Here is a 288358-nt window from a genome sequence, read left to right as displayed (position 1 = left end):
TTAAAAACATATAGATCTACAAGCAAAGAGCAAGCAAGAAAATTCTAGCTAATAAATTAATATTTAAAGACATTATGAGCATGAGAACAGGCTTTATGATAGAAACTCTTTTGCTTCTTTTAACTGAAATGAAAGGACTAATGCTTTCCTGCTACTGTACCCTACACTTCCAAACACACAACTCCTCCTCCTTTTTTGTCTCTTCCCTTCCCAACACCATTCTATCTTTCTCCTTTTTCATTGATCTCTTCCCTTTCGTCTCCCTACTCCAATCCTTCTTGCTCAGTTTTACTTCACATATTTCCACACAATCCTCTCTTTCCATCCACCCTTTCCCTGGATCTTCTTTCATCCAATCACCGGATAGTTTTTTAAAATGTGTATTGTTTACTTGCTCATAGTTCTATCTAAATACATATATTGTACCTTCTGTACACAACAGAATAACTCATCAAACATCTTGCATGTAATATAGTAATACTAATAAAAAAAGAAATAGATACTATGTTCTTTCTTTTTTAGTACCATCATTAAAAAGTACAATAGGAATTAAATGACAATAATCCACGGTGATGCAATGTTAAGTATCTGCTTTAGAGCCACAAAATCAAGGAAATTAAAAAAGGCTTAAACTCTGGGCTAACTCTTCATCCTTAATTCATTCACTTGTGCCTAGGTTATTGAAGTCTCAGTTCAATACACTTGTGCCTAGGTTATTGAAGTCTCAGTTCAATGTTTGTGAAGTGATGTATAATGTGTGTTGTAGAATTTAGGTGAAACAGGTTGCATAAGGGAGAGAACCTGGTGTAACCATGATCACAGTCTGGCCTAGAGATTTCATTGGGACTACTTGGTGAGTAAGAACGGGAATATTGAGCACAGAGTTTTCATCTTAATTCAGGCTATTTCTGCATCTGTGGCTTTAACTCATATTCTTATTGTTACATTACCCCCTTCACTTTGGGGCAGAAATGCTTCTGACAAGGATACTATCTAAAATGGCACAGCTACAGACTGGCAGCAGATAATAGTTTTTGCAGTAGAACTTTATATACATTTCTTAAGACACACAACTTCTTATTTCGCAAAGCAAAGCAAGGGCCCAAACCTGCTCCTTTGAATATCACTAACAATTATTAAGTTCCTCTGCTATCAAGGCAAGCACAACCAAACCCTAATATTTGACAGTACATAAGTATAATAGAAGAGCTCATAAAATCCCATAATCCTATATACTAACCAAGGAAAATATCTAAAATGGGTATTATCATTAAATCAGACAAACTCCGGCTCCCTTTTTCATTTCTTCAATAAAAAAAATGCTTGCCCTTTCAAGTGCTTTTCCAATCTTGTTTCTTTAGATTTGCCAAGAAATGAAACGAGATTTTAAAGAATGACAGTTCTGAAGAAATAAACTGAAAAGTGAACCCTGTGTTCTTTTCACTGTAAATAGCCAGACTGTAATGACAAAGGAAAGTAAAAGGAGTATGCAAAATCACTGAAAGTAAATCGCTAGATGTGCCATATCCCGTAGAACTGTTCAACAGTTATTACATTTTTGTTCATTGACATTGCTATAGAGATCTCCACATTGCAAGTAACCACACCATTTCAAGCACTTTCCTGTTTCAGAAGAGCAGATTTTTCTTGATTAATAACAAAAGGTTTTGTTGGGATCAGAGCTGTTTCCCACCATCTCTATGCAAACCCGGCAACACAAACTGTGTACATTAGCATTTCAAGGAGCTTCCTATTAATGATGGCAAGAAAAGCTCCTCTCGGTGGGTAAAATCCATTTTGTCCTCTCTCTGGTGACATCTGTTCTAACTTTTAAAGCCAGAAAGGAAACTAGATAATGCCAGGGAGTCTTTTGATTTACTGTATTGGCACTTGTGATGATGCTTCAGACTATAAAAGCATGTAGTGGACATACATGACTGTGTAAATGTGGAACATCTGCATATTCCATAACATTGGGTGAATTGTGAAAGTAATTCCAAACTTTTCACTATCCTTTCGTTCTATCCTATGATTTCATAATTATGTTTTCAATTACTTCTATACCATACAAAACTGGGTATTAAAATTTTATTTTTATGTAAAATGTTTACTGCTACATATGTTTTCTGGTTTAATTTCTACCTCCCAAAAGCTGATTTTGTACAAAAATGTGTAAGACATTCAAATAAATGGAGTTGGGGAAACTGAAATATGGATTTAAAACATACACACAAAATATACAGAGTAGGATTTAAAAAAAAAAAAAAAGGTAAATCCTGCAGATTTTTACCTCTTTACACCATCTGTGCAATATTGCTTTTAGGCCTTTTACATTGGTTATCCTGGGAACAAAGCTGAAGGCAGATTCCAGCAGTTTTTCCATTCACTATTCATTCAGAGGTTCATCAGCTCCATATGGATCCAGCCAACTGCTGTGTTAAATCAGAGCTCTTTCCCAGAATTGACATGGTAATGAAGTCATGGTATTGCTCACAGAAAAGGCCTCCATAGGTATCCCCTCTCTCTAGCAAATCCAGCCTTTTCACCCCATTCACTCCCTAAAATTATCTCCTTACATTACAACATCTGTGAACTAGGTTTTTGCCTTTTAGAGTCTGACATGTTTTATTACTCGACCATGCCTTACACACTAGTTAGCAGAGCTCTTATAAAACCAGAAAGACAAAATAAACTTGCAGGCTTCACTTTCAAGAATGTATTGTTGTTTTTCGTTTTCATTTGCATTCAAATAATGATGCAATTATTGCATTTAGTGGTGTCTTCTAGATACACAGGATGATGAACTTCAGTTCTGCTGTTTACACAAAGTGCTTTAAAACTATGCAAAGATGTTAAACTGTTTAACAAAAAAATCGCAGTCCCCTAGACAACTTGTTCCCCCCCCCCGCCCAAATTGCTACAAATAGCTTTTGCTAATGGCAGCTATGTTCTAACACTTACCGTCTGTTCATCAGTTTCATAGATTCCAAGGCCAGAAGGGACCATTGTGATCATCTAGTCTGACCTCCTGCAAAACACAGGAATGCATCCGATGAAGTGGGCTGTAGCCTACAAAAGCTTATGCTCAAATAAATTTGTTAGTCTCTAAGGTGCCACAAGTACTCCTTTTCTTTTTGCAGATACAGACTAACACGGCTGCTACTCTGAAACAGGCCATAGAATTTCCCCCAAAATAATTGCTAGAGCAGATCTTTTAGGAAAATATCCAATATTGATTTAAAAATTGTTAGTGATGAAGAATTCACCATGATCCTTGGTAAGTTTTCCAATAGTTAATCACCCTTGCTGTCAAAAATTTACACCAGTTTCCATTTGTCTAGCTTCAACTTTCAGCTAGTAGATCACGTTATACCCTTCTCTACTAAACTGAAGAGCCAATTATTGTATTAAATATTTGTTTGCCATGAAGATACTTATAGACTGTAATCAAGTCACCCCTTAACCTTCTCTTTGTTCAGCTAAACAGATTGAGCTCTTTGAGTCTATCACTAAAAGGCATGTTTTTCTAATCTTTTAATCCTTTAACAATATCAAATTAAAGTATAATGCGGTACCAAGTCAAATGCCTTACAGAAGCCTAAGTATAATATGTCAACACTGTATCAACCAAACTTGTAATGTCATCAAAAAAAGATAGTGTGGTGGGATCTATTTTCCATAAACCCATGTTGATTTCCATTATTTACATTAACCTCCTTCAATTGTTTATTTCTCAAGTCCTGTATCAAACAATCCATAATCTTGCCTGGGAAAAATGTCAGATTAGCAAGCCTATAACTACCCAGGTCATCCTATTTACCCTTTTTAAATATCAGCACAACATTTGCCTTCTTCTGCAACTTCCCTGGTGTTCCAAGACTTATTGAAAATCAACATTAGCAGCCTAGTGATCTCCTCAGCCAGCTCTTTTAAAACTCTTGGATGGAAGTTACCTGAATCTGCTGATTTTAAAATGTTTAACTTTAATAGCTACTGTATCATCATAGTATCATCCTCCTGAGATACTAGAGGAATGGAAAGTGTTATCATATTATATAACTACATCTGTTTTTCCCCAGATACAGAACAGAAATATTTATTTAACACTTTTACCTTTTTTGCATTATTATTGATAATTTTAATCATTTCCAACTAGTAACAGACCAGTACATTTTTAGGATTCTTTTTGTTCCTGATATATTTTAAAAATTCTTCACGGTCCTTAATTCTACTGGCTAGAGTTCTCTTTGTGTCCCATAGCTTCCCTTATCAATTTTCTACAATTGCTAGCTTCTGATATATAGATTTCAACTATGTTTAATTTGAACTGCTTCAATTTGAAAAAGTATAGATATGGGTGAGTTTATGTTTATAATGTACCATGTATATGTATACAGTGTTATGATCATCTATGGTAGTTTTTATTTCAAAATTAAGAGTCATTCTCATAAAGATATTCTAGTTATGCAAATATCACATGATTTATAAAAACAAATGTCATTTGCAGGTGGTTACGTATATGGGTGGTTGTGTATTGGTCAAAAAGGAGGATTAACCAGCATAGTTTTTATTATTTTACTTTTTATAAAATCAGGACAAGTTTGAAGAAAATGTTTCTGTTTATATGGAAAAAATCAATTTGTGGTTGACAGATGTATCTTGATTAGATTACTTAAAAGAGAGCATGGTCCATGATGTAATAGTTTTTACCTGCTCATTAAAATGACAACTGTTGAGTCACAGAATTGGTCTGGGCAGCTTGACCCTGCCCTAGCTTTCCAAGTCTCTGAAGCCTAGTAACATGAAAAAGAGAAGAACAATTTTAGTTATTAATGTAGGACACATTCTTCAAAGACAGAGCTATACTGTGTAAGGGCCTAATTGCAGTCCCAATGTAGTAGTCTTCAAAAGAAATTTTGCCATTGACCTCAGTGGAAGCAGAACTGGGCCCTAATACAGCAGCTGCTGTAGGAAAACTAGCATTGCTAAGAGTGTTTCATCAGAAACCATAGAAATCTATTCAGGTTTCAAGTCCTTATTAATAGGAGTGCATGTGGTGCAGATCACTAATACCCTGCAGTGTTAACCTTTCAACCTAGGCAATGGAATATATGGCTTCCTCCAAGATTTTTCTTCATGCCCCTTCAAGAATCTACCAGCAGTGCATATGAGTGCAGTGGAACTATTACTGTCCTCAACAAACTAACCATGTTCTCTCTATGGCACAATGTGTCTCCTCCTGTCCAGCCAGCAGGGAGTTCAGAGTTCATTACAAACCCCAGATTCCCCTACATAGCAAAGGAGTGAGATGTTGACCCACCCACCAGGATGGCTATTTCGTATCTGAACTTTCATTTTTCTGGTGATTACTGGAATATGCTGGAACAAAACAAAAACAAAACAAAAGAAAACCCTCTAAACATTTCTCAAATTTGGTATATTTTTAAGATTACTTGGATTAAACATCTTGGGGCAAAGACCCTGTCTTTGTATGTGTGCCCCCCATGCCTAGTACAAGGAACTTCTAATCCTGAGTGGGCCTCTGGGTACTATGAGAATATAAATATTAAATAATATCTTTGTAAACAGTCACAGCAAACTTCAAATGATATTGTTTTCACCACAAACTGCGATAGAAAAGTCAAGCAGGGCACAGCTACAACTAGGGTTGCCAATTTTTGTTGGCTGTATTCCTGGAGATTTCATCATATGACATAATCTGTAATTTAAAAAGATTAATCTTTAATTCCTGGAGACTCCAGGCCAATCCTGGAGACTCCAGGCCAATCCTGGAGGGTTGGCAACATCAGCTACAACATACATTTCAGAATGTTACTCTAAGCAAGAAGACAGACTTTTTTACCCCTGTTGAAATGGAAATCCTGGCGCAGCCTATCCCACTTACTGGGCTAACTGCACCTCAGACCCCCTTCTGGTGTCACCACGTGCATCCCCCCTCAGGCCTTGAGATGTCACCTGTCTCAGGATGGAATCCTGTGGTTCTCCCACTCCCAGAGCAGGGCTGCCGTCCCCTGGCATTAACCATGATTGCCTCAGCAGGCCTGATTTAGGTTTAGATGCTACAGTTCGCTCCCTCCAGAAGCAATGACCAGTGGTTAATATATTGACCAAACAGCCTTCTTAAAGCAAAGTATCATTTATATAGAACCAAAGCATTTAAGAGAAAACAGATCTTAACACCAGTATAACAGTCTGTATGCATGCTTGTCTCTCCCTAAGACTTACCCATTCCATGAACCTGAGTAAGGCCCAACTTCTTTAGATTCCCTCTGCAGAGTCTCCCTCTACATCAGCTTGTCTCTCTGGACACCTGCTGACAATTGATCCCCACCCTCTTCTCCTGAGAAGGGCTTTTTAACTGTTCTTTTGATCTCTTCATTACCAGCACTGACAAAAAGAGTTGTGTCACTATGGCCTGCTGCCTGAAAGTGTCATCCTGTACAGTAGAACCTCAGAGTTAGGAACTGACCGGTCAACCACACACCTCATTTGGAACTGGAAGTATACAATGAGTCAGCAGAGACCAAAAAAAAAGAAAAAAAAAGCAACTATTGAACAGTACAGTCCTGTGTTAAATGTAAACTACTAAAAAAAATAAAGGGAAAGTTTAAAAAAAGATTTGACAAGGTAAGAAAACTGTTTCTGTGCTCATTTCATTTAAATTAAGATAGTTAAAAGCAGCATTTTTCTTCTGCATACCAAAGTTTCAAAGCTGTACTAAGTCAATGTTCAGTTGGAAACTTTTGAAAGAACAGCCCTAACTTTTTGTTCAGAGTTACGAACATTTAAGAGTTACAAACAAACAATCTCCAGCCTCGTAACTCTGAGGTTCTACCATAATTGACTCCACAATATTTGCTAGGAGGTTTCTTATCTATAATTATTGTGTGGCTTCCCTGCTTGTTTTGTCCACAGCCCTTTGTTAAGCTAGATCAATACGTTCATACAGAAAAGTCTTATAACCCAATATACAATAATTTCCTCTCGCTGACCAGGTCACATACAGTATTCATAAAATTACTACATCTTAGTATTCTTAGATCACCACATAGCATCTCCACATCTCTCATACAGCCTTAACCATAATAAAGGTATATGTAAAGGCTTACTCCACCCAGGAGAAAGATGTACTAAATCCTGGCCGGGGCATTCCACTGACACAGACCTCCTTCCACAGTCAGCACCCAAGCAATGCTACTCTAGTTTAGACAAGGGACCCCTCTTTCAGCAGCAACCACAGAGCTGCCCCGCAGTCACTCAGCCCTGCCTCCTCCTTGGAACGGTGGAAAAGGAGCTGGATTCCAAGATTCCACCTTCCGACACATCCATAACTAGCAGTACTTTCCCAGACATTTCCGTACATGATGTGGCCTCTCTGGTTTAGTGACTGCTTTCCAAGACAGCGGGAAGCCAAAAAGCCTTGTCCCTATGAAGCATTAGGGCCCGCTAACTCCTTAGTCCCATATTACAGAAGTCAGAATTTACATAAGAATGGCCCTACTGGGTCAGACCAAAGGTCAATCTAGCCCAGTATCCTGTCTTCCGACAGTGGCCAGTGCCAGGTGCCCCAGAGGGAATGAACAGAACAGGTAATCATCAAGTGATCCATCCCCTGTCACTCATTCCCAGCTTCCCAGGACACCATTCCTGCTCATCCTGGCTAACAGTCACTGATGGACCTATCCTCCATGAATTTATTAGTTCTTTTTTGAACCCTGTTATGATCTTGGCCTTCACAACATCCTCTGGCAAGGAGTTCCACAAGTTGACTGTGCATTGTGTGAAGAAATACTTTTTATTTGTTTTAAACCTGCTGCCTATTAATTTCATTTGGTGACCCCTAGTTCTTGTGTTATGAGAAGTAGTAAACAACACTTCCCTATCTACTTTCTCTATACCAGACATGATTTTATAGATCTCAATCATATCTCCCCTTAGCTGTTTCTTTTCCAGGCTGAAAAGTCCCAGTCTTATTAATCTCTCCTCATATGGAAGCCGTTCCATACCCCTAATCATTTTTGTTTCCCTTTTCTGAGCCTTTTCCAATTCCAATATATCGTTTTTGAGATGGGGCGACCACATCTGCACACAGTATTCAAGATGTGGGCATACCAGGGATTTATATAGAGGCAACATTATATTTTCTGTCCTATTATCTATCCCTTTATTATTATTCCCAGCATTCTGTTTGCTTTTTTGACTGCTGCTGCACATTGAGCGGATGTTTTCAGAGAACTATACATAATGACTCCAAGATCTCCTTCTTGAGTTGTAACAGCTAAATTAGACACCATCATTTTATATGTATAGTTGGGATTATGCTTTCCAATGTGCATTATATGCATTTATCAACACTGAATTTCATCTGCCATTTTGTTGCACAATCACCCAGTTTTGAGAGATCCTTTTGTAGCTCTTTGCAGTCTGCCTGGGTCTTAACTATCTTTAGTAATTTTGTATCATCTGCATATTTTGCCACCTCACTGTTTACCTCTTTTTCCAGATCATTTATGAATATGTTGAATCGGATTGGTCCCAGAACAGATCCCTGGGGGACACCACTACTTACCTCTCTCCATTCTGAAAACTGACCATTTATACCTACCCTTTGTTTCCTATCTTTTAACCAGTTACCAGTCCATGAGAGCACCTTCCCTCTTATCCCGTGGCAGCTTACTTTGCGTAAAAGCCTTTGGTGAGGGATCTTGTCAAAGGCTTTCTGAAAACCTAAGTACATTATATCCACTGGATCCCCTTGGTCCACATGCTTGTTGATCCCCTCAAAGAATTCTAGTAGATTGGTGAGGCATGATATCCCTTTAGTAAAACCATGTTGAATATAGTTTCAACCAGTTTGCCCAGTACTGAAGTCAGGCTTACAAACCTGTAATTGCCTGGATCACTTCTGGAGCCCTTTTTAAAAATTGGCATCATATTAGCTATCCTCCAGTCATCTGGTACAGAAGCTGATTTAAATGATAGGTTACAGACTACAGTTAGTAGTTCTGCAATTTCACATTTGAGTTCCTTCAGAACTCTTGGGTGAATACCATCTGGTCCTGGTGACCTATTGCTGTTTAATTTATCAATTTGTCCAAAACCTCCTCTAATGATACCTCAATCTGGGACAGTTCCTCAGATCTGTCACCTAAAAAGAATAGCTCAGGTTTGGGAGTCTCCCTCACATCCTCAGCCATGAAGACTGATGCAAAGAATTCATTTAGTTTCTACGCAATGGCCTTATTGTCATTGAGTGCTCCGTTAGCACCTCGATCGTCCAGTAGCCCCACTGGTTGTTTAGCAGGCTTCCTGCTTCTGATGTACTTTAAAAAAAATCTGCGATTACTTTTTGAGTCTTTTTTGGCCTTCTTAATTGTATTTTTATACTTCATTTGCCAGTGTTTATGCTCCTTTCTATTTTCCTCACTAGGATTTAACTTCCTCTTTTTAAAGGATGCCATTTTGCCTCTCACTGCTTCTTTTACTTTGTTGTTTAGCCACGGTGGCTCTTTTTTGGTTCTCTTACTATGTTTTTTAATTTGGGGTATACATTTAAGCTGAGCCTCTATTATGGTGTCTTTAAAAAGTTTCCACGCAGCTTGCAGAGATTTCACTTTTGGCATTGTACCCTTTAATTTCTATTTAACTCACCTCCTCATTTTTGTCTAAGTTCCCCTTTCTGAAATTAAATGCTACAGTGCTGGGCCGCTGTGGTGTTTTTCCTGCCACAGGGATATTAAATTTAATTATATTATGGTCACTATTACCAAGCGGTCCAGCTATATTCACCTCTTGGACCAGATCCTGTGCTCCACTTAGGACTAAATCAAGAATTGCCTCTCCTCTGATGGGTTCCAGAACCAGCTGCTCCAAGAAGCAGTCATTTAAGGTGTCAAGAAACTTTCTCTCTGCATCCCGTCCTGAGGTGACATGTACCCAGTCAATATGGGGATAACTGAAATCCCCCATTATTATCATTATTGAGTTTTCTATTTTAATAGCCTCTCTAATCTCCCTGAGCATTTCACAGTCATTATCACCATCCTGGTCAGGTGGTCGATAATATATCCCTACCACTATATTCTTATTATTAGAGCATGGAATTTCTATCCATAGAGATTCTATGGCACAGTTTGATTCATTTACAATTTTTACTTCATTTGATTCTACGCTTTCTTTCACATATAATGGCACTCCCCCACCAGCACGACCTGCTTTGTCCTTCTGATATATTTTGTACCCTGGTATTACTGTATCCCATTGATTATCCTCATTCCACCAAGTTTCTGTGGTGCCTATTATCAATATCCTCATTTAACACGAGGAGCTCTAGTTCCCCCATTTTATTATTTAGACGTCTAGAATTGGTATATAAACACTTTAAAAACTTGTCTCTTTTTAGCTGTCTGCCATTGCATGATGTAATTGAATGGAACTCTTTTTTATTTGACTCTTTCTGATCAGACCCTACCTTTATTTAATGATTTTCCATCCTCTTGTCCTCACTAGGACATAGAGATTCTCTAGTAATAGATCCTCCCCTAAAGGATATCCGAACCATTTGCTCCTCTGCACCTGTCGGCCTTCCCCCAGCCCTTAGTTTAAAAACTGCTCTATGACCTTTTTAACATTAAGTGCCAGCAATCTGGTTCCATTTTGGTTTAGGTGGAGCCCATCCTTCCTGTATAGGCTTCTCCTTTTCCCAAAAGTTTCCCCAGTTCCTAATAAATCTAGACCCCCCCACACACACCATCCTCTCATCCACGCATTGAGACTCTGCAGTTCTGCCTGTCTAACTGGCCCTGACAATAAATAGAAACAACATTTGGGCAGGAACTGGAATACAGAGTCTTTTACTTCTAGGTCACTGGATCAATGCTCTAGTTTCTTAGTGCCCATTTTCAGTCACTATCTCCTAGCTGGTCAGTGGCCTGTGTGGAATGAGTTAGTGGACTCATTCCACTTACTAATCAACAGTGACTCAATCGCCACCACAACTGGCACCTTTGCTAACAGCCTCAGTACAGGCAAAGACTAACTTGGCCTGGAAGCTGAACCCTTCTCTCATCCCTAGAAGTGGTCAGGCTTGACACCCATTAGCGGAGTGGCATGAGGGATCTTGCACTGCCACTACCAATACTGTACCCATCCTATGGATAATCAGAGAACTGCCCATTCCCACACTAACCCAGCACCTTTCCCGAGCACAACCACTTAATTTTTACATTTTACAAAGTCTAAAATGAAACATTACAAAGTGTATGACAGTAACAGTTTGAAAACATTTAGCTACTCTTCTACCTTTACTTCTCTTCACTAGGGACCCACTGCCACACTGGAACGAGTGGGGGCTGTGCCATTGACTTCAATGGAGGAGAGCACGCCCTCAGCCCTGATTTCCAAGAACCTGCTGTCTTTGCCTTAGAGGATTTCAGTTGTCAATAATATCAGTTGCCTAGTGTTTCTTGAACACTTAGCACGACCCCAGAGTCCCTAATTCTTACCTCTACCAGCTTGAATTCTTCCTGTCTAATTACCGTTTTTCCCCCCTCACTCCTGAGTGAGTGTTTTCAGCTTCCCTTCACCCCTTCCACCTCAAGGCTCTGTCCCTGCCTTTCCTCTTCCATTCTAGCTGCAACCTGGAGTTCAGCTTTAGGTTTACCCCAAACCACAGTGTCTCCTCAAACTCCTGCCTAGAGCTTTTGTTTGTCTCAACTGATTGATTGATTGGCAATCCCAAAATTTCAAGGATGATCTCTATCATGGATTTACATATGGGTCCTGATCCTGGAACAGCAAATCCGCCCGCACCAGGTACAGACATTTTGTGGCAGGCCAGCGGCCTGTTGGAAGAAAGTTATTTCTTTTTCCCTTCCTCCTCTCTTTTCAGCTTCGAGGGCAAGGCACTTCTCCTCAAAGTGGGCCACTGTCTGATGGAGGATATGGCGCCATTGGGGTTGGTCGGTGGCTTGCTCTTCCCAGCTTGTGGTGTCCACATCAGTTTTCTTAAGATACGCTTCCAGTATGTCTTTGTAGCATTTCCTCTGACCACCACAGGATCTCATGGGTGAGTTGAGAGTAGAGGACTTGTTTTGCGAGGCAAGAGTGTGGCATCCGCACACAATGTCCAGCCCAGCAAAGTTGGTGCATGGGGATCATTGCTTCGATGCTAGTGACATTGGCTTCAGCAAGGATGCTGGCGTTAGTGCAACGATCTTGCCACTTGAGGTGAAGGATCTCCCGGAGGCATCATTGGTGATACCTCTCCAAACTCTGAGGTGCTGTCGATAGGTCACCCAGGTTTCGGGAACAGCAATTGTCTTATAGACCTGGATCTTGGTGTCCTGCCGTAAATCACGGTCTGTGAAAATGCGTCAGAGCAATTTCCCAAAGGAAGCACTTGCACACTGGATCCTGTGCTGGATCTCACTATTGATTTTCGCATGTTGAGAAAGTTGGCTACCGAGGTAGCAAAAGTGCTCGACTGTCTCCGTCTCAAGTAACAGCCCCACAACAACATTTGTGACCTCTATTCTCTTATTCAAACCAGGAACTTTCCCTCCTGACTGTCTAACCCTTGAAAACATGATTACAGAATTGTTATGGAATTATAATCTACTGATCCATAAAGCAATAAATATATCATGATAATTAATTACCCACCATACTTTCCACATTAAAAAATAATTAGAAGTAAAAATCTTTAACTGGCTGTGTCTATGTTTTGTCTCCTCGGTGTCTTTTTTTGGCCCTGCATAATAGCACAGCCAATTCAGATACTGAAGAAAGAAAAAAAACAACAACCCAGCAACAGGTTCATAAAATGAGGTACTTCATTAGCAATGAACTTCAGAATCCTGATTCCCTACCACCATGCCAAGAAAAACAAGATGAAGGACTGGCAAGGATTTCAGGACTACTGTATATATTCTTTTATAAATTCATTAAAGATGAGGCAGGACAAAGCATACTTAGTAGTAGTTGGTAAACCATTTTAAAAAGGAGCGATGCTACAGTACTTTGTTTTGAAGTTCAAAAACTTACTAATTTCTCATCTTGCGGCTGCTATGCAGAACCCGCTAGTTATCTGCGTCAGGAACAATCTGTCATGGTAATACAGTGTTACTAAATGATCAGGATTTGTGCATTGTTAATCGTAGAGGTGGTGCTTCCTTTCTAAAGCCCCCATTCCTGCAATGATTTCCATGGAGGCAGATCCCTGTGCCAATGTAATATTCATTGCAGGATCAGGAGGTACATCTCTATTTTCAGTTCTCCGTAACTTTTTAAAATAAATGTGTAATATATAGTCCCTAACAATTTCTCAGGCTTGGTCTCATCTCCGAACCAAAGGCAACTTTAGCCATATTTCTACTCATCACACCACTATGGCCAAGGGTGTGTCATTTTATATAAAAGACAAAAAGTCTTCTAGCTAAGAGCTTCCTCTGCTGCAGGTAAAGTGGAGCCCAGCTACTTGTGCTAGGGTTTGATAATGGTTGGCAACATTTTTAACACTTTAACAAAAGAAACTCTCCACATAAGCAAAGGCCTGGCAGCCACTAAGCTCTCCAACACCAAAGGGATTTGTGTATATTTTGGTGAATGTTAGATAATTTTCTCTGTTTTCTTCCCCCACCATCTGTAACAGTATTGTAACATAAGTGCTCCAAACAACTATCCCATCCCTTTCTCCCAATTTATTAGAAATAGAACACATGCCAAGGAAGCAAAATATAATAAAGGAGTACAAACAAATTAAATTCACTAACACCAAAGATGCCCGGGTGTCTGAGCAGCTGCAAAGGAAGCACCATGCATAAACCACAATTTTTAGGAGGGAAAAAACCATAATAGACCTTCAGCCTTAGCAACTGCTTTCCATTTTAAAGGAAATACAGGAAAATCTAGAAAAAGGCCTAGAAATTTTTTTTAAATTAAATCTAAAAAAGCCTTGACATTGATAGAATCCCAAGAAATCGGGGAGATGAGAAGGTGTGAGTCTATGTGTGCATCACAGCCTGCCCCAAAAGGCCTGTATTGCTAATTATTCTGGAAGGTTTCACTGAAATCTGTTCAGCTTTTGGAGTTATTGGAATTTTTCACCATTTGTGAGAAAGACCTGCGAGGTGATGTCCGGGACCAAGTCCTACTCCTGATAAGCCCAGCCCTCCAGCTGGAGGTTCTGGTCGACTCAGGGGTCTCAAGTAATTTTATGGACCATCATGTGGCTAAGAATTCCTCGGATTTGGTGGAACCCACTGATGTGTCGCTCCTGGCCTTCGGGCTGGTCTCTCACCAGACTACCCCCTTAGGGCTTATTACCCTTCAGGGCACTGAGTGACTCTTCAGTTCGGGTTGATTCGTGCCCTCCACTTTCAGGTCATCCTGGGAATGACCTGGCTTGCTGCCTATGACTCCTGTATCCAATGGAAAAAAGGGAAAGTGCATTTTTGCTCCCCATATTGTCAACGATTCTGCCTTCCAAAGACCAAAGACAGAACAGATATCCTCTATGGATTGTGTCATCATTTGGGGAATCCTGTTGTGAAGGAACAGGCCCACAGGAGTTGGGTGCACTCCCAACCGTCCCGTCTGCCACAAGAATACCTCGCAAGTATTTGCAGATGTATTTGTCAAGGGAAATGCAGACACCCTGCCGCCACACAGCAAATACGACTGCCCAATTAACCTTCAGCCAGGCTCCAAAATTCCCTTTGGCTGCATATACACCCTTTCTGAAGCAGAACTCGAGGCCCTATCTGCAGAAGGGGTTTATCTGGCCACACACCTCTCCAGAAGGAAACCCTGATCATCTTGGTTAAAAAGAAGGACGTTCACTGAGGCCCTGCATTGACTACTGGGCCTTCTATAAGGTGATGGTTCAGAACCGTTACCCATTTCCCCTCATTTATAAACTCCTAGACCAATTACACTCTGCCCAAATTTTTACAAAGCTAGACCTCCAAGGGGCCTATAATCTGGTGCAGGTGCAAGAAGGAGATGAGTGGGAAACCATCTTCTGCACCCATTATGGATTCCTGGAATAACCAGTCATGCTGTTTGGTCTCTGTAATGCTCCCGTGACCACCCAGCACTTTATCAGTGACATTTCCCAGGACACGCTAGATCAGTTCAATATTGTCATCTATCTCAATGACATCCTTATTTCCCCCCCACAACCAAGCATAGCACAAACAGCGTACACAGTCATTCTTAGAAAGGCTTCATCGACACCGCCAGTATGCCAACCTAGAGAAGTGCCAGTTTGACCAGGACACAGTAAAGTTTCTCAGCTACATCATCTACCCTGAAGGGCTTCCCCTGGACCTGCACAAACGGACAGCCATCATTGACTTGGTGGTACCCAGAGACATACAAGAGGTGCAATGCTTTTTGCGCTTTGCCAATTTCTATAGTCAGGTCATCAACAGTATCTCAGGGATGGCCGCCCCAATCACAACCCTCCTGCAGAAGGAAACCCATGTATCTTGGACCCTAGAGGCACGAGTGGCTGTTGAGTGCCTAAATCAGAAAGTCATTACAGCCCCCATTTTGATTCACTGCAACCTGGGCTGGCCATTTACAGTAAAAGTGGATGCCTCAAACTTTGCACTGGGAGCAGTCCTCTCCCATATGGCAGTCTCCAATGGCCAGCTTCATCCTTCCACTTTTTTACTCATGCAAGCTCACCCCAGCAGAACAAAATTATGCCATTCCCAAAGCTACTGGCCATCACAGCAGCCTTTGAGGAATGGTGGCATATCCTGGAGGGTGCAGGTTCCCAATCCAAGTCCTCACAGACTACAAAAACCTGGAATTCCCAAAGACAGCTCAGCACCTCAGGAGACCTGCTACCCTCCATACATTCCCTGCTGCCCCATGATCCCTTTCCAGTTCAGATCCCCCGAGCCTTAGACAATGACAATGCCCAGACTTCCTCGACTTTCATTCTCCATGAAGGAATTCTGGATCAGAAGGAGTGCATCTGGGTAACCGTTGGCTGACCCACGCTGCAAGTCCTATGATTCTGCCATGATGCTCCTCTAGCTGGTCACTTTGGTCAATTCAAGATGCAGGCCCTGGTATCAGAGTTTCTGGTGGCCAGCCTCCATGCTCCGGTAGCTGTCCTGTGACCTCTGTGCAAGTACCAAAAACCCTTGTGCAAAACTGCTTGGTCTTCTTCAGCCCTAGCCCACTCCACCTTGAGCCATTGTGTTGATAGACTTCATCATGGAGCTGCCACCGTCTCAAGGGTACACCACAATTCTAGTTGTAGTCAATCTCCTAACAAAGATCGTGCATTTTATAACATCTGGTGGCCTCCTCACAATGCAGGAAACAGCTCATCTGTTCAAAGACACTAGGAAGGAATATAAAATCCAGGCTGACCAACACGGTCAGTCAACCCCCAATCTGAATGTATGGGATAAGGTTTGGCTGTCTTCCTGAGATCTGCAATTCACCCATCCATCTGCGAAGCTGGACCACAAGTACTTGGGGCCATTTGCAAACATGAAAAACTTAATCTTCTAGCTTTTCAACTGCAATTGCGGGAATCCCTCAAGCTCCACCCCAGGTTCCACATCTCCTGTCTGAACTCTTCATTGAGAATCCCTTCCCACACTTCACTATTCTTCCCAATCCACCAATAACCATGAAAGGCCAAGAGGAATACATGGTGGAGTCCAGAATCTGCTGGACCCCACCAAGTCCAAGAGACTCCAATATCTGATTGACTGGGAGGAATACGGTCCAGAGAAATTCATGGGAACCAGCAGAACATATCCATGTCCCGGACCATCTGCACACCTTCCACAGGGCCTGACCTGAGAAACCCAGCCCAAAGTCTCCGGGTAGGCAATACCAAAAGGAGAGGGTTGCTGTCAGGGACCAGGCCAGCTAGGATCAGCTGCTGGCCTTCTCCCTACCTTCACTGTTAGGAAACCAGCTGCACCACTGCAGAACTGATGAAGTGGACATAGCCCCTGATTATCTGCTGCTTTAGCAGCCATGCTTATAAGCCTAGCCCCCACAGCATATCAGCAGCAGCTCAACATGTACCATGTCTGCAGCTGCACTTGCCCTTGTTCCAGCCTATGCTCCAGCCCATTCCAGTCCCTGGACCTGCTTTGTTCCAGCCCTGCTCCAGCCTGCTTCAGCTCACTTCCAGTCCCTGCTTCAGCCCCTGCTCCCCTCCACCTTCAGACTTCTGGCTTCAATCCCCAGCTCTGCCTCTGGCTTACAACTCTGGTTTACCCCCCAACTTGGCTGTATGATTTCTTTCCCTCCAATATCTACACTTGACTCAACTCCTGGACTCTGCCCACCCTGGTCCCAACTCTGACTAGTTGGCCATACTCTCGCTTCCACCGGTAGACCTGACCACTCACAGCCTGGTCAGTTCCAAGTGATTTTGTTGCAGGAGAGATCTAAAGGAAAACATCATGGGGTCCTTCTGGAGTTTTACACGGAGCTCCTATGCATGGGGAAAATTGTTAAGATGCTAATATATCTGACAAGCGTTGCAAGCTGAACTTGTTGGGTTTGAAAAGCTACAGCCTTGTCAGAGACTTTCACAAGCAAAAGCAGCCTTTGAACTGCATGTTACATGTACCAGACTGCTGCTGACCTGCCTCAGATGAGAATAATACTGACAGAACTGGCAGATTTTCCTTTAGCTAGAAAGGAGGGTCAACTGCTCCTTAAGCTGTGTTTCCCATTGCCACTGATTCCTCACAATTAAGGATTTTTTTCACTTTGTGTTTACTCACTCGGCTACTCTTTTGTATCCTGCACAGTCCACATCTGGTCTTACACGTTTTATTTATTCTAGCCAATATATGCTTATTCATCAGGTGTGTTTACTTTAGTTATGGTCGAGATGGCACTGTCATTTTTAGTGTCTATATTCATTAGCTTATACATTACCTTCTGGGCAGAAATTTCTCACATTTGTTCTCATCTCAGAAATAAACTCTATTTTGCAAAATTAGAAGAATATCTGCTGAGTTCTTTGGGAGCCTCAGATATTCAAATAAGCTATGCTGCATTTTGACAACAGTACTTTATGAAATAAAGAGTTCCTCTTCATTCTATTTTTAGTCCCACCATTTTTATTTTTTAAAAAAACCCTGAAATTATAAGTGTAAAAATGTCTTCCCAAATTGGTCAGAAATGTGGGAAAGGTGCAAGCATTTGTATATGCATTCAAATAAGAGTGTAAATTGTGTGACCGGGATAATGTTTAATAAGGTGCATTTGCAAAGAAGTAGAATTACTCAGCACACATAAGAACATACGAATGGCCATGCTGGCTCAGACCACTGGTCCGTCTAGCTCAGTATCCTCGGTCAGACAGTGGTCGGTGCCAGGATGTTTCAGAGGAAATTAACAGACGGGGCAATTTATCGAGTGATCCATCCCCTGTTGCCCAGTCCCAGTTTCTAGCAGTCAGAGTCTCCAATTAGGGACACACACAGCATTGGGTGGTGTCCATAAACATCTTGGCTAATAGCCACTTATGGACCCTCCATGACCTTATCTAATTCTTTTTTTGAACCTGGTTATATCCCTGGCAACAAGTTCCACAAGTAGACAATGTGCTGTGTGAAGAAGTGCTTCCTTATGTTTTTTTAAGCCTACTGCCTATTAGTTTCATTGGGTGACCCCTGGTTCTCGTGTTATGAAAGGGGTAAATAACACTTGTTTATTCACTTTCTCCACACCAGTCATGATTCTATAGATGTCTATCATATCCACCCTTAGTTATCTCTTTTTGAAGCTGAACAGTCCCAGTCTTCTTAATTTCTCCTCATATGGAAGCTGGTCCATACCCCTAATCATTTTTGTTGCCCTTCTCTGTACCTTTTCCAATTCTAACTGCTTTTTTTTTTTTTTTTTTTAGATAGGTGAACAAGCCTGGTGTATATCAATTTCTTTGTTAAATTGACAAACTCATTTGAGCTTGCAGCGTCCAGCAGGCATAACTGGACACTTCAAGACAGAGGTTCCTAGGGTTGTGTCTGGGGCCAGAGGTATTGGCCAGTGTCATTTGGTTGCACAGTCCACAGAGCAGCTTACGTGCCAGAGGCTGTGTGTGAACAGCCCAGGAGTGGGGTTTCTCATAGCAGAGCAGGGTAAGGCTGGCTCCCAGAGTCAAGAATTGGAGCGACCTAGCAGATCACCAGTCTGGATAACACCAGAGGGGAACGTCACACTCATGTCAAAATACCTGCATATTCAGAACCAACATATATAAAGGGACAGACCAGAAATCCCAGCAGAGCTTGGGGATCTCGCTCTCCTCCAGAAACTTTAGAAATTTTAAATGAGAATCAGGGTAATATAACAAAGACTAGAAAGAGCAAAGAGCATTCCATTTTACCTGAAATGTAGCACAATAAATAAATGACCTTGTAAGGCTCTCTAATGGTACAAGATGTCTGGAATCAACAGATTTTAAGCACTGTTATTGTGCCAATTCACACAAATACAGATCCACACCCTGGATTTAATTTTGAGTCACTCAGAGAAATCAATCACCCAGAAACTATCTGAACTAAGACTTTACTTCTGCATCTATCAGTCTTGCAGGCTGCCCAATCTGAAAGCATTACAGAAATGGCAAGGTAACAGCTTGTGTTTGCACTGACCTCTCACACCTTCACAGACCCATGATGCACAGACAGAAACAGACTGTGGGCCTTGTTTTTCACTGCCTTGGTTCCTTGTGTAGGCCTTTACACCTTTGCAAAGTGAATGAAAAAATGGAAAATGATACTGTTCTTTTCTGATAGCATTTTGCCCTTACTTCACAGAGGGTGTATATGATTAGACAGCATGAAAAGCAGTGAAGAATCAAGCTTTCTGTGTATTAAAAAGAACCAGGACACACAGCCATAAGAAGTGTCCAAAACTTCACAGCAGGTCTGCTCATGTATTCATGCTCAGCCTCTGTGGTCTGGACAGTATTAAGTACAAGCTAGTATCCTTGTTGTGCGGGACTTAAGGGGTTTTGTTTATTTCATTTAAAAACCAGCAGACTTACAAGACTGGCTGTTGCAGAATGTTTCACAAGCAGCAATCTCTCCCTTTCACAGGACCTCAGAGGTCTCTAGTACCTACATTCAGGAATTCCCCCATTATTGTCAGATGATTGGCACTGGCTCGCTGGAGTCTCCAATTTTAATTAATAAAAACACTAAAACAATCACAAGAATTGCTTGTGTGAAGCCTTTGATTGGGTGGGAACAATGCCTCTCCCTTCCATAAGGAGTTAGGCAAGTCGCAGAAGCTGGCAGAACTCCCTATCACTCTAACAGGATTAACGGATATATATATATAACGTATATATACAGGAAACCCACCACACCACTGACCAACTCCCCTCTCTGCACTTGGAGCCAAGATGTAGCTGACAGATTTTAGGCCTGTCGTTTCTGAGAGAGTTGTATATGAATCAGTCCCTCAGCTGGGCATGGAGCTGAGGTCCACGCTGTGTAGTTTCAGCTGCACAGAACTCATTCGGAGTGAAATGAGGGAGGTGCTGTTTGGTGGCAGAAGGAAGGTTGATAAAATAGTTCTAGGCATAGGAGAAAGAAAATGACAACAGGTGAACCTTGTGGCTGCTCTCATCTGCATCAGTTACTAATGGCAGCTGGGGAACATCATGCCGTGGGGACACCCTCACCACACTCTCTCAACCATGCCTCCTGCACCAGCTGCAGGAAGGGAGGTGGCATAGGAACCACTATTGCAGAAACAGGAGCATGTTTTCACATCGGCTACCTGTACAGATGATTTCACTCACCGCCTGCCTCACTGTTATCAACACTGTTCTGAAGGCATCATGGCAGAAGGGAATCTTAAGGAGCGATCTGAAGGAGAACAGGAGAGCAGCTGGGCAGATTTTTCCAGGGAGTTTGTTCCATGCATAGGGGTCAGCACAGGGAAAAGCATGAAGATGTCTGCGGCTGAAGCAGACTAACGCAGTAAAGGCTGGCATTGCGGGCGGGGGGAGAGGACCAAAGGGAGTGCTCAACGATGTGACTAAGTAATAGTGCTGATAGGGACAGCTCAATCATGAATGGTCTTAAAAGTAAGGACAAGAAGCTTAGGGCCTGGTTCCCAGGGTACTGGTCCTACTCCTTTCCAGGTTCCCTCCTTCCCACTCTAATTCATAAAGAGTTGTTGCAGACTTCCTCACTACAGCCATTTTGGTTGCCAGCTTCCTGGCTTTATACTAGCCCAGCCCCCACCTGCTCAGGAGAGCTTCACCTTCCAGTTTGGGGTTGTTTCTCCAGACTAATCCCCTCATGTGGGGCCTATCACACTAACTGGCCATTTCTCAGCTTCCTTAACCTTTTCAGGGTGGGTATAGGGTGAACACTCCATCACATGTACACGTTATACTTAAGGCTTATTTACATCCTCATGGGGGGAGGGGTAAATCACACTAACATTAGCTAGTGCACACTTAACAGACAAGTGCAAAACAACTCTTCAAAGCATACTAACTGGCCAAGAAATACATATTCTATAATCAAATTTGAAAGTGTACTAAGTTCATTGTGTACTGAGTTAATGTGGGCTAATGTTTGTAGGCACACACCATTCATTTGCACAAGTTTACTAGTCCACCAAATGCTATCTCATGTGGCTTTGCATGTAGCCAAGACCAGCCTGCTTACCTATGTGCCCTCCACCACTTTGGTGTCATAACACCTAGATGTCACATCCCCCGTACGTAGTATATTATGAAACACCCTCTTTTTGTTCATTTAACAACTATTCATTGTCAAAATAAATAAAGTTCATTTGTGATATATTATCCATTCTTTTTTAAATTGTGTTTGTTCCTTTACGTCTAGTTTGCCAAATTTGCTAATTTGCAGTACCATAGGTCTCCCAGTTATTAGACCTAATTAACTAACTATGCAGAATGCCCAAAACCAGCCTCAAACACTCTATGTATACATACACACACACATACACACACACACATATATATATACACATTATATGAAAAAAACTACATTAAAAGAACATTAAGGTTGCACGGTGAACCATTCATAAGTTAGGAAATGCCAGAAGTAAGGTTTCCTGGGCAATTTTAATTTGCCCACTCTCTGCAAGTATGCATTATGATATAGTCTTTAATTGCATTATCACATGCTATTTTCCCACAGGACCCCTGCTTCATTCAGTACACAGAATAGATAGCTATTAAATATTTTGTTTTATCTTCATCATTCAGTTGGTGACCTAGCTAAAAAATTTCAGCCTAAACTGTTAAAGTTTAGCAGTTGAATATAGAATTATTATTTTCCATGTCAGCTTTCCAATGGCTTTCATCACTGTAGCATCTGACTGCTTCGCAACATTAGTGAATTTAACTTCCCAACACACCTTACTGGAAGGTAAGGTGATATATCATCCCCGTTTTACAGATGGGGTACAGAGGCTCAGTAAGGCACAGAAAAATTAAGGAAAAAATTGCCAAAAGTATCCACTACTTTTGGGTACCCAACTTCAGACACCTGGGGCCTGATTTTTCAGAGACCTCAGCATTTTTATAGCACTTTAGATGTTCAAGCACAGCTCCCAATGCACAATTAGTGGCCATCTGTAAATAGTTTGGTTTGAACTAACTTACCCAGCATCCTATAGGAACTTTGTGGCAGAGGCAAGGTTAAAATCCAATTTTCCACAGTGTTATTCAATGGCCTAAGCCACGATATCATCCTTTCTTTTCTTCCATTCCCCCACCACCATTCCCTGCTCCTTACCTCTCTGCAGTCACTTCGGGCTGCATTCTCTTCCTCACACTGCCTCGGGGCCAACGGGAGAGCATTGAGAGCACAACAGAGACAGTCTCTCTCAATTCCAGTGCCCAGTACCACTGAACATCCAGCAGCTGGAATGAACAATTACAGAGAAAGTCCCCACATTCTCTGTAGCCTGGGGCTAGAGCAGGCTCAGTGCAGATAGACTCTTCAGCAAGTTTAGCTGATGGCTTCTAACAAGTCTCTACTGAGCATGTGCAAACAGCCATTTTCAGATGCTTAAAACTCAGCTAGGTTTAGGAGGATTTTCACAGAGAAGGCAAACGGCACCTCTCTTCCTGGAGAAAACTCTTTCTAAACACAGCCTCACCACTGCAAACAGCAAAACATACGAAACACAAATAGCCCTAGCAGTGCTGTCAAAAAACCTAAAAACATACACGACATGCCAAATGTCTAAAAAATATGGGGAAAAACAGCATCAGCTTCCCCTCAAAAAGGCCCAAATGTAAGCACTGACAATCAGCCATTCTTTCCTCACTCTAAGCCCGGAAGGCTCTTTCCCCAGTTCTGCCCACAAACCTTGAAGGGCCTTCTTCCTCTGTCCCTCCTCAGAGCCCTGATTTTTGCTTTTTTCCATCCGCCTTCCAAGCCCTGGGGCCATTCTTCCTCCTCCTGTGCCTCCATTTAGCACATTACTCTGTTTGCTCTTCTGGATTGGTGGTGCTCCTCTCTGTCATGTCCCCAGATGGACAGCTGAGAGCAGCAAGCACAGACATGAACTCCTGCACATGTTCAGACTAACATGCCCATTTCAGTCATACACAGGCTGGGCTGGCTGCAGCTTGACTCAGATCCTCCTCCCGCAGTTCAAAACAAAGGGATGACTCTTAAGTGTGACTCGGAGGGGGGCATCAACTATGACTTCAGGCCAAATTGTCTTCTTTCATGACTAACTGATACAAGAGACTGAGCAACTCCACTGAGCTGGCAGGCAGTGGGAGTCCATCCTGCTCTTCTCTCTTGCGTGGACAGGTTACAGAGCCTAACAACGTACCTGTGACCCAACAGCAAAGAGTGGCCCAGGCCAGAGTTAGCAAATGGAAGAAGCTATACAGTCCAAGAAAAACCCATGTAGTTGTCCTTTCCTTGCAATGCTTCTCCTTGCTCTTTCTGGCAGTGGGCTCCCACCATAGATCCAAACTTTGTGGATCCTTGCTTATCCATTCTCGGAACTAGATTTATCCATCCTTGGATACTGCCTTAATTTACCCAGCAAATCATGGGAATTTAATACCAGAAAAGAAGTTTGTTTTCTTCACACAACTTGCCTGATATGGTTTAGGTAGAAATGCCATAAACATTAGCTCATGTTTAACAGGTGCAGTCTCTTCTGTTTAGTATCAGGGGGTAGCCGTGTTAGCCTGTATCCACAAAAACAACAAGAAGTCTGGTGGCACCTTAAAGACTAACAGATTTATTTGGGCATAAGCTTTCGTGGGTAAAACACCACTTCTTCAGATGCATAGAGTGAAAATTACAGATGCAGACATAATATAATGACACATGAAGGGAAGGGAGTTACCTCACAAGTGGAGAACCAGTGTTGACAGGGCCAATTTGATCAGGGTGGATGTAGTCCACTCCCAATAATAGATGAGGAGGTGTCAATTCCAGGAGAGGCAACGCTGCTTTTGTAATGAGCCAGCCACTCCCAGTCCCTATTCAAGCCCAAATTAATGGTGTTAAATTTGCAAATAAATTTTAGTTCTGCTGTTTCTCTTTGAAGTCTGTTTCTGAAGTTTTTTGTTCAAGTATAGCTACTTTTAAATCTGTTATAGAATATCCAGGGAGATTGAAGTGTTGTCCTCTGGCTTTTGTATGTTACCATTCCTGATGTCTGATTTGTGTCCATTTATTCTTTTACGTAGGGACTGTCCGGTTTGGCCAATGGACATGGCAGAGGGGCATTGCTGGCACATGATGACATACATAACATTAGTAGATGTGCAGGTAAATGAGCCTCTGATGGTGTGGCTGATGTGGTTGGGTCCTCTGATGGTGTTGCTAGAGTAGATATGGGGACAGAGTAGGCAACGAGGTTTGCTACAGGGACTGGTTCCTGGGTTAGTGTTTCTGTGGTGTGGTGTGTATTGTTGGTGAGTATTTGCTTCAGGTTGGGGGGCTGTCTGTAAGCGAGGACTGGCCTGCCTCCCAAGGTCTGTGAGCGTGAGGGATCGTTTTCCAGGATAGGTTGTAGATCATTGATAATATGCTGGAGAGGTTTTAACTGGGGGCTGTATGTGATGGCCAGTAGTGTTCCGTTATTTTCCTTGTTGGGCCTGTCCTGTAATAGGTGATTTCTGGGCTCTTTTTCTTTGCCTTCTGATATTTGTGCCTTTAGGTTACACTTGGGTCACATTTTCCAGCTTTTCTCCACAACCGCAAGGGCTAGAAACTTACCTATTTTTTTAATTAATTAAAACTTAGATTCTCATGACTCCAGGAGCTGGGGCTTTACAAAAACACTAAATATCACAAGAGCTGCAATAAAATCTTGAGAATTACCAACACTGTGATAGGTAGAATGGGATACAAAATGGGGCTGTGATCTGGGCAAGCATACAGGTTACAGAGGAAAAGGAAGAAGGTGAAAAGAAAACAGAGGACTGTGAAAGGGAGGAGGCAGACAATAAACAGTTGCAAAAGGGTTTAGCTTCTGATCATCATGAGTCACAGCCTCAGCTGCTATAAATTAGCTCTTATGACTTTTGGCCCAGAATATTCTAAGAAGTTCTTGGATCCCTTTAAAGTTCTCTCACCCCCATCTCTGCTTGAAACAGTTTAAGCCTTAAATAATTCAATTTTGAGTTCAATTCCATTAGCTGTAGTGGCATGTAGTGCTACACAGGTGTTACCAAATTTAACACATCGAATATGTGTGCATACTTTCACAGTTTCATTAATAGGGGTAGATGGGGTTCTACAAGGGTATATGCACAGCATTCCACCCTTTGGAGCTACTGACATCAGACTTACTCACCGACAATATAGTTAGCTGAAACCTGAACAATGAAACGGGTGACCTCAGATTACTTTAATTTCTCCCAATTGGAAGCCTACTGCCTACCTACAAAGAGTGTAACAGTTTTTGAAAATGACTAGACTGATGACTGCCTGGTGATCAGTGACAGAAATAGTAAATTATACAAATACATATAAAATGCGATCAGTTTGATTTTTCTATAATCCATGGCTCATAATAAACAAGGGCACCAAACTTAACACTAGCTCTAAAAGGAACTTGAATAGTTGAGCTCTGGTAAGAAGGACCGATGACCTTTTGTTGGTCTCTAATGGAAAGGTCAGAGTACATATATGGGATTTCTCCTGTACAGCACACAGCACCTTAGAATGAACATGTTACCAACGTTCAATACCGTAGCTTGCTGAAACATGAACATTACCTTGTCATCTCCTTGAGACTGGGACTATGGTCACAATTTTTAGAGACCTAAGTCCCATTTTCAAATGTGGAGCCAGATTTTACATCTATTTAGGCACCTACAGAAAGGTGCCTAGTGGGATTTTTAAAAGTGCTTGATCATCAAATGAGCATTGATTTCAATGAGAGTTAGAATTCTTTAGGTTCCTAACTACCCTTGAAAATCTATCTCCACTTTTGAAAAATGGAACTTAGACTCCTAAATCACTTGAGCAATTTTGAAAATTTTACTCTATGCTTTAGTCTACATTTGGAAAACACCCGAAGACTGTGGGTGCTGTCCTAATGCTCTAGTTTCAGTGTCACCCTTGTAGAAGTGTCTGTTTTTATATTAGATTGCTCTCCATTACTGAGTTGATGGATTCCGGTCAAAAAGGAGAGATGCAATTCCAGCAAAGTGAGTTCCCCAACAATTATGCCACAGATCCACTGTGAGACCATTATGTCACAGATCCACTGTTCTCCTTAACCTCTGAAAATAGGCCAAGAAGAATTAGTTTAAATTGAAGCAAGGGCAGTTTAGGTTGGACACTGGGAAAAACTTTCTGTCAGGGTGTTTAAGCACTGAAATAAATTGCCTAGGGAGAGTGGGAATTTCCATCATTGGACATTTTTAAGAGCAAGTTACACCTATTAGGGATGAGCTAGATAATACTTAGTCCTGCCATGAGTGCAGGGAACTGGACTAGATGACCTCTCAGGGTCCCTTCCAGTCCTACGATTCTATAATGGCATAGATTTTGATCCTCCTCTATGTGGCTGAAATCTTCATGGCACTTTATGCAAATACGCTTTACCCCATTAATTCATTAAATTTAATTCATTAATGAATTTCATTCACTAAAATTAATGAAGGTTGGAATTTTTGCAAAGAAGCACCCGGAACAGATTTTCAAAGGCTCCTTGCAATAATTCAATTTCCCAACCCTTCAAGTGAAATTAAAATTGGAATTTTGTGGCCCTTTTTCACTAGGGACCGAAAAATACCGACCCAGTCAGGTGGGATTGCACTCAAGCAGCTAGCACGAGCCACTCCTCCTGAGTCACTGGCCACACTGCTATTTTTAGAGCTAGCTTGAGCAGAGCTAGCATGTGGAAATTACATCTCCCAGCTGCTGTGTACATACACCCTCAGAAAGAGCCTGTAGCTTTCTTTTCTCCTTGGCATATCTCTGTTTCATACCATGCATTGTAAGTAATTTTATGCTACACTCCTTTGATTTATTTTCTTGAGAGCTGCTATGGGTGCAAAATTTGGGAGATTTTAAGGATCTAAATCAGAGGTGGGCAAACTACAGCCCGCGGGCCACATCCAGCCTGTGGGACCATCCTGCCCAGCCCCTGAGCTTCCAGCCGGGGAGGCTAGCCCCCGGCCCCTCTCCCGCTGTCCCCACTTCCTTGCAGCCACGCCACTGCATGGGCAGCGCTCTGGCCCGCCGCTCCTGTTGGGCAGCGCGGCAGCGTGGCTGGCTCCAGCATGGTAAGGAGGTAGGGAGCGGGGTGGGGGGGTGGATAAGGGGCAGGGGGTTCCGAAGGGCAGTCAGGGGACAGGGAGCAGCGGGCGGTTGGATGGGGCAGCAGTTTGGGGGGGGGCAGTCAGGGAATGGGGAGCAGGGAGAGTTGGTTAGGGGGTGGGGTCCCAGGGGGTGGTTAGGGGAGGGGGTGTGGATAGGGGTCACGGCAGTCAGGGGACAGGGAGCGGGGAAGGGTTGGATGGGGAGGATCTCGGGGGGGGCGATTAGGGGTGGGGGATCCTGGGAGGGCACGGTCAGGGGATAAGAAGCGGGGGGGGTTGGATAGGTCAGGGGTTCTGAAGGGGGCGGAAAGTGGGAGGGGGGTGGATAGGGGCTGGGGGCCAGGTTTGGGGAGACACAGCCTTCCCTACCCAGCCCTCCATACAGTTGCGCAACCCCAATGTGGCCCTCGGACCAAAAAGTTTACCCACCCCTGATCTAAATGAATAGCTAAGTATGACATATGTGATATTCAGCTGTAAATATATTCTGATGCATAATATTATTCCTACTACAGTGGGGGATCTGACTGGTCCCAGATTTCAGCACAACAATAATAGTTATGGGGTCATTTAGTTGGGTCAGTATAAGCACATGCAACTAAACTTTTACTTGGCAAAGACGTGACTTAATCTAATTAAAATGTCAAATTACCTCAGCAGGACTGAACACACAGAGAGAACAGGATTCAAAAAGAAAGAGATGTGTTTACTTTCAAGTCACTAGATAAGCAGGAGGTAATACTGGCATATACAGGACACCTTGAACAATTAACATTTATTATTTCAAGCAGAACCCGCATGTAAAAGGATTTTGCAGCAGCACCCTTCAAGTACCATCAACATAACAATAGCCCTTTGCAGATGGCACAGTTCTATGTTAAAGAAGCCAGGCCCCAGGCACATAGTTCTGGGATTTGGATTCAAATGTCCCTGGAGTTAGTGGGGATTGGGGCAGGTTGCAACTGAGGGTCCAGGTTGCCCTGGGAAGAGGGTTGGAAGTGGCGTTCAGGCACAAACATCTCTGGAGGCATTGGCAACCAGGTTTGGAACCTGAACATCCTCGGGGGTGCACGGGAATGGTGGGAACCACAGATCAGGCACAAACGTTCCTTGGGGTGCTGGGACCCAGGGTTTAAGCATGACAAGTCCTGAGGCTGTACAGGGGCATTGGGAACCTGGATTTGAGCACAAACATTCCTGGGGGTGTACAGGGGCATTGGGAACTGGGATTCAGGCACCAATATTCCCACTGCACGCGGGTCTGTTCAATCATGAACATTCCCCAAGGGCATGCGAGGACATTGGGAACAGGAGGATTAATCATGACTGTCCCGGGGGGCACACAGGAGCATTGGGAATGGGGTTTTTGATCATGAACATCTCTGGGAGTGCATGAGGACAATAGGGCTCGGGGTTTCATTCCCGAATGACCCCAGGATGTGTGGGGTGTTTGGGGCCAGGCCAGAGTTTAGGTGTAAATATCCTCAGGGCACTGTGGTGGTTGATGGCCCAAACCCTGGATCCCTTGTCAGGATAGTGGTTGGAGAAATGGATGAAGGGGATCTTTGCAGTCTGTTGCTGGCCCTCCCCACGAAGCAGCCTCCTCTTCCTGCTGATTCAACCCACGACTGCAGCTATTCCACCATGCTCTGTAGCCAGCTTCCCACACCCACCTCCCTGCTGTTACTCTCCGCCTCTGCTCCCTCCCCTCCTGGGGCCGCTGCTGGAAGTGGAGTCGCGTGAGCCACCAGCAAGGTTTACGCATAGCAGCACACGACAGGCGCGTGGCAAAGAGCTTGCAGGAGCAGCAGTCGGTGTCCCTGCAATCTGGGACTGAGGTGATGGATAGGAAGAAGACAGGAGGCGGAGGGGGGGGGGAGGCCTTTTGCTGCTCAGTGATTGCATGGCCTAGATCTGATCATCAAGCAGCGGAAAGTATGTGTGGAGGGGTGGGGGCGAATCCCAACCCCCACAACAGTTGCAGTTTGCGTTGAACGCCCCCCACCAGACACAATCAGCCCTGAGCATCTCGGGCAGGGATAAGGTGGGTGCAAAGTGTAAGGGGAGGAAATGTGTCAGCAGCAGCATCTGAGAGCAGCAGAGCAAACTCAGACGGGAAATGAGCTTGCAAAGTGCACCCAGCAAAATGAGCGAGGGGATAAGTTGCTTCTATGTCAACTGCAGGCTGATTAACCAAAAAACAATCACTTTGATGGCAGAGTTTTAGCAGGAGCAGGCTCATGCTTGGTTTCAGCTACATTCCCCACTCTATAAGCACAATGTGTTTCTTGTTATAGCCAACAACAAAAAATGGGACACAGGTTTTTTCCTGTATGGGCTACATCATAATATTAAGCTGTGAGTTTAGTTCTGGACAAACAATCTCTTGTTGCATCTCTGAGATGGAGGTTAATGAATTCCCACAGATGATGTTGGCCAAACAGTGGTCAGCTTGTGACTTGATTTCCAACATCATGATGTGAGGGGATCAGTATAGAAAAGCACTTTTAAGGGAAGAGGCTGCCTACAGCAGGATTGTTTCTACAAGCTAATTGTACTAAGTGCAGCTGCATAAAGCTGGATCAACAGTAATAGAAGGCAGCGCAGACTTCCTGACGCCAGCCCTGCAGAGCTCCCACCAACAGACTGGCAATTCCAGATTGTTTTCCAGACCTTATCTCTCCGAAGTTAGGTTTTTTTGGGGTTGTTGGTTTTTTTTGTTGTTGTTGTTGTTTTTTTAATTTTGCGACCGGAACAAAGTAACAGGAAAATCCTTTGTAAAAGCAGAAAACGCTGTTACGGATCAGCGCACTTCACAGAATGTGTAATTAAGTATTTTGCATGCAGGCTTGTCCCTCTTCCCCCCAAAAAGTCTAAAACTGCATTCTTTGAATGGATCTGAAACGTGAGACAAACAAAAAGGATCAGGCACTTCAAAGTAATTGGGTTTAGGTAGGTATTTCACCAGGAACATTGACAACCTCTATGTCAAAACATATTTAGCCAACATACTTTTTTTTTGATATGTTGGGTTGTGGCAGTAAGGTGGAGAAGGGACAGGATTAACAACAGATTTTAGTAAAGTCTGATGACATAAGTACGCAGCAGTTAAAGGCATTTATACTAGTTCTAGTTGGTTTTTAGATACATTTTATTACACATACAGGGTCTTGGGTATGAAAACTTTCAAGATCCTTACTCATAAGGAAAATAAGTGACTGATACCCAAGAGCCGATAGACGGGCTCTGCTTCCCATGAAGAGCTCCATTTTTCCAGACTTCTTGGGAGTGTCAAACCCAGGGGGCAACAACCTGAATTCTTATGTAACCCAGAGGCTGTTTCCTAGAAAACCACAACAATCTGCCTGGTGAGAGAGCAGGGTCGGGAACTTTTCAAACACCTCTGCACAGAGAAGGAGCCGCGGTTTCTCTCCTTTCTCATTATGAGCTCATTACTGTTTCACACGGTGGACCAACGGGGCACAGAGGTTTCATTTCTCTTCTGATAAGGACCAGCCCAGATCATGCTAATGGAGGGCAGCAGCACCGCGGTGAGGCTGCCGGATGCAATGGGGGGGGGGGGGGGGTTGCCTCGCCCCGCCTCTGGTTTCCAGCAGGACCCTGCCTCGGGCAGGACGGGGCGCTGGGCACAGAACGAGCCCCGCGCGGGACTGTCCTGCGGGGCCGGGAGGGAGCAGCCGCGGGGGGCCGGGAGCCGGCGCCCCGCCTAGGGCCCCTGTTCAGCTCCCCGGGGCTGCCGGGCCCCACGCAGTGGCCTGGGAGAGGGAGGGGATCTCCCCGGCTCAGCCGCGGTGCCCCCGCGGTGCGCGTACGCCCGGGCCGGGGCGGCCAGGCCGGGCCCCACAGCCTCCCACAGCCGGCTCAGCCCCGGTCGCCATGGCAGCCGCCTAAGCGGCGCCGCCGGGCCCGGCCGAGAAAGGCGGGAGGAGGCCGCGAGGGGTGATGTCACGGGGCTGGCGCCGCGCAGTCCGGCCCGGCCCTCGGGGCTGGAGCGGGGGGGGCGGGGCTGCGCCGCCTGGTCCCCACACGCCGGGGGGGGGGGCACCGGGGAGAGCCTGGCGAGCTGGGGCTCTCAAGGCGGGGAATTCCCCTCCAGGCCGGCTCACTGCGGGGGATCAAAGCCCCCTCGCGCCAGGGCGGGGAGCTCCATCCCCCTCCGCGCCCCAGACGCTGGGGGTCGCTAGCCCCGCTCACTACAGGGCCGTCCGTCTCTCGGGGCCCTGGAGAGAGGGGTGGCCCCTGCGGGAGTGACGGGGGAGGGGGGGGCTCATGTTCTAGGGAAGAAGATGCTTCCCTCTACTGCAGGGTTGTGTGCAGCGGGGAGGAGGGTGGGAGGAAGAGCAGTAGAGCACCGCTTTGTGTGACAGGAGCTCGCATACTTTTCTTCCAGATGTTAGCAGCAGCATTTTGAGGTTGGGAATAGGGAAACAGATACAGGGTTGGGACTGACATCTATTTCTAAGGGAGTTTCACATGGAGTGTCATCTAGTCCTCTTTGCAACGTTCTTGGAGGTCCTGAGGGAAAGTGCTACAGCAGTTCCAAGGGGTACTGTTTTCTGAGATTCCCTGCACACAAATCCATTCACCTTTTGCACAGTATGAAAATAAACAAAATCCAAGGCTGTGTGTAAAACTGCTGGGACAATTTGGACTACAAGGATTAGAAGGAGGGGGGGGGAGTTTCAAAGTTTTAGGGCATCTATCTTCTATTGTAAAATCTTTCAAGAGTGACAGACTTTCAAAACAGGCCTTAAAATCAGTCTGAAAAATGACGGAGTGTAAACACAAATCAAGAGTCCCCAAGCAGAAATGGAGTTTGTGTGCTTTAAACACCACTTTTCATGCAGAAAGTACACATAGCATGGCAATCATTTGATCACAGAGTCAATTAATCTGGTTAGTTCCTCTTCATATAACTCCACTCTATAAAACAAAATTTTAAAAAATGTGAATTGTTAAGTATTCGATATGGAGGAATGAAACCAACTCTGAATGAAGCAGTCCTTTGCAAAAGCCTAGGAGGACTGTAACATTGTTTCATTATCCAGGGATGGCAGATAATGAGAGAAACATGAAGATATTTATTTATATTGGCTATTATTTTACCAATATAGTGTCAAAACAAAACCTGTTCCACTGGGGCACTTGTGGAACAGAAATACAAGCAAGTCAGTAGGGTAAAATCTGTGATAATAAATCACCAGATTTAATATAAATGAGATTTTGTTAATTTAGTGTTTAGAAGAATTGGAGTTACAGTCAGTATTTGTTTATTTTAATTAAGCTGTTGATTATTTTCCACACAGGTTTTTATTGACTGTGCCTTTTAATTGTACTTAAACAATGTACTTGTCTTCCTGTAAGATTGAATGGAGAGCTTCACTTTCACCCTTCACATTTCAAAATGATTGAATTGTGTTCCTGTCAGGCTCAGCACCGCCTACACCCCTAGATAAAAGCCCTGGGGCAAATAAGCTTGTGTTGCAGTCAGCAAAATGTTCTGTCAGAGACCTCCCCAAGCACCAGCTAAGGAATGCGACATTAATTGGAGGAAAATATTGATTGATCCCTACAGAGCTCTGCCTCCAGTTCCCAGTAATGATCCCTTTCCCCCCCTCAAATGGAGTATGATGTAGCTATGTAACAAGGACCCAACAACATGGATAAATCAAATACTTGTGTGTCTTCTTTAATACAATTCTCAAATGCCCACGCTGACTTTACATCTATATATTAATGTAGTGTAAGTGGTTTTTGTGCAGTTCAGAACTATGTGTGTTGGAAAATTTAACAAGTTACAGTACAATCAATCATATATAATTTCCATATCTTGAAGTTTACAATTTCATAGCTTTAGCCTTCCTTGAGTAGTCCATGAAACAATGGGAATTAGTTCTGATAATCAGCAGTTGAGTGCAAGACAAAATGTGGGAAATGTGATTGGGCAAAAGGAAAATTTCAAAGACTGTTTCTCTCATCAAAATAATCACTGTATGCTTGTAATGTTTCTGGAAGATGTGTCTCATTGGCTTCAGCAAAAGCAAAGATGCAGAAATACAGTACAGTAAGTATTCACATTTGTCACCAGAATCAATCTATGCAGACTTAATTACAGTCACGTCACATGCACTGCTGGGTTACAGGTCAGCAGCCTTTCAGAGGTAATATGTGTAAATGCACTTTCAATATTTGCCTAATGATCACCAGTTAATAGCAACGTTTAAAATAGCCCTATCCTACTCATGAGACAACAAGCTAACAGTGCAGTGACTTCTCAGTCTTTTAAATCCCTGAGCTATCAGTTCTGTCGCTGAGTATTCTGTCATTATAGGAAAAAGTTCCAGTTGATCTTGTTCATTTATTTGACTTTTTTATGCTTATACCTCCTGCAGTGCTTCAGCATACAATACTTATTAGTGAAGGTGATGTACACAACCATATATAAAAAAGAAAGACCTGTTTGTTACCATAATTCAAACTGACTTTCAGGAAGTATCAGGCTTCACTGACACCATGTTACAACTGCAGACTTTATCTGCTTATGACAGGTTTCAGAGTAGCAGCCGTGATAGTCTGTATCCACAAAAAGAAAAGGAGGACTTGTGGCACCTTAGAGACTAACAAATTTATTTGAGCATAAGCTTTCGTGAGCTATAGCTCACTTCCTTTGGTGTATTCTGCACTTATCATGTTTATAGTGTGTCCACCACTACCACACCACACACAAAAATGCTCATAATGTGCTTATGCTCCCAGAGCCTAGTTCATTTTCAGATCCTAAATTTGCAACATTTTTCATTCCAATTTTATTCAAGCTAGCTCTTTAAAATGAAGACGAAAATATTAGGGGAGCATCTGTTGTACTGGAGAGGGCTGAGGGCTCTGTGATCAGACCTGGCTCTTTGCAACCACAATGCAAAATGCCCATTTCATTCCTTTCTCAGTGCCTTTGTAAAATGAGTCAGGAGAGCTCAGCAGTTACTGTACAGTATTTACTATCCTCAGCTGTGCCTAGAATAGCCACACCCCATTCCTCACGATTGGCTCAGAATGCGGAAGACCTGAACCTTCTTTTAGGTTTTTTTGTACCAGTGAGAATGTTTCCCTGCCTGATGGACACATTGTGTGCCTCCAATGGCAGCAAGCACTGGCTGGATTTGGCAGCTCCTGAGCCTGCAGTATAAAAGCAAGTAGAGGCAGCTTGCTGCTTCATTCTGAGCTCAGGCAGCTGCTTAGAGAAAGAAAAGGAAGGGAGGTAGTCAAGCAGGCAGAGAGATCCCTTAGTGTGTGTTTTCTGTACCCTGGAAGTCGGGCTCTCTCCCAGCATGAAAGCTTTCAGTCCTGTCAGATCCGTCAGGAAAAACAGCCTCTCTGAACACACCCTGGGAATATCCCGGAGCAAAACCCCCGTGGATGATCCTATGAGTTTGCTATACAACATGAACGACTGCTATTCCAAACTGAAAGAGCTAGTGCCCAGCATCCCTCAGAACAAAAAAGTGAGCAAGATGGAAATTCTGCAGCACGTTATTGACTACATCCTGGACCTGCAGATTGCTTTAGACTCACACCCCAGTATTGTCAGCCTCCATCACCAGAGACCAGGACCAAATCCTTCCTCCAGAACTCCTCTGACCACCTTAAACACAGACATCAGCATCTTGTCATTACAGGTAAATGTCTTAGCCCTGGTTGTATGCAGTGTTGTTGTAGCTGTGTTGGCCTGAAGAAGAGCTCTGTGTAAGCTTGAAAGCTTGTATCTCTGAGCAACAGAAGTTGGTCCAATAAAAGATATTACCTCACCTACCTTGTCTCATTAGCCTTGGCTGGCTTTTCTCCCTCCTTGTTGGCTGTCTTCCTGGCCTATGTGCAGAGTCTGAGATTGGACCTTTATAGTGATAATGGACATTGCTGTTAGGAAGTCAATACTAGCGTGATGTATCTTTTATGATGGGGGTGACTGGCATGAGAAACTGTTACATGTTTTTTTGTAGCTAATACTAATCATTTTAGATTGAAATAGATGAAAATACCCCAATTGCTAGGCAGCCCTAGTAATGTTGGTTGTCATTGTGAATCTAATTGTGACATGTCATATGGAATGAGCTTCATGATCCAGAGTATTTTGTATTTTTTGTCGTGCTGTTAAGATATTTAACACTGCGCTGTTTTTATTTTTCTTCTTTACAGACATCTGAATTCCCTTCAGAATTAATGTCAAATGACAGCAAAGCACTTTGTGGCTAAATTCAATGGTGAGTGTTTGTGGCTCTTTGTTTTCAAAGAATAAATATAATGCAAAATACAATTTATTTTGGGGAGGAAAATGTGTGTATGGGCTTGGATTTAAGACACTTTTTAATTTATAATAAAAGTAACAAGTTTATCGGAGGATACCTTTATAATCAGTAATCAAGCCATAACAATTACACTAGTAATTCATTTGGGGGTAGCCCAAATGAAAGTGTATTTTCGCCTTGCAAATAAGTAGTATAGACTGTTTACCCTGATACTATCCCTTTGTACTTAAATATATCACCACAAAATGTAAATTCTGTGATTATCTGTTCCTAAAACTCTAACCTTCAGATGAAGTGACTGATTTAGTTGAGGATTTTAGCATAATCCATTAAATTTTGTGATGTGGGATTGTCTGCACTATCAGTTAAATAAGTGTCTGCTTCTAATCAAATAATTGCTGTAAGAGGCAGACTGGCGCCTCTGAGCAGTGCAGTTACAGAGATCCAAATAGAGTTTGGACTGAGAATCCTCTTTCTGCCCCTCCTGCTGAACGTATGTTATTTTAATGTTTAATTTGTGCTTTTGAGGGGGGTGCATGTGTGTGTGTGTTTTGCATCTGGACGCCAGGGTTTGCCCAATCTTTGAGTGTTTGGTTAAATGTTCAAACTGTGGCTTCCTCTCTGGCGCCAGTCTGTCCGGATCTCTGCCCTGTTAGCATTCTCCTAAATACTCCTCTTTTCAATCTTTTGCAGGTGTTTGCTGACTTTTCTTTCCCCCACAAGAAAATGTCTACAGGATTTTTTTTTTTTTTTTGAGGTGCTGAACTTATTTTTCAGCTGTATCTGGAGGGGGAATCTACATCTAATTAAATGGACCTTTTAAAACTAATGAAGAAGAAAAGAACTGAGATCTCTCCCCCCCTCCCCAACTTGGACTGATCTTAGCTATTTATGAAGAGACTTTAAATGCCCTTTCCCTAGTTGGAAGGTGTCCTTTATATACTATTCCCAGCATGGGGAGTGAAACATAAAAACTCACAAGGAATTGCCCATTTTAAAGCAGACTTTGCCTTTTATTCCAAAGGTGGAGCGTGAGTATCAGGAGGATCCAGTGTTCAGTTTCTTAGGGAAGTCCATGGTCAGAAATGACCTTTTGATGCAAGCCTAGGATTGAATACTGTGTATATATTTATATATAAATATATATATATATATATATATATGAGAGTGAAACCTTGTGAACTCTTTAATCAGAGTTTTCTTGTATAGTGGCAGAAATGTACATTTCTGCAAAAAGTGTAATGATGTACTTAATCATGCTAAACTTTTTATAAAAGTTTAGTTGTAAACTTAACCCTTTTTATACAAAATAAATCAAGTGTGTTTATTGAAATGATTTCCTGCTTTATTCTTGGGGGCCAACAGTTTGCTGGGGCCAGCCGGGTGTTATAATTTTACAAAGTAACAGTTCAAATATGTGTAGAACATAAAATTACTATAAGTTACTATTTTTAATTTCTTGTAATTTGACTAAAACTTATTTTAATGTATGTTCCAAACTTCTAGCCAATCATCTTATAAACAGTGTATAAGAAATTGCCAGAGTTATGGATTATTACAGAGCCGATGCTATTGAGGAACAGTTTGGAAATATACACAAAAGTAGTTAGTCCTAAGAAATTCCCTTGGTGTTTGATTCCCCCCCCCCCGTTGATGACTCACTTTCAGTTCTCCAGTAGTGCTGCCCAAAATCTGGTAACTTGCTTTTAGAATAATTACACAGAATTAAGGGCTGTGGCTAGCTATTAGTCTCCCAACCACTTAATTTCTGCAAAAGGCTTTGAATGCAAAAGTTGGTGATGCGTTAACATGTGATTTGGAATAATGAAGTGACTGTTGCCTTTCCACACTGGAATTTACATGCTTCCATGCAATAGCTCAGTGAAATGGGTTTTCTAATCAGTTGCAGCAGCTTCTCCATATGACTATTGAGAATTGAACTAAATCACTGCTGTGTTACTGATTAAACTTTGGCTGGTCCTAGCATTAACTCTTTCTCCATGAAAGAGAAATTAAGCCTGTAATGAGACTCAACATTTTTAAAAGCAAAGTATGATTTGGTATTTCTTATGTATACATTCTAGTACTACTCAAGGGCATTTGTTGTACTGTACTTGTCCACTGTAAGTTACCTGTCTTCATCTGATTTATTTTGTTGCCATAACATAAGAGGGAGGGTGGGGATGCATTTACTTGAACCTCCTGGTATTGCACTCTATTTTAAACTAAACTATAAAGTTTCCTAAACTGGGAATTCCAAACAAGTCAACTTCAAAATCCTATAACTGAATGGAGTTATTTGCAGTGGAATGAGGGGAACTCTGATAATGGTCTGGGTAAGGACTGTTCTGCAGAAGGAATTACCTTAGGCCTGGTGGGTCGGGTTGAGATTTGTGGACTCTTCCAGGAAAAGGCACCTCCACCTGAGGCCAGTAACACTTTCATCATAGTGAACAGATGTGTGGGTGGCACCACACAGTCTGCATCGGCTGCCTTTCCTTGACCTTGACACCAAATCCATCCTCTGAAGCTGGGGAGAAAGCCAGCTCTGATCTCTTAATACAGAAGCTGCCCTGACCAATCAGTAGCGCAACCCTTTGTGAGGGGTCAATGCAATAAGAACACAAGCCTTGCATTGAAAGTCTGGATTCAGAATAGGGTGAGGTGGGGGTGGAGAGCTAATCTACTGCTTCTCACACTACACCCACCTCTCTGTCAAACCAGTGATTAAAAGTCTCCAGAACTGTAGCAAACATTTAATGCCTCCTATGGAGAAACCCTGCTACTGGCTCAGCAACAGTAGGGCTGCATGCAGTTTGTTCTAATTTTGCACAGTGAATGATTAACCCCACAAGAAAGTATTTAAATTAAAAAAAAAAACAAACACCTTAGCTTCATTTACACAAGTCAACATATCTCAATGCCCCTAAAATCATTCCTGCAGATGAATTTTCTCGAACCCAAATCAGGCCCTAGGATTTTAATCTGTTTTGAGGTCTTCGGTCTCTTTTTCCCACAGTAACACGCTAACACACTCAAACACCAGCAGGTTCCTCCCTCCCCCTCAAAGCTGATTTTCCACCTAAATCTTGAGTCCGGCTGAGGTTGTAAACAGACAGTAATGCATGCTGCTGTAAGGTCAATTTTTCTTTTTTCTTTTTTTTTTTGGGGGGGGGGGTCTTAGGAAGTTAAGAAAAAAACTAGCAGAAGCATTAAGGATTACAGCATAGCCCTTAGAAAGCAAGGAACTGTGTTTCTTGGACACTTTTGAATTATGGGGTGACAAATATATTAGTAGACCCAAACTAATGTTTCTCACTCATGTACTGTCAAAACAGGAGTTTTTCCATTGCCAAGGATGTGGGGGTTTCTTGCAGGGCAGGAGGGGCAGGGGAAAGGGAGAAGAACAATAGAAAACCACACCTGCTTTTAAAAATGCAAATTAAATAGTTTCCTTCTTCAAGGATTAACTACCTGTGACTTAATTTGGCATTTCCACCACGCATTTCCTCTGACCAGTGCTTGGGGCTTATTAGTCACCTAGTTCTAAATGTTTTACTAGAGACTGACACTCATTGGGTTCATACTGAAATGTTTATCGTTCAAAAGATCAACTGCAAAGTTAAAGCTTGGTCCCTAGAACTTTCACATTGATGCTCATGTGAAGAATTGGGCCTCCCTTTATTATCTAACATTGGCCTCATAAAAGTTTCTGCATATGAATAGGGAATCCTAGATCAATTACTTTCACCCTCTTTCTGGGGCCTGGCGTAAACTATAAGATTATATTGTATCTGAAAACAGCAGCTGCCAACAATCATGTTACATGTCTTGATGCTGAATATGGTAGATCAGGACAAATCGTGGTCAACAAGTCAGTTAAGATGTGTTAGCAAACATGTTTATTAGCTGTAAAATTATGTGGCATAGAGCAGGCCTAAAAGTTGCAAATGCAGCCACAGATTTAAGTGTAAAGGCCCCATTGGCAAACAAGAGAACCCAACAAGGGATTTAAGAATATTCCCTGTCCAGAAGATTTGGGATGGTAAGAGTTCTTCAGAGCCTTTCATCAGGTTACAGAAAACACAAAGAGCCTCTTTGTTTTTTGCTGACCATTTCCAAAGCAGATGAAAAGGTTTCAAATGCATTGAAATATTTATCACAAGTCATTTAAAGAATCAGTGCAAATATTTTGACAAAATTGCTACAAAGCATCTTGACTCCAGATTAAAATTAGTACCTCTGAGTCACATTCCATTCATGTTGGTCTTTTTATACAGTAATTTTTTACTCATGTAACATGCACTAGCCATGGAGGGTGAGCACCACCTTCTGGTCTACCTATAGAAGGCAGATTCTCCCCTTTTTTAAAATGCCTGCTTTCTCTTTTTTTTATTTATGCCTGTACTACTGTGCACAAATCATCTTTAAGAAAGAAATCAGATGATGCTTTAAATTTTAGTGAATAAGGGAAAAGTGCAATCCTTTATGGATTATTTTAAATAATTTTATAATTTCATCCTGATAGTTATATATTGTATACTGTATAAATTGGGTGAAAATCCAGTACATTACTTCTGTCGCCTGTGCTGATCCAATTTTGAAGCCTAAAGTTCTTAAACATTTGGTATCTGAAGTCTGAAAGAAAGGTTTAAATGAAAAATAGATTTTTTAAAATTTATTTTGTTGTTGTAAGGAGTAGAGCCATGTTCATACATCACGCCAATTGTTTTTATTTGTTTTGGGAAAATAAAACAGGTTTTTCTACATAATTTTGTGTGTAGAAACTGGGGAAAAATTATTTGCCCCATCAAAGGAAATAGTTTGCAGAAGAATACACCCTGGGAAACATGTCAAGTATTAATTAGGGAGAATACTAATACTTATGTGTAAATCTCTCTCCCTTTCCATTGCCAAAATTTAATCTCTTGCTGCATCATATCACATTTTATACAGCCTAAATTGTAAATTGTATGGGCCAGGGATTGTATTCTATATTTGTAAGTGACACAAAGGAGCAGAAAGCAAAAACACGTGAATGCTAAGACATGTTTAGCGACAAGCAAGAGGGAAGAAGAATGTAAAGTTCTACCCAGAGGAAATAAGGAGTGCTAGAAGGGTTAAAAGGGCATAGACTGATAGAAAATATCAAGAGGCTCAAGATGCTGGCCAAAGAGCTGATCTACAACCTTGTACAAGACAATCAAACAGCTAACAGGAAATTCTAGCAGTACTGAAGGCCTTGTTCAAGACATAAATGGAAAGGCTCTTAGTATATAAGAAGAAAAAAGGAAAACATGGGCAGAATATTTTCAGGCTATTTGAAATAGACCAAGCACAAGCAAACTACTAGAAATACATGATGAAGACTTACCACCAGAGCGTGATACTGATTTAGGAGAAATTACAATAAAAGTTAGCAAACATCCGAGAGTGCTAAAGGAATTGGCGGCTGTGATTGCAGAGCCATTGGCCATTATCTTTGAAAACTCGTGGCGAACAGGGGAAGTCCCGGATGACTGGAAAAAGGCTAATGTAGTGCCAATCTTTAAAAAAGGGAAGAAGGAGGATCCTGGAAACTACAGGCCAGTCAGCCTTACCTCCCCGGAAAAATCATGGAGCAGGTCCTCAAGGAATCAATCCTGAAGCACTTACACGAGAGGAAAGTGATCAGGAACAGTCAGCATGGATTCACCAAGGGAAGGTCATGCCTGACTAATCTAATCGCCTTCTATGATGAGATTACTGGTTCTGTGGATGAAGGGAAAGCAGTGGATGTATTGTTTCTTGACTTTAGCAAAGCTTTTGACACGGTCTCCCACAGTATTCTTGTCAGCAAGTTAAAGAAGTATGGGCTGGATAAATGCACTATAAGGTGGGTAGAAAGTTGGCTAGATTGTCAGGCTCAACGGGTAGTGATCAATGGCTCCATGTCTAGTTGGCAGCCGGTATCAAGTGGAGTGCCCCAAGGGTCGGTCCTGGGGCCGGTTTTGTTCAATATCTTCATAAATGATCTGGAGGATGGTGTGGATTGCACTCTCAGCAAATTTGCGGATGATACTAAACTAGGAGGAGTGGTAGATACGCTGGAGGGCAGGGATAGGATACAGAGGGACCTAGACAAATTGGAGGATTGGGCCAAAAGAAATCTGATGAGGTTAAACAAGGATAAGTGCAGGGTCCTGCACTTAGGACGGAAGAACCCAATGCACCACTACAGACTAGGGACCGAATGGCTAGGCAGCAGTTCTGCGGAAAAGGACCTAGGGGTGACAGTGGATGAGAAGCTGGATATGAGTCAACAGTGTGACCTTGTTGCCAAGAAGGCCAATGGCATTTTGGGATGTATAAGTAGGGACATAGCCAGCAGATCGAGGGACGTGGTCGTTCCCCTCTATTCGACATTGGCGAGGCCTCATCTGGAGTACTGTGTCCAGTTTTGGGCCCCGCACTACAAGAAGGATGTGGATAAATTGGAGAGAGTCCAGCGAAGGGCAACAAAAATGATTAGGGGTCTGGAACACATGACTTATGAGGAGAGGCTGAGGGAACTGGGATTGTTTAGTCTGCAGAAGAGAAGAATGAGGGGGGATTTGATAGCTGCTTTCAACTACCTGAGAGGTGGTTCCAAAGAGGATGGTTCTAGACTATTCTCAGTGGTAGAAGAGGACAGGAAGTTGCAGTGGGGGAGGTTTAGGTTGGATATTAGGAAAAACTTTTTCCCTAGGAGGGTGGCGAAACACTGGAATGCGTTACCTAGGGAGGTGGTAGAATCTCCTTCCTTAGAAGTTTTTAAGGTCAGGCTTGACAAAGCCCTGGCTGGGATGATTTAATTGGGGACTGGTCCTGCTTTGAGCAGGTCGTTGGACTAGATGACCTCCTGAGGTCCCTTCCAACCCTGATATTCTATGATTCTATGAAACACATCAGTAAGCTTAAAATTGGGAGAGCAGCTGGAGAGAATAACATTCCTGGAGAAGAAAAGGAGTACTTGTGGCACCTTAGAGACTAACAAATTTATTTGAGCATAAGCTTTCGAGAGCTACAGCTCACTTCATCAGATGCATTCAGTGGAAAATACAGTGGGGAGATTTATATACATAGAGAAAATGAAACAATGGGTGTTACCATACACACTGTAACGAGAGTGATCACTTAAGGTGAGCTATTACCAGCAGGAGAGTGGGGGCGTGGGGGAGGACTTTTTGTAGTGATAATCAAGGTGGGCCATTTCCAGCACTTTACAAGAACATCTGAGGAACAGTGGGGGGTGGGGGGAATAAACATGGGGAAATAGTTTTACTTTGTGTAATGACCCATCCACTCCCAGTCTCTATTCAAGCCTAAGTTAATTGTATCCAGTTTGCAAATTAATTCCAATTCAGCAGTCTCTCATTGGAGTCTGTTTTTGAAGTTTTTTTGTTGAAGAATTGCAACTTTTAGGTCTGTAATCGAGTGACCAAAGAGATTGAAGTGTTCTCCAACTGGTTTTTGAATGTTATCATTTTTGACATCTGATTTGTGTCCCTTTATTCTTTTACGTAGAGACTGTCCAGTTTGACCAATGTACATGGCAGAGGGGCATTGCTGGCTCATGATGGCAAATATCACATTGGTAGATATGCAAGTGAACGAGCCTCTGATAGTGTGGCTGATGTGATTAGGCCCTATGATAGTGTCCCCTGAATAGATATGAGGATACAGTTGGCAATGGGCTTTGTTGCAAGGATAGGTTCCTGGGTTCGTGGTTCTGTTGTGTGGTGTGTTGTGGTTGCTGGTGAGTATTTGCTTCAGGTTGGGGGGCTGTCTGTAAGCAAGGACTGGCCTGTCTCCCAAGATGTATGGGAGTGATGGGTCGTCCTTCAGGATAGGTTGTAGATCCTTGATGATGCGTTGGAGAGGTTTTAGTTGGGGGCTGAAGGTGATGGCTAGTGGCATTCTGTTATTTTCTTTGTTGGGCCTGTCCGGTAGTAGGTGACTTCTGGGTACTCTTCTGGCTCTGTCAATCTGTTTCTTCACTTCAGTAGGTGGGTATTGTAGTTGTAAGAATGCTTGATAGAGATCTTGTAGGTGTTTGTCTCTGTCTGAGGGGTTGGAGCAAATGCGGTTGTATCGTAGAGCTTGGCTGTAGACAGTGGATCGTGTGGTGTGGTCTGGATGAAAGCTGGAGGCATGTAGGTAGGAATAGCGGTCAGTTGGTTTCCGGTATAGGGTGTGTTTATGTGACCATCGCTAACAGCTGCTACTCTGATTCCTGGAGAGATACTTAAAGCAAGTGACAAAATAACCCTTCAGACTTTCCTTGTGATTTTGGACAGAATGTGGAATGAAGAAAAGAATCCAACCTGGGGAAGAGAGGCCTTACCAGTAAAATTGCCAAAGATGGGTAACCTTACCAACTGCAACAATTGAAGAGAACCACATTACTCTCAGTGCCTGGGAAAATCACTTGCAACATCATCCTGGAATGTATTAAGAAACTAACAGATCTCCTGCTTAGAGAGATAGTAGAAGGTTTTAGACCATTCACATCATGTGCAGACTCTGTTGCTCTCAGGCATATTATAGAACCAAGTGTGGCATGGAAAGCACCTTTTGTATTAAATGCTATAGATTTCCAGAAGGGTTTTGACAGCATACACAGGGAGAGTCTTTGGACAATTATGACATACTATGGAATACCAGTAAAAATAATCAGAATAATCAAGAATCTATGTGATAATATCACATGTACAATCAGCGATGGTGGCAACATCAGCCAATGGTTTGCAGTAACAACTGGAGTAAGTCAAGATTGTATTATGTCCCCACTATTCTTTGTGCTGGTCATTGACTATTTCATAAGGAAAATAACTGCAGAAGGCACTGAGGAATTTTATGGACAAATAATAAAGCACAATTAGATTACTTCATTTTTGCTGATGAAATTTTCCTGCTTAGTTGGAAGTAAAGACCCAGCTTTTGGTAGAACAGCAAAACAATTTGGTTTGTTTATCAACAATGGTAAGACAAAATATGTGGTTATCAGCGTCCCAAAAGCAGTAATCAGAGTAGACAGAGAAACACTAGAAGTAGTAAATAAGTGTACCTGTCTAGGGAGTCAGATGTGCAATGATGGTGACACCATGCTAGATGGTAAACAATGGTACCGGGGGTAGGTGGGGCTGGCAGGCTCCCTACCTGGCTCCGCGCCTCCCTGGCAGCGGCAACATCCCCCTCACTCAGTTCCTAGATGGAGGCATGGCCAGGCAGCTCTGTGCACTGCCTCCACCAAGAGTGCCGGCTCCGCAGCTCCCATTGGCTGGTGACAGGTCTTATTATTTGTACTAATTTCACTTTTCTGTTTTCCTTTTGCCAGCAACATTTGTTGTTTTGGGATATTGTGACCATTTATGAACTTCCACTTACTTTTCACGGTTGAATTTACAAATTAGGGTAAATTTGTAGGCCCAAGTATTATAAACAAAACCCACTTCCATATCTCTTCTCCACATCAGGCAGAGGCGGGAAGTGAACCAGGAGCTCCCTCATCCCCGGTAAGTGCCCTAACAACTGAGCTAAAGGTTATAAGGAACTCATCCCTCCTCCTTCTCCCTGCCCCCAAGTCATCTTGTGGGGAGTTAGCATGTTCTGAGCACATGTACTGGACTGGATATGTCTAGTTTGTATTAGTCTACAAAATACACACAACAAATAAACAGGCATGCACCCAAGCTCTGAAGTGCGTGTGCATCTGAACGTACTGATGAATCTCACGCCCACCGCGTACACATTTCAAGCTCTTAGCAGATAACAATTTAAAGATTTGACACACTAAAATGGGAAGAAAATGAAAATCTGTATCAGAATACATTTCAGAACACAAGTATTTAAAAGTTAAAAAAAAAAAAACAAGAAAAAGGATGAAGTTGAGTGTGTGCACTGCAAATGGCGTGGCCCAATTATTAAATGTAAATACTTATAGGCTAATAGTTCTACAACAGTAAACTGTTTATTCAAATGAAAAGTTTTATTTGGGGATTAGAGATGTATTGTTTTCTTAAACTCAGAGGTGGCATTGTGTTTTGAGTTCTATTTTAGTTCTGCAGCAAACCACACTGATGAATGGAATTCAAAGCATTAATCTACTGCAGGGATTCTCAAACTTCACAGCACCGCAACCTCCTTCTGACAATAAAAATTACTACATGATCCCAGGAAGGTGGACCGGGGCCCAACAGAGCCCCACCGCCCCAGACGGGAGGGGGAGCCAAAGTCCAAGGCCAAAGGCTTCACCCCGGGCGGGGGGCCTGTAACTTGAGTCCTGCCACCCAGGGCTGAAGCCCGAGCCCCACTCCCCAGGGCTGAAGTCTTTGGGCTTCAGCCCTGGGAGGTGGGCTCGGGCTTCGGCCCCAGGAGGCAGGGCTTGGGCTTTGGACCAAGGCCCCAGCAAGTCTAAACACCAGCCCTGGCAACCCCATTAAAATGGAGTCGCACTCCACTTTGGAGTCGCACCCCACAGTTTGAGAACCGTTGATCTACTGAATACTTTTTGAACCATCTTTCCATCCACCAAAATAAACCCCAGTATTGACCTAAAAAAATTATTAATAGTTTTTGGTCTGAATTTCACCTGTTTTTGTTGTTGTGGCAATAAAAACACTGATAAATTCCCAGAAAAAATGAAGGGCCCTAGGTGTAATACAGGCACAAGCTGCTGGGTGGGGTGAGGACTGAGTTGACTGTATTCATGCCCATCTGCCAAAACATAGGTATCTAGAGGGTTTTAACGGCCGAAAGTTAGGCACCTGCAGGGTTAAACAGCAACTGAGGAGAGTTTTTGTGAATGCCTACATTGTCTAAATGTTGAACTGAGGTGCCTAACTGTCACTTTAAGGACCTAAATCCCTTTGTGAATCCAGCTGTCCCAGTCTTTTGCTTTAACCACAAGATTATCCTTCCTCTCTAGACAATCAGTTGAATTGCAAGACAGACTATACTGCAGCACCCAGCATTTACAAAGGCCACATGGTAGCAGCACTGTTAGTTAAGAAAGACACAAAAGAAGAAATTGAAGCAAATACAAATAGCTTAGTCAAGTCAACCACAGCTGCAACAATGAGAAGCCCATCTGCCACCTTGATCTATTCCTTGAAAAAAAACATAGACAGCGCGCTCTGTCCCCCTGGGGCGGGCAGGGGGCTCCAGCTTTGAACCCCGCATGGCTGTCAGTGCCCCACACTCAGCTGTCAGTGCCCCATAATGCCCCACTTCAGTCAGTGCAAACACTCCTGGTGAGGACGTGCACCGCCATCAGAAGGAGGGTAATGTGGATACCAGCTGAATTACTGTGGTGGCTGTAGGTCGACCTAAACTAAGTCAACCCAATTTTAGTGTAGACAAGCCCTGAGAGATCATGTATTTTTGTGTCCCATCTTTACCTAACCTGACACAGCCCTCTGCCCTACATTGTTGCAATTGTTGGAAGCTACCCTAGAGAAAAGACAGTTATCTTTTCCGTAACTGGTGTACTTCGAGATGTGTTGCCCATTTCTATTCCACAATAGGTGTGTGTGCTCGCCACGTGCATCGGTGCCGGAAGTTTTTCCCCTAGCAGTACCCATAGGGGGAGCACCCCAGCGACCCCTGGAGTGGCGCCTCCATGGCACAGTATAAGGGGAGCTGCGTGCTCCCCCCCAGCCTCAGTTCCTTCTTGCCAGACAACTCCGACAGAGGGGAAGGAGGGCGGGATGTGGAGTAGACATGAGTAACACATCTCGAAGAACACCAGTTACGGAAAAGGTAACTGTCTTTTCTTCTTCAAGTGATTGCAAGCTGTATTTCTTGGAGGTGGGAGGAGTTCACAGATCCCCAGGACGGAGTACGGCCCTGCCGAACCCGGCGTCATCCTGGTTTGGGAGACAATCGCCTAGTGCGAGGTAAACTTGTCAACCGATGACCAAGTGGCAGCCCTACAAATATCCTGGATAGGGACATGGGCCACAAAGGCAGCTGACGAGGCCTGGTCCCGAGTCAAGTGTTTCTTTACAATTGGTGGTGGGGGAACACCCACCAGATCATAACAGGTGCGAATGCATGAGGTGATCCAGTGGGAGAGGAGCTGGGTGGAAATGGACCGACCCCACATGCGTTCAGCTGAGGCAACAAACTGTTGTGAGGACTTCCTGAATGGCTTAGTCCGTTCCAAGTAGAAGGCAGCGCCCTACGCACGTCGAGCGTGTGGAAGTGGCGTTCCTCACTGGACATGTGTGGCTTGGGGCAGAGGGCAGGCAGGAAAATGTTCTGGCCCAAGTGATAGGTGGAGACCACCTTAGGGAGGAACGTGGAGTGTGGGCGGAGCTGAACCATATCCTTTTGAAAAACCATGTATGGGGGTTCGGAGGTCAGGGCCCTGAGCTCCTAGACCCGCCTGGCCGACGTGATAGCAACCAGGAAGGCCACCTTCCATGAGAGGTGAGGCCAGGAGCACCTGGCCAGAGGTTCAAACGGGGGCCCCGAGAGACGGGATAACACCAAGTCCAGGTCCCATGGTGGGACAGGGGGCCTAGCATATGGAAAAAGATGGTCCAATCCGTTAAGGAATCGTCCAGTCATAGCATGGGAAAACACCATGTGACCCTGCACCGGCAGATGGAAGGCCAATATGGCCGCCAGGTGCACCTTGACTGATGAGGGCACCAGGCCCTGGGCTCTAAGGTGAAGGAGGTAATCCAGAACAAGCTGGATCGGGGTGGCCACCGGGGAAACACCCTACTTGGTGGCCCATCTGGAGAACCGGGACCACTTAGCCAAGTAGGCAAAGCATGTGGAGGGCCGCCTACTTTCCAGGAGGACACGCTGGACCCCCTCCGAACACGTCCACTCCTCCCCACCTTGCCATTGAGCAGCCACACCGTGAGGTGGAGAGCCACTAGGTTGGGATGGAGGAGGCGGCCCTAGTCCTGGGAGAGCAGGTCCAGGTGGAGCAGCAATGGCTGCGGCGGAGCCACTGCCAGGTCCATGAGGGTCCCGTACCAATGCTGCCGGGGCCATGCTGGGACAATCAGGAGGACCCGTAGTTTGTCCATTTTTACCTTCTCCAGGATCCTGCTGATGAGAGGGAACGGGGAGAAGGCATAGAGAAACTGGTCTGACTAGGACAGGAGGAAGGCATCCTTCCCAGGCACTCCTTCCCAGATCCCCCCGGAGCAGAACCAGGGGCAGCGCCAGTCCAGGTCCACCTGGGCAGTTCCCCACACTTGGAAGAGCTGGTGAGCCACTTCTGGGTGGAGAGACCACTCGTGCTGGGAGAAGTCCCTGCTCAAGCAATCTGCCCTCGTGTTGCGGGTGCCCGGCAGGTGGAAGGCCCTCAGGGAGATGTCATGGGCTATGCAGAAGTCCCACAGTCTGAGGGCTTCGTGGAAGAGGGTGGAGGATCGGGTCCCACCTTGCCTGTTGATATAGAACATCGAGGCCGTATTGTCTGTGAGGACCCTGACCACCTTGCCCTGTAAGTGCGAGCGGACGGCCACACACGCCAGACGCCCCGCCCTGAGTTCCTTGACATTTATCTTTAGGGATAGCTCTGGGGCCGACCACAGCCCTTGCATCTGAACGGTCCCCACATGGGCCCCACAACCCAGGTCCAACACATCGGACACCATCTCCAACAACAGGGCCCTGTCCCAGAAAGGGACCCCTTGAAGCATGTTGCTCGGGGTGGACCACCACCGAAGGGAGACGATCACCAGGTCGGGCACAGTGAGGACCTTGTCCATCCTGTCCCGGGAGAACTCCAAGGCCAGCCAAAGCTGGAGGGGCCTCATTTGAAGCCTGTTGTGGCGGACCACATACGTGCACGCTGACATGTGACCCAGGAGCTGGAGGCACGCTCTGGCCGTTGTCACAGGGAACTTTGTGACTGTGTCGATGTACCCCTTTAGGGTTTCAAATCTGTCTGGTGGGAGGGAGGCCATGGCTGATGAGGCATCCAGGAGTGCCCCAATAAACTCTATGCGCTGGACCAGGACTAACATGGACTTGGTGTCATTTACTAACAGGCCCAAGGCAGCACATGTGGACAGTAGAAGCGTCACATGATCCCACACCTGCTACCGGGAGCTGCCCTTGACCAGCCAATCGTCCAGGTAGGGAAAGATCTGGACCCCCTCAGCGCCTGAGGTAGGCCACTACCACCGACATACATTTTGTGAACACCCTTGGGGCAGTGGATAGGCCAAACAGGAAGACCGTAAATTGGTAGTGATTCTGTCCCACCAGGAAACGGAGGAAGCGTCTGTGCCCCTCAAATATGTGGATGTGGAAATACATGTCCTGCAGATCCAGGGTGGCATACCAATCCCCTGGGTCCAGAGAGGGGATGATGGAGGCCAGGGAGACCATGCAGAACTTGAGTTTGACCATAAACTGGTTTAGATCCCGCAGGTCCAGGATGGGCCTGAGTCCCCCTTTGGCCTTCGGAATAAGGAAATAGCGGGAGTAGAATCCCTTGCCTCTGAACTCCCCGCGCACTATTTCCACCGCTCCCAGGTCTAGGAGTCACCCCACATCCTGCTCCAGCAGGGCTTTGTGTGAAGGATCCCCCAGAAGGAATGGGCGTGGGGGGATGGTTGGGCAGGGGCGAAACAAACTGCAGCATGTAGACCCAAGAGATCGTGTTGAGGACCCAGCAGTCCGAGGTTAGTCGCTACCACTCCGGGAGGAAAGCACACAACCAATTGCAGAAGGGAAGCTTTATTGAGGGGGGAACCCCTTTGGGAACTGTCAGGGTGCCCCCCCAGCATCCAATCAAAACCGCCTTTTCCCCACCTGCTTGTCCTTGGAGGACCCAGTCTGCGGGGCAGGCTGTGACTGTTGCTGAGGGCGCCTCTTATAGTCTCCCGACTTCTTATAGGCAGCCTCGTATTTAGGCTGGGCAGCTGGAGCAGGGGCCTGCTGCAGCTTAAACTTAGTTTTGGCCGGAGCCAGAACATAAAGACCCAGGGTCTGCAGAATCGTGCGGGAGTCCTTTCTGCCATGCAGCTTTGTATCCTTTTGTTCTGCAAACAGAGCCTTGCTGTCAAATGGGAGATCCTGCATGACCAACTGCACCTCACTGGACAGCCCAGACAGCAGGAGCCACGACACCACTCATGGACACCGCTGAGGCCATGGATCGAGCTGCCGTGTCCGCCGCATCTGAAACTGCTTGCAGGGACGCACTGGCAAAAGCTGCACCCTCCTCCACCAGCGCCTTGAACTCTTTTTTAGAATCCTCAAATTTGGGCAGCGAACCCCACAAGTTGAATTCGTATCTGCCCAGGAGAGCCTGGTGGTTTGCCACCCACAACTGGAAACTCGAGGATGAATAAACCTTTCTGCCAAAAGAGTCCAGTCTCCTTGAGTCTTTATTTTTTGGAGTAGGGGCTGGTTGGCCCTGCTGCTCCCTGTGGTTGACCGACTCGACCACCAGGGAGTTGGGCGCCAGGTGGGTGTAGAGGTACTCGTGCCCCTTGGCAGGTACAAAGTACTTGCATTCCGCCTTCTTCAAGATGGAGGCCAAGGAAGCCGGCGTTTGCCACAGGGCATTTGAAATCCTTGCCACTCCCTCATGGAGGGGCAAAGCCACCCTGCCCGGTGCTAAAGATGACAGTACATTAAACAGGGAGTCCGAGGGTTCCTCCAGCTCCTCTGCCTAGAGGTGAAGGCTCGATGCCACCCATTTTAAAAGTTCTTGATGGGCCCTAAAGTCCTCCTGCGGGACAGAGGGGGGTGGGGCCACTATCACCTCATCTGGGGAGGGTGAGGAAGTCAGTACGGTGCTCTGGGTATCCGCCGGCACCGGAGAGTACACCATTTGGTCAGTCTCCAGGCACGGTGCCGAGGACGTATGTCCTACCGACCCTCTCCTCGGGGGCCTGGAGAGAGAGGCCGACAGCTCCTTTGAGGCTCCAGCTACCAAGTGGGCCCCCACCAGGGGCTGTGTCGGGGGCCACGGTGCCCACTGGTACCACTGTGCCAGCCACTATGGCACCGACGGCCCCGGCTGTTCGGCCTGGCTGGCCAGGCCCATGGAAAGGCGACTACAAGCGGAGACCGGGCTGACAAATGACCTGCCGCTGTCATGGGACCGGGAGGAACGGCGGTTAGTCGAGGATGATCCACGTGGACTGCTCTCTGAACAGTCGCTGGGCAGAGAACGGCGTCTGGAACATTCCCACTCCGAGACCGGGGGCGACTGTGAAGAACCCAGCTGTGGCTTGCCTCGGAGCCGGGGACCAACACTGGTGGCGTTCCTGGTACCGCCATGGTCAGGATGTCTCTGGCCGCCTGCAGGGCCTCCAGCGTGGAAGGCATCCAGACATCCGGAGAGGCCCGGTCCAACACGGCCGGGCTACTCTGCTCAACGTGAGTCAGAGGCCTAGAGGCCGGAGGGGATCGAGGACTGCCCAACATGGGTCTAGTCTCTGCCCCTGGTTTACCTTGGTGTCGCTGCGAAGAAGGCACTTTCTTAGCCTTCTAATGCCTCATAGACTGGGAGCGGTGCCAACTAGTCGAAGGCACCAGGAGGTCACCACACACCGATACCGCTGTGCCTGGTGCCAACTTGAAGTGGCGCACCGGAGCCGGGGTCAGCACCAACTCCATGAAAATGGCCCGGAGCCTAATGTCTCTTTCTCTCTTAGTCCAAGGTTTAAACGACTTGCAAATCTTGCAAAGATCACTGATATGGGTCTCACCCAAACAGCGTAAACAGTCTGAGTGCGGATCACTCCTTGGCATAGATCACCTACAAGTGTTGCACACCTTAAAACCCGGGGCACGGGGCATGCCCCGGCCCAGGTACTCTAACTAAATGAACTAACTGTAACAGCTAACTAACTACAGGTACTAGCACTGAACGAATGAAAAGTTCTGGGGATGAGCTACAGCAAAGCTGGAGCACAGCAGTTCTGATGCACCTTCATTGGCGGCAAGAAGGAACTGAGGGTGGGGGGAGCATGCAGCTCCCCTTATACTGCGCCATGAAGATGCCACTCCAGGGGTCGCTGGGGTGCTCCCCCTACAGGTACTGCTAGGGGAAAAACTTCTGGCACCGGTGCACATGGCGAGCACGCACACCTATTGTGGAATACACATGAGCAATCACTCAAAGAAGAACACTACCTATCTCCTGTGCATTCTCACAAAGATATTGATGCATACATAACATAGCATTGTATAAGATTATAAAAATTATTCAGATTTTAGGTAACTAAGCTAATTATATTAATTGCCAAAATAAGTCATTATAAGGTGTGTTTTTTCAGTTATTATTTCCGTGCAACCATACCATGATCTTGGCACCCAGTGTTTAGACCAGATCAATAGAAATTTCTGCTCAAAAGTTGATAGTATAATCTAGCTCTAGGTTTTTACTAGTGATGGTGAAACCTCAAAAGGTTACTCAGCACTATTATATGAACCTCCTGGGTCTACAAAGTTGGGCTACAAATCTGTTAAATCTCTCTTTTACTGCAGGATAGCAAGCTTTTGGGGGTGGAGGTCTGCCTTTGGTTGGGACAGAAATCTCATAAAAACAGTTTTTGGATATTTTGACACATCTAGTCAGGTTCTCATATTGCTCATATGCATAGTATCTGAGTGCCTTCAAGAAGTGAATTAAGTAACATCTGTCACATGTAGTTTGTTCTCTCTTTTATCTTCTCCCATGGGGAAACTTGTACCTGAAGTGGAGCTAACAAAAAACAGGTGTGATATGTCTGCATCAGACGTTGTTGCTTATATGCCTGCTGCTACAAGCTGCAACAACTTCAGGCTCTTTGTAGCTCTTGGATTCAAATCCAGGAGAATAGTCCAAGCTGGAGGGGATGTAACTGTGAATTGATGTAGCTAGGTCTTCATCTGGGAGAAAATAGTGCATCTTCCTGGCTAGGCAAAGGTGTTAAAAACTGAATACTCCACCCCCTTCAGCTAACATGAGACACAATACTACGAGTTCCTGTGGCAAGTTGCACATCCAAGAGTAATGAGGAATTTAGCATGGCCCACAGTTATTGTACCAAAGAACAGTAGTGTGTGTGGAGGTGTCTGATTTTGGGATGTGACAAACTCCATTTTCTTGGGCAAGCAGGTTTGATTTCCATTTCCTCTCTCAAACATTAAAACAAGATTCTGAATTCACATATAAATCACCTGCCTGGCCCTCACAGAGCAACTCTCCTCTCCTGTTGCATCTGATTTATACATAGATAGCTCCATGTCCCAGCCTAAATTAGCACCCTTTCTCTCAAAGTGTCTAGGTGACTTTACATAATTGTTAAGGGAATTATGCAATCATAGCCTTAATATGCCCATATTTTAAATAATTTAATATTTCTCATCAATAAGCCCAGCCATATCAAATATGATTTACTGACAGACAAGTATCCCATCAGTCCCATGGAAGCATGTGGCTCATAGAATCATAGAATATCAGGGTTGGAAGGGACCTCAGGAGGTCATCTAGTCCAACCACCTGCTCAAAGCAGGACCAATCCCCAATTAAATCATCCCAGCCAGGGCTTTGTCAAGCCTGACCTTAAAAACTTCTAAGGAAGAAGATTCTACCACCTCCCTAGGTAACGCATTCCATGTTTCACCACCCTCCTAGTGAAAAAGTTTTTCCTAATATCCAACCTAAACCTCCCCCACTGCAACTTGAGACCATTACTCCTTGTCCTGTCCTCTTCTACCACTGAGAATAGTCTAGAACAATCATCATGTGGTGATTTGATCAACTTTCTTAACAGGAAGGGTCTGTTCACATAGATGAGTACCTGCAAAGAGTTTTGCACCTATAGTAGTCTTTTAAATAACAAAGTATCTTGCACTTAGCAGGCATGTATAGAAATTCAATCCATTTCTCTCTCAAAATTGAATCAAAACTTTATAAGTAAAGCAATTTGGGGTAAACTTTGCCAAAAATGGGTCTGCAGAATAATTTGAACTTTTTTTAGTGCCTTTGAGAGTCTCTGACCAATAAGTCAGATACATTGAGGCTTCTTGATCTGTTCACCCTGGTGATGACTGCTACATATTTCTTGAGCACTTATTTGCAAGTCAAAAAATGAAAAAAGGTCATTCCATTAAAGGTACCTATGAAAAAGCTTGAAGTTGTCCATGAAAATGCTTGAAAGTTGCAAGCAAAGGCCTCCCCTTTCCCTTCAAAGTTTTGTATTTAAGTACTTGATAGGAGAGGTTACTTACCTTTCAGTAACAAGTTCTCTGAGATGTTTTGTCCCTATGGGTACTCCACAGCAGGATGTGTGCACACTTACGTGTTCTCAGTTGGAAACTCTGCAAAATAGCACCTGTGGGCCCACGCCTGTGCAGAACAATGCTTTGTGTTTCTAATGAGAGGATATAGGGAGGTGTGAGCCACTCCATTCCTTCTCATCTGTGAAGTCAGAGACTCCACAGGAAAGAGGAGGGCAGGAGGTAGGGCACTCGAAGAACTCAAGTTAATAAAAGGTAAGTAACCTTTTCTCGTTCTTCAAGTATATGTTTGTAGAGATGTGCCAACATAAGAGACTCTCAAGCAGTAACTCAGTGAGGAGCTGGGTGCTGAGGAGGTAAGTCCAAAACAATTCGGAGGACTGCATCACCAAAGGTGGTGTCATGTGTGGAAGCAGTTAAGATGGGGTAATGATTGACAAAAGTATGGATAGAAGACCAGGTTGCAGTCCTGCAGATTTCTGTTATAGGAACATTCTTCAGTAGAGCTAAAGATGTGAACTGAGCTCTAATGGAATGCATTGTTACTCTGTGAGGGAGCTGCACCCCAGCATTTATGTAGCAGGTCAAGATAAAACTGGACAACCACTTAGCCTTTGTGTGGAACTCATCCTTTCTGCAAATGACACAGAGGCTCAGAAGGTCTTGGACCTGTCCAGATAGAAGGCAAGGACCCTTCTAATATCCAATAAATGAAGATTTGATTCTTCTCTGGAGGCATGAGGGTTTGATAGAACACTGGCAGGCAAATATTCTGGTTACTATGATATTCTGAGGAGACCTTTGGGAGAAAACGAGGATGGGGGCAAAATACATCTTTGTCCTGTAAAAGGTGGTATATGGTGGATCAGCCATGAGTACCCTCAGTTCTCCTATTCATCTTGCTAAAGTAATGGTGATTAGGAAGTTGAGGGAGAGGTGGAGGAGACACCTTGTAGCCATCCATTGGAAATGGTATTTTCTCAGGGCATTAAGAACTAGGTTGAGAGGTCCCAGTGTGTGGGCTGGGTTCTGGACAGGAGGAAATGAGTTGTATAGGTCCTTGAGGGATCTGGCTGTGAAAGAGTGGGCAAAGACTGAAAAGCCCTGGATGGGAGAATGGGAGGTAAGGATGATGGCCCAAATGTACTCTGATAGAGCTCATTGACAGACTCTGTGTCTTTAATTGCAGTAGGTAGTCCAGTGTCTTGGTATGTGGGACTTCCTTTGGGAGGAAGAGAGCACCAGGAGTGAGAACATTTCCACTTTTGGAGTAGGTCTTGCAGATACTGAGTATTCTCTTGGATAAACGGACCAACTGACCTGCTTCCGAACAGGCTGACTCCATGCTCGAGAGCCATGCTCTGAGATTGAGGGAGGCGGGGTTAGGATGGATGAGAGTCATTGAGTTCTGTGTCAAGAGATCCTTTGGGATAGGAAGTCATAGGGGTGTTACTGCCAAAAGGTGGGTGAGATTTCAGTATCACACGTGTCTTAGCCAGCCTGGTGTTCTGAGACTAGCTCTTGCTCTCAGCACAGCTTAAGGAAGTTTTTGAGTATCAGCGTTAGAGTTGGACAAGCATAAATCAAGGTGTGGGGCATAGGCGGCGACTTTCCAAAGTGCCAGGGGGTACTCAACCTCCGGCTCTGCCCCAAACCCCGCCCCCACTCCACCCCTTCCCCCAAGGCCTTACCCCGCCCTGCCTCTTGCCACCCCCGCTCCACCCACTGCCCTGCCTCTTCCTGCCCAGTTCCGCCCCACCTCCCCTGAGCACTGCGTCCTCACTCCTCCCCCTTCCCTCCCAGCCTCCTGTATGCCACGAAACAGCTGATGGTGGCAGGTGAGAGAAGAAGGGGGAGGCGCTGATCTGCAGGGCCTGCCAGTGGGCAGGAGGCGCTGGCAGGGTCAGGGGGAGTAGATAGGGGGGCTGCTGGTGGTTGTTCAGCACCCCCCAATTTTCCTCGTGGGTGCTCCAGCCCTGGAGAACCCACAGAGTAAGTGCCTATGGTGTGGGGATATGATGTTATCAGAGCATCCCCGTAAAATTGTGTCCATAACCTTCCCTGGAGCAGAACAGGCAACATCTTGCATTATTCTAGGGGGCGAACAGATCTACTTGTGGTAGATCCCAGGTCTGGCAGATACAGTGGAGGACAGAGTCTTTGAGCTCCCATCTGTGATCTTGCCAGAAGTGTCTACTCAAGGAGTCTGCAATTGTATTCTGGAGGCCTGGAAGACAGATAGCTGATACCTCTATTTTATGGGAAATATACCAGTTCCAGAGCCTTAGTGACTCTATGCATAAGGATTGTGATCTTGCTCTGCTCTGGAGGTTGATGTAATACATTGCTGCCTTGCTAACTCAAGATAGTTAAGTCCAAAGCAGACTGTGAAAAATTACAAAGGGATCTCTCAAGACTGGGTGACTGGGCAGGTGAAATTCAGTGTAGATAAACGTAAAGTAAAGCACATTGGAAAACATAATTCCAGCTATACACACAAAATGAAGGAGTCTAAATTAGCTGTTACCACTCAAAAAAGAAATCTTGGCGTCATTGTGGATAGTTCTCTGCAAACATCCACTTAATATGCAGTAGTTAAAAAAAGATAACAGAATGTTAGGAACCATTAGTAAAGGGATAGATAAGACAGAATAATGCCTCTATATAAATCCATGGTATGCCCACATCTTGAATCTGCATGCAGATCTGGTCACCCCATCTCAAAAAAAATATATTAGGATTGGAAAAGGTACAAAAATGATTTAGGGGTATGGAATATGGAACAGCTTCTGTATGAGAAGAGATTGAAAGGACTAGGACTTTTGATCTTAGAAAAAAAGACAAGAGGGGATACAATAGAAATCTATAAAATTTTGACTGGTGTGGAGAAAGTGAATAAGGAAGTGTTATTTACTCCTTCATATAACACAAGAACTAGCGATCTCCCAATGAAATTAATAGGCAGCAGGTTTAAAACAAACAAAAGGAAGTACTTCTTCACACAAAAAACAGTCAACCTGTGGTATTCATTGCCAGGGGATGTTGTGAAGGCCAAAACTATAACAGGGTTCAAAAAAGAACTGGATAAGTTCATGGAAGATAGATCCAGCAATGGCTATTAGCCAGAATGGTCAGGGATGCAACACCATGCTCTGAGTGTCCCTAGCCCTGTTTGCCAGAAACTGGGAGTGGATGGCAGGGGATGGATCACTCGATAATTGCCTGTTTTGTTCATTTCCTCTGAAGCATCTGGCACTGGCCACTGTCAGAAGACAGAAAACTGGACTAGATGGACCTTTGGTCTGACACAGCATGGCTGTTCTTATGTTGTACAGCATTACCTTGAATGACCCTGTATATCTTGGAGGAAGTGCTATCATGCATATTATACCACTCTTAGCTCCAGAATGTTGATATGAAGTGCTGATTCCCGTGGAGACCACTTGCCTTGGACCCTGTATGTGAGTGCCCCATCCGAACAGAGAACCATCTGTTCTGTGGAACTTTGATGATGTGGGATGAGAAAATACATTTCCTATGCAGGACCTAAGTGTGTCCTTCCACCAAATAAAAGAGTGCAACACCTTCTGAGTTAGTGACATGTTTGGATAGGTTGTGTCCCTTTGGAGTATACACTGTTCTGAGCCACATTTGAAGACCTATGAGGTGCAGTCTTGTGAGAGGTGTCACAAATGTGGAGGTGGGCATATGGCCCACGAGCTGTAGGCAGACTTTTACAGTTGTTTGTGGGCTGAACTGTAGCATTGAGATTAGACTGGATGTTAGGATAAAGATATTCAGGCCAGTCTGCAAAGGCCTGTACTTTAAGAATTTAGGTGTATTCTTATCACTTGGCTAGTTCTAGAGGTATAAAAGAAAGAATCAAAATCACTGTCTGCTGGTGTAAGGGCCTTCTCTTACTGTGACAGTCTGAGGCCCTGTTCTTAGGCTAAGGCCTTTGGCTAAGCAGCAGAGGCAGCCATAAGCTAGGAAGTGAACAGTCACATCCTCACATTCCAGACTAGTCACATTGAAATAAGGTGCTATTGGGCTGTTAGGCACTATCAGGACAGGATTGTATTCCTATCACCTCCAGAGAAAGGGAAGTGCCTAGAAAATGTAAAAGGAAACTTAGTTTGATAGCATCCTGTCTGGCAAGAACTCACTTATCAATAGCTGGGATGTGAAATCCTCACTTCTGTATTGTTTTGTCATTATAGTTCCCACTTTGCTATTGTTTGTCTGTATAATCTCTCTGGTTCTGTGATTGTTCCTGTCTGTTGTGAAATTAATTTTGCTGGGTATAAACTAATTAAGGTGGTGGGATATAATTGGTTACATAATCATGTTACAATATGTTAGGATTGGTTAGTTAAATTTCAGGAAAATGAATGGTTAAGGTATAGCTAAGCAGAACTCAAGTTTTACTATATAATCTGTAGTCAATGAGGAAGTGAGTGGGTGTGGGTAGGAGGGGGTGGGTGTGTGGGGGAGATGGGAACAGGGAATGGGGGTAAGAAAATTGGAATCATGTTTTGCTAAAGGGGGAAATAGGAACAGGGAATGGGAGTAAGGAAGTTGGAATCATGTTTGGCTAAGGGTAGGAATGGGAACAGCGACACAGGTGTAAGGCTCTGTGGTGTCAGAGCTGGGAAGGATGATACTAAGGAAGGAAACTGGAATCATGCTTGCTGGAAGTTCACCCCAATAAACATCGAATTGTTTGCACCTTTGGACTTCGGGTATTGTTGCTCTCTGTTCATGTGAGAAGGACCAGGGAAGTAAGTGGGTGAAGGAATAAGCCCCCTAACACTGGACAGGGTGGAAAATCTCTCCTTAGGTAGATAGGCTTTTGCTGATACTGGGCCTATAAAGTCTAAAGTGGCTCTTATAAAGTCTATCTTTCGATCTGAAGTTAGCATGAATTTTCTGTGGTTGATGTGAAGGCTCAGATATTAGAATAAGGTTAACACCCTGTGTGTTGTCAGCAGGACCTCTTGAGGTGACCAGCTTCTGAGCAGCCAGTGATTCAAGTATGGGAATACTGAGATTCCCCATGGATAGAGACAAGCCATTACCACTGAGAGGACCTTTGTAAACACCTTTGGAGCTGTGGAGAATTCAAAGGAGAGAACTTGATATTGATAGTGATCTGTTCTTAATACAAAGCGTAGGGAATGCTTGTGGGAAGGGTGATGGCCACATGAAAGTAGTCATCCTGTAGATCCAGGGCAACAAACCAGTTTCCCAGATCTAGAGATGGAATGATGGTAGCTAGTGTAACCATTCTGCAGTGTTGTGCTAGGGCATAATTGTTTGAGTTCCTGAGGTTAAAGATTAGTATACACCCTCTGTCTCTTGTCAGAACTAGAAAGTAGTTGAAATAGAACCCTCTTCTGATGAATTCTGGTGGAACCAGCTCTAATGCCCCCAGGAGGAGGAGGGATTGAACCTTTTGTCTTAAGTCTTCTTCATAAGAGGGGTCCCTGAAGAGAGACAGGGAGGGATGGGTAGCAAGGAGGGATAGAGTGGAAGTGGATAGAGTAACCCACTTTGATGACCTCCAGTATCCACTTGTCTAAGGTAAGAAGCTCCCAGGCAGCTAAATAGTGGGACAGTCAGTCTTCAAGAGGTGAGTAATTATACAACTGAGGATCTGGTGGAATGGACTGCTTGATTCTCTCTACCTTGGTGTCAAAACTGCCCCTTAGAAGGAGGGGCAGATTGAGTAGAAGTATGGAGAAGTAGTTCCTTTTTTTGTTGTTTGGATCTTCTCCTGAAGGGTTTCTGAGGCCTAGAGAAGGTGTGCTGATGGTATTGGAATGCCCTGGACCTTTGGGATCTAAATGCCTTTTTGTTGCATAAATCGCCAGTGAACACAACATTGCCTTGGAATCCTTAAGCATGTGGAGAAAGGAGTCCATATTCTCACTAAAGAGCTGGGTCATTCAAAAGGGAGATCTTCCACAGTGTTTTGCACCTCCCTTGGAAGGCCTGAGGACTGGAGCCAGGCAGTCCTCATAACCACAGCTGTGGTCGTCGGCCTAGAAGGTGCACCAGTGGAGTCTTGAAAAGATTGGAGGGAGGCTTTTGTGACTAACTGGTCTTCCAAGATGAATCCGAGAAATCAATCTCTCTGGCTTTGTGGCAGGTGTTCAATAAAATGTGTAAATTGTGATAAAGTTGTATTTTGCTATGCAGGCCTTATATTGGCAATATGAAATTGACGAGCAGCTGATGAGTAGCTCTGCCTACCCAGTAAATCCAGGTGCTTGGATTCTTTGTCCGTTGGAGAAAGTGTGAATCTAGCTTGACAGCTCCTTCTGTTGGCTGTATCCATCACTAGGGAATTAGCACTGGGTTCGGAAAAGAAATGTTCTGATCCTTTTGATAGAATATAGTTCTTCATATCTGCCCTTTTACAGATGAGTAGAATTATAGCAGGTGTTCACCACAGGGTATGTGAGGGAGATAGTAATGCCTCATTAAGAACCAGGCCAATCTTTCCTTGTGGATTAATATTCAAAATATCCACCTAGGAATGTTGTGACTCTTGGACTTCCACTTGAGGAATTTGGACAGAGCCTGCCAGCCTCTTCATGAAGTTCTGGGAAGTTCATGAAGGTCTGGAAAGTTCTTGAAATCGTCCACATAAGAAGGCAGTGATGGCATTACCACCTCATCCAGAGATGAAGAGGATTTGACTGAAGAAGGCAAGATCTCCTAATTCTGCAGTTCATGCTCCTCCTGAGTATCATCCAGTAATGAAGAAGACTAAGGGATGGGCGGTTGGTAACCGTGAGTGCTGGTACACTTTTGTTGGTATCCTATAGAACTGGTTGCTGAAATGGTCCCATGGGTCCTTGTAACCGCACTGGGGAGGAAGATGGGGAAGGGTCCCCAATGATAGTTGTACTATGTCTGGTAGGTTACGATGTCTGGTAGGTTCCCCAGGATCCTCTTCCCCAGGAGTTTGGTGTTATGGTGCCAGGATGGATTCCTGGACTGAGATCTCTGAGTCTGATTAATCTTCTCCTGAGCTAAAAGAGGGAACATCAGGTATCAGGGCCAGCAGCAAAGGCTGGAGACTTAGGTGGGTCTCACTGGTACTGGTGAGGGGGCTCTGATAGATCTCTGTAACAGTGGAGATTCAGGTTCATCAGAAATTACAAGAACCTCCAAAGCCAGACATCTTTCATGAGGCAGAGAGCTCTGGTAGCCTATAGTCAAGACTTGGGTAAGTACCTTAGGTGGGAACGTCAGCCTGGAGGAGGAGACTGCTGTGTTACTGAGGAGGTTGCAGGGTCCTCCCCTTCCTCAGCACTGTGGTAAGAGAACAGTACTGGGGCATGTATGATAGTCCTCTGGGATATCGCAGTGCCACAAGGGATCAGTCAGTGCTGCTGTGGTAGGTGCTCTCATGGTAGAGGGTTTGTCTGTAGGAGGCTTCTTACACAGTAACAGTGCCTCAGTACTGGATTCAATCAGAGCCTCCACCATACCCTTTGAGAAACATGAGCTCTCCCAAGAGTGGGTCTTATGGGGTGACCTACCCCACTTTTTGTTTTCTCTGTTTGAGAAGATGTACTTCTTTTTATTTGAAGTCTTTGCCTCCAGGGCCACAGACGAAGTTGTGACTATAACCAAAGAGTAGGTGTGATACTGATGCTGATGTACAAGGGGAGCAGACCTCTGTGGAGGTATAGCACATTCCATTAGTAGGAGCTTTAGTATAATCTCTCTGTCTTTTTTGGACTTGCCTTTGAACCCCAGACAGATTTTATACTTTGAGGAAATATGGGAGTCGCCCAAACACTGCAGGAAACTCAAGGGTCCATCAGTGAGGGGAAAGGAGGCCTGTAGCAGGTCTGTGGTTTTAGGCATAACAGATTGTGCTCCAGCACAAATGAAAGGTCCAAAAATTGGATGGGGGGGGCTCCCCCAGGAGTTCCTCTTCGGAGCAGAAAAGTGCTAAACAAATAAAAGTAAAAGTAAATAACTCAAATAAATAGGGTAAAAGAGGATTTTCACATGGTGAGAGAAAGGTGGGAAACTGAATACACCAGACAGCTGAGCCACTGGTGCTTGAGAAGGAACTCACTGGTGGCTGACTTGCACCTCCCTATATTCCCTTGTTCAAAGCACAAGACATTGCTCTGTGCAGGGGCAGACCTGTGGGCATTACTTTGCATTTGCTGATTGAGAGAACATAGGCTTGCGCACATCTTACGGTGAAGCACCCATAGGGACATATATGCGAAAAAGAAATAAAGGTTACTTACCTTGTACGGTGACTGGAGTTCTTTGAGACGTGTGGTCCCTATCTGTGTTCCACTGTGGGGTGCACATGCTCCATGCACTCAAGACCGAATGATTCTTGCTAGCAGTGTCTGTTGCACCCCCTCCTTGTTCTCCAAACTGAGGGTACAGAGGATGGTGTGGATCAATTGCCTCTCCAATTACTTTAGTACCACAAATAAGCTTAGGAAAAGGATCCATAGCAGAGGTTAAGAAGGGTGAATAGTGGAATATAGATACAGGCCACACATCTCAAAGAATTCCAATTATTGGACAAGGACCTCTCTTTCTTCTTCAGCTGGTGCATCCTATGTGTTTTTCACTGTGGGTGACTCACAAATGGTATTAATTGAGGAGGAGGGTGCGAAGACCTCTGCTGTAGCACCAACTGGAGGACATGCTGTGCCGAAGGATGCATCAGCTGAAGAAGTTTGCACCAGGACATAGTATCTCATAAAAGCACGAAGAGAGTCCCACACTCATGCCTTTGGAGATTTTCAGGAGAGGGACATCTCAAAGTGAGACTACCGATGCAGCCTGAATTCTAGTCAAGTGAGGGAGGAGGAGTCAACGTTAAGTCGTAACAAAGCAGCATGTAAAGGACATAAATAGTCCAAGTGATTTCCAAATGGCCTTCATCCTCAGAGATCACTTGGGGGTGAATTTTGGGTATAATCTCAAGGAGACTCAGCCATGAGGGCCCCCAGTTCACCTACTCTTCTGGCTGAGGTGATGGTAACCAGAAAGACAAATTTCACTGATAGGACTCAGGAAAAGACAGTTACTCACTTTTGTAACTGTTGTTCTTCAAGATGTGTTGCTCATATCCATTCCAATTAGGGTGTGTGCGTGTCGAGTGCATGATCGTCGGAATATTTTTACCCCAGCAACACTCAGTGTGTTGGCCGAGGTGCCCTTGAAGTGGTGTCTTCATGGCGCTGGATATATGCCCCAGCCAACCCAGCGCCCCCTCAGTTCCTTCTTGCCAGCTACTCCGACAGAGGGGAAGGAGGGCGGGTTTGGAATGGATATGAGCAACACATCTCGAAGAACAACAGTTACAAAGGTGAGTAACCGTCTTTTCTTCTTCGAGTACTTGTTCATATCAATTCCAATTAGGTGACTCCCAAGCCTTACCTAGGGGGTGGGGTCGGAATGAGATGTCGCAGAGTGAAGGACCACTGAACCAAATGCAGCACCACCCCTGGACTGCTGAATTATCACATAGAGTGCGGCGAAGGTATGCACTGATGACCAAGTCGCTGCCCTACATATCTCCTATATGGATACGTGTGCCAGGAGAGCAGAAGATGGAGCCTGAGCCAGCATGGAGTGGGCGGTAAGGTGCGTAGTTGGGACACCGCACGGATGCATGATGTCATCCAGGATGAGATGCGGTGGGAGGAGACTGGAAGGCCCTTTATCCCATCTGCCACAGCAACAAACAGCTGCAACGTTTTCCTGAAAGGTTATGTTCGCTCGATGTAGAAGGCAAGGGCCCTGCGAACGTCCAGAGAGTGCAGCTGTTGTTCCCGTCGAGAGGCGTGTGGCTTCGGGTAGAAGACAGGGAGGAAGATGTCCTGGTTGAGATAGAAGGCAGACACTACCTTAGGGTGGAAGGCCGAGTGGGGTCGCAGCTGTACCTTGTCCTTATGGAACACTGTATACAGTGGTTCCGATGTGAGTGCCCTGAGCTCAGACACATGCCTCACCGAAGTGATAGCTACGAGGAAGGCTGTCTTCCAGGAAAGGTACAGGAGCGAGCAGGTGGCCATCGGCTCGAGCGGGGCAGCCATGAGTTTGGGGAGGACCAGTTAAGATCCCACGTAGGGACCAGTTGTCGAATTGGTGGGAACAGGCGCTCCAACCCCTTGAGAAATCTGCTGACCATGGGATTGGAGAAGACCGAACACCTGTTTTCACCCAGGTGGAAAGCTGAAATAGCTGCCAGGTGCTCTCTGATGGATGATATTGCCAAGCCCTGCTGTTTTAAGGACAGGAGGTAGTCCAAGATGATAGGTACTGACGCTTGTAGCGGGGCCGTATGACTCTGAGTGCACCAGCAGGAAAAACACTTCCACTTGGCTAAGTATGTAGACCTGGTAGCAGGCTTCCTGCTACCCAAAAGGACCTGCTGTACCAAGCGAGAACAGCACAGCTCAGATTGAGTTAGCCATGCAGCATCCACGCTGTGATGTGGAGAGATTGCAGGTCGGGATGACAGAGTCGTCCATGGTCCTGAGTGATCAGATCTGGCCACAGCAGGAGTGGAATTGGAGTGTCCACCGACAGCTCTAGGAGAGTGGTATACCAGTGCTGCCTGGGCCATGCTGGGGCGACCAAAATCAGATGGGCTCTGTCCCTGTGCAGCTTGAGCAGGACCCTGTGGACTAGTGCGAATGGAGGGAAGGCGTAGCACAGGTGATCCTTCCACTGTATGAGGAAGGCGTCTGACAGGGAACCCGAAGAGTGTCCTTGTAGAGAGCAGAACACTTGGCATTTCCGATTCTCGTGAGAGGCAAATAGGTCTATCAGGGGAAAGCCCCACTTCAGGAAGACAGAATGGATGACGTCCAAGTGAACCGACCACTCGTGAGTCTGAAATGATCTGCTGAGGTGGTCCGCTAAGGTGTTCTGGACTCCTGGGAGAAACGACGCCACCAGATGGATCGAGTGAACTATACAGAATTCCCACAGATGAGTGGCCTCCTGAGAGAGGGGGGATGACCGGGCTCTCCCTTGCTTGTTGATGTAAAACATGGCTGTTGTGTTGTCTGTGAGGACTGCAACACAACGGCCTTGAATGCGCACTCGGAATGCCTGACATGCCAGGCACACAGCTCTGAGTTTCTGTACGTTGATGTGCAGGGTTAACTCTCCTGCCAACCATAGCCCCTGTGTACGGAGGACCCCGAGGTGGGCTCCCCACCCCAGGGATGACGTATCCATGACTAGGGACATGGAGGGCTGCGGGGCGTGAAATGGCACCCCTTCGCACACTGATTTGGGGTCCAGCCACCAGTCTAGAGAGGCTAATATCCCTGGCAGGATGGTAACCACCGTGCTCAAGCTGTCCCGACCTGGGCAGTATACTGTTGATAGCCAGGCTTGGAGTGGACGTAGCCGCAGCCTGGCATGCATGGTCACATACTTGCAAAAGGCCATATGTCCCAGGAGGCATAGGCATGTTTTCATGGTCGAGGCTGGGAAGTTTTACAGGCCATGGACGATGTTCACCAGGGATTGGAAGCATGCTTCCGGCAGAAGTGCTTGGGCTAGGCCTGAGTCTAAGACTGCTTCTATGAATTCTATCCTCTGGGTTGGTACCAGAGTAGATTTCGCGACATTGAGCAGGAGGCCCAGTCGATTGAACATGTTCATGGTGAGCTGGACATGAGACTGCACCTGATCCCTGGAGCGGCCCCAAATAAGCCAGTCATCGAGGTATGGGAACACTTGGATCCATTGTCGACGAAGGGAGGCAGCCACAACAGCCACGCACTTGGTAAACACCCTGGGGGCCGTAGATAGGCCAAAAGGAAGGAAGGTGAATTGAAAGTGCTGTTGATTGACCACAAAGAGAAGGAAGCGTCTGTGCACTGGGTAGATTGCAATGTGGAAGTATGTGTCCTTCATGTCGAGGGTGGCATACCAGTCTCCAGGATCTAAGGAAGGAATAATGGTCCCTAGAGAGACCATGCGGAACTTCAACTTTACCATGAATTTGTTGAGTCCGCATAGGTCCAGGATGGGCCAAAGCCCGCCCTTGGCCTTGGGGATTAGGAAGTAGCGGAAGTAAAAACCCCTGCCCCTTGACTCTCTTGGAACATCCTCTATCACCCTCACAGCTAGGAGTGATTGGACCTCCTGTAGAAGGAGGTGCTCATGAGAAGGGTCCCTGAAGAGGGACAGAGTAGGAGGGTGGGGGGGGGAAAGCAAATTGAAGGGAGTAACCCCTTTCCACCATGCGAAGGACCCAATGGTCTGATGTTATGTGAGACCACGCACAGAGAAAATGGAGAGACGATCTTGGAAAGGCGGGGAAGGATCCTAAATGGAGACTGGTCCTCGGATGTACCTTCAAAAGTTCTGCTTAGGCCCAGCTGATGGCTTGGGAGGGCCCTGGCCTTGGCTGGCTTGGTGGCCAGTTTGTTTTCTCCTACCACCTCAGCCGCATCTTCTAAAGAAGTCCTGTCTTGGCCAAGGGAGAGGGTAGGACCTCTGAGGCTGTGGTCTGAAGGGCCTTCTCTGCATTACTGGGGTATGCATTACCAGAGAGCGCATAATAGTTCTTGAGCCCTTCAGACTTTGCAGCCTTGAATCTGTTGGCTGAGACTAGGCCCTGGCCATCAAAGGGTAGGTCCTCAAGAGTCTGCTGCAACTCTGGTGGTAAGCCAGAGACATGCAGCCACGAGATGCGGCACATGGCTATGCCTGAGTCCGCTGTGTCCAGAAGAGCTTGCAGGGAGGTTCTGGCCACCTTCTTGCCCTCCTCCACTACAGCCCCAAATTCCTCTCTGGACTCCTGTGGAACCAACTCTTTGAATTTCTCCACAGAGTGCCACGAATTATAATCGTATCTGCTCAGGGGTGCCTGCTGGTTGGCCACCCTGAGCTGCAAGCCTCTGGCCGAGTACACCTTGTGCCCAAACAAGTCTAGGCATCTAGCGTCCTTTGATTTGGGTGCCAGGGCCTGCTGACCATGCCGTTCCTTCTCATTGACTGAAGCCACGACAAGGGAACACGGTTGGGGGTGCGCGTAGGGGTACTCGTACTCCTTTGAGGGGACAAAGTACTTCTTTTCCACCCCCTTGGCCATATGTGGAATAGAGGCTGGCGATTGCCAGATTGTCTTGGCATTGGCCTGTATAGTCTGTATGACTGGGAGGGCCACCCTGGATGGTGCCTCTGTAGACAGAATGTCGACCACCGGGTCCTCTACCTCCACCACCTCCTCTACCTGGAGGTTCATATTGCGCATCACCCTGTGGAGCAGCTCCTGGTGGGCGCAGAGGTCCATAGGAGGAGGGCCTGAAACCGTAGTCCCTGCCACTGCGTCATCAGGTGAGGACAAGGAAGATACCCCTGGGACTAAGGGATCCTGCGTGGGGTCCTCATGTGGAGGAGCTTGTTGCCCAAGGTCCACCATGCTAGGGGCATGGGCCTGTGTTGGCGCTGGAGCAGTCCCCTCAGAACCCCCTGGCGGGGCAGGGGGATGAGACACAGTGGCCTCTGGTACTCGTGGCTCCGAAGGGAATGGGAAGCCCCCGAAGGAACCTCTTGGGCCTGATGGTATGCCCAGGGGGTCCAAAAAGACCGCTGTGGAGGTCTTTGGCCCGGGTCCTGGCCTTCTTCCAGCCTCTGTCCTGCACCGTCCTCGCCCTGGTCCTGGTGGCCACCTTGTGAGCGTGATGACGTGGAGGCGGAGTGAGACAGCCAAGGCAGTGCCGAACGTGTCAGCGCAGAGTTCCCCAGTGCTGTACAGTGCCGTGGTCTGGTGATGAGATGTAGAATGGTGCCGAGATGTCAATCGGTGCCTGCAGTCGTATCGGTACCGGGAGCCTGATCTGGATCTCAACGGTGACCTTTGACGAGATCAGCGCTGGGATCGGCTCCGGGTCGAGCGCTGCTCTGACCAGTACCGGGAGCAGTGCCGAGAGTCCGATTGGTACCGGCCTGTCAAGTGTCCTTCCCCACTCTGAACTCTCGGGTACAGATGTGGGGACTTCCATGAAAGACCTTCTAAGCTTATTCTTACCCGCTTAGGTTAAAAACTTCCCCAAGGTACAAACTTTGCCTTGTCCTTGAACTGTATGCTGCCACCATCAAGCGTGTTAAACAAAGAACAGGGAAAGAGCCCACTTGGAGACGTCTTCCCTCCAAAATATCCCCCCAAGCCCTACACCCCCTTTCCTGGGGAAGGCTTGGTAAAAATCCTCACCAATTTGTACAGGTGAACACAGACCCAAACCCTTGGATCTTAAGAACAATGAAAAATCAATCCGGTTCTTAAAAGAAGAATTTTAATTAAAGAAAAGGTAAAAGAATCACCTCTGTAAAATCAGGATGGTAAATACCTTACAGGGTAATCAGATTCAAAACATAGAGAAACCCTCTAAGCAAAACCTTAAGTTACGAAAAGACACAAAAACAGGAATATACATTCTATCCAGCACAGCTTATTTTACCAGCCATTAAACAAAAGGAAATCTAATGCATTTCTAGCTAGATTACTTACTAACTAATAGAAGTTCTGAGACTGAATTCCTGATCTGTTCCTAGCAAAAGCATCACACAGACAGACAGACCCTTTGTTTCCCCCCCTCCAGCTTTGAAAGTATCTTGTCTCCTCATTGGTCATTTTGGTCAGGTGTCAAAGAGGTTATCTTAGCTTCTTAACCCTTTACAGGTGAAAGGGTTTTGCCGCTGGTCAGGAGGGATTTTATAGCACTGTATACTGTAAGGTGGTTACCCTTCCCTTTATTTTTATGACACAGCCGTATCGTGATTCGGATCTTCGCGAGCCGGAGCAGCATCACGAGTACGACTGACGCCGAGAACAGGATCGGTGCCAGGACTGTAAGCGACGCCGTGAAAGGTGCCAGGACCAAGATTGGGACCGGGACCGGTGCTGCCCTGCTCCACTCAGCAACAGCAGTCGTATCAGGGACGGTTTTCCCTTCAACAGCACCGCCTGCACCGGAGGTGCCGCTGGCTGCAGGGGAGTTGGCTCTGTGAGCACAATCCGAGTCCCGGTGCGTGGAGGAAGGGACCGGGCTAAGTGCCTCCCCATAAGGAGCTGCTTGAGTCTGAAGTCCCACTCCTTTTTGGTCCTCAGCTTGAAGGCTTTGCAAATGCGGCACTTGTCCGCTTGGTAGAATTCCCCCAGACACCTTAGGTAAGGGTCTCCTGTTGGCATCGGCTTCTGGCAAGCCGAGCAGGGTTTGAAGCCTGGAGACCCCGGCATGGGCCCCAGTACTGGGATGGGGGAGAGGGGAGAAGACCCCGCTCCACCCTACTAAGTACACTAATCTAACTACACTAACTATTAACAACTAATTACAACTATTAACAGGTACTTAGAGAGAAAGCTAGAGAGAGTGGAGCTCAGCTACGTTGTGCTTCACAGTTCCAACGACCGTCATGGGTGGTAAGAAGGAACTGGGGGGGGTGCTGGGTCGGCTGGGACATATATCCGGCGCCAATAAGGTGCCACTCCAGGGAGCACCTCAGCTGACCCACCGAGCGTTGCTGGGGTAAAAATGTTCTGACGATCATGCACGCGGTGCGCACACACCTAATTGGAATCGATATGAGCAAGCACTCAAAGAAGAACATGAATCTAAAAGTTCAAACAGAGTCTTCATTAATGCTGATAGGACTAAATTGAGGTCCTATATCTGGGTAGGTTTTATTATCAGAGGAAAGGTTCTGACAATACCTTTAGAAAACATACAATAATGGGATGATGAAGATTCAATTGTTCTCCATCAGAGGGTAATAACACTGATAGCTGCTAAGTATACCTGCGGGGAGCTAAGAGATAGTCCTGGAGTCTTTAAGGAAAGAACACAGTCCAAAATTACAAGAATATCAGCATCCTGTTATCCGACGATGTTGATACCAGATAGAAAACCTTTTCTCCTTTGCTGAGTTGCACTTCCTTGTGGACTCGTTCCTACTATTGTTAAGGATGGATTATATCACTTCAGAGAATGCTTTTTCTTGGTTCATCATCCATCCACATATCAAGCTGTTAGGTGGAGGGATGATGGCTTGAGATGCCTGATCTTGCCTCTGCCCTGAGTTGCCTCTGGGAAGAGTTGGATATGCATGCATGAATGTGCTGACATCTGGAGAATGCTGGGAAACCAGAACTGTTTGGGCCATCTGGGAGACAAGGTGGGTGAGGTAATATCTTTTATTAGACCAGCTTCTGTTGGTGAGAGAGACAAACTTTTGAGCTTATGCAGAGCTTTGCTTCAGGTTTGAAAGCTTGTCTCTCTCACCAACAGAAGTTGGCCCGATAAAAGATATTACATCACTGAAGCAGGGTAGACACCCGCTCCTGCCCTGAGGGGCTTAGAACAGCCCCAGAGAGGGCTGTGGCTGGGGACAAGAAGCCTGGGCTGATTGGGGAAGGCAGCAACAGCTGAGGCCATGCCCCAATCGGGCCCAGCTGCCCCTGTAAGAGGCTGCAAGCCAGGAGTCCAAACAGACTCTCTCTGCCTGTAGAGAGAGAAGGGCCTGGCTGCTGGGGAGCCTAACCAAGAGCCTAGAGTGGAGCAGGGCTGGGGGAAGGCCAAGGGAGCTGGGGAGCTCTGGCCTGGAAACCCCCCAGGCTGCAACCTAGTCGAAGGCCAGTTAGGTACTGGGGTTGCAGGGGGCAGTCCGCAGGTCGGCAGAGGCAGCAGGTCCAAACCCCCCTTGCCTGTGATGAGTGGCTTATATACTGCAGTCAGCCCCAGGGGGCTAGATAGTGACTGGGCAGTAGCCAAAGGCTGAGGCGAGGTGGGGATAGGGGGTGGGGAGACCCTGCTAGTGAGGGGTTACTGCCAAGGGGCAGCACCCCAGTGTAGAAGGGGCAGCGGGACCGGGAGGGACACGGGGGCCCTGCGTAAGTGGGACACTGGCCTGCAGAGGGTGCTCCAAGGCTGGAAGTAGAGCTAATTCCCAGGACACCAGCAGTAGGCGCCGCAGGGATGAGTCCCACACATGTACAATCACCTACCTTGTCTCTCTATTATCCTGGGACCAAAAGGGCTACAACAACACTGCATACAACTATGGGCCATCTGGGAGCAATTAAGATCACCAGGGATCCCTCTTGCTTTATCTTTCTCAGAACCCGAAAGTAAAGGAGGGATGGGTTAGAAGGTATATATCAGCTGTTCCAACCATGGAACTAGACATGCATCTCCCCTGAAGCCCTGACTTTGAGCTCCCCTGAAACAGCAGATTGCATCTTAAGAGAACAAGAAATGCCCAAAGAGGTCCCAAGACAGGGCTCCTGATTACTGAAATATGTTCTGTAATACCGAGTCATACAGTTCTGCTTCATGGTTCCAGTAGTAGATCCTGCTGAGGCTGTCTGCCAGCTTGTTGTGCATCTCAGGGAGGTGCACTGTCGAGAGGGTGGTCTGGTGGCAAATACACTAGTTCGAAAGATTGACCACTTATATGCAAATAGGAGTAGACCCTGCTCCACCTTGTTTTTTGGTGTAGAACAGTGTTGTCATGTGGTCTGATATGTCTGACACACAACTTGGACATGCAAGATCCAAATGAATAGTAGGAATAATTTGCAGGCCTCATGTACTTCCCATTGCTCCAGGCAGTTTGTGTGTAATTGAGACTCTTGGAGGATTCATGTGATGTGTGCCATATGTTTATCCATTTGGGCTCTCCACCTTAGTAGGAGGTGCCTGTGACCAGTTTTTTGTGAGTTGGGGAGGGACAAAAAGGACCCTCATACATATTACCTCCGTGTTATCTCACCATGAGACAGAAGCCTCCACTATGTGTGGGGGCAAGACTAATCTGTTCAGGCTGTGCTGGCCTGGCACATAAACTGTTCACTTGATCTGATTCTTGCTGATCAGGAAGACTTGAGGGCAGGATACACAGTTCTCAAATCTTGAGATCTCGGGCCTACTAGTCACACCTTACAGATGGAGAGTATTTGGGGAGGAGGAACCTGACCCCCTTCCCAGGCCCTAACTACTTAAAAACTATACTTAACTATACAAACTATCTAAAACTATTTACAGATAAGTACAGTTAAATGCAGAAGAAGCTAGCTAATGCTGTGGATGATGAAGAGGTTCCATCTCAGACCATGGGGCTGGCACCAAAGTCACTAGGTCCATCTCCTGTTGCTACCTCTGCTCTGCTCACACTACAATTAACTCATCTCTCCCACACCGTGCTTTGCACCAAGGTAATGCCACCTGAAAATGAGGAACCAGCTGCCTTGATCCTGCTTTCCTCCCAGAACTCAGCTAGCTCAAGGATCTCTGCTGCTTTGGAGCAGAATATGACATAATGAGGAAGAAGGAAGCAAGTATCCACCCCTCAGCATCTACCCTGTAGAACTCTCCCATCAGCCACTGCCCCTCCACTAAGATTTATGGTGTTTTCAGTCCACACTAAGCAAATTTTAACACACAAACTCATTCCCCCAACAAACAGTGTTTTCTTGCAGTGTCTCCAAAGGATTGCGGTATATGATCAGAAAAGATTCTGAAACTGGAGCGATTAGAAGATAGCTCAGCTGTTTCGGAGTTCTGGGTTGAGAAATATTGGAAGTCCTACTATAAAAGGAGAAGACATTGGTTGCTCTGGGTCTGTGTTGCTAAGGCACTGCAGAAGTAAGAGGCTGTAAATTCAAGCATGTTGACTGCTCACTTTGTGATGAACTGTGCAAAAGTCACGGTTGTTCAGTGTTATGCACTAAGAAATAATAGCGACGAACAGGTCAAACAGTGCTTCTGTGTAAGACTGCATCGTGTCCTTGGCAAGATCAATAAATATGACATTGTTATCCTCATGGGAAATATAAATGCACAGGTTGGTGATGCTAATACTGGATATGAACACATAATGGGGAAGACATAGTGTCCCAGGACAGACCGACAATGAAGAATGTTTTGTTGAACTCTGCAGCTTATGCAGTCTTTGCACTGGAGGTACACTATATCCGCCCAAGGAAAGACAAACTGACATGGAGATCAAATGATGGGCTTCACCCAGAAACAGCTTGATAACATTGCTACTAGTAGCACAGGACAAGATCACTACTGGATGTACATGAGGCTGATGTTGGAAGTGACCATCATCTTGTTATTGGGACAATCAAAATAAAACTAATGAAGGTAACCCCTCACAAGGCAGAGAGTAGGTATGATACTGGAAAGTTAGTAGTTCCAGCAGTGAGGATGGATTTCAAGATGCAGATTAGCAATAGCTCTGAAGAGTTAAAGACACCAATGAAGGACATAGGAGAACAATGGCAGTTTTTTCAAAGAAACAATTGTGGATGCACTCAGGAGTACAGTGCGGGTGAGAAGATCTAAAAAAGAAGAATGGCTCCAACCAAATACATGGAGGTTTGTTGGAGAGGAAAGAATTAAAGAAGAGAATTCAGCAAGTACAAGACAGCAGTAAAAAAAGCTATTCTTTGAAGTGCTTGCACATGTCCTTTCCATGATAGGTGTGCATGCACAATGTGTACAGTTGCCAGAAATTTTTTTCCCTCAGCGGTATCCATTGGCTTAGCTCTAAAGTTCCCTGGTGCTACGCGCTCATGTGTTGATATAAGGGGTCCAACTGACCCTGCAGCCTTTCAGTTCCTTCTTACCGCTGGACAGTTGCTAGCACTGCTCCTCTTGCTTCAACAAACTTAGTTTACTACCTTTCCCTTTGTTTCTTTCATCCCAGTTCTTTATTTCTCATTTGGACTATTGTCAATTTGTTGTACATAGCTGGCATATTTTTCCATGTTAGTGGAATCTTCATCCGGTCCTGGTGCCAGTACATGTCTCAGTCTCCAGGTTTCAAACCCTGTGACTTCTGCGGCAACCCTATGTCTGTGAGTGACCTGCACTCCAGTTATCTGAAGTGCCTGGAAGAGACTCACATCAGGGATCGCTGCCAGATCTGCCAGGACATTAGGTTCCATACTAAGAAGGACAATAAGACCAGGTTAAAATCCCTCCCAATGGAGGCAACACTCTGACCCTCGTCGGAGCCGAGCTAGTTGGACTCGGGACCGAGTACCTCAGTGTCAGTGCAGAGTGCTCCTCCTGCTGTGAGTGTCTCTTGGCACTGTTCCTCTTCACCAGTGCCAAGGAAAAAACATAAGCAGCAGCTGTCTCAGAGGGGCATTCCCCAACTGTAAAGAAAGCTGAGTGCATCCACAGGGAGCACAGCGGAGTGTGATCTGAGTCTGGCCACTCCTCTCACCCTGCTCAGAGGGTGGCACCATTGACTGTGTCCTGTATGCAGGCTCCATTGAGTCTGGTCCCAGACCAACCTTCAGCACCAGAGGGACAATGGGGCACCAGCAGGACTGTGGTACCATCTACCCTGGAGACATCTGTTGTGGCCAGGGACTTGCTGGCGCTGTTGGTACCGCCATCAACGACTGTACAAGAATCAGTGCTGGTGAGCAGAAGGGAGCATGTTGCTCCAAGCTCCCATTCGATACTGGGCCCATTGGTACCATCTAGAGAAAAACCGGCCCTGCTGGGTTCAACACAGGTCTTCCCTTCTCAGCACCATTCTGCAGTACCAACGGGTACCATGCCTCTATGGTCCCAGAGGAAAGCTCGTCATAACTCCAGCTAAGGAACTGTTACCAGTACCCCCCAGTACCAGTCAGCTGTATCCAGTTGTGGATCTGAGTGGAGGGCACCCACAAGTACTTGGCATAGTAGGTACTCGCCTATGCAGATGCAATAGCCACTTTGGAACCTGTGGGGTTTTACCCCCAATGCAAGGGCCCCCTTCCAGACACTCATATTCGGTGGTCTTGGAGAGGAGTGTGCCTCTGTCTCTTCGACCAGCACCTGACCAGACGCCAGTACTGAGCCTGGAACCAACCCTGAGGACCTACACTTGCAGAACCCAGTCTGCGCAGAAGGATAGGAGGAGGACCCCCTGCTGGTGCAGGCCTCCTCTTCCTCCTTCCTAGATGAGGCAGTGACAGGAGTGCATGTATCGCCTCCCCACGATGACTCAGAGCTCATCAGAAGCTGTTGAAAAGAGTGGCCTCGAACCTTGGGCTTGAAGTGTAAGTAGACAGAGTTCTCTCACAACTTGGTCGATATTTTGACCATGGTGGCCCCATCAAAGGTGACTCTCCCTCTCAATAAGGCCACCATGGGACAAGTTAAAGCCCTGTAGCAAACTCCATCCTCCCTGCTTCCCACCTCAAAGAGGGCTGAAAAAAAGGACTTTGTTCCCACTTTAGGGTATGAGTACTTATACTCTGCACCCTCTTCCAGGGTCCCTGGTGGTCTCGGCAGCCAAGGAGAGAGACAGGCAAGGGCAGCAAGGAGTGACACCCAAGGTGAAAGACTGAAAGAGACTAGACCTTTTTGGTAGAAAGATATATTCTACTGGGGGTCTACAGCTCCGCATCTCCAACCACCAGGTGTTGCTGGGGAGGTACGACTTCAACATCTGGGAGTCAATGTCAAAATTCAAGGACTTGTTTCCCCAGGAGTCCAGGCAGGAGTTCTTTGCTCTGGTGGAGGAGGGGAAGTCTTTAGCCAGGGCTTCCCAGCAGGCCTCTCTGGACACAGCAGACTTGGCAGCCAGATCCAGGTCATGCACAGATGGTCTTGGTTCCAGTCCTCGAGACTGCCAACTGAGGTCCAGCAGTCCATCTAGGACCTTCTATTTAAAGGCACTTAGCTCTTCTCAGAGCAAACAGATGCAAAGCTCCATGGCCTGAAAGACCTCAGAGCCACCCTCAAGTCCCTGGGTCTCACACTCCAGCACCTTTCAGGAAGCACTTCAGGCCCCAGCACTCAACTGTTTCTTAGCTCCCCATCAGGACCTGCAAAAGAAACAAAACGGGGTTTAGACACAAGCAACTGTCTCCATCCACCTCAGCATCCTACCTGGCCCACCCAGATACTTGGGGACAGTCAAACAGAACTTTTGATGGGACGTCCAGCTCTCATGCCACCATATCGTGTCCCCTCTGTTTTTGGACCGCCTATCCCTCTCACCTCAACATGGTTTCTTATCACCATGGACCGCTGGATGCTGAACACTCTGGAAAGGGGTTAAATGCTCCAGTTTATTTCCATCCCCCCACCCACCCTCCCTGCCCCTCTTCAGGGACCCTTCTCATGAGCAATTTCTAGCCCAGGAGGTGCAAGCCCTCCTCCGAGTGGGAGCTGTGAAGGAGGTTCCTCAGGACTTAAGAAGGGGTTTTAAACCTGATATTTCCTAATTCCAAAGTCCAAGGAGGGGGTCTCTGACCCATTTTAGACCTGCTCTGTCTCAATGGCTACCTCAAAAAGCTGAAGTTCTGTATGGTCTCCCTGGCCTCCATCATTCCCTCCCTGGATCCAGAGGACTGGTACACCACCCTCGACTTGAGAGAGACTTATTTCCACGTCTCAATTTTCCAAGGCCACAGATGGTTCCTCAGGTTCATTGTAAACCAAACTCACTTTACCAGTGTATGGTTCTCCCTGTCGGACATTTGGCAGTCCCCAGGGCTTTCACAAAATGCATAGCAGTAGTGTCAGCCTTCCTCAGAAGAAGAGGGGTACAAGTAAACCCATACCTTGATGACTGGCTGGTCAAAGACCGCTCCCAGGCCCAACTGAAGACCAATATCCACTCCATACAGTCGACCTTTTAGGCACTGGGCCTGCTTATAAATGAGCAGAAATCTACCCTCAGTTCCCCCCATGCAATGGCTTTCTTCCCAGAAGCCCATTTCTGGACACTGGGGTAATTGATAGTGCAAGTCAAAGGCCATCCAGTCACGACAGCCCGTTTCTGCATCAGACAGTTAGCCCACATGGCTGTGTGCACATATGTAGTGCAACATGCGAGCTATGCCTCAGACCCCTTCAAGCTTGGCTGGCCTTGGTGTACTCACTGAGCTGCCATCACCTGGACTTGGTGCTCACGGTTCCTGCGCTGGTCCTTGCCTCCCTCAACTAGTGAAGGGACCCTCTGCTGGTCCGCTCAGGCATCCCCTTTGTCAGGCCCCAGCTCTCATTATCCTTAGTTTAGGATGCGTCAGATCTGGGATGGGGGGGCTCACCTAGGACACCGGGCCAGTGGTCTCCAGAAGAGCTCTCCCTACACATAAATGTCAGGGAGCTAAAAGCGGTCCGCCTGGCCTGTTAGGTGTTCTTACCCCACATCATGAACAAGAACGTGCTAGTGCTCATGGACAATATGGCAGCCATGTTTTACCTCAACATGCAGGGAGGGGCTCACTCTTCACCCCTGTGCTAGGAAGATATCTGCTTGTGGGAGTTCTGCATAAGGCATTTGATCCATCTCAAATCTTCTGACCTTCTGGGACCACAGAACGAGCTGGCAGATCACCTCAGCAAGTTTTTCACCAGTCTCCATGAGTGGTCCCTTCATTCCGATGTAGTAAGGATAGTTTTCCAGAAGTGGGGGACTCCCTAGGTAGAACTGTTTGCAACCAGGCCGAACAGGAAATGTCACCAGTTCTGCTCCCTGCAAGACCACAGTCCAGGCTCACTCACAGACACTTTCCTGCTCCCTTGGATGGGGCACCTGTTCTATGCCTCTCCACCCCCATTCCTCTCATGAACAAGGTCCTGCTGAAGATCAAGCGGGAAAGAGTGTGAGTCATTCTTGTAGCCCCAGCCTGGCCCTGCCAGCACTGGTTCACCACATTGCTAGGCCTTTCAATAGTGACTCTGATGCTGCTCCCTCTCCTCGCAGGACCACAGTCAAATGTGCCGCCCAAACCTCAACACCCTCCACCTGACAGCTTGGAAGCTCTGTGGTTAAATCCCAAGGAGCTGGCCTATTTGGAGCAATTCTGCCAGGTTCTGCTAGGTAGCAGGAAGCCCTCTACCAGAACTACATACCTTGCCAAGTGGAAGCATTTTTCCATTTGGTTTTCACAGCAAGGTCTCTTGGCCACCCTGTCATCACTGCAGACAATTCTGGAGTATTTGCTACATCTGAAACAGCAAGGTCTGGCAATTTCATCAGCTAAAGTATACCTGGCAGTGATTTTGGCATTCTACATCCTGGTGGATGATCGATCAGTTTTCTCAAATGAGATGACCATTCATTTTCTAAAGGGCCCTGAAAGACTATTTCCACAGATTCAGCAGCCCATTCCCCCATGGGACCTAAAACCAGTTTTGTCAAAACTCACAGGTCCCCCGTTTAAGCCACTGGCAACATGCCCCTTGTACCTTTCCTGGAAGCTATCACTTTGGCCTGGAAGGTATCAAAGATCAGGGCACATATGTCAGAACTCCCATATACGGTCTTCTTTAAGGACAGGGTACAGCTTCGTCCTCACCTCGAATTCCTCCTTCACGTGGTTTTGAAATTTCACAGTAATCAGGCTATTTTCCTGCCAGTTTTCTTCCTGAAACCACACACGAGCAGGGAGGACCAACGTCTCCATACACTTGATGTTAGGTATGCCCTGGCTTTCTATATTGAGAGGACACAACCATTCTGTAGATCCGCACAGCTTTTTGTGGCAGTAGCGGGCAGGATGAAGGGCCTTCCTATTTCAGCTCAGAGGATTTCATCCTGGATCACATTGTGCATCTGCACATGCTACAAGCAAGCGGGGTCCTGCCACCAGCTATAGCGACTGCTCATTATATGAGGGTGCAAGCTTCCTCAGCGGTGTTCCTGGCCCAGGTCCCGATCCAGGACATCTGCACAGTGGCAACTAGGTCATCAGTACATACATTTCCATCCCACTGTATCATCCCCCAGCAAGCTAAAGATGACACCAAGTTTGGTTAAGCTGTGCTGCAGTCAGCATGTCCATGAACTCTGATTCCACCTTCTATGGTACTGCTTGGGAGTCACTTAATGTGGAATGGACATGTTCAAGCATTCAAAGAAGAAAAAATTATTACTAGTCTTTCCCTAACTGTTGTTCTTCAAGATGTGTTGCCCATGTCCATTCCACAAGCTACCCTCTTACCCCTCTGTCAGAGTTGGCCGGAAAGAAGGAACTAAGAGGGTACATGGTCGGTTGGATCCCTTATACTGGCGCATGATCGCACAGCACCAGAGGGTGCTAGAGACAACCTGATGGATACCATTGAGGGGAAAAATTTCGGGTGACTGCCTGCGGTGCAGGCACACCTAATAGGGAATGGACATGTGCAACACATCCCGAAGAATACCAGTTAGTATTAATTAATTAATACAGAAAGGTTAGTAATAATTAATAGCATTAATTAATTAATACAGAAAGGTTAGTAATAATTTTCTTTGCAACAAGAATATGCAGGCAAAGACAAGAAAGTTAAAAGATCATCCAGAAGAGAGACAAGACAATGGATAAAAAAAAAAAAAAGCAAGAGAAGGACATCACAATTCTCGAACCATTGTGGCAATGTGAAGGCTCAAGATTGTACAATTTTAACCACAGAGGAGGGACAGAGAGCCCATTGGATAGAACATTTCCAGGCTGTACTCAACCACCTGAACCACTAATACATATTGAAGATACAAAGAAGTAGCAGACTTACCTATATCACTATAAGTAATTGTCTTTGAGGAAGTAAATGAGGCCATAACCAGTTGAAGAGTGTGTTGTGTGTTTGAATTTAATAACAATACGAGATGTCACATGACAGGCTCAAGTGGAATTAGTCAAAGATTATTAGTCACAGATTAATACAGCACTATACAGAACACTGAAAGGCTATACATACCGATCTGGAGACTGGAGAAGTGACATTGCAGTTTGATCCACTCCTGACTAACTCCCGAAACTCTTCCCTTTATATACTGTTCAGACCAAATAAATTGTTCCCCCATGTTTGTTCTAAACTATGAGTTCTAGCCAGATATCTCATCTTACTGAATCAATAAACTGAAGACATCTGTGACCAATCCATTATTACCAAAACCATCTGTGACTATAAGTAGGTTTAATTGGCCCAAACATCAATCAATGGGTCATTATTTCATCAATCACAGAACACATCTGATAACAAATATCCCTTGTCAATCACCAGTGTCTCATCAATCACAGAACATGTGTAATAACAAACATTTTGTCAATTACCAGTGGTCCTCCCTGGACATCTGGACACAATTCTCAACAGGTCAATGGGATTAGAGTAAAATATTATACACATTCCACTATTGATTATATACATTCCTTTACTTGCTCACCCACTAAGGTTCAACCAACATACAAAGAACTTTTCCGTTTGATAGGTTTAGGGCACTAGATCTGTAGATACAAAACACTTTGGTTTACACACAAAAAGGATTTTGGTTAAAAATAACAGATCTGTAGGGGTTTCAATATCTACTAACAAGTGGTAAAACACCAGTGATAAGACAGATGCTGAAATGTTAAGAGCTTGAGAGAATGTGATGGTGAATTGCATGTGCTGGTTACACAGAATGGCTTAAGAAAAGGAGATTGTTTTTAAAGATTGGAGAAGAGGTGTCATACGTAAAATTCCTAAAAGAAGGAAACAGCTTATTTGTGATAACTGGAGAGGGGTGACTCTCATGTCTGCATCTGGAAAAGTGCTTTTTTGTGTTATTTTAAATAGGAGGAAAACTGCTGTTGATAAAGTACTCAGGGAAGCTGGATTTTGATCTGGTAGGTTGATTTCAGATCAGGTTTTCACCTTGAAAAGAGTTATTGAGAAATGTTTAGAATACTAACAGAGAAGAAAATTTTTAAACTTCCTTGATTTTATGAAAGTGTTTGATAGTGTCCACAGAGAAGCTCTCTGGAAGATCCTGAGACACTATGAAATTCCTACAAAGGTTGTTACTTTGATTAGAAGCTGTATGATGACTCTGTGTGCTGTGTCAAGACAGAGAGCAGAGACGTGGAATGGTTTAAGATTGGTGCTGGTGTATGGCAAAGTTGCATACTATCCCCGCTTCTCCTCTGCACCATCATAGAATTTGTGATGAGAAGAGCAACAGCTGCTGCCAAAGACAGAGGTATTGTTTGGGCAAGACATAGCCTCCGAGACTTAGATTTTGAAGATGACACAGTTATACTGGATGCCAACTTGGATGAAATGAAAAGATTCTTTATAAGAATAAAATCAGAAGCTGCTAAAGTGGGACTTCATATCAGTACGTAAAAGACCAAGACCATGGAGAGATGAGAGAATGCTGTCAACACGGGCAGATGTGTGATTGATTGAGTACAACAGATTTGACATTGTTTATCTTGGAAGTACATCTGCTAATGACCAGCTCACTACAGAAGTGAAGGCAAGAATTCATAAAGACAGTGGATAATTTTCTCATTTGTCAAACATCTGGAAAAGTAAGATACATCTGCACACTAACGTGAGATTGCGTAACACTACTGCCCTTCTAACACCATCGTAGCCTCAATAACATGGCAGATGGTGGAAGTGCACATCAGGAACTGAATGCATTCTACCAGTGTTGTTTAAGAAGAATCTTGAGAATTCATTAGAGAAATCGTGTAACCAGTGTGGAAGTGCTGCATCGCATGGATCAGCAGATTGGGGACTCAATAATTAGACAGAGATGGCTACAGTGGTTTGGCCATGTCATTAGCCTATCCCATGGCAGAAGTGCAAGGTATTTTTTAGCTTGGATTCCAATCTGGAAGGAAAAGAAGGTATGGAGGACAAAGCATGACCTATCACAGGACAATCAAAAAAAAATGCTGCCATAGACTCAGATTCACAGACTTTCAGGCCAGAAGGCACCATCGTGATCATCTAGTCTGACCTCTTGCATACCGCAGGTCTTAGAACCTAACCTCCTCCCCCCCCTCCGCCCCCACACACATACACACTCCTGTAATAGACCCATATCTCTGTCTGAGTTACTGAAGTCCTCAAATCATGAATTAAAGACATAAAGAGAATCCACCATTTACTCTAGTTCAAACCAGCAAGTGACCCAGGCCCCAGGCTGAAGAGGAAGGCAAAAACCCCTCAGGGTCTCTACCAATCTGACTTAAGTACACAACCCCAAATATGGGAATCAGTTAAACCCTGAGCATGTTAGTGAGACCCACCAACCAGACACCTAGGGAAAAATTCATTGTAATAACTCAGAGCCTTCCCCATCTGGTGTCCTATCTCCAGGCTTTGGACAGGTTTGCTACTAGCAGTCACAGATGGGCCACATGCCATTATAGGCAATCTCAGCACACCGTCCCTTTCATATCAAGCTCAGTCTTGAAACTAGTTAGGTTTTTTTGCCCCCCACTTCTCCCCTTGGAAGGCTACTCCAGAACTTCACTCCTCTGATGGTTAGAAATCTTCATTTAATTTCAAGCTATTCTTGTTAATGGCCAGTTTATATCCATTTGTTCTTGTGCCAACATTGGCCCTTAACTTTAAAACTCCCAGAGGAACTCAACTAGTAACCTCCCTCCACCCTGACAGTTCACCTTTCAGTATGATACACTGTATCATAACCAGTTCCTTACCCACCTTTAATTTATAACTTCCCATATTTAACTATATTAAATACCTTACTGAAATCCAGATAGATTAACTCTACTGCATTTCCTTTGTTAGAAAATCAGTTATCTTCTCAAAAAAAGAAATCAGGTTGGTCTGGTATGATCTACCTTTCGTAAAACCATGTTGTATTTTATCCCAGTTACTGTTTGCCTCTATGGCCTTAATTGGAGCGTAGTGGATAAATAGGCTTTGTGTCCAAATAAATCCAATCGTTTCCAGTCTCTGTCATGAGGGGTGGCTTGAGATTGGTACTGGCGTTCTTTTCGTGCATGGCATTGACAACTAAGGAATTTTGGGGTGGGATGAGAAAACAAAAATTCCATGTCCTTTGCAGGAACATCATGTATGTTTATCTCCCCGCTTGCAGGTCATTAGGAGGATGCTGGTATCTGCCAGAGCACCTTGACTGGATTGAGAAGGGCCTTATTGACAGGGAGGACTATTTTGGAGCATGATGATGTGTGCAGGATGTCAAACAGTTTATGTTGTTGTTCATCTTTCACTTCCTCCAAACGGATCTGGAGGGAATCTGCAATCCTGAAGTCCTGGAAGTGTTTGGAGTAGTGGGTGGAGGCATGATATCCTCATTAAGGGAAGAAGAGAAGTGAAGTGGTGGTGGAACTTCCTCCTCCTGTTCTTCCTCATCATCTACTCAGAAATGGTGAGCCTGAGGGCCTCCAGATTTGTTGTATGGGAGGCTTCCAAAATTGTGCTCTGTACTTGTCCCAAGGATCCCAGTATGGCCAGTGTGGAGGGAATGGCACGTGGGGTTGCAGCCAGGGTGGTCCATACCAGGGCCCTAGTCCAGCTGGAGTTTGAGGCTAGTGAGGATGTGTAGAGAATGCCCTTTGTGCCTGCCCTGAGTATGAGGGAGCGACGGAGTACTCTTCCTCCTCTGCCTTGCTGGGGAAGGGAGTGCCGTCCTTGGACGAGAAAGAGAAGAATGGTGTGATTCCAGAGAGCGGGATGGAAGTGGAGGAGGTCCTGTCTAGGTAGTGGTGACTCAGGCATATCAGATATGAGGAGATCTTTAGTGTGTCTGAACTCTTGGGGAGGAGGGAGGATCATCATCAGCACTGGCTCATGTATCAGTGCCAAGGGAGAGATGTAGTCTCTTGAGCAGCCAGCGGATGGAGTTGAAGACTTGTTCAGTGTGGAGGACTTGGTCAGTGCTTTGATGGTGCCAACATGAATGTTGGCGGTGGTTTTGTCATTGTCCCCGAAGTTGGTCTGGTCTGGATGGTGTGCACTAGTCTAGAAGGTCTCTTGTCTCTGTCTCCAGTGTCGAGATATGGAGCCGATGGCTGTAGATCTGCCCGGTTAGGGTCTTTAGACCTTTGCTTAGCTCTGGTACCAGATGTACTAGGACAGTCCCTGCAGCTGTGTCCCATCTCTGAGGACGTTGAGGCAACTGACCTTGCAGGGGATGGCGTCCTGGCAAGCGATGTCTCAGAGGGAAAGAGATTTTCTTTTAGAGGGACGTGGAGAATGAGGGTTGGTGGACAATCTAGTGGAGAGTGAGAGCTGCTCAGGGGAAGTATCCAGCCAGGGTCCAATGCTGGATTCAAAGATTTCTCCATCAGAAGTCTTACTTAAATGTCCCGGTCTTTTCTGGCCCTGGCAGTCAGGCTGTGGCAATAAGTACACTTTTGCGGGACATGTCCCTCTCCCAGGCAGCAAATGCACTGTGTGTGGCTGTCAGTTACTGGGAAGGCATCCTGGCAGGAAACACAGCTCTTAAACCCAGGAGATCCGAGCATAAAGGTGAGGGGAAAAGCTTCCTGGTTGGGAAGTGGGAAAATGGAAACCTCAGCTACAAACTAATGCGGAACAAGGAGACGAAAAAGTGATTTAAGACAGTATATTTCTGGGTTGCAAGGCTGGGGGCTGGGTTCACTGAATGGTGCCTCTCTGTGTATGATTCATGAGTGGCTTAGAGAGCCTTCACGCAGTTTAGGTGGGTGTGAATCTTCACATGTTTATGGTAGAGAGATCACAGCACCTTGAGGGGTTTGCTGTTTGTTACTGGCATAGCTTTGTGAGAGACAGCCCAGGCTGGAGAGTTAAGGAGGCACAGCGGGCCCACAATTTCAGGTTTACCCCGGCGGATCCCGTCACAACCCAAATGGCTGACGAAACTGCTTTCAGCTGCTGGAAACTTTCTCCATCTAGCTTGTGGTGTTCCTAAGAAATGCCAAATGAAAACCAGGGGGCTAAAATGCTGCAAAGGAGTCTGGAAATACTCTTTAGGCCAATTCCATCTATTAATGTATATAGTGATTGCAGGGTAGCTTTTCCATGAGTTTTTGATTAACAACAATGTAGAATTTGAACCTCAGACCTTAAATTAGTATACAATACCTCCTATACTAGCATAATTTGAAGCATTTTTATATATTGCATGCAATTTCAAAGACTGTAAGGCCTTTATATTTTTAGCTACAGACAAGATCCCAGGTTTTCTGAGGTTCTACAGCCAAATTATTATACTTCAGTGAAACAGAAGTAAAACCTCTGACCAGTAAATACATACAAAACAGAGATGATGACATTTCTAAAGGAGGATGCTAAATTCTTTTTTATATCTGTTTTACTGTCATCAGGATATGGGCACCATAATTGACATTATCCAAGCAATCACACATCACTACATTCCCATTCAAGTTAGTGTTGTGAAAGAAAATAAGGAGAAGATTAGCAAGTAAGAGAGTACTAAAGGGACAATACTCATTTAGAAGGCCTTTAAGCAGTGCTGTTAATAAACACAGCAACATCATTTCAAGTATGTTCAAGTAGCAGTTTCTCCCTCTTTAGTATTACCTTGGATGCTAAGCTTCTCTTTGGTCTGTGTTAGTTTTTGTTTTCCTTCTTCTTCCCTCCCCCCCAAAGTCTTGAACTGTAACAAACAGTTCACGATTGGCCAGGTAGTATCAGATACCTAGCCATATTTAAAATGCCACCCCCATTTAGTTTGGAAGAAACAGAATGATTTTCACTCCCTCTTTCCCACAGTGGATTGAGTTTCCACACTATTATTTGTAGTGCCCCTTCCTTGTAATGTTTTGTCAAAACAATACAGTGTCTGTCTATGGGATTTTAAGAGACCACTTCTTTGTGAATATTGCCATATAATCAAATGAAAAAAATTATAAATACTTAGCTAATTAGTGATTCCATGGTCAGAATGAAAGAAACTGAGCTACTGAATGATTGAATTGGTCAATGGGTTACTGCTGAACTACTGCTATGTATGTTAGTTCCCTTATCCTTGCCATGGAAATCATCCATGAAGCACAGAATTATTCAAAAAAAAAAAAAAAGGAGTACTTGTGGCACCTTAGAGACTAACCAATTTATTTGAGCATAAGCTTTCGTGAGCTACAGCTCACTTCATCGGATGAAGTGCATCCGATGAAGTGAGCTGTAGCTCACGAAAGCTTATGCTCAAATAAATTGGTTAGTCTCTAAGGTGCCACAAGTACTCCTTTTCTTTTTGCGAATACAGACTTAACACGGCTGTTACTCTGACACCTAGAATTATTCCAAAAGCTTTGCCCACATTTAGGATCACTTTGTAGTTTTTCTTTAGTTTTGGTTTAAGATTCTATAACTAGCATGGGATTTCTGGTGTCAGTGAAAAGGCTGATCTCATGGTTAAAGCATTTGACTGCGGGCCAGGAGATCCAGGTTCAATTCCTGATTCTGCCACAGACTTCTCATGTGGCCCTGGGCAAGTTAATTGATTTTTTTGGTGTCCATGTCCTCTGCCTCTAAAATGAGGCTACTTTCCTAACTCCCAGACTATGAGGACAAATCAATGAATACTTGAAGGTGCCCAGATACATAGGTGGCGTACAAATACCTATGCCAACAGAATAAAACATTGTGTTGCCTTTAGCTAAGTAAAAAGTGAGAGACTTTTCGGAAGAGAAAAATATTTTAAAATTAAGAAAACTCTCTGCTGAACGATTCCTTGCCGTTTGATTTGGGAGGGAAGGCAGCAAGGCATCACAACATTTCCATTTTAGCTTTACTATCCCCCATAGGCAATAGCATGCAGCTTTTTTTTTAGTTCAAGATTCTAGTGACATATACAAATCATGCAAGCTTGGTTTTTGTACTTTTATCACCAGAAACTCTGATGTACTTGAAGCCTTATCATGAACAATTATTCCCTTTCCCTCCCCGTCAGAAACAGCATTTATATGTTATGCTCAAACGATGAGATACAGAAACCTCTGAATTTTACTTATTTACGAAGACTTCTCTGTAGCATAGGTCATTTATGTACTGCAGTAGGTCATACAACAGTTCAGCTGAAAAAGCATTCTTCATATTCCCTTCTAAAACATATTTACACATTAACAGAGAAGGCACCAGGTCTGAGCTCTGGTAGGTGTCAGACCTTCAAAACCCACAACTGCGTTTTCTTCGTGGTTACAAGTTCATAACTGTCTCAGATTCAGAACCAGAACAACCATGAATAGTTCAGGGTTTCCTTTATCTAGCTTGGGCCTTTGATCTTGGCCTCATGTTAACAGGTGATCAAGAGACAATTGCCCACTTCTCAGGGCATAGCTTCAAAAGGCTGGGTTTTTGCATAAGCAGTGGTAGGAAATTTGCATTCACCACCCCTTAGATACTCCCCCAAAACACCTCAACACTTTTTGTGCTAAGTCCATTCTTGTCTGGCACCTTATTCGGTTTAGTCCTTTGAACCTCTACGTCTCACATTTGTCACATCTTCCCCTTCAAGAAGTCACACAACCCCAGTCCACAATAATGCATATAACATTCATTTAATACAGTGAACCCAAAAGATACTTAAACTTAATTAAAAAGAAAAGGAGGACTTGTGGCACCTTAGAGACTAACCAATTTATTTGAGCATAAGCTTTCGTGAGCTACAGCTCACTTCATACGCTGTAGCTCACGAAAGCTTATGCTCAAATAAATTGGTTAGTCTCTAAGGTGCCACAAGTCCTCCTTTTCTTTTTGCAGATACAGACTAACATGGCTGCTACTCTGAAACCTGTCATTAAACTTAATTGAATAAGGTCTCCAAAAAATATTGCAGGAAATTGCCATAGTTGTCATAGCACTATTTTAAGAGCTCATCAAGAACATTTGAAACATGAAGGAGTCATGTTTATTATATCATAATCATATAATGCCTTGAGGTGGCCAGAAAACCGAAATCCCGTTCTATAATAATTTCCAAGTTTTTGGAATTTTTTTTTTGTCCTAGTCAGGACGAAAAGCCAAAAAACATGACAATTTTCTTGTAACTGAAATCCTGCAATATTTTATTTTGGAAACACCAAAACATGATGTTTTCAAAATAAATCATGCTTCCTGGGATCTCTGGTGGCTGATGACTGAAATTGACATGATTCCTGTCATGTTTCATGGTTGCACACCACTGAATTGTCAATGGGCAGCCACGAAATGGACAGGAATCATGTAAATTACTGTCAGTTCCTGCCAGGGCTCTGTGGTCCAAAGCTGGAGAATAGCTCTGCCATGTGGATGGCACAGGGCTGGGATCCCAGGGCTTCCAGACTCCTCTGCCAGCTGGCTCTTCAGGCTGCCCAACTCTCAAGGGAGCTGGCTCCCTAAGCTTTGGGAGCCAGTTGGCCTAGGAGTCTGGAAGCCCTGAGGTCCTCAGCTCTAGGGAAGTCTGTGTGGTGGGGCTGCCCTGCTGCTGTGGAACCCCAGAAGCCCTAGGGTCCTGACTGTGAGGCAGTTCTTCTCCTGAGCATTACAGTGGTATGTAAGGTGTATAGTATGGATTCATATTCAGTTTTCATGTGTGCAGCATGTACCTCTTAGTCTGGTCACGTCATTGGATAAAACAACATTTATGTTTTTTGTAGGGCTACTGCTTAATCATAGTTAACTCATGCGATTAACAAAAAATTAATCATGATTAATCACAGTTTTAATCGCACTGTTAAACAATAGAATACCAACTGAAATTTATTAAATATTTTTGGATGTTTTTCTACATTTTCAAATATATTGATTTCAACTACAACACAGAATACAAAGTATACAGTGATCACTTTATATTATTTTTTATTACAAATATTATCATTTTTACAATACAAAACAAAAGAAATAGTATTTTTCAATTCACCTCATTATTCCTGGAGGGATTCTGCACCCCTGCGTGGATGCAGAATTCATATGGCCTGCATTTTTCTGGGCCCCCCCCAGAAAAATGCAAAAAAAAAAAATCTGCTGGGTGACACGTGCCTCTTTCCCGGCAGCCGAGGCATCGTGTCCATTCCAGGATGCCTTAGCAGCCTCAGAGACGGGTGGGGGAGGGCTGGGCATGCACGCCTGCGTGATCACCATCGGGGGGGAGGGGCAAAAGGGCGTATGTGCATGCCAACAAGCAAGAGAGAGAGACACTCTGTCCCTCTCCCTTGTTTCTGCAGCTCACTGGCATGGAAGGGTAGGGGTTTTTTTTTATTATGCATGAGGCAGGCTAGAGGCACAAATGTAGCAGCCTGCCTGAGTTAATTGATCTCATTCTTTGAGGCACAAATGTAGCAGCCTGACTGTGTAGTTAGTAATATTGTTAAAGTTACTGTTGATGGTTAATTGATCTCATTCTCTGAGGCAGAAATGTAGCATCCTGCCGGGTAGTAACATTGTTAATGTTCCTATTGTTAGGTAACTGTTCCCATTCTCAGTCAATTCCCCCAGGAGCATAAAACCTGTGAAAGTTTTAAGGCCCCTACATTGCCAGACTGAGGTAAAGGAGTCTTATTATAAATGACAGTAAGGGAATCCTCAGCTAGAAAGATCAATGTGCTTTCTCAATTTTTTCCTGTGCCAAAATGGCACAATGGAGTTAGATTACAGCTAAGAATTTATTTTACTTACCCATTTAAAAAAAAAAAAAGACTTTGAGGGCAAATAAAACATTTACCAAACAGTCAATACAATGTCAGGACAATCAGAACCAAGCACTTCCCAAAGTATCCAGCCAGGTCCAAATGAAGTTACCACAGGGCAAAGGGATATTTATTCTTTTGCATGACGTGAATGGCCTTCACATCACGCATCAAAAACAGCTACACCTGCTTCTCATACTCGAGAATTCCCTACAAAACTGCATTGTGCAATGTTGTTCTCAATCATGACCGATAATGTGTAATTGTGGATCATTTTGCATCAAAAAAACACAAACTGAAGGAAGATGCGTCTCAAGAGGAAGGCAGAAATAAACATCAGAAGACCATTGCAAGTACACTGAAAAACACCAGCAGAGAAAGAACATGTGGAGGTGAGTGGAAATATAAGAAAATGTTATAATACAGAAAAATAAGATAAGTAGCATAAAACAGTCATAGCGATGGGGGTCTCTTCACTTGCTCTGAGATGCTGAATAGACAGCTCTGTTTTTAAACTACTTGTTTGTAAGTGATGACTATGTGATTATTTACTTGTACTATAAATCTAAATTAAAAACTAGAAATTCAGAACTAAATATATGAATACATGTATTAATCTAAGATTAAAGAGCCATTGGACATTATCTTTGAAAATTCATGGTGATTGGGGGAGATCTCGGATGATTGGAAAAAGGAAAATATAGTGCCCGTATTTAAAAAGGGAAGAAAGAGAACCTGGGGAACTACAGACCGGTCAGCCTCACTTCAGTCCTTGGCAAAATCATGGAGCAGATCCTCAAATCCATTTTGAAGCACTTGGAGGAGAGGAAGGTGATTGGGAACAGTCAACGTGGATTCACCAAAGGCAAGTCATGCCTGATCAACCTGATTGCCTTCTATGATGAGAAAACTGGCTCTGTGGATACAGGGAAAGCGGTGGATGTGATATATCTTGACTTTAGCAAAGCTTTTGATATGGTCTCCCACAGTATTCTTGCCAGCAAGCTAAAGAAGTATGGATTGGATGACTGGACTATAAGGTGGATAGAAAGCTGGCTAGATTGTCGGGCTCAAAGGATAGTGATCAACGGCTTGATGTCTAGTTGGCAGCCGATATCAAGCGAAGTGCCCCAGGGGTCAGTCTAGAGGTTGGTTTTGTTCAACATCTTTATCTGTAATCAGGATGATGGGATTAATTGCACCCTCAGCAAGTTCTGACACTAAGATGGGGGTGGGGAGAGGTAGATATGCTGGAGGGTAGGGATAGGGTGTAGAGTGACCTAGACAAATAGGAGGATTGGGCCAAAAGAAATCTGATGAGGTTCAACAAGGACAAGTGCAGAGTCCTGCACTTAGGAAGGAAGAATCCCATGCTCTGCTACAAGCTGGAGACCAACTGGCTAAGCAGCAGTTCTGCAGAAAAGGACCTGGGGGACACAGTGGATGAGAAGCTGGATATGAGTCAGCAGTGTGCTCTTGTTGCCAAGAAGACCAACAGCATATTGGGCTTATTCGTAGAAGCATTACCAGCAGATCGAGGGAAGTGATTATTCCCCTCTAGTCGGCACTGGTGAGGCTACACCTGGAGTACTGCGTCCAGTTTTGGTCCCCCCACTGCAGAAAGGATTTGGACAAATTGGAGGGAGTCCAGCGGAGGGCAACGAAAATGATTAGGGGGCTGGGGCACATGACTTATGAGGAGGGGCTGCGGGAACTGGGGTTATTTCGTCTGCAGAAGAGAAGAATGAGGGGGGATTTGATAGCAGCCTTCAATTACCTGAAGAGGGGTTCCAAAGAGGATGGAGCGAGGCTGTTCTCAGTGGTGGCAGATGACAGAACAAGAAGCAATGGTCTCAAGTTGCAGTGGGGAGGTTTAGGTTGGATATTAGGAAATACTATTTCACTAGGAGGGTGGTGAAGCACTGGAATGGGTTACCTAGGGAGGTGGTGGAATCTCCTTCCTTAGAGGTTTTTAAGGCCCAGCTTGACAAAGCCCTGACTGGGATGATTTAGTTGGTGTTGTTCCTTCTTTAAGCAGGGGATTGGACTAGATGACTTCCTGAGGTCTCTTCCAACTCTAATATTCTATGATTCTGTGCCACATGGATGGTAAATATTTGTGCTCAGTCAAGATTTATCTAACTTCTTCTACTTTCAGATTTGTATAGCATGGGTGAAGATACTAGCAGGTGCCAACATCCCCTTGTCAAAGACTGACTACCCACTTATGAGGGAATTTCTTGACAGGAGGGTCCGGAATGGTGATGCGATTCCTGGTATGACACAACTGACTGAGACATACTTACCTGAAGTGTACCTCAAAGAAAAGGAAAACTTAAAACTGAAGCTTTAAGACAAGAAAATCGCTGTTATCTTTGATGAATGTTGTGATGATGAGGCAAGATCAGTTCTGAATGTACTGTTTGCACCATTACAACCTGATTGCAGTGGGCATGTTAACTCTTTTTTGGTGGATACAGTGTTTTTAGATGCTGTTAATTACTCAACTGTTTCACAGGCTGCAGTCAAAAGTAATTGATACTAACAACGCCAGTTACATGAAAAAGGCGTTTGATTCTGTGTTTTCTACACTGTTTCCAAATTCTGTGCATATAACCTGTTTGGCGCATATTGTTAACTTAATTGGTGAATCATTTCAAAAGCCTTTTCAGATGGTTGATACATTTGTAAGGTGATTCAAAAACATGTTCTATATCTCTGGTAGTAAGAAAGTGAGGTACCTCCGTTCAATGAACTAGAAACTACAAGAGGAGTCTCCATATGCAAAGCATCTATGTCTCCTCGCCCAGGTGGAACACGCTGGAACAGCTGGTTCCATGTGTGATGGGTTGGATCACAGAAACCGCTTTGGGACTGCCACCTGATGTGCCTAGACTACCTCTGAGGCCGTTTTCCCTGCCAGCTTGGGACTTCAGTATCTTGCCTCGTTTGAGCCAGACATGCTTGCCTGCTGCAAACACAGATCCAAGACTGAATCACGTCCTTGACAAGCTGCAGGCTTAACTGAAAACAGCTTAAGTGCTCCTGTTTCCAGCACTCACATACCCAGCTCCCAATGGGGTCCAAACCCCAAATAAATCTGTTTTACCCTGTATAAAGCTTATACAGGGTAAACTCATAAATTGTTCGCCCTCTATAACAACTGATAGAGAGATATGCACAGCTGTTTGTGTCCCTCTCCCCAGGTATTAATACTTACTCTGGGTTAATTAATAAGTAAAAAGTGATTTTATTAAATACAAAAAGTAGGATTTAAGTGGTTCCAAGTAATAACAGACAGAACAAAGTGAATTTACCAAGCAAAATAAAATAAAACATGCAAGTCTAAACCTAATACAGTAAGAAAACTGAATACAGATAACATCTCCTCCTCATAGAGGTTTCAATAGGCTTTTTTCACAGACTTCCTAGTCTGGGACCAATCCTTTCCCCAGTACAAAGAAAAGGAGTACTTGTGGCACCTTAGAGACTAACCAATTTATTTGAGCATGAGCTTTCGTGAGCTATAGCTCACTTCATCGGATGCATACCGTGGAAACTGCAGCAGACATTATATACAGTCCTTGTTCCAGCTCAAGTGGTAGCTAGGGGATTTCTCATGATTGCAGCCCACTTTGGTCTGTTCCATCCCTTATATATCTTTTGCACAAGGCGGGAATCCTTTGTCTCTCTCTGGGTTCCCACCCCTCCTTCTAAATGGAAAAGCACCAGGTTAAAGATAGATTCCAGTTCAGGTGACATGATCACATGTCACTGTAAGACTTCATTACCGACTTGCCAGCACACAGGTATACAGGAAGACTTACAAGTAAACAGAACCATTTACAATCAATTGTCCTGGTTAATGGGAGCCATCAAGATTCGAAGCCACCATTAGTGGCCCACACTTTGCATAATTACAATAGGACCTCAGAGTTATATTTAATTTTTCTAGTTTCAGATACAAGAATGATACATTTATACAAATAGGATGAACACACTCAGTAGATTATAAGCTTTGTACAGGGAAAAGATTGTGCCTGAAGCTATTCAAAGTCAATCTATTTTTCTAGGCCTCCAAGTGGGCTTTGAGTGACAGAGATCACTCCAAATATCGTCAGCCTGGCCTTGAATCAAATTCTGCAGATGCTCAGAGAAGTTTTTTACTGTACAATTTGATCCTTTGTAACAGAAGGAAACTACTAAATGAGAAAAACTTGAAGGTTCTTTGTTTTCTGTACTATAATTTAAAATAGGACTATCAATTAATCACAGTTAACTCACGCAACTAACTCAAAAAAATTAATTGCAATTAATCGTAGTTTTAATCGCTCTGTTAAACAAGAGAATACCAATTGAAATTTATTAAATATTTTGGATGTTTTTCTACATTTTCATATATATCTTGTATTCTGTGCTGTAATTGAAATCAAAATGTATATTTTGATTACAAATATTTGCACTGTAAAAATTATAAACAGAAGAAATGATATTTTTCAATGCACCTCATACAAGTACTCTAGTGCAATCTCTCTGTCCTGAAAGTGCAACTTACAAACGTAGAGGTTTTTTTGGTTACATAATTGCACTCAAAAACAAAACAATGTAAAACTTCAGAGCTTACGGGTATGTCTACACTATGAAATTACTCTGATTTTACAGAAGTTGATTTTTGGGAACAGATTGTATAAAGTTGAGTGCATGCATCCACACTAAGCACATTAATTCGGTGGTGTGCGTCCACGGTACCGTGGCAAGCGTCGACATTCCGAGTGGTGCACTGTGGGTTGCTATTCCACAGTTCCCACAGTCCCCGCTGCCCATTGGAATTCTGGGAAGAGGTCCCAATGCCTGATGCAGCCAAAAATTTGTCACGGGTGGTTATGGGTAAATGTTGTCAGTCAACCCTCCCCCCATGAAAGCAACAGCAGACAATCATTTTGCACCCTTTTCCCTGGATTGCCCAAGCAGAGGCCATAGCACAGCAAGCATGGAGCCTGTTCAGCTCAACGCAGCAGTTATGACCATTGTAAACACCTCGCACATTATTGTGCACAATCAGAACCTGAAAAAGCAGGCGAGGAGGCGACAGCAGTGCGGTGACGAGAGTGATGAGGACATGGACAAAGATTTCTCTAAAACCGCTGTCCCTGTCAATTCGGAGATCATAGTGTTACTGGGGCAGGCTCATGCCGTGGAACACTGATTCTGGGCCCGGGAAACAAGCACAGACTGGTGGGACGGCATAATGTTGCAGGTATGGGATGATTCCCAGTCGCTCCGAAACTTTCGCATGCGTAAGGGTACTTTCATGGAACTTTGTGACTTGCTCTCCCCTGCCCTGAAGCGCAAGAATACCAAGATGAGAGTAGCCCTCACAGTTGAGAAGCGAGTGGCAATAGCCCTGTGGAAGCTTGCAAAGCCAAACAGCTATCAGTCAGTCGGTAATCAATTTGGAGTGGGAAAATCTACTGTGGGGGTTGCTGTGATGCAAGTAGCTAACACAATCATTGAGCTGCTACTATCAAAGGTAGTGACTCCAGGAAATGTGCAGGTCATATTAGATGGCTTTGCTGCAATGGGATTCCCTAACTGTGGTGGGTCGACAGATGGAGCGCATATCCCTAACTTGGGACCGGACCACCACGGCATCCAGTACATAAACCTAAAGGGGTACTTTTCGATGGTGCTGCAAGCACTGGTGGATCACAAGGGACGTTTCACCAACATCAACGTGGGATGGCCAGGAAAGGTTCATAACGCTCGCATCTTCAGGAACTCTGGTCTGTTTAAACAGCTGCAGGAAGGGATTTACGTCCCAGACCAGAAAATAACTACTGGGGTTCTTGAAATGCCTATAGTTATCAGTGGGGACCCAGCCTACCCCTTAACGCCCTGGCTCATGAAGCCGTACATAGGCACCCTGGACAGTAGTAAGGAGCTGTTCAACTATAGGCTGAGCAACTGGAGAATGGTGGTAAAGTGTGCATTTGGATGTTTAAAGGATTGCTGGCAGAGTTTACTGACTCGCTCAGACCTCAGCGAAACCAGTATTCCCATTGTTATTGCTGCTTGCTGTGTGCTCCACAATCTCTGTGAGAGTAAGGGGGAGACGTTTATGGCAGGGTGGGAGGTTGAGGCAAATCGCCTGGCCGCTGACTACGCACAGCCAGACACCAGGGCGGTTAGAAGAGCACAGCAGGAAGTGTGGCGCATCAGAGAAGCTTTGAAAACCAGTTTCATGACTGGCCGCTTTCCTGTACTCTGCTATCGTATCCCTCCACACATTCTGCTGAGCTCCGTCAGTGCCGGACGACTGCATGAGCTCAGAGAACATTTCATCGCACGTGCATTTTTTTCGCTGCCTTATCTGAGATAGCCTTTGGGACGGAGGAGGGAGGCTTGAAACATTTGCAGCTGCAGGAGGAAAAAAAGAGAGTGAAGTATTTAAAAAGATACATTTTACAGAACAATAGCTATACTCTTTCTTGGTGAACAACACTATTCACATTACATAGCACATGATTTTGGTACAAGGTCGCATTTTGCATCTTATATTGAGTGCCTGCGGCTTGGTGTTACAGATCACACACGCAGTGCCAGGCAACAGAATTCGGCTTGCAGGTGGCCATGGTAAGCCATAGTCTTTTGGCTTCTGCAACCTTCATAACAGCAGCGCCCTCCTTTCTCATACCAAGCAAAGCCCGTTGAGTTGGCCATTTAGTGCTGCAATTTTCGTGTTAATGTGCAGCAGCAGAAACCAAACACCTCCCCCATCCAATTCTCTGGGATGATTGCTTTACCCCTCCCCCCACCACGTGGCTGGTATCAGGGGAGATCCCTGCTAGCCAAACGCGAACAACTCAGCACCAATGCCCCTCCTCCCCCCACCGTGTGGCTAACTGCGGGGAGGATTTCTTTTCAGCCACAGGCAAACAGCCCAGTAGGAATGGCCACCTCTAAATGTCCCCTTAATTACATTCCCGTATTTCAACCAGGTTACCATGAACGATATCTCTCTCCTGAGGATAGCACAGAGAGATAAAGAACGGATGTTCCTTGAATGCCAGCAAACACCGGGACCATACACTGCCAGGCTTTGTCATGCAATGATACGTTACTTGCTACTAGCATGGCGTGGTAAAGTGTCCTACCATGGAGGACGGAATAAGGCTGCTCTCCCCAGAAACTTTCTGCAAAGGCTTTTAGAGTACCTCCAGGAGAGCTTCATGGAAATGTCCCTGGAGGATTTCCGCTCCATCCCCAGACATGTTAACAGACCTTTCCAGTAGCTGTACTGACCACAAATGCATCCCAAGTCCTCAGGGCAAATTAACCATTAAAAAACGCTTGCTTTTATAACATGTATTATATTTTAAAAGGTACACTCACCATAGGTCCCTTCTCTGGCTTCGTTGGGTTGGGAGGGTATTTCAGTCAGGGTGATAAAAAGTTCCTGGCTGTTGGGGAGAACGGTGTGCTATGTGCTCTCCTCAAGCTCGTCGTCCTCCTCCTCCTCATTTTCCCCGTCCGCAAAATCCTCAGACATGGCAGAGAGTACCTCATCATTGGAGTCCACGGACGGGGTGGGGTAATGGTGGCGTCCCCGCCTAGAATTGCATGCAGCTCAGCATAGAAGTGGCATGTCTGGGGTTCCTGGAGCATCCTTTTGATTCTTTGGTTTTCTGGCACGCTTGTCTGAGCTCCTTAAGTTTCACACGGCCGTGTGTTGCGTCCCTGCTGTAGCCTCTGTCCATCATGGCCTTGGAGATTTTTTGAAATGTTTTGGCATTTCGTCTTTTGGAACATAGTTCTGATTGCACAGATTCGTCTCCCCATACAGTGATCAGATCCAGTACCTCCCATTCGGTCCATGCTGGAGCTCTTTTTTGATTCTGGGACTGCATGGTCACCTGTGCTGATGAGCTCACCTGGCCAAATAGGAAATAAGATTCAAAAGTTTCCGGGGCTTTTACTGTACACCTGCCCAGTGCATCGGAGTTCAGAGTGCTGTCTAGAGCGGTCACAATGGTGCACTGTGGGATAGCTCCTGGAGGCCAATACCTTCGAATTGCGTCTACACTAACCCTAATTTGAAATGGCAATGTCGATTTCAGTGCTAATCCCCTCGTCAGGGAGGAGTACAGAAATTGATTTTAAGAGCCGTTTATGTCAACAAAAATGGCTTTGTTGTATGGACGAGTGCAGGATTAATTCGATTTAATGCTACTAAATTCAACATAAACTCGTAGTGTAGACCAGGCCTACAAGTCCACTCAGTCCTACTTCTTGTTCAGCCAATCACTAAGACAAACAAGTTTGTTTACATTTACAGGAGATAATGCTGTATTATTTGCAACGTCACCAGAAAGTGAGAACAGGCATTTGCATGGCATGTTTGTATCAGTATTGCAAGGTATTCACATGCCAGATATGCTAAACATTTGTATGCCCCTTCATGCTTCAGCCACCATTCCAGAGGACATGCTTCCATGCTGATGACACTCATTAAAAAAAATAATGTGTTAATTAAATTTATGACTTAACTCCTTGGGGGAGAATTGTATTTCCCCTGCTCTGTTTTACCTGCATTCTGCCATATATTTTATGTTATGGCAGTCTCGGATGATGATCCAGCACATGTTGTTTGTTTTAAGAACACTTTCACTGCAGATTTGATAAAACGCAAAGAAGGTACCAATGTGAGATTTCTAAAGATAGCGAAGGCACTCAACCCAAAATTTAATAATCTGAAGCGCCTTCCAAAATCTGAGAGGGACGAGGTGTGGATCATGCTTTCAGAAGTCTTAAAAGAGCAACACTCCGATGCGGAAACTACAGAACCTGAACCATCAAAAAAGAAAATCAACCTTCTGCTGGTGGCAATTGATTCAGATGATGAAAATGAACATATGTCGGTCCGCACTGCTTTGGATAGTTTTCGAGCAGAACCCATCATCAGCATGGACATGTCCTCTGGAATGGTGGTTGAAGCATGAAGGGACATATGAGTCTTTAGCGCACCTGGGATGTAAATATCTTGCGACGCCGGCTACAACAGTGCCATGTGAATGCCTGTCCTTACTTTCAGGTGACATTGTAAACAAGAAGCAGGCAGCATTATCTCCTGCAAATGTAAACAAATATGTTTGTCTGAGCGATTGGCTGAACAAGAATTAGGACTGAGTGGACTTGCAGGCTCTAAAGCAGGGATTGGCAACCTTTCGCATGCGGCTTGCCAGGGTAAGCCCCCTGGCGAGCGGGGCCGGTTTGTTTACCTGCTGCGTCAGTAGGTTCGGCTGATTGCAGCTCCCATTGGCCGCGGTTCACCGCTCCAGGCCAATGGGAGCTGCGGGAAGCAGCGGCCAGCACATTCCTCAGCCCGCGCTGCTTCCTGCAGCCCCCATTGGCCTGGGACAGCGAACAACAGCCATACATTTATAAACCATAAAAATTGTTTTATTTTTAGATTTTTGCAATGTTATCATGTGTGTGAAAGATTATGTACAACAGCAACTACATACACCCATTATGTCCTAGGCGGACTTTGCTTTTACTACTCTCCTGTATCTTTGAAAACTCCCTCCCTCCTCTCTCTCTCTCTCCCCTTCCTTCCCTTTCCTTCTCCTTTTTCTTCTTTCCCCCATGGAGGCAGTTCCTCCACTCTCTATTTTATTTATGTTCAACCTGTAAAAATCAATAAGATACTTTGATTTAAAATTTTTTATTCTTTTGAGCTACAGGCATTTTGCACACCACAGCATCTTATAGGTATGATTCCAAGGAGAACCAGAAATATTTATTGTTTTATTAACACACAATGTTTATAAGCAAGTTCTTCTTGCAGATGACATGTTCATATTCTGCTTCTTCCAGGAGCTACACTGGGAACCCATATATAACCAGCTCAGGATTACAATAATTATGTAAGCCTACAATAATAGTTATATTGCTTAGGAATGAAGGTGTATTTCCAAATCAATTTATTTGACTATATAACCACTATTACTCCATTATCTATTCATTCACCATAAACTTTGTCATATCTTATATCGTGCCTTCCTTTTATTTGTTATATACATAAAGAACCCTCAACTGAACCATTATGATGTATACATGTCTGAAGTTAGCAACTGTATTATCGTATTGCTGTAATCCACATCCTCTTTCACTCCATACCCTCCTTTCTTCTGACCATCCCAACCTGCCGAGTCCCCAATTAATATTTACATTTTGAACTCTTTAGAGCATGGGAATCACGCCTTTCTCTGTTTTCTGTGAAGCATCTAGTATGTTTTCGGACACTATAAAATAATAAATACAATGGACCACCTTGGCTGCTGAGTGGCATTTTGAAGTACATAAGAATGCACCTGTGATGTCAATATGCAGTATATCAGAATTTTAAAAAAAAAGGTATATCAAAAATTGCATAATTTTAGTTAAACAAATCTGTGTGGGAGACTATAATTGTATTTTGGAAAACGTATGCGATTCTCATTTACATTAGTGAAGCCTCATTTAGAAGGATGAAGAAATAGAACAGACCTACAAATAGTGAAGGGCCTGATGTTCACATCACCTCCAGCTTCTTAGGACTTCAACTGGAGTTGCAGGTACTCAACATGTCTGAAAACTGGGCCCAGAGATTTTACGTACTGCTCAGATAATCCAGTTGTGAGTAAAGATTTATGTTGTTTTAATTTCCACAGGAATACTGGATAAAGTTTCATGTACATACGTACAGTTGTCACCATTAAAAAGCCAACATAGTCAACAGATTTCACACTTTTGTTTCCTACATTAAGATCTTGAGCTATTCTTTATTTATTCCACTTTTCCCCCCCAAAGGAAGTGATCTCTTTGCTCACTTGAACAGCTTCAACAGTGTAAGATGGGAGATGGCTTAACATTTCTGAATTTTAAGCATTTCTGAATTGATCCAGTTACTAATCTAGTTCATCTAGTTTTTAGCATAGTGGAAGATTAAGAACTAACGACTGCACATGGCTATCTATTGAAACTCACCTTGCTAGCCACTTAGCTCCTACTGTTTCAATTATCAATTATCAAACAATTGCCTTTAGTAGTGTTGGCCAATGAAAGCTAGAAAATATTGTGCAAAAGTCTTTTTTTTTTTTTTTTTTTTAACATGGCATCTCATATTTCATTCCAAATAGAAAGACCCAGCTTTCCATGAGGACTGGCAGATGAGACTTTCTTCTAGAGAATTAAAAGTTTAAAATTATGTGAAGACCATCTCACATTTGCTCCAATTAGATTATTTGATGAGTTACAGAGATAACAAGGCTTGTGAGATAGACAGTAGCTTCTGTAATACTGCCAAGTTGTCTTCAAGGAGGAGGATGTACCTCTCTTCTCTCTCAAACAATTTTTGTAACGGTCTTTCCAAAAAAAGCTTTTACATTCAGAGACTCTATGTTGTTGCACAGGGCAATCAGTGATGTACAGTCACAGATATGTAAAATATAGGAAAGGGACCTGAACCAAAAAAAATTTCCAAAAGGTTAGCAAAGATTATGAAACTGTGTTTTCTGTAAAGTTGGTTGAAAATGGAGCATTTCTCAAAATCTTTACACTAGACATCACAAAAATAATAGTGTACACAAGAAATTCCAACCATATGGTTAATATACAATTCAAATGATAGAGTCTTATGTACAAGTTTAAGAATTCTGTGGTGTTAACATACCAAGTGTTCAGTATTGTTAGTGCTGGGGACATGTGGGGAATGGAAAACTAAAAAAACCGATACAGCCAACCTCCTCTTTCTGTTGACTCTGGCACAGAAATGCATTCTCTCAATATGGATAAAAGAGACCATTACCACATGGTCCAGCTGGATGAATCTGATTGAAGATGCACTGAGACTGGAACACATTACAAAAAACTTCTAGCTAAAGCAAAGTGACTTATGAAAAACATGATTACGACGTTGGAATATTTTCAAGCAGCGGGAGGTTAACCTCCCTCACGCATGTACCAATTACTAAAAAATGATCCAAGTTTGCCTGTTCCATGGATCAAATGTGTTTTTTTGTACCTTGATGTTTATTATGGGGATTCTATTAATAAAAAATACTCCTTTGTAAAGCATTAATCATTATTAAATTCATAGATTGCTTTAACCACAACAATCTCTCAAGTACATTTGATTTTTCTGTCAAATGAGGAAACAATCACTATAATAAACAGAAACTCAGACACAAAAGCAATATGCCAATTTATTTATTATTCCCTCTATACTACTAGAGTACATTTGATTGAACACATTTCCAAAATCATGCAAATTTCACGTACAGTACAAAGTATTTGCTACAGTGACATTCAGATACATTATTTAGCTGACTGAAACACAAACGATTAAATACTCTATCTCTAACATAAGAAAGCTGGTACACTATATTATCACTGAACTTCTCATTTTTAAATGTTACTTTTAAAATGGCAAACACTAATTACTTTTTCCTTTCTATAACCAGGTGAAAAAGAATATATTAGTGAAAGGGCATGCAGAACAATACTTCAGAAATTCAGACATTACATACAAACACTGTCTTGATGTAACAGCAGTTACAGCTATTTAGTGCAATGATTGTGAAATTACATACCAACAATAAATAGAGCACTCACTAAATCAATGAGAGAACATTACATACTAAATATCTGTTAATTCGAACACTATATTCAGACAACGTCCTCTACAAAGCTTATCAGCACAATGCACAAATAAAATTGCCAGAAACAAGAGCAATTATAGAACAAACTAACAGGTGATGAAGATGTACAGTTAGCCAATCATGTATCTTAATACTTAACCAACATATTCTATTTCATATGTTGCACACACTTTTGAAGATCAACTAGTTAATGAAAAGTATGAAATTTCAAGTTACCAAGGGCCAGAGGGATTTTAATATTGTGTCTTCTGGCTTCTGTAAATTCAGATGGCAACACATGGTACAACATTTTGCTAAAAGTAAGCTATTTAATTGGAATTTTTAGAAGGGATAACAAAATGTGAGTTTTGTGCATTGCAGCAGACATTTAATGTCTATATTTTACTTTTATATGAAATATTCCTGACCTACTTAATCCTAAAACATCTTTTCCCCAAAAATTCTTCGGCAAGGAATTTGATTCCCATGCAGAAAGACAAGTACTGCTTTCATTTGTGGAAAAGAGCATTATATTTACTAGCAGTATAAATTAGGGAAAGGGGTAATGAAATATTTTATAGTGTAGGTTATTTTTCTTTCCAAAAAAAGGACTGGAAAAAAATCCAGGTTTGTTAGTGGAGGCTATTGAAAGAGATAAAAAGTGTCTAGCAAGAGCATGAACTGACAAACCAGGGATTTTAAGAAAATTATGATATACAGACGTGCTCTGTTTTAATTTTGTTTGTTCCCTTCACAGAATACTCTCTCTCTCTTCTCCAAAACCTGCAGCGCCTGAGGCTGTAACACCATGGAGCTCTGAAGAATCTTCCGAAAGCCTGGTATAACTTGAACGCTGGTTTCGCTTGTGAGCCACGCTTTTTAGGTTCTCATTCTGAACTGCAGTTGAATTTGAGCTGGAGCCAGGGCGCAGAATGATTTGAGAGGAATCTCTGATACCTTCAATGTCTTCAAAATTTTGATTAGCTCGATTGGCTGGAGCACTGTTATTATTTAGGGTGACTGTACTAGGTGTTCTGTTTAGATTATAAACTTTCTGGCAAGCAGGCCAGTTCTCTTCAGGACTGCTTGCTATTAAGCTGCTCTCTGAAGGGCTTTTCTTGTCTTCTGAGCAAATTGACATGCGTGTCACAGCTGGATCTTGAAGGCCACTCAGACTGTGTGGAATTCCTCTCTTTCCACTGTGGCTGTCATCTTCAAGCTCAATGAGATTTGCTTTTTCAAGCTGTGAATCATCCGCTCCATCATTGTGGAGGGAGTGGTTTGGAGAACTTTCATTGGACCTCACACCAGAGTCAGAGGAATCCTTTTTGTCTAAAAGGGCATCTGTCAAGTACTCCTTTGCTTTGATGAAGGTTCTAATAGGCTCAGATCCATGTTCAGGGGATTTTGGTTGCTTGTCCACTTTCCCATCCATTTTCTTGTCCTTTCCTTCCTTGAGAAGTGGAGTGTTATCTGATTCTTCTGTTCCAGACTCATCTTCATCACTTGGCAGTTTCTGATAGCGCAAAGTAACTCCTTTTAGTTTTAAATCTGCTGCCTGGAAAATGCTTGTTCTTTCTGAAGATTTCTTTCCTGGAAGAAGCTTGGAACCAGACTGATCAGATTTTTCATCTTCTTCAGTGATAGGATCCAAAGGAGATGCATCATTAGTGGAAACACCTGAAGTACTGTAATCTACAACATCACCCCTCTTCATCAGAAAGGGCTTTCGTCCATCATCTTGTTTCTGTTCACCATCCTTTCCTTTTTCTTGTTCTATACTGGAATGGAGGGAGCCCCCTGATGTGCTCTGCCCCATACAGAAAGCTGCTGTGCTATGTGGGGAAGATCTGCCACTTACAGTGGTAGAACTCGCACCCCCTTCTAGCTGTGACATTTGAGCAATATATTCTCTATATGCATCTCTGTATTCTGCCTGCACCTTATCAGTCAGCTTTGAGATTTCAACACTAGAATCTTGAGAATTGAGACTTGAAAGACTTGGAGTTCTGCGAGTTTGTGACTGGAAAAAAAAACAAAAAAATAAAACCACTTATTATCTTTGTTATTTTAATATAACCAGAAGCAATAGCACATATGCATGAATGAAAAACTTTTGTCTGTAATGCATCATGGCAGTTAAATTCTTAAACAGTCATTTAAAAGATCTGTATAAATGCTTAACAGTCATATTTGTATTCACACTCATTCATCAACTCCACAAAAACAGTCATTTCTGTTCCATTGCAAAAAGAAATTACATACAAATCTGTATTTTATCAAAACATTTAAAGTTTATCCTTTTTGAAAACACTTTATAATTATTAAATTCATTTGGTGTATTGAGTTTAGGCTTTTCTCGCATACACACACATATTTACATATGTATATAAGATTTTTTTTCATTTAAATTTCAAGGACATTTCATTGCCAACAAACATTTGTGAGGGAGAATTTTGAAAATAATTAAAAGCATTAGTATTGAATATATACAACTGAAACTTTCATTGTATTTAGCTGGTTTCAGAAAAATCAGTCTCTCAGATTAAGAATATGAACTCTGTTCCTCACCTCTTCTCTCTTCGCTCCTTCTCTTTCACTTATTCTTTCTCTTTTACCTTGCTCCTGGTCCTACATGCATTTTTTTTATTCTTCTGATTCTGTTCCTTTTTTCCTCAAAAACTGTTCATGCTCCCTTTAGCAAGCAACCATGTGCAAGAAGCCATAGGAAGGATCTTACCTGTGGGCTGTAGTTTTGTTACCCCCCTCTATATTACTACTACTAAGGTCTTGTGATTTATTAAATATTACTAACAGCTCTTCACAAGATTCTTTCCTATGTACTAGGCTTTTGTGAAGTTGCCAAACATGATTAATGCTGAATAAAACAATGTCTAAAATAAGTGACTTCTATATTCAATGAAAGACAAACTGCTAGAGCAATTCAGTGCCCATAATGAAACACGGCCGTCTCAAAGATGGATATGGTCAGTTATGTATGCATATTCCCTACTCAATACAGCTAAATTAATACACTACAGAATATTTAATTTGGCTACCCATTTCCAAAAGGTGCCTTTTCCCCTTTAGATGAGCCAGTTTTTGTTTATTTATTAATGCAAACTTGCTATATATCCTCTGAATGATGGATTCCAATGCTTCCCAAAAGTAGACAGTCAAACTGACTAATTTCTTACTTTTCTGAATTAATGTCTCTCTCTCTGTTGTGGTTCTAAAGTTTTGACCTTTTCATATCAAAGTTTTTTTTTTTAATGTTTGTCTTTCAAAATCTTTGTTTCCATTATTCCTGGGCTCTTGACATATAATGAAAAACTACAAATAAAAGACAGTGAGCCACACCATATTCATGTTGAAAAGGACATATTGAGACTGTATTCTACCCAAAGCATTCATAAGAAACATTCATTTATGTCCTAAACCATTTTGTGAATATTTCAGTTATAACTATGATGATTAAAAAGATTGGCCAAGAGTTGTAATTAGTGATTTTGGGTGCCTCAGTTTCTGGGCGCCCAACTTGAAATGCCTGATTTTCAAGAAGTGCTGAGCATTTACCCTCTGAAAATCAGGCCTCAATTTTTGGGTGCCCAGAATTGAAAATCTGAAAATCACTAGTTACTTTTGAAAATCTTGACCACTGCTTTAAAACATTTATTCATTTATCAACTGTATAACCTCTGTAAAGGCCCCATATATCTAAAACTGCTCATACTTAGTGTGATTTTGGAAATTATAAGCCAAAAATTATATGCACAAAACTTGTGGGAGAATGAGAGGAGGATTCCAACCCCAGATTTTAATGCTGGATCACTTGCCAACACAGGATCTAGGCTCTGACGTCCATCAGTACTGTGCATGTTAAAATTATATATAAATATATTTTTCAACCTTTACGTGGGGCATGCTGGTAGCAAGTTATTAAAATATTTACCATTTGTGAGGACTGAACTGTATGATTAATAGAATTTATCTGATGAAATATCTAGTATTTACCTTGCCTTATGCAAGGTGAACTAAGTACTTTAGTCATACTCTCCCTCTGGAGGGGAATTACCAGGGAGGAGGAATAGCTATTGGGGGTGAGAGAAAATTACGATGAGGCAGTAGAAATGGTTTATTTGGGGGTTTTCCCTACTCTCTCTACAAACTATGGTCTTGGGGCAAGACAGGGAGTTGAGAGGGTATCTGGATAGACAGGGTGGACTGGCAGCCTGTCCTGTCATCTAACAAAAAATAATTTCCCACATATTAGGTAAACAAAATAAATCTCTTTAGTAAATACCTGCCAGCTCAAATTATTATGATGTGGAGGAGCTTCATCAAGACCAATTGTGTTCAGTTCTTCAAAGCTGAAGTTGAGAGCGTAGGGAACCTGAGCAGAAATTCCTGTAAGCTCAGTGTGAGGCAATTCACTATTACGCACAGGACGACGAGAAAGCTCATTGTGAGGAATCACATTGGTAACATGTTCATTCACTGCACGAGAATCTTCATGAACAACCTGATTTTCTGTATTTCTCATTTCGAGTACCTTAACATGTAAAAAACAGGACAAATGTCATTACATAGCAAAGCAAGATAAAAGGTTTGAGCAAGTAATCTTTCTTAAATTGTATTATATTCCAAACAAAAGGAAACAGGAAAATGTAACTTGCTTTTTTTAAATTGTAAAATTGCATGTGTTTGTGAATGAATCACCAAAAAAAGACGACTTGGGAGAGAGCTCTTTATGGAACTGTCCTCATTGTCTGCAATGAAAATTGTTCTTAATATTTAGTTACTGTACACAGCCTTTTTAAAGCATTAACATGCCAAAGACTATCAATTTTAAAGTACGCAATTCCTGTAAAACAAAATACTAATTACAAGTTTAAGAGTGAAAAAACAAATAGCACATTTAATAGATTTAATAAACGTCAGTCTCACAATAAAACACTGTCTAGTAACTGTCAATATTTACAAGTCTGTGAATTAGCAGCACAAACATATTCTGTAGTATAGGAGTAGAGAATCAACAGCACTCAAACATCTTTGTGGAGAATTTAACAGTCTGATGCCTGTCCCTAGTTCCCATTAACTATGTTATTTACCCTCAAGCTGAGGGAAGAACAGATCTTTTAGTATACATGTATGCCTTAACAGTATCAGAGACACAGATGCCCCTCACTGTATGGCTTGTGTAAGTCCAATACTTTAATAGTTTGTTTTAAGATGCAGTCAATGTAATGATACATGCCTGCACATTTACCATGAGAATTGACTTATAGCACCAAGGAAAAAGCAAAATAAATGAGGCGTTCTGGATCAAATGTAAAACTATAATCAGCTTTCTGTTGATATGGAAAAGCTCAAAATTTTATCTTACCGTGCTTCTGAAAAGGTGCCAGTCACCAAAATTCATGTTCATCTCCTGCTTCAGTTCATCAATGTTACATTGAGCCAAGACACGACCATTTATGTTTGCCTAAATAAAATAAGTAAAACTATGTAAAAAGAACTTGGTACATTAAAAAAAACCCTGTAAATATTTCATAATAAAATTCATTTTACCCAGAAATCATTTTGGACTCTTACAAGGATTTTATATTTCTAATTTATCATTTACTTGAAAAATATTTCTTTTTAGTAATCTTGACTTTGCTTTTCAAACTTGAAGGTTCCTTTAAAAAATAGAGGTTACCTTGGAAGCCTTGCAGTATATGCCATGGACTACCAAATGGCAATTTCAAGATCAAATCCCAATTCCTTGGTTGTGACAAACTCTCTCTCCAAAGATGAAGAGTCATGTATTACTCTAAAGAACACCTGATTGATCAGGAACAAATTTACTAGAACTCTAGTCACACTTGAATAGCTGTGGAGACATGAGACCAACGTACAGAGGTAAGAGGTAACACAAAGGTCAAAAGCATGGCTCAGGAAAGATTCTACCCAAACCCTAACTGTCTCCAACAGTCCAGAACTCCTGATCAGACCAGGATTTTCCTGCTTCAAGAGGCACTGGTGTGTGGATGGATTATACTACACTATGTAGCCCCAGCAGGAAAAACCTTGTCCACTTGGCCAAGTAAGTCAGTCTGGTTGAGGGCTTCCTACTCCCCAGGAGGACCTGTTGGACTCCTTCCAAACAGGTCCGTTCCTCCGGGTTCAGCCATGCAGCATCCATGCTGAGAGGTGGAGGAACTCGAGGTTGGGGTGTAGGAGACAGCTGTGGTCCTGTGAAAGCAGGTGCGGGTGGTTGGGCAGGGGCCAGGGAGAGGCCGTGGACAAGCTCATAAGCATGCCGAACCAGTGCTGGCAAGGCCATTGCGGGGTGATCACGACCACCTGTGCTTTGTCTCTCTTGATCTTTGCTATGACCCTGCTGATGAGTGGAATTGGAGGGAACACGTACATCAGGCTCCCTGATTACGACAGGAGGAAGGCTTCAGAGAGGGAGCCCTTGCTCAGACCTTGCCGAGGGCAAAACTGGTGGCATTTCCTGTTCTGTCTGGTAGCAAACAGGTCCACTTGGGGAGTTCCCCACCTTAGGAAGATTACGCAGGCTACCTCTGGATGGAGCGACCACTCGTGGTGAGAGAAGAAGTCCCTGCTGAGCTGGTCCGCCAGCGTATTCTTGACACCAGGAAGGTGACAAGCTTCCAGGTGGATTTTGTAGCTGATGCAGAAGTTCCATAGACAGAGTGCTTCTTGACAAAGAGTCGATGAGCGTGCTCCCCCTTGCCTGTTCATGTAGAACATTGAGGCTGTGTTGTCCGTCAGAACTCGTACCACCTTGCCCAACAGGTGGGGCAGGAAGACTCCGCACATCAGCTGGACTGCTCAGAGCTCTGACGTTTATGTGCAACTTCACCTCCTCTGGGGACTACATCCCCTGTGTCTGGAGGTCACCAAGATGTGCACCCCCGCTGAGGTCCGAGGTGTCTGACACCAACTCGATGGACAGAGGGGGGTTGTTGAACAGAACCCCCTCCAGAACTGTCCTGCAGTCGGTCCACCATCGTAGTGAGGTAAGTATCACCTGGGGAATGATAACGATCTTTTCCAAGGGGTCTCTGGACTGGGAATAGACCATCCCCAGAGATTGTTACAGGGGCCGCATTCGGAGCCTGGCAGGCAGACAATGTAAGTGCATGCTGCCATGGGACTTTGGAGGCGCAGACAGACCCCAGCTGTAGTCAGAGGGAATGTGGAGACTTCCACGAGGAGGTTCGTCAATGTGTGGAACCTTTCCAGCGGCAGGAACGCCCAGGTGCAGGTTGATTTGAGGACTGCTCCGGTGAACTCTATCCTCTGCACCGGCACTAACGTTGACTTTTTGTCATTTGCCAGTAGGCCCCAAGAGCAGCATGTGGCCTGAAGCACTGCGATATCACTTTGGACTTGAGACCTGGAACTGCCCTGGATGACCAGTAGTTGAGATACGGGTAGATCTGAATACCCCAGCGCCTGAGGTAGCTGCACTTGGCTCCATTGACATGCACTCAGTAAACACTCTCGGGTGCTGTTGCCAGGCCAACTGGAAGGATTGCAAACTCCAAACTGGTAGTGGTGGGGCCCCACTGTAAACCGGACGAAGCGTCTGTGTCCTTGAAAGAGCGCTGTGTGGAAGTATGCGTCCTTCTAGTCGAGGGTGGCATACCAGTCTCCTGGATCCAGGGAGGGGATAACAGAAGCCAGGGAAACCATGCAGAATTTTAACTTCTTTAGGTACTTGTTGAGGTCTTGCAGGCCCAGGATGGGCCGTAGGCCTTTGGGATTAAGAAATACTGGGAATAGAACCTCTTGTTCCTGTAGTCACCTCAGTGTCAGCCTCACCTCAGTCCCTGGAAAAATCATGGAGCAGGTCCTCAAGGAATCAATTCTGAAGTACTTAGAGGAGAATAAAGTGATCAGGAACAGTCAGCATGGATTCACCAAGTGCAAGTCATGCCTGACTAATCTAATTGCCTTTTATGACGAGATAACTAGCTCTGTGGATGAGGGGAAAGCAGTGGACATGTTATTCCTTGACCTTAGCAAAGCTTTTGATACGGTCTCCCGCAGTATTTTTGACAGCAAGTTAAAGAAGTATGGGTGGGATGAATGGACTGTAAGGTGGATAGAAAGCTGGCTAGATCGTCCGGCTCAACGGGTAGTGATCAATGGCTCCATGTCTAGTTGGTAGCTGGTATCAAGCGGAGTGCCACAAGGGTCGGTCCTGGGGCTGGTTTTGTTCAGTATCTTCATTAATGATCTGGACGATGGCGTGGATTGCACCCTCAGCAAGTTTGCAGATGACACTAAACTGGGAGGAGTGGTAGATATGCTGGAGGGTAGGGATAGGATACAGAGGGACCTAGACAAATTAGAGGATTGGGCCAAAAGAAATCTGATGAGGTTCAACAAGGACAAGTGCAGAGTCCTGCACTTAGGATGGAAGAATCCCATGCACTGCTACAGACTAGGGACCAAATGGCTAGGCAGCAGTTCTGCAGAAAAGGACCTAGGGGTTACAGGGGAAGAGAAGCTGGATATGAGTCAACAGTGTGCCCTTGTTGCCAAGAAGGCTAACAGCACTTTGGGCTTTGTGAGTAGGGGCATTGCCAGCAGATCAAGGGACGTGATCGTTCCCCTCTATTCGACATTGGTGAGGCCTCATCTGGAGTGCTGTGTCCAGTTTTGGGCCCCACACTACAAGAAGGATGTGGAAAGACTGGAAAGTGTCCAGCGGAGGGCAACAAAAATGATTAAGGGACTGGAACACATGACTTATGAGGAGAGGCTGAGGGAACTGGAATTGTTTAGTCTGCAGAAGAGAAGAATGAGGGGGGATTTGATAGCTGCTTTCAACTACCTGAAAAAGGGTTCCAAAGAGGATGGATCTAGACTGTTCTCAGTGGTAGCAGATGACAGAACAAGGAGTAATGGTCTCAAGTTGCAGTGGGGGAGGTTTAGGTTGGATATTAGGAAAAACTTTTTCATGAGGAGTGGTGAAGCCCTGGAATGGGTTACCTAGGGAAGTGGTGGAATCTCCTTCCTTAGAGGTTTTTAAGGTCAGGCTTGACAAAGCCATGGGTGGGATGATTTAGTTGGGGATTAGTCCTGCTTTGAGCAGGGAGTTGGACTAGATGACCTCCTGAGGTCCCTTCCAACCCTGATACTCTATGATTCTATGATACTCAAGAGGAACTTCTTCCACTGCAACTGGCTGTAGTAACCCCTTTACCTTCTGCGCAAGGAGACTCTTGTGAGGGGGTCCCTGAAGAGGGACAGGGAAGGTGGGGGGGGAAGAGTAAATGGAAGGTATAACCCTGTTTCACTGTACTGAGGACCCATTGGTCCGAGGTTACAGCTGTCCAGGCAGGGAGGAAGAGGGAGAGGAGGTTGGAGACTACAGGGAAGGATGGATCCGGGGAATAGTTTGGTAGGTCACCTCAGGTTCACCCTCAAAATGACCATTTGGCCCCCTACTTATTATAGGTCAAGCCCAACTGGGCAGACGGTGGAGGCTGGTGGCTTGGGCAGCGCTTGTAGCCCTTGGCTTGTTTATAGGGCTTGTCCTGCTGAGGCTGACTCCCCTGGCCCTGCGACTGCTGCGGTTTGAACCGCTTACATGCTGGGGTAGGGACGTAAAGACCCAGGGGTTTTAGGGTGGTGCAGGAGTCCTTGAGGCCACGCAATTTGCTATTTGCTCCACCAATAGGCCCCTGCTGTCGAAGGGCAGGTCCTGCATTGACTGTTGAGCCTTAGTGGACAACCCAGAGAGGAGCAGTCAAGAGGCTGGCCGCATCGAGATAGCAGAAGACAGGGTGCGGGCAGCAGCGTCCGCAGCATCTCACACCGCCTGAAGGACCGCCCTGGCAGCGGTCATTCCCTCATCAAGGATCGCTCAGAACTCCTTCTTGGAAGCCTCAGGGAGCGACCCGACGAACTTGGCCATGGTTTGCCACATACTGAAGTCATATCGGTGAAGGAGGACTTGGTGGTTGGCCACTCTCAGTTGAAGGCTGGAAGACGAATAAATCCAGCCTCCTTGAGTCTTTATTTTTGAAGGTGGGCCCGGGTTGTCCCTGCCTCTCCTTGTGGTTAACCGCCTCGACCACAAGGGAATTGGGGGCTGGGTGCGAGTACAGGTACTCATGCCTTTTGGTTGGCATGAAGTACTTACGTTTCGCCCTTTTAGAGATAGGGGCCAGGGAAGAGGGAGTCTCCCACAGGGCATTAGTGATCTTAGAAATCCCTTTATGAAACAGTAGAGCCACCCTAGCAGGAGCCGAGGAACAGAGGACATCAGAGAGACTGAGGGCTCTTCCAATTCCCCTGCAAGAAGCCTGAGGTTAGAAGCGACCCTCTTCAAAAGTTCCTGGTGCGCCTTGGCATCATCCTGAGGAACTGGGTAAGCGGGCCCCGTGATGTCCTTGTCGTCGCCAGACGAGGCTGAGGCCTGTGCAATGGGAACCTCCACATCCAGTCATGGTCCAGCAGCTTGCTTCCCTGGGTCCTCCTGGACCTGCAGGGTCTTACCCCCTGAAGTCTCCTGAGGGGGACGGGATACCAAGGCCACTGGCCTGTCCGAGGCTCCCAACACCAATTGGGCAGCCTGGGAAGGCTGGGTGAACCCCCAAGGGATCCACGGTATCCATGGGACCAGCCACTGCACTTGGGGCCATGGGACAGGTTTCGGTACTGATAATGTCGTTGGCACCGTCGGTACCAGGACTTGTCCCGCAATCAGGGAACTTCACTCTGAGCCACCAGCGAAGCGGTTGGTCCTGGGCAACCAGGATCGGGCTGAGCGGTGACTCTTGTCCTGAGTAGGGTGACCTTCCTTTTGGAGACGGGCAAGGACAGCCCGGTGATCGGCGGTATCTGGTGCCCGATTGGTCCCAGGATCAGTCCTGGGCCCTTGAAGATGGTCGGGGCTGGTCCTGAAGTTCTTGCCAGGCGGAGCATGCCTCCAAGGGTCTGCGCCAATCTACCGGCAAGGTACACCTCAAGTTCCTCGATCGCTGCCCCTGGTGAGGGGACCGAAGAGGGCTCCACTGAGCCTGCCTCTCCCATCCTGAGGCGTGATGGCTGCGGGCAGGTGAAAGCTGGTGGGAAGTCCCTCTCGATGGGGAATGGTACTGCTGCCTGACATGGGTCTTGGCTCGCCCTGTGCCCTCTCCTTTCCCTTGCAGGAGGTAGGAGATCTTCCCCTCACAGTCTGTTTTGGCTTCTTGACAAGAGCGATGGAAGGAGACCAGTGCTGGCTCGTGAACGGCACCAGGGGAACACTGTGCACGGAGACCACAGTGCTCGGTGCAGAGTCAGACCGCTGCTCCGGTGCCGAAGTGAGTGACGACTCCATTAGGAACGCTTACATGGATATTGCGCTCCTTCTTCGTCCTAGATTTGAAAGACTTGCAGATACGGCATTTGTCACTTGTGTGTCCTTCGCCTAAGCACCTTAAGCAGCTGGTATGGGGACCACTGATGGGCATACAGCGTTTGCAACCATCACAGGGCTCAAAGTCTGGGGACCAGGGCATGCCCTGACCAGGTCCCATTTGGAACTAACAGAGAGTTTGAGAACTACAACTAAGGGTAACTAAGAAAACTACTATGTATAACTATTTTACAGGATTTCAAATTTTGCAAGAACAGAGAAGGAATCAATGCTAGCCAAAGCATCAGATGTTCCAGCACTGTCACTGGCGGCAAGAAGGAACTGAGGGTGAGGGGAGCCGGCGGCGCCCCTTATACTGCGCCATGTGGGCGCCACTCCAGAGGGCACCAGAGCCGGTCCCCTACAGATACTGCTGAGGGGAAAACTTATGGCACCGGTGCATGTGGTGAGCACACACACCTAATATGGAATGGACATGGATAAGCACTCAAAGAAGAATCAGAACTTACAGAAAGCTCAGCAACACCACCCTAATACAGAAATGGCTACTGACGCAGCCTCAACACTGCTCTTCACTTTCCTGGCATCATTGGGGAGCAATGGATTGTGAAAAGGCAGGGGGGACACAAGGGAGTCATTTTAGCATATGGGAGGGAAGACAGAATAAATGAGAGTGAGCAAGTGTGGCAGAGAAAGTGAGGGAGATATGGAAGGGTGAGAGGTAAAGAGGGAGGAAGAAAAGGGTGAATGGACTGAATGGAGGAGAGACAGAGGATGAAGTGAGGAAAAACAAAGGTACATAAAATATAAAAACAGAAAACAGGAGAGGGGGAATATATAAAAATAAAATGAGAAGACTAAAAGATAGGGGAGTCTTGGAGCATGGGAGATTTCTATAAACTAGTTGCAGGGCCTGCAGATACAGGAGTAGAAAATACAGTCACAGGGCTGGGACTTGGAGAAAACAATGAAGGGTAAATAGATGCCCATACTTTATTGTAATATGTTCCAACTCTTGGGCTGAAAAGTTATGGGAGGGCAGAAAGGGGATCTTTTCTCCCCTTTTGACTCCCTACAGATACTATACCTACCAAAATCCTCCTTTACACACTTTCCTGACAAAATACTTATCTGCAACAGCCCTCTGGGACAGGGATCCTATTTTTACTCTTTGAAAAAAATGTAGTTACTCTACCACAGGGCAAAGCATACCTTTTGAGATTAGGCTTTTGTAATACATTGCTTGATTCATGTAGAGATGGTAGTTTTAGAAGTAGTTTTCCTGTGTTAACTCTCACACAAAGCACCCAGTTTGACAGTACTAGGCCTTGCAGTAGGCTATGTAGAATTTTAGTATTCTGCACACATCCAGAACATTCCATATATAACATTTATATATCAGCCAGGATAAGGGAATAAACTGGAGAAGAACTATCTCCTAATTGAACAGAAAACATAACACGACTTTGGAAAGGAGAGAGGAAGAGTCTTCAGACACATTTTTTTCCTTGATCTAAAATAAGGTAAAGACTATACAATCTCATCTGAGAGTAAAAAAATAAATTAAATGCAGGCTTTAAGAAAATTACCATGATAAATTGAACAGGGTAAATTAATTACAATAATGCACAATATTCTTTTTGCAAGAAAAAACACATTTTGACGTTTCACTTTAGTAACTAGGGCCCTTACCTCAGTTTTAAATACAAGATAATGAAGCACTCAGGACATTTTCCTTGCATTAAAGAAGCTGCATTACTTTGAACATACATAGATAAAAAGTATTATTTTGATATTCAAAATGATTCAGTAGATTTTTCATGCAATACGTCAGTTAAATAATTTCTTCTATGCATGCATTCCTGTGTTTCAATGTTATGTAAATGATTGAAGTATAATAATGGATCACCTTTCTTATAGTTTCAGAGTATTGAGGTAACATACTCTGATCCAGCCCTTCTATCTGCTTCAGCTTCTCACATACGGCTTCCACATTCATTGAGCTCAAAGGCACATGTGATCCTCCAGTGGCTGATCCTGTGACTGTTCCTGTTCCCTATGCAAGCGGAAAAATGTGCACAAACAATATATTCAAATGCTAAGCATGTCTGATGCAAATCAAATGGTCTTCAATTACATGCATTTTTGGATATGGAGCTAAAAAGTAAGAATACCATGATTAGTGCCAAATTATCTAAATATAATACTAGAAAATACTAACATATGGTGGTAGTAATAACAATAATAATGAGAAGGAAATGGCTGAGACACTGTCCATCCTAGAAAAGTGTTCTAGTTTAACCAAACTAATTAAAAAAATCCATATAAGATATAACAAATTATCAATATAAGCAAGGGTTAAACTACAGGGTCACCATTAGGTGTTTGCATAGATTTAACTAGGTCAAATTTTAAAAGCAAGACTAGGCCTTATTAAAAAATCTGGTTTCCATTGTTTTACCTAAACTCTTCATGCTAACTTCAGACTAAGATGACATAGGGTAACTAGCTCAGCTTCTGGAAATAACACCAAAGAGGGTGTGGGGAGGAAAAATGAATGCATCTGCAGGTGGCCAGTACAACAAGGCTCTAAATTCTCAGAAAAGCCTAAATTCTTCCTAGTTGTGGGGTTTCTGTGCCACAATACAGAGGCGGCTAAAGCAAGGTGAAGGGGAAGAAATATAAGTCTACGTTTATGCAATTTCACTATCCTGTTAAAATATACCCAGATAAACTGTCCATCTAGATTCTTATGCCACACCCATCAGCAATATATTTGAGCATCTATATTAGTGATATGTTTCAAGCTGTAAATTGGGTCCAATTATTAATTGATGTAGGGCAATCTGTAGAATATTGTTTTCTTTGAAAGTTTTACAGAGCGTCCATGAAAAACACTCATTACTCAATAACGATATCTACATTGGAAAAGAACATTTTACAAAGTAAACACCTGTTATTTATGCTAGAGGATCAGACAGCTGCTTTTGTAGGTCAAGCTCATTGCATGTACCAGAGGCTCCTACCATCCTTCATTCCTCCCCCACCAATCACAAGCTCCCTGTTTGCCATAGAATATCAAGGTTGGAAGGGACCTCAGGAGGTGATCTAGTCCAACCCCCTGCTCAAAGCAGGACTAATCCCCAACTAAATCATCCCAGCCAGGGCTTTGTCAAGCCTGACCTTAAAAACCTCTAAGGAAGGAGATTCCACCACTTCCCTAGGTAACCCATTCCAGGGCTTCACCACGCTCCTAGTGAAAAAGTTTTTCCTAATATCCAACCTAAACCTCCCCCACTTCAACCTGAGACTCCTTGTTCTGTCATCTGTTACCACTGAGAACAGTCTAGATCCATCTTCTTTGGAACCCTTTCAGGCAGTTGAAAGCAGCTATCAAATCCCGCCTCATTCTTCTCTTCCGCAGACTAAATAATCCCAGTTCCCTCAGCCTCTCCTCTTAAGTCATGTGCTCCAGTCCCCTAATCATTTTTGTTGCCCTCTGCTGGACGCTTTCCAGTTTTTCCACATCCTTCTTGTAGTGTGGGGCCCAAAACTGGACACAGTACTCCAGATGAGGCCTCACCAATGCCGAATAGAGGGGAATGATCACGTCCCTCGATCTGCTCTCACACAGACCAAAATGCTGCTAGCCTTCTTGGCAACAAAGGCATACTATTGACTCATATCCAGCTTCTCTTCCCCTGTAACCCCTAGGTCCTTTTCTGCAGAACTACTGCCTAGCCATTCGGTCCCTAGTCTGTAGCGGTGCATGGGATTCTTCCATCCTAAGTGCAGGACTCTGCACTTGTCCTTGTTGAACCTCATCAGATTTCTTTTGGCCCAATCCTCTAATTTGTCTAGGTCCCTCTGTATCCTATCCCTACCCTCCAGTGAATCTATCACTCCTCCCAGTTTAGTGTCAACTGCAAACTTGCTGAGGGTGCAATCCACGCCATTGTCCAGATCATTAATGAAGATATTGAACAAAACCGGCCCCAGGACAGACTGTTGGGGCATTCTGCTTGATACTGGCTGCCAACTAGACATGGAGCCATTGATCACTACCCGTTGAGCCCAGTGATCTAGCCAGCTTTCTATCCACCTTATAGTCCATTCATCCAGCCCATACTTCCAGCCATCCTCCAATCCTTCTCTATTTTAGAGACTCCCTCCAACCTCCATCCTCACCTCCCTGTATGCCAGGGGCTCACAATCTCCCCTCGTGTCATGAACTGTGCGCTCCCTCATTTCTCCCTTCCCTCTTCTTCCACCATTCACCCCTCCATTACATGGCTGGGGCTCTGTGTGTCCCCCATACCACTGAGCCTCATTCTCCCCGGAATACCAGGGGTCCTGTGTACCTCTCAATTCCCCTCTGCAAGGGTCTGAGTGGCCCACCATCCCCCTCCCATCATCACCCAATCCACCCATGACAGGGGCCCTTTTCCCTCAACTATCCTTATTTCTTTTCTGTCTATCTGGGAGATAAGTAATTCAGGATGTCAAAATTTTAAACTGTACTGTGACATGGGCAGAGAGGAGATGAGGGGTATTATTATGCTGGTAAGCGTTAATGGCTGCTTTGATTTATAGACAATTACAAAGAGGACTGATGCTGCCAGATCTGCTAATCAGATTCAAGGGTCTCTGTCTCCCTCCCCCCATTTCCCTCTTCCGATTTCACAAAAATCAATAGGATTCTGCCCACTGACGCCTATAACATTCCCTGAAATTTTGGAACTCATTGGATGTGGTATTCAAAAGTTATCACATTACATACAGACAAACAGAAAAATTCCACCAAGACCTCTTTTGCCAGTATAGTTCTGTATATCAACTATATATTAATTTCCCATTCAGAGCTAACAGATTACTACATCTGTGTTATCTTTTAAAACCACTAACTCATTTGTGTATATAAGTTTGCTTGCTTTAACCTTGTGATAACTCTCTCATTTCTTTTCTTAGTCAATAAATCTTTAGTTAGTTTATTAGAGGATTGGCTACAAGCATTGTCTTTGGAGAGAGATCTAATGTACAAGTTGATCTGAGGTAAGTGACTGCTCTCTTGGGACTGGGAGCAACCTGAATATTTTGTGATCTTTGGTGTATAGCAACCAACTATCACTAAATCCAGCTTGACTGGGTGGAGAGATAGACTGGAATATCAAGCGGATTGCCTCTGATTCTGTTTTAAGACTGTTATAGTGCTTTCGAGTTCATATTCCTTACTGGGTTGGTGAAATCTAATTATAGAAATACAACCCAGTCTGGAGTCTCTGCCCTGCTTCTTGACAGTCTGCCCTGAGATTGGCACTAATGCTCATGAACCACTCCAGACAGTGTGACACAATGGTTTACAGAAGAACACAAGAGACAAAGAGCACACACTGAAGAAAAAAAGTATAGTTCTCTATAACTTTCTCCCTTAAAACAGAATGATAAAAATCTAGGGCTGGAAGGCACCTCCAGAGGTCATCAAGTTCAGCACCCTGTGCTGAGGCAGGACCAAGTAAACCTAAACCATCCCTGAGAGGCATTTGTCTAAGCTGTTCTTAAAAATCTCCAATGATGGGGATTCCATAATAGCTATTCTCTTAACAGCTAACCTAAATCTCCCTCGCTACAGATTCAGACGATTATTTCTTGCCCTACCTTTGGTGGACATGGAGAACAACAGATCACAGAACATATTTGAAGTCTGTTATCAAATACCCCTTCAATCTTATTTTCTCAAGACTAAACATGGCCAGTTTTCTTAACCTTAACCTCATAGGTCAGGTTTTCTAAACCTTTTATCTTTCTTGTTGCTCTCTTCTGGACTCACCAATTTGTCCACATCTTAAAGCACGATGCCAAGAACTGGACACACTACTCCAACTGGGACCTCAACAGTGCTGAGTAAAGTGGGACAATTAAGCTCCATGTCTTACATGCAACACTCCTGTTAATACACCCCAGAATGATATTAGCCTTTTTCACAACTGCATCACATTGTTAACTCACATTCAATTTCTGATCCACAATAACCCACACATTCTTTTCAGCAGTACTGCTGTTTAGCCAGTTATTCCCCATTTTGTAGCTGTGCATTTGAGTTTTCCTTTTTAAGTGTAGTAGTTTGCACTTGTCTTTACTGAATTTCATCTTGTTGATTTCAGACCAATTCTTCAATTTGTCAAGGTCATTTGAAATTCTAATCCTGTCTTCCAAAGTGTTAGCAACCCTTCTCAGCCTGGTATTATCTGCAAATACTATAAGCACACTCTCTACTCAATTATCCAAGTAATGAATGAAAATATTGGATAGTACTGGACCCAAGACAGACCCCTGCTGAAAGAAATTTCAACATTAAATGTATTTCTACATATTTAAAAGGAATAAGAGAGGTTTCAAAATATTGTAACATTTATTTAGTGGTAATAAAACAATGTAAAAATATCAGTATAATTGGGAAAGTTCAGAAAGAGTTAGTTCTACTCACAGAAGAACATAGTTATTGAAAAGTGCCATCTAAGAGTGAATGCTATACAGTACAACTTTAATTATCAAATGTAATAGTTGGAGTTTTGGATAATGAACATAGTTAACTGTTGTTAGTAATTGTTAATATTTGCATTTGTTAGTATTGTGACATTGTTTTAGCTAACAGGGAGTTTTGGAAAATTTAAGTTTAACTGTATATCTTGGCTTTAATCTTCTCAGCCATGTGCAAATATCTGGATCAAGCATGATTAACAACTTCGGTTGCAACAGTTCAATATGAGACTGTGGTGAAATATTTCCTTTCCAAAGTCACCCTTAAGCATTCCATATATAGTAAACGATAAACATCTAAATAGTTAAAGGTACCACTACATCAGTAGTCTCCAACCTTTTTAAGCACAAGATCACTTTTTGAATTTAAGTACAACCCAGGATCTATCCCGTCCCTTCCCAGAGGCCCTGCCCCTTCCCTGAAGTTCCGCCCGGCTCATTCCCTCCCTCCCCCATCACTCACTCTCCCCCACCCTCTCTCACTTTCACTGGGCTGGGACAGGGGGTTGGGTGCAGGAGCAAGTTTGGGTGCAGGAGGGGGCTCTGGGCTGGGGCAGAGTGTTGGGGTGCAGGAGGAGGTATGGGGTGATGGCTCTGGGAGGGGGGTCAGGGCTGGGGCAGAGGGTTGGGGTGCGGGAGGGGGTTCAGGGTGCAGGAGGAGGTATGGGGTGCTGGCTATGGGAGGGGGCTAAGAGCTGGGGCAGGGGCTTGAGGTGCAGGAGGGAGTTCAATGTGCTGGCTCCGGGAGGAGGCTCAGGGCTGGGGTGTGGGCTCCCGACGGGCAGCACTTACCTTGGCCGGCTCCTGGTCGGTGGTGCAGTGGGGCTAAGGCAAGCTCCCTGCCTGCCCCGACCCCACGCCACTCCGAGAAGTGGCCAAAATGCCCTGTGGCCCCTGGGGTGGGGCACGTGGCTCTGCATGCTGCTCCTGCCTGCATGCACTGCCCCCACAGCTCCTCGTTTCTGGCCAATGGGAGCTGCGAGGGTGGTGCTTGCAGGCAGGAGCAGCGCGCGGAGACCCCTCCCCGCCAGGAGTTGTGGGGGCATGCTGGTCGCTTCCAGGAGCGGTGTGGGATCAGGGAAGGCAAGGAGCCTGCCTTAGCCCCGCTGCACCATCATACTTTTAGCGGTCAGAGCTTGCGATTGACTGGCAGAGGCTCCAGGATCGACCAATCAATCGCCATCTACAGGTTGGTGACCACTGCACTACATCATCTGGAATTTCAGAGAAGGCCATAAAATGCTACCTTACTTTTATCATTACACATTCCGCTGTGACACTCCAGGTTTTCAATCCTTCCTCTTCCTTTTCTAGATAACTAATTTCTGCCTCTGGCATCATAACCCAACACATATAAATTCATTATTATTCAGAGGTCTCAGAGGACATCCAAAACCTCTGTATAATCATAGGATTACTTAACCAAAGGGCTCAGCCCTGTGGAACTCTTACATTCCACAGAAATTATGTTAATCGCCAAAAGCCCCTCAATTTTGTAGGAACAGAGCCCCTCTTCAGCTCCACTCTTGCAAAGCTTAGCTCTGTGCACAGAAATCTAAGATCTGTGTGCAAGACAGAACAGAGTGCTGGGGAGGGAGAGTGCAGAGCAGGAAGAGACATTTCTGAAAGGTGGTACAAGCAGAGACCTCTATCTGTAATCTGGTTATTCCAGATGTCCCTAGAGCCATCAGAATTGCTAGTTCTATTAGCAGCACACCCACATAGCCTTCACAGCTCCTCCTTATGGAATTTTGGTTTCAGCACTGTGTAACATCTAGGCACCACAGGACTGAAGCTAAATTCCTGTGAAGGTCCATCACTTTAAATAGGCCACACTGCAAAGAAATTCCACTTCTCCAAAGTTTTGAAGCGCAACATCAAACAGTTGTTGCTTAAGTTAACTACAGTTCAGTTATCAGGGTTTACCTGTAATTCTTTATGAACAATAAAGAATGTATTTACGTTCTCTATAGTGTTTCTCTCTTTTCTCTTTATTTAAGTACTTCACTTTCAGAAAGATTCAAGGAAAGAATCACATTTACTCTTGATAATGAGAACACCTACAGCTACACTAGACAATATTTAATTTAATTTTTAAAGGATATAAATCCTAATATACTTCAAGGTATAAGCCAATCACTAACTGATTAATGTTAGGAAGAAGCTTTCCCTCTGAGCTATGTAACTGCCCATACTACAGGCTTTCTTGCACCTTCCCCTGAAGCATCTGGCACTGAACACTGCTGGGAATAAGATACTGGATTAAATGGACGACTGGTCAGATCTGGTATGGCTATTCTTATGATTCCAAACAATATAGAGGCTGCTAGGTATACAAGAAGAGAGGCTGTTGCAGGCACATAGGGCAATACTAGAGCATTATTTGTATTCCCTTCTTATATAATCTTTATGTTTTCCAATACTTAACTTTCATAATCACTTTTACCTTCTTAACCTTCTTAGTCTCCTACTTACCAGATAGTTTTGGTCAATATTTCCCCACCCACACACTCACTTTTGATATTCACAATTAATTATCTCATAATTATTTCACGGTCTGTAAATAGTAAAAGATATTCCAGTTTCTTTTACAAATAAACACAATTTTAAATAGAGCATTTAAATACTAACAAAACTACAGATTATGGGGTTTTTTTAACAAATACATTTCTGTTCTAAAGGTTAACTGCAATCTAACCTGAAGGTAAACAAAAAAAAAAAATGTTTTGATTCTCTTGGTTAAAACTTACACGTTTTTACCTTGACTTGATTGCTTGAGAAACTTGTCCAAAAGGCAACAAAAAAGGTCATAACATTTTTAATCATTCTGATATTAAAATTTTTATCCAAGTTGTCAGCACAATTCAGAAATTTTTAGCGATATTTGAATGTATTATTCCAATCTTCTTCTTATTCCAATGTGATTTCTCAACAATATTCTGACAATGAATGCAGTGAATAAGAGATGCTGAAAAGCATGAACTAAGTTAATCCTCCCATAATCACAATTTACTGATTAGTTCAAATTATACTTTTAGTGGAAAAATCTATTGTAATGTGAAAAATGACAGCCATAAACTATGGCCAAAACTATTTTATAATGGTGTTGCTAACATAAATACTCTAAGAACAATGTGAAGTTTCAACCGTTTGTGAACTGTGAATCAATCAAATATAGCATCTGTAGATTAACACAAAGAAATAAAGAAGGAAATTTCACACAGAGTTAAGATGGAATAGGTATTCTTGCATTAAATCAAAATATTTTAGCAATCAAGAGCAAGTCACTATTTCTGCATGCATTAGAAGTTAGTTTAGAAAGAAGCATTTTTATCTATCAAAAATTATATGGGAAAAATGCTAAAAATATTTAGATTTTTGTTAAAGTATAAACTATTTGAAACAAATACACATTAGTCCAAATCACTCTTTATAAATAGCACTGCCTGAAGAATAAATAACGTAATTGCTTTGGGGATAATGTCGTCAGGTAAGTGAATTAAAACTGTACTTAAACTGACACATTTTTCAGCTTAGAGAACATTACACTGAAAAATATTTGCCATGCAAAAGCTAAAAGCAAACCTAAGGGCTAGTAATGAGCATTAATTTATAGACAGCCTAGCATGAAGAGCCAGTATGATAGCTTTTGCAATGATTCCATCAAATAAGTGAATGACAATTCATAGAAAGTTGCTGTACCTGTCTCTGTTTGTTTAACCCAGATTTACACAGCTTCAAGAAAGGGACAAAAACAGAATGAAAAGACAGAAGCTTAAAGTGAAACAACAAAAATGTCTAAAGATGTAATAGACACTTATGCATTCATATTCATCTAATTTAAAACAGTGCATGTAAAACTAGCTTTATAATACAAAGTTAGTATACTGAGATTTTTTTAATACTGCAATAAAACTTTTAAGATAGATATTTCTGATAAGTGACTTTCTCCTTTTGTACTTGTAAAAAAACAGATGAATACTTGTTGAGGTTTAATATCCTAGGTCAGAGGGAAGATCTGCATCATTTTTGCAGTGAAAAATCTTGGTTTGCAGCCTAAAATTCCTTTGTCATTTCAAAATTAGGTTACAACATTATTTGCTGAATAATTTTAAAGTCCTCATAGCTAAGCAAGGAAAACAGAGCTGAAAAGGTAGATTTTGAGAACAAATAGTAATTGGGTTTATAGTTTGTATTCTAAGGGGATTAATTTCACATTAACATTTGCAAGAATAAGTGAAAAACTTCCCAGGCTACATCCTTTGTCCATACCCAGATCTGTCCATTAAAAGAACACTTCCATTATTTTTAAAGGATAGGCAAGGTTTATGTACAATTACATGATTGCACAGGTCCATTTTAGGGCCACTTCAATGAAAGTACATTATATGCCTCAAGGCACTACTGATTTCATACAACAGGGAAAACAACTTTAAAACAATACAATTATGTTGAGGCATGCTCCATCCTAACAAATGTAATTAGTAATGCAAACTTGAATCATGATATATGTTGGTAGATAACATAGATCTTGTTCATATTGCAATCTGGTAACAAACTCTTTAGACTGGGCAGAGATCATGCCTTCTTTGCTGTCTGAATAAAGTGCCCAGAAAATCATGGGTGCTACTGGAAAACAAAAGCGAATACTGTTTCATTAAAACTACCACACTATACTCTACTGGCACAACAAACTGCTTACCTGTCTACTTGGATTTTGGAACAGACTAAAGAATACTAAGTTTGTTGTGAAGAAGATACTTTGGAGACTCCAAGACAAAAGTACAGCAAGGGTCAGTATTATAATGCCCTGTAGGCCGAATGCTGCACTTACTGAAGTTAATGGCAAAGTTTCCATTCCGTTTCAATGGCACACGATCAGGCCCCAAATCAGTTAATTTACTGAAGAGAACCAGCATTAACCGTGCAGGGAATTTTAACAGTATTCTTTATCCACTATTCCAGAAACCCATGAAAATTATGGACTAGATAGGGCTGGAACACAAAATACAAGTTTGAAATATATATACACATGCGTGCGCACTCACACAGTGCCTACAATGTACTCTGCACAACATAATGCACAAAAAAGACTAAACGTAATTATAATCACACGAGTTTTACACCCACATCAGTCCACTACTTTCCAAGAAGTTACTTCACATTTACACGTATGTAGGAAAGATCAGAATCAGGCTCTAAGATTTTAGGATCTTGGGTTATAAAACTGGTTAACTTTATTGACATATTGACATCAATAGCAGGAGCCACAAAGCATAAAGAGGTATTGTGCAACCATAGAATCACAGAAATGTAGGGCTGGAAGGGACCTTGAGAAGCCATTAGCTCCAGTCCCCTGCACTGGGACAAGACCTTCTCCACACAGCTCTACCAATTCACGGAAATTTTGACCCATATAAAAAAAAATGGGTTTTCCAGAGATACCAGCTCCTTGCATTGGCCAAAGAAGCTTACTAAAAAGCAAGTCAAGGGAGCTTCTCTCCTCTACTCAGGGCTAAATAAATCAACCCTTCTAGCCCCTGCAAAACTCAGGAATCAAGACTGAGCTTTAATCCTACATGTGGTGCTCGTATTAGATCACCAAACTAAAGGATTTTTAGTACACTGAATTATTTTGCATGCATGGATCCATGCATTAAAGAACAAGTAAAAGCTATAATCATATATAGTGGCTAAGATGCATGGATTAAGGACTCCCTAAATACTTGGACAGAATTATTACAGTCTATTATATCCATCATTTGTGGATAACTCAAGTGTCTCAAACACCTCTATTGAGCCTGTAATAACTCTGAAGAATTCATCTTATACTCTCAATGGAAGCATGAAAACAGTTCATTTTTTCCATCATGGTTAAATCAATGGAGAACAAACACATTGAGTAATATTGTCTCTGTCTTCCACAGAAATTTAACCAGAAAGCCAGCAAAGTCAGTATTACATTGCACAGGGACTCCCCAGAGGTTTAGGGATCGCTAAGCCATCCTGACTGATAGAGCCTACTTGTGAAAGGGCTTTCAGAGGATATGGGATGGTAGGGAAGCATACCAGAGCCCTTCCAGCCTCCTTCACAGAGAGCAGAGGAGAAGACAATCAGGTATTAAAACAAAATAATTCACAAACACTACAAAATTGAGAATCAGGGTTTTAACTGCCCCATTAACTTTACATTTTGATCAAAATATTACAGGGTTTCAGAACAATATATGCTCTTGAATGCTGCTATATGTAGGTTCAGCAGCATTAGTTAAAGAATGAGAAACACTCTGTGCCTATAAAATCCTTAATTAATATTATTTTAATGCAGGCTTGGTCTTTGTTGCCATAATTATGCTGGAATTCTTGTTTTTCCCATTGTTGCGTAATTAAAAAAAAAAAAGACATTTTATGCAAACCTTTTCCTGCATCAGTGAAAGACAAAAAATACCTCAAGTCACACATTTAGGCTGTTGCAGATAACAGGATAAAGTAATTAAGATAATGGTTAAAACTATGTTAACCTTTTTGTGTTGGCAGTCACCAGAGCTTGATGGCCAGAATGGTTTTCTATTGACTTCCACAATTAAGGGTTAAAACAGCTACATATAAAGGAAGATATCTTTCTATGGATATTTATAATGAAATAAAGACGAAAGTTGTGGAACACAAAATTCTAACAGTAACTTACGCATGAGTAAAGGTAGACCTTAATATGCTAGCTCATGAATATGATTATAATATATAGCAGATTTTTGTTATTTTTATATAAAGTTGCTTTATGCTGTAATAACTGCAGCAGCTTTATGTGGGATATGGGAACAAAAGAGAAGAGGATAGAAGAATGAAGTTAACCAGCCATTCAGTTCTAAAAACTAAGTAATGAATGGCCAACTGCTATTCCCCACTCCTTTTAACCATCAGGGAACTGCTGGTGAAGATGGAAAACACAGTACTCTTAGCTGAAGACTCTGTACTTCATAGCTACTGAGAAGGTCAGGGAAGACTAAGAGGAAAATAATACAGTAGGTCTTATAAGTAAATATTAGCTCTTGAATTCATTCACAAACTACATTTATTAGTGTTCAACTACTCTATTTGCCCACCAAGCCACTGATGCAGTGTTAGTGAACTGCAGTTAAAATCAATGCAGACTCATTACTGCTGACAAAGCAATGAGATGCTAAATTTCCACACCACATGACTACTCATTTACCATTGAGGGGGCTGTGGGTGAAGAAAGCCCCTCATCGGCATCCTCCTTGATAATATCCTAACAACAACAAAATATTATGGTTTGGGTAAAATGATTAAGGGCTCAAAAAATATGAAGTAAACAATGAATGGAAATAAGTCTAAGAATAATACATCATTCAACAGAAACATTTGTTTTACTGAAGTGATTAAAAAAGATTTTAAAATATTTTAAAGCTATGCCAAAAGGCATCAATATTCTAGTATTAAAGTGATTGTCAAATGAGGCTTTTGTTTTCTTAAGCTTCTTCAGTTCTAAATTCTCTTTTGAACACCAATCTATTTCAGTAAAATATGAAAATCTTTAAAAAGGGATTTTATTTTTATTTCTATATGCACCTAGAAAAAAGCATAGAACTTATTTTTGCTTTTGAAATGTAAATGTAAGATTTGAACCACATGTACTTTTAATGTAAAACTAAAACTGATGTATACTGAACATAAAATGTATTTTGTTTTAGTTTGAATTAAAACAATTTAAAATAAGCAATCCTTTTACTTAACAATAATTTTATTTTGGCCTTTTGATATCCCACATTCTATGCAAAACAATAGGATGCAACTATATTTTATCCTAGTCTTTCGTTATATATTATACAAATATATATTCTCTATATAAAAGTGTTTTACAATATTTTACAAAGTGAGATATAAATTTACAAGTACAGATGTTTATGTCATACTACTAAGTCACATATGTTATTTACGGTAGCAGGAAATGGGTGTTTTCACTAAAAAGTCATCGTGCCAATCCCATGTGTCAGTAAAAACTATTCTAATCTTGGTTTTTGGATGTTAGAATTAATTTCCACTCTATATATGGTATTTACTAAAAGTAAAAACAAAATACATTTTAAATTTCATGTTAGCAATATCTTAATTTCTTAAAACTATTTATAAAAATATAGTGTATTACTATATTGCAGTTAACAACCTTACTGTTGTATTACTCAGTATTCTTATTTTTTAGGTTAGTATTTTAATTTTCCTTCAAAATACTTACTAGGCCATTGTTCTGATCTCTGGACAAACCCGTTTTTAATGATGGACGTGAGATGTGATGAGAATTGCCAGGATAGTACCTTGGCATGTAAAGATATGGGGCAAAGAATGGCTATGGAAAGAAACATGTAACAAAAACAAAAAAAAAAAAGAAAGGACAACATTACACAAATCAAAATGTAATAATAATCAAAAGAAAAGCTATTTCAACAAAATACAACTTCTTCTTAAGAATGCTAAATTTAATAAAGTTAGAAATTGCAAATACTAAAAGCTTTATCTTTTACTTATTCAAAAGCTCTAGGGTTAGCTTTTCAAAGTTGCTCAGTATTGACCTCTCTGCACCCACTGATGCCAATAAGAGTTTTAGCATTGACTTCACAGGGGAACAGCTGAAGGTGAATGCTGAACACTTTTGAAAGTCCCATCGCAATGTCTGGGGGGGAGGGGTCAGGAGGAGTGGACAAAGAAGGATGAAGGGTTTTTTTTTATTGCTATTAATTTCACCATCACAAAGCTCTTTAACTTACAATTACAGTGAACAAGAGCTCACTACAGTTTGCAAAACTTCGTAATATTCATCCTACTTGGATATCTATAGAACTACATAGAAAATGGAGTGCATGGCACACAACAGTGGAAGTTTTGATGCTTGTTGCATCCTATTTTTTTTTGTTTGAATAAATAAGAGAACAGACATTAAAGCTACCAGTTTTTAAATTTCTTTTATTTTTAGAGTATTTTAATACAATCATGTTCAATTTTTAGATTTTTGCATTTTTACAGCACATTATGATACGCTATAAAACTACAAGTATACAAAATGTAAATTCTTAATACAAAAATATTTTAAATCATAATGTAAATTTTAATTACAATAAAACAAAGTTTTTATTAGAATTATTGTTAAATGTTTCTTGCTTTGAAAAATATAAGGTAGATAAAAAATACTAATTGACTCTAATCACTCTTGTGGAGTAGGCAAGTATCTCTCTCCCTCTCTCTTTCTTTCTTTTTTTTTTTTTAAATAGATGGGATTTAAGGAGACAAATGTTAAGTAACCTGCAAAACATATAAAGCATGCCAGTGTCTGAGTCAGAATTAGAACTCAGGAGTTTACATACCATGACCAAATTTAGGATTCTGTATTTGATCTGTGAATGTCAGACAACAATACCACCTAGACCAGCACCCCAAATATGATTGGATTGTTATCCATCAGTGTGTTATGCAAATACAGCAACTGTAGACGTGCAAAATAGGGAATCCTGCAATTGATGATGCAGATAAGATAGGTAGAAACTGCTTTTCAAACACTGCAACATATTTATTTTGACCTGTAAATACATTTGTAATTTTGAAGTTTACACATTTAATGTATTGTCTGATCCCAATTTTTAATATTTTTATAAAAGTGCTACAGTGTGCTTTTAAAATTATTTTTTTCAGTTCTTTCCTTCTCAGTTTTCTTATAGAGCCAGGCAATATAAGACTCATGTGTTTAAATAAAATAAAGAGATCAAAAGTAATCTACCTTTAGTTTCCAGGAACCAAGGCCATATCTGGAGTACTGTGTCCAGTTTGAGGCCCCAGACTACAAGAAGGATGTGGAAAAACTGGAAAGCGTCCAGCAGAGGGCAACAAAAATGATTAGGGGACTGGAACACATGACTAATCATGGAGCATGTCCTCAAGGAATCAATTCTGAAGCACTTAGATGAGAGGAAAGTGATCAGGAACAGTCAGCATGGATTCACCAAGGGAAAGTCATGCCTGACTAACCTAATTGCCTTCTATGATGAGATAACTGGTTCTGTGGATGAAGGGAAAGCAGTGGACGTGTTATTCCTCGACTTTAGCAAAGCTTTTGACACACTCTCTCACAGTATTCTTGTCAGCAAGTTAAAGAAGTATGGGCTGGATGAATGCACAACAAGGTGGGTAGAAAGTTGGCTAGATTGTCAAGCTCAACGGGTAGTGATCAATGGCTCCATGTCTAGTTGGCAGCCGGTATCAAGTGGAGTGCCCTGGGGCCGGTTTTGTTCAATATCTTCATAAATGATCTGGAGGATGGTGTGGATTGCACCCTCAGCAACTTTGCGGATGACACTAAACTGGGAGGAGTGGTAGATACGCTGGAGGGTAGGGATAGGATACAGAGGGACCTAGACAAATTGGAGGATTGGGCCAAAAGAAATCTGATGAGGTTCAACAAGGACAAGTGCAGAGTCCTGCAATTAGGACGGAAGAATCCAATGCACCACTACAGACTAGGGACCGAATGGCTAGGCAGCAGTTCTGCAGAGAAGGACCTAGGGGTGACAGTGGACGAGAAGCTGGATATGAGTCAACAGTGTGCCCTTGTTGCCAAGAAGGCCAATGGCATTTTGGCGTGTATAAGTAGGGGCATTGCCAGCAGATCGAGGGATGTGATTGTTCCCCTCTATTTGACATTGGTGAGGCCTCATCTGGAGTAGTGTGTCCAGTTTTGGGCCCCACACTACAAGAAGGATGTGGAGAAATTGGAGAGAGTCCAGCAAAGGGCAACAAAAATAATTAGGGGTCTGGAACACATGACTTATGAGGAGAAGCTGAGGGAACTGGGACTGTTTAGTCTACGGAAGAGAAGAATGAGGGGGGATTTGATAGCTGCTTTTAACTACCTGAAAGGTGGATCCAAAGAGGATGGATCTAGACTGTTCTCAGTGATAGCAGATGACAGGACAAGGAGTAATGGTCTCAAGTTGCAGTGCGGGAGGTTTAGGTTGGATATTAGGAAAAACTTTTTCACAAGGAGGGTGGTGAAACACTGGAATACGTTACCTAGGGAGGTGGTGGAATCCCCTTCCTTAGAAGTTTTTAAGGTCTGGCTTGACAAAGCCCTGGCTGGGATGATTTAGTTGGGATTGGTCCTGCTCTGGGCAGGGGGTTGGACTAGATGGCCTCCAGAGTTCCCTTCCAACTCTGTTATTCTATGATTCTATGATAGTTCAAATTCAAAACCAGTAGTTTAGAAATTTCTCATGGGAAGGAAATTCTGGAATATTCTCCTTCTGGAAAAATCAAAACTGTTTTGGTTCAATTTTTCCTAAATGAAGTGAAGCAGCTGGTTGCCCTGACTCCCAGAGACTCCTCATGCCCCCCTGACTTTGTTGCATCCGATGAAGTGAGCTGTAGCTCACGAAAGCTTATGCTCAAATAAATTTGTTAGTCTCTCAGATGCCACAAGTACTCCTTTTCTTTTTCCTGATTTTGGGGACAGCCCAGGGAGTCCCACTGGAGAGTCAGGGAAGTCCTCCACAACAGAGCAGGGATCCGAGAAACCTTGAGAGCCTTGGCTCCAGTGGAGGCTCTCAGGCCCCCCAAAGCTGCCACGGTCCCTGCTGTGGAGCCTGAAGCCTAACCCCTGAGAGCCTCTGTTAAAGTCATCGTACCCAACAAGCCTTCCAGGTTCCCAGCACAGCATCCAGGGACTTGACTCTACACCTGCCCAGAGCCATGTACCCTGGATGCCATGGGGTCCTTGCCCAGACAGTCTGCATGGTTGAGCTGCCCCAGAGCCATGGACTGTGAAAGTGTGGCTCCCCAGCAGCCAGTCAGGTGAACTGGCAGAAAACCAGGCAAATTACTGATGGAATCAGGCCTACAGTTCTGCAGAAGCTCATCAAAACCAAAATGCTGGAAAATTCCCACAAAGCTCACCTGAGGACTAAGAAACTGGTGTGCTTTGTACACGTTCCAAGGAAGCTGTAAATGAAATGAAATGAAAACTAAAGAACTAATGTCTAAAGACAATATATTTCAACTATCTAGCTGGGACAAGCTATAACTCTGGGTAGTTTATGAAATGCTCAAATAACTCCGTTGTCCTAGTGGCAAGGTGAACTCATCTTTGGATTCTCTCTCACGTTTACCAGCGAGGGAGTACACTTCCAAAGTGTGACAGTACCTATCATATACTGCTACAACCTTTAATCCTTTGGTATTGATGCTAGACAGAAGACAGCAATCCAAACTGAAAATGCTAGTTTCCTCACTGTGAGCTACTCTCTTTGACTTGAATATTTTGCAGTACGCATGAGGTCCCGAGAACAATAGTCTTCCTGTTACAATAGTAGAAAATTGCTCCCAGAAACAACATTTTAATTTTCCCCTACTTAAAATGATTTAAGACTAAGTATCAATCTAGGCCTTAAACCTCCTAATTATTACAGAAATATATCATAAAGTACCTTGAATGAAGTCTATTTACCATGTGCTACAGGTTCTATATAGCAATCTATTCCTGGAAGAGAAGGAATTTTATTTCAGAGTTTCACATGTTACTTCTTGAATTATGTAATTTAAATGATTATTCCCTCTCAAAAAATCTTCTAGCCACGTCAAACTATGGGGAGAACTTGAGTGTGTGAGATGACGAATGAACATCTTGGGCAGAAAGGCCCTATCCCCCTCCCTCTATAGCAGGTCCTCTGAATCAAATAGAGGCTGGGTCAATCACTATTTTTGATTCTTTTTGGTCTGCAACCTGTAAATTGGTCAAAAATTATTCCATGACCCACCATTTCCTATCCCCCTTTGGGGGATTTTACTGCTTGAAATTATGCTTTTTACTGCCTGGGCATAGACTGTGCTCAGTTATTCCCTGATTCCACAACTGTGGAATTAGCTCTCCATTGTAGACTCTCGCTCCACAGTCTCAGCTTTCGTTTAAAAAATAAGACATTTCTAGCCCTTATGGTCGCAGGGATAACATTGAAAACTGGAGATGACCATAAATATATACTGTGGGGAACCAGAGGAACTTTGGCTTCCCAAGTTTGCAGACAACCATACATCAGAGATGTGATGGGGGTCTTCTCCCAACCATCTCAATACAGGCCCAGTAGGCTGCATGATTCCACGGCCATGGAATTTTTCTTTCTGGCCCTGGAATTTGCCATCCTGCTGCCGCCTGAGTTCTGACATTATGTTTACTGTTTTTCTGACTTGCTGAGACCTGTCCAGAGGTACCTCTTGCTCTCCACCTTTCCCTAGAAGAGGGAGTTAATTGGATCACAGTGCATGCTCTCTGCACTGTTCAATGAAGATGAGCAGAGAACCAGACCTGGAGTCCAGTTTGTAGGTAGGGAACTGGGGGACTAGAAGTGTGCTTTGGTAAGCTGCACAGCCTGCAGCACAGCACAGCCCTGGTAGATGGCTTTCTACTACTTACCGGAGAGCTACTACCATGGCAACCTCCCTGTGCTCTACTACCTAGCAAGACTTGCTGCACCTGGTCAGAGCACTCCCTCTCCTCTGGATTCAGCCATGCAGAAGCCATGCTGTCAGGTGTAGGACTGAAGCTTGAATGGAGAAGCCTCCCTTGATCCTGCGAGATTAATTCTGGTCTGAGAGGGAGAATCCACGGGGCTGTGACTGCTACGTCTAGGAGCATGCTGAACCAATGCTGGCGAGCCCATGCTGGAGCGATCAGGAGCACCTTGTGAACCAGAGAGATTGCTGGAAAAGCATACAGCAGGCTACCCGACCATGCATGGAGGAAGGCATTGATTACAGCGCCCCTGTCCCGTCCCAGCCGAGCCTCGAGCAAAAGAGGTGACACTCCTTGTTCTGTGCTGTGGTGAACAAATCTTCCTGGGGAGTCCCCCACCTCTGGAAGATGGCACTGATTACCTCTGTGTGGAAAGACGGTGAGAGGAGAAGGACCTGCTGTGGCGATCTGTTAGCATGTTCCGTTCCCCTGGGAGGTGCATGGCCTCTATGTGGATGGAATGAGTCATGCAGGAGTTCCATAGCCCAAGGGCTTCCTGACAAAGGATCTTGGAACAGGGCCCTCCTTGCTTGTTGACACAGAACATCACTGCTGTATTTTCCGCCAACACTTGCACCGTCTTGCTCGCAAGCTGTGGGAGGAACACCTCGCTTGCCAAGCGCATTGCCCTGAGTTCCTTCACATTTATGTGAAGGGGCAGCTTGTCTGTGGCTTTATGTGGCTATGAAGAAATCAGTATGTACAACTTTACTTTCTGTTTCCATGTGCCTGTTTATTGTAGAATCATGGAAGGGACCTCCAAAGGTCATCTAGAGTCCAGTCCCTGCACTGAGGCAGGACCAAGAAAACCTAGAGCATAATTGATCAGTGTTTGTCTAACCTGTTCTTAAAAATCTCCAGTGATTGGGAAGCTGACTACTTCTTGTTCTACACCTTCAGTGGACATGGAGAACAACTGATTGCCGTCCTCTTTATAACAGCACTTATATTTGAAGACTGTTATCAAGTGCCCCCCCCCCGCAGTCCTCTTTTCTGAAAACTAAACAAGCCCAGGTTTTTAACCTTTCCTCGCAGGTCACGTTTCCTAAACCTTTTATCATTTTTGTTGCCCTCCTCTGGACTTTTTCTAATTTGGCCACATCTTTCTCAGAGGGTGGTATCCAGAACTGGACACAATACTTCAGCTGGGGCCTCAACAGTGCATATGACACTCCTGTTAATATTCCCCAGAATATGTTGACTCATATTCAATTTGTGACCCTTTTCAGCAGAACTACTGCCTAGCCAGTTATTCCCCCATTTTGTAGCTTTGCATTTGATTTTTTCTTCCTAGGTGAGAAGTAATTTGCACTTGTCTCTATTGAATTTCATCTTCTGATTTCAGGCCAATTTGTCAGTGCCATACTGAGACAGCACCTGAGTAAATTAACTGTACTAGTAATTGTGTATTGAAAAAAAAGCTCACCCTGACACACCCACCAAAAAAATTCCTGCTGTGTCCCACTATTTAATAGTGTCTCTAACTAAAAAGACATTTTCCCTACAGTTTGCCCTTTTGTTTCAATTTTCCATATGCTTTTCCATTAGATTGCAGTAGATGGGTGACCATCCCTGCAAGTTTTACCATTTTTTCCTGCAATTTTCTCCTGTCTGTTTTTTATTGGGTGGTTTTTTTAGGTGGTGGGGGGTTATCTGTTTTCTTTTCCTTTAAGCATTTACAGGACTAGCTGCAATATTATGAGATTAAATCATGCTAAGTGTGATTTAATAGTTAATTGGTTACTTACTCGATTATAGAATGGATGCTGAGGTCCTGTCATGCCACTGTAGTAGCTGCTATGAGGTTGTGGCGACACAACTCCACCATTGAAAGGCCCATTGAAGGAGGTGGATGAAGAGCAGACTGATGAAGGCTGACTGAACACTGATGATGCTCTGGGTGTTGCCTCAGGTAAGGGCACTGTGGGATATGGTAATCCTCCAATATTCATTAGATCTCTTGCAGCACGAACATCTGAAACATTAAATATGTATACAAGATGAGGAAAGGAGATGGACTCAATGAAGTGCTTAGTTTTAAGTTCCTTTCATTATTTGTCAATTCACTGGAGTTAAGTATGCAACAACAAAAAAAAGTGGACTTAGGGTAGTTCCAAAGGCTTTCGATTGTCATGTATGAGAAACCAGCTGAAGAAATGGGCAAGCCAATCAAGAAAACATCAGAATAAGAGGATAATAAACAGGTTTCAGAGTAGCAGCCGTGTTAGTCTGTATCCGCAAAAAGAAAAGGAGGACTTGTGGCACCTTAGAGACTAACAAATTTATTTGAGCATAAGCTTTCGTGAGCTAGAGCTCACTTCATCGGATGCATTCAGTGGAAAATACAGTGAGGAGATTTATATACACACAGAACATGAAAAAATGGGTGTTATCATACACACTGTAAGGAGAGGGATCACTTAAGATGAGCTATTACCAGCAGGAGAGCGGGGGGGGGGGAAGGGGGGACCTTTTGTAGTGATAATCATGGTGGGCCATTTCCAGCAGTTAACAGGAATGTCTGAGGAACGGGGGTGGGGGGGGGTGGGGAATAAACATGGGGAAATAGTTTTACTTTGTGTAATGACACATCCACTCCCAGTCTCTATTCAAGCCTAAGTTAATTATATCCAGTTTGCAAATTAATTCCAATTCAGCAGTCTCTCGTTGGAGTCTGTTTTTGAAGTCTTTTTGTTGTAATATTGCGACCTTTAGGTCTGTAATCGAGTGACCAGAGAGATTGAAGTGTTCTCTGACTGGTTTATGAATGTTATAATTCTTGACATCTGATTGTGTCCATTTATTCTTTTATGTAGGGCCTGTCCAGTTTGACCAATGTACATGGCAGAGGGGCATTGCTGGCACATGATGGCAAATATCACATTGGTAGATCCTGAGCCCGAATGTCTACACCACAATTAAACAGACCTTTAGCCCAAGCCTGAGTCAGCTGATATGGGCCAGCTATGGGTGTCTAATTGCAGTGTAGACATACCCTTAAAGAACTCAGTCTGTTTAGCTTGTATGGTGACTTGATTTGTGTACAAGTATTTTCATGAGGAAAAAAATCCTGGGTACTAAAGGGCTCTTTAACCTAGTGGAGAAAGGCATAACTCAAGAACCAATGGCTGGAAGCTGAAGCAAATTCATACTGGAAATAAGGCACGCATTTTTAAACACTGAGAGTGATTAATCACTGGAACAAGCTACTAAGTGAAGTGGTGGATTCTCCACCTCCTGATATCGTCAAATCAAGATTTTGATGACTTTATGGAATACATGCTTTAGTCAAACACAAGTTATTAGTCTCAATGCTGAGATCACTGGGTGAAATCTAATGGCGTATGACCATCAGACTAGATGAGCTAATAATCCCTCTGGACAAAAATGCTACAAACCTAACTCAGAGGTAGTGAGTGTTCCAAGCAGTAACAACATCTATAATGAAGAAAATTATAATACGATTTTCCATTTTCATTTTATCTGAAAACATACTCACCTGCAATGATTTCTCGTAGCTTTGGATCTAAGTTTACAGTACATGGCAAAAAGGTTTTTACATCACGTGCTATAAGAACTGGTGTCCGTGAAGATAAAAATACTTCAAAATTCCGTATGTCCCCATCAATTTCAAGCAGAGGTTCAACATCTTTAGTTGTAGGAATATTCTTTGAAATTCTAAAAAAAATAAACACCAGACAGTTAGGTAAACTTCAAATAAGCCAAATTTATCAAAAAAGTAATATTTCCATTTCAAATGTTGCCCCAGTACATACTATCACATCCATGACACCAAATCCTTTGGGGCACAGAATTGACATGCAGAAGTTAGAGTATGTCTGCATTTTCTGCAGATAGTTTGACTTGGCATTACTTTTTAAGAAAAATCCAGTGTTTCAGATAGTTCTCCACTGTGACATGACAAGCACTACATTTAGAATGCAACAACCTACATATGGAGAATGTTATAATACCTAAAATAGGATGAGGAAATTATCTGGAAGCATTAAGCTTAAATATCCATTCTAATCTTGGTAACCAACTGAGAAGTTTTATGATTAAGGGTTCTCTCTCCATCCTTAATTCACACTGTCTCTAAAAAACCAGCACAGTCTCAATAGTCTATACCAACTATGCATGACACAGCTAGCTAACTGGTGGCTCTGCCCAACAACATACTAATAGTCTCTTGTATTACGCATACACTGGCATATGTCTGAAGGAAAAATATTTAATATTTAACTTAAAGTATTTTTAAATTTCTTACCAAGTCACTTTAACTATGTCCAATGAGTTTCAGGTTATATCATTAGCTGAAAGATATCTTTTATTTTTATGATTCATTTTAGAATCTTGTACCAAAGTTTTATTCCACAGGCAACTTTTACAGCTGATTATACTTGAAAAGGGTTTATTACAGAAATGCTGCCAGAATCTTAACCATAATAACACCACTAATATTGGAATATATACATACATAATAAGAACAGCAAAAATTTAAAACGCATTTCAATACAACATACTATTTATTTTTGCAGCGAACTGCAATGGACATAATAAATTTTTAAAAATACTTAAAATGAGTATAATAAAGCTTCTAAAATGTTAATATTTATATTAAGGCCCCAATCCTGCAAAGCCTTACTCAGGTGCTTAACTTTACACGAAGCACTTTAGTTTTGCTGCTTAACTGTGAGAATTCTATTGACTTCAGCAGAACCACTCACTGTGCATAAAATTCAGCATGTATTTCACTCAATTTAATAACATTTCTAGAAATGACATTGTAGTGAGGCAGTGTGGTGCCCCACCATCCCACAGAGGGAAGAACCTCCCTGGACAACAAAGTGGGTGGAGCCAGGGGATCCTGCACCTGCCCCCCAGAGGTCAAGGCGCAGGACAGGAAGTATAAAAGCCCAACCCCAGAGCTCGCTTGGGCTGCAGCTGCTGGAGAGGCCAGATGCCTGTGGCCTGGCTCCAGCTTGGGAGACCCCGGCAATCCGCGGCCAACCTGAGGACTGGCTGGACCAGCCAATGCCTAATGCCAACCAGTGCATGGAGGAGCCACCAAGCTTACCTGTCGCCACCTACCCAGAGGAGCTGCCAAGCCTACCCCTCGCCAGCTACCTGGAGGAAGCCATGGTGCTGGAACCCTCCGAGGACACCACCCTGACCCAGGTACCCTATGAGGGGGAGTCCGGAAGTAGCCCAGGGGCAGCTGACCCTAGTCTGGCTGCAGCACTGCCAACGTCAGTGTGTTGCGGCCAGGATCCCCACTGACACAGCAACGGGTATTCTGCTGCAGCCAAGCCCCAGGCTGGGATGCAGTGGAGTGGGTGGGCCTGCATCCCCCCTACCACCCACCTCGCGGGTGGCAGTCTTCCCCCCTCCCTGGTCGCTCAAAGCCAGGAACCTGGGGTTTGCTGTTAAACTATTTGCTCAGGCCCTGCCAGAGGGCCTGAGCTTCTGCTTGTTTGCTGGCCCTGCCCTGACCCAGGGCCCGGGCTTATATTGAACTATTTGCTCAGTCCCTTCCTGAAGGTCTGGGCCATAGACTGAGTATTCCTCAACCCAGCAGAGAGGGTGTAGTGAGTTGCTCCACCACCCCGCAGAGGGCCGAGTCCCCTTAGACATATTATAACTGTGGTAATAATGCTCACTATGTAATATGGTAAAATCCTGTTAAACAGAAAGATCTGATGACCGTATTCCTGTATAATGTCTCTATATAAAAGTTAACTCTTGTAACAATGGTAGGGATTTGTTAACTTGTTAAAACTTCCCGAATAAATAAGTAAAAAGTTCAGCATGTATGTACATCTCTGCAAGATCATGACCTCAGTAGATAAATCAGTGTTAAATTTTTAGGAGTGATGTAGAATCAATGAACTGAGCTACAATATTGGAGATTGGAAATTTCACTGGACAAGCCAGGTACAACCACTCACTTCTCAATCAGGTTCAAGAAAAAAAAAAAATCATGGTTGAGGTGACTGTTAGCTACAGAGACTGTGTGCTAGAAAAGGAGGAAAAAATTAGAAGGTCGGAGGCAGTATCAAAATAAAGCTAGGGTTTACGCTCATGCTTTAATCTCTGCAGAGGCATCTGACAACAAATATAAAGTATAAACTCTCAAATAAAATAAAAATTATTTAAGTTCCTCAATGCACCAAGCTTCTATTGAATCTTACATGCAAATTCCACTAAAACTGAATTTAAAAGACTGGTTAGATGCAGGTAATCAAATATATTCAGAAACATAGAACAGAAGTGGCCTCTTAAAGAAGCACAAAAATCATAATAAACTGATCGGACATTTTAACATATTTGTGACAACTGACAAACCATAAAATGGTCAGATTAAATAGTTAAAAAGTGGCCTATCCATTTCAATACTTTTTAAAATTACAAAACAAAAATGCCCAAAGAAAAGGCGATAGAGATTTAAATAAAAAACACAGCTGACGAGTCACATGAAATAAATTAGATGAATTTTAATACCAGCTCTGCTTAAGCCTGAATGAGAACAGTGTTCTGAATATGATGAACAATGCTACTGTTCAGAAGCCAATAGCCCACTGCTGGGCTAAGATTGAAGTCTCTCTTCTAACCTTCTGAACTCAATACATTAAACTATTCTGTTGAAAGGGATATTTATGTAAATGAGAATCTTTTGGCAAAGGGCCACAAAAATCATATGTGCCTGTATTTCTCAGATAAAAAATTAAAAAGGTTAGCATACAAAGCACTTTAAAAGTGACTTATACTTAAAATATAAGTGAATAGATTCAAAATCCACACATTATGACCAAGCCTACATTATTCTTGTTTAGCAGTTGGATTTTCTCAGAAAGCAAATAATTTTTTTACAATCAAAGGTATCAAAGAGTTAAAGAAAACTTTCAACACTGCAAAATATTAACTGTTTCAATGGCTTACAACTTCTTACTAAGAGATGCTGATCACCCTGATACTCTCACTGAAATCAGTGGGAATTGTGGATACTGAGGTCCTCTGAGGAACAGACCCTAATATAGCAAGCACTCTGTAGTGCCAGTATAATATAATAATAGAAATGTAAGGATTTATTTGGTTTTTCTCATTATATGCCATTTTTTATGAGGTTAAATGTTGTTTTTTCTAAAATTAACAAATTACTGATTTTAAAGCTATCTGAAGAAATATTTCAGGAGTGTTAGATTATTTTTGGCTCTTTCCTCATTTAAAAGTGATCTATAGCTAAAACCCAACAGTTCCAGCCCTTAAATCAGTGGCACCCAAACTGGGGGGGGGGAGGGAGGGAGGGAAGGGCACGTAGAAATGTTCCAGAGGGCTCGTGTCCAGGCCCAAGCCAACTCCCATGGGGGGCAGGGAGGGAGGGAGTGACACCTAGCCCTGCTCTGCCACCATCCCAGCTCCAGCCCCACTCCACCCCAGCTCTGCTCTCATTCCATCTCCTTCCCCAGGCCAGCTCCGCCTCTAGCCCAGGCTCCTCCCCCATCCCCAGTTCAGCCTCCAGCGTTCCTTCAGCCCAAGCTCCTCTGCTGAGCCAACTGTGCAGTAATGGATGGAGGGCGAGTACAGATTCCATTCCTGGTAAGGGAGCTGGGGGGGCACAACAGGAAAAGTTTTCGCACTTCTGCCTTAAATTGACAGTCAGCTGGGCAATTTAATATTTTTCAAATGTTATCTTAAACAGTTGCTGAAAGTACAAAGTAGCTGTTTTTCATATTTAGAAATTATATCGTATGTTCCCTATATCTATTATAAACATGTGATGTACAGTAATTACTGCTGTGAATGTCTCCCTGTCCTCTATCAGAAGACTCTGTTAGATTTGCTCTAGTGTTTTTTTAGTTTGTGATCATCTTACCCTTTAGTGGCTGGCCTTAAAAAAAAAAAAAAAAAAAGGGCCTAAAATTTATGACAGCTAAAAGGAAGTCTCACAAGAATCCTACAAACATTTATTTTGATTATGGGTTCTAAACACATTGACTAAATGGTTCTGAATGGCTCAGGAGATAGTGATCTGAATTACATGACAGGTGAATATTAAATATGCTGATCATTTAAAAAAAAAAAACTTAATCTGGTAGTAGTAATTATTACTACAGTGCCACAGGTGTACATGATGCTTTTCAGAATAAAGGATACTGAATGGGGTAATCACAGTAATAGAGGGAGGCCAAGCAAAAATGCAAAAACACATAGTGCATGATGAGGCCAAGATGAACACTATTTAGAGAAGCAAGTGGATGCTGTAGAAAATACAGCCCCTTAACACTTCCCCTTCCTCTCAAAAAAACATGTAGGAACAACTGGAGTTCCTAGGACTTCCAGTAGCTTTCTTCAAAAGAAAGAAAAAACATGTGATGGTCAATACAATACATAGAACATTCACTCCAATGCCTCAAGTGTGGGAGCATCCCTGACCTACAGTTGTTTGTTTTCACAATTATGGGGACCTAGCAAGTAGTTCTAGAAGAAAAGCCAGGAAGCACTTTATGATCAAAATGAAGCAATGTCTGTTCAGGGATTTTCTACCAAATTGCAATACAAGAGAGCAGAGCTGAACAGCACAAGCCAATTCCCAACGGATTGTGGGGCATGATACAGGATGATCCTACTACGTTTAAAACTGTTTTGGGAAAATTCAGTTACAGTGAGCGCTATTAAACCCCAGCATTTTCGGCTCAGAATATCTGCAGTAACTGCAGTATTGTTCTATACATAGAATAGGAAATATCACAGTCCATAATCACTACTTAGTAGCAAAACTCAGGGTGAAATCCTGGTTCTATTAAAGTCAATGGCAAAATTTCCACTGACTTTAATTGTGGTAGGATTTCTCCCTCTGACCTTAATAGTGCTTGCTGTAAAGTCTACACAGTCCAAAAACCTAACGTTTGACAGTAAGCTACAGTGCAACTAGTGCACAACTTGGGAAGTCAATCAAAAGAATCCTGGTATATGACCAAAAAAAAAAACCCCATGTATTTACACACACTATATTTGGGACCAGAAAAACACATGATCTCAAGAACATCTAAGATAACAGAGTTCTGAGTATAAGTGAGCTGTTTCAGAAGATAATTTGCGAAAGGGACAGGATTTACAGGAGTGACCTTTTAAATACAGCAATATGTTTAACAGATGTGGTAAGGTTGGGCAAGTTTGACGCGGCCTTATTTTGTCTATATCAGAAAAAAATGATTATAAGTTTTCGGTGATTGCTTTGGTTGCTTAGGGTTTATAACGCTACATGAGGTACCTAAAATGGAATCAAAGCACAACAGATCAAAACAGCACAATAGACTGTGCAAATAAAGGAAAAATAGCTAGCCACAAAAGTCAATTTCACTTGACTTCTCTAGCTAAAAATGGAAATCAGTAACACGGAACATGAGATGAGGGTGTGCGCAATCCTATTAACAATTACATATCTGAAAAACAATAAAAAATGAGAGAAAAATAGTATAATGTATGCTTATTAATACTAGCAGTAAACTAAGCAGTCAGCTGAATTAGCTAATTAGATTTTTTTTAATGATTTGATGAGAGCAAAAGGATTTACTAACAAAATGTACATTTAAACAATATAAGAGTTCCAATAGTGGATTTTTAAAAAAAATCTGCATTTCCATAAAAAGCTGGGCTTGCAAAATCTAAACACAACACGGCAATTTTTTAGGGGTCTACATTGCTCTTTGCTCCCCAGCAGAGAGGCAAGAAAATGAGAGTTTAATATCAGCAGGTTGAAAGCTTGCCTTCTCTATGTCTGCACGCCATATTCCCTGCCCATTTCCAAAAGGCAGCATGCATCAGAAATGCCAGGATGTGAATCTTGGCATTTCTGAATCTTGTTTCACCTTCCCACATGTTTTACAGCAGAAAGTTACTATTTGGGCTGCAGTTATTTTCTTTAAAGGGCTCTATTAGAAGGAGTAGAAGTAACGAGATGACACAGTAAGCCAACAGGATGTCAGCCTTAACTGTGGTGTCTTGATTTTATTAGCTTTTTCTTAATGTATTTTTTTTTTGTGGCTACTATAAATAAACCATTTTTAAAAGCATCTAGTGTTTAGAAATGGACAGTCAAAAAAAGGAAGGTTACTTTATAGTAACTGAAGTTCTTTGAGAAGTGTGGTCCCTAAGGATATTCACTGTGGGTGTGCACATGCTCCATATTCCTGAGACAGCAGTGTCTATTGGTCCACACCTGTGCCCTACACTCCTTGTGCTCTGAACCAAGTGTATAAGGGGTGGCACAGACCAACCACTTCTCCAGTTCCTACTGTACTGTGAATCAAGGAGGAGCTGAACAGAGGAGAAAGAGGGTAGGTCATGAATACCTACAGAAACCATGCTTCTCAAAGAACTCCAGTTAGAGTAAGATAAGTAACCTTCCTTTTTTCTTTGAGTGCTGGTCTCTAGGGGTTTTCCCTTTGGGTGACTCCCAAGCAGTGCTCATTGAGGCAGAGGGTACAAGGAAGCCTTCTGCACCACATATCACAGGATCGCTGAACCAAAGGAAGCATTCTTGACAGAAGCTTGAACCAGGGCATATGCTTAGTAAAAGTGTGACTGGAACCCCAAGCTCCCGCCCTATGGATCTCTGAGAGGCAAATTCCTGATAGAGCAGCCACTAAGGCAGCTTGCACTCTGGCTGAATGAGCTCTGACAGTCTGAGGAGGAGGGGATGTCCTAAGTTCATAACAAAGGAGGACGCAGCTGGAAATCCATTTAGAGAGCCTTTGGGAAGAGAGACTGTTTCCCCTTTCATCATCTTGGCGATGGAGACAAATAAATCTGCAACTTTCAAAAGGGCTTTGTCCTGTGCAAAGAGAAGGCGAGAACCCTGCGTACATCTTGGGTGTACAGCTTCCTGTCCTCCCTGTTATCATGAGGCTTTGAATAAAAGATGGGACAAGGGAACAGTTTGGTTCAGGTGAAATTCAGAAGGTGCTTGTGTGATGAACTTGGGATGCAATCTGAAGCATATTTTATCCCTATGAAACACCATGTAGGGAGGGCCACCTTAAAGGCCCTGAGCTCACCCACTCTCCTAAAAGCAGTGACAGCTGGTAGGAAGGCAACTTTTACAGATGGGCATAGGAGGGAGCAAAAGGCCAACAGCTTGAATGGCAGGTTCATAAGTGCCAACAGGTTTTAATACAGGAAGGAATATCCTGATAAAGCCTTTTAGAAATGTCAAGGTTGTGAGATGGATGAAAAATGAATTATCAAAGGCATTAATAGCTGCTAAATGTACACACAGTGAACTGATGGATAAGTTCACTGTTTTCAAGGAGAAAAAATTCTTTAGGGTAAGATCCCAGACTCCTCAGGAGGTAAGTGACGCTCCTGACAGCAAAAACAGAATTGTTTGCACTTGGCGGCATAGTTTCCTGCTATTATTAAGGCTGGATTGGACCTCTTCGGAACATGATCACTCGACATTCATTGTCCATCCAAAACCCAGGCCACAAGATGGATAGATGCTGGGTTGGGATGGTTGGCCCTGCCTTCACTGTGAGACTGTAGGTCTGGAAAGATTTGTAAGCATATGTCTGGGCGAGATGTCATCTGTAGGACAGCAGTGAATCAGAACTGTCTTGACCACCAGAATGCTATCAGGATTACTGTTACCTTGTCCTGCCTGATCATTCTAAGGATGTGAAGTAATAGAGGAATGATATTCACCAACGTGTCCAATCACTATACCAGCCCCTCTGGAATTGTACCCCAGGACAGCTTGAGAACAATAGGGTTAGGAACGTCCTCCTTCCTTGGGTTGCAACAAGGTCCTAGAATGGGAATCCCCAATGCTGGAAAATATACAGCACCACCAAAGAAAGGAGCTCCCACTCATGATCCTTGTGAAAATGCTTTTTGAGACTGTTTGGCAGACAGCTAATTTACCTCAGAAGATGCACTGCTAAGAGGGTAATCTGAAGTTGGATACACCAGTTCCAGAGCTTGCTGGCTTACTGGCAGAGCAGGGTGGACCTTGGTCCCTCTTATTTGTTTATCTAATAAACTGTAGTCACATTGTCTAACCTGATCTGGACATATGTGGACAGGATGAAGGGTAGCAACATCTTGCATGCTTCATGCTTGCATGCCCACAGCTTGAGAAGATTGATATGTAGTCTGGATTCTTGCATAGTCCTGAGCTGCACTGGTCATGCAGGTGCACTCCCACTCCCAACAGGGAGGCATCTGTAATGAGTGTCTTTATGGGAAGTACAGGAACGAAGAGAACCCCCATGCAGACATTGCCCTTGGTTTCCCACCAGATGACTGACATCAGGATGCTCTGATGAAGCAAGACTCGTCTGTCCAGGGAGTCCCAGCTCAGAGTGCAGACCATCCACAACCATGCCTGAAGGCACCACAGGTGAAGCCTTGGCAAAGGGAGTCACAGATAAGTGCATAAGGCTATATGGGCTAGCAGGACAAAGTAGGACTTAACTGTCATCTGAGGGCTGAGTAAAAGCTGGGTGATGAGGTCTGTCATCACAGGGAATCAGTCCTGAGGTAAGCAAACCTTGGTTGCAATCAAGTTCAGATTTTCCCCCATAAATTCAAAAATTTAATTCTCATACAAAGTGGACTTTTTCTGGGTTTACCTAAGGAGTTAAAAAGTTTGAGTAAGAAGGTAAACTCCTGCCTGCACTTCCTGATACGGCCATCTGGTGAGCAGCCAGTTGTCTAGGTAGGGAAATGTTGGGCTGCCTTGTCAGCACAGGTACATGGCTACTATGGACCGTACTTCAGTAAAAACCCTGAGGAGGCTGAAAGGAAGGCTCTGTATTGAAATGCTCTAGGAGCATCATAAAGTGCAGGATGAATGTCTATATGAAAATAGGCATCCTTCAAATCAAGAGCCACAAACCAGTCACCTTTGTTCAGAGATTATTGAGGCCATGGTAGTCTTTCTGAATCTTGAATTGTGAATGAATACTTTTTGCTGTCTGAGGTTCTGGATGGGGCTCAAGCTCCCCTTTCATTTGGGGGACGAGGAATTATTTGGAGTAAAAGCCCTTCATCCTGTGGAGAGAGTTTACAGGCTGTACAGCCCTGACCTGGATTAGGGAGTCCATCTCCTGTCTGATAACCCTCTCGTGAGAGATGTTTTTTTGGAACAAGGACTGAGGGGGGAGGGGTTGGAGAAGGGGCAGAGAGGAACTGTATCATTTAGCCTGTTGAGATGATGTCTAAGACTTACTTATAGCAGCAAATCACATTGGAAGGAAACAAGCCAAGTGGCCACCAAAGGAGGTAGTGGTAACTGGCTTTGTGAGGACCATCTGACAGTTCTTGAATGTCCAGTCAAAGTGACTTCATGTTAGGTGGCTGGGACTGAAGAGGGGATGCAGAGTGCTTGCTACACTGTACTCTCTGACACTTCCTATGGGGCCACATTGGTCTTCCACTGATAAAAAGGCAAGTGGTACCTAAGAGCATGTGGCCTATAGTATTTCCTGTGGGGTGCCAAGGTGTATATCCCCAAGGAGCAGAGGGTGGCATGAGAGTCTTTGAGGGAGTGACGTGACTCATCTGTTTTCTTGCTAAATAGATTAACTTTTTTGTGGAGAACTTCTACTGTTGTGTGGCCTGCCTTAAAGAACATTGAGGACTGTTGAGTTGAGAAGTTGAGAAGCCTGCCTCATAACCACCAAGGTCACCATGCAGCAGGAAGTTTTGTCCACTGCACTGTGAATTCCTGAGGGCATTCTGCGCCAAAATTAAAAATTATGCCCCCCAAACATAAAAATTCTGTGCACAATATTTTAAAAATTCTGCAAATTTTGTCAAATGTGGAGTCTCCAGCATGGCATTGGGGAGCACAGGCCACTGGCTCCACAGAAGTTGAAGATCACTCTGCAATTCCCTCCTGGGACATGGACTCAGTGGTGAGGCTGCACCTAATCCTGACGCAGCGCAAGGACAGGGCCTGCCCCAGAAACACCCCAGGTGCGGGCAAGGCAGGTTCAGCCCGGCAAAATCCAAGTGTGGAGGGGCTTAGTGTGGGGGATACAGGTGTGAGTTGAGAGAGTTCTGTGTGGTGCAATCTGAATGCAGGAGGCTCAGTGGGGAATATGGGTGCAGGAGGGGATCTGGATGCACAGGGGTTTGTTGCGGGGGGGGGGGGCGGCTATGGGTGCAGCAGTAATGGGACCCTGCAGAGGGGTCCAGGTGAAGGTAGTTGGGGCTCAGCGGTGGGGAGGGGTCTGTATGTGGTGGGGCTAGAGCTTGGTAAAGAGGTCTGGGTGTGGAAGGGTTAGTGAGTGGGTCCAGATGCTAAGAGACTGGGGCTCAGTGGGATGGGGATCCAGGTGCAGCTGGCTGGGGCTCAGTGGGGTGGGGATCCAGGTGCAGGTGGTTCTTCAGGGTGGTCCAGGTGCAGGGGAATGGGGCTCAGCAGGGGGATTCTGGGGGTTGGGGGGTGAGGCTCAGCGGGAGGGTCTGGGTATGAGGGGGTCTGGATGCACAGGAGTTGGGCAGATGGGGGAAACAGCTCCCTGTACAGTGATCCCTCCCCCTGCAGCTGAGGAGCGATGGGTGCAGGAAGTATGGGGTGAGGGGGAGAGAAAGAGGAAGTCCCGTCCTCCCCAGCCCAGCCAGGACTAGCAGCTGAGCCAGGCGCAGGGTAGGAGCCACCAGCCAGATCTTCCCCAGTCCTGCCCCTTGCCCCACAGTGATTAACCTCTCTGATGGCTGCCTGGCACCCAAAACATACTGCTGGCGAAGGTCGCATGATCACTCTTGTCGCTTCCCTTTGCTTCTGTGAAAGTCATTTTTCTGTGGGGAAGCAAAGAAATCTGCAGGGGACACTAATTCTGCACATGTGCAGTGGCACAGAATTCCTCCTGGAGTAAGTTTGTGTGACTCCTGGACGGATGATCTGGAAACCAGTTTCCTTTTGTTCAGGATTGCCTGGAATTAGGGCCTACATTCCTGTGGTGGCTTATTAGTGAATTTTGACAGTTTATTGTCATGAATAAGGCCATTCACTGCGGAACAGTAGGCTGGCTGATGAAAAGTTCTCTCTGACAAAGTGATCTAGTGTCTTGGAATCTTTATCCAAAAGGGCAATATAGGTTGGTGCATCCTGTTTTGCTCTGTGACTGCTTAGACTACTAGATAAAGTGGGGAAACAAATATGCCACCTCCTTGAAGGGAACAAAGAATTTTTCTTAGTGCTCTTTGGGGTTAGGTAGCTGGTGCATGCCAAATTGTCTTCCCAGGCTCCAACGTAGCCTCGTTTACAGAGAGCTCCTGGAAGGAGACTAGGTCTGGAGAGTATCCAGAAGATTATGGGTAGGATCTTCAACCACTTCTAGTGGGACCTGCAGAATTTCTGTGATCTTTCTCAAGAGGTCCTGATACTGCCTATAATTGTCCAGTGGCCAGGGAGAGGCTGGTGCTACCGCCTCATTCAGAAAAGGAAAAACATGGCACTGGCAGCCAATTCAGTTGTACTGAGTATTTGGGTTGTTTCAGTTTGATGAAGTGCTCCAGCAAGGACAGAGGTTCCTCTGTGGGAGGTGGTCTTTGTTGAAAGTGATTCCCACAGTCTTCATAATCCAGGGCCCAAAAGTACAGATACCAGGAGTCCTAGTACGGCAAGTATGTGGGATCATAAGTAGAGGCCTTCCAAATTCACAGCCGTGAAAAACATGTCATGGACCATGAAATCTGATCTGATCAACAGCCGTGAAATCTGGCTGTTGCAGGGGAGGGACAGGCAGGGCTTGAAGTCTGGAATCTTGGGCATACTAGGTGCCCCAAAGAGTGGGGGAACCCTCTCAACCCCAAACTATCTAACTAAGACTAATCAGAACTATCTAAGATAAATGATTTACAAAGACAGAGTTTGAGCGGGAGTATTGAAAAGGCTATAGACGCAGAAGTGTTCAGTTCCAGACCACGAGCAGTAGAAAGAAACTGGAAAAGCAGCAGTCTGTGCTGCACCTCATACCCTTGATTCAGAACACAAGGAGATGTAGGACGCAGGTATGAACCAATGGACACTGCTATTGAAGAATCTTCTGGTCTCAGGCACTTGAAAGCACATGTGAACCCAAAATGAATACCCAGAGGGACCTGCACTCGTAGAAGAATCTGGCCTATCGTTTGGTCTGCCTTTGGCTTAAATTCCAAATCCAAGTTCTACCAAATAGAGTGTAAGACAATACTAATAACCTGATATTAAAAACATTCCATTTTGAATTGGTCTATAAACACAAGTAAATTTTCCTCTGCATTCTGAGCAGAATAAGTACAAATAGTCTGTTTTAATACATAAAGGTTCTATTTTATCCTGATTAAAAACTCCTATATAATGCAGAGAAATTACAATACTACCACTATTTCAAAAATTCTTCTGCAAATATATAACTGAGTTTTTCAAACATGTTTGCAACAAACAGCTTCAGAGCACTATTTGTTCACAAAAAATTTGCATGAAAACAGGAAAATAAGATGCCATTATACACTCCATATTAAAAAAGATAAGGAATCAATGTTTTATTTTAATAAAGACAAAAAAAGAAGCTATATTTTGATAATGCTATATAGACAAAAATTATAGCCACTTGATGCGCATTAAGTGGTACAAAGATTTCACTGAACAGATGCACCAGCTGTTTAAATACTCCTATTACACTACGTATTCTGGAAAGCTTTCTATGCAAAACCTGCTACAGCTATCAGATCCAAATAGCAGTAAATAAGATGCCTATTTTCGGTACTGCATATTGTTTTGCTTGTTTTGGAAAGAGAGTAATTTATCCCACTGAAAGTTAATGTTCACTGAAGTGGTTTCTAATGTCCACTGGATAAATACGTACCCCATCCTAATGGTAGTCAAAGCAATTTTGTACAATCATTAAAAAAATGAAAATGCACTACAGGAAAGAATGTGAGGTATACAATATTAAAGTCAAAAGTACTTTATAAAAGGCTTTTTGATTCCATTTGATGATTTAATATATTCCAATCTTATTGTTATCTATAATTACTTAGAGTTATCATTTAACTTTTATATTGCAGCAGTGCAGAGGTCCCTGTCAGGATCAAGGCCTTACTATATTGGTACTGTACAAAAACACAGTAAGAGTCAGTCTTGGCCTCAAGGAATTTACAATCTAAGAAGAAAATTGCCATACAAAAAGATAAGGAAAAGAGCAACAGTGAAACATGCACATATACTCATACATTCATACAATTTGTGGTCCTAAAATTATGTAGGGTTGCTGTGTTACTGTGTGAACAGTACCCATATGTAACCACAGAAGTGGCATCACTACAAACAGGGAGCAATGGAATTCCTATTTTATCTATAGTTTGTACAATATTTACAAAGATCTTATGGGGTCCATTTGAATGAGGTCTGCTATATAAATGTAAAATCTTCATGATCAAATATTAGTATTTTTTTACTTATTGTATACTGTAGCTTCTATCCACCACTTTCAAAGCACTTTACAAACATTAATAATTAATCCTCGCAATGCTTCTCTGCAATATTATCTCCTAATATATAAGGAAACTAAAGCACACAGATTATGTAGAACAGTGATTCTCAACCTTTCCAGACTACTGTACCCCTTTCAGGAGTCTGATCTGTCTTGCATACCCCCCAGTTTCACCTCATTCAAAAACTACTTGCTTACGAAATCAGACAAAAATGTCACAGCATACTATTACTGAAAAATTGCTTATGTTCTCATTTTTTATATTATAAAATCAATTAGAATATAAATAATGTGTATAGTATTCTTGGTTAGTCCTTATGCACTAACATGGTAAACATGATTAATAATATTGTTTAGGATTGTCCAACAATATGACTTGAGGTAATAGAATGAAATTGAACACAGAAAAATTAGGCTAAATATTAAGGAATAATAGCCCATCTGTGAGATCCATTGGGCTGTTGAACAATCTTCCAAAAGAAGTAACCCATTTTAAACTGAACTGGACAAATGATTACTGTAGGAAACACTATAAGCAGAGTGATGAATGAGATGACCTTATAGGTCTTTTTCTTTAATTTCTGTAATCACTAACAACAAATGCATTTTAAAAATACTACACTTCTTAAATCAATACATCAGAATAGAGTCAATGTTGCCCACAAATCTCTCAAAAATGTGTTTAACTTTTGTTTTATTAAGGATTGTTTAAACAGTGTCAAAACAGGAATTAGGAACATAATAATCTTACAGAAAAGTAAGATTTTAAAATTATCTTGTTTAATTTTTATAGTTGTTAAAAGGTTTGCTGAAAATGTGAAATACAGTTTTTAGAAGGAATAATTTAATAGATACTTGTCTAAAATATTGTAACGAAAAGGAAACAGATAATGCTTATCTTCAGTTTTTATTTTACTCCCTTTCTTCTTACTTATGTATGTTAACAAAAACCTCTCAAATGATTTAGACAAAAGCTTTTAGCTCAACACATAATTGCAACAAAATTACAATAATTGTACCAATTAAAATAATCCTGAATGAACAGTTTGTCATCTTAATGTTCCAATGGTTTATAGAAGGATCTACTTAATTAGGTGAAATTGCTTTCCAATGTTAGTATCAAATGTCATTTGTTAAAAGTTGAACAATTTAGAAAATAATTTAACAAAGCAATTCTACAAAACACCAAGAACCAACATTTTCTTTTTCAGCTGAATAAAGCAAGCAGATGTGTCATCAAATTGCTATAAAAATAAATGAGGCTTTTTATGGAAAAAATAAATTTTACTACTGGTGCTAAAGAATACTATTTTCTGATTGTTTCAAGAAATCAGATTTCCTTAATAAAACAACACATACCTTTTATATCCTGATACTATTAATATGCTTTAAATACAACATTTTCATATTTAAATGGGAAACAAGGAGATAGAAGTATTCACCTTGGAGGGTTCATTTGTGGGTTTGGTCTTGTTTTTTTTTTTTTTTAAACACACACTATGAGTATGGTATTTCCCTGTCTTGATTTAGGTTAGTCCACTATGTGCCAGGCTTTCATCTACATGACACAAACAGACTATAGCACCAATGAAGCTGCTCAACTTTATAACACAAATCTAGGTCCCGCCCCAAACCTATAGCCTCTGCCATTGCATTTATAAGCAAATTAGTTTTAAATAATTTAACCAAAAAGAAAAAGAGATAAGAAAGGCAGCATATAGGGCGCATTGGCAGCAGGATCAGATTAACGGTATTTGGTAACAGAGAAAAGATTTCAATTCTAAAAAAGAAAATGAAAAATAATACCAAAATATATATATAGCCTTAAAGCAATCAGAAAGCAATATGCTAACTCAAAGAGCTGGAAAGGTAACATATTAAATTTAAATCAAGAAATATATCAGCACTTTCATGAGGATGAATCATGGCAACTGACCCGACAAAGAAAAATATGTTCCTTATATATACTCACATTTCTTTACTCTGAAGCAATACAGTATGTCTACTATTCTGTAAATATGGGTGGGTCCTCTTCCTTGCAAGGTTGGAGGTATGTCAGAGCTGACACACAACAGGACTTACCCACAAATTACTCCTCAAAATGACTTACTCAAATAGCAGTAAAAAAAAAGCACTACAAGAAGTAGTTAATAGTTTAAGGCCAAATTGTGACCTTAGGATCTGCACACAGAAGAGAACCAGAATGGAATGAAACAAATAACTGCTATTTTTCTGAACTGATCTGTTCTGCTTTGGTATATTTTAATTGTTCTTCTGACATTCAAAAGATAATCTGCTTTTTGTTTCAGTTTTGCATTCAGGCAAAATAAGGGAAGAACAATTCCTATGAGGAATGGAATGCTGGTTACTTTATGACTTTGGGGACAAAACTTCTATTTTTCAATACAAGTGTCTTAAGTGCCAAAGATTTCACAGAGTTCTTGGTCCCATTATTGTGACCAGAAAGCACATATTTACGGAAATATAGTACAGTGAGATGCTACTGATTTGAATGGATTGATCATGGCAGCTTTTAGCAGCATGGGCAGATCCCATGTGGGAAAAATAGTTCTAACTGTTTTGGACACGTGATGCCCTACAGAACCTTGATACAGGAGCATCATTAATGTATGTGGATTTAGATAAACATGCATTTATGACATTAACACTGAGGCATAGGATGCAATGGTAGATGGTCTTAAGCTCAAGTCTAGGCCTTCTGGTAAGAAATTCAGAAAAGTCAGGCTGCTTTGTTTGCTATGGTTGATATTTCTACTTGGAGGATTTTATTCAAACTCTGGCAAATGCACAGAGAGTGGATGGCCGGCATGAGGGGTAGGAGGAGTCTCTATTATTTTAGAAGGAAAGCCTATCTTATTTGGAACTTGCAATTCAATAACCAAACTGTCAGGCTCAGATATTTTGGACCATGACGCAGGAATGGGTCCTGGGATAGACGATCAGGGGAATTATGGACTTATCCCCAGGAGAGTCTTTGGACAGTCTAATTGCTGAGTCCCAAAAGCTGAAGATTAATGACCCAGCCTTCCAGAAGCATCTCTGGAGGGTGTCTCAGTTAGCATGGTGAATGCAGAGACCCCAATGAGTTGTCCAGAGCAAAGGTCCACCAGCTAGGAGGCATTAAGTGAAAGATCCATATTTATGGTTTCTAGGAGGGTTCCTGCACAGGTAGAGCACCTCTAGACCTTGCTCTGTGCCCAGATCTGCAATAATAGAGAATAGGGAGCAGATAGAGAGAAGGAGCTCTCCAGATTATCTCATTTACTGAACAAAATTGGTGAAATTCTAAATGATCTGGTGGTTCTTCCTGGCCTTAAACTATCATTAGAAGCATGTGATTTGAGAAAGAAGGTAGGTAAATGTCTGGGTTGGTTGAGGTAGAATTGGGAAACCACTTTTGGCAGAAATATGGGATGTAGTCACAGTGAAACCTTGTTTTTATGGAATGTGGTGAAATGGGGGTTTGCCACCATGGCCCCCAGAAGTTCACCAACCCTTCTCGCTGAGGTAATGGCAACTAGGAAAGCAACCTTCATGGAGAGAAGAGAAAGGGAGTAGGAAGCCAGAGGTTCAAAAGGAGAGTTTGTCAATGAGATAAGACCTAGGCTGAGGTCCCACTGAGAGGCAATAGGCCGAATGGGTGGATATCTACATATAAGGTCTTTCCAGAATTAGGCAGTCAAGGGATGGGTAAAAATCAAATGCCCCTCCACTGTAGGGTGGAAAGTGCTAATGGCCACTGCATGCACCCTGATGGAATTGAGTCTTCAGATAGAGGAAATAGTTTAAGAGGATTGGGATGCTCACAGCTTTGGGGACAAGGCCTTGTTGTTGTGCCCTGGAAGTGAAACATGCCCAATTAACCTAATAGGAGCATCTCTTAGAGTCCTTCCAGCTACTGAAAAGGGCATCTTGTACTAGCAATAAGCATTCTCATACTTACAAAGATGTCCGTCCCCAAACCAAGCAGTCAGGGGCCTGAGTCTGATGTTGTTGTGTTAACAGTTCCAGAAACATCTGGAACGGGAGTGGAGGATGTTTTGACATGCAGAGAAGAAGGGTAAACCAGAATGGAGCAAGCTGAATGACGGTCACTCTCCCCCACCAGAGTCTGTGGAGGGCACGCAGTAGAAGTGTGTCTGTGAGAGGAAGGCATAATTCAGCTGCTCTGACCAATTGACGACCAGAGCATCATCATGCGAGCAGGCACAGAGTCCCACTCTGGAGCAATATTGAGTGCACTTGGTGTTGGTATGGGATGCAAAGAGGTCCCTGATCAGAGTCCCTCAGTGACCAAAGAGATCCACGACGACAGTGTTGTGTAACTCCCATTTGTGGTCTGTCACAAATACTGCTGGGGGAATTTTGTGCTACTGCACATGTGCATAATTCATGTTCCGTGCATATTTTTAATTTTTTCTGCAGTAAATCGCTTCTGCTGGAAAGTTGCTGCAGTTCTGCCTTTTGCCCACCAGAGGGTGCTGTGGTGCTAGAACAGAGCAGCCACTCCCAGCTAGCCCCAGCTAGGGAAGAGAGAGAGCCTGTAATGCCTTCTTCACAGTGCCTGTCTGGCTAGGTCAAGAGACAGGATATGGAGAGACAGACAGACAGTGTGGGGCACATAGGGTTGCTAGGGGATCACAGACAGAGGTTCAATAGGGCTAGTGGGGAAGAACAGACTGGGGCAAGGGCTGAATGCTAGTGGAGGCGCAGGGCCACGGGAGGAGGGGAGTGCAAAGCCACATGGGGATGGGTGGAAGGGGCTGGCTGAGGGGGCACGGACACATGCGGATGGGGGGAGTGGGTGTCTGAGTGGGGATGGAGGGACACATATAGACAGGGGGTACAGGGACACATGAGGACAGGAGCAGATGTGCCTGACTGAATGGGAAAGGCTAGGGTCAGTCAGGGTCTGCATGGGGGAAGCTCCCTAACAATCCCTCCCCATCCCCTCAAAAAACTTGTTCCCTATTTTCCCATCTATACCCAACAACCCTCCAAGTTCACACCCAGGCTCCTTCCCAGCAACTACTTCCCTCTCCCTCAGTTCCTCCATTATCCCTGACTCCCACAAGCCTTTGCACTGCTTCTGAGGGGTGTGTGAAATATGGTTCTGTATTGTAGTTTAAATGAATTATTACTCAGAGTTCTGTATTAATATGCATAGTAAGGAATCTGTTTGTCAAAAAACATTTTCTGAATCTTTTTTGTCTGTATTGTTAAAGACATACTTGCTGACAGGTATTTTGAAATTACCAAAATAATTGAAACTAGTGTGATTATATTGTGTTATTTTGACAAATAAAATATGCATAATTTTGCAGAATTTTAAAATATTGTGCACAGAATTTTTAATTTTTTGGCACAGACTTCCCATAGGAGTATATAGAGTTCCTGCTGAGAGCATCGGCAATCACATTCTGGGTACCAGGTAGATAACAAAAGGATATGACGTGCAATGCACCATTTCCATAGGTGTAACGCTTCCATACACAGCATTGGGGATCTCCTGCCCCTTTGTTTGCTTGCGTAGTATACTGTGGTGGTGTTGTCTGACATGACAAGGACGGGATAACTGATAACATGGGGCATGCTTTGCATACTTCCCAATGTTCCAGTATGTTTATGGGTATTCTAGCTTTTCGCATAGTCCATGAGCCTTGTGTCACGCAATCTCTCATGTGGGCATCCTAGTCTGTGAATGACGCGTCCATTATAACTGTCATGCTTGGCAAGGACAGGAGGAATGGCATCCTGAAGGAGACTTGTAGCAGGTCTGTTTGCCACCGAAGTGAAGTGACGACCTCTGGTGTCCATGGGTTGGTGCAAGGGAAGTAGACTTTTTGCAGCCATAGTTGTAGGCAGCGTAGGTGAGCAAAGGGCATGACGTGTGTGCATGCTGCCGTGTGCCCTAGGAGGGAAAGGGAGGTCCTGGCTGACACCAAAGGGTTGGTGGTCACTAGGACCATCTGGTCCAGTAGGCTCTAGAACCTTTCCCTTGGTAGATAAGCTCATGTGGAGGACACCTCAATGCATGCTCCTATGAATTCCAGGGACTGTGTAGGGTGCAAAGTCAATTTTTTGATGGTGATACTCACCCCTACCGACGAGAGGAGAAGAAGCTGGGATGTCAATTCTTAAGCATCCTCTTTGGATGGCACTGCTAGTAGCTAATCATCCAGGTAGGGGAAGACAAGGACTCCTTGACCTCAGAAGTGAGTCACTATCACAGAGAAAACCTTTGTGAAGATTCCTGGGGCAGTGGTAAGTCCAAATAGGAGAATCCTGTATTGAAAGTGTCAAGGATCCACCTTGCACGTCGGGAATTGTCAGGCATCCTGAATACAGAGAACCGTAAACCACATGCCTTTTTCTAGTGAGAGAATGATATCTGGAAGCAAGACCATGCAGAAATTTTGCTTGCAAATCTAATGGTTGAGGTGTTGGAGATCCAAGATTGGTCTCCATCCACCCCCCTCTTATTCTTGGGTACTAGGAAGCAATTGGAATAAAACCCTGTGCCCTGGAAGGCTGCAGAGACTGGCTCCACTGTTCCTCTCTGCAGCAGGGAATCCACCTCTAGGGTCAAAATATTGTTATGAGAGCAATCCTTGAGAAGAGATCGGGATGGGGAAGAAGCATCATCATAAACTCAATGGTATAGTCATGTTGAACAATGTCCAAGACCCACTTGTCTGTTGTTATTGCTCCCCATGCTGGCAGAAAGAGTTTGAGAGACCCCCAAAAGAGGTGGTTAGTAGGAGCACTGGTGCATGGAGTGTTTGATGGCTCTTTAGTTGCACTCAGAAATACTGTTTTCTCGACGACTAAGTGTGTTGTGCAGAGGTCTGCACTGCCAGAACAGGTGGACAGGCTCAGTAGTCCTTAGGGCATTTCTGAGGAGGCTTGTAGGCTCACTGGTGGTAGAAGTGTGGAGGTCTGTTGCACTGTATAGGTGTCAGGCAATAAAATTTTCACTTTGGCACTAGTGTAACAATACCCAAGGATCGCAAGGTGGCTCTAGAGTCTTTCAGTGAGTATACGGAATCATCTGTCTTCTGGTTGAAGAGGTGTGATTCATCAAAGAGAAGATCTTCAATTGATTCTGTCTCTCCAGGGAAACCTAAGGAATGCAACCAGGATTCTCTCCTCATGACCACTCCAGATGTCGTGAGGACGTGTCCGCTGAATCAACTGCAGCCTGACGTATGGATCTTCTCAACTTGCCTTTCTGTAAAATTGCTTGGAATTGGGAACGATCCAGCTGAGGCAATTTATCTGCAAACTCTGCCATTTGTCCAGTTCACAAAATCATACTTGGCCATCAGTGCCAAGCTGTTAGAGATCCAGAACCGAAATCCTTTCGACCCATAAAATCCAGTCTCTTGCCCTCCCTGTCTGTCAGGTGGAACGTGGGTGTTACTACTTGGTCTTCTCCAACACAGCCTGGATCACCAGGGAGTTAGGCAGAGGTGTGAAAATAAAACCTTGGATCCTTTCAGGGAGACATAGTACCTTTTCTCAGCCCCCTTTGTTGTGGAGGTACAGGTGGCCGGGGTAGGCCACACAGTGTGTTGATGGTTGAAGAACAGCATCATTGATCGGTAAGGCCACCTTTGCTGGTACCAATGTGTGCAGAATGTCTAGTAACTGGTGCCGACTGTCCTGCACTTCTTCTAGTGGGGTCTCAAGAGCATTGGCTATCCTGTGTAGTAGTTCTTGAAACAGATGATAGTCGTCTGGTGGGGAGGAGATGTTGATGACACAGCCACGTCTGGGGACAACGAAGGGAATCTCTCCAGAACCGTTGGAACCGGACTGATCAGTGCATTGTCTAACCCCAGTTTCAAGTGTCTACTCGACAAAGGGTGGAGTGGAGAAACAGGGAAGCCCTCCAGTGCTGAATGAGACAGTTCTGAAGGTGAATATTGAAGCCATGAGCTGTAATATGGCCAACTTGGTTGATCCTGCTGCTATTGTGTCAGTGCCCAAAGAGCTGGATACCAGTCGCTCCTTCACTGCAGTAAAGGAGGGAACTGCCACAGTGCTGCTGGAACCCTGTGGTAGTCGTGTCACTGGAACAGAAACAGTGGACCATGTCAACTATCTGAATCCTCAGACTCAGAGGAATCAGAGTCCTCCACAAACAGCATTGCCGATGGAACTGTTGGAATGGGATTGTTAAAAGGAATACAGCCAGCAGGTGGTAGATAGGCCCCTCCAAGCACGTGAGTGCACCGGAACATGCGGAGACCTCACTCTTTCCAGGGCGAACAGTTCATGAGGTCCGAGAGCACTTCCGAGCCTCCCTGGAGTCAATGGACAGAACCAGGACTGGTGCAGGGATCTGTCTTAAGACAGACGAGTCATGAGACGCTGGAGGAGCTAGATTAGAAGGGGTATGCAGTTCCGGAACTGGGACCTGTGGATCCAGCAAGCAGTGTGGCCTTTTGTCTTGTGAGTCTTGGAATGCATCGCTCCTCCGTGACCGGAACTCATGGATGGTGCAGCATCTTTCGGGGATTTAGAGGAAGGCTTACTGCCATACTTATGTGCATGCTTCCGTGGCTCATGGCCAGGCACTGGCACGGGGTACATAGCACTGGTACCAATGGAGCCAGATGGAGGCACCGCGGTATGGGGAACATTCCTAGATTGTTCAGGCCAATGGACGAGGACAGGGGGTTCCCCAGCCAGGATCCAATTGTGGCCCCATGGCAACCTCCATGAGGTGATTTTTTGAAGCTGAGAGCTCAGCCTTCCTGTACACGGGCAGGGAAGGAAAGGCAGATACCTGCACCTGAATGCAGTGTGGGCTTCCCCTAAACAGTACAAATAGCGTTGGTGCTCATTGCTGATGGAAAATGAGTGAGGGCTGGAAGGGCAGTGGGGTGGGGATTGTTTTGTAGGAAAACTGCCAAAGCAGCATCCCAAATCCTTAATCCTATAACACTTACAGGAACTAGAAAAATACTACAAAAAACAATAAAATCCTCTCTCTCAAAAATAATCCTTCCACTTATTTGGCTGTCTGTGGAGATGGCTTCTTCTTTTGTATACCTTCAAAGTTATCTTCAATTCTTCAAAGTTAGAGGTCATTCTCACTTTGTGTGACATCATATGCAGTAACTTCAAAATCCTCTGAGTGACTGAAATCCTTTCTAAAGCTCACCTTAAAACTTCATTTACGGTAGTGAAAATGGACAAATTTCTATTCATCTTTCCCATTCCCTTCAAGATGCTTCTCACTACCAAGAAATACAGTAACCACTCTGTAGAAATACTTACCTCCATCTTTAACCTGTTTACATTTCCATTAAAAAAATTACTCTTTCAGTTTCATATTTCCCTTTCTCTGTACCCAACTCTGTCAAATTTTGCTGTTTTGCCTCTCACTGGAGAATCTTTGATACGTTGTAGGAAAGAAAGTACAGTAACTCCTCCCTTAAAGTCGCCCCGGTGAATGTTGTTTTGTTGTTACGTTGCTGATCAATTAGAGAACATGCTCGTTTAAAGCTGCGTAATGCTCCTTTCTAACGTTATTTGGCAGCCGCCTGCTTTGTCCACTGCTTGCATTGGAGCTAGCTGGTGGGAGCTTGGAACCAGGGTGGACCGGCAGCCCCCCATCTCCGTTCCCCTAAGTTCCCTGTGCAGAAGCCACCCAGCAAGCTATTGCTGGCAGTTCAGCTGTCTCTCCCCACACTGCCATGTGTTGCTCCTGCCCTCTGCCTTGGAGATGCTTCCCGGAGCCTCCTGCTTGCTGTGCAGAGGGCAGGGGAAGAGAGGGCTAATGTCAGGGAGTCCCCCTCCCCCTGTACCCCACTTACCCCATCTCCATAGAGCGGGGGCGAGGGGGGAATGACACAACAGGGCTCAGGACGGAAGGAGCATGCCAGCAGCAGCTGCTTACTCAACTTGAAAAAACAAGGAATAGTACTTGTGGCTGATACAGACTAACAGGCTTCCCTTCTGAAACCTGTCTCAACTTGCTGATCTACTTAAAGGCATTGTACTCAGAGTAGGGTCAGCTTACTTAAAGGGGCAATGTGCATCTCTCTCTCTCACACACACACAGGGTGTGTCTCTCTCTTCCATGCTGTCTCTCCTTCCTCCATTCGTGCTGCTTTGTAGATTGTGAGGCTACATTAACAACAGTGGGTTAACCCTTAAGAGCTCAGCCGATTGTTAGTTCATCATTTAGCAGTAAGACATTCCCTGGGAAATATCCCACCCTCTGACTTCACCACCTCAACCAAGCTTCACAATCGTCATTGCATTTTTCAGGAACATAATTACAATGTTAAACGAGAGTTACTGTATATATAAAAGTATATATAAATACACTGAGTGCCTATATTATAAGTGTTTTTAGTTTATTATATTTTTATGCAAAACAGTAGCAAGAAACAATATCATACATACATCATAATGCTTCTTACACAATACATATTAATAAAATCCAACAATAAACATAACACGCTTCCCACTAGACCAACAGACCTCCCCATCTCTTCCTCACATGGAAAACAACCAGAAAGAGTTCAGAGGTAGTGAACTACGGAAATCCTAGATGCTAAGGGCCCCTTCCCCAAAGCATCCAGCATCAGTTACAGCTCATCCCTCTTACTGTGTACCCAGAGGAACACACCTGTGACACCAGGCCCAGTAGACTCCAGTTTCCTTTCCACGTTGAAAACAACAGTAGAAGCCAGGAGAAGCTCAGATAGGAAGACTACACAAATCCCCAGACTTTCAGGCTTCTTCCTCAAAGCAGTGAGTGCCACATACAGTAAGGTGTAAAATAGCATATCAGGGCCTCCCCACCTCTGAGACAGAGAACAGGAGCAGCCAAGATAAGCCTTCACAGCCTCATAGAATCATAGAACTGGAAGGGACATTGAGAGGTCAGCTAGTCCAGTCCCCTGCACTCAAGGCAGGACTAAGTATTATCTAGACCATCCCTGACAAGTGTTTGCCCAACTGGTTCTTAAAAATCCCCAGTGATGGAGATTCCACAACCTCCCTAAGCAATTTATTCCAGTGCTTAACCACTCTGACAGGAAGTTTTTCCTAATCATAGAATATCAGGATTGGAAGGGACCTCAGGAGGTCATCTAATCCAACCCCCTGCTCAAAGCAGGACCAGTCCCCAACTAAATCATCCCAGCCAGGGCTTTGTCAAGCCTGACCTTATAAACCTCTAAGGAAGGAGATTCCACCACCTCCCTAGGTAACCCATTCCAGTGCTTCACGACCCTCCTAGTGAAAAAGTTTTTTCCTAATATCCAACCTAAACCTCCCCCACTGCAACTTGAGATCATTACTCCTTGTTCTGTCATCTGGTACCACTGAGAACAGTCTAGATCAGGGGTCGGCAACCTTTCAGAAGTGGTGTGCCGCGTCTTCATTTATTCACTTTAATTTAAGGTTTCACGTGTCGATAATACATTTTAATGTTTTTCAGAAGGTCTCTTTCTCTCTAAGTCTATATATTATGTAACTAAACTATTGTTGTATTGTAAAATAAACAAGGTTTCAAAATGTTGAAGCTTCATTTAAAATTAAATTAAAATGTTGATCTTATGCTGCCGGTCCGCTCAGCCCGCTGCCGCTCAGGGGTTCCATCTGCCGGCTCCTGCCAGCTGGGATCCCGGCTGCCAGACCCGCTCAGCCCGCTGCCGGTCTGGGGTCCCAGCCCTGCCCATATACAGTGGGTACCTACCTTCTCCCTGGTTCTAGCCCATTCTCTTCCTCTCTCTCTGCACTGAGCTGAGGGTGGGAGTGTACTGAGCACAGGGCTGGGGGTGAAGGAGCAGGCTGGGGGTTGGGGGGGTGTAGGGTCTGGCCAGGAGCTAGAATGAGGGAGGGGGCTCAGGGTTAGGGCAGGAGATTTGGGTGTGGAACGCTTACCTGGGCAGCTCCCATTTGGTGGGAGGGGTGCAGGTGGGAATGGGGGGGGTGCAGGAGCTCCCATTTGGTGCTCGGGGTGGGGAAGTTGGGGGTGCAAGAGTCAGGATGTGGGGGAGTGCATAGGGTGTGGGGGGACTGGTATGCGGGGGGCTGCAAGAGTCAGGGCATGGGGTGTGGGGGGCCTGGGAATGTGTGGGGGTACCAGAGTCGGGGCTGGGGTCATGGGGGGGGTGAAGAAGTCAAGCAGAGGGCTGGGTGTGTGTGAGGGGGGTACAGGGCTCAGGGCAGGGGTCTTGGGGGTGTGCGTGAGGGGGGGGTCAGGGCAGAGAGCTGGAGGGGATATGCCTTGCTTCCCCAAGGCCCTGCCCCTGCTTCTTCTCTGCCTCCGCTGGGAGCAGCGAGCACGCTGACTCCGCTCCTCCCCCACCCCCTCCCTCGCAAGGGCCATCAGCTGATCGGCCGGTAGGGACAGGGAGGAGGAGGAGGAGGAGGAGGAACCCAGCACACTGCGGGAAGAGGCAGGGGAACTGGCAGGACCAAACTTCTGCCCTCTGCCTCCGCGGGAATGGGCGGGAAGCGGAGAAGAGCAGCCCGGGCCGGATTTTTAATGGCACGCTGCTGCCTGCTGGGACCCCAGCAGGCAGCAGCGTGCCATTAAAAATGGGCTAACGTGCTGTCTTTGGCATGCATGCCATAGGTTGCCGAATGCTGGTGTAGATCCACCCTCTTTGGAACCCCCTTTCAGGTAGTTGAAAGCAGCTATCAAATCCCCCCTCATTCTTCTCTTCTGCAGACTAAACAATCCCAGTTCCCTCAGCCTCTCCTCATAAGTCATGTGTTCCAGACCCCTAATCGTTTTTGTTGCCCTCTGATGGACTCTTTCCAATTTTTCCACATCCTTCTTGTAGTGTGGGGCCCAAAACTGGACACAGTACTCCAGATGAGGCCTCACCAATGCCGAATAGAGGGGAACGATCACGTCCCTCGATCTGCTGGCAATGCTCCTACTTATACAGCCCAAAATGCTGCTAGCCTTCTTGGCAACAAGGGCACACTGTTGACTCATATCCAGCTTCTCGTCCACCGTATAGACCATTTGTTCAACATTGAAACATGGACACTGGATTTGTCCTTTTCATTTGCTATATTGCCATTGGATGTTGGGCTGAAAGTGAGTGACTATAGAAGAAATACCCAAAGCTACCAACCTACTCCTAAATCAACACTTTAATCAAGCACTGCAGACACCGTAGAAACATTTTTTGGCAGGAAGGTGTTACAGGTGGTGGTCATTTATTCTATTTATTTCCTGTCTCTAGGGAAGGATTATTCTTTATTATTACAATTTCTTACCTCTCCCTCTGTCCTATTTTTTCCTTACTGTTCACTAGGTTCCATATAGGCTAAACTGAGGGAGATGGCCAAGATCCAGGATAGAAAATGTTATCTTATTATTTCCTTTCTGAGATGGTCCTTGCCCTCAATCTGCCTTACAAAGGATAAATTCTCCAAGAATCCTTACATATTAACTTGGGTCCTAAGTATTGTATATACTTATGGATAAGGAACTACAGTTACAAGTTTGAATTTCTTTTAGAAGTGTGGTTTAATGTTTCAATAAAGCTTCTGAGGACCAGGCAGAAGAGGCATAGGAAAGGCTTAAAACCCTGAAATGCCTTTGGTACTTGCAAAGGGGCAAAAAATACAAATAGTCTAGATTGGGTGAGTGATCACAATCCAGAAATCAGGATCCAGAAAAAAACCAAACATTAAAAAACTTCTTCTATTCACAACCTAGTTTTCCTCCATCTCTCTCCATCGGAAAAGCCAGCTCCTCAAGGAGCTCCAGTATACAGCCTTGAAGGCATATGACACACCAAGCTGGTAGGTTCATCAGAAATACCTCACAGGAGCGACAATCGGGACATAAACGTCTAAAGAAATTGCAGAAATTCAATAACTTTGTATGCTCTAACCTTTTCCGAAGAAAACAAAACTAAAAGGTTATAACTATTCAGAGAATCCTAGAAAATTATTTGATCACAAGGCCACCATTGCAGGGCACCAAGCCAAATCTTTAGCTCCAGACTACTTCAAGGAAACATATGCCCTGTGCTCAGCGAGTACAACAGCCTCTCAGAGGAATCTATATGGAGAGTATTTGTGTTATACAAATTCTTTCTAAAACATATTACTTACACTAGAAAAAATACTTGAAGATATGAATTAACCCACAACTCAGGAACCAGCTACCTAATTCACAGCATAATCCCTTTTTACAATATAATCTTGGTGCTTAACTGAAATAATGACAGTCAAAGTTTTGCTTTTCTTACCCAAGAACTACTTTATTATAGACAACTAGAGCATTCGTAATTCAAGGCAGAGCTTGTAGCACTGCTTATATTTAAGATGGAGTGATACATCCTATCTTAAGGACAGGTTTCAGAGTAGCAGCCGTGTTAGTCTGTAGCCGCAAAAAGAAAAGGAGTACTTGTGGCACCTTAGAGACTAACCGATTTATTTAGGCATAAGCTTTCGTGATGCATGCAGTGGAAAATACAGTGGGGAGATTTTATATACACAGAGAACATGAAACAAGGGGTGTTACCATACACACTGTAACAAGAGTGATTAGGTAAGGGGAGCTCTTACCAGCAGGAGAGAAAAAAAACCTTTTGTAGTGATAATAAAGGTGGGCCATTTCCAGCAGTTGACAAGAACATGTGAGGAACAGTAGGGGGGAAATAAACGTGGGGAAATAGTTTTACTTTGTGTAATGACACATCCGCTCCCAGTCTTTATTCAAGCCTAAGTTAATGGTGTCCAGTTTGCTAATTAATTAGCCAAACTAGATAGTCTCTACGTAAAAGAATAAATGGACACAAATCAGACGTCAAGAATTATAACATTCAAAAACCAGTCGGAGAACACTTCAGTCTCTTTGGTCACTCGATTACAGACCTAAAAGTGGCAATTCTTCAACAAAAAAACTTCAAAAACAGACTCCAATGAGAGACTGCTGAATTGGAATTAATTTGCAAACTGGACACCATTAATTTAGGCTTGAATAAAGACTGGGAGTGGATGTGTCATTACACAAAGTAAAACTATTTCCCCATGTTTATTTTCACCCCCACTGTTCCTCACATGTTCTTGTCAACTGCTGGAAATGGCCCACCTTGATTATCACTACAAAAGGTTTTTTTCTCTCCTGCTGGTAATAGCTCACCTTACCTAATCACTCTCGTTACAGTGTGTATGGTAACACCCGTTTCATGTTCTCTGTGTACATAAAATCTCCCCACTGTATTTTCTACTGCATGCATCCAATGCAGTGAGCTGTAGCTCACGAAAGCTTATGCTCAAATAAATTTGTTAGTCTCTAAGGTGCCACAAGTACTCCTATCCTATCTTAAATCCCCATTTTCAATTGTTTATAACTCTGCCAAAAGTTAAACATTTGGGCTTAAGTTTTCCATGCCATGTGTCTACCTCAGGCTGAATTTTTTTTTTGACAAGTTTCAGCAAAAAATGGTTTATATATTTCCAAGAACAACATTAGGGGGAAATACATGGTTTTGGCCTTGTTAAAAAAAATTCTTACAACTGTTTTGCTGAGAAGCTGTGGTGCCTCCATGCTTCAGAGGAGACACTCAACATTTGGTTTAGGGATTGCTCTGGTGCCAGGGATGTGCCATTTGGTGTTTGCTTAAAAACACCTGAATTTAGCCAAGTTATAAGTCTTTGAAAAATCTCATTTTGCAAATGCTTATTACAGACTTGTTAGAATTCGCCAGCTAAATTATCAGAAGATTCCATTTACACTGAGCATGCTCCAGCTCAGGGCTGCAGGGTCTTAAACAGGGACTTTCCCTGCAATTAGTCCTCCTGCCTATAGGTGGCATCAGGCACAGGAACTGAGAGCAAAGAGAACGTCTTTCCTGTGCTCTCAGTGCTCCAATTGCTGTCTCCCAGGAGAAAGCAGCTGACAACTGCAGAGGGGACATGAAACAATGGGAGCAGATTAGGCAAAGAGTTTTGGGGAGGAATGGCAATAATGAGACTGGCTGAAAAAGTAGTCTGGGAGCCAGCGGGGAATAGTGCAGGAATACATGACTGAGACTAGATGAAGAGCTGAGGTAAGGAGACAGGACTGAAAGCTGGGGAATGATAGAGGGGGGGATACTCGGACAAAGAACTCCTGATGAGAGGAGAGACAGACTGAATGAGGAGATGGGGTGGGAGATAGGGACAGGCTGGGCGAGGAAACTGGGATGAGGATTTCCACTGGGTAGAGACTGGGACTTAGTAGGCAAGAAGACAGAGTGGAATGAGAAGTTGGAGTGGGGATGGGAGAGAGAAGACAGGGACAGAGACAGGCTGAAGGGGACAGGCTTGAAGGAGTCATGCTTGGGGGAGGTGGAGAACAGGAGTAGAAGAGTCTGTGACCACTACAGAAAACTCCCCTCCAGAACCTGGAATTGAAGCCAATATTCCCCAGTCTCAACATTCTTCCACTGTCAGCAAATATCTGTGAAACCTTCTGGCAAAGCATACACCTCATTCTTCTCTAGTGTTGATCCACAAAAGGATGACTGATATGTCTGCTATCAATTACTCACTTAGCTCAAGTGGCAGACATCTGGTTCCAACACTGTGGATGACCTATGTGGATGTCAATATGATGCATGATGGAATTTCAGTTTTTTCGGTTAGCTTTTTAAAAAACCTAGGAAATCACACACAAAAAACTACATTAAAAGAACTTTAGGTTTAGAGAGTCAAGCACTCAAAAGTTAGGAAATGCTGGCATTAAGATTGACCATGTAATCTTAATTCAGCCCCCTCATGCCTAGGCATTATGATACAGTATTTAATTACATGATCACATACCACTTTTTCCACAGGATCCCTGCATCATTTAGTGCACATGATTTATGGTGTCCAATTAATGAGCAGCAGTTCAATATTTTATGCTCATTGTTCAGTGTGGCCCCATGCCTTGTCACTATACTCTATTCAATCCCTGCTCCAATCACAGAATTATTAAATTCATCATGGACTTTATATAACTCAACACTTCAGTATCTGACTGCTTCAAAAACACTAACAAATCTATTTTTACTTCACCCCATGAGATTAGGTGGTGTTATCCCTATTTTAGAGATGGGAAACTTGAGGCACAGAGAGATTCAGATCAGAAGTGTCCATTAATTTTGGGTGCCCAGTTTAAGACACCTAGGACCTGAATTTTCAGAGTTCTTAGATTTCATATGACTCTTAATATGCACAAAGCATAGTTCCCATTGACTTCAGCTACAGCTGTGAATGCTCAGCACTTCTGCAAATGATAGCCTATGGTATCAAGTTGGGAACCCAGAAAATGATGAACACACACTAGCTATCTGTGAAATGTTTAGTTAAAAGTGACTTGCCCAGCATCACACAGGAATGCTGTGGCAGAGACAAGGATAAAATAAATTCTTCAAGCTGGACAGCATTCACCTGTCTTAGGCATGGGACCGTCCTTTCTCTTCCTGCAATCCCCTGCCTTATTCAATGCACATCTTCCAACTTCTGTAACAATGCAGACAGGCATCTCACAGACAACTGCCTCCTTCGCTACACAACTCTGATTTATCCTCATAAGCATAAGCCATCCGGTAACAGGAACAAGACAGGCATCTTTAGGAAAAAAAATTGTATGTGATCATGTAATTAACAACTGCATTATGATGCATATGCACAGGTGGGCTGAACCACAGTTATATAGGCAACCTTTATGCTGACACTGAGTGCATGACTTTGCAATCTTTACACTCTTAACTCTTACGTTTTTTGTTGCAGTTAACTACATAAGTTGTGAAAGTGATTTATCTTTTGTAATAAAACTTAAAATCAAAATACATTCTGAGGAAAATAAATCAAAGATATTAATTTCGCAGAAAAGAGTGTATCCTAAACCATGCATGACAGAGCCATTTCATGTTGTATTAGCTCCATATAAAGTACTTTGCCAAGGTAATTAATGTATTAGTGCCATCTGCTGGTATACCAATGTACAGTGCATAATGCACAGTTGGCATTAGAAGAAGAGTGGTTCAGTTTGATGCAGTTTAAACTAGTGCTCTTAGTTCATTTTTAGAGTTAAACTATTGATCCTAGTACACTAGATACAGCCTATCCCTAAAAAAGAAATTACAACAGTGTTTCATGTATAATACAGGTTATACCACAATTATAACACACAAGCATGCACAAGAAACTGTTTACCTGTAATTCTTGAAATGAAGCTGTATAGTCATAGCAGATCTAGCCAAACTCTTGACTTTGTGCCTCATGCATGTGACTGGCAGGTATAAATATAATGCCATGAACTAATAGGAGAGCAGTGCACACCTGTCCTTGTTAGAAGTCCTGGTGACTCATACATTCCCTAACAGATGGTACTTTTCCAATAGTCATAGATAAGGATACAATTTACTCACAGTGGTCACTGATTCTGTGATTTTAATCAACCTCCATGACTTCGGTCAGCCTCTCCCCGCCCCCTCCCCCCCACACCCCGGGTTATTTTGTTAAAGACAGGTTGCAGGCTTATGTGAATTTTTGTTTATTGCCCGCAACCTGCCCGTGACTTTTATTAAAAAGAACCGTGACAAAATCTTAACCTTAGTCATACATGTAAAACAACTGCAATGACGTAAAAAACATATTCTACGTTGGGAATATATCTGGAACCCCTGTACATAAACACATTTAGAATAATAATTAAGCAACTTAATTTTTTCTGATGGGGGGTAGGGGAGAGGTGTAATAGCATATCCCTACTCTTCAATACTAAAGCTTCAGGCATGTGTCCACGTAAAAAGACCAATTTGCAAAATAGCTCAGTGGTTTGAGCATTGGCCTGCTAAACCCAGGGTTGGGAGTTCAATCCTTTAGGAGGCCATTTAGGGATCTGGGGCAAAAATTGGGGATTGGTCCTGCTTCAAGCAGGGGGTTGGACTAGATGACCTCCTGAGGTCCCTTCCAACCCTAACCTTCTATGATTCTAATATACCTTGGCAGAAAACCATTTCCATAATATGCAACACGAGTAGGCTTGTGGAAGGATTAGATTTTTATTAGTAAATATTGATTTCATTATACACTCAAAAACTGACTAAAAATATTTTCATTGATAATAATCAAAATTTACATATAGGCAAAGTAAGAAAAGTATTACTTGACAACATATTAGGGTTTGATTTAAGAATATTTACTTTGTATATAGTGACATGTGATGCTGACAATTAGTTTTATAACTGTTTAAAAAACAAACTTCTTGAATCTCAGTGTCTACTTTCATTAAATAATTGTGGCCTGACCAGCCCTACCTTTTGACTCCCCCATAATTTTCCATAACTGAACATTTCAATGGATAAAAATTGAAAGCAATGTTTAAAACCCATAATTTTTCACAACTGTGAAAATTTAAACTGATAAAAATAAAAAATGTTTAAACAACAATAACCATCAAAATTATAAAAAAAATAAAAATGTAATTCTGCCAACATGAGGAAATAAAATATTCTTGCTTTTGTTTTGAGGTATCAAAACAGAGACAGCTTTACAAAAGTAAAATAATAGGGGAAAAAGAATGCTGAGTGCACTCAGCTGAGGAACAGATTCTATAATATTGATGAGCCAAACCTAAAATTCATACATTCATAGATTCCAAGGCCACTGTGATCATTCAGTCTGACCTCCTGCATAACACTGGCCACAGAACTTCCCCAAAATAATTCCTACAGCGTATGTTTTAGAAAAACATCTACTCTTGATTTTAAAATGGTAAGCGATGGAGAATCCATCACAACTCTTAGTAAGTTGTTCCAATGGTTAATTACCCTGTCAAAAATTTACACTTTATTACCAGTCTGAATTTGTCTATCTTCAACTTCCAGCCATTGAATTGTGTTATTCCTTTCTCTGCTAGACTACAAGAGCCCATTATTAATATTTGTTCACTATGTAGATTCTTATAGACTGTGACCAGGACATCTTTAACCATCTCTTTGTTAAGCTAAATTGAGCGCTGAGCCTATCACTGTACGGCTTTTTTTCTAATCCTTTAATCATTCTCATGGCTCTTCTGTGAACCCTCTCCAATCTATCAACATCCTTCTTGAACTGTGGATAACAGAACTGGACATAGTATTCCAGCAGCGGTCTCCCCAGTGCCAAAAACAGAGGTAAAATAACCTCTTTGAGATTATACTTGAGATTCCCCTATTTATGTATCCCAGCATCACATTAGCTTTTTTGGCCACAGCGGCACACTGAGAGCTTATGTTCAGCTGATTATCCACCATGACCCTCCCAAAAATTTTCAGAGTCATTTCTTCCCATGACAGAATCCCCATCCTTTAAGTATTGCCTACATCTTTTGTTTCTGGATATATACATTTAACCATATTAAAAGGCATATTGTTTGATTGTAACTTGAGACTCAGTCCAGGCAATGATATTTTGTAACTCCTAGAACTCCTTGTGACAACCTTACCAATCTCCCAAACAGAAACTGATCTACAACGTAGATACAGATTAATGTCTCAACTTGAGACAACAGGTAAAGGAGAGGTTACTTTCCTGTACAGCAGCTGGAGTTCTTTAAGATGTTTTACCCCTGCAGGTGCTCCACATTAGATGTATGCTTTACTGAGCACTTTCAACCAGAGATTTTTGGCAGCAGTGTCCGAGAGTCCACGCCTGCACCCTATATATTCTTGTGCTCCAATCTAGGGGGGGGGAGGGCCCACCACTGCTTCACTTCCTTCTCAACTATGAAATCTGGCAAGGCAAGGACTCTGAAGCAGAGAGAAATGAGGATAAGTACTGGAGCACCCATAGGGACAAAACATCTTAAAGAACTGCAGTTACTGTACAAGTAAGTAATTTCCCCTCCTTCAAATAGTCACCCTTATGGGTGCTCCCTTTAGATGACTCCCAAGCAGTGCCCCAACGACAGAAGTGGGTGCTGAGGAGATTGATCTAGTACAGTTCTGAGAACAACCACATCAAAGGCTTCATTTACCCTGGATGAGAGACGAATAGCACAGTGCCAGGAAAAACTGCACAGATGATCAGGTGGCAACTCTGCAAGTGTCCTTAAGCAGGGCAACAGAGATGAATTGTGCCCTGCTGGAATGTACAGTTACCCTAGCTGGGGGGGGGGGGCAGGGGTGCACTTCAGAACTTTTTGTAACATCATGAGACCCATTTTGATAGTCTTTGGGTGGAAATAGGAACTCCTTTCATCCTGGCTGTGAAAGGGACAGAGAGTGTCTAGAAAAGGGTCTAAACGGCTTAGTCCTTCTAAGTAGGATGCAGAACTCTTCTTATATTCAGAGTGTGAAGACTGGCTTCTTTCCTTGAAGTCTGGGGTTTGCGTTAGGAGACTGGCACCCGAGTGTCCTGATTGATGTGAAAATTTGATGAGACCTTCCACAAGAAATGAGGATGATGATGTAAAGTCACTTTGTCCAGCTAAACCACTATGTAGGGTTGATCTGTCAGAAAGACTCCCCCACCCTTCTGGCCAAAGTAATGGCTACAAGGAATGAGGTCTTGAAGGATTAATGGAGAAGAGAACAGCTCCCAATGGGCTCTAGAGGTAGCTTCCTCAATGCATTAAGAACTAGAATAAAGTCCCAAGGTGGACTAGGTACTGTAACATGAGGAAACAGATTGGTCAAACCCTAAATGAACCTTGCAGTCATAGAGTGTGTGAATACTGAAAGCTCTTCAACTGGTAGATGAAATACTGTTAACAGCAGCCAGATGGACTTTGATGGAGCTCAGTAACAAGCCCAGGGTTTTTTAATTCAGCAGGTGTTCCAAGTATAGAGTGAGGTGTGATTTGGAGAGAAAGAATGCCCACGGGATGCACCAGGACTGGAATCGCTTCCACTTTGGCAAGTAAGTCTTTCCCATGCATGGTTTTCTACTATTCATCTGTTCTTAGAGAAAACAAACCCATTACACACGGGAGCCACTGAGGAGCCAGGCTTTGAGATGCAACACAAAAGATTTGGGTGAGTCACTATGCCCAATTCTTTGGTCACAGGTCTGCTGTCAGGAGACAAAGAGGTGGTCACAAAGACAGGCAAATCAGAAAGATTTTGGGGAGAAAAAACTGGCTACTGGAGAGAGCTTCATCATCATGGCTGCCACTCCCACTGTCATCTGGTACCCCAAGCCTTTATCATCCTGATCCTGAGAGGGGTGCTGACCACATCAGGCCAGAGAGAAGGACCCAAATGACATCGCCAGCTCTACTGGCTCCATCTGAATCACAATCATCACCTAGGATTAAACAGGATTGGACTTTAACATCAACAACAGCAGCTCTAGCCCATTCAGCTAACCCCTTTCTTTTTTCCCCAAAAGGACAGTTATTACCATCTTTGATACCATCTGAGAGACTGCACAACAGCTAAAGGCAAAGGAAACAAGAGATGTTGTTAAAATAAAAGCCTTATTTAATATTTCACATGCTTTAACTGTTTTTCCTGTTTTTATATTTTATAAAAGGTTGAAAGAACTTTTACTAGTGTGTTTGCCAGGGTACTATGCAGGCTGAAGTCTCTGTATACCAACCCCAAACCTTGTTTAAAAGCGTTTAATATTAGACAGTAACTAAATTAACATCTTTACATGCCTATATTCCATCTAAATTAATACAACAGGGGTCAGGGAACCCCCCCAAGACACACAGTGTGTGTTGGGGAAAATAAAAACAACAAAGAATTAAACAATTAGACAAAACAAGCAAGTTAACTTTTGTGTAGCTAACAGGCTCCGCATGCTCCGCTCTAGCCACAGATAGTTAAGAAGGAACTAGAGCAGTGGTGGATTTACCCTTTCATATATGTCCTCAGATCGGAGCATGAGAATCTGTAGGGTACAGAAGCAGCACACATCCTTCAGACCAAATGTGACTTCAAATGACTGAAGTTGTAGGAATGACTACAGAATAACAATGAAAAATGTAACGTAGAAAGGGCTCTCTTGAATACAGCATGACAGTCCAGAGTGAATAAAAAGAAACATAAAAAGGATTCTAAGACCTTTAGATGGTTCCACATTAAGTATACAGTGAAAGGCCTCACTAGGATGGAGATAGAAAAATATTACTAAGATCACATCTAATTTCTGGAAGGAAATCAGGACTAGAGATTCACACACTTTGCTGCTTATTTGGTCGAGATAGCAAGTGGTGGGAGAGGCAGGAATGCAGCCTCTACCCTGAACCTGAAACAATTTTAATGGATACTGCCAGTAAGCCTAAACATTGTTGTATATTTGTTGTAAATTTGCTCCTCTTCTTTTCTTCAGTTTCATAACAACAACTTACTCTTCACAGCGCCCATTTGGAACCGCAGAAAGAAGAGCTTGAGCAGTAGCACTGACATCATAGGTAACTCAGCAAGTCATCAATCTTTCCCTCCAGTAACCATAATGTTAAACCCTAACCCTGCTGTCTGTCTTGGTCATCTCTCCCCTTGACAGTGTCCATTTAATGCTGTAGGCAGAAGAATCTGCCTGCAGCACCAAATGGTTATGTGGAATAAAATCTATTCCTTCTTTTGCTCGGTGGCATAAGCATGCCATTATTCATTGACAAGAACTGAATTTCTTACAATACATTTTCCTTAAATTGCTAGTCTTGAGAGAGCAAACCAAAGGAAGGTGATGAAACAAATTCAGTACACCCTCTTGACAATGTTCAAAACCCTGTATCCGAAGTGATCCAGGGCCATCAGGGGCAAAAAAACTTCATTCTTCTCCAGCATAAAGGTGCTCAGTGGAAAATTCTAGCTGATTATGGGCACAATCAAGCATTTCAAAAGCCCAGCTGTTTGCTCCGGGGAGGTACTATTTTTGTGTTCCTTCAGCTTTTGTTGAATGTGAGGCAGAATGAACTCAATCTATGAGTACTGAGACCCTATAGAGTCAGAAACAGTGGCATAGACCATTTTCTAGTGGCATGCCTTATAGTTAGTCACTTCAAAGAACAGTGTTATCCTTTAGTTTTACCCCATATTTGATCAATTTAAATCTATTTCATGTTTTGAATGAAGTTAGTTTTGGTTCTTTCATCAGTGTCAAAGATAAACCTTTTCTTGGGATTTGGATTATATTGACATTACTATGGATTTTCTGGGTTCCTGTTTTCAGTTTCATGTCCATTTTTGGTATGGAATTGAAAATAAGTCAGGTAGAACCATCTAAGAAGAAGGAAGATACAGAGCTGTTTAAAATTAGACAGCTCATCTTGGTAAACTTCAGTATTTGTTAGATTAAAAAAAAGTGTCAATGGATTTAGCAAGAAAATTTCTAGGCAGCAGCAGAATATTTTAGACCCAAAATTAGAAACTCAAGATGTAAAATGGGCAAATATACTCTTTTTTAAAAACCAGTAACAAATTTGCTCAATAAATATTAATTTCAATTATCATAGAATCATAGAAATATAGGCTTGAAAGGGACTTTGATATATCATTTAGTCCTGTCCCCTGCACTGAGGCAGGGCTAAGTATTATCTAGACCATCTCTGACAAGTATTTGTCTAACCTGTTTTAAAAACCTCCAGTGACACAGATTTCACAACCTCACTAGATCATTTGTTCCAGTGCTTAATCCTCCTTACAGTTAGGAAGTTTTTCTTAATGTCTAACCTAAATCTCCCTTGCTTTAATTTAAGCCCATTACTTTTTGTCCTTTCCTCACTGGATAAGGAGAACAATTTATCACCCTGCTCTTCACAGCAGTCCTCCAAAGAGCTTGCAACCCTTCCCAGCTTGGTATTGTACTTGGTATCCTACTTATTTTCACTAAATTACTGTTAAAATCACATTGCAACTTACTTTGACAAGAATATTAACCAAGACAATTTAAGCCTAAATTAGCAAAGTATACCACAAAGTCTTATCTCTGAGCAGATAAGATCTACTAGTAGAATCTAGCAACAGAGAATGGCTAGCTCATGTTGATATGAAGTATTAGAATATACAAAACTGTACTGGAAAAAAAAGGTTACTCTCATTCTTATAACTGTGGTTCTTCAAGATCTGTTTCATATGTCCATTACACTGTAGGTGTCAAGTCAGTGGCACTGCTATGGGTACCCGCATGGCCTCACAGTATGCTAACATTTTTATGGCTGACTTAGAACAACGCTTCCTTAGCTCTCGTCCCCTAACTCCCCTACTCTATTTACGCTACATTGATGACATCATCATCATCTGGACCCATGGAAAAAGAAGCCCTTGAGAAATTCCACCATGATTTCAACAATTTCCATCCCACCATCAACCTCAGCCTAGACTAATCCACACAAGCGGTCCATTTCCTGGACAATACTGTGCTAATAAGCAATGGTCACATAAACACCACCCTATATCAGAAACCTACTGACCGCTATACTTACCTACATGCCTCCAGCTTCCATCCAGGACACACCACACGATCCATTGTCTACAGCCAAGCTGTAAGACACAACCGCATTTGCTCCAATCTCTCAGACAGAGACAAACACCTACAAGATCTCTATCAAGCATTCTTAAAACTACAGTACTCACCTGCTGATGTGAAAAAACACATTGACAAAGCCAGAAGAGTACCCAGAAGTCACCTACTATAGGACACGCCCAACAAAGAAAACAACAGAATGCCACTAGCTGTCACCTTCAGCCCCCAACTAAAACCTCTCTAGCACATCAACAAAGATTTACAACCTATCCTGAAAAATGATCCCTCACTCTCACAGATCTTGGGAGACAGATCAATCCTCGCTTACAGACAGCCCCCCAACCTGAAGCAAATACTCACCAGCAACCACATACCACACAACAAAAACACTAACCCAGGAACCTATCATTGCAGCAAAGCCCGATGCCAACTCTGTCCACATATTTATTTAAGTGACACCATCATAGGACCTAATCACATTAGCCACGCCATCAGGGGCTCGTTCACCTACACATCTACCAATGTGATATATGCCATCATGTGCCAGCAATGCCCCTCTGCCATGTACATTGGCCAAACCAGACAGTCTCTACGCAAAAGAATAAATGGACACAAATCTGACATCAGGAATCATAACATTCAAAAACTGGTAGGAGAACACTTCAACCTCTCTGGCCACTCAGTAAAAGATTTAAGGGTGGCAATTTTGCAACAGAAAAGCTTCAAAAACAGACTCCAATGAAAAAAGAAAAGGAGTACTTGTGGCACCTTAGAGACTAACAAATTTATTTGTGCATAAGCTTTCGTGAGCTACAGCTCACTTCATCACTCCAATGAGAAACTGCTGAGCTTGAATTAATATGCAAACTAGATACCATTAACTTGGGTTTGAATAGAGACTGGGAGTTGCTGGGTCATTACGCATATTGAATCTATTTCCCCACGTTAAGTATCCTCACACCTTCTTGTCAACTGTCTAAATGGGCCAACTTGTGTGTGTGTGTGTCTCTTACTATATGTTCCATTCTATGCATCCGATGAAGCGAGCTGTAGCTCATGAAAGCTTATGCTCTAATAAATTTGTTAGTCTCTAAGGTGCCACAAGTACTCCTGTTCTTTTTGTAGGTTTGTGTGTCTGTCTGTCTCATGCATCAGCATCGGAGAGTTTTCCCTAGTGGTACTCATTGGGTTGCCTCCACCCACCCTGGCTTCTCATGCTCTGTACCAAGGGTATAAAGGGTGGAGTCGCCCTGCACCTCCTTCAGTTCCTTCACACCAAAAACAGATGGTAGACACTGATGTATTAGGGAAGAAAGGAGGGTCGTGTAATGGACGTATGCAACAACAACAGTTAGGAGGTAAATTACTGTTTTTCTTCTTAGAGTGCTTGCTTATGTCCATTATATTGTCGGTGACTCCCAAGCTATTATCAAGGGCACTAGGGCTCTGAGGCTCACCAGAACAGGGAGCGCAAGACTGCTTTTCCCACTTTCACTTCATCTCTTCATAAGAGCTTCGTGACTAGTAAACATGTGGATCAAAGACCACGTTGCTGCACCACAAATGTCCAGAATAGGGACATGCCCCATGCTGCACATGCTCTGGTACAGTGTGCTGTCAACTCTTTAGGTAGCATCCTGTCCACTGCCATATAAGACACAGAGATGCAACTGGTAATCCATTTTGAGACTCTCTGGGTTGTAATCAAGTACCCCTTGCATTCTGCACAGGAAACAAGTTACTGGGCAGAGACCCTGAAAGGTTTTTTTCTGCCCAGGTAAAAAGAGAAAGCTCAATGCAAATCTAGGATGTGCAGCTTTTGTTCACCTTTCTGAGCACGTGGCTTTGTGGGGAAAAAATGGTAAATATATAGGTTGATTAAGGTGGAAATTGGAAACCACCTTTGACAGAAACTTAGGATGAGGTCTTAGCTGAATTTTGTCCTTATAAAAAAGTGTGTTGCAGATCCATGACAAGCCCCTGTAATTCCCCCACTCTCCTGTCTAAGATGATAGCCACTACAGTGACCTGTAGCTCACGAAAGCTTATGCTCAAATAAATTAGTTAGTCGCTAAGGTGCCACAAGTACTCCTTTTCTTTTTGCGAATACAGACTAACATGGCTGTTACTCTGAAACCAGCCACTACAAAGGCTACCTTCACTGAGAGATGCAAAAATGAACAAGATGCCAACAGCTTGAGTGGGGGACTCATAAGAACAGACAATACTAAATTTTAGTCACAAGTGGGCACTGGGTCATGAACAGAAGGAAATATCTATTTACATCTTTAAGGAATTGGGTTAGTGACCACAGTTTTATCATTGATTTTAGGATGAAATGCTGAAACTGAATTCAAATGAACTGTATGAGGGTTTAGGGACAGACTATATTGCTTAATGAGAGAGACAGTCTAAAATTTCTTGAATCTACAAGTGTGAAGGTAATAGGTTGTGGGACGCTGCTCAGAAAAAGAAATGTTTCCACTTAGTCACGTTAACTAGACCTTGTAGACAGTCTTCCTACTACTAAGGAAGACATCCTGGACTGCCACTGAGCAACATGCTTCTTCTGCATTTAACTACTTATGAACCACGCTGTCAGATGCAACTTCTGAAGATTCAGGTGCAGCACACACCCATGATTCTGTGTGATCATAAGATTATTTATTAAATCACAGAAGCAGAGACTCCCTGGCAGATATGTGCTGGAGCTCAGAATACCACATTTATCCCAATGATCCTGGAGCTATAAGGATCATTATTCCTCAAACTTGCTTCAGTTTTGAGGATGACCCTGGGAATTAGGGGCACTAACGAGTAAGCATACAATCAGACCTTGCTCCAGGAAAGGAGGAAAGCATCCTAGATTGACCCGAGGCTGTGACCTGCTTTGGAACAAAATTCAGGACATTCCCTGTCCTGTCAGGTTGCAAACAGGTCCCCACTTTCGGAAACCCCCCCATATGAAACACCATAGCCAGGATATTAAAGTGGCCACTCCTACTTTGAGGTGAAAGACATGCTAAATGGTCTCCCCGAGTATTCTGAATTCCCGGTAAGTGAGATGTCCTGAGAGTATGGAGTTCTGTACGCAGAAATTCCACAAATTGATTGCCTACTTTCACAGTCTGTTTGACTTTGTGACCCCTTGCTTGTTGATGCAAAACACCACTGTAATGTTGTCGATGTGTACTTGGAGAATCTTGTCCCATTTATGAGGTGGAAAGCTTTGGCATGCACAGAAAATTGCTCTTAGCTTGAAGTCATTTATGTGTAATTTTGCTTCTTGAGGAGACCAAAGCCCATGGGCTTGGAAGATGCCCAAATGCACTCCCAACCCATGGCTGAAGGGTTCATTACTAAAATCATGGACAGAGTAGGCAGAGCAAATGGGACTCCACAACATACACTGTCCTGGTTCATTCACCAATCCAGTGAGGACCATTCCTTCAGCAGAATGCTTATAAGTAAGTCGAAATAGTGAATCTAGGAGTGAGAGATTGAGTTGAGCCAAACCTGGAGCACTCGGAGGTGCAGTCTCCTATGAGGGGTCACATATAGATCATATGGAGACCTTCAAGGCTGAGGAAGCTACCCAGCTAGAGAAGACTGCTGTCACACCACGGGGGGAGGAAGCTATGGCTCTGTCACAAGGAGGATGCTGGCTTCTGGTTACTTGGGGTGGCAGGCAGTGCTCCACCCCTGCTTCCACCTCACCGACCACAGAGATGAAGAATCATTATACTGCCCTGGCAACGAGGGATGAGTAATCGTCCTCAAAGTTGGAGGAGGAGAAGCTCTGTACCCCAACAGCTGGAACGCAGCCACCACTCCCAACAAGAAACGCAGGGTAGTGGTGGTCGGTGATTCTCTTCCGAAGGGGACAGAGGCATCCATCTATTGGTCTGACATGGCACTTGAGAAGTGTGCTGCCTCCCAAGGGCCTGAATAGAGACATTACATAGGGATTGTCAAGGATCATCCAACCCTACTATCCCATGCCACCTGTCCATATGGGCAATAATACTGTGGCATGACCTTGAGCAGATCAGAAGTGACTACCAGGTTCTGGGAGTAAGGGTGAAGAGTTGGTGGCACAAGTGGTGTTCTCTTTGATCCTTCCAGTCAAGGGTAAGGGCACAGGCAGATGCATCGGGGAGGTGAATGCCTGGCTGCACCGATGGTGTCAGCAGGGGGGCTTTGGCTTCCTTGACCATGGGATGCTGTTCCAGGAATAAAGACTGCTGAGCGGAGATGGGGTCCACCTATCAAGGAAGGGGAAGAGCATCTTTGGATACAGTCTGGCTAACCTAGTGAGGAGGGCTTTGAACTAGATTCAATGGGGGAAGGAAACAAAAGCCCACAGGTAAGTCAAAAAGATGGAGACTTGGGAGAAGGGTCAGAGTCTGTGGGGAGAATGAGCAATTATAATAGGGACAAAGGAGAGATAAGAGGGAACACAGAAAGGAAATCAAATCAGTATTTTAGATGTCTGTATACTAATACAAGAAGGAGAATAAACAGGAAGAACTAGAAATACTAGTGAATAATCACAACTATGACAGATGGCATCACAGAGACTTGGTGGGATAATACACGACTGGAATATTGGTTCAGAAGGGTACAGCTTGCTTAGGAAAGACAGGCAGGGAAAAAACGGGGATGCCTCGGGCAAGTGGCCAGGGGTGTCCTGTTTTCTCTTTGGGAAATACGGTCACATTGCAGCTCCCAGCCACTATGGGCAGAGGGGGAACCCCACAGCTCCAGCTACCATGGGGGTGACAGGGGAATCATAGAGTAGCAAAAGTCACAGACAGGTCACGGCTTCCATGAATTTTTGTTTTTTGCCCGTGACCTGTCCATGACTTTTACTAAAAATATCCATGACAAAATCTTAGCCTTAATCATAATGCATATGCTCTAGGGGACCAAATTAAAGTTGCACAGGAAATTCTAATTATAGCTTTTCCTAAATATTGAATCCTTGACTTTGAAACCTTAATGATGTACTTTTAATGTAGTTTGTGTGTGTTATTTTCAGGGGGTTTTTTAAACTAGGGAAAAAAAGGAACTTCGATCATGTTGCATCATATTGACACTGTGGCAGGGCAGGGGTAAAACCCCTTGAATGCCCTGCCAAAATGCTGGCCAAGCCCTGCTTTCTGATAGGGTAGCCAGATGCAGGGGCCCAGGCAGCCAGCAGAGAGCCCAGCTGCAAGCCCTAATGAAGGCTGGCCCACAGCAAGGACTTGAGCTAAGTAGCGGCAGCTGGGCTGAGGAAGGGACAGGCTTTATAAAAGCCCTAGAGAAAGCTCAGTCAGGAGGCTGCCTGGGAGGGGATAGGAGGCTACAGCTCTGTCTCCTCTCCACAGGAAGGGAGCCTCATGGGCCAGGAGACCCTGGAACGGGTTAGAAAGGGGATAACTGTTGGGGGATAAAGGGAGACTACACTGTAAATAAAAGCACAAGGGTGAAACACCGGAAGAAGGCATGAGGACTCTTATTTGGCCAGCCTAAGCACAGGGGGAGAAGGAGGAAACCTGTGCGGACCCTGTGACAGACACCCACAGGGATCATCAGCTGTGTTGGACACTTCAGATCCACTATACACACCTCTGCCACTTGAGCTAACACAGTAACTGATAGCAGTAGAATTTTGTCATCCTTTGTCACCCATCACTGGAGGGGGATGAAACACACACTCTGTCAATTGGTTTCACAGCTATTTGCTGGCAGCAGAGGAATTGGGAGACTAAAGAACCATGGGTTCCATTCCAGGTTCTGGATGGGAGTGTGCTCTAGTAGGTACAGACTCTTCTACCCATTCCTCCTAAGATTGATCCTTTTCCTCATTCCCTCCAACCTGTTCCTAACTCAGTCGTATCTTTTTTCACCCATGGCTCCTTGTCCCAGTCCCATTTTCCTTGCATACTCAGTCCCTATCTCCAGCCCTCAGGCTTCTCATCCCAGTTCCAGTCTTCTTACCCTTCCAGTATTAGTCTCCCGCCTCCAGGTTTGCTGTCCAAGTCCTAGTCTCCCACAACTCCCAGTCTATCCCCATCACTCCCAGTCTCCTTCTCCAGCCAGTCCCATTTTCCCTGCTCCCAGCTCCTCATCCAATCTCTCTATCCCCTCCTTCCACACTCATTTGATGCTAATCTCCTTTTCTGGGCTCTTCATACAATTCCCATCCTTTGCTTCTTATCCCAGTCTTTTTGCCCAGCCAATTCTAGTTCTACTCCATCCCCGCAACCCCTTGTCAGATCTGTTTCCCCTCCTCACCACCCATTTTCCACCCCGTACCAGTTTCTACTCTCAACATTCCTCCTTCCCCTAGCTCCTCATCTGAGGTCAGTGTTTCCCCCATTCCAGTTCCCCTTTCCTCTCATCAGTTTCCATGTGTTCCCCCTGAAAACCTCCTAGATATCAGTCTTCCTTACCCAGCCAGTCCAGGTTTCTTTTCCCTTCCTCCACTCCAGTCCCAGTTTCAGCAGACTTCTTATTCCAATCTACTCCTTTCCCTTCCTCCCTGTCTGGCTGTTGTCCTCTCTGGTTTTGAATCAGATGGCTTCTTCCTCCATGCCGTCTGGGTACCAGCAATGGATTCATTGAGAGCACAAGAACAACAGGCTCTCTGCCATCAGTTCCAGTACATGGCCCCACTCTGGCCAGAAGCAGTCATTACAGGGTAAGTCTGGTTTTGCCCCTGGGTCATACAGGGTACGCCCAGGCTTTGCAAGCTGAGCTGTAATTGCTCTGTGGTGATGACACACATGAGATCAGGTCGCATATAAGAGTTATGAGAGGATGAAGCATGTTCAGTTGCTTTGTGGGAATGGTGCATGCGCAGCCTGGTCAGCCCTAGGAACTGTGAGAGGCCTGAACATGCTCAGTGAGGACTGAATCTTTGGAGATTTTAGCTCCTAAAGGGAAGCAAGGGTGAAGGAGTTACTGGCACAAGTCTGCGTCAACTGCGATTTTTCAGTCTTACACCTCGGCCAAACATGGGCAGATTTTCACGAGTGCAGGAAGGCAAATCCCTGATACAAAGACCACCTGCTTGCCAAATTTTACATCCCATTTCAAAGCATGGGAACCTGAGAACTTTTTAATAAAAAAAAAAGGTCACCAGACTTTTTTCTTATAAACAGGCAAAACATGTTTTTCCCTACTCTCATTCTTGGAAATGGCTGAACCATTTTGGCTAAATTTTTCCCACACAAGTTCATCCTGAGATAGACACCTTGTTGGATCATATTAAAGAAGTTCTGTATTAAAATCACAAATGAGTTTGATTCCCCATAATTAGTAATACCCTGAAATTTAAACTAAGAGGTCTCTTGGTTTTTGGTACTGTTTCTCTCCCTCTATGTGTGAAACTTGCAAGCTGCTAATTGTGTTAGTACATTCTAAGACAGAGTCTGTTCTCAAAGCAATTCTTTGTAACAACAACTACTCACACAGAGAGAGACTCAAAGCAATGCTCTGTAACAACAGAAACAGCACCCAGAGACTCCCCGCCCTTTTGTTGTATTCATCTCGCTTTCTTAACAATTGTGATTAAAATAGAGATAGAGGATGTATGTGGATGGATGCTTGGTGTGGATAATAACTGAATGATCAGGGAGGTGCCAGCCTAAGAATCCAGTGTCCATCGGCTGAAGAAGGTGTTAAGTGGAAATAACCAGAGGACCCCCGGAGGGCAGACTGGAATCCATCCAACAGCCTCAAGAATGGGAGAACCAAAGAACAAGATAACATCTGGAAACACGGAGCTGTCAGGAATGTGCCATCTGCTGATTGATTCAGCAACAGCATGATGAAGCAATTCCCATAGACTGGCATAGGAAGAAATTCCTATAAAAATGGACTCTAGAAAGTGAGAACTTTGGGGTCTGATTCTGCAAACCAACTTCCAGGAGCATCAGATGAGGATCTGACAAGGCCCTGCTCCCTCCTCATTTCCAGGCCACCTGGCCAGTGGCTTGGCATGAGCAACTCTAAGGCTGGTAACTATGATAACAACCTTGCAGAACTTGTGTGTGTGTGTGTGTGTATGAATGAATGTATGAATAAATATGAAATTGAATGGAATGTTATAGCTATAACTAACTGCTTACTAGGATTATTTCTGTATTCACAATAAATGTGGCATTTTGCCTTTTCCCCTTTAATAAGATCCTGCTGGTTTTTATTTTATTGGTATAACAACCTGGCATGTAAAATTCCAGTACACGTTATTAAAGTTTAACAAAGTTATAAGCAAATGAAAACAGGATCTTATAATGGGAAAGTGCTGGACAACCCTAACAGATGATGCTATTAGCCCTCCCTATAATAAACCACTGAAAGCTCCACTGAGAAGTTTAGATAGAATTTCAAGAATAAATTACCAAATAAAATAACACCATTTCATATTATATTATGGCCCTTTTAATATTTTAAAAGTTATACATTATTACCTATAGATTGGCAAAGAAAATGATGTCTTGTTGGGATGAAAATTAGATTAATGAAAACCCAAAATAGCTGTGCTAACCAACTATGTACGAGCACCCAGTAGAGATCTTAATAAAATAAACACAGACATATATAAACAGTACACCTGCTTTAATTAGCAGTGAAAGACATTTAAAAAACAACAACAACAACGTTTGCCAATACTTAAAGATTTTAAATATAGGGGACAAGACTTGGGTGGTAAATATTGGCAAATGTGGACTTTTTAATAGCAGTTATTAGAAATGTATGTCATCACTAGAACCATACCTACCTCTCGTAGATGGTTTTTAAAGTAAGCTGATCTGGAACACCTTCAGTCTCTTCCAAATACAATATGAGCCAGGATGTCCTGTATGGCCACTGCTCTGTAAGGTTAATCCAGCTAGCCAGTCTATCCCAATTGAAAGTGATCTGATTCGCTCTCAATAAACGTCCTAAAAATACAAGAAGGGGGATGAGAAAGGAAGAAACTCTTAATAGCTTGATCTTTTGTCACACTCTATAACAGATGAAAATCATGTATTCTCCTAACAGCAGAAAGTGGAAAAGGTTAGATTAGTTCTATGGAGTTCAAATTTGTTTTGGGTCACATGTAAAATATCTAATTTGGTAGTCTAATAAAAAATCCTACTGGATATCTGTGTATATCTCAAAACCCACCATGACTATCAGCCTCTGCTCGGCCAGGCACTGGATTACAACTACCAGCCTGTTACAAGTAAGAATTAATGTGCATTATCAGAGTTGTGGGGCAAAGTATGTGCAGTGCCTGACTGTAATTCTGCCCGACTCTAGCAACATTCTACAGCACTACATTTATACTGTATTTCAGAACGTTTTTTAAAAATTCATTATTTCATCCCAAGAGATTTTCTGTCTGTTTCCACCAGGAAGATATCACTCATGGTTATAGCAAACAGGCAGATAATTGGTATCCTGAATAGTAAATCAAGAAAATCTCAAAGCTGGAAACAAAAGGCGTACTTCGTTAACAAGAAAGGCAAGGTTTGGGTTTACGAACATAGCATATTATTAAAGGCAGAAAAAGGGATCTAAAATCAGTTCATGTAGTTGACAAACATTCTGATGAGAACAATATGACAAGAGGTTTCTTTACTAAGATGAATTCTGATTTGCATGTGCTGAAGAAAGAGTATTCAGTTAACACTTTCAGAATACTGTCAAACTTCTAAATCACAGGTAACAAGGTTCTATATGAATTTTTGATGCAAGTTCATATTAAAGACTCCACCTTCTGCAAAACACACATTGTGAATCCATTCTACATATGAATCTCACACTTTAATATTGTATTCCTATTGTGTCCACTTTCTTTGCATTTGGGTTGTGGTTGTTTTTTTTTTGTTGAAGTAGCATTACTAAGATTGCTAAAGTGGTTCATAATTTATCACCCTTAAAGATCCCATTATGAGGTCTGTAGTTAAATTATATTAGTGTACACAAATATCTCATGGTTATAGATTTTATACAGTTTTAGTTTTTACTCTTGGGGAGAATTCTGTGCATCTGCGGAAACGCAGAATTCCTCTGTCTCACATAATTTTGTATTTTCCGGCATAAAATACATTTTGCCTAAGAAGTGCTGTCTTTGCACACCAAAGACCACTGTGGCACCAAAACAACCGTCTGTGTTCATGCTAGCTGTTCTGGAACCACAGTGGCCTCCGGTGGACAAAAGGCAGGACTATAGCACTTCTTAGGCAAAATGTATTTTATGCGGGAAAATACAAAGTTCTATGCCCAGTGCTGCAGAATTCCCCCAGAAGTACAAGTTCATCACAGCACCCTGCCCACAGAGCCAGGTTAGGACAGAATGGGGCACACAGGGCTGCTGAGGGAGTCATACACTGGAGTTCAGAATGTCTAGTTGGGGGTACAGACTGGTACTTGGGCTCAGGAGCTGTGGGGTGACAGCGTTGAGCCTAGGAGTGGGAAAGAGAGAGGTTGCAGAGACCCGTGGAGGGGACAGGGACAGGGACAGACATGCCTGACTGAATGGGAGAGGCTTGGGGGTCAGCCAGGGTCTGCATAGGGGAGGCTTCCCAAAGCTCTAACAATCCCCACCCCAAAAAACAACAACAACAACAACAAACCCTTCTCTAACCCACACCCAACATCCTCCAGGTTCACTCTTAAGCTCCTTCCCTCTCCCTCAGCTCCTCCATTACCTCGACTCCCCCAAGCCTTTGCACTGCTTCTGACAGGTGCAGAAAATACAGTTCTGTATTGTAATTTAAATTAATTACACACACAAAGTTCTGTATTAATAAATCTAGTAAGAAATCTATTGGTCAAAAAAATTTACCAGAATTTTTTTTTTTGGTCTGTATTGTTACAGACATACTTGTGACAGATATTTTGAAATACATTAACAAAATAATTGAAACTAGCATGATTATATTGCATTATTTTGACAAATAAAATATGCAGAATTTTGAAGTATTTTCAATATTGTGTGCAGAATTTTTTTGCTGCAGAATTTTTAATTCTTGGTGCAGAATTCCCCCAGGAGTAAGTTTCATACCTGGGGTCACATATCCACAGGATGTGTGCTATGATCCACCTTTAAACAGTCCTTTGGAGGAACCCCTTCAATTGCTCAGACTTTCACACTTGAAAGTCATACAATTTTGCTAATCATTGTTCTGGACCTAGCTGGGTACTTTGAGAAGTGCTTGGCTGTGATTGTCCTGACATTTTTTTTTTTGACTGCTTGGTAAATGTTTTATTTGCCCTCAAAGCCTTTTTTTTAAAATGGGTAAGTAAAATAAATCCTGAGCTGTAATCTAACCCCATTGTGCCACTTTGGCACAGGAAAAAAGTGAGAAAGCACATAGATCTTCCTAGTGGATTCCCTTACTGTCATTTATAAGGCTTTACATCAGTCTGGCAATGTAGGCGTCTTAAAACTTTTACAGGTTTTATGCTCCTGGGGGAATTGATTGAGAATAGGAACAGTTAACTAACAATAGGATCATTAACAATGTTACTACACATGCCGGCTGCTACATTTCTGCCTCAGAGAATGAGATCAATTAACCATCAACAGCAACATTAACAAAATGTGGGTTTATTGGTTTTTAACAAAAAGCTATTTTCTTTAATTTAAAAACAAACAATTTTCAGTAACTTGATACCAATATTTAATTAAATGTTTTTTCAATTCTCAAGAAGTTACAGACACGTTACTAGGCAGGCAGGCTGCTACATTTCTGCCTCAAAGAATGAGATCAGTTAACTAGTAGGCAGACTGCTACATTTCTGCCTTGAGGAAACAGCCTTCCTTGTGCATAATAAAAAGACCTGCCCCCTTCCACACCCAGCCAGCCTCAGTAGTGAGAGGGACAGAGTCTCTCTCGCTTGTTGGCCAGCCCCACCCCCTGAAGGTAATCGTCTCCCCCACAGGCACACACGCCCAGCCCCCCTCTCCCGACAGTGATTTGCTTCTCTGAGGCTGCTCCAAGCATGCCAGGGAAGGGAAGAGGCATCTGTCCCTCAGCAGAGTTCTTTTGCATTTTTCTGCGCAGGGGGCACAGAAATATGTGGACTATATGAATTCTGTGCCCCCGCAGGGGCGCAGAATTCATCCAGAGTACATACCCCAAATTTCACCTCACTTAAAAACTACTTGCTTACAAAATCAGACATAAAAATACAAAACTGTCAGAGCACACTATTACTGAAAAATTGCTTACTTTGTCATTTTTACCATATGATTATAAAATACATCAATTGGAATATAAATATTGTATTTACACTTCAGTGCATAGTATATAAAGCAGTATAAACAAGTAATTGTCTGTATGAAATTTTAGTTTGTGCTGACTTTGCTAGTACTTTTTATGTAGCCTACTGAAAAACTAGGCAAATATCTAGATCAGTTGATGTACTTCCTGAAAGACCTCTGCATACCCCTGGTTGAGAACTGTTGGACTAGACAACCTCTTGAGGTCCCTTCCAGTCCTACAATTCTATGATTCTATGTCCACTGAAGAGAGGACAAGAAGTAATCAACTTAATCTGCAGCAAAGATGATTTAGGTTAGATATTAGGAAAATCTTTCAAACTACATGGGTACTTAAGTTCTTGAATATGCTTCCAAGGCAGGTTGTAGAGTCCCCACCATTGGAGGTTTTTAAGAACAGATTGGACAAAAACCTGTCAGGGATGGCCTAGGTATTACTTGGTCCCGCCTTGGGGCAGTGGGCTGAACTTGATGACCTCTCAAGGTCCCTTCCAGACCTACATTTCTATGATTCCATGAGTCTATATATCTTACACACAATAATTAGTGTAACATTCCTGATGAACCAGATTAGACTATAAACAAGAGCATCTACAAGCAAAAACCTGAAAAGCTTGTCTGATGAGAGAAAATTTGTATAATATAATTTTATTTAGAAATTCAACATGTTCCCAACTAACCGGATCTGACAAATTTAAAATTAGGAGCAGTTTTTTTCAATAGAAGGATTCTGTTATGAATAGGAAATTTCTCTAGTAATCTGTACACCAGGAGCTATGCCTGTCTGCCAGCACCCAAATATTCTCCGGGTAGTTTGACACATCTTCAATTATTAATTTTTCTATTTTTATCCTGCCAACACTACCTAATGAACTCATATTTGTATATTAAATATTTATGCTAAATACTATCAAAAATCTATTTAAGCAATAAAGAGCATACGAAAATCACATTTGTACATACTTAATATTTACCGTTACCCAGTAGTTTTTAAAAAAGGTTAATACTATATTGCATCTCATTTCTATGCAATGGAAATACTGGCATTAGCAACTTGTCTACAAATGCAATTTTCTAAAAAAGCAATACTCTCTAATCTCATTAAAATCACAGTCATTCAGAGCCAAATGTTTTCGATGCTGGGACACATGTAATAAAGTGGGGCGGGAATCAAATCTGATCCATTTGGACAGTGAGGTACAATTGCCTTACATCAAAACAAAAATTAACAAGAACTTTAAAGTTGACACAAACTTTTTCCAATTTTACCCCGTTGGTGAATCATACACTATGTCTACAACTTACAGTGGTGTGTGAAGTACAGACACAGCATGCCCACCTACAACAAGTATAAGTAGCAGTGTAGATGGTGGGACACTGCTTAGGCAAGTATAGTAGACATATACTGTAAGTTTCTGGCATATGCTACATGGCTCTCTACACACCCAAGCGGTTCCTCCCCCATCTACACTACTATTTCCAGCAGTGTAGCGGTCTGTGGCCAGAGCAGGAAAACCCCTGGGTCAAGGCAGTGGGGAAAGGTGCCAACAGCTCCCCAAAGCTGGACCCTTTCCCTGCCACAACGAACTGCCCAAGCCTTTCCCCACCCCAGTGAAAGGCGCTAGCAGCGAGATCCTGTTGGAGCTTTTCCCCACCACTGGGAAAGGCTCCAGCAGAGGGGAAAGGCAGTGAGGAAAGGCCCTCCTTCACTGCCTACCCTCTGCCAGAGCCTTTCACTGCAGCGTGGACACAGCCTGGTTTTCACTGCAGCATGTAGCTACCCATACCCTACAGGCTGCTCCATACACAGACAAGACCATACAGAGAACATTTTACTGTGAAAAACTTTCTATTCTGAAAGGAGCAAATAGGTCCTTTCCACCATTACCACTTTTTTTAGTTGACAGAAATGCTATATTGATTTTATATTTAAAGTACAGTAAGTTGTAAAGGTAAGGAACTTCTCATACTTGTATCCAAAATTATATGTATATTTCATTCCATCGATCCAGAGCACAATCATTAGTTTCGATTTTCTCTGTACCCTCTTTGTATCTGAGGGAGGGGATGCATCAAGAGTGTCAGAGATTTTATGTTAATGGTGAAATGCAAAAGGCGAAATTACTTTGCATGCACTCTTTCTTACTGCTCTTTGATTGTTTCACATTTACAAATAATTTTACACCTTAGAAGTATCAGGAATACTGAAGTCTTGACTTTTGTTATTTTGGAGGATTTGAGAATTACAAAGGAATAGGTGACAGTTTAGAACAATTACCCAAACTACAGCTTTCCCAAAGCTACATGTGACATAGGAGTTGGAGGCAGTTTCTCACTGAGGTTTGAGTGCTCCTGTGAATAATCCTGACTAGATCTGATTGTCTTATGAATCTGTCAATGGAAAGGTAGGGCCTGGCTGTCAACAAATCCAAGGATACCACAATGAACTACATTTTCCATACAAGAATAAACATGGATTTTTTTACATTGAGTTGAAGTCCCAATTTCGGGAAAAAAGAACGGGTCCTCTGAGTGGATGACAGCATTATTTTGTAAGACCAACCCTTGAACAGCCAATCACTGAGGTACAGGAATACTAAAACCGCCTCTCAATGAAGATAAGCAGCCACCACTGCTAAAACTTTTGAAAAAGCTCTCGGAGCCAAGGAAGCTCTAAAAGGGAGCAGCCAGTATTGAAAATGATCCTGGCCTATAACTAAAAGTATTTTTTGTGAGATGTGTGAATCACTACATGGAAATGTGTCTTCTAGGTGAAGGGCAAAAAACCAATCCCCTGAATTTAGAGAAGGAATTATAGCTGCCAGAGTCATCATCCTGAACTTCAGAGACTTTACAAATGTATTTAGTTGCCTCAAATCTAAAATTAGTCTCCACACTCTGTCTTTCTTTTTGCTACGAGGAAGTACCTTGAGTAGAAATCCTTTCCCTTGTGTTGAGCAGGGACAGGCTCCAGCAGTCCTAAAAGAAGGTGGGAGTGTGTTTCCTGACTCACTAAAAAGCTTATGAGAGAGATCCCTGAAGAGGGATGAAGAAAAGTGGTAGAAAAGAGGGAGGAAGGGAAAGTGGATGATGTAAGTCCAATGTTACAATCTTCAAGAGCCATTTGTCTGTAAGAATCCATTCCCATGTATGCTGAAAATGGGAAAGTCAGTCTCCAGATGGTGAAGTAAAGACTGTGGAGGATTTGAACCCTCAATCAACTCATTAAAACTGGTGTTTTGATGCCGAGTATTTGGGCCAGGTGGATGAGTGGTTCTTTTCCTCTGAAATCTACATTTCTGTCTGAGGGGTTCAGTGGGTTTTTTGGAGCCTAGAGAATTGGATTGGACAAGATCTCTGAGTGGTTTGCTACCTACTAAATTTATTTGTAGGGGTGTAAATTCCTAGAAATCATAGTGGCCCTGGAGTCTTTTAAAGTATGTAGGGACTCATCTGTTGTCTCTAAAAACAACTTCAGACCATCAAAGGGGAGATCTTCTACAGTGCTTTGGACCTCTCTGGAAAAGCTTGACAATTGGAGCCAGGATGCCCTGTGCATAAATACCACACTAGAGATGAAATGGGCTACAGCATCTGCTTCTTGAAGGGACGTCCTGGCCAGTAACTGTTCCTCAGCAACGACGGCTTGAAATTGCTTTCTTTGCTGTGGTAGAAGGTGCTCAATAAAAGCAGTAAATTTCACACAAGAAAGGTAATCGTATTTTGCCATGATTGCCTTGTAATTTGTGATCCAAAATTGTAGGGTTGCAGTTGAGTAAACTTCCATCCAAAAAGGTCCAGAAGCTTCTGGTCTTTGTCATTTGGGATTGGCTTGGTGTGGTGTTCCTTCCCTTGTTCATTCAGCGCATCCACTACCAAAGATTTAGGTGGGAGGCAAGAGAATAAAAATGTGGAGTCCTTGGGGGGGACATCATATTTTCTTATCTCCCATTTACAAGTTGGTGGTACTGTTGCTGGGGTCTGCCAAACTATCTTCGCAGGATCCAAAAGTCCATCATTGATAGGTAACACAACTCTGGTCAATGTTGCCAACTGCAGAATGTCCAGCAGCTTACATTGTGGTTCCTTGACCTCACTGAGTGGTATCTGCAGATTTTTCACCACGCATTTTAGGAGGACCTGAAATTGCTGAAAATCTTCTGTCACAGACAGAGGTGGACACACAACCACCTCATCTGGAGAGGACGAGGATAGTGTAGTTTGAGGGGTAGCTTCCTTATCTGCTCTTACATTCTGTTCCTTAAACGTCTCCTCCTGAGGAATAGGCGGGGGGGCGGGGGGAGTTGTGTGTATCTATTGTCCCAGTGGGCAAGACTCAGAACCTTGGGAAATTGTTGGTTTGCTGCCAAGGGATCCCAGTATGGCCATTGTGGGGGGCCATGTAGGAGAAGAAATGGCATCCAAGACTGGTCCCCTGAAAGTCCTCTCCTCTGAAAGTCCTCTCTCTCTGTGCAGGTGTTTCAAAGAATGGGTTCCTGTATGGATGGATAGGAGAGCCCTGCACCGAGATAGAGGAGACTAAAGGGAGGTCTCCATCATCATCCTCTATATCATCCAGAAGAGAAGGCCCAGCTGAAAATGTGGTGAATCGGGTAGTACTAGAGACAGATGGGAGTCCGGTGATTGAGAGGGTCTTGGAACCACAAGATACTCAGTACCCATAAGCAGTGGAGATTCTGGTTCACCTATCTCTGATAAATCCTCTGTGGACCTGAACTCTTGTTGTACCAAACAGAAAGGCAGTACTAATATGACAGTGTTTGTGTCTCTAGAAGTAGACAGTATTGAAGATTTAGAGCATTCTGAGGCAGGTGCCAATGGAGTAAGGGCCTTAGGCTTACACAGTACCAAGGAACCCATCTGGGGAGGCACCAGCAATAAGGATGAGTCTGACGGTACCAGTCTCAAAGAATGTTTCTCCTTGCCTTCTTTGACATATCTGGACAGTACTGAGGCTCGGTCACAGACGTGTTTCCTCTTGGAAGAGCTTAAGGGCTTTCCAGACATGCAGATACCGGAGGAGTCCTTTGTCGCTATGATACCAAGTCAAGAGGCTGAAGCTTCTGAGACCGTTGACCTACTGGGGGACTGAGGTCTTTAAGGAGCAGGCTCCTTATGAAGGGAGGTGCAGCTCCTCTTCTTCAAGAAGATCTCTGTAGTTTTCCCCTTACCAAGAGAGAGCTGAGGTGAGGTCAAAGGAGTTCTGGATCTACCCAGAGAGCAGTGTGTATACAGTGGTTCTTCTGACCTGGCTCTGAAGTGAGGAAAAGGGAGTGCTTCATCATTAGTAGCTTCAGTTTAAATCCTAAGCAAGGTAGAACTGGGAGATTAAGGACCAGACAGAAGTTACACTTCTGAGGAATGTGTGACTGCTGCTGACTAGGATGTCCTCCCAGCAAGTCAGCCAGTGTTTTAACCCCAGTGAGCCGGATATGCCCTTCCAAGGAAGGCAAGCCTCCTTAGAGGGGAGAGGAATAAATCTAATTCTCTCAACTACCAAACTAACCTAACTAGCAAGCAAACTATCTAAAATTAAATTAGCAACTAAAAGAAAAAACTTTTAGTGGAGGCGTGCTCGAGCGCCATCTCAGGCTGAGGCAGCTGAGAAGAAAATAAAGGCAGTTCACTCATACAGCCCTATATAATCTCAGTGTAGGGCACATACACAAGCCAAATGGACGCTGCCAGTGCAAATCTCCATTTGACGGCATGTGGGGCACATGCAGACCTGGAGTGGAGCACTCTTAAGGGCACTACTCTAAGAACAACATCTATTCACTTCTCAACTAAAGGCTGCAGCTCCAGGTTCTAGTCTTCAATGATGTTGTATTCCACTAGTCCTCTCAAAAATATGGGCATAAAAGCCAAGAATTAAGAATAATAAAAAACCTTTGAGGCCTTCTTTATACATCAAAAAAAACACATTTTTTTGTTATTTTTGCCTTGCAGTTCACCTTAAGGTACTAGCTGTGTGATCATTTTTCATTACACTATATTGTACAATCTGGAAATATATTTAAATCATAGTATCAGAAAGGTAGCCATGCATCCGATGAAGTGGGTATTCACCCACGAAAGCTTATGCTCCAATAAGTCTGTTAATCTATAAGGTGCCACAGGACTCTTTGCCACTTTTAAATCATACAATCAGATAAATGTAGGGCTGGAAGGGACCTTGAGAATTCATCAAGTCCAGCCCCCCGCACTGTGACAGGACAAGTAAACGCAGACTATCCCTGACAGGTGTTTGTCCAACTTGTTTTTAAAAGCTTCCAATGATGGGAACCCAGGACCTCCCTTGGAAGCCTATTCCAAAGCTTAACTACCCTGATAGTTAGAAAGTTTTTCCTAATATCTAACCCAAAACTCCCTTGCTAAAGATTAAGCTCATTACTTCTTGTCCTAGCTTCAGGGGACATTCAGAACAATTGAGCACCATCCTTTTTATAACAGCTTTTAACATACTGGAAGACCGTTATCAGGTCCCCCCCTCAGTCTTCTTTCCTCCAGATTAAACAGACACACTTTTTTTTAAACCTTTCCTCATATGTCAGATTTCCTAAATATTTTATCATTTTTATTGCTCTCCTCTGGATTCTTTCCAATTTGTCCACATCTTTCCTAAATTGAGGTGCCCAGAATTGGAGACAGAACTCGAGCAGGGGACTCACCAATACCTAGCAGAGCAGGACAATTACCTCCTGTGTCTTACAACACTCCTGTTAATACTCCCCGAGAATCATATTAGCCTTTTTTGCAGCTGCATCACATTGATGACTCATATTCAGTTTGTGGTCCCTATAAGCCCCAGATCCTTTTCAGCAGTACTACCATCTGGACAGTTATTCCCCATTTTTTAGTTGTGTATTTGATTTTCCCTTTCTACATGAAATACTTTGCACTTGACTTTATTGAATTTCATCTTCCTGAATTCACACCAATTTTCCACCGTCATTTTGAATTTTCAACCTGTCCTCCAAAGTGCTTACAACCCCTCCCACTTGGTGTCATCTGCACATTTTATAAGCATACTCTCTAGTCCATTAACCAAGTCATTAATGAAAATACTGACTAGTACCCAAGACTGACCCCTGCAGGACTCCAGTAGATACGCCCTCCCAATTTGATCACAAACTATTGATAACTACCCTTAACCATTTGTGTACCCACCTTATAGTAATTTCATGTAGACCACGTTTCCCTAGCTTGCTTATGAGAATACCATGCTTCATGTCAAAAGTATAGTCTAAATGTATTGTACACATGGGAATACATTTTCTAATAATTTCAGCAGGGTTTTAGCCCTCTGGCTCCCATTAACGTTAATGACCAACAACTAAACCCAGCACATGACTTTTTTTAAAAAGAAGATTTACAAAATGCTCAGGTTACATTTAAATTTCCAAGTGAACATTTAGTTTTGTTCTAGTTTTTGAGATATGAAGCCACTGAATCTCTTTTTGGCCACATCTGCTAGCATTCTAGGAAAGCATCTTACCTTAGAAATAGGATTTTTTAAAAAACACTTGGAAACAAATGCATGAATTTTGCCCTTCATATACATTACTCTTTCACCTACAACCTTTTAAATAGTTCCTCATACTAAGTATTTTGGAGTATCCCTAGCTTATTTTAAATTTTTACTCAGTGCTTTTCTGTGATTTTTTTGTACTAATATTACAGAAAGTATGCACCTCAGTGTGTTGCACCATTTCTGAGAGCACACTACAATTCTGATCAATCACCACAACATACTGCTTAGAGTGCACAATGAACACGTCATACTCACCTGTCACAGAAACAATATTGAGTAATCTTCTCATGGTTTGAGGACTGATATCACTAAACCAGTCCTCTGTAACCAGAAGCTTGGTCAGATCAAAAGACATCTGGCGTGTAATAGTCCGCTGCATCTGTCGTCTTCGGTAAGTATCCTGACAAATAAAAAAAAACAAAATAATGATTAGTTTCTCCAAACTGTACATACCTGAAGGGCTTCTCATTTCAGGTTTTGTGCTTAAAAATATTCTAATTTTTACAAGTTCAGCCAAAGGCACAGATTTATTCTCAAATACAATGAAAATATTTTCACAGAAAAAAAAATGTTCTTTGGCTAAACTATATAATATTCAATACAAGTAACACAAGTTGTAAATTATTTCTAATAAGCCACATTACTATGCCTTACAAACAATAGCAGAGTTTTTTCACACCACAATTATGAATGAAAAAATACAATGGTAAGTCACAATATTTTGTACGAACAAAACAATTTTTAACATTGATAAAACCACTTTTTAAATTAAGGCAAAAAAACCACAAAAGAGCATATCTTTGCTTTGGAGGAATCAAAAAATCCCCATTCATAGCCCTAGCATCTGTCACACAGAAACTGATATAGGAGGCAGTTGCTAAGCCAAGCCTCTTTGTGGTTGTTAGATATGACCCCCCCAGACCCCACCTGGGGTACAGATTGAACAAGAATTTGTATACTCTCTCTCCCTTTCAGGCATTGTAGAATCAAATTACTATAGATTAGATGGCTCCAACAATAACAGCTGTTAGGCAAGCTTGGTCAAACTTGACTAGAAAGTTCTGCTTCCATCCATTCTTTCATGTAGAGGTGGTCCTACAGAGCAATCCTACCCTTAAAATCTGTGGCAAAATCTTGATGTGAAGGGATTGGACGGAGAGAGGCATGATGACTGTCACAGCTAATTGACAATGATGCATTTAAACCATATCTAGATCTTCAGCAACAATTTGGCTTGCCCTGCTCCAGACCATGGAAATATCTCCAGCTAAAGCATTTACTTACAAACACATTTTGATCAGATCCATTGGGAGCTCCACAACCTCCAGAACTTTTATTATATTGAAGAAAACCTTCCTGGCCAGAGGTATCCTTTTAGGATTTTCTGGCCCAAAAAAACTCTGCCAAGGATTCATAATTTGCAAGTCACTTGGAATAGAGATTTAGATATGCAACTATCTCCAAATCAATGAAATACAATTGTATCTAATGTTCAAAAAGCAACTATAGACATGAGACTATGGCTTATTCACCAAAAGACACTTTTTCAAATATACTGGTCCCCACACAGCTTAATAGTAATGGGCCTCATAAATGCTGGCCCCTGTTGAAAATGTAATTTCTTTGATGCTACATTAGCTCATGGGTTTTCGGAGTTCCCTTGTATCAAGAATTTTCTCGTATGAGATGGGTCAAAGGAACAGTCTGATATTGGATGCTAAATTGGAGCTAATCCCCTTAAGTTTCATTCTTCTATATATTTCTGCTATCTGGCAGTTATCTGGTAACAAGGTGGCATGCTTCCATCATGCAGCTTTGGTCATTAAAAAAATTAAACCTGAAAAAATGGAAAAGTTGATCCCCATCTAATACTGATGCCTGCCTCAGTGACCATAGCTGACCTCACGGCTAACAAATGACTGGAATTCCGCAAGAAGAGAATGTCTGAAAAATTCCAAGCAATTTTGGCTGATTTTTTAGCAGTCTATGATAATGTAGACCCTGAAAACAGTTTTGTCGATTCCCCTCCCCTCCCTTTTTCCTACCTCTTTATTTACTTTGTGTAGTGTGATGAATCTGGTATTTTGATATATTTGTTGTATTTGGAAAAATTAATAAGTTATAAATATGAAAAAACTGATATAGGAGGCAGAAGAGAGACAGCAACACAGTACCATGCTAGTAGTAGTAGTTTTTGCTTTTGTGGTTAAGGACATAAAAAGTCCCTTTCTTTCTTTGCAAATGGGATAGAAGGACTCTGCTCATGTGTGGGGAGCAGCGAAGGGAAGAAGTTACTCACTTTCTGCAGTAATGATGGTTCTTCAAGATGTGTCCCCCTCTGGGTGCTCCCCTGTAGATATGCTTGTGTCCCTGCACTGCTAATCGGAGAACTTTGATAGCAATGTCCGTTAGGCCCACACATGTGCTGTCTCTCCTTGTGCCCTGCCACGAGGCTAGCTAGCGCACACAGGCTGACCCTTCTCAGTTATTTCTCTACCTCCCGAGTCATAGACAAAAATTTCAAAATAGAGGGGAGGAGGGTGGGTTGTGGGGCACCCACATCTCGAAGAACCATCGTCACTGAACAAGTTAATAACTACTTATTCTTTGAGTAGTCTCCCTATGGGTGCTCCAGTGTAGGTGACTTCCGAACAGTATCCCACTGGAGGGCTGGGACTTCAGAGTCAGGTCAGTTACAGATGACCGTACTGTCACCACTCAACAGATTTCTGAGATAGGGACATTCCTGAAAAAGGCAGTGGATGAGGAGATAGACCTCGTGGAGAGTGTGCAAATACTCTCTAGCGGGGTCATGTTGTGAACCTGATAATAGCGTCTAATGCAGTTTGAGACCCATTTGGAGAGTATCTGGGCTCATATTGCTGAGCCCTTGGATCTTTCCGCAATAGAGAGGAAAAGCTTAGGAGACTTCCTAAAAGCCTTTGTCCTGTCTAGGTAGAAGGCTAGGGCTATTCTGACATCTGTAATATAGCCTCCCTGTTGTGGTGGTGAGGCTTGGGTAGAAAATTGGTCTGTGTGGAATGGGGAGGTTACCTTAGAGATGAATTTTGGATGTGGCCTGAGCATAACCTTGTCCCTAAAGAATAGTGTGTAGGGAGGAGCCATCAGAACCACTATTTGTCCTATTCTAGCCGAGGTGATTGCTATCAGGAAGGCCGTTTTCATTGAGAGGTGTGTAAGTGAACAGGTGGCCATGGGTTCGAAGGGAGGTCTAGTCAGGCCTTTCAACACCAGGTTTAGATCCCATGTAGGGGGAGGATACTGGGGTTGTGAGAAAAGCCAACTCAAGGAATCATTTAGTAGTTGGGTATGATAGCACTGAGTATCCCTCTACTTGTCGATGGAAGGCTGCTATAGCTGCTAAGTGGATCAGGAGAGAACTGAGAGACAGTCCTGATCTTTTTAGAGTCAGTAGTCTAGGATCTTTGGAAGAGTTGCAATGTCATGGAGATTTGTTGGGAAGTACACCAAATCCGGAACCTGGACCATTTCTGCAGGTAAGTAAGATTTGTCAAGGACTTTCTACTGTGTAGCAATACCTCTTGTACCTTCTTCAAGCAGGAGATCTTTATGCACTAACCATGAAGGAGCCACATCTTGAGGTGAAGAATCCCCAGACTGGGATGTAGAGTGCATCCTTCATTCTGCAAGAGGAGGTACAGAGTGGAGTGGAGACAGATCTGTGGGCATGTCGAAAGTTGTGACAGGTAAGAGTACCAAGTCTGTCTTGGCCAAGTGGAAGCAATCAGTATGACGTGTGCTTCTTCTCTTTTTATTTTTAATAGGACTTTCAACAGTAAGGGAAACGGAGGAAAGATGCAGAAAAGTTCCCTGTCCCAGGGAAGAAGGAGATCATTGCACAAGGAGTGTTGCTCCATCCCTGATCTAGAGCAGTAACATGGATATTTCTTCTTCAGGTAAGTGGCAAACAGGTCTGTGGTTGGTGTCCTCCACCACCTGAATAGGTCATGGAGTACTGCTGGGTTTATCTCCCATCTGTGGTCGTGTGGGAACTTGCGACTGACACTGTCCACTATCAAATTTTGTGTGCTCGGAAGGTAAGCTGCTGCTAGCGTAACATTATGGGAGAAGCACCAGTTCCATAGTTTTATTGCTTCTGCATAGAGGGAAGGTGATCTGGCTCCCCTTTTTTGGTTTATGTAATACATACATGCTATGTTGTCTGTTAGGACTCTCGTGTGTGATCCCTTGATCAGCAGGAGGAAATGGGCACAGGCATTCCTGACCACCCTGAGCTCGAAGAGGATGTAAAGGGATATCTCCGTGGATGACCACTGGCCTTTTGTTGTGAGGTCATTTAGATGTGTGCCCCATCCTATGAGGTATGTGTCAGTGATGAGAAGCAATGACCGGGGGCGGAGTAAGAGCACTCTGGCCTACAAGTCAAGGTTGCAGCCTATGAATTCCAGGTGCTGCACTGGAGTGAGGGTTGATTTCTGGGCGTCGATCTATAGGCCCAGCTCTGTGAACAAGTGTATTGTGGATTTGGTGACTCAGCAAGCATCTTGAAAGGACCGGGCATGGAGGAGACAATCATCCAGGTAGAGGTAAATCATGATTCCTTGGGACCATAGATGCACAGCCACTCCTGAGAGGTCCTTGGAGAATACTCTCAGAGCTGATGATAGCCCAGAGGGGAGTACTCTGTACTGATAGTGGTCTTGTCCCAGGGTAAATCTAAGCAATCGTCTGTGGGATGATAGGATTGCGATATGGACGTAGGCATCCTGAAGGTCGAGGGCCAAAAACCAGTATCCCTGATCCAATGCTGGAATAATCATAGCTAGAGTGACTTTTTTGAATTTTTGAGCTTTGCTAAACTTGTTGAGTGCTCTGAGATCTAGCATGGGTCTCCAACCTCCCTTCCTCTTGAGTATTAGGAAATAGCAAGAGTAAAAACCTTTGCCTCATAGATGTTGAGGTACTGGTTCTATGGCTCCTAACTGGAGGAGACTATCTCTTGTTGTAGTAAACTCTCATAAGAGGGATAGGGAAGGGTTTTGTGGAGGGATGAGGAAGGTAAAGTGGATGGAATACCCATTATGAACAATTTCCAGGATCCATCGGTCCAGTGTTATGTGTTCCCAAGTGCTGCGGAACATTCCAAGGCGGTAGGAAGAGTTGGTCAGCTGTAGCAGTTGGGGGGAGTGGTCTGTTGATGCCTCGACCAATACATCAAAATCTGTGTTTGGAAGTGGATGGTTGCAACATGGAAGACTATGGGCCAAATGGTTTATGCCCGGGTAACATAGATTTCTCTCTCTGAAGTTCGTAATTTGAAAAGTTTGAAAACTCGTGGTGATTGGGGGAGGTCCTGGACAATTGGAAAAAGGCAAATATAGTGCCCATCTTTTAAAAAGGGAAGAAGGAGAATCCGGGGAACTATAGACCAGTCAGCCTCACCTCTGTCCCTGGAAAAATCATGGCGCAGGTCCTCAAGGAATCTATTTTGAAGCACTTGGAGAAGAGGAAGGTGATCGGGAACAGTCAGCATGGATTCACCAAGGGCAAGTCATGCCTGACCAACCTGATTGCCTTCTATGATGAGATAACTGGCTCTATGGCTATGGGAAAGTGGTGAAAGTAAAATATCTTGACTTTAGCAAAACTTTTGATATGGTCTCCCACAGTATTCTTATCAGCAAGTTAAAAAAGTATGGATTGGATGAATAGACTATAAAGTGGATAGAAAGCTGGCTAGGTTGTCGGGCTCAACAGGTAGTGATCAACGGCTCGATGTCTAGTTGGCAGCTGGTATCAAGCAGAGTGCCCCAGAGACAGTCCTCGGGCCGGTTTTGTTCAACATCTTTATCAGTAATCAGGATGATGGGATTAATTGCACCCTCAGCAAGTTCGCAGATGACACTAAGCTGCGGGGAAGAGGTAGATACGATGGAGGGTAGGGATAGGGTGTAGAGTGACCTAGACAAATTGGAGGATTGGGCCAAAATAAATCTGATGAGGTTCAACAAGGACAAATGCAGAGTTCTACACTTAGAAAGGAAGAATCCCATGCACAGCTACAGGCTGGGGACGGACTGGCTAAGCAGCAGTTCCGCAGAAAAGGACCTGGGGATTACAGTGTAAGAGAAGCTGGATATGAGTCAGTAGTGTGCCCTTGTTGCCAAGAAGGCCAATGGCATATTGGGCTGTATATTAGTAGAAGCATTGCCAGCAGATCGAGGGAAGTGATTATTCCCCTCTATTCAGCACTGGTGAGGCCACACATGGAGTACTGCATCCAATTTTGGTCCCCCCACTACAGAAGGGATGTGGACAAATTGGAAAGAGTCCAGTGGAGGGCAACAAAATGATTAGGGGGCTGAGGCACATGAGTTACGAGGAGAGACTGAGGGAACTAGGGTTATTTAGTCTGCAGAAGAGAAGAGTGAGGGGGGATTTTATAGCAGCCTTCAATTACTTGAAGGAGGGTTTCAAAGAGGATGGAGCTAGGCTGTTCTCAGTGGTGACAGATGACAGAACAAGAAGCAATAGTCTCAATTTGCAGTGGGGGAGGTCTAGGTTGGATATTAGGAAACACTATTTCACTAGGAGGGTGGTGAAGCACTGGAATGGGTTACCTAGGGAGGTGGTGGAATCTCCATCCTTAGAGATTAAGGCCTGGCTTGACAAAGCCTTGGCTGGGATGATTTAGTTGGTGTTGGTCCTGCTTTTAGTAGGAGATTGGACTGGATGACCTCCTGAGGTCTCTTCCAACCCTAATATTCTCTGATTCTATAATGGTGCTGAGTCGTGTACTGGGAGGTGTGTGATTTGTGTTGGGACTGCAGACTGAATTCTGTCTTTTGTCTGGGAGTGTAGATCCCTAACAAGTGGACAGTGGCCCTAGAATCTTTAATAGTATTAAGAGATGGATCCGTCTTCTCCGAAGAGCCTGGTGCCTTGAAAGAGAAGGTCTTTGACAGTCAACTAGCTCTTTAGGGAAGTCTGAAAGATGTAACCACGGCACAGCCACATAACCACTACCGTGGAAATGGACTGGGTCACTGTGCCAGCTGCACTAAAGGCAGACTTTAGTGCTGTTTTGCCTACTAGCTCTCCCTCCCGGATGCCAGCTTTGAACTGGTCGAGCTGTGACTCAGGAAGCTGATCAATAAAGTTGCTAAGTTTCCAATAGTTGACAGTCATATTTCACCATTAAGGCTTGATAATTATTGATTCGGAACTGTACTGTGGCCAAGGAATAGGCTTTGATCCCAAAGAGGTCCAAGCGTTTCCAATCCCATTCATAGGGAGTGGACCTCATTTGGTATTACAGCCCCAAGAGTTTAACGCATAGACGACAATGGAGTTGGGGGGAACCTAGGAGAAGAAGAATTCCGCGTCCCCACCCAGGCATAATTTTTTTTCCCCAGCCCACTTACAAATTTCCACTTTCCAGTCCCTGGAAAAATCATGGAGCAGGTCCTCAAAGAATCAATCCTGAAGCACTTGCATGAGAGGAAAGTGATCAGGAACAGCCAGCATGGATTCACCAAGGGAAGGTCATGCCTGACTAATCTAATCGCCTTTTATGATGAGATTACTGGTTCTGTGGATGAAGGGAAAGCAGTGGATGTATTGTTTCTTGACTTTAGCAAAGCTTTTGACACGGTCTCCCACAGTATTCTTGTCAGCAAGTTAAGGAAGTATGGGCTGGATGAATGCACTACAAGGTGGGTAGAAAGCTGGCTAGATTGTCGGGCTCAACGGGTAGTGATCAATGGTTCCATATCTAGTTGGCAGCCGGTATCAAGTGGAGTACCCCAAGGGTCGGTCCTGGGGCCGGTTTTGTTCAATATCTTCATAAATGATCTGGAGGATGGTGTGGATTGCACTCTCAGCAAATTTGCGGATGATACTAAACTGGGAGGAGTGGTAGATACGCTGGAGGGGAGGGATAGGATACAGAAGGACCTAGACAAATTGGAGGATTGGGCCAAAAGAAATCTGATGAGGTTCAATAAGGATAAGTGCAGGGTCCTGCACTTAGGACGGAAGAACCCAATGCACAGCTACAGACTAGGGACTGAATGGCTAGGCAGCAGTTCTGCGGAAAAGGACCTAGGGGTGACAGTGGACGGGAAGCTGGATATGAGTCAGCAGTGTGCCCTTGTTGCCAAGAAGGCCAATGGCATTTTGGGATGTATAAGTAGGGGCATAGCGAGCAGATCGAGGGACGTGATCGTTCCCCTCTATTCGACATTGGTGAGGCCTCATCTGGAGTACTGTGTCCAGTTTTGGGCCCCACACTTCAAGAAGGATGTGGATAAATTGGAGAGAGTCCAGCGAAGGGCAACAAAAATGATTAGGAGACTGGAACACATGAGTTATGAGGAGAGGCTGAGGGAGCTGGGATTGTTTAGCCTGCAGAAGAGAAGAATGAGGGGGGATTTGATAGCTGCTTTCAACTACCTGAAAGGGGGTTCCAAAGAGGATGGCTCTAGACTGTTCTCAATTGTAGCAGATGACAGAACGAGGAGTAATGGTCTCAAGTTGCAGTGGGGGAGGTTTAGATTGGATATTAGGAAAAACTTTTTCACTAAGAGGGTGGTGAAACACTGGAATGCGTTACCTAGGGAGGTGGTAGAATCTCCTTCCTTAGAGGTTTTTAAGGTCAGGCTTGACAAAGCCCTGGCTGGGATGATTTAACTGGGAATTGGTCCTGCTTTGAGCAGGGGGTTGGACTAGATGACCTTCTGGGGTCCCTTCCAACCCTGATATTCTATGATTCTATGATTCAAAATAGATGTCACCTATGCAGAGGTCTGCCAGATGGTTTTTGAGGGGTCCAGGAGAGCCTCATTAATGGGAAGGACTATTTTAGAGGATGAGGAACTTTGTGATGGGTGTCCTTGACTTCCTCCAAGGGAATCTGCAGTGTATTTGCAACTCTCTTTGCCAAGTCCTGGAAAAGCTGGAAGACTTCAGCTAAGGACACTGGTGGAGGGATGATGGGCCTTATCTTGGGAGGAGGTAGATATGTTGGTCCTCCAAGTCACCTCTTCCTCAGTGCCACCCTCATGTTCCTCCACAATCTCCTCTGGAGGTTCCAAGATTCTGGATGCCATGGCCAAGGGGTCACGTCTCAGGGGTTCATGAGTAAAACTGGAAGCCCGAGAAACGTGGGGGTGATATACAGCCCAGGGATCCCAGCATGGCCACTTGGGCAGTGGACTAAAGCAGGTGGTGGTTCCCATGTGGTAGTGGGGCTGTCTGAGGGTATGCTCGGGGGGCCTCTTGGTAGAGGGTACCATAGGGAGTATGAAAGGAATAGTGGGAAACGGCCTCCTCCGTCTTGCTGTCTGAGTCTGCACTGAAGAGGGGAGGTGTGTGGAGAAGACTTGGTGCTGAGGTCCTGGTGTCAAGAAGAGGAGACTCTGGTACATCAGATACCTGGAGGTCTCTTAAGTGCTGGAATTCTGGCAGTGCTGATCAACCTGGTGCCACTGGTGGTACCAATGGAGTTGGGAATCTTGCCCACACCAAACACCCCAGGGCTGGATGGGGCATTGATGACAGCACCGATAGTACAGTGTGTACCGGCAGCATCTTCTTACTGGAGTGCTGGCTCCTATCTTTGTCCATTGATACCACTGACTCGGTGCCTGAGCCCATCGGATCTTTAGGAGCGTAAACGGTACCTGCCACTCCAGATTTTCATGAGCCATGGATGCTGGGATTGTCTTGGTGTTAATGGTACCAAGCATGCTGGAGATTTTTTATGGCTGGCTCGGGGCTCAATCTGGGGACTTCCCACTCTCTTTTTTGATGACTTATGAGAGGGGTCTGGGGCTGCTTTCTTAGACTCACGGTCCTTGGATGTTGAGCGCTGTGGGGAAGACTCACGTTTTCCAGGCGACTCTCAGCACAGGTCTGAGGTGAGGTTGGAGGGCTGCTTCCATGAAGATGATCTTTTGTCTCAACATCCTGTCCTTTCAAGACCTGGGTCTGAGTTGCTTGCAGAGACCACATTTCTGTGGGATGTGGCCTTCCCCAAAGCAGTGTATGCACCAGGACTGCTTGTCTGCGACAGGGCTGGCCTCTTTGCAGGAGAAGCACTTCTCGAAGCCTGGTGAACCAGACATACCCCGTTGGGAGAAGGATCCTCCAGAAAAAAAGGGGAGGAAATAAAATCTTGTTTCTTTTGTTTTCGTTCGGGAAGAAAAAATAAAGAGAAAAAAACTATAGCTAACACCGGGGAGACTAACTACAGAAATGTTAAAGCAGCAAATGGTCACAAACAGACTGCTAACTCTAGCCAGGGGCAGTTGAAAAGGAACTGAGGAGGGGCAGCCTCAAGGCGGGGCACAAGGAGAGTCAGCACATGTGCGGTCCTAACGGACACTGCTACCAAAGTTCTCCAATCAGCAATCATAGAATCATAGAATATTAGGGTTGGAAGAGATCTCAGGAGGTCATCTAGTCCAAACCCCTGCTCAAAGCAGGACCAACACTAACTAAATCAAATGCAGGGACACAAGCACTCCTACAGTGGTGCACCCATAGGGACACTATTCAAAGAAGAACCAGCTTTACAGGAGCTGTTTATTTCTACTACTGGGTGTACAGATTATAACATTAATTCTCCTTGTCCAGAAGTGCAGAGACTTCAGAGAAGCTCTGCACAGAATAACAAGTAGAGAAATCAAAGCTGTGCATCTACATTGTTCCAGGCTACTCTTCTTGATAGAGTCCTGCTTCTGAAGCACCAACCAGTGACAATGAAAGGTTAGGCTACAAAGAGGGATCTACAAAGTCAAATATGGATCTAGGTCTGAGTTACTTAAAAATTATTACCTTTCTTCTTGTGTCTCATCCTAGCATTTGAGATTAGCTTGAGGCACTCCAGCTAACAGCCCCTAGATTTAAATTAGGGCTGTCGATTAATCACAGTTAACTCACACGATTAACTCAAAAAAATTAATTGTGATTAATCGCAGTTTTAATTGCACTGTTAAATAATAGACTACCAATTGAAATTTATTAAATATTTGGGATGTTTTTCTACATTTTCATATATATTGTATTCTGTGTTGTAATTGAAATCAGTGTGTATTATTTTTTATTACAAATATTTGCACTGTAAAAATGATAAACAAAAGAAATTGTATTTTTCAATTCACTTCATACAAGTACTGCAGGGTAATCTTCGTGAAAGTGCAATTTACAAATGTGGATTTTATTTTTTTTTGTTAACGCGTCTGGCACGTAAATATCTTGTGACGCTGGCTACAACAGTGCCATGAGAACACCTGTTCTTACTTTCAGGTGACATTGTAAACAAGAAGCAGGCAGCATTATCTCCTGCAAATGTAAACAAACTGGTTTGTCTGAGCGATTGGCTGAACAAGAAGTAGGACCGAGTGGACTTGCAGGCTCTAAAGTTTTACATTGTTTTATTTTTTAATGAAGTTTTTTTTTTTTTTTACATAATTCTACATTTGTAAATTCTACTTTCATGATAAAGAGACTGCGCTACAGAACTTCTATTAGGTGAACTGAAAATTACTATTTCTTTTGTTCTTTTACAGTGCAAATGCTTATAATCAAAAATAAATATAAAGTGAGCATTGTACACTTTGTATTCTGTGTTGTAACTGAAATCAATATATTTGAAAATGTAGAAAACATCCAAAAATATTTAAATAAATGGTATTCTATTATTGTTTAACAGTGTGATTAATCGCCTGACAGCCCTAATTTAAATGTTTGTGGAATAGCTGTCTCCATAATTGGATAGACTCTGAAATGTGCTTCTCAGCTGCTCTGCCCAAGCCTAAGTTTGCTGATCTTCAAGTCAGACTTTTTATTAATGGATGATTTTTGTTGATTTTAAGGAGATGGTTTGATGTGCCTTTGAAGGTGATATTGTGATAAAATTATTTTGAATTACCATAATTAAATCAAAAATAGATACATATTATAAATATCTCTTCTTTTATGTTGCTATCTTTCTCACCCGTCTATTAAGAGCAGTTTTGCTGCCAAGTTTGGTCATCTCTCCAAGGCTATTCTGAGAAACTCTTCTGTCAACTTCTTCATGTATTCCTAAAGAATGACATTTTCCCCATTAAAATACATTTCACTCTTCCATTTCATCTGCTTATTCCAACTGTAAAATGTCTGAAGTTACCAAATATTTGCACAAGATGTTATTAAAAAGCTAAGGATTAATGGTTTCAAGATTACTTATTTTATAACCTTGTTATAGTCTCCTTGCATTATAAATTTACCTGAAGTATCTGTATATGGAATATCTCCATTGGTAGTTGAAGCTACCATCAGCTTTTTTGCACTACTGAGCCCACGACTGTTAAGAAAGACAGGCAAATGGACAATATTTCTCATGTAATCATGTCCATTTATGTTCGAATCACGTAACACACTATTGAGGTTCTGGTTAATTGCCTTTATAATAATATGTGGGTCACTTGCAAAAATGGCAATAAATGGGCCTTTTGAAAACAGGACTCGTACCTGCAATCAGAAAAAAAGGTAGATTGTAAATTTTTTTTTTACTATGTGCCATTAAACATTCTTATAGTTAAAATTTTATATTTATTTTGTTTTGATGAGTTCAATAGACAAACTATATGGAACACAACATATTTTTTCTACTACATTTACTGTCAGAAGTAATTATATTAAATAGTACCATGAAAATAATATGCTTGATATACCACTACAAATTAATACCAAATTCGTAACTCCTGAAAATTTGTCAGCTAAAATATCCTTTTAATTTATATAAATTTTAGTTGAGAAGTTTGAAAAAACTCTTAAACCAAAAAAACTAAGCTCAAGATGACACTTATTCATAGCGCCTTAGATCTCAAAGCACTTATTCATTAAAGAGTTATTCTCAACACTTCTGGGAGCAGATCCTTCACTGGTGTAAACAGTTACAGGTTCTGTTGGAGCTTAGGACAATTTACACAAGCTGAGGATCTGTTCCCTAGGAGGTAGGCAAAAATCATCTCTGCAAAATAACTCACTGTGTCAAGCATCTGTAGAACTTTGTCTTGTTCACAAGCATCCAATCCATCTATAATTACGACAAGTCTTGTCTGATTCTGAGTGAAGCTATCAATAGTTTTTGCCATTTTGGCCATCAGTTCCACTTCACACTTCAGAACCTACAAAGGTTAAAAAAAGAAACTTTAAAAATTAAAAGAAAGAATAGAAGCTATTTAGTGGAAATATGGGACCTATTTTAGATTTGGGGCAAAGGCTTTCTAAGCACAATTCTAGTTTTAATGAAGTTTTATATATTTTTTAAAATGTCATTCCTTTTAAAAATTATCTATCTATCCCAACAATATTTTAATATTATTAACTAATACTTTAATTACTGAAAGGGGAAAAGATAAATACAATGGAATTAAAAAAGAAATCAGTTAAATAACCATGAAAACACAGTTATTCATTTGAAACGGAATTTTTTTCTTCCTTAAAGAAAGTTTAAGAGGGCTGTTCTGAAAGGATGAATATTTTTAGTTTCTGTAGTTTTGGTCTGGTCACAGACTGTCATAAGTTAATACAATACTAGCTTCATTTAACAGTGATAAATTAATACACATTTACAGTAACTCAGCATTTCAAGAGTGAGTCAAAAGAGTTCAAAACATCTGTAGCTTCTTCTAATTTCTCCAGTTAAATAGAAGTATTACTTAAGGAAAATCTTTGCATAATATTTACACTATCTGCCTTCCTGTTTGAATATCTTTTGTAGCTCTGTGTAGAACGCTTCACAATAAATATTGTAAGTAAATTTTTTAGTGTTCTTTTTAAAGTTTAAGTGGGCGTGGACTGCGGGACAAAAGGATGCAAGTGCAGTTCCTGATGGAAATGATTTTCTTCATAAATAGCTGTGCATGGAACATTCTCCACTGTAAGATAAATATGATGAATTGTGTAGCTCCTAACTTAAATCGGACAGACAAGATTTCATGAGAATCCAGCCCCAAGCAAACAAGTTTAGGTGCAGAGCACGTAAGTTTTGATCAAGGAAAAGAGACAGTCATGAACAAATTTTAGCCAGTGCCTAATTTCAAAGACTTCTTAAAAATTTAAGAAAAACTAAACAAAAACTATATAAAAATTCAAAGGATATAAAAATATAACCCTCTGAGAAATTTAACACTGATTTTCCTCTTTGAAAAAAGTGGCCAAACAGGAATTTAAACCCCATTTTAATCACATTTTAGAATGCAACCATAACTATGGAGTCCCCACCGGGCTTCTCCATAAACAGTAGCAACACCAGTAAATGCTATCACTTTTGCTACCAAGTGTTTAACTGGCTCTTAAAAATTAAGTCACTCTACCATTGGCTTCATTCTTTTCTTAACCAAAGATACTATGTATGACAAATGACTGACAATGCTCAAAGTAATTTATTCTTTATTAACTTTGTGGTAAAGTTTCTATGATTATATTGAATCTTAACAGTACTTGAAGCAATTGCTTTTATCACATTACTGCAGGTCCTATGATGGGGTGCCCAACGCACACATGCCCTGAGCAGGCTAATGTGGGCCAGGAGTGGCCAATTAACATCACATGTTGCACCTGGAGGGGAACGACGGATTGACAAGGCCTAGTGGTAGAAGAAGCGCAGCTGGGGGAGGAGGCAGGATAGGAGTATAAAGCCAGGAAGTGAGAGCAGGAGGGGGCTGCCAGGAGGAGGTCTGCAGTCACTCCCTAGAGAGAAAGAAAGTTGTCCAGAAACAAAAAGGAGACCCAAGAAAAGAATAAGCCCTGGGGTCCTGCCCTGGAAGGGGGAGTCTGGCAAGAGGTTGAGACGGGTGAAGCAACCACAGGGAGCAGAGGAATGTCCAGTGGTAAACCCAGAGAAAGCCAAGGAGATGGAGAGGTAGAGTAGGAAATGGCCCAGGGAAACAGCAACAGGGTGCAAGTCTGAGCAGACCTGAATTGCTAGTCATAGGGTTCCTGAACTGGAACCTGGAGTAGTGGATGGACCCACATTCCCCTATCAGCCACTGGGAAAGTGGCACAGCACTGGAGACATGAAATGGAAGACCTTTTGAGGCAGCATCCAGACAGCTTGTCTGGCGGGACTTTGCTACCCTTGAGAGGAGGACACTATACAGTGATATGACTGGAGTGTCAACTCACAAAGACAGAGCACCCTGAGGCCCAAGAGAAAGAGGGGCCACAGTGCAAACAACCAATGAAGGGTTTCCCAGAAGACGCGAGATCTAATTCCCAGACCCAACCACAATGAGGAGCACCCTGTGGTGAGTGGGACCCCTTTACAAGGTCATTTAGATAATTTATTGTCTAGAGTATTGTGTCTTTCTACAACAAAGTAAAATTGTAAACTGAAAATGTGTTTAGCCAATCAAGTAATCCTTGGTTGAATAGACAGATCATATGCACTGAATATAATTTTCAGATGATAGCAATTTTCATTTATTTGAAAACTTGTTCTAATGTTTGAGAGGTTTGGTTTGATCAGATGGATGACATTCTATAGTAAGAGGATTATTATACTTCTTTGTGTTAATGAATGATTCATAATATCGATCCTTACCTTCATGAACCCTTCACTTTTCAGTTTGTGAAGCTTGGAAGCAGCATTATGAAGACGTTTTCTCTGGGAATTTAAGACTGAGTCCAACACTTGCCACCATGTACGACAGTTCAAGATAAAGGCCAAACCAACAACACATGCAACCGATATCAGAATAGCATTCACCGTCATGTTCTTTGGATCTACATTAAAAATGACCAGCAGTGTGATCCCAGCAATAACGCAACCAAGTATGAAGAGAAAGATAACAAAGGATGGGAGACAGCAGGTTTTCTTCCATTTCTTTTTACCTATAAAACATAAAATAGTCATTGGATGTTGCATGCATCTCTAAATTTTCTATCCAATTTAATATAAAAATGCTCAAGTTTGTAAACTCTGTATAGGATTATAACAGTCTAAAAATGGTGGGCTAAGTTTGGCCAAATTCTTGCTAAGAGGATGTTGGGGTACCAATCCAGTCTTCAGTTTGCAGTTTCTCTTGTCGAAGAGACCCATCCTGTATGCGGGTAGTCTTCGCTGTGAAACAGGCTGATAGCTTCTCACAGTGAAAAGTCCTGGGCTCATGTGTGAAGCAGAGGCAGTCTGCATTCACGAGTTCTGCAAAGTCTGACAACACTGCCTCTATGGCAGAGGAGAAATAGGATCGCTGCAGGATAAGGGCATAGATTTATAAAAATTTCTTGTTCTGAAGTCTATTTCTGTCATCTGATTTACACTATCCATGCACAAACTCCCTCCCTTTCACTTTTTTTATTTTCATAGGACGAGGACTGAAAAAACTATTTTGGTTTTCATTAAGATTTAATCTCAGCAGTTTATTATTCATTATGATTATTTATTAAGCACTGGCAACTGTTTGCTCAAAGCTTGCAGGGTGAGTGAATGTGAATTGTGACAGGGCAAGGACAGATGGCTATAGAAAAGTAGTGGGAGATAGATATATTAGCTCCAGGCTAAACAAATCCCTGGTACCAGGTTAAGTGAAATGGAAGCTGCTCCAGGTCAATTAAGACACCTGGGGCCAATTAAGAACTTTCCAGAAGGCAAGGAGAATGCTAGGTTGATTGGGACACCTGAAGACAATCAGGGGCTGGCTGAAACTAGTTAAAAGCCTCCTAGTCAGCCAGGTGGGGTGCATGTCAGGAGCTGTGGAAGGAAGTTGCGCTGTTGGAGAGGCGGAGTAGTACACACCATAACAGGCACAAGGAAGGAGGCCCTGAGGGAAGGGTGAAGTGGAGCTTGAGGAAGTAGCCCAGGGAATTGTACATGACATGTTTCTAAAAGGTCAGCTACCATAGCTAATACTATTAGGGTCCCTGGTCTGGAGCCCGGAGTAGAGGGTGGGCCCGGGCTCCCCCCCCACACCTTTGCCCCCTGATTAGTCACTGAGACTGGGAGACAACAGAGACTGTGCAAGGAAGGATAACTTCTCCTCACCTCCCTTGCCGGCTTATGATGAAAATGGCTCAGACTGTGACCCTTGTCTCTAGAGAAAGAAGGATTATGTGGAGGGTCACAGTGAGCCTCTGAGGCTAGCGAAATCCACCAGGAAACGCGGGACCCACAGAGGCAAGGACAGAGCTTTGTCACAGAATATATACCTAAATATTATTGGATTAAATTTTCCAAACCCTCCCTTCCCTTTTGTGGGATCAGTTTGCAAAATTTTCATGTGTACAAACAAATTAGATTGCTAACTACCTGGTTTTAAGTTCAAAACTGACAGATATTCAACTACTAATACAAAAAGAAGTCTCAGAAGTATGAAGTGACCATCTAAGCCACAATCTGTGATTTTTTTTATCCATGCCCTACTACCTAGTGAAAAAGAGTCAAGAACATCTAGGACCTTCTATTAACAGATGATTCCTCCTGTGAAGTAGGAAACTTTCCACTTCTGACTAAGATGATCAAGAAGCCAGCAAAAATGTCTCCAACTTCATTTGACAAGTGCTAGTATCCTACATCCCTGTCAGTAAGGGGAGGGGCATGGAACAGAAAAAATAACTGTTTTTGTTCATGGATTATTCTTTTGCCGTGGACAAGTGATGTAATATTTGCACTCCTGTTGATTCTCCTGACTGCATTTAACACCAATTGCATACTCCTGTTTGATGCCTGAGAGCTTGCAGGGATGAAATGAAATTCCTTCTCCTTTCTCTCAAACCAAACCCAGTGGGTAACAACGAGCAATTACTTCTTCAATCTCCAGAGCCCTCACCTGTGGTGTTTCTCAAGGCTTAACCCTCTACCCATCACATTCAGTACCTATATGAAGCCACTGTGTAAAGTGGAATAAACAGCATGGCTGGAGTGCCGGCCGTACACAGATTACACCCACCACATCATCTTTATCATCAACGAAACAGCATCACATACCAGCTTCCTCAATGCCTGGCCAAAAGCAGCAGGTGCAGCTAGCTGAAGAGCAGTTGGCTGAAGCTGAACTCAGGCAAGATGGAGGAAATATTTGAGTGAATTGAGAAGTGCTTTGAAGAACTCATCTTCCCCACAACATCCCATTTTGTTGAGAATGTCTTCCCTCTGACTGTCAAGTCAGTCAGCAGCCTTGGAATGCTTTTGAACTCCTCACTGCTACTGGAAGTACAAATATCTATGGGTGAGAAGAGTCCACCCTTTTCCATTTGTGGTCAGCCAGAAGATTCTGCCCTACTTCTGTCACAGAGTTGGTCACAGTGATAGAGTTGGAAGGGCATAACGAGTGGGGTCCCGCAGGGATCAGTTCTGGGATCTGGTTCTGTTCAATATCTTCATCAATGATTTAAATAATGGCATAGAGAGCGCTCTTATAAAAATAAGTTTGCGGACAATACCAAGCTGGGAGGGGTTGCATGTGCTTTGGAGGATAGGATTAAAATTAAAATGATCTGGACAAACTGGAGAAATGGTCTGAAGTGAATAAGATGAAATTCAATAAGGACAAATGTGAAGTACTCCATTTAGGACGGAACAATCAGTCACACACATACAAAATGGGAAATGACTGCCTAAGAAGGAATACTGTGGAAAGGGATCTGGAGGTCATAGTGGATCACAAGCTAAATATGAGTCAATACTGTAACACTGTTCCAAAAAAAGCTATCGTCATTCTGAGATGTTGTGATGTTATCTGATTAAACTGTGACCATACAGATCATTGTTGCAACCACTCTTATATATTTGCAGCAAATCTTGTACAACGATCATCAAGTGAGGTGTCTATGAAAAGGTTATGATTATCCTATCTGTATGCATGTATCATTTTTGTATTTGAAGTTATAAGTATTGGCTCTATACTTGGATTTCAAATGTTTGCTCCTGGGGTAACGCCCAGCACATCTTGGAGGGACTATTTGAATTAAGTGGCTCATGAAGAAAACACTTGGTTGAATATGGACCATGGGAGACGCCCATCTTCACTGAGTGGACTGTCATGTAAACATGCTGTCTGGAATGTAGGTAATGGCTTCCTGCAGTGACTGAGGGAAATTGAGCATGAACATGTGACTTACCCATGTGACTCCAAACTCCATCTTGTTGCTGTAATTTTCCACAATGGGATGCCCTCCACATGGCAAAAATCTATAAAAGGCTCTGGAAACACCTCCACTTTGTCTTCAATCCTGCTTCTTACCTCTGGAGGAACTTTGCTACAAACGGAAGCTCTGAACAATGGACTGAATGACCCATCCAAGCTGTGGATGTACTCCAGAGACTTGACTTAAGCCAGCAGTTTATTCCATCACTGCTACAAGCCTGAACCAAGAACTTTGCCATTACTGTATGTAATTGATTCCTTTAACCAATTTTAACTCTCACCTTTCTTTCTTTTTATGAATAAACCTTTAGATTTTAGATACTAAAGGTCTGGCATCAGCATGATTTTTGGGTAAGATCTAAGTTATATACTGACCTGGGTGTGCGGCTGGTCCTTTGGGATCAGAAGAACCTATTATTTGATGAGACTGGTTGTAAAGAACCACGCATCTCTGAATCCAGTGTTTCTAGTGGTGATATAAGAACTGGAATGCCTGCCTTTATGTTTTCTTGTTAGCCAGCATGGCGAAACAGGAGTTTACTTTTGTGGCTGGTTTGGTATATCTTATAAAAGAATAAGCACCAGTTTTGGGTTGTGTTTTCCCCATTTCTCAGCAGTTCGTCCTGAATTTGGCATCCTCAGTTGTGACACACTCAGGCACGGTTACAGATGTATTAGCAGGAGTGTCGTAAGCAAGGTAAGTAGTAATTCTTCTGCTCTACTGCATGCTGATTAGGCCTCAACTGGATTATTGTGTCTAGTTCTGGGTGCCACATTTCAGGAAAGATATGGACTAATTGGAGAAAGTCCAGAGAAGAGCAACAATAATGATTAAAGGTCTAGAAAACATGACCTATGAGGGAAGATTGAAAAAATTGGGTTTGTTTAGTCTGGAAAAGAGGAGACAGAGAGGATAGGATACCAGTTTTCAAGTACATTAAAGGTTGTTACAAGGAAGAAGAAGACAAGAAGCAATGGGCTTAAATTGCAGCAAGGGAGGTTTAGGTAGAAAAAACTTCCTAACTGTCACGGTGGTTAAGCATTGGAATTAATTGCCTAGGACGGTTGTGGAACCTTCATCATTGGAGATTTTTAAGAGCATGTTAGACGAACACCTGTCAGGGATGGTCTAGATAATACTTAATCCTGCAATGAGTGCAGGGGACTGGACTAGATGATCTCTCAAGGTCCCTTCCAGTCCTATGATTCCACAATATGTGCTTTTGGGTCTTCTAAGCTCAGTTTTGTCAATTCGTTATTCCCACAAATAAAGTCACAAATCCTGAAAAATCTACAACTGATATAGAATGCAGAGGCCTATTTGCTGAGCAACACTGGTTGCTGTTAACCCATCTCTCCAATGCTCTTTGCTTTGCACGTGTCAAAAAGGAGGTGATTTAAATGGCAAGGAAAATAATTGCAACCTCTAATGAGCTCTATATTCATGAAAAATTCTCAACTATGCTCAAGAATACCTTTTGCTTTCAGCTAATTGTTTTTCTATAATCTTTCTACATAAAAAACTACGGTTTCTCAGCTTATTTTTCCAAGGTGAATGGAAAGGGTACAATTACAGCAGTAGTCTATCTTCTACATATCAAAAACTTACAGTTTAAACATAAACAATGTACTGATGTGAAAAAAACAGAACACTTTACAACTGCAGTCAAATGGAAAAATCAGAAAAGTCATTTGAGTAATAAATACCTTGTGTATCTTCTGTCTTGAATACTCGAAAAAGTCTTGTTGCTAAGAAACCAAACTCCCTTTCACATGCATCAGAGAGGGTAGCAATCATCTCAGCCATTGAAGTTTCACCACCCACACTGGACAGTCTATTGTAGTCAGTAAACAGAAATCTGAAGTGACACAAAAAGAAGATGTATCTTGTATGTAGAAGTCCTTTTTGGCTAGTGAAAATAAAACCTTCCTTTTCCCCTACAACAGAAGGGTACCCTTTCAAATGTGGCAGAATGAACATTTCAATAAGAATTTCTTTAAGGTATACCACTGCTCTTGTAGCAATTTAGTCTCTTTTCCCTGCCTCCTTCTCCCCCATTTTCAACCTTTCCTTTGCCTCCATCCCTGTCTTATTTTAGCATTTGATTTATTGAAATACTTGTCTTGCAGTCTCTCAGAGTGCAAATATAAAAGACAAAATTTTAATTATCACAATCCACAAAAAACAAAGACTAATCCATCAACAACATTGTGCAGGATTCTCTCATATGTACCCAGGATAAAAAATACAAAAACAAGACAATACAATACCAGTATGTCAGCAATTTTATGGTGAATTAAAAGGCATGAAAGTAAAATTCTAATTGATATATGTACAGCATCAGACTGCACTAGTAACCAAAGATAGAAAAATGCATAACTAATGAACAACAAAGGATCCATATCAGCCTTTCTGATGTAAATATATTGAAAAGTATATACATAATTTTAAGTAGTACATGGTCATGCTGTGACTACTTGAAATTTTACTAGACTTAATCTATACATGCACTAGTGATAGGGCAGCTATTTTATGTTGAGATTTACTAATCTACATGAGGAAAAGGAAGAATAAAACTAAATCATAACTCCAAACTATAACACTACAATTTTAACCTAAATTTTATTGCTAGTTAAATTGCAGTATACAAATTGAGATGTAGCATAAAGTAATATTATTAGCTCCTCAGTACAGCATAAGGGACTCTACCGGCAATCATAAAAGTTAGGGTTAATATTTGGTATCATTCTAGAAATACAAATACTATTCATTAGAATGTGATGATCATTAAAAACATACACAGTACTTAAAATATCATAAAATATGCATCTGTTGCATATTTCAAGTGATTTTTAATATGAACAAATCTTGCATGGTTATCTTGGTAACCAATATTATTTTCTTCAAACTATCTTGATCTATAATTACTCTCTTTTTCTTACTAGAGCATAAAGAGTTATTTGAAGGAGAGTAAACTACACATACTTAATCCTGTTAGATTCCTACTTCACTGTACAGTTTATAGATTGTTACCAACATGAAGCTGAATTACGTAGGAAAGAGAGAAAAGTACATATGAAATAACTCTAACCTGACAGGTAAAGCTTTAGTGGTTTGCTCTGGTAATTCTGGTGGGTTCACAAACATCAGTTTGAGAAGCAGCTCCAAGTACCCAATATGTCTTGCCAACCTTGTACTTAATACCCAGGCCCAGTTCCAGCTTTCTCCTTCTCTTCGGCCACCAAAGTAAATCACAGCTGTAATAAAATACTTTCTTAACATCTCAATATAAAAAAGTCATGAAAGTCTGAACAGATAGGACCTTAATACTTGCAGAACAAATGATGCCAAGTGGCTTTGTTGTAGTTCTTGGAATTGTCATGAAAAAGAAAGAATTAGCCTCTATTCACAGCCAGTTCCACACTAGTGGCCTGAACTAAGCGTTGTGGAAGCAGTTAGCTGAAGCCACAGAAGTAGAATGGCCTTGTTACATGCAACAGTGGTCCCTTGACCAAATGAAAACCTGCATTTCTGGGTTCTAAAGTTGGCCCTATCCAGTCTTGTTTGATCACAAGAATAGTAGCTAAAATGTAACTATCATGACTGAGATGGGATTTTAAAGCAAGAAAACAAAGGTGGCTTTGAGAACACTGTCAGGTATGCAAAGGGATCTGTACATACACAGAGTGTCAAACTCAGAGCTTGGAAAGAAAGCCAATGAGAAACTGCTCCTCATATTTTATTATGGAAATGCTAGTCATGACTCCATAGTTAAGTAAATACTCTATGTTAAAACAAACCAAAAATGGGTCCCTGAAGAAACTGAGCATCAAACCATTCTTTTTCTTAATAATGGACAGTTACGAAAACATACTCTTTAAACTAGTTAAAAATCATTGAAATCTTATGTATTGTCTATGTTTGAAAAAATCAGATTGCAATAAAGTTATGCTGCTAACAGTTGTATCTGTTAGAGTTATAGACTAAAACAGGTCCAGGCCAGTAGCTCAGATAACTTATATGGGGTAATTATGACATCTGCAGTAACTCAACCAATCACCATCTTTCCTCTCCAGTTAATGTGCATGCTGTAATTCAATTAATTGATATGAGTTAGTAGAGTGAAAGTGAATGTATGTCATGAGTTCTCATTCATAGATTACTTAGCTGCCAGATATCACTAGACTGGCCCCAACTATTACTGCTCTTAGAAGTTCTGTGGCTTCATGCTAGCAAATTAAGAGTAAGATTCACCAGTATACTCCAGCTGCTTTGTGCTGTTCCACAGATGCAACCTTAATTCAGTCCTATAGTGATAGCAAGCAATAATCATACAATTATGTTTACGGCATATTAATGTCTGTTATCAAATTAATTTAAAGCCAATTTTAAAAAATAATTATTTTTAATCCTCCTTGCCCCCATCATGACATCACTATGAAGCAGAGTTACAGGTATGCTGGAGACTTAAACTGAGCGTTTCTGCACTTTACCACATATGGGCATCTTTTCAGTTTAATTTATCTCTGAATTTCCTGGATTTGCAATGCCAGTTTTGGTGACAATTACATTTTATATAATATTTTATCGTTAATTTGATATATATCTTAACTCCATCTTAATATATTTTTCCAACTGCTTTTAAATATTTCTGCAATTTTAATCACACCCTTTCAATCATTTGAAGTAGTATGTGTTCATTTTTAAAACTGAGCCCTACACTTTTAAAACCTTGCTATTGCCTGAATATTAAGAACTTCTGTTAAAAATATTCAGTTCCAGAACTGAAGTGACATAAAATTAAGATATGGGAGTTGAGTCAATGAATTTTTACTTAACAGCTATTGTTCTAACTCATATTAATGAAGTCAAATGCATTATTTTGCTGTTCTTACTAAGTTTATTCTCCAATGTTTATTATTAAAAACAATGAAAATAAACAATCTCAGTTTTCTTTGTATTTTTTGCAAAATGACTTGACTTTTTTCAGAAGCACAGCATTTGCTTATGAATAAATACTGAACTCTAAAAATAGATAGAACCAGTATGTTTTATATGAAGTGAAAACAAACTTACTAAAGAATATGTATAGAACTGCTAATAAGCTCAGTGCCACAGCTATTCCGAGCATTGTGTCCACTGTGAAAGCAAGCAATAAACCCAGCCCTCCACACAGCAAGACCGTAAGGAATACAATAAGCCAAGAGAACTGGAACAGCGGTTCAATCTGCTGTCCTGCAAAAGTTTTCATTTCATCTAGAACAGAAAAAGCATACAGAAAAGTCAACCTTAGTTGTATATTTTTATGACAAAAAATAAATTCCTGCAAACCAATTGTGTTAGAACCTTGATAATAACCATCATAGTATAAAAGCCATTATATTATGTATTTATTTCTGGTTTTCAGTTTAAGTTCATACAAATGAGAATTCCTGCAACACATATTTAGTATCCATGGAGTGAGAGGTAAAAAAATTGTGGCATAAATTAAAAAATGACTGAGGAACAGCTAACAAAGATTGAGAATAAACAAAAGTTCTCCAAATACAAAAGTTAACTTAGGGTAGATATTAGCACCAATAACGTACATTACTTTTATGTATGATGGGAATGATAAGGTGGATGAGTGAATGGATATATCCACTCAAGTAATAATTATTTAAGTTATTCAAACCATAAAAATTGTAAGCAGATATGAGTAAGTTTGAGTGACTGGGCACTGGGATGATGAATTAAATTGAGAGATCATTATAATACATCTCAGAAGTAAGGTGATACTTTAACTTATGAATTAGATGGAACATCTCAAATATTTACAGGGTCAACCTGGAAATCTCAATGAGCAGCAGTAAATAAGAGTTTACATGCATTACAAAGAGGATAGAGAATACATGGAAAATGTTTAAATGGTATTAAATGAGTTAATGGTGATTTTCTCTTCAAATATTGCAGTCAGCATGATTATGTGCTCTCAAAAAGTTAACCTCTGAAACAAAAAGGTCCAGAAAATGGCAACGCAAATGACTAGAATCAAAGAACACTTACATAAGAGAATTAAAATACCAGAATTTAATTTTGAAAGATAAACTAGCAAGATGGGTGATACATGTAAAAAGAGCAAATAATATCTCAAAGAAATAGCCATCAGTATTCACCCTTTCCTATAATACAAAGATAAACTAACTTAAAATTGAAAGTAAAATTCCAAACTAACAAAATGAAATACTTTCAAAGCAACAGAATTACCATATGGGGGGAATTCACTGCCGCAGGAAGCCTTGCAGACTAGTAGGTTAGCAAGATTTAAAAACTGGTTAGATATTGTATAAAATGTACAAATTTATAGCAGCACTAACTAAATTAAAGGTTATCAATCCTCATGTTTTATATTTTCCCTGATTGATGGGTGCAATATGAAGGGGGGGAGTTTCAGAGAAGAGTTATATATTATCGAACCAGAGAAAGGATATTGGACTAGATGGTCTACCTCAGTGTAGAAACACCTATGTATCTAACCATACGAAAAAGCTAAAAATCAAATGTTACCTTCCAGTTTTTTGAGCAAAAAAGATTTCCCACTTCCCCATTGGGCATACAGCCCTACACAGATAGGTGGCTGCATGGTTGGCTCACTGAGAATATCAGCCAAGGCACTGCTATAGAGATCATAACCCAGCATGTCTCCATCAGTTTCAGTAGGAGATAAATGTCCTGCAATGTAAATATAATACATTATGTTTTTTCATATTATATATTTCATACAATTACTTGAAATCATGACAAATTTACATGTATAATAAGTAATTCAATGGAAGAACAAAAAAATCATTGTTTTTGTTTATATATTTTTGCTCAACTGGATTTCAATTGTAAGTGTATACACACTATAGTAAGAATATAGGATGCAGCTCATAGGAACTGTACAGTTGTCAAAACTATTAACATTTAGTATGCAAGGACTCAAACAATATCCCACAGTCACAGCAAGTTAAAGCAAATTAATTCCTCTCAAAAACAAGGACTAAATATAGCCAAAACCAAATGCAAGGGAGTCATTGTCGACACATCTCAAATAAATTATGCTTATACTCAAATAAATTGGTTAGTCTCTAAGATGCCACAAGTACTCCTTTTCTTTTCACATCTCACATTAGTTTCCTGTTCAGAAACAAATGACAAAAGGTTAATTCTAACCGTATTAGAGCTCTGGAATAATGGATTTTCCTACTATATTCCTGTGAAGCTCTAATTTTCTTTACAGATCACCACCTTTCCCCATATTAAATATGCACATTTCTAAACTACACTCAATTTTCATCACACAACGGGATAAGCAGAAACATGGCCTTAGAAGATTCTTCTAATGTACCTAGTTATTTAGTCCTTTAAATCTTAGTAGGAGCTCCATTCCTTTCAAAAGCAGATATCAATACTTAAGGAAAAGACAAATAATGTTCACACTTACTGGCACCAAATATCTGAGTTAAAATACTTTTCTGGTGACTACAGTCAATGTTATAAGGTGTCTCTCCTGCTTTGTTGGGTCTATAAAGCAGTCTGCCATCTTTTGGATTTCTTAAAAGCAGTTCTGCAAGTTTACGGCTTCTTCCACGAATGGCGATATGAAGCGGAGTATCTCCTTTCTGTAATTATATCAAGTGAAAAACTCTAGTAATAGCCATGGGTGTTTATTTTGAAAAGTGAGATTTTGAATGTAGTACATATTCCAAAATATTACTGTGGTGTAGTTCACTGAAACAAAATATATTTTAAAGGAATCTTAATGACATAAACCCCTCCCTGGCACATGCTCCCTAATGTAACATTGAAGAAATTCACCAAAAAGTTAACAACATGTAGGCAAGGGAGAAGGATAATAATAGAAAAAATACATTTTAAAAAATGCAGCTATCTTAAGTAGTCTCTCTCCATATTTTAAGGCCCGTGAAACCAAAAGTTGCTATTAACATCTATCTTCTAATAACATCAAAAAAAAACAACGAGGAGTCCTGCCTCTAAGGTGCCACAAGGACGCCTTGTTGTTTTTGCTGATACAGACTAACACAGCTACCACTGTGAAACTAGTATCATCAGACACTTAAAACCCGGTTATGGTATTTTCTGCTGTATAAAACTGTGTTACACTGACAGCTTTAACTAGGAAAGCATTTTCACAGTCTTAAAGTTTCCCAAAACAACAAATCAATACCACATTAATTTTGTTATTATTATTTACCTCACAAAAATGTGTTCAGTGCTTTACTGATGTAAAATAAAACAAGCCTCTCTCCCCAAAAAGCTTGCAATGTAAATGGACAACACAAAGAGAAAGATGAAGACAGGAGTGGAAGGAAGAAGAAAATAGCAAGAAGAAATACACAGAAAAGGTTATGGGGTTATTATGGGCAGTAGAGTACGTCATGTTAGTCCTTTGACTCACTTATTTAATTATTATTAGAGTATCAATCAAAACCAAATATGAGTGCCAAACAATAACACTGATCTAAACAGAGAGAAAAGAGACAGATTTGGCCACATTATTTTGTCCACCTCATCACTATTGGTCCTCGGGTTAAGTTGTGTTATGATTCTTTGGAATTGCTTGCCCAGACTTGTACTCCTGGCAGAATTACTCAATTGGAACTTGCTTGTTTTTGAAAGTTTTATTGTATTTGTGAAATTCCTTCTTATGCATGAATGTAAAATTTAACTTCTTCTGGTATTGTATATCACTGAAGACAATACAAATTAATACTATGAAAGTATGAATGTTAATGGACAGAACCTATAAAGGTTTTATTTTCTAGTGTTTTTATCAAGCATAATCAGCTTACACATAACGTGACTGCTTGAGGAAATATGTATGTCAACTTATGAACTGCATTTTGTCTTGTGAATTCCATTTATGACTAGGGTTGACAGGCATCTGGTTTTCGACCGGTCAAAGGGACCCTGGCGGTTCTAGTCAGCACCGCTAACTGGGCCGCTAAAAGTCCGGCTGGCGATGCAGCGGGGCTCCGAACAGCTCCCGGAAGCAACGACATGTCCTGTGGCTCCTAGGCATGGGGCAGGCATGGGGCAGCCAGGGGGCTCTACATGCTGCCCCTGCCCTGAGCACTGGCTCTGCAGCTCCCATTGGCTGGGATGGCGCCTGCAGATGGGAGCAGCGCGCAGAACCGCCTGGCCGTGCCTCTGTCTAGGAGCGGCCTGGAGGGACATGCCACCACTTCCGGGAGCCGCCTGAGGTAATTACCACCCGGAGCCTGCACCCCGATCCCCTCCTGTACATCCCCTCCCCTGCCCCAGCTCGGAACCCCCTCCTGCACTCCAAACCCCTCAGCCCCAGTCCAGAGCCCCCTCCTGCACCGCAAACCTCTCATCCCTGGCCCCATATCAGAGTCCACACCCCCAGCTGGAGTCCTCACACCCCTCCTGCCTCGCACCAGCCGGGAGTCCCCTCCCACATTCCAACCCCTCATTTCTGGCCTACCCCGGAGCCCACACACCTAGCCCAGAGCCCCCCCCACACTGCAACCCCCTGCCTCAACCCAGAGCCCGCTCCCATACCCAAACTCACTCCCGGAGCTCGCACCCCAACCTCCCTCCCGCACCCCTACCCCCTGCCCCAGCTCAGAACCCCCTCCCACACTCCGAACCCCTCAGCCCCACCACCCCCCAGCGTGGAGCCCCCTCCTGTACCTCAAACTCCTCATCTGCAGCCCCACCCCAGAGCCCGCACCCCCAGCCAGAGCCCTCATCCCCCTTGCACCCCCAAACCCCTGCCTCAGCCCAGTGAAAATGAGGGGGGGGCAGACAGCGAGCGACAGAGGGAGGGGAGATAGAGTGAACGGCGGGGAGCCCTCGCAGCAACCCTATTTATGACTGTAACCTTCACTGTAGATCAGAGCATCCATTTTGTAGCACAGACTTGACACCAAGTGGACAGACTCTGCCTTAGACTATGTAAAAGAAGCTGACACAGAACACTCAAGGGCCATTAACATGGAAAAACTCTGAACTGCTGAACAATGTGGTATCTACCAGCAGGTCCTTTAATTTTGAATGGACTCTACACAGAAACCTGTTTGCAGGGGGAGAGGGCTATTACTACAGTGCCTAGGAGCCCAATCATAGACCAGGACCTCATTGTGCTGGGCACTGTACAAAGAGAAAACCAAGAATCCCCTGCCACAAAGAGCTTACAGTCCAAGTATAAGACAAGAGGCAACAGACGGATACAGACAGAGTACTACAAGAAAACAATGAAAACTTACTGGTCAGCATCATAGGCTGTAGCCTCAGCACACCAGCAGTCCAACCATTGGTAGAACTCATGTTGCTTAAGATACCATGATGATGGCTACAGTGTAAGAACTAAAATAAAATATAGGGTATAGGACGGAGAAGTCCATGGATTGCTCCCAAAAGACAGGGCTCTATCTGGCTTCAAAAAACACTCACGATTCACTACCAAACTTGTGTACAAAACTAACATGACTAGACATGTTATAAATCAGTTACCAAATATTCTTTACCTTGTCAATAGCAGAAACCTTAGCTCCTTTATCCAGCAGAAGCTCTACTATATCAATATTTCTCATCTTGGTTGCTTTTATAAGAGGTGTTTCTCCATCCTAAAAGTAAAAAATAGAAGAAAACTTATAAAAACAAATATAAAAACCTCCATACAAAATCATTCCTTTTGAGCAACCATAATTGGGAATGTTTTAAAAAACTAAATTCTTTACTTTTAAGAGAGGACACTTTTATCATTCTAGAAGCATCACAACATAAAAAAATAGTGCTTCCCAACTTTTCCCCTAAAAATGCACTTACTGTTCAAGAACAGAGTAAACTGATCAAAGGCATTCATCATAAGCAATGTAAATGCCTTTCTACAGCCACTTTATTACACAATCCAAAGCCAGTTGCTTTCATAAACAGTCTAAAGGAGGGGTGTGGGGGGAATTCCCATAATATGGCTACCAATGCATTTGGGGAAAAAGTTAAATCGTTGCTATGTATAGTATTCTCTCTTTTCAATTCCTGTACATGCAATCACTGACTGTCAGAGCTCAAGTTTATTACTTATTAGCACAGTCTCTCCTTCTCCCTCACCACATTCACTGCCATTCACTTTACCTCAGCAACACCAGCATCACCAACAAGAGTCTCTCGGTTTCCCTCGTGAATGGCTCTTACTGAGCAGTGATTGGTTTCTACCAGCAAAAGGCATGGCTACAGAGGGTACAGAGCACTTATTATATAGCACAGAAATATAAAGCTGAAATTAACCAGTATTGTAAGAGTGAACTGTCTGCCTTGCCAATGAAATTGGAATTTGCTGGTATGGTCTCAAATCCATTCAGGAGGAAGACAAAAAAAGAACACACCATATCTGTGGTTACAATCCCAGTCACTTACCTTTGTACACATTTCAGTATCAGGATTGCATTGCAAGATATCCCTCACCATTGTAGCATTTCCTTTTTCAACAGCCCAATATAAAGCAGTTTTGCTATCCTACAAAACAAAAACAACATTTTCGATTTACATAGCACTTTTCATCCAGCAGCATCCATTTTGTAGACCATATGGGATAATCACTATTTAAAGTAACAGCAAAATTATATCACAGTTCAGGAAAGGCAGAGGACACTACCACATCCAACTAAAACTTCAAGGAATGTAATTCCTTTCACCAGAATTTGGCTAGAAAATAGGGGATAACACCTCTATAAGGTGCCAGGAGGCTTTAACTACTCAAAATAGTCAGGACCTGCTTTAAGTACCATCCAAAAGATAGGTTTCAGAGTAACAGCCGTGGTAGTCTGTATTCGCAAAAAGAAAAGGAGTACTTGTGGCACCTTAGAGACTAACCAATTTATTTGAGCATAAGCTTTCGTGAGCTACAGCTCACTTCATCGGATGCATACTGTGGAAAGTATAGAAGATCTTTTTATACACACAAAGCATGAAAAAATGGGTGTTTACCACTACAAAAGGTTTTCTCTCCCCCCACCCACTCTCCTGCTGGTAATAGCTTATCTAAAGTGATCACTCTCCTTACACGAAAGCTTATGCTCACGAAAGCTTATGCTCAAATAAATTGGTTAATCCAAAAGATGGCATTTCCAACAACACAGCAATTCCTAACACCATACTAGGGCATTGCTTCAGTCATGACTCAGAGGGAAATGTACTACCTATGGAAAAATCAACACCATTTCTTGCAGATTGCTAGGCTTTCTCAGATAGGTTTTACAATCCAAATATAGAAAAGGCCCAAATCTTCTTCACTTGCAAGATCAGAGGTCTTTGTACTGAGTTTTTAGATAGCTATGAAAAATAAATTGTGAACATGTAGTCAGCCAAGAGCTAATGAACAATTCAGTCCATCCCTTCGCCCAGGACTGGCTTGCCGGAAGCAGTAGGCAGGGACAAATGGGGAATTCTCACACACTATGTAACATTAATGGGGGAAGAAAGGAAGCCTACAGAGAGACGAGCACGCAAGGCAATCTGATTGGATGATTCATCTCTATGAGGACTGAGTACCACCCAAGATGTAGTGCACAGGGCAATGATGGGAACTGTGCTGGCCAATGCAACAAAGCCTTCAGGCCATCCTAATTTGGTCAGACACCTTGGTGACTGTACAAGCAGATCCAAGACATGGGTTCGACTTCCTGTCCCACCCTATGTATGTTTTTTTTTCCCCATTCACTCTCAAGTTCAAAGAAGGGCACTAGTGGGGAACTATCTGCTGGGCTTGCAAGTAGTTCATGAATTGGGAGCCAGGGAAGAGACATGAAGGCTTGCAATACAGAGTTCCACCATGTCATTTGCCATTGTATACATGTGGTAGATTTCCAGTTGTAGATATTTTTGGATTGGTATGGTGTCCAGCCAACTGGACTGTTTCTGTTGGAATTCCTCTCATGTTGATGGTTCATACATCCAATCACAAAAGTAGCTCCAGGCCTGAGGCGCAGCTCCTTTTTCTTCTCCCTGTCACAAGAGCCTCTAGTAGCAGAAGCTACTCTTTGTTTTACAGGTCTCCAAGCTCTTTCTTTGCATGTACGGAAGGCAGTAGAAGTTAGAGCCAGCACAAAGGACCAGAAGAAAATGCTTCACAGTCTACAGTACTGGAACTAGTACTAGTATAAGAGACTGGCTCTGGTGATCAGTTCAGTACCTGACTATGTTGTGCTTAGGCAGGATCAAGGGGTTCCAGATTTATGGTCAAGAAAGAATGGACGGTCTCACCACTAGAGAGTTAGCTTATAAGTACATAGTCATTTTGTTTAGTGTGCTGGCAGACCCACTGAGAACTTTGGCCTATTTGCATGGCCTGGGGTTTAAATATTTAGCCAAAAAATACAGTCATTTTTAAATTTAGATTTAAAACTTGGTCTACAAGTTACACAATTACCCCAAGCAGAGCTTGGGGAAAAAATCCACTTGTTTACTCCCCAAGGACAAGCAGGAAACTTTTATAGGCAATGATCATCAACTTTTACAGAATCAAAAGATTTTCTTTAAAAATAATATTCTAACTCTTTTGCCTGAGAAGATAACCTGATAACCCTTCAAAAACTAACCATATATGAATCGATGTAGTGTTGTCTAAGTCTGCCAACAGACTACTGAAGTATCTCTACTGTTCATTATAATCTTAGCAAGCTACAGTACAATGAAAAATTATCTGGCTTTAGTCTGTTTTCACTGGCAGAGAATTCACACCAGAAAATCAGGCCAGCTTTGTCCCACTGTTGCTTGGAAAAGCTCTGACCTTCCCCAGAAGCTATTCAGTGAGGAAGAAGTAAAAAACAGAGACTTGGGGAAGGAGGTCAAGCAGTGGTGACCCAACCTTCCCTTTTCAATGTAGCAGCCAAGCAACTACAAGAACGTTTTCCTTTTCCATTCCAGTATCCTGAGGACATTGAAAGGCTCCAAATTTATCAGACATGTAGTAGACAAAAGCTGATATGACAAAGATGGAACTCACAAGCAGGGTCCAGTGACAGCATGCTGGAAGGAGGCCTAAATAAACCCTTCCCCTTTCATAGCTGCTGGGGGAGACAGCTTGGCTTCTCTCTTGGTCATTGCACAGAATCATAGAATATCAGGGTTGGAAGGGACCTCAGGAGGTCATCTAGTCCAACCCCCTGCTCAAAGCAGGACCAATCCCCAATTAAATCATCCCAGCCAGGGCTTTGTCAAGCCTGACCTTAAAAACTTCGAAGGAAGGAGATTCCTTAGGTAACGCATTCCAGTGTTTTGCCACCCTCCTAGGGAAAAAGTTTTTCCTAATATCCAACCTAAACCTCCCCCACTGCAACTTCCTGTCCTCTTCTACCACTGAGAATAGTCTAGAACCATCCTCTCTGGAACCACCTCTCAGGTAGTTGAAAGCAGCTATCAAATCCCCCCTCATTCTTCTCTTCTGCAGGCTAAACAATCCCAGCTCCCTCAGCCTCTCCTCATAACTCATGTGTTCCAGACCCCTAATCATTTTTGTTCCCCTTTGCTGGACTCTCTCCAATTTCTCCACATCCTTCTTGTAGTGTGGGGCCCAAAACTGGACACAGTACTCCAGATGAGGCCTCACCAATGTCGAATAGAGGGGAACGATCACGTCCCTCGATCTGTTGGCTATGCCCCTACTTATACATCCCAAAATGCCACTGGCCTTCTTGGCAACAAGGGCACACTGTTGACTCATATCCAGCTTCTCGTCCACTGTCACCCCTAGGTCCTTTTCTGCAGAACTGCTGCCGAGCCATTCGGTCCCTAGTCTGTAGCGGTGCATTGGCTTCTTCCGTCCTAAGTGCAGGACCCTGCACTTATCCTTGTTGAACCTCCTCAGATTTCTTTTGGCCCAATCCTCCAATTTGTCTAGGTCCCTCTGTATCCTATCCCTACCTGCCACCATACCTACCACTCCTCCTAGTTTAGTATCATCCGCAGACACTGAGGCACCAAATCTATTTTTTTTTGTGGCTAGTAAGTTTAGTGTTCTAGCAAGTAGTGCATGGGTGCTTTACTACACACCAACATACAGGTGGTGGGGAAAGGTTAAAGGAGTAGAAGGAACGATTGGATGTGACAAGCTTGAAAACAGAAATACAGTATTGGGAGAGAGGCTTTAGAGGGAGAAGAAAGAAGAGGAAGAAGACATGGAAGAAGATATTAAAAGTGAGTAGAAGCACAGTGTGGAAGAAAAAACTAACAGTAATTGATAATAATGCAGAGTATTAAAAGAAAAAAAAAAGTGGAGTTAAGCCAGGAAGGGAAAGAAGTTCTAACAAAAACAAGAAAGATGTTTTGAGTAGGCCCGGCCAAATAGTACTGACAACAATATATTTAATATAATTTATTCAGCAAATATGTTATGGGAATACTGGTAAAATGCATCAAATATATTCAATAAATATTTTTTCTGTTAGGTAATTAAAAGTAAAAAGTTGGTTGACAACATATTTTTATTAAATACAGCATATAAGATGTATTCCTTCAAGAGCAAGAGCAAGAGCAGTGTCAGAAGAGATTTTTTTTTCTTCATACTAGTTGTCCTCTGGCTGGTAAGACTATGGACAAATTTTTCAAGTTGTATTTTTCAGGGAACTGTACAATTCTCAACTTCCCATTCCACCATAAAAAAAACCAAAACACCGCCATTGTACTTACCTGACCTCTAATGTCTATGTCAGCATATTTATGTAGCAGGGCCCTCACAATTTCAACATGACCTCCTCTAACAGCCCCTATCAACACAGTGTCTCCACTCTGAAAATAAATTAAATGATAGAAAACAGGAGCAATAGGTTAATCTTCCCTCATTTGATTAAAATGATTTACCAAAAAGAAAACATAATATTTTGCCTGAAAATCACATTAGGTGACAAATTATAGCCTATGAACATATAAATCATGTCAATTTTTACTAAATCTTTATATAATGAAATTCAGATTACCTATTAGTAGTTTACACTGGTTAAGTATACTCAGAGAGTAGAAAAAGATTCCATTTTTCAACAAGTATTTTTATTGCAAAGAGGTCAGACATTAAGCGTTTGAAGTAAAACCTAATCATGTGCAAGATTACAATTTGAGGAACCAAATCTTAAAATAAAGCAAGCATAGAAAGAACAAGAAAGAATAAATATGGGAAAAGATAAATTTTTCTTGCTTAATTCTGTGTTAATTCATAGGTGTTCATACAGAAAAGTCATTTTGAAGTCCTTCAGGAATTTGTGCTTTTTCTTCATAGAGCAATGGGGTTTTTTTTATACTGAGGTCTTCTCTTTTGATAAATAAATGCTGTGCACAAGGGGCTGATTCTGATCTCAGTTACTCCAACATAAAAAAGAAGACGTAACTTCGCAGAAGTCATTGGAATTATATGAGTATACAATCTGAAGAGTAAGGCCTAAAATCCAATATAAATTTTATTTAACACCTCTCAATTCACATAATTTGTAATTGTTATAATATACAAAAACTGAAGCCATGAACTGATATGACATGTCTAATTTTTTTCCACAGTGAAACAGAGAAAATAAATGCCATCAGTAAATGAACAAGTATCTAAACATAATCACCATTTTGTATAAGCAGTCTAAGGGCGTGAATTTTCAGTAACATCCCCTCCTTTAGTATTTAGTAGCAAAATTCTAAACTTAAATGCTGCAAGTCAAAATCGGTGCTAGTGCTCCCACTATTCACTATTTTAAATCCCTCTGTGTAAAACTGTTTTCATTTGCAGTGACAACCAGAATCAAAATAGTATTATTCTATCTCAAAATTTTCTTTTTTTCTTTTCTTTTTGTCACAGTAATTTGTACCAAAAAGAAAAAGGGGGATAGGGGATGGGAGAGCATATAATAAAATTAAGTATCCTTTGGAACTGTGAAATAATTACTCAACCAATACCATACCTCAAATTGGGACCCAAATCAGAAAATTTAAGAATGAGGAATTCCAATCCACACCAATTAGAAGTCACTACATATCTGGCTCCTAACAGAAGGTGAGAGTATTAAGTATTTTAACCTTTGTTTCTGTAAGACCAATAATTTTTCATGCCACATACGCCATCAGACACACACTGCAGTTTAGTACAAAACTGTTTAGGAGACACATGAAGTGGATATTTAAGTGTGGAAACCATTAGTGGCAAAAAAAAATTTTTTTTTTGACTTTTTGAACTCTGGCAGCAACCATTGAGAGTTTTTGTCACTGAGCCAAAGGTATTATGTGTTAGTATTTAGCAGAACAAGATATTAGCTGTTTAATAGTATAGATCAATGCCTACTAATTCTGTCAAGCTCAAAGATATCAGACCTTACAATAACCTCATTCTGATTACTATCTTCCCCCACCTCCTGCAGCTGCCGCCAAATGACTTTCAATATGATTTAAGCCTCTGCTATTAAAAAAACACTAGAGCAGTGGAGTCACAAGAGGTAGTAGCATAGATATAATTCATTACGATCATTACTGCTGCTGTAAAATGATTCCTAGCATTTTTATGCATCAGTTTTACCTATATACTTTCAAACTGAGCCAATGTCCTTTGTTTTAGAACTAGAAAAGAATGCTTAACACTTTGATTTCCAATCATAACAGCTTGTGAAATATTAGCTGCTAAATTTCTATCACTACTGAAGAGAGAAAAAGCAAGATGTCAATCCAGAATGACTCTACCTTGTAACTTGACAGTGCTAGAAACACTTTAGAAACTATTAAAACTGCCTCCAGACCCATTACATTTTTCTAAGCACCTGCTGTGTCAGGAAAAAAAAGATTGATCTCTGTTAAAAGTGAAAAAGGCATTGAAAATTAAAAGAAAGTGACTTTCTGGTAAACAATATTTATTTAATTAATATTAATGCTAGAAGGGACAACCCTGATCCCTTATTCTTATTTCCTGAATAACAAAGAACATAGAATATCAACCAGTAATTGCAGCAAGGGAGGGTATTATTCTTCACCACCCAATAAATGAATCCTGAGTTCAATATACTATGGTTGATCTACAGCATATCTTTTGGAAGGACATCAAAAAACAAAAAGGAGCATCTGTTAAGAAACTCAAGTGGATAGTCCCACAGTGTATTGCACTGCTGTGCTAACCCAGGCCCTGAATGGATTTCATGACTCTTAAAAACCAAGGGAGCTGGAAAAAGGCATGCTGAAGAGGTAACATTAGTCCACCTATACATTAGTGGCAACTGGTAATGCCAGAAGAATGTTAGACTTTCTTTAGCTCTATACAAATAACATTTCTTTTTCCTATCAAGCACGTTGCCCATGGCTGATTTAAAATGGTAACACAAAAGTCTGCCACCTAGTTGCAGAAAATTAAAAAATAAATATGAAAATACATAGTATATATATATGAGTTAATAACACCACTATACACTACATAAAGTTATGCAGGCTAATATATCAGGCATATGTTTGACACCAAGTTTATCATCAGAGCACTTACTAACCCTATCAGGAATGTTCACATAAGTTCCTGCATCAAGTAGATCCTGAACAATTTCAGTATGCCCTTCCTTCGATGCAATCATCAAAGCTGTATTTCCATCTTTATCTGTTAAATTTACATTTGGGTTCCTTTTCAGAATTTCCTTTACTGAGTCAGTGTAACCACCTTTTACTGCCACAATAAGTGCAGTCATAGAGTTCTAAAAAAAAAAAGAAAAAAAAAAAAAGAAGAAATTATTACACCCTAAATAAGAAATACAAATAATTACAATACCTGAACACTGCAAGCTATCTAAAGAAGAATGAAAGATTTCTCATGAAAGTATCAAATACTTTCTCGAGCATTCAAATGTTAGCACAGATATTTATTAAATGTACCATATATGGCAGTATGTACTTTATAAAGTTTAAAAATAAACAGGCACTATCTCAAAGAGCTTTCTAAATGCAAGTGTGAAATCCTAAAGCAATTTATCATAACTTCTGAAAAAAATATGAACTGTACAATCTTTCTGCATTATTATGAAAATCATATCAGTGCACTAAATATGCCAATTCCACTTCAGAAAAATAAATTAGAACCACTTTTTTTATTTGTTTACCCCAGAACAAACTGTTTTTTTATTGCACACTTTGAAGTGAGAATATTACCCTCCACTGTCCCTCCTCCAACCATCTGAAGAGTTATCTAGAATGAAATGCTAATGACATAGCAAAGTTTTCACCAGCAACTAGACTAATACCCTTACATTAAGTAGTATGTTTCTTCTTGAGCAGTCTCACTAATTTCAATAGGATTATTTAAAGAATATTTGAAGTACTTTTCAGAGTAAGAATATCACAATTTAAATGTGAGTGATATGAAATGTTTAAATTATAAGAAGAATGCTGAAACATTTTTTGGGGGGGTAACTTTTTTTGTTTTTTTGTAGGGGTTACTCGCAGCACCCACTTTAACCTGTATAATTAGAGCAATTTAAATATTCATTTTCATCAAAAATCCATGTGTTGTGAAGCCAAATAGAATTCCTGTTTTACTAGTTCAGGGCTTGACTATTATTTCAGTACCCATGCATCAACATACAGTGTATACTGAGAAAGTGCACTACTACACTCAAACTCAACATTTGTCTTCATCAAAGCACACATTGTTTCTGAATTCAGGATGCAATTCATTTACATGAATTCTTGGGAACTGTCAGCTTATTCTATCACATTAGGCCTCAATCCTGTAAAGAGAACTGCTCAGGTGTAGGGGTTTGCCTGCATGTTTCCTTTGCAGGACTAAAGATGACAAAGACTGCTGCCATATGTATTTAATGTAAGTACTGTGTGTTCTTACGGAATTTTTATTGAACATTTTATGCAGAGAGGTCACCTTTCTAAATGAACTAATTACATTATTTTCAATTCAAATATCGAACACTCTTCAATAACTATTTTAAAATAAAAACAGCCTTTCAGTTATAAGACAAAATAGGCAATTAAAGCAATAAGTTTTAAACATATTATCTGGAAAACATGAAGAGCCACACCAACTTTTATATATGCTTTATTATTCAAATAGCAACATGTGATAGGTGCTTGGCCTACCAAGATTCTGCTTATCATTGAGTTTTGACACAGTAGTTAAATCTCTAAAAATAGCAACTGACAATCTATTAAGTTGTGACTCCTAAAACATAGCACAGACGTTCCTTTTCATTGTATAAATCCAAAGAAATTAAATGTGTGCCATTATTTTCCACTACTTCTGTAATGTATATGTTAAATTTAAAATTCATCGTTTAAAAATTATATAGCAATGTCACAGCTGAGAGTACAAAATCCATAGTCATAAAAAGCTCTCTGATAGTTTGATTTCTTGTATGTCTTTTTGATTAGATCTTAAAAAATAACCTGCACACAGATCAAGGCCAATAAATTGCTTTTTCTTCATTGCTTTGTTTTATTTTTGCACACCAGAAATGTCAATCTGTTTATGCTAGAAACAAGAGATGTGGACACATCTTACCATGGAAAACAAAATGAGTTACTTACAGCCCCTTCTTGGTCAACATCAGCACCCATCTGCAGCAAGTATTTCACACATTCCAAATGACCCTTCCTAGCAGCCCAAATCAATGGTGTGGTTCCATACTATAAACAAAATCAATCACAAAACTTATTAATATGTTCTTTCAAATTGAGTTACTGTATTTAATGTCAAGAATGGACTAGTGTCCTATACTGTCTAATAGAGTGTGCTCGGCACTATAAAATACACAAAAATAAAGACAGGCCTTGCCTTTCCCAATTATTTTACAGTATAAAAAAAGATACACCCCTCATAATCGCAACAGATGCATATCATAGGAGTGGAGTTTTAGGGAAAAGTTTTGAGAAGACACTGGTATCTTAGCATACTGGGTTATTCCCTGGATAGGAGGCAACATGTGAAAATTCATGGAGGTGAGAGCTGGAGAAGGAATTAACAGTACAGTGATGCTAAAATCACTGGTAGAAAGACAGAATAGGGGAAGATAAGACCCACAATGTAAGCATTTGGGGCTATAGTGTCAAGAAATTTAAACATAAAGCAATGCACAAGGGGTTTACCGGGGGCAGGAAAGAAACAGGGAAGTGGTGATGGATGCATTTTCGGTGGATCAGGGGAAGATGTAGTGCAAGCATCAGGGCAGTTACTGAAGATCCTATAGTATTTTCAAGTTAGAAGACTATGGAGGACTGAACAAGTATTCTGGATTGGTCAAAGTTTCAAAAAGGTCTCAACAGTCTACAAGAGCTGTGTATTAGTTTCCGAACGACTCTGAGGTGCAGGATTTGATTTACAAAGCCACAAGGCCCCAATCCAACAAAGTAACTAAGCATATGCTTTACTTTAAATCATGTGAATAGTAGGCCCATTGACTTCAATGGGAATATGCTCATGCTAAAAGTTATGTGTTTAAGGCGTTTGTTGGATCAGGGACTAAATGATTTCAGTCTTTCCCATTTGAGAGACCACCTCCCTCCCCATGTAATATTGCTGCTAGTGTGGTAAGCTTAGGCAATGACCTTTTAGTCCCCTGCTTTTGAAATAAGAGAGAGAGAGCTTATGGTAAAACTTTTTTTTTTTTTGGACGGATCCTTGACAAACTCAATTCCTCCTCCCTACCCTAGCTCCAAAATTTCAGAGTATGCTTCAACATGCATCTAATTTCTTAGGCATTTTATGAAGGGTTTGGTTGAAAACTACAGTTCAGACAGGGAAGGGAATTTATTTTCAGATTAATAATTCAACCTGTGATTGAGAACAGTGTTTGGTTAATTTTTGTATTAATCAATCAGTGTGTATAAGCATCAAGATTTCATGAAAGGCTGCTTTTACATTTAAAAAATAAAGATATATATTGTAGGAAATCCTGTACAGCTGTTCTTTGAAAGTTACTTAATACAAGGAATAAAATCCTATAATTAATGACTACTAATTTCATCGGGAAAAAGATTGTTTGAAAGATCAATCTGAGGAGTATTTTCAGACACATGCAATTTTTTAAAAAATATTATTTTACTCTATGGAGAGCCATACAATCTGTTTTTAGACAGAGACATCCTGAGCACCACAAAGGGGTCACTTAATAGCAACTGTTTATAAAAGGAAACTGACTAGCAACCGAGTCAGTTTTTACAGATGGAAGTGTAAAGAGCTTGTGTGAAGAAAGGGTTTTATTCCTGTAACTCTAAGAGTCTCATCGAGGACTTAAAATTAACAACCCAAATTTCAAAAGTAAGGTTCCCTAATAAATAATATGTCCCTTAAGATGAGACAGAGTCGGGGATTAAAAGAACAAGCAATGTTTTGATGTTGTATTGTTATTCAGGACAATGAAAAACAATATAGAAAGTTAAAATATTAAGTTCTTTTTTTTTAAATGACCTTCCAGTTTGCAAAATGGAAAACGAAATGAAATGTTTGTTTCAAAACTCAGTACTTAGTAATTTACTTCCATTTTCATCCTTCGGTTAAGTGTCATCAATCTGCATTTTCATTATCACACTGACCCATGCCTTGGAACAGGAACTTTTAAAAAAATCCAAAGAATATTTAATCGTCCAGGAAGTAACTTTGAATTAAAAAAATAATTTTGTCATCCAATTTCTCCTGAATATTTCAACTAAACCTTAAAAATAAATATTATTTATTTTAAAGTTTTTTTATGATCTCATCTTTATTAGGTGATCAAACTTATTTGTGAAAGCAATAAGATGGAGGTGGTGTTCTCTCACCTGGCCTATTAAGTTTATTTATTTAGTCTGAAGCTGTGTTTGTTTATTTAGTCTGAAGCTGTGTTTTCAGAAGCTATTTGCTATGGAACAGTGATCAGCTAACTCGTCAAAAAGCTACACTTCACAAAATGAAGTTACCACATTTTAAATGCTTGCAATTTTAACTCCTCTCTCACAGGCTTCTAGATACCAGAATTATATATGTATGCAAGTCAGATTAGCACTGTTTCCAAAAGCTATAGAAGCAAAAGGAGAAAAACATGATTTAAGGCAATCAGTGTTCACTGCAATATTTTGATATTATATTTAGTATATTACTCACTGTAAACTATTATATACTATGAAGCAAGATTTGCAAAGGATACTTGCCAAGCCAGTGACTTGGTCCATACCACAGGGATTTTAACCATGTGAGCAAAAAAATGTAATTTAGTCTAATTTTTCAGAATCAGTGACAGATGTTTTAGTCAGAAAATGTATAAATTTTGAAATTCTTGCATAAATGAAATGTTTAATGAAGAGAAATTCTGGATATTATATGCTAGATAATTTCCTTGACGTTTAACGCTCTTTCCTGGGCTCTACAAACAATTCTTTAATAATATAAAAATGCTGTACAAAAATCATAGCTTACTTTATCAGAGCAGTTGACTTTAGCTCCATGTTGCAGTAACAGATGTACTATATCCGAGTGGCCACGTCCTGCTGCCCAAATGATTGGATAAACGCTATATTGCTTGGATCAGATAACAAAATAAAAACTAAGCCATGGAATCAAAAACATATTCTTAACTCTACTTATTTTTTTATTTATACATTAATATCTATTAGAATGCCTCAGTCTTCATAAAACATGAAAGGAAATACACACAAATTATCTATTGATCATACTTCAGTAACTGTTGCCAATTAAATGGATTAGTCAGTAGTAGAAAAGTCATGTATTGTTTGTAAACAGTTATTCTTAACAAGGATTTAAAAAGATCATATCCTAATACCTCACTATTTACACAGTTGTAATGACAAACAGAACCTAAAACGCACTATGTACATATACACTACGTACATATATACCATATACATCTTCTAACATCAATGGGAGCTAATAATGCCAACACATGCAGAAGACAGAATAGAGCCCCAATAATCAGTATCATGACTAGTCTTCTCAGGAGTATCTGTATATATGACACAGTTACAACCCAGACTATTTGTTAGTTACCAAGAAATAATTAAAACAAGAGATGTTACTACTCTTAATTATATAAATGTTTATTCAATTATTGATTTCTAGAAATAAAGTAATTAAAACTGAATAGAATTCTCCTTCTACTGTACATGGCTTAATACACATAGAAATTACTGTCACTATCTTAATATCTTCCTGATGTAAACTTTACTGAAATCTTTAACATCATCTGCTCCAATGACACTAAATCATAAAACTATCACTTTATTGCCATGAAATGCAGTATAAAATTTTGTATAAAACTCAGTTCTTCGCAAGAGACTACTACTACACAATTCAGGTTTTTGAGGGATCTTTCTCTTCTCAAAGATCAAACCTTACCTGCCCAGTGATGTTTGGGTTTGCTCCTTTCTCAAGAAGCAGCTCAGCTACTTTAGTACAACCTTTATATGATGCCCACATTAGGGCTGTCCACCCTCCCTGTCAAACACAACAAAGAAAAATATTTGAGAGATTTATTTAAAACCTATATTTATGCATTTTTTGTTACACACCTGTTCTTAGACTCCTGTTTATGACCCTGTCACAAGCAACAGTGACAAATGTTGCCATCTAACTAGTCTAAAAATTCAAACATGTAACATTTAAAATTAAACTTTTTTTGCTGCAACATACAGAACTTAGGGCAGGAGGTGGGGAGGAGGAAGAAAAATGCTCTCCTAAATGATTTTATCAAACTTGCCGCAGACAAAATCACAGACTTCAAACAAAAGCACTGCGGAATCTAGTTTGTATAAGATGCTTCCATAATGGCTCTCAAATGAAAGTGGACAAACCTGCCAATGTTACAGTTGAATAAAAGTTATTGGGAAACTCACAGACAAATTTGAATTCACTGTTCTACAAAACTAAACAGACGGAGTTCAAAAGCATGGCTTGCCACTTGAATGTGCATGTTTCCATAAAGGAAAAGTATACAGTAGCTCCTCACTTAACCTTGTACTGGTTTACATTGTTTCGTTATTAGGTAGCTGATCTATTAGAGAACATACTCCTTTAAAGTCCTGCAATGTTCCTTTATAACCTTGTTTGGCTCCCCCACTCCGCCTGCGCGGTGCTCCTGCCGGGGCCCGGGGTTTGCCACGCTCCGCCCGCCAGGCATTCCTGCCAGGAAGCGGGGTGGGAGTGTGGGGGCTTGCCCTGTTCCACCCTCCCAGGGCTCCTGCCCCACTCCACCAGCCCGGTGCGCCTGCTGGGGAGGTGGGTCAGGGCACCCCACGCTGCCCACCCAGCATTTCAGCCAGGGACCGGGTAAGCCCCCACGCCCCGACCCCAAGCTTCAAAATCATAATTGGTGAGTACAGTATTAAATTGTTTGTTTAAAATTATTTAAAACTTATACTGTATATGTACATAATGTCTTTTGTCTGGAGAAAAAAAATTCCCTGGAACCTAACTCCCCCTATTTACATTAATTCTTAAGGAGAAATTGGATTCGCTTGACATCGTTTCGCTAAAAGTTGCATTTTTCAAGAACATAACTAGGAGGTTAAGTGAGGAGTTACTCTAAATGGTTTTATCCCTACCCAGAGCACCATATTAACATTTATTTTACTGAAGAACAACAACAACAAAAAGTATTTTTCTCTTTAGCTACCTTCCCAGCAATATCAAATCCCCAGAATCCTAAGAATTTAAAGAGTTGGACTTTGCAATTTAATGAGATTAATTATCCCTAACATATGCCACATAAGGAGACTATCCTATCAGTTATACATACAATTGCCCAGACAACCAAGCCCCTAAACTATACTGAACTTGCTGGAGTGATTTAAATTTATCCTTTAGGATGCATTCTTCACCCAGCTAACAAAATCAACCATTGGAGTGCTTGTTACTTTGCCCCTTCCTAGTTTACATTTGCAAAGATTAAATATAATGAATTTTATGCGTTCAAATAAAATGGTTAAAACTTTCAAGACCTGAGATTCCTCCAGCATGCAAGAAAGTCTCAAGCATAATACAGTTTACATTTCACAGACAGTTCCAGTATTTTAGTTTAAACTCTAGAAGAAATTCTAATGTACAGAAAAAGAAAACCACGCCAGAAAAGGTATGTTCTTTTCTATCATTAGACAAACATTTTAAAGCAGAACTTCTTTACATTTTAAAGTACTCAACAAACAATAGAAGATCTTCATTCTGTTTTGCATAGCTGGAAAATCAACTCCATATTTGTTCCTATTAGCATAACTATTCCATTTTAAAACTAGAAAAAAATTCATACCATATCCCGGTGCTCCAAATTTACATTACAGTTAAATAACTCTGCTACAATGTCTACATATCCTTCTTTAGCTGCCGAAATAAGAGCTGTCCAGTTATCCTACAACAAGAAAAATGTTGAAAGATGTAGTTGGTTTTTTAAAAATTCAATTAGTGATATTTACAGAGGATACAATATGAAGGTTTTACATACCAACTTACTAGTCCCAGTGTACAGTGGTTCCCTCAGAGCTATCAAGTATCATTTTTAGTATAAAGTACAAATTCATGTTTATAATGTGCTTGATTTTTTCAACTAATGACAATATACACCCACTGTGAAATTGTGGGTATGTGTTCAATATAATACGAGATTTAATGTATTTCCAAACTGTGAAGTCTGTTTTTTCAAATGGAAGCCTTCATCATACTGACTAATAAGCCAAGAGGATAAAGACGGCTTAAACTCAAATCTGTATCAATACTTACTAGAACTAACAAAACTAACAACCAGCATGTTGAGATTCCCCCATCACAAGTTTATACTTCTGAGTTTTTCCATGACCAAAGGATGGGAATTACTCTCTTCTGTGTAGTTAAAAATATATGGTTCTTTTTCACTTCAATGCAGCCTTCAACGCTAAAACATTTCAGCTTTCTAGAATCTACATACATAGGTATGTGTCAGGTTTGTTAGTCTCTAAGGTGCCACAAGTACTCCCCATTTTTTATACATAGGTATGTGTGTGTCTTGAATTCCCTCAGACTTAACTCTTTTGATGGTTGTGGTTTCTCTCCTGTGCCAAGACACTTCTTCCCAAATTCCACAAAGCTCCATTATCAGCCATCTACACTTGTCTGTCTAACTTCTCCCTCTTGGTCATCATTTCTCCACCTTTAACTTTTTTCCATTGATAGTTTTGAACTGTAATGTACTTCGCCTTCAAAATCCCTCTGTTCTCTTTCACTGATTGTTCAAACAAGTAAACTAAGTCTCAGGAGTTTTCATTCTCATGAGCAGCAGGGAAAGAGAATCCACATGACTCTATCTTCCATTCACCTCTCCTTTGTCTATAACTTGAAAACATACTTGACTTTGAACTCTCTCCTCTCATATTTATATTTGTAAAATCTTCCTGTCACCAACCCCACAACACTGGCTATGTATAAAACTGCCCCTGCTCCACACCTCTGATGTAATATTAATATATCCATCTATCTTTCACCTTAACTATTGCTAGTTATCTCTATTGCCTCCCAAATTCAAACTAGCAGCAGTATTCTGCATAGCTTCTAACAGGTTTAAAGCAGCTGAATGACATCACTTCTATCATCAATAAACCTATCTGCCTCTCCATTCATTTTAGGATTCAGTTCAAAATTTCCCATCTTGCCTTTAAATCCTCCTCCATCCTGCCTGTTTCTTTTGCCACTCCTCAAGTCCCCTGCTTATCTAGCACTTATCTCTGGATCTTTCCATGCAAACTTGCTACTGCTGATGCAAGAGGTCTCTCCAGTGTTGCTCCTCCCATATTGAATTAGCTGCCTTTTATCTCTCTACTTCATCCATTCTCCATTTTTTTTTCAAAACTCAGCTAAACACATCTTCCTCATCTATGCCTTGTGATTTCTTTCCCCTCTGCTATTATGTAATTCTGTAATAATTCTTTACTACAGCTTTGTAAAAAAAATTGGGATAAGCCATGAAAGACACCTCATAAAATAAAGCTGTACTGTATTCCCAAATACACAAACTTTCATAGTGGCATCAGTTTAAATATGGAAATGCCAGGACACAGCCTGCTTTGTGATGCTACATGACCAATAGCTATACACTGCTGTTCTATGCTGCTACAAAGAAGGAACCAGCACATACCTAGTCAAGAGAGCTTCCTTGTGGATCAGTTACATGGGTAAACGTGTTAACTATTTTACCATTATAATTGATCTGAACTCAGCCGCAAAGGTGCTTCACTTAACAGACCTGAAGCAGAACTACATGATAATTTAGAGCCAGACACATTAGTGCTAGTTAAGGAACCATCCTGGAAAAAGAAAATGACACTAATACTTACTGTATCTTCCAGGTTGCAGTTAGCTCCTTTCTTGAGCAATTCTTTGACAATTTCTAAATTGCCTTGCTCAGCAGCCAACATCAATGGGGTTTGACCATTCTGTAATCAAATGATAGTTGCAACTTACTTAGACAAGCTGATACATCTTTAAAATCCCATAGTTATATACACAACCAGTGAAGTACCGTCATCTATAAAGGAAGTTCAGGTACTGCTCACTTAATTTATGCTTAGATTTAGTATATGAGAAACACTGGTAAAACTTAACATATTCAAACATGCAAAAAATGTTGGTGAAAAAAGAAATGGCAACACGATATTAAATCTTTCCATATAGTAGTCCATATAGTATAGTAAGTGGTTTCAAATATTTAAAGAGTGGCTTTTAGAAAATAATTGCAATACACTAAAAGCATAACAGTCCACAACTCATTTGTCCACCTAACACATCTGGAGGTCTAGAGTTTTTTCTTCCTTACTCACAGCTTGAAGAAGCTTAGCCATACAGTTAGAAAGACCACAGTCCAACCAATGAATTGGAATCTGCAGAGCACCAAAAGTCCACACTGAAATTTCTTTTGGAAGTCCAGAAAACATAGTTCAGTTACACATGTATTATTTTCTGAACACAGACAATATGCTTGTCATTGTACCAGACAACTGAGCAACTTAGAGTCTATTAATCTTATCCTGCAAGGTCTCATCTCACTGAAACAAACAAGACTGGAAGGCATTTAGCATCTTGCATGATCAAGCCATCAGGGATAATAAAAAAACCTGATACAAAGCTGACTCCGTTCTACGGAGATGCCTTCTCGGAGAGAAGTATCTCTCCCAGCACAAGGAACAAAAGAACTATCCCAGATAACGTTGCTTGCTGTTAGACACCATCCTTTGCATCCTCTCAATATCCGTAAGTCACGTTAGCTATGAGAAAGAGTCCATAAAAGGGCTTTCCTGTATGATGGTTTCTCCACAATCCATTAGGGCATCGTAGAAGATAATTTCTGATTGTGAGGAAGAATAGATTTTGGGGAAAGTGGGGAAGGGAGAGAGAGAGAGAGAGAGAATCTGATAAACTCAAGGTTATGGTGAGTTTGCAGATAACAGAATTTGTCTGAAAGTGCCTACAGCTGGCCACTGTGAGATGATGGATTTCTCCCTACCCTCCTCCCACCTTGCTACATCTTCAAGCTAGAAATTACCCTACGTCTGAATGGATCATTGCTTCCCTTAAAGATGCAAAGAACAGCATCCAAATTCCCTCAGTTTTAGTAATATGCACTGAATGCCTGCCTACAACAGCCATGTCATTGTAAGAAGTACATTAGTAACTTTCCTGAAAGTGGCCATGCTTCAACAAAAAAAAACTTCAAAAACAGACTCCAGCGAGAAACTGCAGAACTGGAATTAATTTGCAAACTTGACACCATCAAATTAGGCCTGAATAAAGCCTGGGAGTGGCTTGGTCACTACAAAAAGTAATTTTCCCTCTGTTGATACTCACCCTTTCCCGTCAACTGTTGGGAATAGGCTACATCCACCCTGTTTGAATTAGCATCGTTAGCACTGACCCCCCACTTGGTAAGGCAACTCCCATCTTTTCATGTGCCATAATATATATACACCTGCCTACTGTATTTTTCACTCCATGCATCTGATGAAGTGGGTTTTAGCCCACAAAAGCTTGTGCCCAAATAAATTTGTTAGTCTCTAAGGTGCCACAAAGACTCCATGTTTTTCCTGAAAATGTAAACTACTAACAAGATGAATCACCTTATCTAATTACAGTGGCTTTAGTTAAGGTTACTAATCACTTGCTGCTGACTACTTAATTAAGGAATATATATTATCAGTCCTTTCTTCTGCTTTTGGTACAATGAACGATGGAAATGCATTGACTCATCCAGGAGAGTTTTCTGGTGTAGCAGGCATTTTCCTTAAATTAGCTTAAATTGGATTTTTCCAGATAGTATTATTATGAATAATTATCACAGTTGTACATTTTGCACAACAGGGCATATCTTACAGTGTAATAAATTGTAAGCTCTTCTGAGATGAAAACATGACTGTATATCTGTAAAATGCCAAGTAAGTGTATGGTGCTATATTAATGTTTTTCAATAATAAAAACATATTTTTAGGGCTGTCGATTAATTGCAGTTAACTCACACGATTAACTAAAAAAAATTAATCGTGATTAATCACAGTTTAGTCACGCTGTTAAACAATAGAATACCAATTGAAATTTATTAAATATTTTGGATGTTTTTCTACATTTTTAAATATATTTATTTTAATTACAACACAGTGTACAAAGTTGACAGTGCTCACTTTATATTATATTTATTACAAATATTTGCACTGTAAAAACGATAAACAAAAGAAATAGTATTTTTCAATTCACCTCATATAAGTACTGTAGTGCATTTTCTTTATTGTGAAAGTGCAACTTACAAATGCAGATTTTTTTTTTGCTTTAACACTGAACTCAATAACAAAACAATGTAAAACTCTAGATCCTACAAGTCCACTCTGCTTGTTGTTCAGCCAGGCTAAGAGACACACGTTTGTTTACATTTACAGGAGATAATTCTACCTACTTCTTATGTCACCAGAAAGTGAGAACAGGCATTCACATGGCACTTTTGTAGCTGGCATTGCAATGTATTTATGTGCCAGATATGCTAACCATTCATATGCTAGAGGACATGCTTCTATGCTGATGCTGCTTGTTAAAAAAATGTTTGTGAAATCCATGTTTTTAATGTAAAACGAAAAAGACTCAAAGAAAGAAGTTATTATGCTAAACACTAGCCATCGCCTCTTCTCAGAAGTTCAATAACCTGTAATAATCAATTAGTCAAATCATGTTTCTCAACCCTTAATAAAGTGACAAAGATACAAAACCAAAAGTATCACAGTAGCATAAATGTACAAAACTCCAAGAAAAAATGATTTTTGTAAGCATCCACTGGACTGTAAGAAAACTACAATACACCTGACTGTCTGCGTTGCATCCTCAGTACTTTAGCATTGTTGCTATGTTATAATTAGACAAAATCAAACTCGATCCCTTAAAAAGAGAGAGAAATGGTTAGTGGTTAGGGTGCTAGACCAGGAATAAGATGATCCAGGTTCAATTCCGTATTCTGTCACAGACTTCTTGTAAGGCCTTAAGCAAGTTATTTAAGCCCAGATTTTTAAAGTTATTTAAGCATTTCTGTACTCAGTGTTGCAACGTCTAACTGATTCAGGAGCCTATGTCTCATTTTCAAAAGGGATTTAGTCATTTAGTAGCCAAAATCTTGACAGCCTGTGATACCCTATATGTCATATGACACCCTGTACCCCATGTTCACAACTTTTATATGGTTATGATATATTTTGTACAAAGTTTGCTCTGTGAGGTATCATTTGAAAACTCAAATTGTTGAATATAATTGTCCTATTAAGATGTGCATAACAATATTGTGTGAAAACGTAGGAGATTTAACTGTATGATTGTTACTGGAATATGTTGTAATTCTGGGTAACACCCACAAACCAATTTCTCAGAGACAGAGACACACTGGCACACCAGCGAAGTGCTAAAGGGCCATTACCTATTTATTCAGTTATTCACAAGCAAGGAGGGCGGTATAAACAAAGAATTTACAATTCACCTGAAGGATAGTTTGGAGCTCACATACATAATGGCACTGCTTGCCTCAATCACCCAGCAAGGATTTTTCCAGAACAAAGGGTTGGAGTATAAGAAGAGAGGGAAATTGCCCCTAGCCTTCTCTCTCCATCTCTCTTCTCATGACAACAACAACTCTCAAAGAACTGAACAAAGGGAGGAGTGGTCCCACGCTGAAAAGGGACACAGCCAGCAAAATGTATGGCAGTTCATGGTGAGACAAACCTTTTGCTTTTGAATCTATTACCTTGGTAAAATGTATTAATTAGCTTGTGTGTTTACCTTTTTATTTCTTTTGTAACCAATACTGACTTATATGCATCCATACTTGTAATCACTTAAAATTTCTCTCTCTCTAGTTAATAAACTTGCTTTATTGTTTTATCTAAACCAGTGTGTTTGATTGAAGTGTTTGGTAAACCTCTGCTTGAAATAACAAAAGCTGGTGCATAATCATTCCCATTGTTGGAATGACAGACGATATATGAGCTTACACTGTTCAGGAAGGTACTGAACAGTGTAATACACACATTTCTGGGTGCAAAGCTGGAAATATGCAGGTGTCACCCTGCATGTTATTCATGGATGGCTGGGAGAGCATTCATGTGTTCAGCTGGGTGTGACTTTTCATGCTGGTGGCTGTGAGTGAGCAGAGCCTGGAGTGGTTTGCGGTTCACCAGCAAAGCAGTGTAAAAAGCATTCCAGGCTAGAGAGGTAAGGGAACACAGCAGTCCAGGTTGCACTCTGGAGAATGTCACACAACCATTAGTTTCTTTGTGCATCAATTCCCCATATCTAAAATGAGGATAATAATATTTTCCTACCTCACAGGGGTGTTGTGAGGAGAAATATACTGAAAGATTGTGAGGCAGTCAGATACTACATCAATGGAGACCATCTAAATACCTAAGATAGATAGGTCACAGTATGAGCTTATGAGCTGAGAGTACAATTCAAGGACAAAGAAAGGACCACAGAAGAAAATGACTGGATAGGAATTTATCATCATTAAATAGCCAGTGTGATGTCATATCAGTTATTCATCCTGCAATTAACATGTAACAATTTTCAAGAAATCTTTGAAAAACTCATCTTACCTCATTTCTTTCATCCACATCTTTGCACTTCTCAAGAAGTGCTTTTAGAGCAGGAACATTTTCCTCTTCCACATAGGTCACAAGACTCTGAGTCATGAGACTTGCCATTTTTAGATAGTACTTCAAGTACTTCTATAACAATATATACCTGTATTTAAAAAAAAAAAAAAAAGTATTAGTAAACAAGATTTGATTTTATTACAGAAACCAAACTGCTGATTGCACATAAGTATCTGCCACTCTCAGCAATAAAACATTTCCGTGACTAACAACTCTAAATCGACATTTAAATGAAGACAGAGTTGCTAAATCTTTTGCAATTCTTTGAAAATTCAAGGGTACCCTATCCTTAGCATTGTGCAGGAACAATAGGTTCTGAAGGAAACAGATAATATTCTTTCACAGTTTATATATGTACAGTACAGGACTGTACAAATGTCCTTGTCCCCCTGAAAGCTATTACCTGTGTTGCATATTTCTTAATATATAGGAACTCAATTGCAGCACAGCTGGCCACAAACTATATACCAAACTCAATTATTTCAGTTATTTTTAAGAGTTCTGCCCCTAATAGATGCATCGATTCCAAGGTCAGAAGGGACCACTGTGATCATCCAGTCTGACTTCCTCTATAACACAGAAAATAGACCTTCCCCGAAATAATTCCTAGCGCATATCTTTTAGAAAAATATCCATTGTTGATTTAAAAGTGATCAGTGATGGAAAATCCACCATGACCCTTGGTAAATTATTCCAATGGTCAATTATTCTCACCATCACAAATTTATGACTTATTTCTACCCTGAATTTGTCTAGCTTCAACTTCCAGCCATTGGATTGTGTTATACCAATCTCTAATATATTGAAAAGCCCATTACTAAGTAGTTGTTCCCTGTGCAGATACTTATAAACTGTAATCAAGTCACCCCTTAATCTTCTCTATGTTCATAGAATCATAGAACTGGAAGGGACCTCAAGAGGTCATCTAATCCAGTCCCCTGCACTCATGGCAGGACTAAGTATTATCATTCTAGATCAGAGGTGGGCAACCTATGGCTCAAGGGCCACACCTGGCCCACGAGACCGTCCTGCCCGGCCCCTGAGCGCTAGCCCCCGGCCCCTCCTCCACTGTCCCCCCTCCCCTGCAGCGCAGCGCGTCTAGCTCTGGCCCGGTGGCGCGGCTGCCAGACATGCTGCTCTGAGAAGCATGGTAAAGGGGTGGGGGGTTGGGTAAGGAGCAGGGGGTTCCGGGGGGCAGTCAGGGGACAGGGAACAGGGGGCAGTTGGATGGGGCAGAGGTTCTTGGGCGGGGGCAAGGGACAGGGGGATTCCAGGGGGGCAGTTATGGGTGGGGGTCCCGGGAGGGGGCGGTCAGGGGACAAGGAGTGGTGGGGTTGGATGGGTGGGGCATTCCGAGGGGGGCAGTCAGGGGGTGGGAAGTGGGAGGGGCCCAGGCTGTTTGGGGGGGGGGGCACAGCCTTCCGTACCCATCCCTCCATACAGTTTCACACCCCGATATGGCCGTTGAGCCAAAAAGTTTGCCCACCCCTGTTCTAGATCATCCCTGACGGGTGTTTGTCTAACTTGCTCTTAAAAATCTCCAACGATGGAGATTCCACAACCTCGCTAGGTAATTTATTCCAGGGCTTAACCACTCTGAGAGTTAGGAAGTTTTTCCTAATGTCCAACCTAAGCCTCCCTTGCTGCAGTTTAAGCCTATTGCTTCTTGTCCTATCCTCAGAGGTTAAGAACAACAATTTTTCTCCCTCCCGCTTGTAACAACCTTTTATGTACTTGAAAACTGTTATGTCCCCTCTCAGTCTTTGCTTTTCCAGACTAAACAAACCCAATTTTTTCAATCTTCCCTCAAACGTCAGGGTTTCTAGACCTTTGATCATTTTTCTTGCTCTTCTCTCGACTTTCTCCAATTTGTCCACATCTTTCCTGAAATGTGGCACCCAGAACTGGACACAATACTGCAGTTGAAGCCTAATCAGTGCGGAGCACAGCAGAAGAATTACTTCTCTTGTCCTGCTTACAACATTCCTGCTAATACATCCCAGAAGGATGTTCACTTTTTTTGCAACAGTGTTATACTGTTGACTCATATTTAGCTTCTGGTCCATTATGACCTAATCTCCCTGTCAGCTGCACGGCTGCACAGCAGCCTATTTAGCACTGCGCAAGCGCTCAGGAAACCCACCCGGGACCTGCCGCAGCTGGGGATGGACCGGCGCATGGGTGCCCCACCCCCACCCCAACCTGCCACGACCAGGCACCCCTCTGTTGGCCCCAACTTTGCTGCGGGCCCCAGACGTGGGCAGCCCGACCCGACACACGGCCGGAGTGGCCCAGCCCGGCCCAGGCCCAACCCTGACCCAGGCATGGCCTGGCCCTGCTGGGGCCAGGGAAGGGGCACCTATCCTGAAGCCCCAGCCCCAGAGCTCCCATGGCAGATAGAGGCACCTCCCCCCGCCAGCCCAGGTCCTGGGAGAGACCCCTCTTCCCGCTGTAGCCCTGGAGCACCCTCCTACACCCCAAACCCCTCTGCCCCAGTCCTGAGACCCTCATCCCCAGCCCCATCCCAGAGCCCACACCCCCAGCTGGAGCCCTCACACCCCAACACTCTGCCCCAGCCTGAGCCCCCTCCCGCACTCCAAACCCCTCAGCCACACCCCCACCACATGAATTTTGTGTACGTGCACCAATATGGAGGTGATATGTCACACATCACCTCCATATTGGTGCACATAACAAAATTAATTCCACACATGGATGGGAAAAATTAGAGGGAACACTGACTGTGTTCCAGATCCCTTTCCACAGTACCCCTTCCTAGGCAGTCATTTCCCATTTTGTATGTGTGTGACTGATTGTTCCTTCCTAAGTCGAGTACTTTGCATTTGTCCTTGTTGAATTTCATCCTATTTACTTCAGACCATTTCTCCAGTTTGTCCAGATCATTTTGAATTGTAATCCTATCCTCCAAAGCTCTTGCAATCCCTCCCATCTTGGTATTGTCCACAGACTTTATATGTATACTCTCTAAGCCATTGTCTAAATCATTGATGAAGATATTGAACAGAACCGGACCCAGAACTGATCCCTGTGGGACCCCACTCATCATGCCCTTCCAGCATGACTGTGAACCACAGATATGCACCCACTTTATAGTAGCTTCATCTGCGTTGCATTTCCCTAGTTTGTTTATGAGAAGGTCATGCAAGACAGTATCAAAAGCTTTACTAAAGTCAAGATATACCATGTCTACCACTTCCCCTCATCCACAAGGCTTGTTACCCTGTCAAAGAAAGCTATCAGGTTGGTTTGACATGATTTGTTCTTGACAAATCCATGCTGACTATTACTTATCACCTTATGTCATAAATATAAAGGGAAGGGTAACAACCTTTATGTATGCAGTAAAGGTTGTGGGGGGAGGGATACCTCAAGGGTTTGAGCATTGGCCTGCTAAACCCAGGGTTCTGAGTTCAATCCTTGAGGGGGCCATTTAGAGATCTGGGGCAAAAATTGGGGATTGGTCCTGCTTTGAGCAGGGGGTTGGACTAGATGACCTCTTGAGGTCCCTTCCAACCCTGATATTCTATGATTCTATGAAAATAAAATCACTCTTGGCCAGAGGTACAGAATCCCCTTACCTGTAAGGGGTTAATCAGTTCAATTAACCCAGTTGGCACCAGACCTGAAGGACCACTGGGGAAAGAAGATACTTTCAAATCTGGGAGGGGAGGGGCTTTGTTTTTGTGCTCTGTGTGTGTTCTCTTGGGAGACAAAGAGAGAGATCAAACAAGTAATCCAGCTCCTACTGAATGATACATCTAAAATTACAGGAATAGTAAGTAATAGCAAGGAAGTGCGTTAGAGTATCTTTTGTTTTAGCTTGTGAATTTTCCCTGGGCTTAGAGGGAGGTTTATCCCTGTTTTTTGTAACTTTAAAGTTTTGCTTACAGGGGAATTCTCTGTGTTTTGAATCTGATTACCCTGTAAAATTACCTTCCATCCTGATTTTACAGAGGAGCTTCTTTTACTTTTTTTCTTGATAATAAAGTTGTTGTTTTTTTAAGAATCTGATTGGTTTTAGTTTCCTAAAAACCCAGGGATTTGGTCTGTGCTCACCTGTACCAATTGGTGAGGATATTATTCTCAAGCCTCCCCAGGAAAGGGGGTGAAGGGGTTTGGGGGGGAATATTTTGGGGAACAGGAACACCAGGTGATTCTTTTCCTTGAATCTCTGTCTAACTCACTTGGTGGTGGCAGCGAATACCGTCCAAGGACAAGAAGGGATTTGTGCCTTGGGGAAGTTTTAACCTAAGCTGGTAGAAATAAGTTGAGGGGGTCTTTCATGTGGGTCCACACATCTATACCCCAGAGTTCAGAGTGGGGAGGGAACCCTGACACCTTATTATCTTCTAGACGTTTGCAAATTGATTGCTTTATTATTTGCTCCATTATCTTTCCAGGTGCAGAAGTTAAGCTGACTTGTCTGTAACTCCCCAGGTTGTCCTTATTTCCCTTTTTATAGATTGGCACTATATTTGCCCTTTTCCAGTCTTCTGGAATCTCTCCCATCTTCCATGACTTTTCAACGATATTGCCAATGGCTCAGATATCTCCTCAGTCAACTCCTTGAGTATTCTAGGATGCATTTCATCAGGCCCTGGTGACTTGAAGATCTCTAACTTGTTTAATAATTTTTAACTTGTTATTTCCCTATTTTAGCCTCTGATCCTACCTCATTTTCACTGGCATTCACTATGTGAGACGTCCAATCACCACCAACCTTCTTGGTGAAAACCGAAACAAAGTCATTAAACATCTCTGCCATTTCCACATTTTCTGTTATTGTTTTTCCTGCCTCATTGAGTAACAGGCCTACCCTATCCTTGGTCTTCCTCTTGCTTCTAATATGTTTGTAGAATGTTGAGCTAAACAGATTGAGCTCATCGCTCTAAGGACTGTTTTCTAATCCTTTAATGATCATTCTTGTGGCTCTTCTCTCAACCAACCTCTCCAGTTTATCTACATCCTTTTGAATTGTAGAGAGCAGCGGCAGTTGGACCAATGCCAAAGATAGAGATCAAATAACCTCTCTATTCCTACTTGAGATTCCCCCGTTAAGGATCGCATTAACTCTTTTGGCCATAGCGTCATACTAGGAGTTCATGTTCAGCTGATTATCCACCACAAGCCCCAAATCTTTTTCAGAGTCACTGCTTCCCAAGAGAGAGTCCCCCCTCCTTGAAGTATGGCCTACACTCTTTGTTCCTAGATGTATACATTTACATTTGGCTGTATTAGAATGCATATCGTTTGCTTGCACTTAGTTTGCAAGCGATCCATATCCCTCTGAATCAGTGACCTACCCTCTTTATTACTTGCCACTCCCCTAATTTTTGTGTCATGTTATCTGCAAACTTCATCAGTGATAATTTTGATGATTTCTTCCAGATCACTGATAAAAATGTCAAATAACTTAGGGTCAAGAATTGATCCCTGAGGGCCCCACTGAAAACACTGTGAATCAATGACAATTCCCCATTTACAATTACATTTTGACACCGGTTAGCCAGTTTTTGTGTACATCATGTTAATTTTACATCATTTTAGTTTTTTAATCAAAATATTGTGTGGTACCACGTCATAATATGCTACATCAACGTTATTACCTTTGTCAGGCAAACTTGTAACTTCATTTAAAAAAAAAAAATCAAGTTAGTTTGACAGGATCTGTTTTCCATAAACCAGTGGTTTTCAACCTTTTTTTCATTTACAGACCCCCCTAAAAAATTTCAAATGGGTATGCAGACCTCTTTGAAAATCTTAGACATAGTCAGCGGACCCCCCAGGGGCCCACAGACCAAAGGTTGAAATGTATTGCCATAAACCAATGTTGATTTGCATGAATTACATTACCCTCCTTTAATTCTTTATTAAACAAGTTCCATATCAGCCACTCCATTACCTTGCCTGGGATCAATGTCAGGCTGACAGGCCAGCAATTACACGGGTCGTCCCATTTACCCTTTTTAAAAACTGGCACAACATTAATAGTACCCTATGAAATCTGTGTTAATGAGAACACAGACCAAATCACAGAATCAAAACATTAATGTGGAATCCTGCTTTCTCCGGCACCAGAACCACAGAGGCAGGCAGACAGGATGGGTTGCACAACTGAGCTACGTGCAGCTGCACTTAAGAGAGTCAAGCTGCTCTGGATCAGAGCCTCCTGATCTGCTGTGCAGAGCTGGGGAGGATAGGGGGCTGTCAGGGTGTTCCCCGCCTGTATACCTGATCTCTGCTGAGCCAGGGTAGGGGGATAGGGGAGCACCTGTCTGTGCACCAGCCTCAGGCTCAGGAGCAGTTGCAGTTGTCTGAACAAGCGTTCAAGCTGGCAAGTGCTGTGCTTAACAAGAAAGCAGTGGACACACATTATTCCAATGGTCAATTATTCTCACCATCACAAATTTATGACTTATTTCTACCCTGAATTTGTCTAGCTTCAACTTCCAGCCATTGGATTGTGTTATACCAATCTCTAATATATTGAAAAGCCCATTACTAAGTAGTTGTTCCCTGTGCAGATACTTATAAACTGTAATCAAGTCACCCCTTAATCTTCTCTATGTTCATAGAATCATAGAACTGGAAGGGACCTCAAGAGGTCATCTAATCCAGTCCCCTGCACTCATGGCAGGACTAAGTATTATCATTCTAGATCAGAGGTGGGCAACCTATGGCTCAAGGGCCACACCTGGCCCACGAGACCGTCCTGCCCGGCCCCTGAGCGCTAGCCCCCGGCCCCTCCTCCACTGTCCCCCCTCCCCTGCAGCGCAGCGCGTCTAGCTCTGGCCCGGTGGCGCGGCTGCCAGACATGCTGCTCTGAGAAGCATGGTAAAGGGGTGGGGGGTTGGGTAAGGAGCAGGGGGTTCCGGGGGGCAGTCAGGGGACAGGGAACAGGGGGCAGTTGGATGGGGCAGAGGTTCTTGGGCGGGGGCAAGGGACAGGGGGATTCCAGGGGGGCAGTTATGGGTGGGGGTCCCGGGAGGGGGCGGTCAGGGGACAAGGAGTGGTGGGGTTGGATGGGTGGGGCATTCCGAGGGGGGCAGTCAGGGGGTGGGAAGTGGGAGGGGCCCAGGCTGTTTGGGGGGGGGGGCACAGCCTTCCGTACCCATCCCTCCATACAGTTTCACACCCCGATATGGCCGTTGAGCCAAAAAGTTTGCCCACCCCTGTTCTAGATCATCCCTGACGGGTGTTTGTCTAACTTGCTCTTAAAAATCTCCAACGATGGAGATTCCACAACCTCGCTAGGTAATTTATTCCAGGGCTTAACCACTCTGAGAGTTAGGAAGTTTTTCCTAATGTCCAACCTAAGCCTCCCTTGCTGCAGTTTAAGCCTATTGCTTCTTGTCCTATCCTCAGAGGTTAAGAACAACAATTTTTCTCCCTCCCGCTTGTAACAACCTTTTATGTACTTGAAAACTGTTATGTCCCCTCTCAGTCTTTGCTTTTCCAGACTAAACAAACCCAATTTTTTCAATCTTCCCTCAAACGTCAGGGTTTCTAGACCTTTGATCATTTTTCTTGCTCTTCTCTCGACTTTCTCCAATTTGTCCACATCTTTCCTGAAATGTGGCACCCAGAACTGGACACAATACTGCAGTTGAAGCCTAATCAGTGCGGAGCACAGCAGAAGAATTACTTCTCTTGTCCTGCTTACAACATTCCTGCTAATACATCCCAGAAGGATGTTCACTTTTTTTGCAACAGTGTTATACTGTTGACTCATATTTAGCTTCTGGTCCATTATGACCTAATCTCCCTGTCAGCTGCACGGCTGCACAGCAGCCTATTTAGCACTGCGCAAGCGCTCAGGAAACCCACCCGGGACCTGCCGCAGCTGGGGATGGACCGGCGCATGGGTGCCCCACCCCCACCCCAACCTGCCACGACCAGGCACCCCTCTGTTGGCCCCAACTTTGCTGCGGGCCCCAGACGTGGGCAGCCCGACCCGACACACGGCCGGAGTGGCCCAGCCCGGCCCAGGCCCAACCCTGACCCAGGCATGGCCTGGCCCTGCTGGGGCCAGGGAAGGGGCACCTATCCTGAAGCCCCAGCCCCAGAGCTCCCATGGCAGATAGAGGCACCTCCCCCCGCCAGCCCAGGTCCTGGGAGAGACCCCTCTTCCCGCTGTAGCCCTGGAGCACCCTCCTACACCCCAAACCCCTCTGCCCCAGTCCTGAGACCCTCATCCCCAGCCCCATCCCAGAGCCCACACCCCCAGCTGGAGCCCTCACACCCCAACACTCTGCCCCAGCCTGAGCCCCCTCCCGCACTCCAAACCCCTCAGCCACACCCCCACCACATGAATTTTGTGTACGTGCACCAATATGGAGGTGATATGTCACACATCACCTCCATATTGGTGCACATAACAAAATTAATTCCACACATGGATGGGAAAAATTAGAGGGAACACTGACTGTGTTCCAGATCCCTTTCCACAGTACCCCTTCCTAGGCAGTCATTTCCCATTTTGTATGTGTGTGACTGATTGTTCCTTCCTAAGTCGAGTACTTTGCATTTGTCCTTGTTGAATTTCATCCTATTTACTTCAGACCATTTCTCCAGTTTGTCCAGATCATTTTGAATTGTAATCCTATCCTCCAAAGCTCTTGCAATCCCTCCCATCTTGGTATTGTCCACAGACTTTATATGTATACTCTCTAAGCCATTGTCTAAATCATTGATGAAGATATTGAACAGAACCGGACCCAGAACTGATCCCTGTGGGACCCCACTCATCATGCCCTTCCAGCATGACTGTGAACCACAGATATGCACCCACTTTATAGTAGCTTCATCTGCGTTGCATTTCCCTAGTTTGTTTATGAGAAGGTCATGCAAGACAGTATCAAAAGCTTTACTAAAGTCAAGATATACCATGTCTACCACTTCCCCTCATCCACAAGGCTTGTTACCCTGTCAAAGAAAGCTATCAGGTTGGTTTGACATGATTTGTTCTTGACAAATCCATGCTGACTATTACTTATCACCTTATGTCATAAATATAAAGGGAAGGGTAACAACCTTTATGTATGCAGTAAAGGTTGTGGGGGGAGGGATACCTCAAGGGTTTGAGCATTGGCCTGCTAAACCCAGGGTTCTGAGTTCAATCCTTGAGGGGGCCATTTAGAGATCTGGGGCAAAAATTGGGGATTGGTCCTGCTTTGAGCAGGGGGTTGGACTAGATGACCTCTTGAGGTCCCTTCCAACCCTGATATTCTATGATTCTATGAAAATAAAATCACTCTTGGCCAGAGGTACAGAATCCCCTTACCTGTAAGGGGTTAATCAGTTCAATTAACCCAGTTGGCACCAGACCTGAAGGACCACTGGGGAAAGAAGATACTTTCAAATCTGGGAGGGGAGGGGCTTTGTTTTTGTGCTCTGTGTGTGTTCTCTTGGGAGACAAAGAGAGAGATCAAACAAGTAATCCAGCTCCTACTGAATGATACATCTAAAATTACAGGAATAGTAAGTAATAGCAAGGAAGTGCGTTAGAGTATCTTTTGTTTTAGCTTGTGAATTTTCCCTGGGCTTAGAGGGAGGTTTATCCCTGTTTTTTGTAACTTTAAAGTTTTGCTTACAGGGGAATTCTCTGTGTTTTGAATCTGATTACCCTGTAAAATTACCTTCCATCCTGATTTTACAGAGGAGCTTCTTTTACTTTTTTTCTTGATAATAAAGTTGTTGTTTTTTTAAGAATCTGATTGGTTTTAGTTTCCTAAAAACCCAGGGATTTGGTCTGTGCTCACCTGTACCAATTGGTGAGGATATTATTCTCAAGCCTCCCCAGGAAAGGGGGTGAAGGGGTTTGGGGGGGAATATTTTGGGGAACAGGAACACCAGGTGATTCTTTTCCTTGAATCTCTGTCTAACTCACTTGGTGGTGGCAGCGAATACCGTCCAAGGACAAGAAGGGATTTGTGCCTTGGGGAAGTTTTAACCTAAGCTGGTAGAAATAAGTTGAGGGGGTCTTTCATGTGGGTCCACACATCTATACCCCAGAGTTCAGAGTGGGGAGGGAACCCTGACACCTTATTATCTTCTAGACGTTTGCAAATTGATTGCTTTATTATTTGCTCCATTATCTTTCCAGGTGCAGAAGTTAAGCTGACTTGTCTGTAACTCCCCAGGTTGTCCTTATTTCCCTTTTTATAGATTGGCACTATATTTGCCCTTTTCCAGTCTTCTGGAATCTCTCCCATCTTCCATGACTTTTCAACGATATTGCCAATGGCTCAGATATCTCCTCAGTCAACTCCTTGAGTATTCTAGGATGCATTTCATCAGGCCCTGGTGACTTGAAGATCTCTAACTTGTTTAATAATTTTTAACTTGTTATTTCCCTATTTTAGCCTCTGATCCTACCTCATTTTCACTGGCATTCACTATGTGAGACGTCCAATCACCACCAACCTTCTTGGTGAAAACCGAAACAAAGTCATTAAACATCTCTGCCATTTCCACATTTTCTGTTATTGTTTTTCCTGCCTCATTGAGTAACAGGCCTACCCTATCCTTGGTCTTCCTCTTGCTTCTAATATGTTTGTAGAATGTTGAGCTAAACAGATTGAGCTCATCGCTCTAAGGACTGTTTTCTAATCCTTTAATGATCATTCTTGTGGCTCTTCTCTCAACCAACCTCTCCAGTTTATCTACATCCTTTTGAATTGTAGAGAGCAGCGGCAGTTGGACCAATGCCAAAGATAGAGATCAAATAACCTCTCTATTCCTACTTGAGATTCCCCCGTTAAGGATCGCATTAACTCTTTTGGCCATAGCGTCATACTAGGAGTTCATGTTCAGCTGATTATCCACCACAAGCCCCAAATCTTTTTCAGAGTCACTGCTTCCCAAGAGAGAGTCCCCCCTCCTTGAAGTATGGCCTACACTCTTTGTTCCTAGATGTATACATTTACATTTGGCTGTATTAGAATGCATATCGTTTGCTTGCACTTAGTTTGCAAGCGATCCATATCCCTCTGAATCAGTGACCTACCCTCTTTATTACTTGCCACTCCCCTAATTTTTGTGTCATGTTATCTGCAAACTTCATCAGTGATAATTTTGATGATTTCTTCCAGATCACTGATAAAAATGTCAAATAACTTAGGGTCAAGAATTGATCCCTGAGGGCCCCACTGAAAACACTGTGAATCAATGACAATTCCCCATTTACAATTACATTTTGACACCGGTTAGCCAGTTTTTGTGTACATCATGTTAATTTTACATCATTTTAGTTTTTTAATCAAAATATTGTGTGGTACCACGTCATAATATGCTACATCAACGTTATTACCTTTGTCAGGCAAACTTGTAACTTCATTTAAAAAAAAAAAATCAAGTTAGTTTGACAGGATCTGTTTTCCATAAACCAGTGGTTTTCAACCTTTTTTTCATTTACAGACCCCCCTAAAAAATTTCAAATGGGTATGCAGACCTCTTTGAAAATCTTAGACATAGTCAGCGGACCCCCCAGGGGCCCACAGACCAAAGGTTGAAATGTATTGCCATAAACCAATGTTGATTTGCATGAATTACATTACCCTCCTTTAATTCTTTATTAAACAAGTTCCATATCAGCCACTCCATTACCTTGCCTGGGATCAATGTCAGGCTGACAGGCCAGCAATTACACGGGTCGTCCCATTTACCCTTTTTAAAAACTGGCACAACATTAATAGTACCCTATGAAATCTGTGTTAATGAGAACACAGACCAAATCACAGAATCAAAACATTAATGTGGAATCCTGCTTTCTCCGGCACCAGAACCACAGAGGCAGGCAGACAGGATGGGTTGCACAACTGAGCTACGTGCAGCTGCACTTAAGAGAGTCAAGCTGCTCTGGATCAGAGCCTCCTGATCTGCTGTGCAGAGCTGGGGAGGATAGGGGGCTGTCAGGGTGTTCCCCGCCTGTATACCTGATCTCTGCTGAGCCAGGGTAGGGGGATAGGGGAGCACCTGTCTGTGCACCAGCCTCAGGCTCAGGAGCAGTTGCAGTTGTCTGAACAAGCGTTCAAGCTGGCAAGTGCTGTGCTTAACAAGAAAGCAGTGGACACACATTATTCCAATGGTCAATTATTCTCACCATCACAAATTTATGACTTATTTCTACCCTGAATTTGTCTAGCTTCAACTTCCAGCCATTGGATTGTGTTATACCAATCTCTAATATATTGAAAAGCCCATTACTAAGTAGTTGTTCCCTGTGCAGATACTTATAAACTGTAATCAAGTCACCCCTTAATCTTCTCTATGTTCATAGAATCATAGAACTGGAAGGGACCTCAAGAGGTCATCTAATCCAGTCCCCTGCACTCATGGCAGGACTAAGTATTATCATTCTAGATCAGAGGTGGGCAACCTATGGCTCAAGGGCCACACCTGGCCCACGAGACCGTCCTGCCCGGCCCCTGAGCGCTAGCCCCCGGCCCCTCCTCCACTGTCCCCCCTCCCCTGCAGCGCAGCGCGTCTAGCTCTGGCCCGGTGGCGCGGCTGCCAGACATGCTGCTCTGAGAAGCATGGTAAAGGGGTGGGGGGTTGGGTAAGGAGCAGGGGGTTCCGGGGGGCAGTCAGGGGACAGGGAACAGGGGGCAGTTGGATGGGGCAGAGGTTCTTGGGCGGGGGCAAGGGACAGGGGGATTCCAGGGGGGCAGTTATGGGTGGGGGTCCCGGGAGGGGGCGGTCAGGGGACAAGGAGTGGTGGGGTTGGATGGGTGGGGCATTCCGAGGGGGGCAGTCAGGGGGTGGGAAGTGGGAGGGGCCCAGGCTGTTTGGGGGGGGGGGCACAGCCTTCCGTACCCATCCCTCCATACAGTTTCACACCCCGATATGGCCGTTGAGCCAAAAAGTTTGCCCACCCCTGTTCTAGATCATCCCTGACGGGTGTTTGTCTAACTTGCTCTTAAAAATCTCCAACGATGGAGATTCCACAACCTCGCTAGGTAATTTATTCCAGGGCTTAACCACTCTGAGAGTTAGGAAGTTTTTCCTAATGTCCAACCTAAGCCTCCCTTGCTGCAGTTTAAGCCTATTGCTTCTTGTCCTATCCTCAGAGGTTAAGAACAACAATTTTTCTCCCTCCCGCTTGTAACAACCTTTTATGTACTTGAAAACTGTTATGTCCCCTCTCAGTCTTTGCTTTTCCAGACTAAACAAACCCAATTTTTTCAATCTTCCCTCAAACGTCAGGGTTTCTAGACCTTTGATCATTTTTCTTGCTCTTCTCTCGACTTTCTCCAATTTGTCCACATCTTTCCTGAAATGTGGCACCCAGAACTGGACACAATACTGCAGTTGAAGCCTAATCAGTGCGGAGCACAGCAGAAGAATTACTTCTCTTGTCCTGCTTACAACATTCCTGCTAATACATCCCAGAAGGATGTTCACTTTTTTTGCAACAGTGTTATACTGTTGACTCATATTTAGCTTCTGGTCCATTATGACCTAATCTCCCTGTCAGCTGCACGGCTGCACAGCAGCCTATTTAGCACTGCGCAAGCGCTCAGGAAACCCACCCGGGACCTGCCGCAGCTGGGGATGGACCGGCGCATGGGTGCCCCACCCCCACCCCAACCTGCCACGACCAGGCACCCCTCTGTTGGCCCCAACTTTGCTGCGGGCCCCAGACGTGGGCAGCCCGACCCGACACACGGCCGGAGTGGCCCAGCCCGGCCCAGGCCCAACCCTGACCCAGGCATGGCCTGGCCCTGCTGGGGCCAGGGAAGGGGCACCTATCCTGAAGCCCCAGCCCCAGAGCTCCCATGGCAGATAGAGGCACCTCCCCCCGCCAGCCCAGGTCCTGGGAGAGACCCCTCTTCCCGCTGTAGCCCTGGAGCACCCTCCTACACCCCAAACCCCTCTGCCCCAGTCCTGAGACCCTCATCCCCAGCCCCATCCCAGAGCCCACACCCCCAGCTGGAGCCCTCACACCCCAACACTCTGCCCCAGCCTGAGCCCCCTCCCGCACTCCAAACCCCTCAGCCACACCCCCACCACATGAATTTTGTGTACGTGCACCAATATGGAGGTGATATGTCACACATCACCTCCATATTGGTGCACATAACAAAATTAATTCCACACATGGATGGGAAAAATTAGAGGGAACACTGACTGTGTTCCAGATCCCTTTCCACAGTACCCCTTCCTAGGCAGTCATTTCCCATTTTGTATGTGTGTGACTGATTGTTCCTTCCTAAGTCGAGTACTTTGCATTTGTCCTTGTTGAATTTCATCCTATTTACTTCAGACCATTTCTCCAGTTTGTCCAGATCATTTTGAATTGTAATCCTATCCTCCAAAGCTCTTGCAATCCCTCCCATCTTGGTATTGTCCACAGACTTTATATGTATACTCTCTAAGCCATTGTCTAAATCATTGATGAAGATATTGAACAGAACCGGACCCAGAACTGATCCCTGTGGGACCCCACTCATCATGCCCTTCCAGCATGACTGTGAACCACAGATATGCACCCACTTTATAGTAGCTTCATCTGCGTTGCATTTCCCTAGTTTGTTTATGAGAAGGTCATGCAAGACAGTATCAAAAGCTTTACTAAAGTCAAGATATACCATGTCTACCACTTCCCCTCATCCACAAGGCTTGTTACCCTGTCAAAGAAAGCTATCAGGTTGGTTTGACATGATTTGTTCTTGACAAATCCATGCTGACTATTACTTATCACCTTATGTCATAAATATAAAGGGAAGGGTAACAACCTTTATGTATGCAGTAAAGGTTGTGGGGGGAGGGATACCTCAAGGGTTTGAGCATTGGCCTGCTAAACCCAGGGTTCTGAGTTCAATCCTTGAGGGGGCCATTTAGAGATCTGGGGCAAAAATTGGGGATTGGTCCTGCTTTGAGCAGGGGGTTGGACTAGATGACCTCTTGAGGTCCCTTCCAACCCTGATATTCTATGATTCTATGAAAATAAAATCACTCTTGGCCAGAGGTACAGAATCCCCTTACCTGTAAGGGGTTAATCAGTTCAATTAACCCAGTTGGCACCAGACCTGAAGGACCACTGGGGAAAGAAGATACTTTCAAATCTGGGAGGGGAGGGGCTTTGTTTTTGTGCTCTGTGTGTGTTCTCTTGGGAGACAAAGAGAGAGATCAAACAAGTAATCCAGCTCCTACTGAATGATACATCTAAAATTACAGGAATAGTAAGTAATAGCAAGGAAGTGCGTTAGAGTATCTTTTGTTTTAGCTTGTGAATTTTCCCTGGGCTTAGAGGGAGGTTTATCCCTGTTTTTTGTAACTTTAAAGTTTTGCTTACAGGGGAATTCTCTGTGTTTTGAATCTGATTACCCTGTAAAATTACCTTCCATCCTGATTTTACAGAGGAGCTTCTTTTACTTTTTTTCTTGATAATAAAGTTGTTGTTTTTTTAAGAATCTGATTGGTTTTAGTTTCCTAAAAACCCAGGGATTTGGTCTGTGCTCACCTGTACCAATTGGTGAGGATATTATTCTCAAGCCTCCCCAGGAAAGGGGGTGAAGGGGTTTGGGGGGGAATATTTTGGGGAACAGGAACACCAGGTGATTCTTTTCCTTGAATCTCTGTCTAACTCACTTGGTGGTGGCAGCGAATACCGTCCAAGGACAAGAAGGGATTTGTGCCTTGGGGAAGTTTTAACCTAAGCTGGTAGAAATAAGTTGAGGGGGTCTTTCATGTGGGTCCACACATCTATACCCCAGAGTTCAGAGTGGGGAGGGAACCCTGACACCTTATTATCTTCTAGACGTTTGCAAATTGATTGCTTTATTATTTGCTCCATTATCTTTCCAGGTGCAGAAGTTAAGCTGACTTGTCTGTAACTCCCCAGGTTGTCCTTATTTCCCTTTTTATAGATTGGCACTATATTTGCCCTTTTCCAGTCTTCTGGAATCTCTCCCATCTTCCATGACTTTTCAACGATATTGCCAATGGCTCAGATATCTCCTCAGTCAACTCCTTGAGTATTCTAGGATGCATTTCATCAGGCCCTGGTGACTTGAAGATCTCTAACTTGTTTAATAATTTTTAACTTGTTATTTCCCTATTTTAGCCTCTGATCCTACCTCATTTTCACTGGCATTCACTATGTGAGACGTCCAATCACCACCAACCTTCTTGGTGAAAACCGAAACAAAGTCATTAAACATCTCTGCCATTTCCACATTTTCTGTTATTGTTTTTCCTGCCTCATTGAGTAACAGGCCTACCCTATCCTTGGTCTTCCTCTTGCTTCTAATATGTTTGTAGAATGTTGAGCTAAACAGATTGAGCTCATCGCTCTAAGGACTGTTTTCTAATCCTTTAATGATCATTCTTGTGGCTCTTCTCTCAACCAACCTCTCCAGTTTATCTACATCCTTTTGAATTGTAGAGAGCAGCGGCAGTTGGACCAATGCCAAAGATAGAGATCAAATAACCTCTCTATTCCTACTTGAGATTCCCCCGTTAAGGATCGCATTAACTCTTTTGGCCATAGCGTCATACTAGGAGTTCATGTTCAGCTGATTATCCACCACAAGCCCCAAATCTTTTTCAGAGTCACTGCTTCCCAAGAGAGAGTCCCCCCTCCTTGAAGTATGGCCTACACTCTTTGTTCCTAGATGTATACATTTACATTTGGCTGTATTAGAATGCATATCGTTTGCTTGCACTTAGTTTGCAAGCGATCCATATCCCTCTGAATCAGTGACCTACCCTCTTTATTACTTGCCACTCCCCTAATTTTTGTGTCATGTTATCTGCAAACTTCATCAGTGATAATTTTGATGATTTCTTCCAGATCACTGATAAAAATGTCAAATAACTTAGGGTCAAGAATTGATCCCTGAGGGCCCCACTGAAAACACTGTGAATCAATGACAATTCCCCATTTACAATTACATTTTGACACCGGTTAGCCAGTTTTTGTGTACATCATGTTAATTTTACATCATTTTAGTTTTTTAATCAAAATATTGTGTGGTACCACGTCATAATATGCTACATCAACGTTATTACCTTTGTCAGGCAAACTTGTAACTTCATTTAAAAAAAAAAAATCAAGTTAGTTTGACAGGATCTGTTTTCCATAAACCAGTGGTTTTCAACCTTTTTTTCATTTACAGACCCCCCTAAAAAATTTCAAATGGGTATGCAGACCTCTTTGAAAATCTTAGACATAGTCAGCGGACCCCCCAGGGGCCCACAGACCAAAGGTTGAAATGTATTGCCATAAACCAATGTTGATTTGCATGAATTACATTACCCTCCTTTAATTCTTTATTAAACAAGTTCCATATCAGCCACTCCATTACCTTGCCTGGGATCAATGTCAGGCTGACAGGCCAGCAATTACACGGGTCGTCCCATTTACCCTTTTTAAAAACTGGCACAACATTAATAGTACCCTATGAAATCTGTGTTAATGAGAACACAGACCAAATCACAGAATCAAAACATTAATGTGGAATCCTGCTTTCTCCGGCACCAGAACCACAGAGGCAGGCAGACAGGATGGGTTGCACAACTGAGCTACGTGCAGCTGCACTTAAGAGAGTCAAGCTGCTCTGGATCAGAGCCTCCTGATCTGCTGTGCAGAGCTGGGGAGGATAGGGGGCTGTCAGGGTGTTCCCCGCCTGTATACCTGATCTCTGCTGAGCCAGGGTAGGGGGATAGGGGAGCACCTGTCTGTGCACCAGCCTCAGGCTCAGGAGCAGTTGCAGTTGTCTGAACAAGCGTTCAAGCTGGCAAGTGCTGTGCTTAACAAGAAAGCAGTGGACACACATTATTCCAATGGTCAATTATTCTCACCATCACAAATTTATGACTTATTTCTACCCTGAATTTGTCTAGCTTCAACTTCCAGCCATTGGATTGTGTTATACCAATCTCTAATATATTGAAAAGCCCATTACTAAGTAGTTGTTCCCTGTGCAGATACTTATAAACTGTAATCAAGTCACCCCTTAATCTTCTCTATGTTCATAGAATCATAGAACTGGAAGGGACCTCAAGAGGTCATCTAATCCAGTCCCCTGCACTCATGGCAGGACTAAGTATTATCATTCTAGATCAGAGGTGGGCAACCTATGGCTCAAGGGCCACACCTGGCCCACGAGACCGTCCTGCCCGGCCCCTGAGCGCTAGCCCCCGGCCCCTCCTCCACTGTCCCCCCTCCCCTGCAGCGCAGCGCGTCTAGCTCTGGCCCGGTGGCGCGGCTGCCAGACATGCTGCTCTGAGAAGCATGGTAAAGGGGTGGGGGGTTGGGTAAGGAGCAGGGGGTTCCGGGGGGCAGTCAGGGGACAGGGAACAGGGGGCAGTTGGATGGGGCAGAGGTTCTTGGGCGGGGGCAAGGGACAGGGGGATTCCAGGGGGGCAGTTATGGGTGGGGGTCCCGGGAGGGGGCGGTCAGGGGACAAGGAGTGGTGGGGTTGGATGGGTGGGGCATTCCGAGGGGGGCAGTCAGGGGGTGGGAAGTGGGAGGGGCCCAGGCTGTTTGGGGGGGGGGGCACAGCCTTCCGTACCCATCCCTCCATACAGTTTCACACCCCGATATGGCCGTTGAGCCAAAAAGTTTGCCCACCCCTGTTCTAGATCATCCCTGACGGGTGTTTGTCTAACTTGCTCTTAAAAATCTCCAACGATGGAGATTCCACAACCTCGCTAGGTAATTTATTCCAGGGCTTAACCACTCTGAGAGTTAGGAAGTTTTTCCTAATGTCCAACCTAAGCCTCCCTTGCTGCAGTTTAAGCCTATTGCTTCTTGTCCTATCCTCAGAGGTTAAGAACAACAATTTTTCTCCCTCCCGCTTGTAACAACCTTTTATGTACTTGAAAACTGTTATGTCCCCTCTCAGTCTTTGCTTTTCCAGACTAAACAAACCCAATTTTTTCAATCTTCCCTCAAACGTCAGGGTTTCTAGACCTTTGATCATTTTTCTTGCTCTTCTCTCGACTTTCTCCAATTTGTCCACATCTTTCCTGAAATGTGGCACCCAGAACTGGACACAATACTGCAGTTGAAGCCTAATCAGTGCGGAGCACAGCAGAAGAATTACTTCTCTTGTCCTGCTTACAACATTCCTGCTAATACATCCCAGAAGGATGTTCACTTTTTTTGCAACAGTGTTATACTGTTGACTCATATTTAGCTTCTGGTCCATTATGACCTAATCTCCCTGTCAGCTGCACGGCTGCACAGCAGCCTATTTAGCACTGCGCAAGCGCTCAGGAAACCCACCCGGGACCTGCCGCAGCTGGGGATGGACCGGCGCATGGGTGCCCCACCCCCACCCCAACCTGCCACGACCAGGCACCCCTCTGTTGGCCCCAACTTTGCTGCGGGCCCCAGACGTGGGCAGCCCGACCCGACACACGGCCGGAGTGGCCCAGCCCGGCCCAGGCCCAACCCTGACCCAGGCATGGCCTGGCCCTGCTGGGGCCAGGGAAGGGGCACCTATCCTGAAGCCCCAGCCCCAGAGCTCCCATGGCAGATAGAGGCACCTCCCCCCGCCAGCCCAGGTCCTGGGAGAGACCCCTCTTCCCGCTGTAGCCCTGGAGCACCCTCCTACACCCCAAACCCCTCTGCCCCAGTCCTGAGACCCTCATCCCCAGCCCCATCCCAGAGCCCACACCCCCAGCTGGAGCCCTCACACCCCAACACTCTGCCCCAGCCTGAGCCCCCTCCCGCACTCCAAACCCCTCAGCCACACCCCCACCACATGAATTTTGTGTACGTGCACCAATATGGAGGTGATATGTCACACATCACCTCCATATTGGTGCACATAACAAAATTAATTCCACACATGGATGGGAAAAATTAGAGGGAACACTGACTGTGTTCCAGATCCCTTTCCACAGTACCCCTTCCTAGGCAGTCATTTCCCATTTTGTATGTGTGTGACTGATTGTTCCTTCCTAAGTCGAGTACTTTGCATTTGTCCTTGTTGAATTTCATCCTATTTACTTCAGACCATTTCTCCAGTTTGTCCAGATCATTTTGAATTGTAATCCTATCCTCCAAAGCTCTTGCAATCCCTCCCATCTTGGTATTGTCCACAGACTTTATATGTATACTCTCTAAGCCATTGTCTAAATCATTGATGAAGATATTGAACAGAACCGGACCCAGAACTGATCCCTGTGGGACCCCACTCATCATGCCCTTCCAGCATGACTGTGAACCACAGATATGCACCCACTTTATAGTAGCTTCATCTGCGTTGCATTTCCCTAGTTTGTTTATGAGAAGGTCATGCAAGACAGTATCAAAAGCTTTACTAAAGTCAAGATATACCATGTCTACCACTTCCCCTCATCCACAAGGCTTGTTACCCTGTCAAAGAAAGCTATCAGGTTGGTTTGACATGATTTGTTCTTGACAAATCCATGCTGACTATTACTTATCACCTTATGTCATAAATATAAAGGGAAGGGTAACAACCTTTATGTATGCAGTAAAGGTTGTGGGGGGAGGGATACCTCAAGGGTTTGAGCATTGGCCTGCTAAACCCAGGGTTCTGAGTTCAATCCTTGAGGGGGCCATTTAGAGATCTGGGGCAAAAATTGGGGATTGGTCCTGCTTTGAGCAGGGGGTTGGACTAGATGACCTCTTGAGGTCCCTTCCAACCCTGATATTCTATGATTCTATGAAAATAAAATCACTCTTGGCCAGAGGTACAGAATCCCCTTACCTGTAAGGGGTTAATCAGTTCAATTAACCCAGTTGGCACCAGACCTGAAGGACCACTGGGGAAAGAAGATACTTTCAAATCTGGGAGGGGAGGGGCTTTGTTTTTGTGCTCTGTGTGTGTTCTCTTGGGAGACAAAGAGAGAGATCAAACAAGTAATCCAGCTCCTACTGAATGATACATCTAAAATTACAGGAATAGTAAGTAATAGCAAGGAAGTGCGTTAGAGTATCTTTTGTTTTAGCTTGTGAATTTTCCCTGGGCTTAGAGGGAGGTTTATCCCTGTTTTTTGTAACTTTAAAGTTTTGCTTACAGGGGAATTCTCTGTGTTTTGAATCTGATTACCCTGTAAAATTACCTTCCATCCTGATTTTACAGAGGAGCTTCTTTTACTTTTTTTCTTGATAATAAAGTTGTTGTTTTTTTAAGAATCTGATTGGTTTTAGTTTCCTAAAAACCCAGGGATTTGGTCTGTGCTCACCTGTACCAATTGGTGAGGATATTATTCTCAAGCCTCCCCAGGAAAGGGGGTGAAGGGGTTTGGGGGGGAATATTTTGGGGAACAGGAACACCAGGTGATTCTTTTCCTTGAATCTCTGTCTAACTCACTTGGTGGTGGCAGCGAATACCGTCCAAGGACAAGAAGGGATTTGTGCCTTGGGGAAGTTTTAACCTAAGCTGGTAGAAATAAGTTGAGGGGGTCTTTCATGTGGGTCCACACATCTATACCCCAGAGTTCAGAGTGGGGAGGGAACCCTGACACCTTATTATCTTCTAGACGTTTGCAAATTGATTGCTTTATTATTTGCTCCATTATCTTTCCAGGTGCAGAAGTTAAGCTGACTTGTCTGTAACTCCCCAGGTTGTCCTTATTTCCCTTTTTATAGATTGGCACTATATTTGCCCTTTTCCAGTCTTCTGGAATCTCTCCCATCTTCCATGACTTTTCAACGATATTGCCAATGGCTCAGATATCTCCTCAGTCAACTCCTTGAGTATTCTAGGATGCATTTCATCAGGCCCTGGTGACTTGAAGATCTCTAACTTGTTTAATAATTTTTAACTTGTTATTTCCCTATTTTAGCCTCTGATCCTACCTCATTTTCACTGGCATTCACTATGTGAGACGTCCAATCACCACCAACCTTCTTGGTGAAAACCGAAACAAAGTCATTAAACATCTCTGCCATTTCCACATTTTCTGTTATTGTTTTTCCTGCCTCATTGAGTAACAGGCCTACCCTATCCTTGGTCTTCCTCTTGCTTCTAATATGTTTGTAGAATGTTGAGCTAAACAGATTGAGCTCATCGCTCTAAGGACTGTTTTCTAATCCTTTAATGATCATTCTTGTGGCTCTTCTCTCAACCAACCTCTCCAGTTTATCTACATCCTTTTGAATTGTAGAGAGCAGCGGCAGTTGGACCAATGCCAAAGATAGAGATCAAATAACCTCTCTATTCCTACTTGAGATTCCCCCGTTAAGGATCGCATTAACTCTTTTGGCCATAGCGTCATACTAGGAGTTCATGTTCAGCTGATTATCCACCACAAGCCCCAAATCTTTTTCAGAGTCACTGCTTCCCAAGAGAGAGTCCCCCCTCCTTGAAGTATGGCCTACACTCTTTGTTCCTAGATGTATACATTTACATTTGGCTGTATTAGAATGCATATCGTTTGCTTGCACTTAGTTTGCAAGCGATCCATATCCCTCTGAATCAGTGACCTACCCTCTTTATTACTTGCCACTCCCCTAATTTTTGTGTCATGTTATCTGCAAACTTCATCAGTGATAATTTTGATGATTTCTTCCAGATCACTGATAAAAATGTCAAATAACTTAGGGTCAAGAATTGATCCCTGAGGGCCCCACTGAAAACACTGTGAATCAATGACAATTCCCCATTTACAATTACATTTTGACACCGGTTAGCCAGTTTTTGTGTACATCATGTTAATTTTACATCATTTTAGTTTTTTAATCAAAATATTGTGTGGTACCACGTCATAATATGCTACATCAACGTTATTACCTTTGTCAGGCAAACTTGTAACTTCATTTAAAAAAAAAAAATCAAGTTAGTTTGACAGGATCTGTTTTCCATAAACCAGTGGTTTTCAACCTTTTTTTCATTTACAGACCCCCCTAAAAAATTTCAAATGGGTATGCAGACCTCTTTGAAAATCTTAGACATAGTCAGCGGACCCCCCAGGGGCCCACAGACCAAAGGTTGAAATGTATTGCCATAAACCAATGTTGATTTGCATGAATTACATTACCCTCCTTTAATTCTTTATTAAACAAGTTCCATATCAGCCACTCCATTACCTTGCCTGGGATCAATGTCAGGCTGACAGGCCAGCAATTACACGGGTCGTCCCATTTACCCTTTTTAAAAACTGGCACAACATTAATAGTACCCTATGAAATCTGTGTTAATGAGAACACAGACCAAATCACAGAATCAAAACATTAATGTGGAATCCTGCTTTCTCCGGCACCAGAACCACAGAGGCAGGCAGACAGGATGGGTTGCACAACTGAGCTACGTGCAGCTGCACTTAAGAGAGTCAAGCTGCTCTGGATCAGAGCCTCCTGATCTGCTGTGCAGAGCTGGGGAGGATAGGGGGCTGTCAGGGTGTTCCCCGCCTGTATACCTGATCTCTGCTGAGCCAGGGTAGGGGGATAGGGGAGCACCTGTCTGTGCACCAGCCTCAGGCTCAGGAGCAGTTGCAGTTGTCTGAACAAGCGTTCAAGCTGGCAAGTGCTGTGCTTAACAAGAAAGCAGTGGACACACTCCCTCACTCCACACACACACATGCATACTCCCTCCTCCCCCACACACACAGGTCAGTGGACTTCTTGCGTTACTGTCAACAATGTCAGTTTGGTCATATTACCAAGTACTACTTTAAAAAGTGATTTTAAATATGTTACTTTTACCATATACTTATACTGTATATCTGTTTAAATTGTAGGGTTTGGGGGTTTTTTTTGCAAAATCAGTTTTTCACACTGCAGTCCAATTCTGAACACTTTCATGCATTTATAGTAAGGCTACTTATTTGTTGTCAATGTATCAAACAGTTTTGATTTAAAAAATAGCATAAAAATGGAAAAAAACAAAATCAGAAAATAAATCCAAAAATCCACAATAATAAAGGGGATTTCATAGGGCCCTACATTAGCTTTCTTTCCAATCTTCTGGTACTTCTCCAGTGCTCCAAGACTTATTGAAATCAATATTAATGGTTCAATGAGCATCTCAGCCAGCTCTTTTAAAATTCGTGGATGAAAGTTATCTGGATCTGCTGATATGAAAATGTCTAATTTTAGAAGCTTCTGTTTAACATCCTCCAGAGATACTAGTGGAATGGAAAGAAAGTCTCATGAAATGGCGATAACAATCTCATCTGTTTGTCCCCAAAAATAGAACAGAAATATTAAAATGCTTCTGCCTTACTGTTTACAACTATACCATTTCCATCTACTAATGGACCAATACCATATGTCTCCTCACAACTAAAATGTAACCCTTCATGTCCTTAATGAGGATAGGTAAGCATATCATCCCAATTCTTCTTGGCTGCTGTGCTGATAACATCCAGTAATTATGGTAACGCAAATCAGGGCTACCTGCCCTATAGTGATTCTGTCTACCTCATTAATTAGGTTGGTGCCAAATCTTGGCATCTTCACCCATGCCTGCTGCACATGCAATGTACATAATAGATAACAGCAATTCCTCAATGACAGAAAGTCATGTGATATCTAGAAGGGTATAATTTCCTGTAGTCAGCACAGACACCAAAAACTTTACCCAGGCAGCCCAGCGTTTAATGAAGCGTGGCAAATTTTCTACTCAAACATCTCTACATAATCACAGAAAAAGCAGAACAATCTCAAAGCTTCTATGGATTCATTTTATGCTGCTGTCCTCATCCACAAGAATGAGGATGATCTTGTGATTTGGGCAGTGGACTAGGACACTGGAAAAGAACTGGGTTCTATTTACAGCTCTTCCATAGACTGTATGACTTTAGGCTAGTCACTTAATCTCTACATACCTCAATTCTCCATCTGAAAGTCATGATTTAATGACATTATGGAAGGCCACTTAGGATAAATACAAAATTAAAGAATTAGAATTAGCTAATGTGTGTGTGTGATACTCTGCACCTCAGGGGAACACCCAGCACCCCCATGTTCATCCTTGTAAAATGATTGTGTGGTATCCTATGCAAAGTTTGTCATGTCGGGTGTCTTCGGAAGGCTCATGATACACTGAGCATTGTTGTTACAGTGATGTTATAGTAATGTTGTTATAGGTTGTAATTTCATGTATATAGTTATGAGGCTGAAAATGCATCCTTCATGGCTTAAAATAAGCCCAGGCAAAAACTCTCCAAGAGCAGAGAGGCAGTTCACACCTCATCAGGGCAGGTATGAGACAAACCCAGCCCAGCCTCACAGGAACAAAGGACACTGGCCTAGGCAACAACAAAAGAATCTGTTAGACTCTCAAGGGAGTCACCCCGCTTCCTCTGGTCAGTTTGGAACTGCGATGAGGTAATGCTCACCTGACTCTGAAGGGAGTGAGGGGGGGGCAAAGCCAAGAGGAAAGAAAGGACATGATAAAAGGGAGAGACATTTGCCATGCTCTTCCTCTCTCTTTCACCTATATCTACAGACACCACACCAAGCGACTGAAGCACTGATGAAAGAGGAGAGCCTGGCTGAAGAGGAACCAGCCAGCCTGTGATGAGAAGCATCTAAGTTTGTAAGGTCATGGAAAGTGTTAAGATCAGCTTAGAATGCATTTTGCTTTTATTTCATTTGACCAAATCTGACTTGTTATGTTTTGACTTATAATCATTTAAAATGAAAAGGAGTACTTGTGGCACCTTAGAGACTAACAAATTTATTTAAGCATAAGCTTTCGTGGGCTACAGCTCACTTCATCGGATGCATAAAGTGGAAAATACAGTGAGAAGATTTATATACATAGAGAACATGAAACAATGGGTTTATGGTAATGGGTAACTCCTTTTCTTTTTGTGAATACAGACTAACACGGCTGCTACTCTGAAACCAATCATTTAAAATCTATCTTTATAGTTAATAAATATGTTTGTTTATTCTACCTGAAGCAGCGTGTTTGGTTTGAAGCATGTCAGAGGCTCCCCTTGGGATAACAGGCCTAGTACATATCAATTTCTTTGTTAAATTGACAAACTCATATAAGCTTGCAGCGTCCAGTGGGCATAACTGGGCACTGCAAGACAGAGGTTCCTAGGGTTGTGTCTGGGACTGGAGATATTGGCTAGTGTCATTCAGTTGCACAATCCCAGGAGCAGTTTACATGCCAGAAGCTGTGCGTGAACAGCCCAGGGGTGGGGGTTCTCACAGCAGAGCAGGGTAAGGCTGGTTCCCAGATTCAAGGATGGAAGTGACCCTGACTAGCAAGTAGAAGGAAGGACTTGAAAATAATGAGTTATAAAGCCAGACAGAATGAAGCAGGGAATGAATGAAGCAGACAGAATGAAGCAGGGAAGATGTCTGGTTAAAAGAATAACTAATGAGATAAGGGGAATTTCTAAAAAGTTATAAAGCCAGACAGAATGAAGCAGTTATAAGAGCTATAAAGTCAGACAGAATGAAGCAGGGAATGAATGAAGCAGACAGAATGAAGCAGGGAAGATGTCTGGTTAAAAGAATAACTAATGAGATAAGGGGAATTTCTAAAAAGACTACCTCACTCTGACCAATAGGGGTGACTACAGATGGTTTTAAATAAGAAAACAAGAATGTCTTAAAAGGAGCCAACATAGACCTTTCTACACCACATATCAGTGTTATCTTAAAAGTAAAGCCTATTTAAAACCAGGTCTGACCAAAAAAAACAAACAAACAAACAAAAAAAAAGGTGTTGGTCAGCAAAAGAGACAACGAGAAAAGACCTTAGGGAGAAAGGAGGTTGGAAATGTTATCTAAATTAAATCTGGAAATAAAGATGGTGAAACTGTCTCAAATTGGTTTGTTAGCTAAAATGGTAATTGGCTATGCCATTTGTTTGTTAAAGGGTATAACTCTTGTTACGAATTTGTGGGTTCTTTGTCAGACCCTACCTCATCATGCTGGAGCACACCAGGATGAGACAGTTTTCCTAAGTCTGGGCTATTTATGAGTATACTGATCACATGCTTATGAATACTTTGTTAGTGTACTGGATGTAGTGACTGCTTATTTTTAGGCTGTTTGGAGCAATTATACAAAGCACTATTTGGTCTTTAGGCTACTTAAAGGAATTAATGATTAAATTGGTGTCTGGTGGTCTCCCATATTAATATTAAAAATTTATATTATTAATAATTCCAATAGACATGATTTTAAAATTACAATCCATTCCAGACAAACAGGACAATTAATATATAAGCATCCATTATTATAATAATGGGCCCTATTGTGCTAGGCTCTATACAAGCACGAAAGCAGATAGTCTCTGCCCCAAAGTATGCACAATTAAATAGACATATCAGACACAGGGTATGTGAAAGGAGTATAATATACAAGCACAATGAACAATGTGATGATGACAAATATCCTGTTAATTCCACTTGTGGAGGTAGTGTTCTGGGGCAGTGGTTCTCAATCCGGTGTCTAGGGCCCACTGGGGGGCTGCTAGGCAGGGCTTGCATTAATCTCGTTGGAACCCAGGGTAGAAAGCTGAAGCCCCACTGCATGGGGCTGAAGCCCAAGGCCCTGAGCTCCACCACCCGGGGCTGAAGCCAAAGCTTGAGCAATGTAGCTTCGCGGGGGCCCCTGTGGCATGGAGCCCCAGGCAATTGCCCTGCTTGCTACCTCCTAATGCTGGCCTTGGTATTTATATGCAAAAAACCAGTTATAGTGGTACAGGTGGGCTGTGGAGTTTTTATAGCATGTTTGGGGGGGGCCTCAGAAAGAAAAAGGTTGAGAACCTCTGTGTTAGGGAAAAAGAAAAGGAGTTCTTGTGGCACCTTAGAGACTAACCAATTTATTTGAGCATAAGCTTTCGTAAGCAGCTCACTTCATCGGATGCTCAAATAAATTGGTTAGTCTCTAAGGTGCCACAAGTACTCCTTTTCTTTTTGCGAATACAGACTAACACGGCTGCTACTCTGAAATCTGTGTTAGGGGATAGTTAGGAAATCTTAAGCTAAAATTAAAGAAGGTGATGAGCAGCTTAGGGCAGGGGCAAAGAGAAGGGCAAGAGGGGTAGGTGTGGAGTGAGGCTGAAATTAAGAAACTGTTAGAGAGGGGGCAGATGGGAATTGGAGCAAATTGTTCATCAGCACAAGGCAGAGTAAGTTTGGTCAAAACTGCAGAAATTTCTCAGAGATCAGTGTATAGGAGTCCCCCCTTTAGCTGCTCCTATCAGCTAGTTTCTGGCTGGCTTGGGCCTGCAGTTTCTTTTCTCAAGGCCAGATAGCAGGTTGGTTCCTAGTGCTTGGGAAAGGAGTGTCTCCCCTGCACAGTTCTGGGTATGGACTGTGTTGGAGTAGCCCTGGTTGGGGCCCATTTTCTCCTCCTCCCTTCTCCCAGTCCAGCAGTCCCTGCTTCAGCCATTTCTGCAGTGGTTCCTACCAGCTTTTGTGGCTTTGTTGCCACGAGGGCCGGACAGTCACAGGAGAAAAACAGAAATGTGAGTTTTTTCCATCCTATAAGAAATTATGGATGCGTAGTCAGCTGCCACAATGTATCACAAAGAGGAACAATACAGACAATCTAAAGTTCACATCCTGAGCATGCTATGATGTGGCCAACATACAAAGGGGTTTGATATCCCCTCCAAACAAAATCATACAAAAGGCATCAACAGAATTAGGGCTTGTCTATACTGGCACTTTACAGCACTTCAACTTTCTTGCTCAGAGGTGTGAAAAAACCACACCCCTGAGCACTACAAGTTTCAGCACTGTAAAGCGCCAGTGTAGACAGTGCACCAGCACTGGTAGCTACGCCCCCAGCGCTGGTAGCTACGCCCCTCATGGAGGTGGTTTTTTAAAATGCCGTGACTACACAAGCCATGTTAAAGCATTGCCACGGTGCAGACTAGGCCTAAGTAAAACATTACTTCCATCCACTGTTTTTAGCACTCCAGCTCTAATTCACAAGGTACTTAATCCCATGCCAAATGGAATATTCACATGCTTAAAGTTAAACAAGGGTTAAGTACCTTGCTGTATGAAGGCCTAATAGCCCAATAAGGAAAAGACTGCCACAGTAACATTTATCAACCATTGCAACAATAGGCACTGCAAACACAAAACTTTTCAGTTAATATTAAACTTTTAAAATTATATTTTGTAATTCCAACAAAACTACTATTTATTTTTTTTACAGTCTACTGATTAGCCTTCTACTCTGTCATTTTCTACATATTATTATTCTGACATTTTCTTGAAAACATTCTGCCAGAGGAACAAATTTCTATACCAAAAAAAGTTGCAAAAAATAAAATGTATTAGCAAAAAATGGTGAATGTTTTCAGAATAAATTACACTACGTATTTGTGGTCAACATTTTATCAGCAAATTCTCAGTTAGCAATTCTACAGTGAGTATGAGGGAACACAGTATTCAGCATACCTCCCCTACTGAAAGCAAGATTCTTCCCTTAATGTCACTGACTTCCACATTTCAAAAGTGCAAAGACAGTCCTGTTGCACTGTAGATAAATGCACCGCCTTGTAAATTATTCAACTGGTGAACATTCTGATTTAATGTAGATTTTTATCCCTCAGATATCAATTAAACCTTCAGGAAATAGCTAAATAACTGACATTGCAGTCCTCAAAAAAAAAATATCAACAGTGGCTTAAACAAATCTGTTATGTTAGATGTACTCTGAAGTTTTACTTTTTGAAATGCTAAGCACCATGAAATAAACCATTTCTTAACAGCACAGTAAAACTGTTGTTTAGGGTTCCCACATGTCACGGACATAAAATAATTACCTCCTTAAAATTAAGACTCTCGCCTCTTAGGAATAAAATCCTCAAAGTCTGATTAAGCCTAATTTTTAAATTGTTCTTCCTCCATTAGCCATTTTTTCTTGTAAGTTCTTTGAGGCAGGCGATCAATCAGCATCTGTACAGTAAACTACTGCAATTGAGCAGTGATCCTCCTGATTGAGGTCTCTTTGAAGTAAATATGGAGGCACTCAGTTGCAACTACATAAATTAGGATTGCATTCTAAATTGGGCTCAAAATGTGACAAATTCCTGTTAAGTCTAAAAGCAGTAGGTCAATCAGTGTGGATGGAATTTCACACAGAGGTAGTTTTTATGCTCTTTGAATTTTGTACAGTTTTATTTTGGTTTCTTTTGTAAATTTTGAATAGAGAAGTCAAGTGGATAAAATTCAAGTTTTATACAAAAATAATTTATTTAAATCAAAAATGTTTATTTTTCGTTTTTAAAATAAACCTACTTAATGTTAAATTTGAAATTATGACAACCTATGTTAAGGCCTAATCTTACTATTCAAGCAGTTAATCTGTGCTGTCAACGTTTTATAGAAAGTCCAACCACTGAACTAGTGGAGAATTTGTTGAAGTACCAAATTATTTTTGACTTCAGTAGCTTCTTCTGCAGGTACAGAGAAAATATTTTGAAATCATTTCAGCTGATTCAACTAGTTCATTCAAAGTTGAGAAACCAAATGGGCAAAACTCATCCGTGATCTTAAAAACATGAGAGATCTGTGAGAGAGTATATTGAGTGACTGCAAAGGTTAACATGAAATAACATTTTTTTCCCCTCTATGGAATTTGAAACTGGTGTGAGTAGGATTGCGAGAGTAAATAGAAGCTTACAGGTTTTGTTTGTCAGGACCTGTGCAGCTAGTTTTAGGAGCTCTTGCAGTTTAGATAGACTAGATTTTTGGTAAATCAGCAAATCATTGCTGTTTTTACTGAGAGTAAATGTGAGCTTTACAAAAAAATACTGCAATTTACTGTCTGAGTTGCCTAGTCTAATTTTAAACATTTTTTCCCTATCATTCCATATTTTGCAATAATAGCATCAGAGTAAAATGTAGGGCTAAAAGGAACCTCAGAAGTGATCAAATCCTTCCCTCTGCACTGAGGCTATACCGAGTAAACTTAGACCATCCCTGACTGGTGTTTTTCCAACCTCTTCCTAAAAACCTCCAACGATGGGGATTTCACAACCTCTTATGTTAGCCTATTTCAGAGCTCAAGTACTCTTATAGTAAGTAAATTTTTCCTTATATCTAACCTACATATCCGTGTGATGGGCTGTATAAGCCCCACATTGAGGAACCAAGAATTAAAGAGGAGCTCTGGGCCCAGAAGGCCCAACCCAGCTGCACCTGCTGGACATGTTCAAAACGGAGGACACAAAGCCGGGCAGAGTAAGGGAGAAATCCTAAACTGTTTGCTCCTGCAGAGAGGCCGGAGGAGCTCCACACTACCCAGACCAGACCCTGTTTCTGAGCCGCCCCATGGAGACCAGAAACAGCGGGCCTCCAAATCACTGTCAGGGAGAACCCCCCTGGCAACAGGTAGAAAGTGACTCAGGGAGCAGGCTTGTGGCATCCGCCCCCAGGTCACATATCCAATGTGCCAATCATAGGGCCTGGGGTGGAACCTGATGAAGCAGGACAGGCCTGGGTTTCCCTACCCTCAGCCCCACAGACTCTCATCACAGGCCGATACCACTGGACTCTGACGCAAATCCCTTCCCCATCCCACCCCACCCCCAGTGATAACTGAAGGAGAATGCAGGCACCAGCCCAGTCCTGTTAGAAGGACAGCAGACGTACTAGCATATCGGCCCAAGAAGAGAGCCAACAACAGCAGGCAGTCCAGCAACAGCAGGGTCAGCTACTGCCCAGAAGCAACAGCAAGTGACCCAACAGCAGCAGCAGCTACTCCAAGAGCTGGTAGCAAAGCAGCAGGAACTATAGCCACACCTAATTCAGCAGGCAGCAACACTCCTGCAGCTGCAGGTTGCATCTAATGCCACGGCACCAGGACCCTCAGATAATGTCCTCCTCCCAGCAGGCAGCCCATCAGACTCTCAAAAATGGGCCCGGGGGCAACCAAGAAGCATTCTTGGTCACCTTTGAGCGGGCAGTCTTGTTGATTTCAAATCAATTCTCCAATTTGTCAAGATCATTTTGAATTCTAATCCTGTCCTCCATAGTGCTTGCAACCCCTCCCAGCTTGGTGTCATCCGCAAATATTCTCCAATCCATTATCCAAGTCATTAATGAAAATGTTGAATAGTACTGGACCAAAGACTGCCCCCTGTGGTACTCAACCAGACATGCCCTCCCAGTTTGACAGCAAACCGTTGATAACTACTCTTTGAGCACAGTTTTTCACCCACCTTAACAGTAATTTCACCTAGACCAAATTTTCCTAGTTTCTTAGTTATGGGAATGTCATATGTGACTGTGTGAAAAGCCTTAAAAAAATTAAAATACAACATGTCTAGTGCTTCCCCCCTACTCATTAGGCCAGGAACTCTGTCAAAGAAGGATGTTAGGTTGGTTTGGCATAATTTGTTCTTGACAAATCCATGCTGACTATTCCTTATAAACCCGTTATCCTCTAGGTGCTTACAAATTGATTAATAATTTGTTCCAGTATCTTTCCATGCATTGAAGTTAGGCTGACCAGTCTATAATTTCCCAGATCCTCTCTGTTCTTTTTAAATATAGGTACTATATTTGCCCTTCTTCAGTCTTCTGGGACCTCACCCATCCTCCAGGAGTTTTCAAAGATAATTGCTAATGGTTCCAAGATTGCTTCAGTACCTTAAGTACTTAGAATGAATTTTATCAGGACCTTCCAACTTGAACACATCCAACTCATCTAAATAGTCTTTAACCTGTTCTTTCACTATTTTGACTTGTGTTCTTTCCCCCGGTTGTTAATGGTAATTGTGTTACATATCTGCTCACCATTAAACTTTTTGGTGAAGACTAAAGCAAAACCGGCATCAAACACCTCAGCCATCTTGATGTCATCAGTTATTAGCTATCCTGCCATGCTAATAGTGGACCTACACTTTACTTCATGTTTCTCTTGCTCCTAATGTATTTAATGGTTATTCAATTGATAACAAATACGATTTACTGACATAGTATCCAACCCATCTGAGGGTCTAATAGATGAAGAGGAATAGCTAATATTGGAGCAGGGACTGCCTGACACAGTGGAAGGAGAAAAAGGGTTCAACTTGAACTGGTCATATGGAATAGAAAAGCAGCAACTGTTTTCACCAGGAAGTACCAGAGTATTATAATAACCAATACTGTATCACAGTAAGAATGATCTAACTTGGTAATGTTGCAGGTACCATGTGTAAGAAGTGCTGCCTCCTTTTAAATACACTTCAGTAGGTCCTGAGGACCAATATAAGTTTTTTGGTCAGAATTCTAATTAACATCCAATTATAGTCAAATTTTCATACAGCTCTCCTGCCAAATGATGGACAAGAGGTTGAAGACAAGGGCTTGGGGAGATCTAATTCTGGCCCTCAGGAAAAGGGAGGATGAATGTTTGTGAGAACACCTCAATAATCCTCTCCTGAATCATCTCCCCCTTGTCTCAATTCCCCTCCTAATACCCTATGTTGATTGTTATCTTTTCTCAGCATTTGAAAGCATTTTTTCCTCCCTATGTTTGAATGAGTCAGTTAAGGAATAAGGAGAAATCAGACAGCCTTTATAAAAACTACATGTCAGAGTCAAAAAATTTCTGAAGAGTCACTGAGAATTGGGAAGGTATCAAAAGACTGGAACAAAGCAAATGTAGTATATATTTTAAACAAAGGCTAAAAAGTGGTAATTACTACCTTACAAGTCTAACTTCCCTGCTTAATAAAAAGAGCAAACATTAAAAGAAAATAAACATCTAGCAGATAACAGACCCATGAACAGTATGTGACAAGGGTTTATAAAGCATAAATCTTGCCAGAAAAATCTTGCACTCTTAAGACAGAATTTAAATATTGGTGGATGACCAACAAGTGATTGATCCAATACATTTGGATTTAAGTAAAATATTGCACTACCTATTTCCTATAATACACTGAAAACTTCTACATAATAAAAGCATGGTAATTACTACTATAATATGTCATTTTCTGTTTCAAACAATTCTTTTAAAGAAAAATAAAGTTTCAAAGCAAACAAAAGTACCAATGTGAACTATCTCAAATGACTGTAGTAAGGAAGAATAATCCATTCTGTGTGATCTTTGCACCAAGTGGAACCCAACTGTGGCCCAGAAAATAAGCCTGCTTAATAATGTTCTTATCACAATATTTCTTGCTGACAACATGATTCTCTAAATCACATTCAGGATATAGAGTACTTAGATTTTCAGAAAGCCTTTGACAAGGTCCCTCACCAAAAGCTTTTAAGCAAAGTAAGCAGTCATGGGATAAGAGGGAAGGTCCTCTCATGGATTGGTAACTGGTTAGATAGGAAACAAAGGGTAGGAATAAATGGTCTGTTTTCAGAATGGAGAGAGATAAGGAGCGATGTCTCCCAAAGGTCTATAGTGGGCCAAGTCCTATTCAACATATTCATAAATGATCTGGAAAAAAGGGTAAACAGTGACTTGGCAAAATTTGCAGATGATACAAAACTACTCAAGATAGTTAAGTCCCAAGCAGATTCCAAAGAGCTACAAAAGGATCTCACAAAACTGAGTGACTGGGCAATAAAATGGCAGATGAAATGCGAAGTAATAATGCGAAGTATTGATAAATGAGAAGTAATGCACATGGGAAAACATAATTCCAACTATACATATAAAATGATGGGGTCTAAATTAGCTGTTACCACTCAAGAAAGATCTTGGCGTCATTGCGGATAGTTCACTGAAAACATCCACTCAATGTGCAGCGGCAGTCAAAAAAGTGAACAGAATGTTGGGAATCATTAAGAAAGGGATAGATAATAAGACAGAAAATATCAGATTGCCTCTATATAAATCCATAGTATGCCCACCTCTTGAGTACTCATGCAGATGTGATCGCCCCATCTCAAAAAAGATATATTGGGCTTGGAAAAAGTTCAGAAAAGGGTAACAAAAATGATTCAGGGTATGGAACGGCTTCCGTATTAGGAGAGATTAATAAGACTGGGACTTTTCAGCTTGGAAAAGAGATGGCTAAGGGGAGATATGATTGAGGTCTATAAAATCATGACTGGTATAGAGAAAATGCATAAGGAAGTGTTATTTACTCCTTCTCATAACAGAAAAACTAGGGGTCACCAAATGAAATTAATAGGCAGCAAGTATAAAACAAACAAAAAAAAGTATTTTTTCACACAATGCACACTCAACATGCAGAACTTCTTGCTAGGCCAAGACTATAGCAGGATTCAAAAAAGAACTCGATAAATACATGGAGGATAAGTCCATCAATGGCTATTAGCCAGGATGGGCGGGGATGGTGTCCCTAGCCTCTATTTGCCAGAAACTGAGAATGGGCAACAGAGGATGGATAACTTGATGATTACCTGTTCTGTTAATTCCCTCTGGGGCAAGTGGCATTGGCCACTGTCAGAAAACAGGATACTGGGCTAGACAGACCTTTGGTCTGACCCAGTATAGCCGTTCTTATGTAAAAATCATGACTTTCCCATTTGGCTGTTTTGGGGGGTTTTTTTCCCAAGAAAAACAAATCAGCCTCATTCAAGATCATAGGACCTAATGATGGAAGCATCTCATCTCCCTGCCAGAACAAGATAGTTGTCTGTAGTAAACTTTCTAATATTTTGACCAGATTTTAGCCTGCCAAGCAACATAGTGCTTATTAGACTTTGGAATAGTCTCTCTTCAGGAAGTTTTCCATGATATTCAGCCAAAAGATCAGATCATTCCTCTCCATCCTAACCAGCACTGGATTCATGCATGGGTTATGTCTTGCCTTGACTCACTCACTACGCCTTTCTCGTTTCATGGATTTCTGCTCTCATCTTTTCATTCCCAACATGTTACTGCTAAGATCTTTTTCTTTACTAACAATAAATGCCTAGTTGACTCCTTAAACAGACCGTGCATTTTATAGTACATAGTTACTAAAATCTACACTCATGCCTCAGATGTGCAATGGGGAAGAAATACTCATAGAAAAAGATATATGATCTATGAATATAGGGAACAATTATATGTACAATTCTTTGTCTACACACAGAACCAATGACCTAATTTCTGATACCCAACCATTCCGCTATTTTGTACAGTAATAGCTCAGATTACTTTCTGCTCTGGTAAAAAAGCGAACACTGAGTCTATACCATATTCCACTAGTGTATTTTATCATTTGTTAGCTTGCAACGTTAACACTACTCATCATACACATATCCCATATAGCGTTAATGACAAGTCCATAAACTTTTAAATTAACAAGAAAAACAAAGCGTTCAACTCTGACTCCAACTGCCAACAAAACAATCTAGAGAATGCAAAAATATTGACATTTACAGCTATTCTGACAACAATTACTGAAGATAATCAAACAAAATTAAAATGAAATATATTAAAATCTAAAGATCTAAGGTTTTTAAAAATTGTTTTAATTCTTATCTTGTATGTATGAACAGGTTTATTCACCATGAAAAATAACTGCACCAAGACCCCCATCTTTCCAACTGATCCATATGGGCAAACCTCTGTGCTTACATGGAGCCCCAGTGAATTCACCGGTGCTTCATGCCAACACGGGAGACTACCCGCAGTGATACATTTACTGGATTGGAGCCTAAATTACCACTGTGTGTCACCTAGTGCATCTTGTGCTATCTGTGTTTTAGACTAACTCCTTGCTGCAGTTTCCTTGTCAGTTTCCCATCTTTACATGTTTACTGTTAACTCACTTCTTTTTATCATGTAATGAGATTTCAAAAAGACAGAGACTTCTTAATTTCTCATATTTATACTACTAACAATCTGTAAAGCAGAAAATTTTGTTAGATTATAGCATTTCATATATGCTACAATCTATGAATTCACTTCAATGGCTCCTTCAAATGACACTGTCTCTATAATGTGAACACGTTTAACCCTTTAAAAAAAATTATATTACTTGCCTAACAGATGTTAACATTCTTGAAGTTGGTCCAATAAAAGATATTACCTCACCCCGTCTCTCAAATATATTTTAGACATTTAAAAAGCATCTACCCAGTAAATCAATAATTAATTACTTTTACTTTTTTATATGGCTTTTGGATTTGAAGAGCAATTCCCTTTCCTCTTGTTATGTTGTCTTTCCATCTGCTCTGCAGCTTATTTTTTTAAAATTTTCTGCAACATGGCATGAGTAAGCAGGTTTGACAGAGAGTTATACCTTGCATCAAGACCATGTTTGTCTTCGCACATTAGCAATAATGGAAGAAAAAAAAAAACATTAGAAGACAGATGCTCTAGTGTGGCTGACAGCCGTGCTTGTTCATGATTGTAGTGTCCCATGAGCTGTTCATTAAATGTGTGCTTGTGCATGGGCAAGTGCGTGTGGTGGAGGAGTGTAAATGAAAATTCCCTACACAGGGGTGGTGGTGGAAGGGTATAAATGAAAATTCACCGCACAGGGGTGTAAATGGACCAAGGACGGGCCCTTTCATGGGTCCGGGCAGCGCTCTGCCTTGCACTACACGCACACGCGACCCCCCAGCGCGGCTGAGGGAGCGGGAGGGACAGAGCAGGCCGGCGGTGCCTCTCTCTGGACAGGCTCACCGCCGCCCGGCCCAACCCAGGCAGCGAGCGGCACACGGGGCAGGGACGTTACCCAGCGTCCGGCCGCAGACGGGGTCAAGGCGGCTCCGTCGCGCCCTTTGTGTGACAGCTCCGCGCTCTCCCGCTATTTACCCTTAGCCGGCGGGACTCGACCCCCGCGGGCGGCCTCTCCGGTCCTGGGAGATTCTGCCGAGGCGGCGGCGGGGGTGGCAGCTCCAAGGGCTCCTCACTTGCACCCGGCAGCGGCGGCGGCCATCTTGCCTCCTCCTTGTCCCCCCACTCCCTCCTCGGAGCCGGTCACGTGAGCCCTCCCGTCGCCTTGGGCACAGGAGGGGCGGGGGATGCCAGGAAGGCGGCTGGCTTAGCCGTTAGTACCAGACTCGGAGCCGGAGGGGCGGGGTTCGAGCCCCCGCGGGGGCAGCGGGAACCCAGCAGCCTCCCCTTCTCCTCTAAGTAATTCCTCCATCAGCAGACTCCGCCTCCGCCTCCGCCGGCTGAGAAACCTGCCTGCGGGCGCCCCGCTCGGAGTTCTGCGCCAGCGCCACCGCTGGCCTCAGGCTGCACCCACCGGGCCGTGGCCGCTGGTCCCTGGGCTGAGCGGCGGGATTTGCCCGGCTGCTAAATGTTCCCGGCCTCAGCGGTCCCAGCAGCAGGAGCGTGTCGTTTGGCTGCTGAGAGGGCTAGTGAGATAAGCAAGTTGCTGTGTGTGCCGGCAGCAGGCGGGCTGAGGCGCTGCCCGCCCCAGAAGACCGAGCTCTGACCACTGTGCCCTTGGGTGGTTGTCAGACGTTATTTTAACGAACGGGTTCTTCCACCGCACGCTTCTCACCGTGGTGTCTGGGGCTAGAGGAGTCCCTGCAGCAGGGA

General features: G+C 42.8%; 2 protein-coding genes across 11 annotated transcripts; one reads left to right on the top strand and one right to left on the bottom strand.

The window, feature by feature from the left end:
• Positions 1 to 34351: 34351 nt before the first annotated feature.
• Positions 34352 to 37483, top strand: ID2 (inhibitor of DNA binding 2). Its single transcript, XM_048845443.2, has 3 exons — positions 34352 to 35523; positions 36041 to 36105; positions 36844 to 37483. Exons 1-2 carry the CDS (start codon positions 35176 to 35178, stop codon positions 36095 to 36097), a joined length of 405 nt encoding a protein of 134 aa, XP_048701400.1. The 5' UTR covers positions 34352 to 35175; the 3' UTR covers positions 36098 to 36105; positions 36844 to 37483.
• Positions 37484 to 103032: 65549 nt separating this feature from the next.
• Positions 103033 to 287962, bottom strand: KIDINS220 (kinase D interacting substrate 220). 10 transcript variants are annotated; one of them, XM_048845445.2, is made up of 32 exons: positions 287624 to 287962; positions 249958 to 250105; positions 245179 to 245277; positions 243126 to 243224; positions 241220 to 241318; positions 240284 to 240385; positions 237421 to 237519; positions 235383 to 235580; positions 232573 to 232671; positions 228304 to 228402; positions 227415 to 227513; positions 224345 to 224522; positions 223426 to 223590; positions 221956 to 222135; positions 219971 to 220136; positions 218586 to 218737; positions 213338 to 213627; positions 210777 to 210917; positions 210015 to 210258; positions 209741 to 209829; positions 197992 to 198136; positions 186687 to 186849; positions 138475 to 138653; positions 136724 to 136950; positions 133364 to 133408; positions 129663 to 129773; positions 128622 to 128678; positions 125111 to 125143; positions 116781 to 116927; positions 108866 to 108964; positions 107783 to 108031; positions 103033 to 105502 (listed from the first exon to the last, which is right to left on the bottom strand). In XM_048845445.2, the coding sequence occupies exons 2-32, from the start codon at positions 250063 to 250065 to the stop codon at positions 104231 to 104233; spliced, it is 5433 nt and encodes a 1810-aa protein (XP_048701402.2). In that variant the 5' UTR covers positions 250066 to 250105; positions 287624 to 287962; the 3' UTR covers positions 103033 to 104230. The 10 variants fall into 10 exon arrangements, with proteins under 10 accessions (XP_048701402.2, XP_048701403.2, XP_048701405.2 ...); XM_048845446.2 differs by lacking the exon at positions 125111 to 125143; XM_048845448.2 differs by lacking the exon at positions 128622 to 128678.
• Between the last annotated feature and the right edge of the window lie 396 nt (positions 287963 to 288358).

The sequence above is a fragment of the Caretta caretta genome, chromosome 3 (assembly GCF_965140235.1).
Source record: "Caretta caretta isolate rCarCar2 chromosome 3, rCarCar1.hap1, whole genome shotgun sequence".
NCBI lineage: Eukaryota > Metazoa > Chordata > Testudines > Cheloniidae > Caretta > Caretta caretta.
The sequence above is the reverse complement of the archived record's forward strand: the minus strand, read 5'-3'. Positions and strand labels throughout refer to the sequence as shown.

Coding starts and splice junctions, on each gene's coding strand:
- ID2 (XM_048845443.2), top strand. CDS start 35,176: ATGAAAGCTTTCAGTCCTGTCAGATCCGTCAGGAAAAACAGCCTCTCT. Junction 35,524..36,040: donor TCAGCATCTTGTCATTACAG/GTAAATGTCTTA, acceptor TCTTCTTTACAG/ACATCTGAATTCCCTTCAGA.
- KIDINS220 (XM_048845445.2), bottom strand. CDS start 250,065: ATGGCAAGTCTCATGACTCAGAGTCTTGTGACCTATGTGGAAGAGGAA. Junction 243,225..245,178: donor ACTGCAACCTGGAAGATACA/GTAAGTATTAGT, acceptor TTCTTGTTGTAG/GATAACTGGACAGCTCTTAT. Junction 232,672..235,382: donor ATGTGAACATTCCTGATAGG/GTTAGTAAGTGC, acceptor ATTTATTTTCAG/AGTGGAGACACTGTGTTGAT.